At 45.1% G+C, this 288,358-nt stretch overlaps 6 protein-coding genes and 1 long non-coding RNA gene across 8 annotated transcripts; 1 reads left to right on the top strand and 6 right to left on the bottom strand.

Moving 5' to 3' along the window:
- Positions 1 to 21,870: 21,870 nt before the first annotated feature.
- LOC131488759 (olfactory receptor 4X1) lies at positions 21,871 to 22,803 on the bottom strand. The gene has a single exon (XM_058690593.1). It carries the CDS (start codon positions 22,798 to 22,800, stop codon positions 21,871 to 21,873), a length of 930 nt encoding a protein of 309 aa, XP_058546576.1. The 5' UTR covers positions 22,801 to 22,803.
- Positions 22,804 to 32,011: 9,208 nt separating this feature from the next.
- LOC131487843 (olfactory receptor 4X2-like) lies at positions 32,012 to 34,375 on the bottom strand. Its single transcript, XM_058688991.1, has one exon. The coding sequence runs from the start codon at positions 33,465 to 33,467 to the stop codon at positions 32,538 to 32,540; it is 930 nt and encodes a 309-aa protein (XP_058544974.1). The 5' UTR covers positions 33,468 to 34,375; the 3' UTR covers positions 32,012 to 32,537.
- Positions 34,376 to 43,278: 8,903 nt separating this feature from the next.
- On the bottom strand, positions 43,279 to 44,389 carry LOC131488758 (olfactory receptor 4B1-like). The gene has a single exon (XM_058690591.1). It carries the CDS (start codon positions 44,281 to 44,283, stop codon positions 43,354 to 43,356), a length of 930 nt encoding a protein of 309 aa, XP_058546574.1. The 5' UTR covers positions 44,284 to 44,389; the 3' UTR covers positions 43,279 to 43,353.
- An 18,734-nt stretch (positions 44,390 to 63,123) lies between these two features.
- LOC131487841 (olfactory receptor 4B1) lies at positions 63,124 to 72,938 on the bottom strand. Of its 2 annotated transcripts, XM_058688988.1 has the most exons (3): positions 70,961 to 72,938; positions 67,772 to 67,812; positions 63,125 to 67,164 (listed from the first exon to the last, which is right to left on the bottom strand). In XM_058688988.1, the coding sequence occupies exon 3, from the start codon at positions 65,038 to 65,040 to the stop codon at positions 64,105 to 64,107; it is 936 nt and encodes a 311-aa protein (XP_058544971.1). In that variant the 5' UTR covers positions 65,041 to 67,164; positions 67,772 to 67,812; positions 70,961 to 72,938; the 3' UTR covers positions 63,125 to 64,104. The 2 variants fall into 2 exon arrangements, with proteins under 2 accessions (XP_058544972.1, XP_058544971.1); XM_058688989.1 differs by lacking the exons at positions 67,772 to 67,812; positions 70,961 to 72,938 and having other exon boundaries at positions 63,124 to 65,069; positions 65,963 to 67,579.
- An 11,079-nt stretch (positions 72,939 to 84,017) lies between these two features.
- On the top strand, positions 84,018 to 85,049 carry LOC131487842 (olfactory receptor 4S2-like). Its single transcript, XM_058688990.1, has one exon. The coding sequence runs from the start codon at positions 84,033 to 84,035 to the stop codon at positions 85,047 to 85,049; it is 1,017 nt and encodes a 338-aa protein (XP_058544973.1). The 5' UTR covers positions 84,018 to 84,032.
- Positions 85,050 to 100,409: 15,360 nt separating this feature from the next.
- On the bottom strand, positions 100,410 to 271,728 carry PTPRJ (protein tyrosine phosphatase receptor type J). The gene is made up of 24 exons (XM_058688987.1): positions 271,267 to 271,728; positions 152,741 to 152,759; positions 150,473 to 150,676; positions 148,476 to 148,727; positions 147,124 to 147,351; positions 143,566 to 143,832; positions 140,129 to 140,389; positions 134,952 to 135,209; positions 133,685 to 133,963; positions 131,391 to 131,681; positions 127,023 to 127,154; positions 125,366 to 125,576; positions 125,128 to 125,252; positions 122,973 to 123,060; positions 120,518 to 120,559; positions 119,490 to 119,498; positions 119,298 to 119,385; positions 117,330 to 117,420; positions 115,067 to 115,140; positions 114,828 to 114,962; positions 111,659 to 111,778; positions 107,376 to 107,536; positions 105,270 to 105,405; positions 100,410 to 102,422 (listed from the first exon to the last, which is right to left on the bottom strand). The coding sequence occupies exons 1-24, from the start codon at positions 271,711 to 271,713 to the stop codon at positions 102,264 to 102,266; spliced, it is 4,077 nt and encodes a 1,358-aa protein (XP_058544970.1). The 5' UTR covers positions 271,714 to 271,728; the 3' UTR covers positions 100,410 to 102,263.
- On the bottom strand, positions 235,795 to 248,558 carry LOC131487840 (uncharacterized). Its single transcript, XR_009249997.1, has 2 exons — positions 246,433 to 248,558; positions 235,795 to 235,872 (listed from the first exon to the last, which is right to left on the bottom strand). It is a non-coding gene; the product is annotated as an uncharacterized LOC131487840 (long non-coding RNA).
- Positions 271,729 to 288,358: the final 16,630 nt, after the last annotated feature.

The following is a 288,358-nucleotide window of genomic DNA, read 5'->3' as shown; positions in this document are numbered from 1 at the left end:
TAAATAAAATTTAGAAATAAATAAATAAATAAATAAATAAATAAATAAATAAATCTAACACAAAATTGCAACTGAGGGAGAAGAGTTCCCCACACCTACAAGCAATTCTCAGAAACCAACTGGGTGTCCTACAATTCAACTCAATCCTGACACTGTCTACCTGAGAACCGTTTCAGATCCCATAGGTTAAGGGTTCAGTCCTGGAAGACTGGCACCACCCCCCATTTCTGATGCCACTTGCAACCCAAGTTATCACCTGTGCTCCTAACCTAATGGCTATAGATCTGAGACTCCAATGACCACCGCCCTCCTTGGGTTTGATTAATTTGCTAGAACAGCTCACAAAATTCAATGAAAGATTTATTATAAAAGGATATCATCCAGGAACAGCCAGATGGAAGAGATGCATAAGGTAAGGTTTGTGGTAAGAGCATGGAGCTTCCATGCTCTCTGAATGCATCAATCTCCCCAAATCTCCACCTGTTCACTAACCTGGAAGTTCTCCAAACTTGGGTTTTTATGGAGGCTTTATTACTTAGGCATGATTAATTAAATCAGTGGCCACTGGGTATCACTCAACCATCAGTACCTCTTTGCTCCCCCAGGCTCCAGGGGTGGAAATGAAAGTACCCACCCTGCAATCACAAGTTTGGTTTTCTTGGCAACCAGCCCCCATCCTTAGTTGACCTGGAGCATATCAAAGGTCACCTCATTTACATAATGAAAAACATTTCTGTCTCTCTCATTACTCAGGAAATTCAAGGGTTTGAGAAGCTCTCTGCTACAAATGGGGACGAAGACCAAATACATATTTCTAATTGCAAACCAGAATATCACAAGGTCCCAGCTATGCTACATACTAACTGTGAACTTTTGCTAATCAATTAACTTTTCAGGACCTCACTGTCAATGTTTTAAAAGATAGGCAGAGTTCCAGTTCAAGATGATGATGTAGGAAGACTGAACCCACCTCCTACATGGAACACACTAAATTATACCTATTAATAGAACAATTCTTCCTGAAGAACTGAGGGCTGACTAAACAGCCACTGAATCAAAGATAGAGAGAATGGCAAGAGAACAGCAATAGAGGCAGAGACACGGTAACAAAGAGAAGCCCACCCCTGACGCTCTGAATGGGAATGGGGAGAGACAGTACTGAGGACCAGGGAACACATCCCTCTGTCTTGGACACAGAAAAATAGCCTTGGTTTAAAAGAGTAACTAGTGTTAGAGGAAGTTCATTAGGTTCTAACAGGATGCCTGGAGGCCAGCAAAGCAGTCCTGTGCAGCCATTGGGAAAGTTAGAGGCCCATTGGCAGCATTCCAAAACAAAGCCACAAGAAGCCAAATCAAACCAGGCTGACCCAAGAAAAAGAGTTTCTCAGACAAACAAAAGATAAAAGAGTTTATCACCACTAAACCAGCCTTACAAGAAATGTTAAAGGGGCTTCTTTAAGTGGAAAAGAAATGGCCATAATTAGATATAAAAAAAAACTACGAATAAAAAGATATCAAATATGACAACATATACATAGAATGTGAAGAAGGAACTAAAAAGGGAAAAGAAAAAAGATAAAAAGAAAGATTTATCTTTTTTGTATCTTTTTTTGTATTTTTTTAAATTTAGAATGTGTTTGAATTTAAATGACTGTCAAATTCATATACACTGCTATTTTCTTAGGATGTTACATGTGAACCAAAGACCTAAAATTTATGACAGATACACAAAAAATAAAGAAAAAGAAAACCAAACAAAACACCATAGGTATTCATCAATCGTAAAGAAAGAGAGCAAGAGAAAAAAGAAACAAAGAGCTATGAAAACAAAATTTTTAAATGGCACTAATTACATACCTATCAATAATTACTTTAAATGTAAATGGCCTAAATGCTCCAATCAAAAGACATAGAGTGGCAGAATGGATTAAGGAAAAAAAAAAAGACACATCTATATGCTGACTACAAGAAACTCACCTCAGACCTAAAGATGCATACAGACTGAAAGTGAAGAGATGGAAAAATATTCACCATGCAAATGAAAATGAAAAAAAAAATGCCAGGGAGGCAATACTTCTTTCAGACAAAATAGACTTCCTCTGTAACAAGAGGAAAAGAAGAACATTACATAATGATAAAGGGATCAATCCAACAAGAGGGTACAACAATTGTAACTATCTACACACCCATTACTATAGCACCTAAATGCATAAAGAAAATATTAACAGATATAAGGAGAGAAATTGACAGTAATACAATAATAATAGGGGACTTTAATACTTCACTTACATCAATGGACAGATCATCTAGAGAGATAATAAGGAAACAATTGTGTCTTTGACACATTGGATCAGATGGACATAACAGATACATACAGAACGTTCTATCCAAAAACAACAGAATACACATCTTTTTTTTTTTTTTTTTAAGTTTTTTTTTTTTTTTTCAACGTTTTTTATTTATTTTTGGGACAGAGAGAGAGCATGAACGGGGAAGGGGCAGAGAGAGAGGGAGACACACAGAATTGGAAACAGGCTCCAGGCTCCGAGCCATCAGCCCAGAGCCTGACGCGGGGCTCGAACTCACAGACCGCGAGATCGTGACCTGGCTGAAGTCGGACGCTCAACCGACTGCGCCACCCAGGCGCCCCAAGAATACACATCTTTTGAAGTACACGGGGAACATTCTCCAGAATAAATCATATATTAGGCCATAAAACAAGCCAATAAATTTAATCAGATTGAAATCATACCATGCATCTTTTCCAACCAAAACACTTATTAAACTAAAATATCACAAGAAAAGAAAAAACACAAAAGCCTGAAGACTAAACAACATTATACTAAAAACTCAGTGGGTCATTGAAGCAATCAAAGAACAAATTTAAAAAATACATGGAGACAAATGAAAATGAAACCACAACAGTCCAAAATCTCTGGGACACAGTGAAAGCAGTTCTAAGAGGGAAGTATATAGCAATACAGCTCTACCTCAAGAAACAAGAAAAAACTCAAATAAATAACCTTACACCTGAGGGAACTAGAAAAATAAGAACAAACAAAACTCAAGGTGAGTAGAAGAAAGGAAAATCAGAGCAGAAATAAATGACATAGAGACCAAAAAGAAAAAAGAAAAAAGATCAATGAGACCAAGATCCGGTTCTTTGAAAGATTAAAAAAAACGAAATAACAAAAAAACTGACAAACCCTTAGACAGACTCATCAAGAAAAAAGAGAAAGTACCCAAATAAATAAAATCAGAAAGAAGAGAGAAGAAGTAACAACCGACACCAAAGAAATACAATTATAAGAGAATACTATGAAAAACTACATGCCAACAAACTGGACAACCTAGAAAAAATTGATAAATTCCTAGAAACATACACTCTTCCAAAACTGTATCAGGAAGAAATAGAAAAATCAGAACAGACCAACTGTAAGTAACAAAACTGGATTGGAAATCAAAAACTACCAAAAAGTAAAAGTCCAGAGTCAGATGGATTCACAGGTAAATTCTACGAAATATTTAAAAGAGAGTTAATATCTATTCTCCTACAATTTCAAAAAATAGAAGAGGAAGGAAAGCTTCCAAATACTATGAGGCCAACATTACCCTGATACCAAAACCAGACAAAGACACCACAAAAAAAGAAAACTACAGGCCAATATCCCTAATGAACACAGAGGCAAAATATTAGCAAACCAAATCTGCAATACATTAAAAATATCATTCATTATGATCAGGTGAGATTTATTCCTGGGATGCAAAGATGGTTCAATATTTGCAAAACAATCAATATCATACACCACATCAACAAAACAAAGGATAAAAATCATATTATCATCTCAATAGACATCAGAAAAGCATCTGGCAAAATTCAACACCATTCATGATAAAAACAAACAAATCTCAGCAAAATAGGGATAGAGGGATTATACCTCAACATAATAAAAGCCATTTATGAAAAACCCACAACTAACATCATATTCAATGGTCGAAAACTGAGAGCTTACCCTCTAAGGTCAGAAACAAGACAAAGATGTCCACTCTCACCTTTTAATTCAATATAGCATGGGAAGTCCTAGCCACAGCAATTAGAAAGGAAAAAGAAATAAGAGGCATCCATATTGGTAAAGAAGAAGTTAAACTATCACTATTTGCAAGCAACATGATGCTATGCATAGAAAATCCTAAAGACTTCACCAAAAAACTACTATAAGTAATAAATTCAGCAAGGTGGCAGGATACAAAATTAATACCTAGAAATCGGTGTCATTTCTATACACTAAAAACGAAGTTGCAGAAAGAGAAATTTTAAAAATGCCATTTACAATTGCACCTGAAAAACTAAAATACCTAGGAATAAACTTAAACAAAGAAGTGAAAGACCTGTACTCTGAAAACTATAAAACACTGGTGAAAGAAACTTAAGATGACAAAAACAAATGGAGAAATATTCCATACTCATGGATTGGAAGAATTAATATTGGTAAAGTGTCCGTATTACCCAAAGCAATCTACAGATTCAATGCAATCCCTCTCAAAATACCAGTGCATTTTTCACAAAACTAGAACAAATAATGCTAAAATGTGTATGGAACCACAAAAGACCCTGAATAGCCAAAGCAATCCTGAGAAAGAACAACAAAGCTGGTGGTATCACAATTCCAGATTATAATACATCCTACAGAGCTGTAGTAATCAAAACACTATGAAACAGACACAGAGATCAGACACAGAAACAGACACAGAGATCAATAGAACAGAACAGAGAGCCCAGAAATAAACCCACATTTATATGGTCAATTTATCTATGACAAAGAAGGCTAGAATGTACAATGGAGAAAAGACAGACTTTTCAATAAATGGTACTGGGAAAACTGGACAACTGTGTGTAAAAGAATGAAACTGGACTACTTGCTAACACCATACACAAAAATAAACTGTAAATGGATTAAAGATCTAGACATGAGACCTGAAAGCATAAAAATCCTAGAAGAGTACACAGGCAGGAATTTCTCCGACATTGACACTTCTCTAGATATGTCTCCTAAGGCAATGGAAAGAAAAGCAAAAATAAACTAGTGGGACTACATCAAAATAAAAAGCATTTGCTGGGGCACCTGGGTGGCTCAGCCAGTAGAGTGTCTAACTCTAGATCTCAGTTCAGGTCTTTATCTCGAGGTCATGAGTTCAATCCCACTCTGGGATCTGCACTGGCTGTGAAGCTTACTTAAAACAAACAGAAACAAAAATATTTGTACTGTGAAAGAAACCATCAACAAAAAAAAGAAAAAAACCCTACTGAATGTAAGAAGACATTTGCAAATGATATATCCAAAAAGGGGTTAATAGCCAAAATATGTAAAGAACTTCTACAACTCAACACCAAAAAAAACAAACAATCCAATTTAAAAAATGGGCAGAGGACCTGAATAGACATTTTTCCCAAGAAGACATACAGATGCCCACCAGATACATGAAAAGATGCTCAACACCACTAATCATCAGGGAAATGTAATCACAAGCACCATGAGATATCGCCTCACACATGTTAGAATAGCTAAAATCAAAAAGATAAGAAACAACAAATGTTGGTGAGGATGTGGAGAAAAAGGAACCCTCATGGACTCTTGGTAAAAATGTAAATTGGTACAGCCACTGTGGAAAAAGTATGGGGATTCCTCAAAAAATTAAAAATAGAAATACCATCTGATCCAATCATTCCATGTCTAGATAGTGATCAAGAGCTGCACAAAGTATGCCTCACATAGTATACAATATATTTACATAGTACGCTTTCAGTGTGTGCTTGTAAAATAAAGGAATGAATAAATATCTGCTGGGTCTACCACAATATGTCCAACAATGAACTCCGGCCCCTTCCCACAAAACATATTCTTCTGGTAGCATCCTATCTCAGTTGACGCAACTATGCCTTTCTGAATGGTCAGCCTAAAAATCTTGGAGTCATCCTTGATTCCTCTTTTCCCACATCTGACACCTAATCAGTTAAGACTCATTTTGTTATAACCTTCACAATGTAATGAGAATCTTAACTCTACCATGTACACAGCTCGCTCCCTGTTCTGAGCCACAACCACCGCCCCCTTGCTTCCCAGCTGGTTTCTTTAAGTCTCCTCCACCCCTAGTCTGCTCTCTTCATGACAGCTGGAGCACTCCCTCCAAGCCCTTCCATTCAGAGCTAAACCCAGAACCTCTCATGCACAGGGCCCTGCATGGTCCCATCCCCACTGCCTCTCTGACCTCATCTCCCTCCAGTTTCCCCTCTTGTTCCCTACTTCAAGCACACTGGTCTCTGTAATATTCATCAAACTCATCAGGCATGCTGTCACCTTGGGATCTTTGCTATAGGCTTCCTTCTGCCTGGAACATTCTTTCCCTAGATATTTATTGGTGAACTCCTCATATCCCGGAAGTCTTTGTGCATATCACTTTCTCAAGGCAGCTATTTGATCATTCTATTTAAAACTGTAATGTCAGGGGTGCCTGCGTGGCTCGGTCGGTTGGGCGTCCAACTTCGGCTCAGGTCATGTTCGTGGGTTAGAGTCCCGCATCAGGCTCTGTGCTGAAGGCTCAGAGCCTGGAGCCTGCTTCGGATTCTGTGTCTCCCTCTCTCTCTGCCCCTCCCCCAATTGTGCTCTCTCTTTCAAAAATAAATAAACATTAAATGGTGTGAACTGCAAACAAAAAACAAAAAAACTATAATGTCAGTTGAACGTCTGACTTCAGCTCAGGTCATGATCTCACAGTTCTTAGGCTTGAGCCCCGTGCTAGGGTCTGTGCTGATGGCTCAGAGCCCGGAGCCTGTTTCAGATTCTGTGTCTCCCTCTCTTTCTGCCCCTCCCCTGCTTGCACTTTCTCTCTCTCTCTCAAAAAAACAAACATTAAAAAAAATTTTTTTAATTGCAATGTCTCAACTCTCCCCATCTTCCTTATCCTGTTCACGTTTTTCTTCTTTCTATAGCACATATTACTATCAAACATACTATACAAGTTATTTATTATATTTATATTTTATTGTCTGCCTCCTCTATTGGAACATGAGTTTCATGATGCAGGGTTTATTGTCTGTTTGGTTCTCTGATCTGTCCCAAGCGCCTAGAAGATGCCTGGCACTTGGTAGAGGCTAAATTGATATTTTTTTCATTAAGTGAATAAAAAATGATAGCTATGGAGGTCAAAAATTATGGTAACAAACTATACATGTGTAGGACTTTACAACTGCACGTAATCTTATTTCACTGACCTGATATAAACTGACACTAATATGTGCCAGACACATATTTAGCTCCTTGTATATCTCAAATCAATACAACTACCTTTGAAAATGCATTTTATTTATTCCTTCATTTTACATGGGCAGGGTCTAAAACGCACAGTTTTTTTCTCAAGGTCACTCATTGTCATAACTAACACCCATAACCCCTTCTTTATGCCATAGCTAAAATCCCATCTGTGGAAAGCACTTTGTTATCTAGAAACTGTGAGGTCCCACGCGCATGTCTACCCTGGAACGTGCATAGTGTTGTAACACAGACCAAAGGCAGACCTGGAAAATCATGAAAACATGCTGAACAAATAAATAAGTGAATAAGTAAGTTGATGCATAAACAAATGACATTGGGCAAGTTATCTGACCTCTCAGAAATATAATTTCCAGGGAGCCTGGGTGGCTCAGTCAGTTGAGCGTCCAACCTCGGGTCAGGTCATGATGTCGCAGTTCATGAATTCAAGCCCGGTGACAGGCTCTGTGCTGACAGCTCAGAGCCTGGAGCCTGCTTCGGATTCTGTGTCTTCCTCTCTCTCTGGTCCTCCCCCACTCATACTCTGTCTCTCTGTCTCTGTCTCTCTCTTAAAAATAAATGAAATATTTAAAAAAACGTTTACAAAAAGAAACATAATTTCCTCATATGTCAGATGAAGACAGTAACACATATCATCTAGGATGACTGTTGTAAGACAATGTAGAAGTATTTAGCATAGTGCCTGGCATTTAGTAGGTGCTCCCTACATATCAAGCATTACTAGATCTCAATGGTTGCTGGTCAGACTCAGGTGGGAGACTGGTTTACAAGGGCAATGCCACAGGATTTATTTCCAAGGTTCATATTCATTTCCATTTACTTCAAAACAGTTTTTATTAAAGTATAAGAATCATAAAACTAGGGACACCAAATGGGCAAGGTGGTCAGCCACTGACTCTTAAAGACAGTCCCTCCAAGGATAAAGAGCAAGCAACATGCTGGGGTGGTCCAAGGCAAGATTTATTCTCCCTTCCCTTCTATTCAAGAGATTCTATTCCGACCCAGACTCTCCCAGAGAAAATCATCATCATTGTCTGTATTTAACTTTCATGATTTGTATTATAAAAAAATAAAATAATACACAGCTTATGTTATTTAATCCTCAAAACATTCTTATGTATTTACTATTCTTTGCCCATTTTACAAATAAGGAAAGTGAGGCTCAGAGAGGTTAAATAATGTGCCCAAGTTTATACTCATTACAGATACTTTGGAAAGTAGAGAAAATACAATGAACTTATTAATATTACTGTGAATTTCTTCTGGTTGTTTCAATTATGTAAACTTTTTTTAATTTTTTTTAATATTTATTTTTAAAAGAGAGAGAGACAGAGTGTAAGTGGGGGACAGAAAGAGAGAGAGGGAGACACAGAATCTGAAGCAGGCTCCAGGCTGTGAGCTGTCTGCACAGAACCTAACATGGGGCTTGAACTCACAAACTACGAGATCATGACCTGAGCCGATGTCAGTCACTTAACCGACTGAGTCACCCAGATGTCTCTCAATTATGTAAAGATTCTTTATAAATTTGAATGAAATGTATACATAATTTTATATTCAGCTTTCAGCTTTTTTTCCCTTAACACTTCATTTAAAAAGTTAGAGAGGGAGAGAGCAAAACCATAAGAGACTCTTTTTTTTTTAATATGAAATTTATTGTCAGATTGGTTTCCATACAACACCCAGTGCTCATCCCAAAAGATGCCCTCCTCAATACCCATCACCCACCCTCTCCTCCATCCCACCCACCATCAACCCTCAGTTTGTTCTCAGTTTTTAAGAGTCTCTTATGCTTTGGCTCCCTCCCTCTCTAACCTTTCTTTTTTTTTCCATCCCCTCCCCCATGGTCTTCTGGTAAGTTTCTCAGGATCCACATAAGACTGGAAACATATGGTATCTGTCTTTCTCTGTATGGCTTATTTCACTTAGCATAACACTCTCCAGTTCCATCCACATTGCTACAAAAGGCCATATTTCATTCTTTCTCATTGCCAGGTAGTATTCCATTGTGTATATAAACCACAATTTCTTTATCCATTCATCAGTTGATGGACATTTAGGCTCTTTCCATAATTTGGCTATTGTTGAAAGTGCTGCTATAAGCATTGGGGTACAAGTGCCCCTATGCATCAGCACTCCTGTATCCCTTGGGTAAATTCCTAGCAGGGCTACTGCTGGGTCATAGGGTAGGTCTATTTTTAATTTTCTGAGGAACCTCCACACTGTTTTCCAGAGCGGCTGCACCAGTTTGCATTCCCACCAACAGTGTAAGAGGGTTCCTGTTTCTCCACATCCTCGCCAGCATCTATAGTCTCCTGATTTGTTCATTTTAGCCACTCTGACTGGCGTGAGGTGGTATCTCAGTGTGGTTTTGATTTGTATTTCCCTGATGAGGAGCAACATTGAGCATCTTTTCATGTGCCTGTTGGCCATCTGGATGTCTTCTTTAGAGAAGTGTCTATTCATGTTTTCTGCCCATTTCTTCACTGGATTATTCGTTTTTCAGTTGTGGACTTTGGTAAGCTCTTTATAGATTTTGGATACTAGCCATTTATGAAAAGCCCACAGCTAATATCATCCTCAATGGGGAAAAACTGAGAGCTTTCCCCCTGAGATCAGGAACACGACAAGGATGTCCACTCTCATCGCTGTTGTTTAACATAGTGTTGGAAGTGCTAGCATCAGCAATCAGACAACAAAAGGAAATAAGGAAATCAAAGGCATCAAAATTGGCAAAGATGAAGTCAAGCTTTCACTTTTTGCAGATGACATGATAATATACATGGAAAACCCTAAAGACTCCACCAAAAGTCTGCTAGAACTGATACATGAATTCAGCAAAGTTGCAGGATACAAAATCAACGTACAGAAATCAGTTGCATTCTTATACACTAATAATGAAGCAACAGAAAGACAAATAAAGTAACTGATCCCATTCACAATTGCACCAAGAAGCATAAAATACCTAGGAATAAACCTAACCAAGGATGGAAAAGATCTGTATGCTGAAAACTATAGAAAGCTTATGAAGGAAATTGAAGAAGATATAAAGAAATGGAAAAACATTCCCTGCTCATGGATTGGAAGAATAAATATTGTCAAAATGTCAATACTACCCAAAGCTATCTACACAATCAATGCAATCCCAATCAAAATTGCACCAGCATTCTTTTCGAAGCTAGAACAAGGAATCCTAAAATTTGTATGGAACCACAAAAGACCCCTAATAGCCAAAGTAATTTTGAAGAAGAAGACCAAAGCAGGAAGCATCACAATCCCAGAACTTTAGCCTCTACTACAAAGCTGTAATCATCAAGACAGCATGGTATTGGCACAAAAACAGACACATAGACCAATGGAATAGAATAGAAACCCCAGAATTAGACCCACAAAAGTATGGGTCTTTGACAAAGCAGGAAAGAATATCCAATGGAACAAATGGTGCTGGGAGAACTGGACAGCAACATGCAGAAGGTTGAAACTAGACCACTTTCTCACACCATTCACAAAAATAAACTCAAAATGGATAAAGGACTTGAATGTGAGACAGGAAACCATCAAAACCTTAGAGGAGAAAGCAGGAAAAAACCTCTCTGACCTCAGCTGCAGCATTTCTTACTTGACACATCCCCAAAGGCAAGGGAATTAAAAGCAAAAATGAACTATTGGGACCTCATGAAGATAAAAAGCTTCTGCACTGCAAAGGAAACAATCAACAAAACTAAAAGGCAACCAACTGAATGGGAAAAAAACATTTGCAAATGACATAAGAGACTTTTAAAAACTGAGAATAAACTAAGGGTTGATGGGGGGTGGGAGGGAGGGGAGTGTGGGTGATGGGCATTAAGGAGGGCACCTGTTGGGATGAGCACTGGGTGTTGTACGAAACCAATTTAACAATAAATTTCATATTAAAAAAAAGCATCTCCCCAGGATGATATTCTTCAGAAGATGTTTTTTAGGGTCACCTGGGCGGCTCAGTCGGTTAAGCATCCAACTTCGGCTATGGTCATGATCTCATGGTTTGCGAGTTCAAGCCCCAAATCAGGCTCTGTGCTGACAGCTCAGAGCCTGGATCCTGCTTTGGATTCTGTGTCTCCCTTTCTCTATGCCCTTCCCTAGCTCACACACACACTCTCTCTCTCTCAAAAATAAACAAACAAAAAGATGTTTTTTTAATGGTGCGTTATAAAAAACCACCATAATTTATTTAACCACTTCTCTATTTATAAGCTTTTGTGTTAATTCCCTATTTGTACTATATTAAATGACCTTTTTCTGTAAATCTCTAGACAATTTTCCTTAAAATCTAGGGTCCAGATAGAATCTCATGCAACATGAAGACAATGTCACTTGCTCCTTTAGAGCATTAGAGATTTAGAGATTTAGAGATTTAGAGATTAGAAAACACATTCATAAAACTGTCATTAACTCCCGACCCCAACTACTCTTCTCCAACCTGAACATCTTCAAATACCTCAGCCCCTCCTCCAAGGACTCTTTTCTGCCCTCGTTTCCTCCTCTCTCCTACTGAATCCTTTATGCCATCCTTACACCATCAACACACACTTGGACCTCATAGTAGGTGAGGACGTGAATGAGGCCGACAGAGAGTGAAAGGGGCTCCCCTCTCCTGCATCATGTCGCCATCACCACTGAGGAGTTGCTGTGGGCCAGGCTCAGTCCATGAGCTTCATACATTCTCCTAGTTCATGCTCAGCACAACCCTTTAAGATAACTATTAATATGTTCACTTTAGAGCTGAGAAAAAGGAAGCTCAAAAAATTAGTGTTTAAGTTGCAAGACCAGCAACAAGCACCCACAGGAATCACAACACAGTCTGGGAGACATCTCAGATCTTCTTGCCAGAGAGCTCTCCCTCCTGCAGTGCTCTCCTCCAGCCCCCTCCCCCTGCAATGCTTGTGTGCTACACCCTCCTTCCTTCCCTAGCCTCCTACTACTGAAAAACTTCAGAGATTCACATTGGACTTAACTTTGCCCAAAGGAGGTAGCATGACACCATAAAAAAAGCACTGGTCTAGAAGCCAAAAGACAGATCTCAGCTTCAGTCCCAGCTCTGTCTCACCAAACAACACCCTCCCTCTGCTTGGTGCTCAAGTTCCCCATCTGGACCTAAAACAGCTGAATTAAGTGCTGTGATTCTATACTGGAAAAGTGGAAATACACCAAAAAAATTTCATTTCAAGATAATAATAGTCAGTATTTGAGGAGTTAAAAAAAAAAAACTAGAAAGCGAGTAAGTAGCTTTCCATCATTAATAATTCCTCTCCTGTCTCGCCTGGGGACTGGTGGGGGATAGAGGTCCGCGTCACATGTCTGCCATGCCTTGCCCTGAATATGATCCTACATGCATTTCCAGACACATGTCTTGAAAGAGAAAGGAAATTTGCAAAGCAATCAAGAAACATTTCTATTTTAAAAGATTAAAATGTCAATAAGTCTTTTAAGAGTCCTTCAAGCTTCAGGTATCAGAGGATTCATTTACAGGGAAGAACACCTTGTCAGGTGGGCCTGGGCTTTGGGAGAAGGGTGCCAAGACTGCACCTCAGTGAAATACACTCTGGAATTGCTCTAATTTCCAAAAAGTGAAGTGGCTTTGGGGACCACATACCGGGAGAGCCCGTTTGAAAGACTGGGGAAGCCAGCCAGCTCTGTGAATTCTGACCCCTCCACCTCCTATGCTGCGAGAAGTACCCCCCACCATGGTCTGGTAGAGAGCAAGTCTCTACAGAATAAGATTTGTGTGGAGACATTCTCTGAGCTTGAACTGCCCACAAGCAGAGGGAATAGTAACCATAGTGGTATAACATGTGCTTGCATTTATCGAACAGGGTTGTATATATCGAACAGAGCACTTTATAATTTTAATGTTTATTTTTGAGAGGGGGGGAGAGGCAGAGAGACACAGAATCCCAAGTAGGCTCCAGGCTCTGAGCTGCAGCACTCACGAGCCGTGAGATCATGACCTGAGCCAAAGTTGGATGCTTAACTGACTGAGCCACCCAGGAGCCCCCAGAGCACTTTAAAGGCATCACTCACATCTCAACCATCGCTCTGAGAAACTACCATGACTGTCCCTATTTTTTCAAATGAGGAAAATGGGGATTAGAGTGAATGAGTGACTTGGCCATGTTCCCACACTAGTAAGGGAGAGCCAGCAATGCAACCCAAGGTGCCTGGCTTCAAAGGTACCTTCTTAGTCACTATACAACACTCCTGACTAAGAAAATGGGGGCATCTGATCACCCAAAGAAGACAGTCCTCAGCAGCTCAGCTAAAGGGTAAACAAGAAAATGGCTAAAGGAGAAGGAATCTAAGGATGCCACAAGAATCTGAAATAGATAGATAGATAGATAGATGATAGATATATCAACTCATACTTGGTGCATTTGAAGGCAGAGTCTGAGAAATACTCAGATACTGTGCAGCAGGACTGTCGTCTGGACATTGAGGACAAAACAGTGAGAGCAAAGCCAGTGAGGCTGTTTGCTGTAAGGATCCGTGATCAGTTCAGGTTTATTGCAGCCATTGAGTCACCTAATGACCAAGACTCCATGATAACTGACCTTAGTGAGCTCCACTCCCCTCAGTGGAACAGTAGATGTCAAGAAGTCTGGCTAGAGAAGTGAAAGGCTGCAGTAAACTTTTAAGCACAGAAGGTTAAGGGAAGCTCATAGGGAATCACCCCAGCCAAAGCCATTGGCTTTGCTTTAGCACCTCTCCTTTGGAAGCCATAGCACATTCATGGTTAGCAAGAGAACCCTGAGGCTTGCTAATGAGACCCCAGGGGCACTGCATCCCAATTAGAGGAGTGGGCCATAGAGACAGCCACCCCTTTGTCACATTAACTCGGTGGTTCAGACAAACTTTAGAAGCAAAGGGAGCCACTGTTTTCATCCTGACTTTGGATTTTTATGGTGAATCATCCTGAATTCATTCATTCAACAGTAGTTATTAAGTAGTTACCATATAGAGGACATGGTTTATGCCATCTATTTAGAGAAGTATTGAATATAATATATATTACATATAAATATATAAATATAAATAACCGGTATTAAATATGAACTGATCTATGTTTTCTATCGTTGTTTTTTAAATAACAGGGACAAGTTTGACCTAAATTAGCCCTTGACTCTTGCCTTATATTAACATAGCATTTTGAAAAGTATTTCTACCCTGTGAGGAGGGTAAGACAGACAAGGCGCAGTGTAATAGGGGCACTCAAAAGCATGAACCAAGGAGTCAAGTTGCCTTGTTTAAAGACTGCCTTTGCCACCTGGAGGATATATAACCATTAACAAGTGGCTTAACATCGCTGGTATGCCATTTTCTCATCTGCAATGTTTTCTTTCTCAGACTTAAAGAAATAAGTATACAATTCCACAATAATTGGAGATGTAATACCACTGCCACCACCCTCCAGCAAGTGGGAGTAGGATTCAATTTTAAAAATCAGTAAAAACAGGGGTGCCTGGGTGGCTCAGTCAATTGAGCCAACTCTTCATTTGGGCTCAAGTCATGATCCCAGTGTTGTGGGATCAAGCCCCGTGTTGAGCATGAGATTTTCTCTCCCTCTGTCTCTCTCTCCCCCTCTCTCTCTCTCCCTCTTTCTCTCTCTTCCCCACTTGTGATCTCTCTATCATTCTGTCTCTCTCTAAAACACACACACACACACACACACACACACACACACACAAAAGTAAGCACTGGGTGTCATATGTAACAGATCAATCATGGGGTTCTACTCCTGAAGCCAAGACTATACTGGAAGTTAATTAACTTGAGAATAAAATAAATAATAATTAAAAATTAAATAAATAAAAATCAGTAAAAACATAGATCTGAACAACATATGAACCACCTTAATCTTACTGATATTTGTAGAGCATGACACCCTAAAACCAAATACATACTCTTTGAAGCATACATGGCACATTTACCAAGATAGACCTTATGTCGGGCCATGAAACAAGCTTCAATAAATGTAAAAAGAACAATATCATTCACAATGGAATTAAATTAGAAATAAGTAACAACAAGATATCAAGGAAAAAATAACTATTTGGAAAATAAACTATGTACTTTAAATAATCCACTAGTCAAAGACGAAATCACTTTTAAAAATTAGAATACATTTTAACTGAATATTAATGAAAATACATGAGAAATTTTATGGGACACATTGCTTAAAGAAACTTAACAGTTTTAAATTCTTAATATTAAAAATGAAAAAAGCCACCGGGGTGGCTCAGTCAGTTAAGCATCCAACTTCGGCTCAGGTCATGATCTCACAGCTCGTGAGTTCAAGCTCCACATCGGACTCTGTGCTAACAGCTCAGAGCCTGGAGCCTCCTTCAGATTCTGTGTCTCCCTCTCTGTCCCTCCCCACTCACACTCTGTCTCTCTGTCGCTCTCTCAAAAATAAATAAACATTAAAAAAACTTTTCTAATAAGAAAAGTATAAAATCTGTGAATAAGTCTATACCTTGAGAGAGAAAAGAAATGAGCAAATTAAGATACAAAGTGGAAGGAAAGAAGAAACATAACAGATATTAACCACATAGAAAACAAAAACAGAAGAATTTTTGATAAGAGCCAGACAATGATTCTTTGAACATATCAAGAAAATTAACGAATCCCTAAATAGGCTGCAGAATTAAAAAAAAAAAAAAAAAAAAAAGACAAAAAACAAAAAAACAAACAAAAAACAGAGAAAATAAAAAATTTTAATTTGGGGAAGAAAATGGTTAGCACACAGATTTTGCTGAAAATAAACGATAATAGAATATTATGAATAACCTTAAGTTTTAATATCAATGTCACTTGTTGATCTAAAGTCATCAAATTCTATGACTTAGGTTAAATGTATAAATTCCTAATATATATATATATATATATATATATATATATATATATATAATTTATATAACTGACCCAAAACCAACAGAAAATCTGAATAGCCCTATATCTGTTAAAAAAATTGAATTCAATATAAAAAGAATTATTCACCATGATCAAGTGGGATTCATTCCTGGGATGCAGGGCTGGTTCAACATTCGCAAATCGATCAACGTGATACATCACATTAACAAAAAAAAAGAGAAGAACCATATGATCCTGTCAATCGATGCAGAAAAGGCCTTTGACAAAATCCAGCACCCTTTCTTAATAAAAACCCTTGAGAAAGTCGGGATAGAAGGAACATACTTAAAGATCATAAAAGCCATTTATGAAAAGCCCACAGCTAACATCATCCTCAATGGGGAAAAACTGAGAGCTTTTTCCCTGAGATCAGGAACACGACAGGGATGCCCACTCTCACCGCTGCTGTTTAATATAGTGCTGGAAGTTCTAGCATCAGCAATCAGACAACAAAAGGAAATCAAAGGCATCCAAATTGGCAAAGATGAAGTCAAGCTTTCGCTTTTTGCAGATGACATGATATTATACATGGAAAATCCGATAGACTCCACCAAAAGTCTGCTAGAACTGATACATGAATTCAGCAAAGTTGCAGGATACAAAATCAATGTACAGAAATCAGTTGCATTCTTATACACTAACAATGAAGCAACAGAAAGACAAATAAAGTAACTGATCCCATTCACAATTGCACCAAGAAGCATAAAATACCTAGGAATAAATCTAACCAAAGATGTAAAAGATCTGTATGCTGAAAACTATAGAAAGCTTATGCAGGTAATTGAAGAAGATATAAAGAAATGGAAAGACATTCCCTGCTCATGGATTGGAAGAATAAATATTGTCAAAATGTCAATACTACCCAAAGCTATCTACACATTCAATGCAATCCCAATCAAAATTGCACCAGCATTCTTCTCGAAACTAGAACAAGCAATCCTAAAATTCATATGGAACCACAAAAGGCCCCGAATAGCCAAAGTAATTTTGAAGAAGAAGACCAAAGCAGGAGGCATCACAATCCCAGACTTTAGCCTCTACTACAAAGCTGTCATCATCAAGACAGCATGGTATTGGCATAAAAACAGACACATAGACCAATGGAATCGAATAGAAACCCCAGAACTAGACCCACAAACGTATGGCCAACTCATTTTTGACAAAGCAGGAAAGAACATCCAATGGAAAAAAGACAGTCTCTTTAACAAATGGTGCTGGGAGAACTGGACAGCAACATGCAGAAGGTTGAAACTAGACCACTTTCTCACACCATTCACAAAAATAAACTCAAAATGGATAAAGGACCTGAATGTGAGACAGGAAACCATCAAAACCTTAGAGGAGAAAGCAGGAAAAGACCTCTCTGACCTCAGCCGTAGCAATCTCTTACTCGGCACATCGCCAAAGGCAAGGGAATTAAAAGCAAAAGTGAATTACTGGGACCTTATGAAGATAAAAAGCTTCTGCACAGCAAAGGAAACAACCAACAAAACTAAAAGGCAACCAACGGAATGGGAAAAGATATTTGCAAATGACACATCGGACAAAGGGCTAGTATCCAAAATCTATAAAGAGCTCATCAAACTCCACACCCGAAAAACAAATAACCCAGTGAAGAAATGGGCAGAAAACATGAATAGACACTTCTCTAAAGAAGACATCCGGATGGCCAACAGGCACATGAAAAGATGTTCAACGTCTCTCCTCATCAGGGAAATACAAATCAAAACCACACTCAGATACCACCTCACGCCAGTCAGAGTGGCCAAAATGAAGAAATCAGGAGACTATAGATGCTGGAGAGGATGTGGAGAGACGGGAACCCTCTTGCACTGTTGGTGGGAATGCAAATTGGTGCAGCCGCTCTGGAAAGCAGTGTGGAGGTTCCTCAGAAAATTAAAAATAGACCTACCCTATGACCCAGCAATAGCACTGCTAGGAATTTATCCAAGGGATACAGGAGTACTGATGCATAGGGGCACTTGTACCCCAATGTTTATAGCAGCACTCTCAACAATCGCCAAATTATGGAAAGAGCCTAAATGTCCATCAACTGATGAATGGATAAAGAAATTGTGGTTTATATACACAATGGAATACTACGTGGCAATGAGAAAGAATGAAATATGGCCTTTTGTAGCAACGTGGATGGAACTGGAGAGTGTGATGCTAAGTGAAATAAGCCATACAGAGAAAGACAGATACCATATGGTTTCACTCTTATGTGGATCCTGAGAAACGTAACAGAAACCCATGGGGGAGGGGAAGGGAAAAAAAAAAAAAAAGAGGTTAGAGTGGGAGAGAGCCAAAGCATAAGAGACTGTTAAAAACTGAGAACAAACTGAGGGTTGATGGGGGGTGGGAGGGAGGGCAGGGTGGGTGATGGGTATTGAGGAGGGCACCTTTTGGGATGAGCACTGGGTGTTGTATGGAAACCAATTTGACAGTAAATTTCATATATTAAAAAATAAATAAATAAATTAAAAAAAAAAAAATTGAATTCACACCTTACATACATTGCACACACCAAAAAAGTTCCAAGCCAAGATGAATTCATTAGTTTCATGAAACACTTAAAAAAAAGTGTTTTAAGTCACTTAAAATGACTTAAAATTTACACAATGTTTTCACAAATTTACACAATGTTTTACACAAATGTTTACAAATTTACACAAATTTTTTCACAAATTTGTGAAATTTACACAAATCTACACAAATGTTTTCAAAATTAGAAAACTTCCCAAGTTATTTATGAGACCAGCATAACTCTACCACCAAAACCAGGCCAAAAAAAAATTAAAATAAGAAAATCACAAACATCACTCGTGAATATAGAGGCAAAAAGTCCTCAGTAAAGCATATTTAAATCAAATGCAAGAATGTATGCAAGGGATAACAGATCATGACCAAGTGGGGTTTGTTTATCTTAGGAAAACAAGGTTGTTTTAATATTTAAAAATCAGAGAGGCGGTTCAAGACAGCAGCACAGGAAGATCCCGAACTCACCTCTGAAGAATTCTGGACTCTGAAATATAGTTGACAACTCACGTAGACAAAACATCAAGGGCTTTGGTCTTCCAAAGCCCTCTTTGACCTCCAGTGTCTTCTACTGCAAGGTGAACATTGTGTCACCTATGGGGCAGCATTCTCCTGAGATTTAATTTTAGGAAATTTATTTGTGAGTTCTCAATTCCTATAGTTTTTTTTTTGATTCCTATTTCTCCTTCTCCAATCTGTATGGTGTTCTCAAGAATGATGCCATTTTTAGCATTACGTCACTAGAAAAAAAAAATCTCTCTTTGGCCAACATATTGAGTTTGAACCCTACGCATTAGGTAACTCTTGCAGCTCAATGCCTAAGTTTGGCCTGATGAGAGAGAAGAGGAGCGTTGACTGAAGCACCATATCTTCCTGCTTCCAGATCTGGCATCTCAGGCACTGGTTTTCTGTGGACCCAGAAATACCTGTGAACACTCACAAGGCAATTCATGCTGCATAGTTTTTAAAAACACTTTTTATTTACTCTGAAGGGATTCCAGGGGGAAATACTTGACAATAAGGAGGTTTTCAGCCCTCAGATTTGGAATTCAGAGACTTGGAATGTAGTTTTGTTCTGGTGGTCTTTAAAGAGAGGCAGAGGAATGCACACAGAGAGCAAAGGCTCCGAAATTAGGCAGACCAGGGTTTGAACTCAGGCTGTGTGGCCTTGATCAAAATATTGATCTCCCCAAGATTCAGTCTCTCCATCTGTAAAACAGGAGAGTCATACACACCTCACCAGAGTGTTTTAAGATTAAATGAGATAAAATATATGACATCTCTTGGTTAATAGTAAAATATACACATACGTACATGTTCCTTGTTTATTTATAAATATTATTCTCAGAAATGATATCAAGAGTCATTATTTGTCTTCGGTGATATAACATTGCTATCTCACTTCAATAATTGGAAAGAGAAATATAACAACCATTTTTACATCTGAAGCACTAATGACTTACGGAAATGTAATTGACCAAATGTTTGTTGAGTTTTGCTACATGTCACTTACAAAAGATTCAAAGGTAAGTACAATTCAGGCCATAGTCTCAAGAGAGTGACAGGTGAGGGGGATTAAACACTGAAATACAAGTAGTAAAGGCTTTAAAGGACTCTGTCTAGCTGAGTGCTGTGGGGACTCAAAAAAAAAAAAAAAAGGCAAAGGCCATATCTGAATAGGATCATCATGGAAGCTTCCTAAAGGAAGCAGCATTTTAGATGGGTATTGGAAGGTAGGTGGGATGTTAACAGGTAGAAAAATGAAAACTATTTTAGGTGGAAGTCACAAGGCAATGAGTGTTCAGGAATCAATGAACTCTACCAAAGTGTCACTGAAAATAAGTAAAGAACATTAAGAGAGGGCCATGCCTTGAAGGTGCTGCGTGTCAAGAAGGAGTTCATGGTTGACTCAGAAGACAATGAGGAGTCACTGAAAATTTTTGAGGGAAAATAAGATAAAATAAGAGAATTACTTCCAAGTGGATAATATGAAAGCACTCAGGTGGGGGAGAATCATCTACTGTGAATGAGGGTCACTGTTGGGGTTACAGTTTGTGGGCATATGGTCTGACTCAAAAACAAGAGGATTAAAATATCATAGGACAAACAGTGAAGACTCAAGGACATTTAAACCATTAATCCACAGGCAGCCCCAGAATGGAGCCTGGGAAGGAGTGGGGGCTCATGGATGGAGAATGACAAGGCAATATGGCGGCACAGGAGAGCAGGTTAACAGGGTGCTTGGTGGGAATGGCCGAGAAGTGCAAGAAGTCAAGAGGCTGAAGACAGAGAAAATGAATAGCCCAAACAGCCAAGGTATAAGGGGGAAAACAAGAAAAAAAAAAGGACAGACAGGTAAACAGAAAAGAATGTTAGACACTAAAATGTTACTGATATGTGAAAAATAAAGCTTGTGCCTACAATTAGGTATCACTGTCTAGGGCTTTCAAGTCACTTAAAATCTCCTGTGGTTCCACTTGATTCTTTGACAACATGAGTCTAATGCTAATGTGAGTTCATATGAGTCTGCTGGCAAGAGTCAAAATGCCTTCTGCTCTGTGGACTAGACCCTTCTAGGTCAGCTGGCCTGACCAGAGCCCACTGGGCAAATTTTAGTTTATTGAGTTAACAGAATTTCTAAGCACTTGAGTGACTCCTGTTTCTCTGCCTACCTTCCTCCTCCCCAAATCCAAAGGTTCAGACTCCACCAACACAAAAGCCACATGGCCACTAATCCCCAAGGAAGCCTTCCTCCTCTTCCATCAACACCCTCATTATTCCCAGAAACACCCCGGTTTTCTGGAAGGGTTCATTCTCTCAAAACCAGCCAAGCTGCCTCAAGGTCACTGTGAAATGTGGAAGTGCAGCATTAGAAGACCCCTGCTAGACCTCATTCTAGAGCCTCCTTCAATCCTGTCCAATCCCATAAAGATGAGGAAATTGAAATTTAAAGAAAAAGGTGATAGGCCCAAGGTTAGCCCATCAATTAAAGGTAGAGGCAAAGTGAGACCTGCCCCAACTTCCCATCCCTTGCTCCTCTTTATTTTCCCTAAGTCATCTATTTCTCTTTCCAGATCACTTTCCTCCCTATCAGTCTCCTCATGGCATTTTTCACTTCAGCATTCCTGAAGGAGTAAATGATGGGGTTTAAGAGAGGTGTGACCACTGTGTAAAACACAGCGACTATCTTGTCTGCAGGGAGGGTGACACAGGGCCTCATGTAGACAAAGGAACAGGGTATGAAGAACAGGCCCACAACTGCAACATGAGAGGCACAGGTGGACAGAGCTTTGCGCCGATCTTCTGAGGTCTGGGTGCTCAGGGCGTGCAGGATGACCACGTAGGAAGCAAGCAGTACCGTGAAGCTGATCACTGAAATGGAGCCACCGTTGGCGATGATTAGCACACCAATGAGGAAGGTGTCTGAGCAGGCCAGCTTCAGCACAGGGTGGACATCACAGAAGTAGTGGTCAAGGACCTTGGGGCCACAGAAGGGCAGCTGGGAAATAAGGAATGTTTGCCCGACAGAATGCAGCAAGCCCCCACCCCATGCTGCCCCCACCAGGAGGCCACAAGCACGCCGGTTCATGATGACAGTATAGTGCAGGGGCTTGCAGATGGCCACAGAGCGGTCATAGGCCATCACTGTCAGGAGAAAGATCTCAGTGCCACCAAAGAAATGGAGGAAAAATATCTGTGTGATGCAGCCTTTGAGGGAAATGATTTTCCTTTCAATAAAAGAGTCAAGGATGAGCTTGGGGGCTGTGACAGAGCAGTAACAGATCTCCACAAAGGACAAGTAGCCGAGGAAGAAATACATGGGGGAGGTGAGCCCTTTGTTGCCCATGATTGTCACCACAATGAGGCCGTTACCCAGCACAATGGCCATGTACATGAGGAGAAACATCACAGAAATGGTCTTCTGCACATCCTGATTGGGGGAAAACCCCAAGAGAATGAGTTCAGTCACATTGTTCGTAGTTGCCATGTTTTAAAGCCTAGCAGACTGGAGTCAAGAAATCAAAGAACTCTCCTTCAACGATTAGAAACATCCTCCTCAGGCCTTGAGGACAATTGTCATTCTCCTCTTTGGGCTTCTCCGAAACATGTTCTCCTTAAGACAAGTGGACAAAACATCGTCAAATATTTGCTACCGACCCCCAAATAGGACTTTGTAATAACACTGCCTGGAAGTGTTTTTCTCTAAAGCAGGCACATACGTTAGTTAGTGAATCCTCACAACAAAAATGAGAAGATATTTTATATCTAAGAACATTGAGCCTCAGAGATTCAGTCACTACTTGAAGGCCTCACAGCTTGTATCTGACCTGAGATCTGATTCCTTCAAGACTAAGCTTCCACTACATCTCATGCTCCTGAAGTGGGCTTTATACTGGTTGTAGGATTTACATTTCAGATTTGTCTCAAGTCTTAACACCCTCATGTGGAACCAATTTTTTGCAGGGAGCAGTAGACCTTCTCAACCTCCATGATACCACAACCTGGGGAACTAACCAGGCTCCCCAAGAGGCATTTTTAAGAAGTCGAAAGGGGGAAGGACAGTCACCAACTTCAACCACCATCCATGAAGGGAGAGATGAAGAAGGGAGGTGTCTGCAAGGTGTCACGTGCAGACTGCCTCAATAGTCCTGGGGCCACTGGCCAAGAAACAATTCAAAAGTCTCTTAAATCCCGCTTCCTAACAGCCTATCATCCCAGCTTGCTAACTAAGGGTCTCAGAGCACAGCGAGTCCACACAGGGAAAGATGCTGAGGTGGGTACCAGGACTGTCTCTCCAAGCGAAGGCATGTTAGAAAGAGCCCGACACACTGCAAAGAGCTCTGAAGACTGACAGAGGGGGATCGGACACAGATGATCCATGGTCAGGGCCTCTGAAGCAGTCATTCCCGCAGGGAGAAACAAGCCCTCCAGGCCAGCCCTCCGCGTGTGGGACAGCAGCTGTGGCATTGTGACCAGGTGACAGGAACACAGAGCTTGGAGTCAGAGGAGTACAATCCTAACACAGCTGCTAACTAGCTGACATTAAACACATACAAAAAGCCCTCTGAGCCTATAATGTTCGTCTGAAAACCAGAAATAATACTATCTTTCCACGGTGCTGTTTTGAGGGTTGAATGAGCTCTCAAGTTCAAAAGCAAATGAGGATAGCGTAAGAGTGTCAGAATATAACTGAGTATGCTTGTCACCTCGTCAGTGCAGCGGGCGATGGGGACACAGGAAGGGCCCCCGCTTCACAAGGCAGGCCCTGACACCCACCTTTGCTTGTGCAGACTTGCAGCAGGCCGGGTTCTGATTTACGCATCTTACAACGAGCCTACAAAACAGTGGCCTACGTAATGAAACAGGACCGAATGTGCTAAGTGGCATACGAAACCTGACACAAAAAAGGCGTAACGCTTCTTCTTTTTCTTTTCCCACAAAAAAAGAGAAATGCTGTGTGAGTCCACTTATACGAGGTCCCTAGGGTAGTAAGTTCATAGACACAGAAGGTAGAAGGGTGGTCGCCAGGGGGAGGGGGAGGGGATGTGGAGTTAATGGGTACAGAGCTTCAGGTTGGACCAATGGAGGCACAACAATGTGAATGTGCTTTAATACCATGGAACTGTATTCTTAAAAAGTGGCTTAGGCGGTAAATTTTTATTTTATGTTTTACCACTATTAATTAATTAATTAAACAAACTCAGGGGACTCTCACATTTCCCCTACTCCATACCCACCTCCAAGGGCAATGGTTGAAGCTCGGCAACTTTGTTCCCCGCCCCTGTAACTTAGCTTCTGAGTTATGCCCACTAGGGAGCCCAGTTCGTTTCACAAGATATGCAATAACTGAGAAACTCTGACACTTACTGTAGAAAATCCATTCCGTGTTATAGGGTAAGGCAAGATAGATATGACAACCTTGGTAGGCAATCAACATAAGTCACTCTTCAGGAGTAAGAGAGTGGAAGCAGCTACATTTTGCAAAGTACGGACCTCAGTTCAAATAAGAGCTGTGTGGCCTTGGACAAGCGACTCAACCTCTCTGAGCCTGCTTCCTTATCAATAAAATAGGCATAGACTATCCTCTCACTGTTGTGCCCTTCCCTCTCTTCCCCACAGGCTCCTCTGTATCCACCTGATCCACCTGCCATGTGCCAATACTCACACTCAGATGTTTACGCAGAGAGCAAGAACCATAGATGGGCGTGCTTCACCCCAATGGTAAAAATGGCTCTATTACGAGCCAAATAATCTCTGAATTAGATCTGAAGGTAATTGTTCTCTGATTCTACAACTGTTCCCAAGTTCGGGTATCAGAGAGTTCCTCTCAGAGGATTGGCAGAGACCACGTTAGATTTCAAATTTTCAAAAAAGTAGTTGTGTTTTTCTTTCCAAAGTTGTTGAAGGTAACAGAGCAAGATAACCATCAAATTATTCTCTAAAAAGTTAAAAAAAATGTTAAGTCTTTACAATGGAAGAGAGAGAAGGAAATTAACATTTTCAAAACTCTGAGCAGAAATGGAAAACATCTGAGAGACAATTTCACAAAGAGGTCATCAGACCAGTAAACTGTTGACAGTGCAGTGACGTGTCACCTGTGGGGTGACTTTATTTTTTTTTATTTTTTTTATGTTTTATTTATTTTTTTTATTTTTTAATATATGAAATTTACTGTCAAATTGGTTTCCATACAACACCCAGTGCTCATCCCAAAAGGTGCCCTCCTCAATACCCATCACCCACCCTGCCCTCCCTCCCACCCCCCATCAACCCTCAGTTTGTTCTCAGTTTTTAACAGTCTCTTATGCTTTGGCTCTCTCCCACTCTAACCTCTTTTTTTTTTTTCTTCCCCTCCCCCATGGGTTTCTGTTACGTTTCTCAGGATCCACATAAGAGTGAAAACATATGGTATCTGTCTTTCTCTGTATGGCTTATTTCACTTAGCATCACACTCTCCAGCTCCATCCACGTTGCTACAAAAGGCCAGATTTCATTTTTTCTCATTGCCACGTAGTATTCCATTGTGTATATAAACCACAATTTCTTTATCCATTCATCAGTTGATGGACATTTAGGCTCTTTCCATAATTTGGCGATTGTTGAGAGTGCTGCTATAAACATTGGGGTACAAGTGCCCCTATGCATCAGCACTCCTGTATCCCTTGGATAAATTCCTAGCAGTGCTATTGCTGGGTCATAGGGTAGGTCTATTTTTAATTTTCTGAGGAACCTCCACACTGCTTTCCAGAGCGGCTGCACCAATTTGCATTCTGTGGGGTGACTTTAATTCTGACTCTTTAACTGGCAGGGCCAAGGAAGAGACTCCAAAAGGTAAATGTGTTCTTCTCAAACAGCAAGTAACTGCACATTTCCAGGTTTTGTGGTTCAGAAATCCTAAATAGTGACACACTTAGAAGCCTGAACACAGTGGCCCCAATAAGCAACTTCAGTGAACATTTTTCAAATCTTCACACTAAACCACAATAAATCTGTCTTACTTCATGAGTTCTCATTATACCTTTCTGCCATGGAACCCCTCCTTCTGTGGATTCTGACAAATAATATTGCTCTGACCAGCCTTTTCCAGCATGCTTTTCTCCCACTTTTCCTCCAACAATAGCCCTCACCGGAGGCGTCAAGTCGGGCCTCTCCTGCTAGCTCCCTCACTGAGCCACCATCAGCTGTTTGATCCGGAAGGAAGCTCATGGAATCCTCCTTCCACAGAAGAGGAACCTGGACCCAGAATCACACGGCCCTTTGGGCGGAGCTTGGACTAGACCAGGCTCCAGGGCTTCCTCCCAACACCTGCATCACTCTCACCCACCAGCTCCTCCCCTGCTGCGCACCCGTGGCCGGCTTCCAGAATGGGAGTGGGGGTCACGCAGAGAGAGGAGATTCCTGTTCATAACACAAGCAGAGCAAACCTGAGGAGCGAGATCTAAAACGATACACCGGCGAGTAAATGAACAATAACGTGGTCCGACTCAGTTCTCCATCTTCCTGGGATGTAATTTCTGCGCAGACAGCCTGAGCAGAGCTCAGAAGCCCAGGCGGGGAGAGGATGTTTCCAGAGTCGGCCAAACTGGGCTGCCGGGGAAAGAAGCTCATGCCAGACATGCCTCGGTGACTTGAGATCTTGGCTCCGGCACTTTGTCACCAAGGATTAGATTACCCATAGGTTTATGACCTATATTGCACCTTGTCCAGGGCTTGGAACTCAGATGTTAATATGAGTTTTTATTTGATCCCTGAATCCTCGATCTGCTACTACATCTATTTCAAAACCAAGGGATCACTGTGGGTGTCCTGTAACAGCACAGAGGCTACAGGATATGTAGCGATATCTAGTATAAAAAATAAGGTCTCTTTTTGAAAATAATTCCAAAGCCTGCCTCACAGAGATTAAGTGAATGAACCCACCTTGAATACTGTTTGTTGTCTTGATTCTTAATTTTATCTTCTCAATCTTTTGTAGTCAGAAGACATTCATATCGATAAGACACCCAAGGAAAACAGATTTGCTTCACTAACAACCTCTATAGATAAACTGATCAGAGAAACAAAAGGTGTATATTAGCACTCATTGATCTCAAACTTGGAAATCTTGGCTCAAGATGGTCCTCAGGAAAAGGTAGGCTTCTGTATAGCCTAATCTCCATCCAGGCTCAAATGGGCTAATGCCTTCATTTCTACAAGAGAAGACCAGATGTGAGAATGTCTTAGCCAGGGCCCTCGAATTTTTCAAAAGAATTTCTCAAAAATGCATGAGTCAGTAGTGAATTAAAAACTAGCTTGGCAAACCATTCCACGTTGGCCATGTTACCAGCAGCTCTGGTGAGAATCACTATAACACCTGCTCTCAGCCATGCTAGAGAGTTATGTTCTCACCCTGTCATTTAAGCAGGCAGGAGAGACTTTAACAGGGTGATGTCCAAGGTCTGCCCATCAGCTGAGTGAGCAAATCTAAGAAAGCCTCCCCATACGTGAAAGTGTGTGGACGCCAGAGTAACACCAGCATGGTGCCAATGTGTGTGTGAAAGACTCTGCCTGAGGGTCTGTCCATCTGTGGTAAGGGTTCAGTGAATGAGCTGATTCTGAATCTGTTCCACACATAGAGGCACCACTAAATTCTGATCTTCCCCTATGGACTCACCAGGTGCCATCAACGCCACCACCTCCAGCACTTGATAACTTTCTCACTAAAACAGCTACAGTGGGATGGAACAGGGCCAGTCCACCCTAAAATCCACTAGGATGAGGTTTGGGGAAAATGTGTGCTGGGAGCAGTTAAGGTGTAGGAGATGTAGACTTCCATCAGAGAATTGAATTCCCTGAACTTTGTAGCATCTCCTGTCTGGGGAGTTTCTGAGAAGAGCAAAAGTCAACGTCCCAATTGCTTCCTTCAGAGGTTAGGGAACATAGCTCTAATTAATCCAATTATAAGGTTGGTACGTCTACTTGCCCCACATGATTAACCCCCTCTTGTCCTGCCCCCTAGAGGTTTCCCTCTAGCAAGTGGCAGAGAAGAACTCAATATCAACAATAGCCCTCTGAGCCCACCACAGACTTTCTCAAGAGGCTCTTGGGTGGCCTGTTCTGACCTCACCCCTCATGGGACCAATGATGCCAGGGAGACTTTAACCCAGTGGACCTGGACCACTTCCCACACATACTCCAACACGTCATCTGATCAGAGAATGCTAGACATGGAAGGGCCCGGCAGGTCACCTTGTCCACATTATTCACTTTAAAGGTGACAAGACAGCCAAAGAGGAAAAATTATTGTGCAGTTGCCCCATGCACTGGTAGCCTGGCTAACCCAGCTCCTTCCTGACTCCTAGCACAAGAGTCTTCCCACTGCTCAATCTTAAAGCCCTAAGTGTTTTACCACAAATTGTCAGCATATGATTTTCATGTTCAAGGGCTTCAGGAAGACTAGAGCTCCCTAACCGTTAAGCCTAATCTGCTAGGAACAACACATCACACTTGTGTTGGGCAGTATTGTGTCTTTCAACCTTTCTTTCTTTCTAACACCTCAGTCAAAGAAACACTCTACTATAGTAGCTACTATTGCCATTCAACAGATTAGGTCACTGAGGCTCAGAAAGATCAGGAGAATGGTTCAAAATTACACAACTAATAAACTGTCCATCTGGGTCAAATGTCTATACATAACGTTTCCTGCCCAAACAGAATATGTCACCAGCCACTGGTGCCCCATTAAGAAATGAACAGGTAGTGGGAAACCAAAGTAGGAAATGTGCCCCATCTGTTTCTGCTCTGGGTAGTAAGGCTGCTCCAACAAATTCTGTCTTGGGACAAATTATGAATCAGCAGTACACATACGGTTTCTTCCTCCTAACCATAATCCACCTGAAACACCACAAAAACTCAAGCTCCTTTTTTTAAAGCTCCACGAATTATCACTGTTTTAAGAAACCTATGTTAAAGGGGCATCTGGGTGGCTCAGTCGGTTGAGCGACCGACTTGGGCTTAGGTCATGATCTCACGGTTTGTGAGTTCGAGCCCCGCGTCGGGCTCTGTGCTGACAGCTCAGAGCCTGGAGCCCGCTTCGGATTCTGTGTCTCCCTCTCTCTCTGCCCCTCCCGCACTCATGCTCTGTCTCCAAAATAAATAAACATTTTTTAAAATTTTTTAAAAAAGAAACCTATGTTAAATCCTTTTGCATATACATCAGTAACTTCCTAATTTATTATTTGCATACTAAATGGCATTGGCTACTGTCATGGGCTCAGCCTTTCCCAACCTCTCACTAAAAAAAATAAATAAATAAAAATAAAACAAAACAAAACGAAAAACCAAAAAACCTCTGGAGAAGAAAATAATGTTGAAAACTCTCAAAATCATTCACATCTGGCTTACAGTCAGAACCTGTGAAGAACTTCTGGGAGTCCCAGAGGCTGGTGGAACAGAATGGAGAAACATAAATAGTGGCCTGTGCGTGCATTTCTGCTGGCCTAAAGGGTGTACAGAGAGAGCACTTCTTTCCTACCTTACATCACACCTCCTTGCCTCACACCCACACAGGTATGCACATGCACACAGACACGCACACATCATTTGCTTAGAATAGTAATACAGATAACTGATATTTGGTTTAATTTTTCCAGCTTTATTGAAGTAGGGTTGACAAGTAAAAATTGTGTGTATTCAAGGTGTACAACATGCTGTTCTGATATATAATACGCATTGTGAAATGATTAGCACAGGCAAGCTAACCAAGTGAAGAGTTAAAAATGCAAGAGAACACTGGCATCAGAATCGATTGATCAGAAGAAAGAAATCTATGAGTAAAAGGACTTCTGAATTTATCCAAAGGAGAACACAGAATGAATGAATGAATAAATAAATAAATAAATAAATAAAAGGGTGTAGAAAGCCTGTACGAGCAGTGGGATATCATTAAAAGAAACAGTCTAGAATGACTGCAGTCCAAGAAGGAGACAAGAGGGCACAAATCTTATTTAAAGAAATAATGGCTGGGGCTCCTGGGTGGCGCAGTCGGTTAAGCGTCCGACTTCAGCCAGGTCACGATCTCGCGGTCCGTGAGTTCGAGCCCCGCGTCAGGCTCTGGGCTGATGGCTCGGAGCCTGGAGCCTGTTTCCGATTCTGTGTCTCCCTGTCTCTCTGCCCCTCCCCCGTTCATGCTCTGTCTCTCTCTGTCCCAAAAATAAAAGAAAGAAAGAAGAAAGAAAGAAAGAAAAGAAAGAAAGAAAGAAAGAAGAAAGAAAGAAAGAAAGAAAGAAAGAAAGAAAGAATGGCTGCATACTTCCCAAATCTGGGGAGATGTTTGGACATCCAACTTCGTGAAACTAATAGATCACCCCAAAATTTCAATGCAAAATTGATCTTCTCCAAGACCATTATAATGCAACTGTTTAAAAGCAAAGATAGAATTTTAAAAGCAGCAAGAGAAAAAAAATTCTCTCACACAAGAGACCTCCAAGACCATCACTGACTCTCTCAGCAGAAGCCTTCCAGGCCCGGGAAGAGTGGAATGGTATATTCAAAGTGCTAAGGGAAGGGTGTCCGGGTGGCTCAGCTGGTTAAGTGGTTAAGGGTTCAACTTTTGATTTCAGCTCAGGTCAGAATCATGTTTCCATGAGATCAAGCCCCAAGGGAGCTCTGTGCTGACAGTGTGGAGCGTGCTTGAGATTCTCTCTGTCCCTCTCTCTCTGCCCTTCCCCTGTGCACTCTCTCTTTTTCTCTCTCTCTCAAAATAAATAATAAACTTATGAAAAAAATCATTTAAAAAGTCCCTACACACACACACACACACACACACACACACGTAGACACACATAATAAGCTATCTAATTTGCAAAGCATTTTAATTTTATATTTTAAAATAATTTGATTTACAAAAAAGTTGCAATAATACAAAGAACTCTTGTACACCCTTAACCCAAATTCCCCCAAATATTAACATTTTGCCACATTTTCTTTACCATTCATTCTCTCACTAGATAGACAGGTAGGCAAACAAATTTTTCTGAAATGTTTCAAAGTTGATGACATAATGCCCACTTACCTTTAGATACCTTACTAAATAATTCCCCAATCCAAGGACATTCTCTGACATAAACACACTACAATTATCAGAATCAGGAAATAACTCTGATACAATTCTATCGTCCCCTCAACACAGCTTGTGTTCACTAATGACCTTCATCCAGTACAGAATCCAATCAAGGATCACAGTTTGCATCTAATTACCTATGTCTGTATCTGGAAAAATTCTGTAATCTCTCATTCATATTTTGAAGAATGCAGGCTGTTAATTTTGCAGAATATTTTTCAGTTGGGGTTTGCCTGATATTTTGTCATGGTTAGACTCAGATTGTGTATTTGTGGCAAGAATACCACAGCAATGTTATCCTGTGCCTCTCCAGTCTCAATACTGATGATGTTTACTTGAGTAAATGTTTAAGGGAATGTCTTCCAGTTTTCTCGACTGTAGAGTCATGTTTGTCTTTTGCAATTAATAAGTATCTTATGGGGAGATACTTTGAGACTATGTAAAATCTTGTTTGCCATCAAGAAAATGTTTAATGACAGTGTTTAATTTGTCAAGAGTACTTTCACAAGAAAGGTTATTACAACCCTTTTAAAGTTTATTTATTTTGAGTGAGAAAGAGCACACGCAAGCAGGATAGGGGTAGAGAGAGAGAGAGAGAGAGAGAGAGAGAGAATCCCAAGCAGACTCTGCACTGACTGCATAGAGCCCCAAGCAGGGCTGGGACTCACGAACTGTGAGAACATGATCTGAGCTTAAATCAAGAGTTGGACACTCAGCCAACTGAGCCACCCAGACGCCCCTACAATCTTTCTAAGAATCAATTTAACACTATACATCAAGGTCATTATCCCTTTTAACACAGTAAATTCATTATAGCGAGTGAGTCAAACAGAATTTCAGAAGTATAAAGATTTCCATTCAAGAATACTTAACACAGTGTTATTTATAGCAATAAAAAAGTTAGAAACAATCTAAACATCTAACAGAAAATGGGCAATCAAGTTATAGATATATCCATAAGAGGAACTATCTCACAGGTCATTTGAATACAGTGTTGGGAGATGAGACCATTACAATTACTCCAGAAATAACAAGTGCTGTGACCTTTCCTTCACCCCATTCTGCCCCTTCAGTTTGGACTCAGCATCATTCTAAACCCAAGGATCAATACCAAGAGTCAGCCTCTATTTCTCATCTAGCTTCGTTGTCCTGATCCACAGTTTCTTCATGGCCTTCTTCACTTGAGCATTTCTCAGGGAGTAGATGACAGGGTTGAGGAGCGGCGTGATGACGGTGTAGAACACGGCCACCATCTTGTCTCCAGACAAGGTGGCGGAAGGCCTCATATAGATGAAGATGCAGGGCCCAAAGAATAAGGTAACCACGCTGATATGGGACCCACAGGTGGAAAGGGCCTTACTCCGCCCCTCAGAGCTTCGAGTCCTCAGATGGAGTAAAATGACCACATAGGAGGCTAAGATGATCCCAAAGCTGATCACAGACAAGGTCCCCCCGTTGGCAACAATCAGCAGACCGACGAGGAAGGTGTCAGAGCAGGCAAGTTGGAGCAGGGGAAGCAGGTCACAGAAATAGTGGTCAATCACATTGGGGCCACAGAAGGGCAAGTGGAAGAGCAGGAGGATTTGGGCAAAGGAATGCACAAAGCCCCCCACCCATGCTACTCCCACCAGGACAACACACACTTGCCGGTTCATGATAGTCCTGTAGTTGAGGGGCCTACAGATGGCCACATAGCGGTCATAGGCCATCACAGTGAGCAGGAAGATCTCAGCACCACCGAAGAAGTGCATAAAGAAAAGCTGTGTCATGCAGCCCCACAGTGATATTGCTTTTCTTTCAGTCAGCAAATCTGAGATGAGTTTGGGGGCCGTAGTAGAGGAGTAGCAGATCTCCACAAAGGACAGGCAGCTGAGGAAGAAGTACATGGGAGAACCAAGACTTCTGCTGGTCATGACAGTGAGCACAATGAGGGAATTCCCCAGCACAACTGCTGTGTACAAAAGCAGAAATAGCACAAAACAAACTTTCTGCGCCTCCCGGCTGGGAGAAAGTCCTAGGAAAATGAATTCAGTCACATTGTGTATGCGGGCCATGAAGTTGCCAAAGGAGGCAGTAATTTGTGTGGGGTGATCTGAAATGATACAAAAGACTCATTAAGTGCATGGATTACATATTAATCCCTTGCCAATCTGTGAGCTGGATATTGAAAGATGAGTAGACTTTAGTTAGTTATGTACAGAAGGAAAGAACAGTCCAAAAAAGAAGAGTGTACAAAGTCATGAAAATCCACCCACGTGTGGCTGGAGTAAAGGGCAGAATATAAAAAATAAAACTGGAGACAGAGTCTAGCACTAGTTCCTGAAGGACTGTTGTGCACTTGGGGGTTTATCCTGCAGACGACGGGAAATCTTCAGGAATGTTCATCGGCTGGAGAGTAAAATCCCTTTGTATATGGAGGTTGGACTAATGGAAGGAGACCAGAGGAGGGGGCACCTATTAGGAGATGAATGTCCCCTCAGATGATGGTGGCAGTAAGGACAGTGTTGCTGTCTCTATTTTAAAGGTCTCTCTATGGCCTTTGAATGATTTCAGTTGTCTTTTGCCTGCAGTTTTTCTTTGTACCACTTCCTCTTGTCCCCTTTCCATCCTTGGTTTGCAGAACCTGATTCTCACCTCTCCACTTACCCTTCAGACTCTTCAGAAAATATACCTCTTGACACTCAGCATTCTTATTTCTGCTTCTCCTCCTTTCCCTCCTTCTACACTTGGTCACTTGGTGACCTCATCCCTTTCCAAAGGTCCAGCTCAACCCATACACAATTCCTCTCTTCACTGATACCTCCTATCATATGCCCCCCCAGGGGCAAGAGAAGTATAAACACCCTCTGCCCACAGTGTCTACTCATGCTCTGACACAACCTTCTCTAATTCCAGCCTTCCAACACCCCAGGACTTCAGCAAGATTGTGCACTGACTGATTTGTACACTGTCCTCATCCATGCTGGACTTTGTTCAAAGTGGCTGAGATCTGTGTGTATCAATACGGCCCCTCATACAGTGAGGTTCTGGGGTTCTGAGATTAAGAGTCACATGACATCCACTCATGCCACAAAGCTTCCTTCCTCTAGCAAGTGGGGTAGGCTCAGCTGGTGAAGGACCACCATGAGCCAGAAGGAAATCACTGATAGAGTTTATGCCTTCAGAGACAAAGAGAGAAGAGGCCAGCACCAAACTCTCAGCCTAGCTGGGGTATTTTACCAAGAAGCCATTTATGAAAGGAAGCACTGCTATCAGTCCAGACTCGTAAGTTTACATCAGGTTTCTTCAGGTGGTATCTATGTGATGTCTAAAGGGTTATTAAAAATAAGTGGGCGGATGGGTGGATGGATGGATGGATAGATAAACAGATGATAGATAGATAGATAGATAGATAAGAGTTAGATGAGAGATAGATAGATAGATAGATAGATGAGAGATAGAGTTCTTTAACCCCTCAGAGACCCAATGTCTAAACTGTAGCATGAAGATACTACTTGACTTAGAGATAGATCCCACCCCCAGCCCATCCCAAGAGAACTTAAGTTCCCATCCTCTGTGTTGCCTTGAATTCTTCTGAGATAGGAAATCCATCTTCCAAATTCACAATCAGTGGTCCTCTTCTCGCAGGACATTTTCAAATTACAGCACTTTCCACACTAAAATGTAATTGTTTTATGTGACCATCTGCCCCCAGTAAATTGTGAACTTCCTGGAGGCACAGATTGTATCTTACTCACCACTCCATCTCCAGTGCCAACTGAAGCACCTGCCATGAGATAGCATTCAGTGAATATACAGGGGAGCGGAGGGGGAGGCATCTGGCTGGCTTAGTCAGTAGAGCGTGTGACTCTTGATCTTGGGGTCATGAGTTTTAGTCCCACACTGGGGGTAGGGAGTACTTTTTAAAAACTGGAATTATGGGCGCCTGGGTGGCGCAGTTGGTTAAGCATCCGACTTCAGCCAGGTCACGATCTCGCGGTCCGTGAGTTCGAGCCCCGCGTCAGGCTCTGGGCTGATGGCTCGGAGCCTGGAGCCTGTTTCCGATTCTGTGTCTCCCTCTCTCTGCCCCTCCCCCGTTCATGCTCTGTCTGTCTCTCTCTGTCCCAAAAATAAATTTAAAACGTTGAAAAAAAAATTTTTTTAACTGGAATTAGGAGTATTGATGCATAGGGGCACTTGTACCCCAATGTTTATAGCAGCACTCTCAACAATAGCCAAATTATGGAAAGAGCCTAAATGTCCATCAACTGATGAATGGATAAAGAAAGTGTGGTTTATATACACAATGGAATACTACGTGGCAATGAGAAAGAATGAAATATGGCCTTTTGTAGCAACGTGGATGGAGCTGGAGAGCGTGATGCTAAGTGAAATAAGCCATACAGAGAAAGACAGATACCATACATATGTTTCCAGTCTTATGTGGATCCTGAGAAACTTACCAGAAGACCATGGGGGAGGGGATGGAAAAAAAAAGAAAGGTTAGAGAGGGAGGGAGCCAAAGCATAAGAGACTCTTAAAAACTGAGAACAGGGGCGCCTGGGTGGCGCAGTCGGTTAAGCGTCCGACTTCAGCCAGGTCACGATCTCGCGGTCCGTGAGTTCGAGCCCCGCGTCAGGCTCTGGGCTGATGGCTCGGAGCCTGGAGCCTGTTTCCGATTCTGTGTCTCCCTCTCTCTCTGCCCCTCCCCCGTTCATGCTCTGTCTCTCTCTGTCCCAAAAATAAATAAAAAACGTTGAAAAAAAATTTAAAAAAAAAAAAAAAAAAAAAAAAACTGAGAACAAACTGAGGGTTGATGGGGGGTGGGAGGAAGGGGAGGGTGGGTGATGGGTACTGAGGAGGGCACCTTTTGGGATGAGTACTGGGTGTTGTATGGAAACCAATGTGACAATAAACTTCATATATTGAAAAAAAAAGAAAAACAAAGGTAGAAATGAAATATCCCTTAAAAAATAAAATAAAAAAATAAAATAAAAACTGGAATTAACAGTGGGTAGAGATATTCCATAGCCTCTCTCCTTTTTAGCATAGTATTTGGTACTCTGTAGGTATTCAGAAAATATCTAAAGAATAAAGATCTCTGAATCCTCTCCATCTCTGAATCCCAATACCTAGCACTGTGATTGCCTCAGGAAAAGACCAGACCTATATGAAAGCACTTCGTAAAATGCCATGCACCTCATGGTAACATTCCCTTTGCTTCCAAAGTGGAATTATAATCATGACATGCAAAGAAGCACATGCTCACAAAACTCACCCCAACGCTTCTGTGGCTCTGCTATTCTCACCAAAGGTTCCTCCTTTTGTACTGAACACAGAGATTTAAATAATGTCCAGAGAAGAGTCAGTTCCTGCAGGTTCCTCAGTTTGCGATTCAGAAAGCATTAAGACCCAGCTACCAACCAGAGCTCATATCTTACAGGAGACTCCAGACAGAGGATCTGCTCACCCTTTGGTCTCAGACTTGGAAATGCTGAGACTAAGCCACAGAGTCTCAATTGCACCCGATTTAAAACAAGAGTAAAGTAAACTTGCCTCCCAGGTATTCTTGAATTCTGGCATCTCAGCCTTGAGTTCACCCTGTGTGAGAGATACCAGAGGGGAAGTCATCATGATCAAGTGAGAGAAGGCTGCTCCCAAAGAGCTATACCTTTCCCCTTCCCAATCAGGCAGACAACCCCATGGGAAGCAGGACTTGGATAATAAAACCTCAAACTTCCTTGTTGGTAGCATAGCTTTGGAATCAATAGGAAATGTAAACAAAATAAATTTACCTAATATTCACTGGGCACTTACTCTGTATGGGGCTCTAATAGGAAACAATTACATGAAGCTCCAAATATTGAAGTAAAACGTGTATTTATTCTCTCACGGGTCATCGTGAAGTTGACTTTCTGTGAAAGTCTATCAGAAAAAATATATTCCATATTGAAATATTCAGTTTAAAAAATCTAAGGGAGATAATTTTTTTAATGTGATCTATGAATATTTGTTATAAGAAGCACATTTGTTAAAAATGTTTGTGGTATAAAACTGTTTGTTCACCTAAACTGCATTTGTTGTAAGGGGTTGATCTCATTTCATAACCTGATAAAGATTCGCCCATTGTCTATGGGTTAATCCCTCACCTCTCCAGTTCTAATCAAACCCAACCATTATAAATGATGTACAGATTTATATAGAATTAGGAATATATACATATAGTCCTTCTTCCAAAAAGGTTTTTTACAAGAAAAATAAATACACGGCTCTATTGGTTTATGCTTTTATAAAAATGGGAATGTCAAAGAATGTTTATAGCAGCTTTTATTCGTAATGACCAAAAGCAGAAATCAAATCAAATGTCTACCAACAGGGGAATACATTTTGTTCTGTTGTAGTATATGTATACAGTGGAATACTATTCACCAAACAAAAAGAACAAACTACTGTAACCCACAACACAATGAATATTTAAAAACATTATGTTGAGTGAAAAGAAACCAGACACAGTAGAGTACGTGCTTTATGATTCTGCTTTCTGAGTTTAAGAAGGGGCTAAACTTCCATGATGATAGAAATTAGATCAGCAGTTGCTTATGGGAAGTGGAGATTGCTTGGAAGGGGTCATGAAAGAAGCTTCTGGGGTAATGGAAATACTCTACCTCTTGGTTAGGACTTAGGTTACACAGTTATATAAATTTATCAAAATTCATTGGGTTGTACACTTAAGCTCTGAGCATTCCACGGAATATAAGTTATATCTCAATTAAAAAGAAAAAAACTAGCTGGGATGGGTAACTACAATGGAAGGAACATCTGATCCCAGTGTCAGTATACTTGAGTTTGTGCTCAAGTTTTGTGCCTGATTTATTCAGAAGCAGAGATTGCTGGTGTCCCACAACATTTGTTTTCTCTTTCTTCTTTCTATAGTTTTACAAACTCTGAATTTTTATCTGGGCACATACCCAGGTGGAATAAAAAATTACATTACCCAGCCTCCCTTGCAACTTTATTTTTTTTAATGTTTATTTATTTTTGAGAGAGAGAGAGACAGATGGAGTATGAGCTGGGGAGGGGCAGAGAGAAGAGGGAGACACAGAATCTGAAGCAGGCTCCAGGATCCAAGCTGTCAGCACAGAGCCGGATGCAGGGCTCGAATCTATGAACCGTGAAAACCATGACCTCAGCCGAAGTCAGCTGCTTAACCAACTGAGCCACCCAGGCGCCCCTGCAACTTTAACAAAGGGGACATGATGCACTTATGTTGTCCCTTTCTCTTTCCTGATGCCAGGAATGCTGTCATTATGGCTGCATCTACAGCACCGTCTTGGGTCGTGAGATGACTCAAGGATGGAGAAACAAGAGAGACCATTTCCATCCTGAATTGTCTACCTCTTGACTTCTACCTTCTTTCAGATTCTGTTCCTAGCAGATAAATCCTAATCCAAATGATGTTTCAAACTCCAAAATTGTACACTGGGAATGATTCAGATTTCATTGACCTCACAGGATTACTATGAGACTCTGATGACATAATTGATATGTAAGGGCTGTGAATTATACACAAGATGTCATGCAGATATAAAATATATCAATTGCTCTACTAATAATCCTAAATATGGCTCTAGGGTATTTTCATGCATTTGAAAAGTTGTTATATTTTCATTGCAAGGTAATAGATGAACATCCCTTCTATACTGCAACTAAAAGTAATTCACAAGACAGAGCTTCTCTGGCTCCAAATCATCTCACATCTAGCTCAAGCCTTTCCAAAACGATAAAGATAGATAATGTTGACACAACTTTGACATCTTTTATCCACTCAGTAGTTATTGAGTGCCTATCCTCTGTCATTCATCACACTAGGTACTAAAGCAGAGTAATTCTAAAATCTTTCAGCATCTAGAAGTTTGCCACTAACTGAATTACCAACAGCTAATTCAGATAATTAACCAATTCAAAGATTTAGGTATTAGGCAAATGACCAATTCACTGAACTACTAATTTATCAAACACATGCTTCACCTCTGATCTACCCTACTGCATTTACTATCAATGAAGCCTTGGAAAATCTGGGGGCGCCTGGGTGGCTCAGTCAGTTAAGCTCCTGACTCCTGATTTCAGTTCAGGTCATGATTTTATGGTCCCAAGTCAGGCTCCGTACTGTCAGTAGTGCCTGCCTAGGATTCTGTCTTCCTCTCTCTCTCTGTCCCTCCCCAGCTCATGCCTCTTTCTCTCTCTCTCTCCCAAAATAAATAAATAAACTTAAAAAAAAAAAAGCAGCAGCCTTGGAAAATCTGAATTGTAAAACACACAGAAAATCAACATTCAATGAATCTAGATCAACAAATCCATAAAACAGAAGTTGAGAAATCGAGTTATACCAAACTGGCAAAAATTTGCAGACACTATTTCCAAATAGTTCAAATCAAGAGTAAAACCTCCAAGGCAGCAGGGGAGGGACGTGTCCATGCCCATTCTCAAGAAAATAAAGAATGTGGGGCGCCTGGGTGGCGCAGTCGGTTAAGCGTCCGACTTCAGCCAGGTCACGATCTCACGGCCCGTGAGTTCGAGCCCCGCGTCAGGCCCTGGGCTGATAGCTCGGAGCCTGGAGCCTGGAGCCTGTTTCCGATTCTGTGTCTCCCTCTCTCTCTGCCCCTCCCCCGTTCATGCTCTGTCTCTGTCCCAAAAAATAAATAAAAAGCGTTGAAAAAAAAAATTTAAAAAAAAAAAAAAGAAAATAAAGAATGTGCCATAAGCATGACTTTTGTGCTCTTCTTTGATATGTGTATTTGCCATTCAACTCTAGTGAGTTTCTGCTGAAACCGAATAAACACAAACCCTCAGTAGGTGTGCAACAGTGAGGATTCATTCCCACATCAGTGCAGTGTGTCTGCAGGCTGGCTGGGCAGCTCTGTGTCAGGCTGCAATTCGGGGGGGGGGGGGTGGGGGGGTGCAGGTGAAGTTCTGCTCCACGTGTGTCATTCTACAGCCCAGGTGATGGGACATCATCTCATGATGGCGAAAGGGACACAAGAGGCAAGAGACACATGAGGCCCCTTAAGTTTTAGACTCTAACCAGCAAGCTCTCATGTCCATTCATATTCCATCAGCCAGAGCAAGTCATACGGTTGAGGCCAAAGTCAAGGGATAGAAAAGTATATTCCACATGTAGTGGAAAGAACTTCAAGATTACATGGAAAAGGGCATAGACACAAGAAGGAGTAAAACACTAGGGTGAATAACTCAACCTGAAACAGGAAGGCTTGACTAACCCATGTGAAAACATCCCCTCATCTTCTCCCTGTACCTGTGTCCCTTTCTCAAGAAGGTAAACCGAAAATGAAGACATGTAGCAAAGGCAGTTGACCAGACTGAAAACTCAGTTAGTTGGAAGAGAGAAACAAACATACATAAAATTCTTGATATTTATTATTTCCAAAAAAGCTGAAATTCGACACACACAAAAATTTCCCCCAAATATATTGCTCATCACAGGCTGCAGCAAAACATAAGTGCCATGAATTTTATAAAGGCTTAATCGATATATATGTCCGATTAATCAGAAGTTCAGTGTTAGCAAATTTCTGCTTGGGGACTTAGCAAATTGCCAATTAGTGAAGTAGCGAATTTTTAGCAAATTGCTGCTTGGTGACTTTATTTGCAGTGAATTGGCCCAGAACGCTGGATGTAAAGCTATATATGCAAACGAGACTCATCTTTGCCATCAAGACCTGCAGGTGGTTTGGTTTTTCTTTCTTTTTCTTTCTTTCTTTTTCTTTCTTTCTGTTTACAATCACATAATGTCTTTTGTGGAAAATAATTATGACAAAATAATTAATGCAAATGGTAATAATTAATGCAAAATGGCATTGTTTGAGTTTTTGCAAATACCCTTAATATTTGGCTTAAGAGATACAGCTGAATTCTCACATTGGCTTGTGTATTCAATCTGCTGGGTATGTTGTCTTTGTTGAAACATATGGAGAAAATTCAGCCTTGCAGAGATATGTAATGGGAAGAAAAAGGATAATGCAAGATGTTAGATTTAAAAATGTTTTTAGTATCTCACTATGTATCCCAAACACTCAAATCTCCATATGCTATCAAATGTTTCTTCCATGCATAAAAACATGATTTATTTACTAGGAATACTCATCTCAGGATATACAGACCTTAAATGATAGAATTTATTTTGACCTATAGTAGGATCGTTTGGCTTCTATTCACAACCCTCAGGCACCCAGCCCAGGGCTTCATTCCTTCATTCCCTAGAGGGAAATTAAAGCAGATGCATTCACAGGAAAACTCTTACATTATGGAAAAGGTTTCTTGTGCTTGACCCACGCGTGCATGCCAAGGACCCTGGATCAAGAGTTTCGGTCACGTGCCTGAGGCTGAGCCACCAAATAATTGAACTGGATTTTGATCAGTCACTCTGGCACCAATTCAAATCTATCCACTATGTCCAGGGGCACCACCCTCCCAGATATCACATCTACCAGCACTCCCCATGGCAGACATCTCTTCCTAATGACAACCCTGACCTTGTTCAAGCACCGATATGCCCAGCCCAGGAGAAACACAGTGTCTAAACTAAACTGGTAACACAATCCCATTCCTCTTTACCACCGTTCACTCTCCCAGCCTCCCTCACATCTAGGCATGGACATGCGGTAAGAAATAAGACAATTTTCCGTTCTGGCCAATAAAAAAAATATATAAGAATTGTTCTGAGGGGTCTCTGGAAATATTTCCCAAATAAAATGAGAGCCCCTCCTTCCCCTCACATTAGCATATAATACCTAGATGTGCTGTAGCCCTCCTGCTGCCATGGGGCAGGGGGGCAGCCAAGAGAATTCAAGACACACAAACCAGGTGCTCTGGCATCACAGAATTAACAAAACAACCCTAGAATTGCTGGCCCCCAAACTTTTTGTCGAGTAAGCAATACATGGTATATGATTTAAGTCAGGGGTTGCCAAACTTTTCCTGAAAAGGGTGACATATTTTAGGCCTTGCAGACCATACAGTCTCCATGACAACCACTCAACCATGCTACTATATCACAAAGGCTACCATAGAGAAAAAGTAAAGTAATTGGCATGACCATAGTCCAGTAACCTATTTATGGACACTAAAATCTTATACTCCTATAACAGTCATGTATCAACAAATATTTTTCGACTTTGATTTTTTTTAAGTATAAAAACCACGTTGGTTTTTAGGCCATACAAAAACAGGCAATGAGCTGTATCTGGCTTAAGCAACACCCCAGTGCCCAGACAGCAACTGTCTAGAAAGAAAAAGGTCTTCTAAAATTGTCCAAATTAATGGTTAACAATAGCTTCACTGTATTTCACATCCAAGAGACATTTCCATTCTAACAATACCTTATTCCTGTGAAATAAGGCTCATAATGAGGAATTTCAGGCATTAGAATCAGGTAAATAAAGCAGGGGTACCAAATGAAGTATAAAAGCCTCCGTGGCACTCCCACAAGATCTCACAACACTATCAGAGAAGGACAAAGCAAAACATAAACTTCTGTCCCCAAGTGCCACAGACTTTCCACACCCCACAGCATGCTAACACCAAGAGGCAAAGTGAATGAACCCAAGGTTGCACAGGTAGAAAACAACAGGGTGGGAATTCACAGTCTAGGTAATCCCTCCCTGAAGGCTGTGGTGCTTCCAACTATGGGCAACAGAAGAAGAGAAGAGATGCAGCTCTTCTCCAAAACATTCTCCAAACTACAGACAGCAATGAATTGGTGCAGCTGTGATTAGTGCAATGGAATATAAGGGGCTCATCTAAATACAAAATATAAATATATAAATCTATATATGTATATATAGACAAACAGGTTAACTTTTCCTCAATTCCTCAGAGTTGACTGAAACCAGAATGCATATTTGGTCACCCCCTAGACATGACAATTTTTTTGTGTTTTCATTTTTAGTCCCTCCCTGAATTCATTCTCTTCCCCCACAGCTTCCTCATGGCATTTTTCACCTCTGCATTCCTGAGTGTGTAGATGATGGGGTTCAGCATGGGGGTGACAACTGTGTAGAACACGGCCACCAGTTTGTCCTCAGTGAAAGTAGAGGGAGGCCGCATGTAGAGGAAGATAGCAGGTCCAAAGAACAAGACGACCACTGTGATGTGAGAGGCACAGGTGGAGAGGGCTTTGCGCCTCCCCTCTGCAGAATGGTTCCTCAGGTGGTACAGGATGACAATATAGGAGGACACCAGGAGGAGGAAGGAGAAGATAGAAAATAATCCACTGTTGGCCAACACAATAACCCCCTCCACAGAAGTGTCAGTGCAGGAAAGCTTGAATAACGGATGGAGGTCACAGAAGTAGTGGTCAATCACATTGGGACCACAGAAAGACAACTGGAGAGTGATAATAATCTGGACCATGGAATGAAAAAAGCCCCCGAGCCAGGATCCAGCCACCAGAAGGTGACACACAGACCGGCTCATGATAGTTGTGTAGTGAAGGGGTTTGCAAATGGCCACATAGCGGTCATAGGCCATTACCGTCAGCAGGAAGATCTCAGTAACTCCAAAGAAGTGGAAGAAGAATATCTGAGCCACACAGCCCTCCAGAGAGATGGTTTTAATCTTGGCAAGTAAGTCTGTGATGAATTTAGGGACAACAGTGGAGGAGTAAGTGATCTCCACCAGGGACAAGTAGCTAAGGAAGAAGTACATGGGGGAACGCAGACTCTTACTGACATTGACTGTCAGAACAATGAGACCATTGCCCACCACTGTGGCCAGGTACACCAGAAGAAACACAACAAAGCACCCTCTCTGCACCTCTCGATCCTGGAAAAGACCGACGATAATTAACTCGGTCACGTTATTTGTACTCGCCATGGAATCTAATCAAGTGTTCTGGGCACAGGTAATGAGAGACCTGCAATAAAACAAACACAGATGGTAACCAATTCTCCTCATTTATAGCACGTTAGACAGTTTAAACCACTTTACAATACACTAATCACCAACCCATTCATTTAGCCCACATGTACTCACTCAGCATTAAATATTAGCAACCTAACAACAGAAAATTAAGGCTCAGGGAGATGGTTATTTAACCAGAATCACACAGAAAGTGGTGAATTCTGGCTTTCAGACTTCAGCCAGGGCTCTCTGGAGTTCACCACCAGTTGATGTGAATTTGAGGGGCCATTCAGGTTCATAGCATGCACTTTTACTATCTTCCCTGAAGCTCTCTACTATCGAGGGATCCCCGTGACACGCTTGTGCTCCCAAATTCCTTGTTTCCTTCGTCTGTGCCCTGGGAAACATCTTCCCACTGATAATTCTTCTCTTCCCAAAAGGTCAAGTACAGTTTTCTTCTTCAGTTGTACCAGTCTTCAACCTATCATAACAAGAGTCATCCCCTGGAACAGGGGACCTTTTCCACACCTACATCTATCTATTCAGACTATGCAGAAGTACGGATCACAGAACACACTCGTGCTAACAATGTCATATGATGCAAAACAATACTCTTCAGATTAAGGTGCCATATTCAGAATATTTTCACCACATACGAGCCATGAGAAATAAGGAATAAATAGTATGAACATCTTCTCTGCTCTAAAATTTATCCTCCTTGCATGTCCCCTTATCCCTGAAATTTTCAAGAAATACTCTTTTGAAAAAGTAAAAGTGGGGGCGCCTGGGTGGCTCAGTCGGTTAAGCGTCTGACTTCAGCTCAGGTCACGATCTCGCGGTCCGTGAGTTCGAGCCCCGCGTCGGGCTCTGGGTTGATGGCTCAGAGCCTGGAGCCTGCTTCCGATTCTGTGTCTCCCTCTCTCTCTGGCCCTCCCCCGTTCATGCTCTGTCTCTCTCTGTCTCAAAAATAAATAAACGTAAAAAAAAAAGAAAAAGTAAAAGTGTACCTAAACAGCAAGGACCTGGGGCGCCTGGGTGGCGCAGTCGGTTAAGCGTCCGACTTCAGCCAGGTCACGATCTCGCGGTCCGTGAGTTCGAGCCCCGCGTCGGGCTCTGGGCTGATGGCTCAGAGCCTGGAGCCTGTTTCCGATTCTGTGTCTCCCTCTCTCTCTGCCCCTCCCCCGTTCATGCTCTGTCTCTCTCTGTCCCAAAAATAAATAAAAAACGTTGAAAAAAAAAAAATTTTAAACAGCAAGGACCTAAATCAACAGAAAGAAACAACAGTCAGTGATGTAGACAGATGGGAACAGAGCCGTGTGTGTCGAAAATCATCAGGTAAGGACATGGTGATGTGTGAAATATCCTAAGAGAACAGATACAGGACTTCTCATTTTTAAAAAAAGTGTATGAGGAGATGAATATGTTAATCAGCTTAACTGCAGTGATCATTTCATTATGTATATCAGAACATCAAGTTGTAAATATTAAATAGATATCATTTTCATCAAAGAAAGAAAATGTTTAAGATTAAATAAAGTCATCGAACCTGAAAACATTGAGAAACTAGTATTCAAGAGCAAGAAAATAGTAGAAAAATAGACCGTGGCATTTCAGAGATGCAGAGTATCCTTGATCCTTGACATCGGGCTCTGATTGAGTCCCTTATTCCTCAAATAAATTCCCCTCTTTGCTTAAACTAGTTTGATGGGTTTTTGTTTCTCGGAAGCAAAACCTCCTAAGATAGGAACCTAGGAAAATACATACATACATACATACATACATATATACATACATAAATAAATAAACAAACAAACAAGCAAATCTGAAAAGCATAGTTGGGACACCTGGGTGGCCCAGTTGGTTAACCGTCCAACTCTTGATTTTGGCTCAAGTAATGATCGCATGATTCGTGAGTTCAAGCCCCATAGAGGCACAGAGCCTGTCTTGGATTCTCTCTCCCTCTCTCCCTGCCCCTCCCCTCCACTTGCACACATTCTCTCTCTCTCTCTCTCTCTCTCTCTCTCTCTCTCTCTCAAAATAAATAAATAAACATTTAAAAAGAAAAAGGAAAAAACTGAAAACCATAGCAATATTAAGAAAGTTCAAAATATAGTTATGAGTTAGAAAGAACAAGTGAAAAATATTCCCTTTACAAAGAAGTTATGCAGAGAAAACCATAAAAATACTAAAGTAACATCAAAAAATTCATGTATAAAAGACAAAATATATCCACCCAAAGTGATTTTTATAAACTCAGGTTTAAATAATAAAATTCAACATAAAGATTTCAACTCTCCCTAAATTTATCTACAAATTTAAGCAATCTTAATCATTTCCAATGGAATTTTTCTTTGTAATTTATATAATTACACTAAAGTCCATCTATAGGAGGAAAACAGCCAGGAAAAGGTGATCAGCCATCCACCAAAGCAAAATAGATAGATAGATAGATAGATAGATAGATAGATAAAATAAAACCTGCCCATCCAAGAGCTAAAGTTTCCAGGAATATACGTACAGCAGAGAAATTACATTGATACCCATGCTAAGCATAAGCAGTATTGCTAAATTCATCAGCACAGGGCCCTTGACAACAGGTGCAGTGCTAGGAAAACCAAGCACCTAGAAGCATTAGGAATATCTAAAACCATCTCAGCACCCTGGAAAATCAAGTGAATGGATGGTTAGAAGACAAGAATGTGAGACTCCCCAAGAGTGTGAGACAAGAGTGTGAGACTCACCTTTTACCACAGCCTCACTCACAAGCCCAAGAAAAGGATTTGGACAGAGATTAGGGTTGCAGTTGATAAGACTAACTATGGAGAAACAGGAGACCTACAGGCAAGTGTGACCTGGAAGATACTCTGATCACACCCTCACCCTCCATGCTGCTCAGGCTGTAGCTGAGATCACATTTGACCCATGCCTTCCCTCATGCCCATACCAGTCATCATCACAGCCCATTCATTTCTCATTAAACCATCCCCCTGTGTGCCCTTTCTCTCCATTCTTCCCGCCACCCCTTCTCACACACTGTCAGCAGATGCCCAAATTACCAACACCTCTTCGTCTTCAGATGCTCCTGCCTATCCATCCTGCACACTCCAGCCAGAAAATTGTGTCCTAGATCCTTCTTTCCTCGGATCCTCCCCAGGCATGGCAATAGCTGGGGGGAAACCTAGACTCCTCTGACTTAAAGACCTTCACAGACTGAGCCACCTCAGCAATCACCCTCTTACCCACTAAACTTTGACTCATCTCTGTTCACATCCTCTCCCCGTCCCACAGCCCACCCTGCTATTCCCACCACGGACCCCCCCTTCACCCTCTCCTGGTTCTTCCAACACTATCCACCTTCCAACCCAGTTCCGCTGTGTTCAGCAATACTCCAACCCATCTGTACCTTCTCTTCCCTGAGTGTTGGAAAATACTTTGGTGATTACCCTTCAGTGTAAATCTGGTCATGATACTTCTCTACATAAAAATCTATCAGTATCTCCCTATTGCCCACAGCCTAAATTATAATATTCTTAGCATGGAGTCCAGGTCCTGTTTGAACTGGCCATTGTCTGCTTTGCACCCTTATTGTCATTCCCAAATGACTATTACACAGCTATTTCCAAACCAAAGAGGTCCTTTCTTCCTTCTCTGTGTTTAGTATTCCTTCTTTCTAATTGCAAGACGAATCTCACTACAATAAGAATAATGTATCCATTCCTCTGTGATCTTACAGTAACATCATATTTCTTTTTTAGCAATTAATAGATTTTTTACATTGGTAGCTCTGTAACTATATCCCAAAACTGTAAAGGACATTAAACTGTCAAATTTTACATTTTAGATAATTTCACCACAATAAAAATAAATACGTAAATGGAATTAATTATCCCCCTTCCCCAAAAAATCTTCAAAGCAAACTACCTCATTTATAAATGAACACCTGTGGCTTAAAGAGCCTGACTTACCCAACATCCTATGGTTGCTTAAAGACTTTGCACCTTATTTCCAGCCATATCACCCACCTTGAAGTCACAAAATCTGGTGTGGCTTCATTCTACCTTGGAACGAGGAATTGGGTCAGATGGATCTCAAGTGTACTCAAGTGCCTCTAGCTCAGCATGAAGGTAGTCACTCTGTTGGAATAGACAGTTTTCAAGGTGACGATCTGGTTGGAGATGCTAGGATAGTGTGCAGCATTATTTTCCTCTCTAGGAATCCTGGTCCCTGGAAAAGTAAGGTGCTTTGGCTAATATTCCCCACCTAGCTGATTTCTCACTGAAGGGTCCAGTGAGCAAAGTTCAGGTCACACTCAACTAAGCCCTTGAGAGTGGTGCTGAAAATATTTAGACCTTTTGCTCAAACCTCCTCTATTTACAAATGAGGCAACAGAGGCTGACAGAGGTTAATTGCTTCCCAAAGCCACACACTAGATACTTGCCAGGTTAATAACTTGGAAATCACTAAGCTACCTTCTGATGGCTCTGGATGGTTGTTGCTACTGCAATTCGAGAATCAGGTCTTGTCCCCAGTAACAAAACACCATGTTCCTGGGGGCTTTCAGAAAACAAATGATGGCATCTATGATGAATCACAGAAGAGGAAAGTTCAGAGGATCTGGATCTGCGTTGATATTTGGATAATATCTAAGAAACAAATAAAAGCCACAGGAATCAGCAAACTCAGAGAATTTAAGATGCTGTGTTTTATGTAGAAAACATACCCACCCACTGAGTCGAAGGGTTCTGATTAAATGCTTAGATCCTTGAGCTATTTAAAATAAACTAAGCCACACACTATAATCAAGGGAACAACTTCCCCATGGAATTTCTTTTCTCTCGGGTGAAACTGTCAATTAAACTTGACTTCAGAAAGGTTCAAAATCTGCTCCCATTAGTGACATTTCTATAAAGTTTTGACACCCAACAATGAGACAGTAAGAGAAGAAAGTTGAAGGAAGGACACAAAGGGAACTTTTTTCCAGACTGAACGACTAAGCATGGAAAGGAGAATGAAGAGAGAGGAAAGTGAGGACTGGACAGGCGTCAGGACACTTGGGCACTAGCTCTGGTCATAAGTGATTAACTACTAATCTGAGTATGCCACTCACCTCTCCACCTCTTGCTCCCCCCTGGTTCTCCTTCTATATAAGATGACAGAGTTAAGCTGGATCACCCCCATCGTACCTTCCAATTCTAACATTCATGGATTCATGTATAAGTCACTTAGGGTCCCCAGTGCCTTACCCTCTCCTTCAATAATGATGGTGGTGATAATAATGTAATCGACAGGGGGCAGGTCTGACTGTGAGCCAACACAGCAGGCCTCTCCCCCAGAGGACCAGCATAGGCCGCACCCATGCACCAAGTCTACTGATCATGGAGTGCTCCAAAGTGTAAGCTTCACTTCTAGTGAAGATAGGACCAGGCTTTTTTTTTTCCTTTCAAATCAGAATTAGAGTTTTTTGTTTGCCTATTACCTTTTCTCATTTTTTTGGATCAGGCTTCTTTTTTCTTCTTTCTTTCTTCATTTTTCTTTGGAATCAGGCTTATTGTTTTTTGTCTGTTTGCTTGGGTTTTTGTTCCTTTTCCTTTTCTCTTTTTTGGATCAGGCTTTTTTTTTTGTTTACTTATTTTTGAGAGACAGAATACACAACCAGGGGAGGGGCACAGAGGGGAACAGAGGATCTGAAGCAGGCTCTGTGCTGACAGCAGAAAACCCCTCCATGATCTGAACTCATGAACGATGAGATCATGATCTGAGCCAAAGTCAGATGCTTAGCTGACTGAACCACCCAGGCATCCCCAGCCCTTTTTTTTTTTCAATCAGGCTTATTTTAACAAACAAATCAAAGCACACCTAGTTAAAGGTCCAAACACTCCCCACTATAGGCAAGGGGGAACTCTGCAGGGGACTGACCTGTGGGAAAGAGCAGCCACAACACAACAGCAGAGTGCACACAGCATACACCAAAAACACTTCTTGAAGCTCGAGGCCCTGGACAGCGTATGACCCCTTCTTAATATAGCATTACTCTCGGGAGCAGGAAACAAGACTTCAACATGCAAGAGACAGAAACCTAGACAAAATGATGAGATGGAGGACTTCTCCCCAGAAGAAAGACAAGAAGAAATCACAGCCATAGTCACGGATTTAGTCAAAACAGATATAAGCAATATTATCTGAATAATAATTTAGAAAAACAGTCATAAGAATACTACATGGGCTTGAAAGAAGCACAGATGACACCAGAGAAACCTTTCAGAGATAAAATACCTGGGGCGCCTGGGTGGCGCAGTCGGTTAAGCGTCCGACTTCAGCCAGGTCACGATCTCGCGGTCTGTGAGTTCGAGCCCCGCGTCAGGCTCTGGGCTGATGGCTCCGAGCCTGGAGCCTGTTTCCAATTCTGTGTCTCCCTCTCTCTCTGCCCCTCCCCTGTTCATGCTCTGTCTCTCTCTGTCCCCAAAAAAAAAAAAAAAAAAAAAACATTGAGAAAAAAATACCTAAAACTAGTCAGGCTGAAATAAAAAATGTTATAACTGGGATGTAAAACAGACTGGATGTGATCACAATGAGGATGGAAGAAGCAGAGGAATAAATACGTGATATACAAGATAAAATTATAGAAAATAATGAAGGTGACAAGGAAAGGAAAAGAAAACTATTAGATCACAAATATAGACTTAGGAAACTCAGTCATTCCATAAAGCTCAATAATATCCATATCATAGGAATCCCAGAAGAAGAAGAGTAGGAAAAACAGGCAGAAAGAATATTTGAACAAATTATAACTGAGAACTTCCCTAATATGTGGAAGGAAAGATTCAATCAAGTCCAAGAGGCACAGAAAACTCCCTTCAAAATCAACAAAAACAGGTCAACATCAAGACATACCAGCAAAACTTGCAAAATACAAAAATAGGGAATTCTGAAAGCAGCTAGGGACAAAAGTCCTTAATCTACAAGGGTAGACACGTAAGGTTAGCAGCAGACCTGTCCACAGAATCTTGACAGGCCAGAAAAGAGTGGCAGGATATATTTAACATGCTAAGTGGGGAAAATATGCAGCCAAGAATATTTTATCCAGCAAGGCTGTCATTCAGAACAGAAGGGGAGATAAAGAGTTTCCTAGAAAAGTAAAAACTAAAGGAGTTTGTGAATACTAAGCCATCTCTGCAAGAAATATTAAAGAGGACTCTCTGAGAAAGAAAGACAGACCAAAAGCAACAAAGACTAGAAAGGAACAGAGACAATCTACAGGAACAGCAACATTGCAGATAATACAATGGCACTAAATTCATATCTATCAATAATCACTCTGAATGTAAATGGACTAAATGCTCCAATAAAAAGATATAGGGTATCAGAATGGATGAAAAAACAAGACCCACCCATATGCTGCCCATCACAGACTCCTTTTAGACCCAAAGACACCTGCAGATTGAAAGTGAGGGGATGGAGGACCATCTATCATGCTAATAGACACCAAAAAAATAAAAATAAATAAGCCAGAGTAGTTATACTTATATCATACAAACTAGACTTTAAACCAAAGACAGCAACAAGAGATGAAGAAGGGCACTATATCATAATAAAAGGGTCTATCTAACAAGATGATGTAACAATTGTAACTATTTATGCCCCAACTAGAAACAGCCAAATATACAAATCAATTAATAACGAAATAAAGAAATTAATTGATAATGATACAATAATAGTAGGGGACATTAACATCCCACTGACATCAATGGACAGATCATCTAAGCAGAAGATCAACAAGGAAACAATGGCTTTGAATGACACACTGGACCAGATAGACTTAACAGACATATTCAGAACATTTCATCCTAAAGCAGTAGAACACATATTTTTTTTCAAGTGTACATGGAACATTCTCCAGAACAGATCACATACCTGGTCACAAATCAAGCCTCAACAAATACAAAAATATTGAGACATACCATGCATATTTTCAGACCACAACAATATGAAACTTGAAGTCAACCACAAGAAAAAAATTGGAAAGACTACAAATACATGGAGATTAAAGAACATCCTACTAAAGAATGAATTGGTCAACAAGGAAGTAAAAGAAAAAATGAAAAATATATGGAAGCAAATGAAAATGAAAACATGACAGTACCAAACCTCTGGAATGAAGCAAAGGCAATCATGAGAGGGACGTATATAGCAATACAGGCCTTACTCAAGAAGTAAGGAAAGTCTCAAATACACAACCTAACCTTACACCTAAAGGAGCTGGAAAAAGAACAAATAAAGCCCCAAACCAGCAGAAGAAGGTAAATAATATAGATTAAAGCAGAAATAAGTGATATCGAAATTAAAAAAAAAAAACGGTAGAACAGATCAACAAAGTAGGCACTGATTCTTTGAAAGAATTAACAAAAATGATAAACCTCTAGACAGACTTATCAAAAAGAAAAGAGAAAGGACCCAAACAGATAAAATCACAAAGGAAAGAGGAGAGATCACAACCAACACCATAGAATTACAATTAGAAGAGGATAGTATGAGCATTTATATGCCAACAAATTAGGCAATCTGGAAAAAAATGGATAAATTCCTAGAATCATATACACTACCAAAACTGAAACAGGAATAAATAGAAAATTTGAATAGAACCATAACCAGCAAAGAAATTGAATCTGTGTTCAAAAATCTCCCAATGAACAAGTGTCCAGGGCTAAGTGGCTTCCCAGGGGAATTATACCAGACATTTAAATCAGAGTTAATACCTATTCTTCAGAAAGTGTTCCAAAAAAAAGAGAGAAATGGAAGGAAAATTTCCAAGCCCATTCTATGAGGCCAGAATTATCTTGATTCCAAAACCAGACCAAGATCACACTAAAAAGGAAAATTACAGACCAATATCCCCGGGGAATATGGATGCAAAAATTCTCAATAAGACATTAACATATAGAATCCAATAGTACATTAAGAGAATTATTCACCACGATCAAGTGGGATTTATTCCTGGGCTGCAAGCATGATTCAATATCCACAAATCAATCAACAAGATACACCACATTAATATAAGAAAGGATAAGAACCATATGATCCTCTCAATAGATTCAGAAAAAGCATTTGACAAAATATAGAATCCTTTTTTGGTAAAAACCCTCAAGAAAGTAGGGATAGAAGGAACATACCTCAACATCATAAAGGCCATACATAAAACACCCACAGCTAAGATCATCCTCAATGGGGAAAAATAGAGAGCTTTCCCCCTGAGATCAGAAACACAACAAGGAGGTCCACTCTCACCGCTATTGTTCAACATAGTACTGGAAGTCCTAGCCTCAGCAATCTGAGAACAAAAAGAAAGAAAATGCTTCCAAATCTGCAAGGAAGAAGTCAAACTTTCACTCTCCACAAACATGATACTCTATGTAGAAAATCCAAAAGACTCCACCAAAACATTGCTAGAACTTATACATGAATTCAGCAATGCAATTGGGTATAAAATCAATATACAGAAATCCGTTGAATTTATATACACTAATAATGAAGCAGCAGAGAGAGATATCAAGGAATCAATCCCATTTACAATTGCACCAAAAACCATAAGATACCTGGAAATAAAATTAACCAAAGACATAAGAAAAATCTGGACTCTGAAAACTACTGAACACTTGTGAAAGAAACTGAAGAAAAAATTTAAAAAAAAAAAAAAAAAAAAAAAAAAGAAAGGGGCGCCTGGGTGGCGCAGTCGGTTAAGCGTCCGACTTCAGCCAGGTCACGATCTCGCGGTCCGTGAGTTCGAGCCCCGCGTCAGGCTCTGGGCTGATGGCTCGGAGCCTGGAGCCTGTTTCCGATTCTGTGTCTCCCTCTCTCTCTGCCCCTCCCCCGTTCATGCTCTGTCTCTCTCTGTCCCAAAAATAAATAAAAAAAAATGTTGAAAAAAAAAATTAAAAAAAAAAAAAAAAAAAAAAAGAAACTGAAGAGGACACAAAGAAGTAGAAAAATATTCCATGCTCATGGGTTGGAAGAACAAACATTTAAAATGTCTATACTACCCAAAGTAATCTACACGTTCAATACACTCCCTATCAAAATAACACCAGCACTTTCACAGAACTGGAACAAACAATTCTAAAATGTGTATGGAACCAGAAAAGACCTCGAATAGCCAAAGTAATGTTGAAAAAGAAAAGCAAAGCAGGAGACATCATAATTCAGGACTTCAAGCTGTATTACAAAGCTGTAATCATCAAGACAGTATGGTACTGGCACAAAAACAGAGGCACAGATCAGTGGAACAGAATAGTGAAGCCAGAAATGGACCCACAACTATATGGTCAATTCATCTTTGACAAAGCAGGAAAGAATATTCAATGGAAAAAACGACAGTCTTTTCAACAAATGCTGTTGGAAAAACAGGATAGCGACATGCAGAAGAATGAAACTGGACCACTTTCTTTTCTTACATCACACACAAAAACAAATTCAAAATGGATGAAAAACCTAAATGTGAGAGAGGAAACCATCAAACTCCTAGATAAGAACACAGGCAGCAACTCTTTGACCTTGGCCGTAGCAACTTCTTACTAGACATGTCCCCAGAGGCAAGGGAAACAAAAGCAAAAATGAACTATTAGGACTTCACTCAGATAAAAAGCTTCTGCACAGGGAAGGAAACAATCAATAAATCTAAAAGGCAACCTACAGGGGCCACCTGGGTGGCTCAGTTGGTTATGTGTCTGACTCTTGATTTAGGCTCAGTTCATGATCTCATGGTTCATGGGGTTGAGCTCTGTACCAACAGCACAGAGCCTTCTTAGGATTCTCTCTCTCTCTCTCTCTCTCTCTCTCTCTCTCTCTCTCTCTCCCTCTCCCTCTCCCTCTCCCTCTCCCTCTCCCTCTCTCTCTCTCTGTTCCCCCCCCATTCACATGCATTCTATCTCTCTCTCAAAATAAATAAATAAACATTAGAAACAATTAATTAATTAATTAATTAATAAAAGGCAACCTATGGAATGGGAGAAGATATTTGCAAATGACATATCAGATAAGGGGTTAGTATCCAAACCTATAAAGAACTTATCAAACTCAATACCCAAAAAATAAATAATCCAGTTAAGAAATGGGCAGAAAACATGAACAGAAATTTCTCCAAAGAAGACATACAAATGGCTAAAAGACACGTGAAAAAACGCTCAACATCATTCATCATCAGGGTAGTATAAATCAAAACCATGATGAAATACCACCTTATACCTGTTAGAATAGCTAAAATTAACAACTCAAGAAACAACAGATGCTAGCGAGGATGCAGAGAAAGGGGAACCTCTTATACTATTGATGGGAATGCAAACTGGTGCAGCCACTCTGGAAAACAGTATGGAGGTTCCTCAAAAAGTTAAAAATACAACTACCCTATGACTCATCAATTGCACCACTAGATATTTATCCAAAGGATACAAAAGTGCTGATTTGAAGGGGTACATGTACCCCAGTGTTTATAGCAGCATTAGCAACAATAGCCAAATTATGGAAAGAGCCCAAATGTCCATCAACTGACGAATAAACAAAGATTATGTGGGGGAGACACACACACACACACACACACACACACACACACATATACAGAATATTACTCAGCCATCAAAAAGAATGAAATCTTGCCATTTGCAATGACATGGATGGAACTAGAGTGTATTATGTTAAGCAAAATAACTCACTCAGAGACAAATACCATATGACTTCACACGTGTGGAATCTGAGAAACAAAACAGATGAACAAAGGGGAAGGGAAGGAGAAATAAAATAAGATAAAAACAGACAGCGAGACGAACCATAAGATACTTTAGCTCAACAGAGAAAAGGAGCAAATTCATAGTCCTGCCCAACTACTGAGTATAACCTCCAGTCCCATCCCTCTGGGAAGCATGAGCATAGACATCTGGCAGCCATGAGCACATCCTATGGCCTGCCCAGGCGGGGAGCCAAGCCAGAAGCCCTGTCCAGTTGTTGAGTGTAGTTTCTGGCCCTGCACAACCAAGGAACCTGAACAGTAACCCTGAGCAGCCTCAGAGCCCAGCCTACAGCATTGCCCAACCATAGAGCCTCAGCCTACAACCCCACCTAGCAGAAGAGTCCAGCAAAAAGGCCTACCTGACTGCTAAACACAGCCTGTGTCCTTGGCCAGGCAGGGATCCAGCCCAATCACAGATCATAGCCTGCAGCCCCAGCCAACCAGCAACCTCACATGACCATGGAGCACGGTCTCTAGCCCCACCCAGTTTCAGGAGACAGGCTGAGGCCCAACCCAAACACAAGCATGGTCAGTGCCACCCTCCAACTGGAGAGCACAGCCTGAAGACACATCTGACCAGGAGCTATTAGATGATATGTTCCCAATGATGAAAGAACAAAACTGTCAACCAAGAATACTAACCCCAGCAAATGTGCCCTTCACAAACAAAGCAGAGAAAGACTTTCCCAAATGAGAAGAATTGAGGGAGTTCATCACTACTAGAGATGCCTCACAAGAAATGCTAAAGACAATTCTACAAGCTAAAATGTAAAGATGCTAATTAACATAATAAAAACATATGACTGCGTAAAGTTCATTGGTAAAGATAAATATAGTCCAAGTCAGATTCTCTAATATTATAATTGTGGTACATAAATCAATTACAAGTCCAGTTTAAAAGTTAAAAAATAAATGTATGAAAACAACTGTAACTGCAATACAGTCAAAAGAGCTGGCTCCCGAGAGTTAAGACCTAAAAATAGTCATCCACAGATCTGTCAGGGTCCTGGGGCCCAGGAGCAACCTTGCCCCTGATCTGGAGAAATAGCCACAAGTTTGCAGCAGAAGTGTGTGGACCCGTGACATCCAATGTGGTAGCCACCAGCAACATGGAGCTATTTAAATTTAAGCCAGTTAAAATTAAATAGAATTAAAAATTCAATTCTTCAGGATGTTATGCATACTCAAATACTAATTACCCACATGGCTAGGGACTACCATATATCAGCAGAGATATAGAATACTTCCATCATCACAGAAAATTCTATTGGCAATGCTGATCCAGACCACAGCAGTTTCAGAAAACAGAATGTTTTTTTAATGTTTGTTTATTTATTTTGAGAGGGGGGAGGGGCAGAGAGAAAGGGGAAGAGAGAGAATCCCGAGCAAGTTCCACACTGTCAACACAGAGCCCAATGCAGGGCTCGATCCCACAAACCGTGGGATCATGACCTGAGCAGAAATCAAGAGTAAGACACTTAACCAACTGAGCCACCCAGGCACCCCCAGAAAACAGAATGTTCACCTCCATGTAGGCAGAAATATCTCCATCTGATATATCGCTGTATATCCCTCACACTTAGAACAATGCACAGCACATAGTACATGCTCATTAAATCTTACTGAATAAGTTATTAAGTAAACCTAATAGGCCTGAAATAGGTGAATGATTAAGTAAACTATGGTACAATCAGACTGTTGATATTATCAAGCCATTATAAACAACTTTTGTGAAAACTTTTAATTGCTCAGGAAATTGGTATGTAATATACTGCCTGAGAATATGCTATTACATCCATTCTCCCCTTTCTCTTTAAGTCTTTAATTTCTGGTTAGTTAACATACAGTGTAGTATTACGTACAATGTAGTGATTCAACACTTCCATACAATAGCTGGTTCTCATCACGAGTGCACTCTTTAATCCCCATCACCGATTTAACCCATCCCCCGCCCCCCTCCATTCTGGTAACCATCAGATTGTTCTTAATAGTAGAGTCTGTTCCTTGGTTTGCTTCTCTCTTTTTTTTCCCCCTTTGCTCATTTGTTTTGTTTCTTAAATTCTGCATATGAGTGAAATGATATGGTATCTGTCTTCCTCTGATTGACTTATTTTGCTTAGTGTAATACTCTCTAGCTCCATCCATGTTGTTGCAAATGGCAAGATTTCATTCTTTCTTATGGGTGAGTAATATTCCGTTGTATATACAGAACACATCTTCCTTATCTATTCACTAGTTAATGGGCCCATGGGCTGTTTCCAAACTCATCTCCTTAGAAACATAACAGAACCCTGATCTTAGCTAAACATAATTCCACCTAGAATAAAAGATTACAGTTTCTGGTCTCCCTTGCAATTAAGGATAACCATGTGATTAATTTCAATCAAATAAGATGAGAGCAAAATCGCCTTGTGGCACTTTTGGATAATCTTCTAAATTAGAAAGTGATTAACTTATCTTTCCTTTTTCCCATTTCCTGCCTCCTGGGATATAGAGGAAATGCTAAGAGTGGCATTGTCCAATAGGCATCCATTAGCCACATGTAGTTTTTTAAATTAAACTATTAAGTATTAATTAAACTATAGTTTAGTTATAAACTATAGTTATTAATTAAACTAAGTATTAAAACTTAAAAATTTTTAAATTTTAGTCCCTTGGTCTCACAAGCCCATTTCACTGCTCAACAGCCACTCCCAATTTGTTCAGCACAGACACAGAACATCTCCGGTGTGGCATAAAGTCTGCCTGGACAGCAGTGGTATAGAGCTCTAGCAGCCCTTTGAGGTCTTGAGGTTGAAGCTGGGTGCTGAAGACAGCACAGTCTGGAATTCTGATAATATGTCAGGCTTCCACAGCCATACTGGACTTTCACCCTCTGTACTTTTGTACTTCCGTTTCATTGACATTTTTTTTCTGCTACATACAAACCTATACCTAAAAAGATTAAATAATAAATGAGGAAAGACTTCAAAATTCTATATACAGAGAAGCTTGTGACACTAATTTTTCTTTTGACTTCCAGTGGCATGACAAATAGTTCTCCATCCCCTCACTTTACATCTGAAAGTGTCCTCAGGTCAAAATGAGTCTCTTGTAGACAGCAAATAGATGGGTCTTGTTTTTTTATCCATTCTGATATCCTATGTCTTTTGGTTGGCGCATTTAGTCCATTTACATTCAGTGTTATTATTGAAAGATATGGGTTTAGAGTCATTGTGATGTCCGTAGGTTTCATGCTTGTAGCGATGTCTCTGGTACTTTGTCTCACAGGATCCCCCTTAGGATCTCTTGTAGGGCTGGTTTAGTGGTGACAAATTCCTTCAGTTTTTGTTTGTTTGGGAAGATGTTTTTCTCTCCTTCTATTCTAAATGACAGACTTGCTGGATAAAGGATTCTTGGCTGCATATTTTTTTTTCTGTTCATCACATTGAAGATCTCCTGCCATTCCTTTCTGGCCTGCCAAGTTTCAGTAGAGAGATCGGTCACGAGTCTTATAGGTCTCCCTTTATATGTTAGAGCACGTTTATCCCTAGCTGCTTTCAGAATTTTCTCTGTATCCTTGTATTTTGCCAGTTTCACTATGATATGTCATGCAGAAGATCGATTCAAGTTACGTCTGAAGGGAATTCTCTGTGCCTCTAGGATTTCAATGCCTTTTTCCTTCCCCAGATCAGGGAACTTCTCAGCTATTATTTCTTCAAGTACACCTTCGCACCTTTCCCTCTCCCTTCCTCCTCTGGAATACCAATTATGCATAGATTATTTCTCTTTAGTGCATCACTTAGTTCTCTAATTTTCCCCTCATACTCCTGGATTTTTTAATCTTTTTTCTCAGCTTCTTCTTTTTCCATAATTTTATCTTCTAGTTCACCTATTCTCTCCTCTGCCTCTTCAGTGCAAGCTGTGGTTGTCTCCATTTTATTTTGCAGCTCATTAATAGCATTTTTTAGCTCCTCCTGGCTGTTCCTTAGTCCCTTGATCTCTGCAGCAATAGATTTTATGCTGTCCTTTATACTGTTTTCAAGCCCAGCGATTAATTTCATGACTATTATTCTAAATTCACTTTCTGTTATATTGTTTAAATCGTTTTTGGTCAGTTCGTTAGCTGTCATTATTTCCTGGACGTTTTTTTGAGGGAAATTCTTCCGTTTCGTCATTTTGGATAGTCCCTGGAGTGGTGCGGCACTTCCCCTGTGCTGTCTTGAATAACTTGTGTTGGTGAGCGGGGCCGCAGTCAGACCTGATGTCCGCCCCCAGCCCACCGCTGGGGCCACAGTCAGACTGGTGTGTGCCTTCTCTTCCCCTCTCCTAGGGGCAGGATTCACTGTGGGGTGGCGTGGCCCGTCTGGGCTACTTGCACACTGCCAGGCTTGTGGTGCTGGGGATCTGGCGTATCAGCTGGGGTGGATCGCAAGGTGCACAGGGGTGGGAGGGACAGGCTCAGCTCGCTTTTCCTTCAGAGATCCGCTTCGGGAGGGGCCCCTCTTCCGTGGACCTCTCGTCTACGCTTGGCTCCGGAGAATCCATTCTGCTAGTCTTCTGGCGATTTTCTGGGTTATTTAGGCAGGTGTGGGTGGAATCTAAGTGAGCCGCAGGATGTGGTGAGCTCAGCATCCTCCTACCCCGCCATCTTCCCAGAAGCCCCCCTGTTTTTTTTTTTCTAATTTTTCTTTAATGAGATGATTTTATATTTATTCTCTGAAAAATACATGTTTCAATGCTCAGAATCAACAATTGAGAACTAACTACATGGTCTCCAGGGCTAAGTGGCATAATTAGACTGACACTTCTGTGAACTGAGAAGTTGTTTTTAACATTTCACAACATTCTCTGGCTCTTAAACAATGGGGGAAAAATGTATTCCTTTAATTCCTGTGTTTTTCCAGTGAGACCAGAACAAAGCAAGTAATTAACTCTCAATAGACCCACCAAGTCTCAAGCCTCACTAGGGTAAGGGAATCCTTGAGAATTTTGACAATTCAGTTACTATAGATGTTTTCTGCCCCTGCAGTATTCAATGACTCAGAGTTTGTTGATGATGTTCTTTTTCAAAGCTCTCAGTGAAGAACCCAAACATGCACATTGAGTAAGTGGCTCCTATCACAGCCTGCATCCTAACACCCCAACCTCTGCAATACAAGTTCAGTTCCGGACCGTATGCTTTAAAATATACATTAACAAAGTACAAGCACATTCAGCATAAAAGACAATGGGGAGGCTACGATATGGTCTATTCCTTTTTTTTTTTTTTAATTGAAATATAGTTGACCTACAATACAGTCAACATCTATTTAACAAACATTTATTGAGCACCTACAATGTGCCAGGTACTGTGCTAGGCTTTCAAAGCAACTAAGTGACAGAGAATGTTTAGCCCAAAGAAGTCTCAAAACCAAAGAACTGAATTGCCTTTAAACTTTTTGGTATGCAATCGAGGCATATTCTGAGTAGCTCAAAAGGACAAAAAGAAGACCTACATGTGGACAGACATGTAATTACCAACAGCAACAATAACAACGATGATGGCTAATATTTATTGGGTCCATGGTACAACTCTATACCCTGTTATTTTCTAAAAGCTTTATGTATGTTATTGTATTTAATATTCAGAATAATCTTATGAAGTGCATGCTAGTATTAATCTTATTTTAATTATGCAAAAACACATGTTTAGAGAAATGAAGTAGTTAGATCTTGGGTTGTGGCTGAGAGGCAACTGAAACATCCTACTGAATTTCAGAGCCTGAGCCCTTAAAATTTTAACAGGCAGAGATGTGCTCTTCACCATGAAAGTGATCAGAAAGAATCAGTGAGAATTGATATACAAAGGACAGTACATGGGCATCAAGGGTTAATTCAAAAAGCACCAGCTACATGCATTCACCCAGCCACAAAGGGTGAACAGTCTTGCCCCTGAAAGAAACATGTATAAAATAATTACAATCAGAATAAGGGCAATGATAAATATAACCTTGGACAGGAGACATGAATCCAACTCAAGGAGGAGGGAAGTCAGAGAAGGCCTCATAAGTGAGATGACTTTAACCCACAGCATAAAAGGATGTATACGATTTTGCCATATAGAAAAGGCTGGTAAAGTTATTCTGGGCAGAAGTATTTTCTCAGGGTTTAGTGATGGTCATCTATGACCATGATTACTGGAGAAGTGGGGAAGATTTCCTGCTGCCTTGAAAACCACTATTCACCTACATGTTCAGTCAGCACCTAAGGAGAAAGAGAGAAGCCTCTAAGGCCCAGAGCACATCTGCAATGCTTCATCCCTCTGCAAGGAAACTGCCTGAATTACTTCATCTGATCCTCAAGGAGAGGTGGAAGGACAGAGCGCAAATGCAAAGCCAGTCTTTGTAATTCCAAAGCCAAAGGGGCAAATTTTATTATAACCTCTAAATTGTCCACAATGATATGAGTCGGTTGGGTGAGGTGGAGTTTGGAGAGGTGAAAGAATCTACGAGGTCACCAAAATGAGGAAGGAGTACATGACAATGAAGCTACTGTTGGCCAACACAATAACCCTCTCCACAAAAGTGTCAGTGCAGGCAAGCCTGGATAATAGCTGGAGACCACAGGAGTCATGGCCAGTCACATCAGGATGACAATAACAGAGACATAGACTGTCTCATCCTACTTCACCAAGAAACACTAATAGGCATGATAAGAAACGGATTTGGCATGGTCACCTAGAATAAAGGACAGAAGTCTGGAGTAGAAACATGCATGGGTAGTATTTCCCTTCCTTTCATTCTTCAAGTTAGGCCTAATAAGAATTTTCTACATTCTGGGGGTGCCTGGGTGGCTCAGTCAGTTAACCATTCAACTCTTGATTTTGGCTTAGGTCATGATCTCACAGTCTTGAGGGCGTGGAGCCTGCTTGGGATTCTCTCTCCCCCTCTCCCTCTGCCCCCACCATGCTCACATTTCCTCTCTAAAAAATACATATATATTAAATAAAAATAAATTTTAAAAAATAAAAAATAAAAAATTTCCTACATTCTGTATTTACATTTGGATAAGGCTAACAGTGATCTTTTCGTTAAAATGTTTGACTTGATCTTTCCCTATTGCTATCTAGAACCTATGCCCTTTTGATATATTTTTTTTAACTCATGGATACTGGACATTGTGAAAAGGCCTGTGGAGACTGAAGACCTACCTTTTGTACCAACATGTCACAAGAATCGAAATGGCCCCAGGGACTTTTTCGGTACTTGTAATCAGACAGTCCATGGTACAAGACACCAAGAACCAATCAGAAAATAGAAAAATTCATGGACACAATTTTCTTTTTTTTTTATGTTTATTTATTTTTGAGAGACAGAGCGTGAGCAGGGGAGGGACAGAGAGAGAGGGAGACACAGAACCCAAAGCAGGCTCCAGGCTCGGAGCTGTCAGCACAGAGCCCCACATGGGGCTCCAACCCACAAAATTCAAGACCATGATCTGAGCCGAAGTCAGGCACTTAACCGACTGAGCCACCCAGGTGCCCCCAAAAACAATTTTCAAAGATACATTTCTCCACAGTGGAAGAGAAGATTATATTGGCACTCTCCTCAAATATCCCATGATAATTCCTCTGTTTGGTTCTCCTTCTTAATGAAATATAAGCTCTTGTCATTAGGAGACTGAACACAGAAGGGAGAAGGAAGGGAGGGAGGAAGGGAGGGAGGGAAGAAGGGAGGGAAGGAGAGAGGAAGTATGTCATAGAAGTACTTTAACTTACAAAACATCTGTCAAAATATTCTCCTTTGCATTTGCCATTTAGTTTGAGTCTCAATGTTACCCAATCTCATGATATTCTTGGATATCATAGAGGCAATCTGATCTCTTCCCTTGGAACATTATACCAAGATACAAGCAAGTGTTTGGTTACTAAGGAGAATCACAGCAACAGTAACATTAAGTCCTTACATTTGTTTTTGCCATTCCTGAATGTCCCACTGAAATCAAAATTCATTTCAAAAACAAAGAATAATTAGATGTTTTTCTTTATCACTTTCCCATTTTTATTCCATCCCTAAGTTCTTTTTGCCCCACAACCTCCTCATGGCAATTTTCACCTCTGCATTCCTGAGTGTGTAGATGATGGGGTTCAGCATGGGGGTGACAACTGTGTAGAACACGGCCACCAGTTTGTCCTCAGTGAAGGTGGAGGAGGGTCGCATGTAGAGGAAGATGGCAGGTCCAAAGAACAAGACGACCACTGTGATGTGAGAGGCACAGGTGGAGAGGGCTTTGCGCCTCCCCTCTGCAGAATGGCTCCTCAGGTTGACAAGGATGATAATATAGGAGGACACCAAAATGAGGAAGGAGCACAGAGCAATTAAGCCACTGTTGGCCAACACAATAACCCCCTCCACAAAGGTGTCAGTGCAGGCAAGCTTGAATAATGGCTGAAGATCACAGAAGTAGTGGTCAATCACATTGGGACCACAGAAGGGTAACTGGACGGTGATGAGAATCTGTATAATGGAGTGGAAAAAGCCCCCAAGCCAGGAGCCAGCCACCAGTACATGACATAGTTGGCGGCTCATAATGTTCATATACTGAAGAGGCTTGCAGATGGCCACATAGCGGTCACAGGCCATCACCACAAGCAAAAGGATCTCAGTGACCCCAAAGAAGTGGAAGAAGAATATCTGAGCCACACAGCCCTCCAGAGAGATGGTTTTAATCTTGGCAAGTAAGTCTGTGATGAATTTAGGGACAACAGTAGAGGAGTAAGCGATCTCCACCAGGGACAAGTAGCTAAGGAAGAAGTACATGGGGGAACGCAGACTCTTACTGACATTGACTGTCAGAACAATGAGACCATTGCCCACCACTGTGGCCAGGTACACAGGAAGAAACACCACAAAGCACGCTCTCTGAACCTCTGGATCCTGAAACAGGCCAGTGAAAATTAATTCAGTCACATTATTTGTAATGGCCATGGACTCCATCTGGAGAAAATGTATCTCAGAGAAGAGCCCTGTGACAAAACAAACACATCATAACAACAATCCTTCATGTTTATTTAGCACTTGCCTGTTAATAGGGCCCTTTTGCACATATTATCTTTTTGGTTTATTTTACTTATTTGTTAATATCACAAACGTTTATCCATTCACTGCCCAACAGTCCACTCTATACAAGACACCATGCAATCTATCTTGCAAAAAAACTCCATGATCTCCTTATCACAAGGGAGAAAACCAAAGCTCAAAGGGGTTGGGAATTAGCGAAGCCTCCCAGTAAGAAGTGGATCCAGAACAAGAACCAGATCATTTTATTCCAACTGGTATGTTATTTCAAGTATACCACACTGGAAATAATAATCAACATTTTCAGCATTAATAAGTATCCATATTACCAACAATTCTCCCATTCTTAACATTTCTCATCATGCCTTTGCATGAGAAATTCTCAAGTAAACGTCTCGTGAATCCCTGGTTTCCTCCATTTACTTCCCAGAAATGCCAATTTCATTCATAGTTCTCCCTTTCTAAAGAATATCTTCAATATTTTCCTTACACGAATTATCTAAGTTTCTGGATTCTCTCAGGTCCTATGGTTTTGCTCAATCCCACATCTTCATGAATTTTTACAAACATTTCGAGAAAATTTTGATACCTGGGGTCCAAGTGGACATCTGGAAGTTGTTGAGAATATAGGTCAGTATCAAACAACAGTTCGAATGTAATATATGGGGATGCACCAGTTTGCTTGTTTCTGTCTTTCAGTTTTCCCACCATTGGTATTTTTTGTCAGCAGGAGGTGAGGATTTATTTTAATTCAGTTCTTTAACCAAATGTTTTATTAAGTACCTACCCTGTGCCCAGGCAATTTGGGACATACAAGAGAAGAACAAAAGATGGCTCTCACCTTCAGGAAGCTTGTAACTACATGCGATTCAGCAGCACGTTCATGACACGAGGCAGAGGAATCTCTCAAAGATTTTCTCTGCTTTTGAAATTGGGTTGAAGGTGTCAAATCACTATGTTGTACACCTGAAACTGATGTAACGTTGTGTGTCAGCTATACCTCAGTTTAAAAAAAAAAAAAAAAAAAAGTAAGACTACCCTGAAGTATTTCTTATTCCTTTTATTTTTTTCTTCTTTCACTTGGGCTCCCACACTGAAATAAATTAAATACCTCCCTCATCACTAATCTTTCTCATAGTAAAAACTAGAAGATATACAGAAGGTGAAAATACACTGAGAGAATCCTCGGTGAGTCACCTGGCTAACACTGGAGAAGAAACGGGGGATTGCGTGGCATGAAAGAAGGGCACTGAAGAAGAACAACTGAACAGGAGAGGCGAAGCAAGGGGAGGTTCCCTTTCTGTTCCAGAGGAAGGGAAACAAGGAAACACCAAAAACAACCCACAGACTCAGGGAGCCTGGGTGGCTCAGTCAGTTAAGCGACGGACTCTGGATATCAGCTCAAGTCATGATCTCGCTGTCATGAGATCGAGCCCCTTGTGGGGCTCCATCCTGGGTGGGGCCTGCTTGGGATTCTCTGTCTCCCTCCCTCTCTGCTCCTCCCCTCTGTGTGTGCTTTCTCTCTCAAAATAAATAAACTTTAAAAATCTTAAACAAAAACAATCCAGCCTCTGGTGGCCGGAGGAAACCTCAAGCATGTGGTGACCTGATTTCACCATTGTCACTGTCATTGTCACCCCGACAGCCACAGCAGCAGATACTGTTGTCCTTTAATCAGTAGCTACTACGTGCTGGACTGTGATAACCATTGTCCCCTCAATTAATTCTTCCTGTACCACTTTGAGGTCGCTAATTGATAGGTGAGTCAATTGTGACTCAGAGAGGTTAAGTAGCCTGCCCAAATACAGCTTGTGAATGACTGAGCCAAGGCTGAAACCCAGGCCTTTCTAGAAAGGGAGAGAGGACCACCACTCCTCAGCCAGATGAGAAAGTGGTTGGCCACTCCAGCACCTTACAGAAATGACATCAAAACCCATGGTTGATATAAAACTTGTCCAAATCCATTTATTATGCCTTCCCTGTGAATAGCAGGAACATGGCAGGCAACTGCGAGTTATCGGGAACATTTCAATGCCACCATCTCTGGAATAAGAGAGACGAAGAAGCTATGTGGGACACTGAGCAGAGTGTGAGACCTGGGAATGTCCCCTCCTCCTCTGCCCCTCATGGCACGGCTTTAGTCAGGGGTTAGAGCTGCAACTGGTGACTCTGACCTGTGGAGTGGGTATCTCCCAGCAGGCGCGCTCTGACAGACCCCTCTTCTCAGGGGGTCTTACAGCAGCACCGTCATTCTGCTCAGCCCTCAGACTTGAATCTTTGCAGTCACCTCTGACTCCTGCCTCTCCTGCTTTTCCCACATTTACACACTCTCCACAACCCACTGATTTCACCAATTTCCTCCTCCATCTTCCTGAAGTCTCGGTCTTCAGGCAGGATAGAAGCCCATGTGAGGATCACCGCAGCTCCTCCATGCACCGACCGTCTCCAGGTGTCACAGGTCTTTCCCCCCCCACCCCACCTCCCGCCACCTCCCGCCAGCCTGCATGCTGAAGTCAGCATTCTCCCTGAGTCCCTGTGCTCGGATCACTCAGACACCACCCTGTTGCCTGGATACAGGCCTCAACTCCTCCACTGACTTTTAGAAGCTCTAAAGTATTTCCCCATGCCCTTTTAAGCCAACTTCACTCACCTCTAAATACATATTCTTGCTCTACTTAGAAGTCCCCTCACCTTCACAAAACAGATGAACATAAGGGAAGGGAAACAAAAATAATACAAAAACAGGGAGGGGGCAAAACAGAAGAGACTCATAAATATGCAGAACAAACTGAGGGTTTCTGGAGGGGTTGTGGGAGAAGGATGGGCTAAGTGGGCCAGGGGCACTAAGGAATCTACTCCTGAAATCATTGTTGCACTACATGCTAACTAATTTGGATGTAAATTTAAAAAAATAAAAAATAAAACAAGTTTAAAAAATTAATTAATTAATTTTTTTAAAAAGTCCCCTCACCTTCTCATGAAGGCAAGCTGATAACCACCACAGGAGCATCTTACTTTTCACATTACACGCCATGCCTGCCCCTCCACCTCCCGATCCAAGTCCCACCCACTCTACAGTGTCCGCTGCCTAGGAAGCCACCCCGGTCACTTCCACAATTGTGCGTTCGTCTCAGCTCTCGACTCTGGAAATGAGTTTAAGCAATCTGTCTGTTCAGTGCAATGAGGCATGTGGCACCGAGTTCATAGCAAGCCCTCAATAAACATAAGCTATCTTTATTATTGTTGTTACACTTCTAAATGCAAATCTGAACACATCATGCAGTGACCTGAAATCTATCAATGGTCCCCCTGCCTACAAGGCTAAGTCCAGTAGTATTTGCATGGCATGTACGAACTGGAGCCCGTTCTCTAGTTTCCCTGCTGCCACTGCTCCCGGAGCCCGCTTTCCAGCTAGTCGGAAATAGACATCTTTCTCCCAAACTTGCTCTTTGCACGCATGCTCTTTACATTTTGTGTGGCATGCACACCTCAGCTTTCTGTTTACTCTCGTTTTATTTTTTTTTTAAGATTTCATTTTCAAGTAATCTCTACAATCTCTACTTGGCATTGAGTTGGGGCTTGAACCCAACCATGCTCCAATGACTGAGCCAACCAGGCGCCCCAAGGTTATTCTTGTTTTAATGCTCAGATCAAAACCACTCATCATTCCCCTCTAGCCAACACTTCTGTTTGTTTGTTTGTTTGTTTGTTTGTTTGTTTGTTTGTTTTTTACATCTTTCTGCTGGAATATTTACCAATTTTTATCATAATTACTGTTTCAGTATCTGTTTCCCTTAATAAGCGGAGCTTGTTCATGTCTGAATCTTCAGAACTAAATACACAGTAAGTACTCAGTAAATGTTCACGGAGTTGAATTTAAAAATGAAGAGATTCTCAAGGCACCTGGGTGGTTCAGTCAGTTAAGCATCCAACTCAATCTCAGCTCAGGTCTTGATCTCAGGGTGGTGAGATCAAGCCCCACGCTGGGTTCTGCACTGGGCATGAAGCATACTTTAAAAAAAAAAAAAAAAGGAAGAAGGAAAAGAAGAAGAAGAAATTCTCTACCACCTACAGTTAGAACCATACAATTTATTACATTTGATTTTTATAGAGACTTTTATAGCTTATTGTGGTTTCATGTTGCCTATTTTTGTCTTCAGTTTATTACTCCTCAAACCCACACGGCACCTAAGTGTCAACCTTACAGATGGTGCTCACTATATATGTAGAGTTTTGATTGGTAAGTTGATTAACCAGTAGAATTGATAAGAAAGAGTAGGTTATTTAATGCCGTCTACATTTTCCTTTCAGTCTATCTTGACCTCATACAACACAGGTGTGACTCTTTTTCATCAAACATATATAGTTGTGAATAATGTAGATCATTTCTATTTTGGAAACAGACATTTACATTTTACTGCACAAGATCAAAGACACACATATCACAACTTTGCTATTAAAATATTACTGGGGCACCTGGGTGGCTCAGTCGGTTAAGCATCTGACTTCAGCTCAGGTCCTGATCTCACAGTTCATGAGTTCGAGGCCCACATCAGGCTCTGTGTGGACATCCCAGAGCCTGGAGCTTGCTTCAGATACTGTGTCTCCCCCTCTCTCTGCCCCTTCCCTGCTCACACTCTGTCTCTGTCTCTCAACAATAAATAAATGTTAAAAAAATTTTTTTAAGTTATTACTTCTACCTCATAGATTATTTTCCATGAATTACGTTCCATAGAAGGCATTAGTTGCTCTTTGTTTTATGCAGTGTTGCTTGACATGAATTGCCCAATTCTCACTTAAGAGACCAAATCTCTGACACACTCCTGTACATATAACATCTGAGTCTATACGTTGAGAAGATTACCATTTAGGACCACATGATATATATTTTAAAATACAAACAAAAAATTCATTAGGGAAATGTAAGACAATTGTATCAGATGAGCTCATGGCATCATTGTGAAGCACGGAAGTGATGAATCACAGGTCAGAAGTGACCCTCCTTATCAGTGGAGGGAACATTTCCAGGTTCACGGACCTCTAAGGGACTGGAGAAAACAAAACGAGAACACCTGCTGAGCCGCCCTTCTCTCTCCTCAGGGGCTGGTCTCAGGTAGGGATTGTGGGAACAAGCACTGCAGGTGGCTGCCGATGCTGAGCTCGATCACATCATGTGTCTCTGGGAACAGATTTTTTTATTTTCTTGGAATAGGGTAACAATTCATATCTGACATGGTTGTTGCAAGAGGGCTGCCTGGCAAACAGAAAGCTCTCAATAAGTAATAGCTATTATCAGCTCACCCTTCCTGGTATTTATTTACATTTCTCTCTGCTTTCTCATTCCCCTTGCCTGAAAGAAAGACAGTTAGTCGGCAACAAATTACCTCCTCCAGCACTTCCCCAGATAAAACCCTCACCCTAGGATCACGGATTAGAAGGTAACCCATGGATTACATGTAAACCTAGGTAGGTAAATGATGTTCTAGACCCTAACTAGGTACAACTTTATCCTCCCAAATACAGTCTGAATGACGAGGACAAAATAACAAGTGATAGAGAGCCTGGAAGACCTACTGCAATGAACTCAAAGTCACATCACAAGGGCCTCCTTCCCACAACTCACTCTAGAGCCCAAGTGGTACTTGATGGAATCCCAGAATGTGAACGTCAAGGAGAACTTTAGGGCACATTCTGTTCAGCCCCCTCCTTTATACAGGGGCAGAAACTGAGGCTCGGGGAGGAAAAGTGACTCATTCTACATCACACTGTGATCTGGAACCTATCAAAGTCTCCACATTCAGTCAACCTGAGACATCCTCCTGGGTATGGCATTACCTACCTTGTTTGAGTAATGTTCAGTTTTACAGCAAAGACTTGAACATAAAGGTTCTCCTCCTTAGAATCAGGAGCAATTTCTCCATCTGTTGCAAGAGCCCATCACTCAAAGGGATGTCACTCAAAGGGCTGAGGAGACTGACGCGGTGTGCCCTGGAACACAGGAAGCTCTCTTCACAACAAAACTGTTCCACAGGTTCCTTCCTCCACATCGGAGGCCCCCAGTGGGCTGAGCCACTTCATCACAGCTAAGACATTAGGCACAACTGAGGAAACTTCAGAGCTGAAAGGCAATTTAAAGACCATGAATCCCATCTTCTTAGTTGACAGATGAGGCAGCGAAGAGCCAGAGAGTTTAACTGACTTCTGAGTCACTCAGCTAGTGACTGGTCAAGTTGCTGAGGCACTATTTCCATGACAATGAATTCCCTTCTAGTGACTTTGATTTTGTGATTGTGATTGCCAATTAACAGTGCCAATCTTGCTTCCACACAACAAAATTCCACGGGTTCTATGATCTTTTAGAAAATGAACAGCCTGTGGTGATGCAGGTAAATCACAAAGGGAAGGATTCAGGGAATCATCCCCATAGTCGGTCTTTAGATCATCTATTTAGAAACTATAAACTAGAAAAAAAAACAGGTACAGAAAAGAGCTAGCCAATGAGTTTTAGGTTCTATTTTTTAGTTTAGAAAACCCACTCACACTCACTAGAAGACCAAAGACTGGTTTTCAATATTGAGATGCTTAAACTATTTAAAATAAATTGAGCCTCACAGTGTGATCAAGAGCCACATTCCCCATGGAATTTATTGTCTCTAGTGTAAAACTTTACCAAAAATTTGTGAGCTAGGAAAAGGTTCAAGATGTTTTTCAATTAATTCAGCTGGAGAACTTTGAGAAGTTATAAACACCGAGCAATTATGCTCTGAGAGAGGAAAGCTAAAGACATAACAAACATTTAAGTATATGAAAATAAAATGCTGAATTAGAAATATAAAATCTAAGAACAAAAAAAAAGTTTTTAAAATGAGGAAGGGGTGAAATGAGAGTTGATTAAACTCAAGAAAAAAGAAAAGCCAAAAAACTTGTGTCAGCAATGAAAATTAAAGTACCAAAGGGAGAATATTCAAATTAAAATATAATAAACAGCTTGAAAGTAAATCAGACAATCAAAGGAAATAAAATGACATTTAAAAGGGCAAAAAGAAAGAGGTGGAAATAGAAGTTAGACCAAGGAGACCTAATATAATTGATGTCCTTAAAAAAAATCAAAACAATAGGATAGTGCCAATATTTAAAACTATAATCCAAAAAATATTTCATCAATTTAAAAATACCTAAATCTTGAGGCACCTGGGTGACTCAGTCAGTTAAGCATCTGACTCTTGACTGCAGCTCAGCTCATGATCTCACAGTTTGTGGGTTTGAGTCCCACAGCAGGCTCTATGCTGACAGTGCTTGGGATTCTCTCTCTCCCTCTTTCTCTGCCACTCCCCTGCTCACATGCTCTCTCTCCTCTCTTTCAAAATAAACAAATAAACTTAAAAAAAAATCCTGAATCCACACATTTAAAAGATCCACTGGGTACCAGGAAAGATTAACACAGAACAACCAACCCTGATATGTATTCTAATAAAACTATTAGACATTAAAGGTAAAGAAAGGGGGCACCTGGGTGGCTCAGTCAATTGAGTGTCCGACTTCAGCTCAGGTCATGATCTCGCAGTCCATGAGTTCAACCCCTACGTCAGGCTTTGTGCCTGGAGCCTGTTTCAGATTCTGTGTCTCCCTCTCTCTCTGACCCTCCCCTATTCATGCTCTGCCTCTCTCTGTCTCAAAAAATAAATAAACGTTAAAAAAAATTTTTAAAAGAAAGAAATCTTCAGGAACTCTAGGCAAAATTATAAAATAACTTACAAAAACAGAAGAATTCTTGTGGCATGCAAATTCCCAAAAACACTATAAAGCAAGGCAACTGTGTAGCAGCATTTTCAAGAATGTTAAGAAAGTATAAACTGGGGCGCCTGGGTGGCGCAGCCGGTTAAGCGTCCGACTTCAGCCAGGTCACGATCTCGCGGTCCGTGAGTTCGAGCCCCGCGTCAGGCTCTGGGCTGATGGCTCGGAGCCTGGAGCCTGTTTCCGATTCTGGGTCTCCCTCTCTCTCTGCCCCTCCCCCGTTCATGCTCTCTCTCTCTCTCTCTGTCCCAAAAATAAATAAAAAACGTTGAAAAAAAAAATTAAAAAAAAAAAGAAAGTATAAACTAGAATATTATTCCTAGCCAAGCTGTCCTTTAATAAACTAAAGTTTTGATCATATAGTAACTCAGTAAATACTGTATGTACATAAGCACCCTTTCTGAAAAATCTACTACATAAGGAGTTTCATCCAACCAAAAGGTGACTGAGAAAACTTCAATAGAAGGACAGTCAGGGGGCGTCTGGGTGGCTCAGTGGGTTAAAGCATCGACTTCAGTTCAGATCATAACCTCAAAGTTCGTGGGTTCGAGCCTTGTATCAGTCTCTGTGCTGACAGCTCAGAGCCTGGAGCCTACTTCAGATTCTGTGTTTCCCTCTCTCTCTGACCCTCCCCCACTTGTGCTGTGTCTCTGTCTCTCAAAAATAAGTAAATGTTTAAAAAAAAGGACAGAAGGTTCTGTTAGGTGTTTCTTTTTCATGTAGTTTCAAGACTTTGTTGTTAGATGCAAATACTATTAGGATTATTATGTCTTTTTGGCAAATTGATCCATCTGTCACCTCTTTATCTCTGGTAATATTCCTTGTACTAAAGTCTACTTTGATATCAATAGAGTTGCTCTAGCTTTCATTGATTAGTGCATTTATTATATATCTTGTTCCATTTTACTCCTAATCTATGTATGTCTTCACATTTAAATAATGCCTTACAGGGCGCCTGGGTGGCGCAGTCGGTTAAGCGTCCGACTTCAGCCAGGTCACGATCTCGCGGTCCGTGAGTTCGAGCCCCGCGTCAGGCTCCGGGCTGATGGCTCGGAGCCTGGAGCCTGTTTCCGATTCTGCGTCTCCCTCTCTCTCTGCCCCTCTCCCGTTCATGCTCTGTCTCTCTCTGTCCCAAAAATAAATAAAAAACGTTGAGAAAAAAAAAAATTTAAATAATGCCTTACAGGTAGGATAAATTTGGGCTTGGTATTTTATATAATTTGAATATTTTTAAATTAGTGTTTAGATAATTTACATTTAAGTATTGATTGGTTTGACTTCTTTTTTTAAATTTTTTTAAGTTTATTTATTTATTTTGAGAGACAGAGGGAGTACAGCTGGGGAGGGGCAGAGAAAAGGAGAGACAGACTCTTTTTTTTTTTTTTTAATGTTTATTCATTTTTGAGACAGGGAGAGACAGAGCATGAACAAGGGAGGGTCAGAGAGAGGGAGACACAGAACACGAAGCAGGCTCCAGGCTCTGAGCTGTCAGCACAGAGCCCGAAGCGGGGCTAGAACTCACAGACCGCAAGATCATGACCTGAGCCGAAGTTGGCCGCCCAACCGACTGAGCCACCCAGGCGCCCCAGGAGAGACAGACTCTTAAGCAGCCTCCACACCATCAGCATAGAGCCCAATGTGGGGCTCAAACTCACAAACTGTGAGATCATGACCTAAGCTGAGATTCAGTCAGACGCTTAACCGACTGCACCACCCAGGCGCCTGCCCCTTGGTTTGATTCAATCCAAACACCTTTCCAATTCTTTACGTTCCATTGTTTTTGTTCCCTTTTTCCTCATTCTCTGCCTAATTTTGAATTAGTTTATTTTTTATTATTCCATTTTACCTCACTATAGATTTGTACTTCTTTTTAAAATATTTTAGTATATACATATATACATATTTTAGTATATACATATATACATATATGTATATATAATAATAGAGACTATATTATATAACATATTATATCTTCCATTCATCATCTACCTTGAAATACTTTTATGCAACTTCATAAGAGTCTAAGAACCAAAAAACAGTATACTTCCAATTCCTGCCTCCCACTTCTTATGATGTTTTCATATAATTTACTTCTACATATATTACAAACCCAGAATGTATTGCTACTACTTTTGCTTTAAAAATCACTTATTAGGGCATCTGGATGACTCAGTCAGTTAAGTGATCAACGTTGATTCAGGTCATGATCTGATGGTTTTGTGAGTTCGAGCCCTGTGTCGGGCTCTGTACACTGACTGTGTGGAGCCCGGGATTCATTCTCTCTCTCTCTCTCTCTCTCTCTCTCTCTCTCTCTCTCTCTCTGCCCCTCCCCTGCTCACACTCTCTCTGTCTCTCTCAAAATAAAATTGTTTTAAATTTTTAAATAACTTATTTTGGTGTGCTGGGTGGCTCAAGCATCTGACTCTAGATTTCGGTTCAGGTTATGATCTCATGGTTCATGGGATTGAGCCCCACACTGTCAGTGCAGAGCCTACTTGGGATTCTCTCTCTCCCTCTCTCTCTGCCCCTCCCCTGCTTGTGCCTGCATGCATTCTTTCTCTCTCTCAAAATAAATAAACTTGAAAAAATAAAAAAATAAAAATCACTGATTTTAAGAGCAAATAAAATAAGAAAAACATACTCCTTTATATTTACCCTTTAACCATTCTGAAGTGCTTCACTTCTGTGTATATATCCAACTTTCAATCAAATATAATATTCTTATCTGCCTAAAAAACTAATATTCTTGTAGTGCAGGTCTTCTAGTATGAATTCAGTTTTGGATTGGCAATAAAAATCTTTTTTTTTTACTTCCATTTTGAAAAATATTTTCATTTGTATAAAATTATGAGTTGACAGAGGTTTTTCTCCAAATAGTTAAAGACACCACTCTATTAAAGATGTTACTCTATTGTCTCCTATCATATATAGTTCCTGATGAGAAGTCTGCTGTAATTCATATCTTCTTTTTTGTATTTCTTCTTTCCACGGTATGCCTTCAAGATTTTCTCATTGCCTTTTATTTTCAGCAGATGGAATATGATGTGTCAGCATAGGGTTTTTTCATTTCTTTTGTTGTTGTTGTTTTTCCTGCTCAACTTTTCCAAGACTTTTAGATCTATAGTTTGACATATTTCATAATTTTTGGAAATTCTCAGTCACTGTTTCTTCAAATATTTCTTTTGCCCCATTTTCTCTTTAGGATTCTAGTTATGCCAATGTTAATTTTTTTATATTGTCCTAGAGATCCTGCATACTCTGTACTTGGGGGGGACGGGTTCCTGCTCTTTTTTTCTGCTTATGTTTCAGTTTGGTAATTTATAGTAACCTATTTTTTTTTTTTAATGTTTATTTATTTTTGAGAGAGAGAGGGAGAGAGCATAAATAGGGGAGCCGCAGAGAGAGAGGGAGACACAGAATCTGAAGCAGGCTCCAGGCTCTGAGCTTGTCAGCACAGAGCCCAAAGTAGGGTTTGAACTCACAAACCATGAGATCATGGCCTGAGCCAAAGTCAGGCACTCAACTGACTGAGCCACCCAGGCTCCCCTATTTTAACCTATCTTTAAGGTCACTATTCTTTTCTTTGCTGTGGCAAGTCTACTGATCAGCTCACCTAAAGCATTTATCATTTGTTACCGTGTTTTTATGGCAGCAGAATTTCGACTTACATCTTTGGTGGGTCTAGTTTGGCAGACTTATTGCCCTACCCACAGGCAGAACAGACCTTAAATCATATCGGCATAGGATCTGGGTCCAGGCCTCTCTCCTGTGCCTCCTCAAGGATAGAATATTCTTTTCTTTTATGCTTCACCCTGCCCTAGTGGATCTTCACATGAACCCCGGGGGCAGGAAGGTTCTTCCCCCAAGACCTAAGGCTCTTGTTCTGTAAGAGAGAAAGGTCTGAGTGAGGCTTTATGCTTTTCCCACAGTGGCAGCTGCTATCCTCAAACAAGCTTGTATCACCAATATAGATTTCCTCAATCTACTGCCTTGTCCTCAGTGTTTCTCATGAGCATTCAGTGAAGGCCCCTACAGAGAATATCATACGAGTGTGCTTCATTGAACTCCATTGTGTCTGTGGCATTCTGTAGTCTCATGCTAGCCTACATTTCTTACCCACTTACATGGCTCTTGACATTTCTTCCTTCAGTGCTCCCCAGTGAAACAGTGCTGTGTTTCATCTCTGCTTGGCGGGGTTTATATTTCAGGATATTTAGTTGTTCTAAAACTTCAACTCTTTAATACATTCCCCCAAAAGTTATGAATTCATAATTTATCTAGATTTTTCCCGTTCACAGGCTATAAACAACACCCTTTCCAGTTTTCCACATCCGAGGCAAAAAGTAGAAAATCTAAATAAATCTTCAAAATGTTTGTAAGACCCTAACACTGAAAATTAGAAAACATTTAGAAAGCATTTAGAAAAATTAACGAAGACCTAGATAAATTAAAGGATATACCACTTAACATTCAAGATCATTAAAGTGCCAAATACACCCAACTTTATAAATAGATTCATTGCAATCTCAAATAAAATCCCAGAAGATATTTTTGTGCTAATTCACAAGCACATTTTTAATGTACATGAAAATGCAAAAGGCCAAAGATATCTAACCTACCTTCAAATAATCAAAGTTGGTGGACTTCCACTACTGATGGCCAAGAATTATTACAAGATTACAGTTATAAAGACAGATATTGATGCAAATATAGACAAACGGACCAATAAGGCAGTGGCGGACAACCAGAGGCAGACATGCATATGTGGACATCTGGTTTATTACAAAGGTGCACAGAAGAGCCATGGATAAAAGACAAGCTTTATAATAAATGGTGTTAGTTCAGTTCAGTTAGATTTTCACATTAAAAATCTGTCTTGGCCCCTCTCTCACAGAATAGCCCAAAATTAATTCCAGATGGATTTTAGATCTAAATATGAAAAGTAAAACAATAAGGCATCTAGAAATTAATGGGAAATAATTTCATGAACTTGCAATAGGGAGGATTTCTTAAATGAAGACACAAAAAGTATTATCTTACTTCATGTGGGCTGCTATAACAAAATACCACAAACTGGGTAGGTTATAAACAACAGAAACTTATTTCTCACAGTTCTGGAGGCTACGAAATCTAAAACCAAGTCTCAGATTCAGTATCTAGTAAGAACTCACTTCCTGGTTCAGAGAAAGCATTTTTTTGTTGTCTTCGCGTGGCAAAAGGGATGAGTGGCTTTCTGGGGTCTCTTCCATGAGGGTACTGCCCACATGACCTCATCACCTCCTAATGCCATCACCTTGCGAATTAGGATTTCAACATATGAATCTTGGAAGACACAAACATTCAGTCCACAGCAACTATCATAATAGAAAATACCAATAAATTAGATTACATTAAATTAAGAACTTCTATTCATCAAAAAATATCATTTAAAGAGAAAAAGGAAGTTACAAAATTGGGAGGGGAGATGACAGAGATATAGAGATAGAGAAAGAAAGAGATGACAAGGGGCTTTAACCCAGATTACAAAAAAAATCCAGATTATATAAAATGAACCTCTACAAATAAAGATAGATAATCCAAAAATGGACCAAAAAACAGGCACTTAATATAAAAAACTATCCAACTATCACTAAAGTCATGAAAAAATGTTCAACCTTCTCAAAATTCAAATTTAAAACACACTAACATACACATAATTTACAATATATTTAACTTTTTGGCATTCAGGAACAGGCAATGGGATGCACTAGAGAAGGGCATGCACAGGTAGATTCTATTTATCCATAATGTTTAATACTTGGATTATATATTGGCTTACAGATATTTTATTCATTAAATTAATTGACAGTGAAGTATGAAGTCATATATTAAAAAATGGAGATAGTGAACCTCAAACAACAGTCATGATTATTTCATTTCAACTCAACTGAGGCTCTAAATATAAAATAAAAAATTTCTAAAAACTGTGAAATGTGTATAAAGTGCTTATCATAATGGAAGACACATATTAAGTGCTTAATCAATGGAATCCACTGTTGTTGGATTAAAGGATGAGTATCAGACAGGAAATCTAGGATGATCCACCTCCAGTGGCCATAAAAACAGGGGAATTCATTCTAAAAAGTCCTCTCCCAAGTGGGCCCCACACCTGGACGATGAAGTGGGTAAAGTTATTTGTATCTTTGGTAAGAACTTTCAACAGGGGAAGCCAATTGAAAGCTCATGGGAGCTCATAGCTTAAAACAGTGATGCAGAACACAGTATCCTCTGAGTATCATGGGGCTTTTCTTTCTCCTTCCCAAGCCATAGAATTCAGATATGAAAAAGCCTTTGCCTGAATTTACACCAAGCTGGAAGACAACGCTGGATGTCAGGAAGAGAGTAAGTTAACCTTCAGGATGGTCCCCAAAGTCACACGTTTCTATCATACTTCCTCCGTCCTTGTTGTTTACTGAACACCTGCCAAGAACTTAACGTAAACTTAGGTTTGCTTCAGGCTCCAAGACAAATAACTTTGCTTTATGACCCAGACAGAAATTTTAAGCAATAAATGGGAGACAGACTATTTTTTTCATATATGTTATGAAATACATATATGTTATTCGTATATGTTATGCACTGACCACAGAAATATGAGACTACTGGAATAGGAATGGTGTTTGGAGGGGTAACAGCTAGGTAGAGGATTCATAGGACTCAGAAGTAGGAAATGATGGGAAGGAAGAGTTTCATACTCTCCAGGTAAGTGTAATCATTTTTATCACCTTTCTTCTTTGCTTCATATTTCCCATATTAACAATGTACAGGATAAAAATGACAGTAATTAAAATTTCATAAGTACTTCTAATGGACCAGACACTATGCTAAGCTTTACATGCATTAGCTATTTTAATTCTCACACCAATTCTATGAAGCAGGAACTATTTATCCCTACTTTAGAGATGAGGACAATAAGTAAATAGCTAACCTTACTAGCAACACAGTTGGTATTGGCGTGCCCAGGGGTTGAAAATCCAGCTCTATCTGATAAGAGTTTGTGTTTTTAAGCAGTATTCTATGCTGGACAACAGCCAGACCATCTAGAAGGATTCATAAACTAGTAACTCTCATTTTCTTTCTCCCCCTCCCTCTCTTCCTCCTACAAAGTTTACTGAATACCTAACATATGTCCCTGGCCTAGGGTCAAGTTCTGAAAACCTATACAAATAGGAATGAACTCTGCATTTAAGTGACACACAGTCCATTGGGGGAGACACACAAGTAGTCTAAAAGACAGTGATTTTATTTTTTTTTATTTTTTTAATGTTTCTTTTTTTATTTTTGAAAGACAGCACAAGCAAGGGAGGGGCAGAGAGAGAAGGAACATGGAATTTGAAGCAAGCTCCAGGCTCTGAGCTGTCAGCACAGAGCCCGACATGGGGCTCGAACTCAACGAACCATGAGATCATGACCTGAGCCAAAGTCAGACGCTTAACCAACTGAGCCACCCAGGTGCCCCCAAAACAGTGATTTTAAATATTATGATAGAAAGAAACAGAGGACATCTGAAGGGGTCAGCAAATGCCTTTACTGCAGACTTTTAGAAAGCTACTACCTCTTTCAAGAAATGTCTGTGGACAAATGTTTTCGTGAGTCAGCATTTAGTCAAGGCACTGAAATTTAGCATTTGGTGAAGCCTAAACCCTCATCCATTTGCTTCTGTCCTTATCCTACTACAGGTTAAAAGATAGTGATGCATTCTAGGGGCACCTGGGTGGCTTGGTCAGTTAAGTAGCCAACTTCAGCTCAGGTCATGATCTCACAGTTCATGAGTTCGAGCCCCGAGTCGGGCTCTGTGCTGACAGCTCAGAGCCTGGAGCCTGCTTCAGATTCTGTGTCTCCCTCTCTCGCTGTTCCTCCCCTGCTCACACTCTGTCTCTCTCTCAAAAATAAATATAAAAAAAAATTTTTTTAAGGTAGTAATGCATTCCAGACTGTGGAATAATCTATGTCTAGGCCCAGCACCACATGGCAGGTGACAGTGGCAGGGGAGGGAAGGTGAGACAGAGGATCCTACTGAGTCCTAGACTCTGGCAGGAGAAATGGCAGAGTTTGAATATGCTTTTCCACAATCTGCACCATTTTCTGAGACTGTGCCTATGCTGTAGCAGAAACTACTGTTTGGTGGTAAGGCCTATGGGTCTTCCAAGAACATAGACATCAGGACTCCACTAATTTGTCAGAGTACTGGTGTCTATCTTGGTTAAGTTTTGTTTGGAGTTAATTAAAGTAACAATTCATATCCCAGAAATATTAAAATAATAAAGAAGATCCCAAAAGAATTATCAGTATTTTTAAAATAAATGCCAATGGAAATTGTACATTTATGACATAATGTAGCACAGACTAAGAGAATTTAACAAGGTTGAATCTGTGTTCCACCAATGACTAGCTACACGACTATAAATAAAGTTAGTTTACTTTTCTGGGTTTTATTCCTTTTGTGAATAATAGGAATAGTTCTACATACTTCATATAATTACAAGAAACAAATTAGATAGTACGATTAAGCACTTAGACCAGAGCCTAACCCCTAGTACAGCACTGTGTGATAGAAACACAATACAAGCCACATTGTCATTTTACATGTTTCGGTAGCCACATAAAAAAGCAAAACAAATAGGTGGAATTAATTTTAATAATATTTTGTTTAACGCATCTTATCCAAAATTTTATTACATGAAAATACTTTACATTGCTTTATGTTTTTTTAAATTTAAACTTAAACAAAATTGGAACATCGGTTTCTTAGTCACACCATCCACATCGCAGGTGCACAGCGGCCACAGTGAACTACCCTGGCCTATGGAGCACGCATGGTGAGCACTCAACTAAGCACTATAAAGGAGAGATGAGAACAAAACATGGCTCCAGCAGACCATGAATGGGTTGATAATCAGGCAACCACTGGTTATTTTGTTAGATGTGATCATGGCGTTTGTGCTCACATAAGAAAGCTCCTGAGATACAGATAATGAACCATGTAGAGGTTGAAATGGCATGACGACTGGGAATTGCATTAAGATACCTGGCAAACAAGTGAAAAAGAGGGATGGTTGATCCAAATGTAGTAAAACATGAATCATTTTTTGATCTGAGTGGTCAGTGTATGAGAGCTTATAATACAACTATCTCCATTTTGTGTACGTTTGAAATTTTTCATTATAAAATGTCTTAAGTACTGGCAACCTGGCTGGAAAATGAAAGGGCATAATTCCGTGAGTGCTTACTATATGCAGGGCTAGCTTTGGTATTGAAAATAATTCTCTGAAGTGGATAGTAGCATTTCTATTTGAAGGATGAAGAAAGTGAGGCTTAAATGGTCAAACTAACGAAAGGAACATTTGCATTCAGGCCGCACAAAAATAAAGACACACCTTGTCCCCACCTTCACACACCTTTTGGTTCAAAGGAAAACACAGATAATGAAACAAAGAAACTACATTCAGTGACAGTGATTCATTGTATTCAAAGGATCATCCCAGGGGCATCTGGGTGGCTCAGCTGGTTAAGCCGCTGACTTTGGCTCCGGTCCTGATCTCTCAGTCCATGAGTTCCAGCCTTGTATCAGGCTCCGCGCTGACACCTCAGAGCCTGGAGTCTGCTTTAAATTCTGTGTCTTTCTCTCTCTCTGCCCCTCTCCTGCTCATGTGTTCTCTCTCTCTCTCTCAAAAATAAACATTTTTTAATGTAAAAACAAGTAAGTAAATCCAACACAACACAACACAATGAAAGGATGACCCCAAACTCCATGACATGAGGCTAAAGCAGAGGAGACTCTGGTGTTTATGTAGAGGTTACACCAATGGCCAGAGAAACTGGGTCTCTATCACTGTTAAGTAACTTGCCCCAGAACTCACAGTTGGTTATTATTAAGATCTAAAAGATCTAAACCTACTCAAGAGTTATTTCCTCTCCATACTTTATAACAACTAATGTCAACTGGGATCTGAAGTCTTGAGGATCTTGCAGGTGGCAGTCCCTTTCTGTGAAGCCTCTATGCATTTTTCCTGACTTTCAGACATATAAGAAATGACAAAGAGTGAAGTCCTAGAATAATCTAAAATACAACAAAGCTAATCAGGCTATCAGGAATTTGGGAAGCCAAGGGGTCTCATAAAAAGGCTAGTTAGGGGGCTCCTTGGTGGCTGAGCCAGTTGAGCGTCTGACTTTGGCTCAGGTCATGATCTCACGATTTGTAAGTTCAAGCCCCACAACAGGCTCGCTGCTGTCAGCGTGGGGCCTGCTTCTGGATCCTCTGTCCCCTTCTCTCTCTGCCCCTCCCCTGCTCGTGCTCTCTCTCTCAAAAATAAACATAAAAAAAAAAAAGCTAGTTACATCCTAGATTTGACTCAAAGTGTACATTTTAAGACTTACCTATGATCGCAAATATGTGTGTGTGTGTGTGTGTGTGTGTGTGTGTGCATTTTTGTAAATTCCATACATCAACTAAAACAAGGATGAAAAGCATCCTGGAGTAAGGAGACTGAGGGTTACCACTCAGAGGCTTAATTTAACAGAGAGATTTAATTTAAATTCCGGAGCAACAATAATTTGGACTACTGACACAGGAGGAGAGCTTAGAATGTATTCCTCAATCTGTTTAAAGCCTGTCAAAGTTTTTTTTTCCTTTCTCTTTCTCTCTCTCTTTCTCCTCCCACACAGTCCCCCATCTCTGATAATTTCAAGAAACATACTTTAACCAAACCAATACCTTAAGTGACAAATTTTGAGAATAATTTTAATTTTTTTAATGTTTATTTATTTTTGACAAAGAGACAGAGCATGAGTGGGGGAGGGGCAGAGAGAGAGGGAGACACAGAATCTGAAGCAGGCTCCAGGCTCCGAGCTGTCAGCACAGAGCCTGATGCGGGGCTCGAACTCACAGACCACGAGATCATGACCTGACCTGAAGTCAGACGCTCAACCAACTGACCCACCCAGGCGCCCCAGAGAATAATTTTTTTTAAAAAATAACAATGTTATGGTACCATGTGCCCAAATCTAATTGTCTTTCATACTTTTTTCCTATAGGTAAAGTCACACTGTAGTTCCCTCTTGCGAGCTTCCTAGTTTCCATGGAAAATAATGTTACGGAATTTATCTTCATGGGTCTTTCCCAAAATGAGAAAGTGCAGCAACTATGCTTCTTTCTGTTCTTACTCTTCTACATGACACTCATGACTGGAAATTTTCTCATTATAATGACTATTCAAAGGAGTCCCAATCTCAACTCTCCAATGTACTTCTTCCTCAGCTTCCTATCCTTTGTCGACATCTGCTACTCCTCTGTTACAGCCCCCAAGCTGATTATTGATTCCCAAGCCAAAGTCAAGAGCATCTCCTTTGTTGGTTGTATGGTCCAGCTCTTCTTCTGCCATCTGTTTGGCTGCACAGAGATCTTTCTTCTCACAGTGATGGCCTATGACAGGTACGTGGCTATCTGTAAGCCTCTGCGCTATATGACCATCATGGACCGGAAGGTCTGCTCTATACTGGTGGTAACCTGTTGGTTAGGAGGGTTTGTGCATTCCTTCATCCAGACCATCCTCACTGTACAACTGCCGTTCTGTGGCCCCAACCTGATTGACCACTACTTCTGTGATGTCCACCCTTTACTGAAGCTGGCTTGCACAGAGACACACATGGTGGGGCTCATTGTGATAGCTAACAGTGGCATGATTTCACTGAGCTGCTTTGTCACTCTTATGGGCTCTTATATTGTCATCTTGCTTTCCTTTAAGACCCGCTCATCAGAGGGGAGGCGCAAGGCCCTGTCTACATGTGCTTCCCACATCACAGTGGTGATCTTGTTCTTTGTCCCCTGCCTCTTCATCTACCTAAGGCCTTCCACCACTTTTACTGAGGACAAGATGGTGGCTGTGTTTTATACCATCATCACACCCATGTTAAACCCTCTGATCTACACCCTGAGAAACACAGAGGTGAAAAATGCCATGAAAAGACTGTGGGTCGGGAGGTTGTTGGACAGAAATAAGAGGGACTCTGGTGTGAAGCTTAGTGGGGCTGGTATAGCCTGCATTGTACCAGTTTCCAAAAGGGTTGCTGGAAACAAGTCAGTCATCACCTCTTAAATTTCATCCCGTGAGAAACAGTGCAATATAGCACAGCCTCGGATTTGAAATCTAAAGACCTACTTCGAAGGACCCATTCTACCAGTCACTAGTAGTTGACTTTAGGCAAAGAGATAGTCTCATGGCCCTGAGTGCACTCAATGTTTATGCAGAGAAATCTGACACCCAAACACAGTCCATTTCATAACATATAGTACGGTTGCCTCTAATAGCCTCCAAGCGATGTGGAATGTCAGGCATTTATATTCTAATAAAGGAATTGAAGAAATATTACCAAAATATTAGAATAATATTAAAACATACAGCATTGATACCAAAAACAAATGCTGACATTGATCTTGCTAACCTCTGGTCTTTTATCTCATTTTAAAATGGAGGTAAACTACATTTCCTACTACTTCCCAGGGTTGTATAGAGAACTGAATGGCGTGGAAGTGAAGGTGAAAGCATTCTGCCAATGGTATGGAGCTCTGAAAGCCAACATGGCTTGCATCCATGAGACCCACAAAATTATAGCAAAGAAACAGTTCTTAACGGGCTCATGAGGACACACTGTGGGTGGTCCCCCAAGGCTCAGCCAGAGGAAGCAGACAGAAATGCCTCTCTCCAAGTCTTCTTCTGCAAGAGGCTTATTTACATACTTTAAAAGCCAACGCCTAAGATTCAGGCTTCTAATTTAGCACACATCTAGGGGCTGACTGCAATCCTCCCTAAAGACCAAGAAGGCCAGTGGACACTATCTCCACCTTCTCTCCCTGGTCCATTCCAGGTCATCAGTGTCCCCCTGGCAGGAGCTTATCTGGTGCCCCAGGTTTTGTGGCTGCTCCCAGAGTATGTCCCCCTCAATCACCTGACTCTTGTGGGCAGTGGGGCTTGCATTCACTGGTCCCATAGGACTGCAGCAAACAAAGAAACACTCCTTAACCAGGTCCTAGCACAAAGGAAACAGACAGAAATGCCCATTTCCCAGTCTTTCCTGAAAGAGGCTTATTTATATACTTTAAAAGCTGCTGCCTAAGGGTCTGGCTTTCAATCAGCCTGTTTCTTGATGAGATCCTCCCCTTTGGGACACTTACAGGTCGTGGCTCACCCTCATCTACTGAAAGCCACTAAACACAAAGAAATCATCTTGCACATAGGTTTGAGAGAAAACCAAAAGCTCAGGCCAGGCTGAATAATTAGGTTCATTTCTTACAAGACACCACTCCATCAAGACTAGGAGAGATGGCTCTTTTATCTAATGCACAGAAACCAACAGAGAGTCAAGGAAAACAGACAAACAGAGGAATATATGCCAAACAAAAGAGCAAGATAAAATTCCAGAAATAGGCCTTAATGAAATAAAGTGATTTATCTGATAAAGAGTTCAAAATAATGGTCATAAATATGCTCACCAAGGTTAGGAGAACAATGCATGAACAAAGTGAGAATTTCAACAAAAAGAAAATATAAGAAAGTACCAGAGAAATCACAGAGCTAAAGAATACAAAAACTGAACTGAAAAATTCAATAGAGGTTCAATACCAGACTACATCAAGCAAAAGAAAGGATCAATAAACTCAAAGACACGTCAGTAGAATTCATCCAAAAAGAAAAAAAGGATGAAAAAGAGAAGATAACATGAGGGGGCTATAGGATATCATCAAGCAGACCAATATTCACATTACAGGGGTCCCAGAAGGAGAAGAGAGAAAGAAAGGGGCAGAAAGCTTTTTCAAAGAAATCATGAAAATTACCCTAACCTAGAGAAGGAAAATAGATGATCCAGACCCAGGAAACTCAGACAGTTTCAAATAAGATGAATCGAAAGAGACCCACACTGAAACACTTTGTAACTAAATTGTCAAAAGTTAAAGACAAACTTTAAAGCACCTAGAGAAAAACGACATGTTACATATAAAAGAACCCCCATAAGATGATCCACACATTTTTCACAGAAACTATGCAGGCCAGAAGGCAGTGGCATGGTATATTCAAAGTGCTGAAAGAAAAAAAACTACCAACCAAGAATACTCGACCTGGTAAAGCTATCTTTCAGAATTGAAGGAGAGATAAAGAGTTTTTTGGACAAGCAAAAGGAATCACCACCACTAGACCAGCCTTAGAAGAAATATTAAAGGGAGTTCCTTCAAGCTAAACTGGAAGGATGCTAATTAGTAACATGAAAACATATGAAGGTATAAATCTCACTGCTAAAGGTAAAATACAATTAAATTCAGAATATTCCAGTGCCGTAATGGCAGTAGGTAATAAATCACTTACAACTCTAGTATAAAGGTAAAAGACAGAAGTACTAAAAATAACCATAACTCCAATAATTTGTTAATGGATACACAGGTAATTGTGACATCAAAAACATAAAATGAGGGGAGGAGTAAAAATGTAGCTTTAGTATATAATTGAACTTAAGTTGTTATGAGCTTAAAATAGACTATTATAAACACAAGATATTTTATGTAAACTTCATGGTAACCAGAAAGCAAAAACCTGTAGTGAATACACAAAAGAGAAAGGAACATCACTACAGAAAATCATCACAAGGGAGCAAGACAAGAAGAAAGGAAGAAAAGAATTACAAAGAGCCAAAAAACAATTAATGGCAGTAGTTAGTCCATACCTATCAATAATTACTCTAAATGTAAATGGACTAAGTTATCCAATCAAAGATACAGAGTGGCGGAATGGATTAAAAAACAAGACCCAAATATAAGCTGCTTACAAAATTCTCCCTTCAGCTTAATGATACACACACTGAAAGTGAAGGAATGGAAAAAAATATTCCACGCAAATGGAAACCAAAAGAAAACAAGAGTAGCTATACTTATATTAAGTAAAACAGACTTTAAGCCCAAGACTATAATAAAAGACAAAGAAGGTCATTATATAATGATAAAGGAGTCATTGCAACAAAAAGATATAACATTTGTAAATATCTATGCATCCAACATAGGAATACCTAAATACATAAAGCAAATATTAAAAGACCTGAAAGGAGAAAGAGATGGCAATAAAATAATAGTAGAGGACTTCAACACCCCACTTTCATCAATAGATAGATCATCCAGACAGAAAATCAATTAGGAAACATTGGAGTTAAACTACATGTTAGACCAAATGGATGTAACATTTACAGAACATTCCATCCCAAAGCAAAAGAATACACATGCTTCTCATGGACACATGAAACTTTCCCTAGGAGAGATCACATGTGAGACCACAAAACAAGTCGTAATAAATTTAAGAATACTGAAATCATATCAAGCATCTTTTCAACCACAATGGTATGAAACTAAAAATCAATTACAAGGGGCACCTGGGTGGCTCAATCAGTTAAGTGTCCGACTCTTGATTTTGGCTCATAATCAATCATGAGATCTAGCCCTGCATCAGGCTCCATGATGTCAGCACGGAGCTTGCTTGGGATTCTCTCTCCTTCTCTCTCTGCCCTTCAGAGAATAATTAACTTATTATTATAAGTTTATAATAAATAAACTTAAAAAGTATATAAAATAAAAGAAAAAATAAAAATCAATTACAAGAAGAGAACTGAAAAATTCATAAATATACAGAGATCAAACAATATGCTACTGAATAACCCATGGGTCAAAGAAGAAATTTTATTTTTTTTTTTAATTTTTTTTCAACGTTTTTTATTTATTTTTGGGACAGAGAGAGACAGAGCATGAACGGGGGAGGGGCAGAGAGAGAGGGAGACACAGAATCGGAAACAGGCTCCAGGCTCCGAGCCATCAGCCCAGAGCCTGACGCGGGGCTCGAACTCACGGACCGCGAGATCGTGACCTGGCTGAAGTCGGACGCTTAACCGACTGCGCCACCCAGGTGCCCCCAAAGAAGAAATTTTAAAAATATCTTGAGTCAATAAAACAGAAACACAATATACCAAAACTTATGGGATGCAGCAAAAACAGTTCTGAGAGACGTTTATAGCAATAAATATCTACTTAAGAAAACAGAACAATCTCAACCTAACTTTATACCTCAAAAAACTAGAAAAGAAAGAAGAAACAACACCCCAAATTAGTAGAAGGAAGGAAGCAACAAAGATCAGAGCAGAAACAAATGAAATAGATACCTAAAAAACAATTGGAAAGATCAATGAAATTAAGAAGTAGTTTTCTGAAAAAAAAAACAAGTAAGTCGTAAGTCTTTAGCAAGACTTACAAAATAAAATAAAAGATGGGACTCAAATAAAAAATTAGAAATTGCAAATGATATCACACAAATACAAAAGATTATGAGGCTACTATGAACAATTACATGCCAACAAATTGGACAATCTAAAAGTAATGGATAAATTCCTAGAAACATACAACCTTCCAACCTTCCAATACATAAAGAAATAGAAAATCTGAACAAACCAATTACTAATAAGGAGATTGAATCAGTAATCAAAAACCTCCCAACAGGGGCACCTGGGTAGCTCAGTCAGTTGAGTGTCTGGCTCTGGATTTTGGCTCAGGTCATAATCCCAGGGTCATGGGATCGAGCCCCTGGTCAGACTCCATGCCTGGCATGTAGCCTGCTTGGGATTCTCTCTCACAATCTCTCTGCCCCTCTCCCCTGCTCACTCGCTCTTTCTAATAAAAGAATAATAAATAATAAAAAAGGGGTGCCTGGGTGGCTCAGTTGGTTAAACATCTGACCTCAGCTCAGGTCATGATCTCACAATCCAAGAGTTCAAGTCCTGCATCGGGTGAGCTCAAGCCCCACTTCAGGTGAGCGCAAGCCCCACTTTGGGTGAGCCCCAGTTTTCTCCCTCCCTCTCTCTCTCTGCCTCTCATGGGATTCTCTCTCCCTGTGTCTCTGCCCTTGCTCACTTGTACCCGCTCTCTCAAAAAAAAAAAAAAAAAAAAAAAAACCTCTCCCAACAAAGAAATAACCTAAGCATCCATCAACAGTTGAATGGATAAAGAAGATGGGGTACACAAATATACAATGGAATATTAAGTCATAAAAAGGAACGGAATCCTGCCATTTGCAACAACATGGGTAGACCTTGAGGTATTATGCCAAATGAGGTGGGTCAGACAAATACTGCATAGTATCACTTATATGTGGAACCAAAAAAAAAAAAAAGAAAAGAAAAAAAAATTAAGTCAAATTCATGGAAACAGTAGAAACCTGGAAACAGTAGGAGGTGGTTACCAGAGACTGGTGGGGGGGGGGGGGGGGAAGGAGGAGTTATGGAGAGGTTGATAAAAGGAAACAAACTTTCACCTATAAGAAGGTAAGAAGAATAAGGTCTGGGGTTCTCAGGTAAATCATGGTGACTGAATTTGGTAACACTGTTTAGTGTAAGTGAAATTTGCTGAGAGTAAAACTTGAATGCTCTCACACACACACAGCCAAAAAAGATAACTGTGTGAGATGATGGGTTTATCAATTAACTACATGGGGGAATCCTTTCAAAATGTACATGTATATGTATATCAAATCACCATAATGTGCACTTTAAATATCCTACAATTTTATTTGTCAATTATACCTCAATAAAGCTGAAATTTAAAAATAATTTAAAGAAATAAAAAAAAAATGAATGGTGCTATGGACAGAACTGTCTCCCAGAAATTCATCTGTTGAAGCCCTAATCTTCATCGTGACCATGACGGTATTTGGAGATGGGGCCCTTGGAAGGTAATTAGGGTTAGATGAGATCATGAGGGTAGGATCCTCTTGACAGGATTAGCAGCTTCTAAGAAGAGGAAGAGAGAGAAAGCACTGGGTCCCCTTCCATCCCCCCCCACGCCCCCCCCACCCCGGGGCCTTGTGAAGACACAGCTAGAAAGCAATTCTGCAAGCCAGGAAGAGAACCCTCACCAGGGAACCAACCCCACCAGCACCCTGATCTTGTACTTCTGGTCTGCAGACCTATGAAAAATAAATTCATGTTGTTTAAACCACTCAGTATGGTATGTGTTATGGCAGCCCAAGGTGACTAATAGATACAGGCTATGTATACTGCTATTAAAAGAGCTTCAAAATATATCAAGCATTAAAGAAAAAAAAAAGCACATTAAAAACCATTGTGCAAACATGATACTATAGATGTAAAAAAAATAATACTAGCTTGTTGTTCAAATCCATGTATTCTCAATTGTTTCCATTAACTCTCCACAACTCAGATATCCAGCCTCTTCTTATTTAGCAGAAAAAGTTCTCTGCTGCTACAATCATCATCAAGGGAAGGAAAAGAGCCAATTAGTTCCCTGTTCTGTGAGATCTATGATCTATTTTCTGTGGCCCGCACCCAGCTTTGTGGCATGATGACAGTCTTTGGCAACTAATTATACTCCAAGGAGCTGAGGCAAAGAGTTAGGAAAAGTTTGCAAAGAAGCAAATTAATGTCATCCCTTGGGGGGATTTCAGAGCTGGGAATTCTTTGACCTCCTTGAGATCCCCAGGAGCTACAGGCAAGTAATTAAAGGCGTGATTGGAGGCCGTGAGGACATGGATGAACCAGTCTCCTCCTATAACCACACTGTACACCCAAACCAGGACTCAGCACCCCCCAGTCCCCCTGTTAGAGCCACAAAACAAGACATTTAGAAGCAGTTGGGTCACCATGCCCAAGCAGAAGCACAGAGGCCATTTCTTTCCCATCTACTCCTTCCCCACACAGGTGTCTCTGGAAAGAGGGAAGATGCCACCATTTACGGAATCCCTGCTAGGTGCCAGGCACTATGCTAAGCACTGTATCTATGGCTTGCCCAATATGGCACAGAACACCAGCACTCACCAACACCCTCAGTTCTCCTCTGCTTCCTGGGTACCCAGCTAAACGCTGTTTCCCTGTCAATGGAATGTGGCTGAAAACGATGTATGTCATTTCCGAACTTGACCCATAGAAACCTCCCAGGGGCGCCTGGGTGGCTCAGTTGGTTGAACCTCCGACTTCAGCTCAGGTCATGATCTCACGGTTTGTGAATTCAAGCCCCATGTCAGGCTTTTGCTGACTGCTTGAAGTCTGGAGCCGGCTTCAGATTCTGTGTCTCCGTCTCTCTCTGACCCTCCCCTACTTGCACTCTGTCTCCTCTCTCAAAAATAAATAAACATTAGGAAAAAAATATTAAAAAAAAAAAACCTCCCACACACTGTTTTCCACGTTCTCTTCCTCACCTGCCAGCTAGAAAGTTAACACTCCGAATGACCTTCATAGGTTTGGGTGAGATGGAATGGAACCTGTACCAGCCTGGGTCCTTGAATGGTGCCAGCTACTTTAAATTGTGACATGGCTATTAAGCCATTGAGATTCTGGGACTTGTTGGTTATAACAGCAGTTAGTTTACCCAAGTCATACACTCTAGCTCACCATCTGGAAAATACAAATGAAGTCACATTTTTTATCTACACAACTAATAGCTCAAGGCCACACTTGCCTTATTAACAGAAGTCCACTATCTCCCCACATAATGCTGGACCCCTTCTCCATCCCAAATTGTCCAAGAACTGAGGAATTCTCAATCCAAAGGACTGCTGCTGCCAAAGGCCATGTAGGAAGAGAGGAATTAAAAATCTGACCAGGCACTGTCTTTGGTCATTGCCATGTAGTTGGTCCTGGGTCATCTGATGGATGTGGGTCTACCGCCCAGGTCTAGACCTCACCATGGCAGGGTCGGACTCCACACTTGAGTCCCAAGGTCATGGGGTCCAGTATGGCTGGTACAGCCAGCACATGCTGTACAAATCAAGCCCCCACACAAACCCTGGTGCTGAACCTACATCACCAACACTGGCCCCTCTTTCCCTCATGAAGGGCTCCCTCTTGCAGCTTTTAATATTCATTCATGTTGATGGATCATGGTCAATGTTACCAGGAACCACCAAAACAGGTTTCCTTAATTGCAAATCTCAGAGACCAAAAGTTAGGGGCTTCAGTCCTTCCTTCCCAGAAAGCCCCTTGCTCTGTGTGCAAAATTGTGCATACCAAGGGGAGAGGTACTTTGTGCTCTGCCTCAGGAAAGACATCGTAACAAAAGGTTCCTACACTTAACTATATCTGCATAACTAAGCAGGGCGCTCCATTAACTTCTCAGAACAAAGACATCTACTCCAAGGAAACTTCCTGCCTCTGCCTATACAGAAAAGCAGCTAGCAGTTAAGCTTGAATTTTGAACAAATTATCTCATTTAAAGCTATGAGTAAACGCTATTATGTTCCACGCATTATCAGTAAATGCTATTATTCTCACAAAGACCTAGAGGTTCCAAGAAGCGAAGTGACTTGTCTATAGAATCGCAGGGAAATCGGGTCCGTCTCACTCCAAAGCAGTTTCTGAGGATCAGGAATCTTGGAGTGGCTTAGCTGGCAGGTCTGGCTCAAGGTCTCCCAGGAGGCTACAGTCAGCTATAAGCCCGGGCTGCAATCATCTGAAGGCCTGACTGGAGTTGAAGTCTCTACTTCCAAGACCACCTGGCTGCCGGCAAGAGGTTCAGTTCCTCGCCACGTGGGCCGCTCCCAGGGCTGCTCACGAGAGTGAGCTGCAGAGATGTTTACAACCTAAACATCTGAGATGTTTACGACCTAATCTCAGAAGCAACACACCATCACTTCTGCTACATTCTGCTGGTCACACAGACCAACCCTGGTACAAGGCACAAGGGGACCACCTGGCTATGAGGACCAGAGTGTCACTATCATTGGAGGCCATCTTGTCGCTTGGAGACCACACGGGATTTTCCCCCTTCTTTTTATCTAAATTTTTTGTATACTAAATTATAAGGGGGAAAGCTGCAGAGTGCCGGCAAGGGCACTTCCTCAACCCTGTTGATTTTTAGGCATCCCCTCTCTGCCTTCTAGTTACTTTAAGGATCCTATTTTCTTCCATCGCCCTCCCACAGTTGAACCAAGAATGGCTTCCTCCGCCCAGTCCTCTGGCGCCATCTAGTGGCCACATCCGAAATGGCTGCCCCAGCCAACGCTTCTCAGTTTTGGGGTCCAAGGATTTACCTGCCTTCAGGAAAGTGACTAGGATGATTTTCCTCAGAAGTCCCAGAGATTGACATCCAGCTTCAGAAAGGAGATGTGAAACCCCGGAAGGGATGGATGAGCTGTCAGAATTTTTGAGACCAGGGACTAAACTTGCCTCCTCCTTCTGCTCCCCAGATGTCAACCAGCCCTGCTCCCTGGCAGGGCAACACTCAGCCAGAAGCACGAAGGTGCCCCCTTGTTTCCTCCAGCTTTACTGCTGAGAACCTAACGTCCAAAAACTTAACGTTTTTTGACAAACTGCTAGCAGCAAGAGGGACTCAAAACCGGCCTCAGGTTCACGCTCATTTTAAAGAACTTTGTAAAACTTGACAAATGTATTTAAAACTCTGTTGTAGCTACTTTTTTTCATCAAGGAGAAAAAAAATTAGGTTTTAACTAATTGGGTAGTCATTGAGAGAAAGTAAAAATTTTAGGCTGATAGATACCTCCGGGTTCTGTTTATAAATGCCTGGTTAAGGGGCGCCTGGGTGGCTCAGTCGGTTGAGCATCCGACTTCAGCTCAGGTCATGATCTCACACTCTGTGAGTTCGAGCCCCGCATTGGGATCTGTGCTGACAGCTCAGAGCCTGGAGCCCGCTTCAGATTCTGTGTCTCCCCCTCTCTCTGCCCCTCCCCTGCTCATTATCTCTCTCTGTCTCAAAAATAAATAAAAAAACATTTTTAAAAAAAATAAATAAATAAATAAATGCCTGGTTAAGAAATGGACTATTTTAAGGTGATGGGTATTAAGAAGGGCACTTGTGATGAGCACAGGGTGATGCATGTAACTGTTGAATTACTATATTGTACACCTGAAACTAATATAACACTGCATGCTAACTAACTGAAATTAAAATTGAAACTTTAAAAAAAAAAAGACTATTTTAAATGAAATCTTCTACTCTTGAAAGAGATGACTAAGAACCAAGCCTCGGAGTTGATGCAAATCCCAGCTCCACCAAATACTAGCTGTGAGGCTGTTTTAGTTATTGCCACAAAAATGCAACATAATAAGAGATCCCAAAGTCATAGATTCTCCTGGAGTAAATCATTCTCATGGAATCGTAGGTCAGCCAGGGACCAGCTAACTAGGCAGGGCTGGACCCAGGTGGCTCTGTTCCGAGGCACAGCCCAGCTGGGCTTGGGTGGGGCAACTCTGCTACTCAAGTGTTCATTCCAGGGCTCAGGTTCACAGGGCAGCAGCTGCCCAGCGGGGGTATTTTTCATAGCAATGGTTGAAGCACAAGAGGGTGAGCAAAATCAACCTAAGTGTCTTATGATCTAGGCTCGGGACCAGTACGGTCACTTCTGCTCACATCGACGGACCAAAACAAATCACCTGACCTCATGCTGATTCAGAAACAAGGGAGGGGGAATGTACTGGCCCATCGTCATCCTCCACGAAGTCGGACCCGATCACCCGCCTACCTCTCTGGCTTCATATTGTGCTCTTAGGTCCCCTCTCAGCTAAGCTCCAGAGACTGCAGTCTCCTGGATCCCTCTTCAAAGTGCCAAATTCATTCCTGCCTCAGGGCCTTGGCACACTCTGCCACTCCCTTCCAATCCTTTCTCAGTCTAGCTGCAATGTGTCAGCGGGTAGGTTTAATCCCTTTTAAACTTCCTGACTCTCCAGTAGGCCCTAAAATTCTACAAGGGCAGCGATCATGCCTGCTTTGTTCTCAACTGTACATACCCAGGGCCCACTGCCAGCCCACAGATGATCAATAAAATTTAAGTTGATAAATGAATAGCTACCATCTACTGGACGTTTCATGCATCCCAGGCAATATGCTGAGTGTTACAGCATCAAAATTTTAACCACATTCGTATTTGCAAAAATCTGAACCGTCATCTCTATTCTTTCTGAACTTACCTTCAAGCCTCCTCTTTGCTGAGAGGCAGAGTCTGAGACATGAGGGTAAGTAAGCCCAGAAACTTCCCAGTTGAAGGTGTGATGGCCAGATGAGATCGGGGCTCAAAACACCCTTGGGAAGATGCCCTCGTAGGGGCTGGGGTCTTTAAACTTCCCCAGCTTCAACAAGACATCAACCCACACCCACCTCTGCTTAGGCACGAGGGTTGTGTATTCAACAAGGCCCACAGACTCCACTCCTGACACTCAGGGAGAACTTCAGTTTTCGGCCACCTAACGCTTATCAAAAGCAGGAAAGTTTGTGATTTCCACTCAGTCCCTTCGGGCAGGGGAAGAACAAAAGCCCAGGCCTCCAAACTCGGACCTGTCTACCACCATACATCCATCAGGAAGCATCGCTTGTAAAGCAAAATACTTTCTATCCTCAACCAGGAATAATTAAACGGTAATATGCTCCAGATCTGTGCTTTCTTGCCTAAGGAGAAAAGTAATTACAGTCGTGGCCTCAGGCAGACCTGGACATACCAGCAGTAGCCTTCCTGGAAAACTGACCTTCCTTCAACACAGCATTTCACAGTCAACAGCTCAGGCATGTGCTGGAACTGTTACTAGTTATTTTGCACTTGGCAAGCAGGCCAGCATTTAGCCGCAGTCTCCAGATGGTTGGGAGAGGCAAGGAGGATGGGGGGGGGGGGGGGGGGCGAGTGGGGGAGGGGGCGGTTAAGAGGGAGAGACAGCAGGAGCCGGCTATGAGCAAGGTCCTGGAGGAACCTGGAGGAACCCCCAACCACTGCTGAGGACCTAGTGGGGCCTGGCGGCGGGGAACCCTGTCTCCCCACTGAAAGGGCTGTACGTGCCCTGTTCTGTGTGGTAAATTCTACCCCTGGCTCCCACTAACAGGGCTCCATTCCCCTCCATCAGCCCAGCGTCTGGTAGGTGCCCTTCCTTCCAGCCCGTGTGACACCACGTGACCACCATGCAGCTTCCTTCCAGAGAAAATAGTGAAGGTAAACTGTGTGTGTGTGTGTGTGTGTGTGTGTGTGTGCGCGCGCGCGCGCGCACGCGATTACTTACGTATCATGTACACGCACACCTGGAGAAGTGTGTCAGGCGTGAGACTGCTTCAGGCGACCACACACAGTCCCGGAGCTTCTTCCCTTCCAGGCTCGTCCGCCGCCCGCGCGCTCACCCTCCGGTGCTCCCGCTCCGGCCTCCCCGACACGCGCAGGGTCCCCGCGGGCGCAAAGCCTGGGCTTTCACGCCCCCAACCGCCCCCCCTTCTCCTCCTGTGAACATTCCGCTTAAAACTCGGCTCGAAAACCACCACCCGAAATTCCGGAATCCGGTTACCTGTGCCTTTAAACCTTCCCTGGTACCTCGTGCGTTCCTTTTGGGTTTGAGGCACCTGGGGCGGCTTCTTACGCGAGGACTTCTGCTGTATTCATCTTCGTTCCCTGGCCGGCCTGCGGCGTGTGTGCACCGCGGCTCTGGGAAGGGCCTCTAGTCTCCCCGCACGCAGGCATGCGCGCCGAGCACGCGCCAGAAAGCTTTCTCTCGTTGGCATGGGGGTGTGCACCGCCTGCCGTGTGACAGCCACGAGTTCATGCCTCCGAGGGTGAAATGCTGGTTTTCCTTACACCTGCATGACCCAACATACTAAAGCTTTTATTTACATAAAATAATTCACATAAAAGAGGGGGATCTGTTTCCCCCTCTGTTTTTGCTCCATGAGGGCAAAGGTTTTTGTCCTTTTTGTTTGTGGTTGAACCCGGTATTTTGCTTTACCAGCCACAGAGGCAGAGTGGCTGGTGCATCACAGGCACTAAGGGATAGTGGCTGGTGCATAGTTGGCACTCAAAAACTGTCCAGATTGCTACAGTGTCCCAGAAATTCTGGGATTCCCCAAATCCATCACTAAAAAAAAAAAAAACCTCTGAAAATCCTGGGGACTTGCCTAAGGTATATGTGCTGCGACCAAATGGCACAAATGGAGTGTCTGTCCATCTGTAGATCCATGTGTCTGACCCTGTGAAAGCACACGCAGCCACATCTCAGATGCACACTCACTTCTTCTTCCAAGTCTCCTCTTCACTTAGTCTCCCTGGATGTGTGTTTGGGGCTGGATTATGTCTCCCCAAATTCATAGCTTAAAGTCCTAACCCCAGTACCTTGGAATGTATTTGGAGGTACTGTCTTTAAAGAGGTGACGATGGTAAAATTTAAGTCGTTAGGGTGGGCCTTAATCCTTTATGACTGGTTTCCTGATAAAAAGGGGAGATCAGGTCACAGACAGACACAGAGGGAAGACCAAGTGAAGACACAGGGAAGATGGCGGCCATCTGCAAGCCAAAGAGAGAAGCTTCCGAGGAAACCAACCTGCCAGCACCTTGATCTTGGACTTCTGGCCTCCGGACCTGAGAGAGATTAAATTCCTGTTGTTTAAGCTTCCTGGCCTGTGGCACTTTGTTGTGGCCCCAGCAAACTACCACAATGTACAAAATCCAAAAGGGACACATGTTTTTGTTACGAATGCCCCACTTAGGGGCGCCTGGGTGGCGCAGTCGGTTGGGCGTCCGACTTCGGCTCAGGTCATGATCTCGCGGTTCGTGAGTTCGAGCCCCGCATCGGGCTCTGTGCTGACTGCTCAGAGCCTGGAGCCTGTTTCAGATTCTGTGTCTCCCTCTCTCTCTGACCCTCCCCCGTTCATGCTCTGTCTCTCTCTGTCTCAAAAATAAATAAACGTTAAAAAAAAAAAAAAAAAAAAAAGAATGCCCCAATTAAACACAGGCCCGTACACTGCTCAGGATACAAAATGGTGGGGACCTAAAGTAAAAAGTGGGACAAAAAAGAAACAAAAGGCACCGTGTGTTGACACTTTTTATATTTGGTATTTGTGAGTCTTTTAAAAAATTTTTTTTTCAGGCCATTTTTTCCTTAAAAAAAAAAAAAAAGCAACCAACAGCAATACTCTGTACAAGTATAACAAACATTAGAAATATGCATCATTCCAAAATAGTTACAAGAAAATTACAGTTTTAGAGTCCATATCAACACATCCTGTTCATACGTGCCCCCAAGGGAAAAATGCTACAGTATGTTGAACACTTGGCTGCTATACATAGTCTGAAAACGCAGAACTTGGACTTTTGAGGCAAACCAACATAGTCACCAAGCCTTGTTTAGCGCAGTAAGTGCAACCCAGCACTGCAAAAGAAAGCCAGCCTTTTTCATCTCTGATGAAAAGCAAACATGAATCAGATGCAAAGGTGGCCCCCACCCCCAACGAGCCTCCGGCTCGACGAAGCCCAACTCCAGTGCAGTCAAATCTGCCAAAGTCCACCGGAGGTCACTAGGTGCCCACAGGGAACAGACTCCCAAATGTCATCTCCCACTGGTGCCAAACATCACTAGGTTTACCTTTGGAGGCAAACGCCCTCACTCTTGGGAGAGGGTACCGATGCCCCAAATCCCCCAGACCAACTGACCACCAACCTTCAGGCCTTTCACTGATAACTAATCCCACCCTGGCCATTTTTCTGTGTGCAACCGGCAAATAGGAAAGCAGGGGTGATCACACCATCTCCGCGATTCCGCTGGACTCCTCAGATTTTAGTTCATCGTTCCTGGGAGGCTTTGGGGCAGGAGCTCGAAAGCACCTTCTCTTTTCTATGGCCAATCCCCAGCCCGTGTGTCCTTTATATTTACACAATTATCTTCCCTTTTCAATCACTGTGCTATAAATACCCTCACCACCCCCCACCGGTCCCCAGACCCAGCCCTCTTCAGTATGCGGAGAAGCATCGTGACCTTCACATGACCTGCCATGTGGAATCCAGACCTCTCTACCACGAGCCTTCCTCCCAGGACTGGGAATGACATCTGAGAGTGGCTTAGCTGGGGCTCCTGCCCATTTCCCAAACCCATACCAGGCGGAAGGAAGGAGAGTTTCTGGGGTTTTGTGTGATTTTACACAATATGTTTGTAATTATTGTTGCTTTAGCCTTCTAAAGGAATTTTTGGAGCCAAGTCCTTCCCTCCGATTTCTCTGTGGCAGGGAATGTAGGCAGGGCCGGGTAGAGCATCTTTGTCAGAAGTGACTTCTACACCCCCATTCCAGTGGCTTCCTGACAAGTAAAGTGGAGAGGGGCATGACCCACAGAACTGCAGCCCCGGGGAGGGACCTCCGAATGCCATCATGGAACTCTGAGAGCTGCACGCGTGGAGGGGCAGACCAGTGTGAAGGTTTGGAAGCAATCTGCCCAAAGCCAGCTTCACTCAACAGCCCGGGACGGCGTGGCTTCCCTGATGCAGGCCTAAAGAGCCGAAGGCCCCTCTTAAGGGGAGTCAAGATGGCCCAACCAGGCCTGTACAACCCATTCCTTGCAGGGCCTGATGCTGAATGAACTGCTTGCCACAAGAGAGAGCAAAGGATTCGGCGAAAAGTGCAATTTCTGTGTGGGAAGTAAGTCCTCCCCAGACACTGACACGACCACCTCCTCTCCTTTTAATCCTTTTAGTACCTCAAAGGGAAAAGGGGGACAAAAGACGTACAAGCGCTAAGCCTCTGAACCGAATCAAGGGCTTTCAGTACGTTGTGGTTCACCCTCCATAACCCACTAGCACGTCCAGTCAGTTCTCAAGGTGCTAGCAAGTTGAGGAACACGACAGCGTCGGGAGGCGGGCTCCCCCAGGTCAAGAGTGACCAGGGCACCCGGAGAAGACCCCGCTCCCATTTTCACTAGGACACAGTTGTCCTGAATTTACAGCAGGATTTATTACTGTGGAAAATGGCCACAGGAATCCAGGGACTTGGTAATTCCTTCATAAGACCTTCTCTACTTCATCGCCTATAGGAGGATAAATTCAAAACCTCTTCAAAATATAACCTGAGCCACAATATAAAATAAAAAGAAACAAACCCTTTCATGTTAATGCCTTGAGAAGTTTACAGATTATGTACCAATAAAATAAATCCTCATAAATTCTGAAATTCTTGGTGGATACACACCTGAAGCAAAAAAAAAAAAAAAAAAAAAAAATTAATCTACATTAAAAAAATCAAAAGTAATTACAGCAGCAGTATAGTGAAAAGAGGTTTTAAAAATAATTACATCTTTGATACAAATTCAAACTCTGTACACCTCAATTCAAAGGAATGACTGTTTTAAGAGTTTAGTATATATATATACAGTAGATACCGATATGTGTCACTGCAGATAGACTAAAGCCAGTGGACTTTGAGGGAGGAGGGATTAATCAGACACTGTTTTCACACTGAAGTGTTCACAGATTGCCACGCTTTTAAACACACACACACGTACACACAGACACGGACACACAGACGCACATAAAATGCCAACCTGAGTAAAACGTTACTAAAAACCTAGAGCATCATGAATCACTAAGTCACATATTGCACCTTTAAATAATCCTTCTTACCAAATACAGAAATGAGAAAAAAGGATGAAACAGGGACAAGAGAAGGAGATTATATCACTGTAGGGTTCCTCTGCTTTCCCCCACCCCCAGAAATTCTCAAGGTGATACTTGGTTTCCACTCCCACTCAACCAATGGGCTGAAAATGTGGCCAACAGAAATGTCTTTGGGGAAAACTGGGAGAGAAAGGGGAAAAAAAGAATAGAGCACGAAACATGGGGGACGGGGAGGCCTCCTCTAGTCAAATGAGAACAGGAATGTTACCGAGAAGGCTGAACCTCAGATACTAAACTACTGTTTAAATATTCCTTATATTCCAATTATGAGATTCAATACAAAAATAGAGATATCTACTGAGTTTTGCCTGTGGAAGCATAATTCAGAAAAGGCACATGTTCAAATAGAAAACCCAGGTAGAAGAGGTACCACGTACCCCTCCCGACATGATAATCATCCACAATCACGTATTTTCCATCAGCTAGATTCCAAGATACAGTAGGTAAAAATAGATCTCTGATACTTAAAATATATTCAACCCAACACAATCCTGGCTTTAGCATGTGAATCATATAAAATAGTCTTTTTTAAAAAGAATCTGTTTTGAAAAAGAAAAAAAAAATCATAGCTCACTTTTCCTGGTGTTCCATAATTCTCAAGGAAAAAAAAAAAAAGTGAACTCATCCCATTGGTATTCAGGAATGTAGTTGATTAACTCAACACCCATCCACAGCCCCTGACAGCCCCAACTTCTCATTTGTCATGTTCTACATGTGCAGCTTCACACCCTCAAATTAGTTCTAACAAAACAGAACAAAGAATAAGATATTAGACATATAAAAACATGTCGACATCGGGGCATTTTCCTTCGCTGTGGGTGTGACGGTCCGGTTCACTCCAGAAAGGTTTTACTTTGGAACTAGGCGATGTAACCATTTGTCTTTCCGAACGCAGTCACTGGTGCAAGGTTTTCATAGATTGTCATTGCAGTTGTGTTCTGGTAGATAAGATCTACTTTTGAGTCCTTCTGGGATCTGATGATATCCAAAACACACTGGTTGAGGAAAACATACTGGTCCTGTTAGAAAAGTAAAAAGAGAAAGCAAATGAGCAGAGGTCCCAGAGATTAGCACCCAAGGTTACTTTCAGATTACCACCACTCCCCCAAACCCATCGGCCCCACAATGAACAAAGCCAACAAGATTTTCTTGGTTAGTGAGCATGTGCGGTGTAAGGAGTAAACTGTGATTCTCAACAGAGGGGACAGGTTAAGGGGGATAATCTGGGTAGAGTTGGGTGGGGACCACCCTCAGGCAAGCTCGTCAGAATATGCAGGTAGCCATTAAAAAAGGAAGAGGAAAAAAGGTATATGCTGAAAGATATCCAGGGTGCTATAAGAGAAAAAAAAAATCACAGGGCAGAATTAGATATAACATAAAATCCAATGAAAAAAATATTCCATGTGTCAATATCCAACATATATAAAAACCTACACAACTCAACAGCCAAAAAACAATCTGATTAGAAAATGGGCAGAGGAACTTAATAGACACTTCTCCAAAGAAGACATATAGATGGTCCACAGACACACGAAAAGATGCTCAACATCACTCATCATCAGGGAAATGCAAATCAAAACCACCGTGATATATTACCTCACACCTGTCAGAAGGGCTAGTATCAAAAAGACAAAAAACAACAAGGATTGGAGAGGATGTGGAGAAAAGGGGACCCTTGTGCACTACTGGTGGGAATGTAAATTGGTACAGCCACTATGGAAAACAATATGAAAGTTCCTCAAAAAATTAAAAACAGAAATACAATTGTGATCCAGTAAGTCCACTACTGGGTATTTACCCAAAGAAAACAAAACACTAATTGAAAAAGATATGTGAACCCCTATGTTTGTTGCAGTATTTTTTACAGTAGCCAAGATAGGAAAGCAACCCAAGCATCCATCAATAGATGATAAATAAAGACGTGGTATAAATATGCAATGGAGGGGCGCCTGGGTGGCGCAGTCGGTTAAGCGTCCGACTTCAGCCAGGTCACGATCTCGCGGTCCGTGAGTTCGAGCCCCGCGTCGGGCTCTGGGCTGATGACTCGGAGCCTGGAGCCTGCTTCCGATTCTGTGTCTCCCTCTCTCTCTGCCCCTCCCCTGTTCATGCTCTGTCTCTCTCTGTCCCAAAAATAAATAAAAAACGTTGAAAAAAATAAAAATAAAAACAAAAAAATAAATAAATATGCAATGGAATATTACTCAGCCATAATAAAGAATGAGATCTTGCCATTTGTGACAACATGGATGGATCTAAAGGGTATTATGCTAAGTGAAATAAGTCAGACAGAGAAAGACAAATACCATACGCTTTCACTTATGCATAGACTCTAAAACTCAAAACAAACACACAAAAAAGCAGAAACAGACCCATAAATACAGAGAATTGGTGGTTACCAGAAGGGAGGGGAGGGGGGAGATGGGCAAAATGGGAAAAGGTGAGTAGGAGGAACAGGCTTCCGGTTATGGAATGAATTAAGTCACGGGGATGAAAGGCACAGCATATGGAATACAGTCAATGGTACTGTAATAACCTTGTGTGGTGACAGCTGGTAGTTACACTTATGATGAGCAGAACATAACATATAGACTTGTTGAATCACTCTGTTGTACACCTGAAACGAATGTAACATTGTGTGTGTGTCATCTGTACTCAGTTTTTTGAAAGAGCACCAGCCATAACAAAAAAAAAAGTACTGTGTGTGTGTGTGTGTGTACATGTGTTTTTCTACAGATGTACATAAAGAAACCTATAGTGATATACACAAACTGTAAGCATTGGCTACCTCTAGGGAAGAAAAAGTAAAAGAGAAAAATACATTCTATATAATCCTATTTTGTTAGATGTCTTAATATGAACAAGTTTACATTATCTTCAAGCTACAAAAAAAAAAAAAAAAGGACAAAGAAAAGAATTTGTGGGCAGGTATAAGATTTCTGTGTTTCTTCAAAGGAGATAAAAGACTGAGTTCTACTCTACATAATTATAGCAGGGAAAAAAAAATCTCTTCTGACCAACACAGGAGGTGAATTCTACTCTTTCTTCCACAACCATGCTGCTCGCCCAAAAGCACATGATGTACCCAGGCCTCCAGAACATTCCCTGCTAGACTCAAAAACACAGCACATATTCATGGAGTTCTAAACTGGTACAGGGCGACAGCCTGATACAAAATTAATATTCTGCTCTCATCCCAGTCAAGACACATTCCTTCCTACAGCGTTGAAGAAGGCGATTTCCCAATATATTTGCTGAGAACATGACTCGAAAACAATGTTTGTCAGGAACATTTCAGGGAAAGCCGAATCCAATGGGTCTTACCCAACTGACATTGTAGAGACTAAGCATGAAGTTTCTCAGCTGGCCAGCCATCCCCCGGGGACTATGATAATTGATGTTCTTTTACATTCACAGGGCTAGGTGAGGATACACTGCTATATGAACATTACGCCTATTTCATTCACTTTGCTAACATTTGAGAAGTCCGTTTCATCAGCTTGTTTTAAGAATGGTCAGACCTTCTCAGAAACAAAGCATGAAGATACCAGTTTTAAGAGTTTACAACCCGGAAGCCAAAGTTCAGAGAACTGCTAAGATTATTTGATGAGTTAGTGGCCGCAAGGTAAGGAATCCAGGTATTATCTTGGTGTTCCAACTGTTCCATTGCTGGTATCACTACCACCGTATCACCATATCGGATAATTCAATCGCAGTTACGGATCTAAAAGAAATCCAGTGTTACCTCACAGCCCAGAACCAGAAAGACCTAGAAGGGTGAAGTGTTTCAACACAAGTATGTGACATGATGCAACCTTTTGAAAACAGGATTGAAAAAGCGGCCTGCCAGACACAGAGCTCGGCCTCACCTCTGTTTGCACCATTAAAGGCCTGTGCATTCGAAGGTCATACACAATCCCATACACATCCACAGTGTTCTCATTCTCTATCTGGTAGATAAGACGATCAATGGCAATGAACGTGCCTGTCCTTCCAACCCCAGCACTGAAGAAAAAAAAGACATGAACACATCACCATGGGTTACCTCTAACGTAAAATGCTCAAATGTGCATGTATCTTGCTCCCCTCCACTATCAATGCCCAGGATCATGAAACATTTGCTCAACTAAAACCTCAGCAAATTGGATTACACTAGCTTGGGACTGGGACCCAAACCCTAAAGTACATTTTGAGTCAAATACCGCAAATAAAACCTCTTGCTAGAGTGGCTTGAATCTCAGTCCCATTCAAGTTATTAACCATAACCCAGGATGGCAAGTTTCATCAATTTGTTCCCCATAGGGCAACAAAGCCCCTCTTCATCTTTCCTAAATTAATTCCTTTAGCCTAAAAGCTAGCTAGTTGTCTTATTGGGCTAGAGCAGGAAGTGGGGACAAACTTCTTCTGTAAAGGACCAGATAGTAAATATCTTTGGCTTTGCACACTAAATGATCTCTTTCTGCCATTTTAGCATGAAAGGAACTAGAGGCAATATGTAAACAAACAGGCATGGCTCTGTTCCAATAAAACTTTATTCATAAAGGGATTGTGGTAATAGTTTCACAGGTGTATACTTGCCTCCAAACTCATGAAGTTGTATACATTAATTTATGTACAGTTCTGTATGCCAAAAAAACAATGTTTTAAATAAATCAATAAAATGAACTAAAACTATGCATTTCAACTTCACTAAATAACAAACCAAAATGCTGAATGAAGAAAGCAGGTTGCAGAATGAGGTCTACATCATAAAATCTGGCAAAAGCTTAAAGCTATATAAAACCACAGATATACATACATATGTAATAAAATATAAAAGCATACAAGGGAATGATTCAGATCCACTTTAGAACCACGTTTAACTGTGTAAGGACACTGATAAGTAGCAACTTTATATCTGGAACATATTATTAACAAAAAGAAACATGGCCTCATGCCATAGTTTATTAGATTATTACTCTATATTTTTGTAAGGTTGAAATATCTTTTTTTTAATTTTTTTTAATGTTTATTTATTTTTGAGACAGAGGGAGACAGAGCGCAAGAGGGGGAGGGGCAGAGAGAGAGGGAGACACAGAATCTGAAACAGGCTCCAGGCTCTGAGCTGTCAGCACAGAGCCCAATGAGGGGCTTGAACCCACTAACCGTGAGATCATGATCTGAGCCGAAGTCAGATGCTCAACCGACTGAGCCACCCAGACGCCCCTAGGTTGAAATATTTTATAAGAAAATGTCATAGGGGCATTTGGGTGGCTCCGTTGGTTCAGCATCTGACTCTTGATCTCGACTCAGGTCATGATCTCACAGTATGTGAGTTCGAGCCCCGTGTCAGGCTCTAAGCTGACAGTGCAGAACCTGCCTGGAATTCTGTCTCTCCCTCTCTCTGCCCCTCCCCAACTTGTGTTCTCTCTCTCTCTCTCTCTCTCTCTCTCTCTCTCTCTCTCTCTCAAAATAAATAAACTTAATAAAATGTTATAACTAAGATATAAATTAGAATATATTACAGTCTTAAAAAAAACACAGGCAACCTACCAGATCTGGCCCATGGTTATAGTTTGCCAACCCCTGTTCTCAAAGCCTCAGGGCTTAGGGAATAAGTCCACGGTCCCTTATCCAAACCTTTCTTAAATTTCCAAATGCCTGGGGCGCCTGGGTGGCTCAGTCAGTTAAGCGGCCGACTTCGGCTCAGGTCACGATCTCGCGGTCTGTGGGTTCGAGCCCCCGCGTCGGGCTCTGTGCTGACCGTTCAGAGCCTGGAGCCTGTTTCAGATTCTGTGTCTCCCTCTGTCTCTGACCCTCCCCTGTTCATGCTCTGTCTCTCTCTGTCTCAAAAAAATAAATAAACGTTAAAAAAAAAAAAAAAAAAAAATTTCCAAATGCCTGTCGCATTCCCTCTCACGCCTTGCTTTTTTCTAAAGTGTCCGCATCTATCATGGCGTTTGAAATCGGTCCTACATGGAACGCCATCTGCATACCTGCAATGCACCAGAATGGGAGACTCAGGAGGGCTCTGCTTCATGTAGTCACGGACAAGGTAGCGAAAATTGATGAGCAGGTCGGTGGTGTCGGGAACACCGTGGTCCGGCCAGGAGGTGAAATGAAACTGTCGCAGAGGGTGACTCTCACTTGTCTGCAGCTAAGAACCCAGGAAAGAGAAAAGGGCACGTGAAATGGAGCAGCACCCGAAGGCTGAGCCGCATGGGACAGCTGACAGGTAGCTACAGAGGAGTGGTTACAACTAACAACTGCAGTGTCACCTTGGTACAGCAACTGAGAAAGTGCTTGCTCACCAGATCCCCACAATGTGCCCAAGAGGGAGGGTTTATCATCCCCTTTAAAGATTCTGAAAAGTGAATCAGCTCCCCCCACTCAGCCTAGACGCGGTACAAGTGCATCATCCTCTGATCCTGAGTTCAGATCTTCCTTTCCCACTACAGGTGCCTGCCGGTAATGCACTCACAGTCTCACAGTCCTAGATCTACACCTTCTTAGAGCTTCATGAAGCCCGTCCCTGAGCCCACATGGGAAGGTCATCAAGCAAAACACCAAAAATGAACCATACTGATGCAACTCTGGTAATCAGAACCTTTGGGGCGAGAGCTGCCTCACAATCCGTGAGCCCTTCCGGAGAGTCTCACGAAGCGACAGGCAACTGGCGAGCACCAAGAAAGTATTTAGAATTGCAGGAGTTTGAGAAAAGACCACCCCCGCTCAAAGAAAAAAAAGACAGAAAGAAAAAGAAAAAGAAAAAAGCATCTATTTCAACATCAGACAACAGAAAGTGGATCTCGTTTTAACAGTTGGTTATGACACAGACTAGTTTCCTACCGCAGATTGAAGCATGTACCTTTTGTCATCAGAACTCCACCCAGGCTGGGCCATTTCTGCCCTGGATTCAAGTGTTCTCACTACGTCCATCCCCGGCACTGACCTCACCCACGTACCTACATCTGGACTGCAGGCATTTCCATCTCCTTTATGACAGCTACCTTTTGAAGCTTTTTTTTTTTTTATATATGTTATAAAAGCAGGGCATTCACATTGTTCAAAACATGGAAAAGAGTAGAGAAAGGGGCAAAGTGAGGGACAGGGTACTGGGAAGTCTCATACACACAAAGGTGACATTCACAAATTTAACCGAAAGTACTGATCCCAAAGAAGGAAAGCAGTTATGTGAGATAAGGAGAGGAAGGGGTAGGGGGAGTTCAGACCTTTCAGTATTTATCTCTGTAGAGGGGCAAGGGGGCTCAGGTTAGGGGTGGCAGTCAAAGGAAACTTTTAGTTCTATCTGTTGCCTTCCCGCTTTTAAAAAAGAAAATAGATCTGGGGCGCCTGGGTGGCTCAGCTGGCTAAGCTTCCAACTTCGGCTCAGGTAATGATCCCACAGTTCGTGGGTTTGGGCCCCACATCAGGCTCTTATGCTGACAGCTCGGAGCCTGGAGTCTGCTTTGGATTCTGTGTCTCCCTCTCTCTGCTCGTCCCTTGCTTGCTCTCTCTCTCTCTCTCTCTCTCAAAAATAAACATTTAAAAAAAAAAAAAGGAATGGATTCATGCATTTTGTGTAATCAAAAATTACTACTTTACTAAATGCTATGTGGTATCTTGGATTCAATCCACAGGATCGGGCTTTAGCGGAAACAGGAACAGGAAAGGGTTTTAGCAGAAAAATGTGAAACCCAAATGAAGTCTGGAGTTTAGTTAATAAAAATGGTAACAGTCACGGTAATTTTCTTTAAATAATGTGGACAATTCCACCCGTGATTCCCCTCCACAAGGGCGAACCCCTAGCACTGAAAGCAACAGAGGATAATCCAATCTGTTTTAAATGGACGAAATCTATAGAAACAAGTATATTTTAAGGGCTTCTCAACCACTATTATCAGCGTGTGATAAAAGCTTGGACAGCACTTCCAGAGGAGGAATTGAAGTGTTAACTGAAACCAGGACATCTGAGGCACAGGCAATCAGTAAAGAATTAATACTTCTGTATCCGTGACTTACGGAATCTTCAAGGATAATTCTTGTAAACTACAACCTAACCTACCAGCACCCCCATAAAAGTCAACAACACTGAATCTACTCCCAGGCTTTTCTTTTGTGCACTATTCACAATATGCATATAATTTTGTCTGCTGGTATGTTTCACTTAATTGCATTCTCACATCTCCTCATGGTAATTATACAGTCTACACAGCCCTATCATTTCTAATAGCTAAATAATGATACACTGCGAGATAACCTATAGTTTAGTTATCCATCCTCCAAAAGCTAGAAATTTGCACGGGTTCTAAATTTTCCTCCATTATAAATAGTGCTGAGACTCCTCTTTGTGAATAATAAGCCTTGTCCTATATTTCAGATTATTTCTTTAAGACAGAGTCTCAAACTTGGAACCACCAGATCAAAGGAGAGTGGTCATTTTTATGCTTCCGATATAAACTGCAGAAGGGTTATACCAATTTACACGCCCACCAAAAGATATCAATGTTGCTTCATTGTCCCTAACCACCCTTAAGAAAAAAGACAGGGGCACCTGGGTGACTCAGTGGGTTAAGTGTCTGATTCTTGATTTCCCCTCAGGTCATGATCTCACGGTTCATGAATTCGAGCCATGCATCGGGCTCTGTGCTGACAGCGTAGACGGAGCCTGCTGGGGATTCTCTCTCTCCCTCTCTCTCTCTGCCCCTCCCCCACTGATGCTCACTCTCACTATCAATATAAATATATAAACTTTAAAAGAAAGAAAAAAAGGACACATAATCTGCCTACACAATGTAATTGGATTTTTCAAATAACCTTTGGGGGTTAAGGCCATGTGCATATGCCCTGAAATCCAGTTAATGTAACTGCACTCATAAACTGCTCCCAAGGCACACCGCCATTGCCGGTAACACATCTGCAAGTAAATAATCCAAAAGGGCCTTGATTTGTAGCAAAAACTCTATGAGCAAGTCACCTGAAGATAGAAGGAACAGTTACTGCTGCTGATCCATTCTCTTATGATCCATTTCGTTTAGGAATTATTTATGAGGCGGGGGGGGGGGGGGGGGGGGGAAGGAAGGAAGGGGGAAGGGAAAAGGGAAGGGGGAAGGAAGGAAAGGAAGAAAGGAGGGAGGGAGGGAGGAAGGAAAGAAGGAAGGAAAGGAGGGAGGGAGAGAGGGAGGGAGGAGGAAGGAAGGAAGGAAGGAAGGAAGGAAGGAAGGAAGGAAGGAAGGAAGGAAGGAAGGAGGAAGGGGGAAGGGAAAAGGGAAGGGGGAAGGGAGGGAGGGAGGGAGGGAGGGAGGGAGGGAGGAAGGAAGGAAGGAAGGAAGGAAGGAAGGAAGGAAGGAAGGAAGGAGAGGGAGGAAGGAAGGAAGGAAGGAAGGAAGGAAGGAAGGAAGGAAGGAAGGAAGGAAGGAGGAAGGGGGAAGGGAAGGGAGGAAAGGAAGGAAGGAAGGAAGGAAGGAAGGAAGGAAGGAAGGAAGGAAGGAAGGAAGGAAGGGAGGGAGGGAGGGAGGGAGGGAGGGAGGGAGGAGAAAAAGAAACAGACTGACAAATAGAACAAACTGGTGGTTGCCATACGGAAAGTAGGTCAGGGGATGGGTGCAATAGGTGAAGGGGACTAAAAGGTACAAACTTCCAGTTATAAAATAAATAAGCCACAGGGATGAAAAGTACAGTGTAGGGAATATAAATGCTATATGGTGACAGATGGTGACTACACTTATTACAGTGAGTGCTGTGTAACATGTATAATTGTTGGGTCCCTGTGCTGTACCCCTGAAACTAATATAATATTATATGTCATCTATACTTCAATGAGAAGAAAAAAATAACTTATGAAATTTCTCTTAATACAGTAAAGCTAAAGAGTTGCCTTACAGTGTATGTAGATAGTTTTATTCCGTAAAAAGAGAGCAAAAGTATTTTTCTGATGCATAAAAAAAACATATTGGTTAACATCAACCTAAAAAGTATCACCCCAAAGGGGCGCCTGGGTGGCGCAGTCGGTTAAGCGGCCGACTTCAGCCAGGTCACGATCTCGCGGTCCGTGAGTTCGAGCCCCGCGTCGGGCTCTGTGCTGACAGCTCGGAGCCTGGAGCCCGTTTCGGATTCTGTGTCTCCCTCTCTCTCTGCCCCTCCCCCGTTCATGCTTTGTCTCTCTCTGTCCCAAAAATAAATAAAAAACGTTGAAAAAAAAAAAATTTAAAAAGTATCACCCCAAAACTAATATATAGTCATCTTTTCTGAGACCTATCCATCTTGGCCTCTTACTTACATTTTTCACTGTGAAGTCTCTGATGGTCCACTGTGGAAGAACAATTTCTGAGGTCATTGCCACAGTTATGTCCCCATAGTCCTGAGCTTGCTTGGAGGGCCAGTATTCCTCACATTTGGTCTAGAATAAAATTGCATTAAAAAAAAAAAAAATTGGGTCACATTGTCTGTCATCACTAAAGCCTCAAAAGGGAGACCAGATATTGAAAACTGGCATCAGAGGCTGGGAGTTCTGTTTGACTCCCAAAACTGTTTTTTCATTTACAATTATTGCCAACTCTTTTAAAATTGGGAGGTTTCTCATAAAAATGCAGACTTCTGGCTTCTCTTGAGAAATCAGAAGATCCGGCCAACACTGAGCCCCAATTTCTGCATGAAAATGGACTCAGAGCAGAACAGACATTGTCCCTTCTCTGGGGACATAGTGTCAGCCAGTTCCACTTGGCCCCCAGAGCAGCCAGTCCATAACTATTCACTGAACTAAATTCAGACTGACCCATAACCCCTTGCAGCTAGAAGAAACGAGGACTTCGCCCAATACTTTTAGATCCACACTAATTATAATACAAATACAGACACCAATAAAGAGAATCAAATCAAATCACTCTGGGCCTTTGATTTTCATAAGTTGGTGGGCAGATGTGAACAGAAATAAAAACCAGGAGGGGCGCCTGGGTGGCTCAGTCGGTTAAGCGGCCGACTTCGGCTCAGGTCATGATCTCGCGGTCCGTGAGTTCGAGCCCCGCGTCGGGCTCTGTGCTGACAGCTCAGAGCCTGGAGCCTGTTTCAGATTCTATGTCTCGCTCTCTCTGACCCTCCCCCGTTCATGCTCTGTCTCTCTCTATCTCAAAAATAAATAAACGTTAAAAAAAAAGTTTTAAAAATAAATAAATAAAAATCAGGAAACATTGGTTCTCCACGAATATCCAAACCCCCAGATTTGGTAAATGATTTCACACACACACACACACACACACACACACACTCACACACACACACACACACACACAGTCTCCCACTCTCTCTCTCCCTCCCCACCCCCTCTGAGAGGCATACTCTACTGCAGGTGGCTTCCAATTATCTAACTTCTGCAGATGGCTTCTATTATCTAACTCACCTGGGAGGTCTGTTTTGCTTTAAAAACAGATGCCCAGGCCCCACCTCCAGAGCTTCAGACTCTGGTTGGGGACCTGTATTTTCAAGAAGATCCCAGTTTCTAGATCACTGCTCCCAGAAAGAACACACATCTTGGACACTCAATGACATAGACCTGATGCTCAGCTCAGCCTCTTCCCAGCTGGGTTTCTGTTGCCACCCTGTAGGCAAGTTCTGAAACTCTCTGAGCCTCAGTTTCCCCATCGATACAGTAATTATACAGGAGGGTTGTTATAGGAAAGAAATAACATAAATGGAGTATCTAGTGCAGAAAGCTCACTGGCTCCCTTCCCTTTTCATCCAGAGTCAGTAAATCTACTTCCCTCCTGACTTTCGATACACAAGGGCTCACCTAAGTTCATTCGCTTCATGTTCTCCATTAATTTAACTATGTCATGTTCATTTGTCTAACAGATATTTAACAGAATGTTCCATGTACCAGGCCTGAGCTCCACAACACCATAAAGTTTATCTGCATTCACAAAGTTCTTTTGTTTGCACAACAGCCTATTCTCCGGATGCAAGGAGGTGGTGGAACCCAAGCCCCGTGAAGATGGGAACCAGTTCTTACCGTGTTTTGTGATCTTTCCCTCCCCCAGCCCCAGCCCCTAGCAGAGCACCTTACACATACTTGGGGCAGGATAAACATTAAAGTTAAATAAAGAACATTAAAAGAGGTTTCGGGGCACCTGGGTGGCTCGGTCAGTGAAGCATCCAACTCTTGATTTTGGCTCAGGTCACGATCTCACACTTCATGAGACTGAGCCCCATGTTGGGCTCTGCGCTGACAGCGTGGAGCCTGCTTGGGATTCTCTCTCTCTGCCCTTCCCCTGCTCACACACACTCTCTCTCAAAGTAAATAAACTTAAAAAAAAAAATTTTTTTAAAGGGGCTTCAACGGGTTCCCACAACCACCCAGGGCAGAGCCGCTCCAAGTGCGCACTCCAGAGCAGCAGAAGCAGCCGCACCGAGAACTCTCCAAAATGCAGTTCTGGGGATCCCAGCCCAGACTGCCCGAACCAGAAGCTCTGGAGGCAGAACCACCCTCCAAGGGATTCTGATGGACTTTCAGGTCTGAGAAGCACTGGCCTAGGGAGTGAATTCCTATTCCTCAAGTAACAAACCCACAGGAAAACATTCCCAGAGCAACGTTAGGTCCTATTCCTTGGGTACAGAATTTCTGAAGTCAGCCTGTGTCTTTCAGGTCTCCTTAGATGCATTTATGGAGACATGGGATTTTATCACAAAAAGAAATCTTATCTTTGGTGGAAGCAGCCGGGGAGTTTCAGGCCATCACAGGGGAGAGGGGACTGCTGAGGTTTATCTGGGGAGAAGTCTGAGATTTGGGGTAAAGTAAGGGTTCCAAGGCTAAAAATTGGGTTTGATCACTGAGTTGGTCGAATCTAGCATCTCACAGATGAACAAGCTGGATGCTTAGAGACACAGAGCTGAGACAGCCGGAGCCGTTGCTGCTCGGGACTGGGAGCTTTGCGCTGAGCGACCCCAACTCCTGTTCCTTGTAACTCTAGCTGCAGCAGCCTCATGAACAGAGAACGCTGATATTCATCCACAAAAGAAGGTAACACTAAAACTCTTCTTTGTTTAAACTGATTTTTAAGCGTTTTTCTTAGAAAAGAAAAATACAGAAAACGAGTTTCTAAGACTAGAGGTGATGTTTGGGGGAGTGTTTTCTTTAAAAAACAAAAATGCTTCTTAAGATATACTTTCACGGGGGCGCCTGGGTGGCTCAGTCGGTTGAGCATCCAACTTCAGCTCAGGTTCATGATCTCACGGTTTGTGAGTTCGAGCCCCGTGTTAGGCTCTGTGCTGACAACTCAGAGCCCGGACCCTGCTTCAGATTCTGTGTCTCCCTCTCTCTCTGCCCCTGCCCCGCTCATGCTCTCTGTCTCAAAAAATAAATAAACATTAAAAAAAATTTTTTTAAAGATATCCTTTAACCACAGCCAAAATGAATTAATTAATTTAATTTAATAATTTAAATCAAAGATACTTACCCTTCCCTGTTCGACACATTTGGTCAACATAACAATGGCATATACATTTTTCTCCCAAACCATACGCCAAAAATCTTTCAGAGTGTTGGGTAAAGGCCCTTGGGTGGCAATAAATTCTTTCTTGGAATGGTAGCCCTAAAACACGGAAAGTGACAGAAATTCAGCGTCAGAGAAACAAAGAGGAGCCCTGAAGATTTCATCCTTACAAGCCGTGCCATGGGAACGTCCCCCCCACTTACAGGCATGTAGTTGGCATTGATGTAGTCGTCAGTTGAATGGGCCTGGACAGAAAGCTTGACACGGGAAATATCATCTATGACATTAAGAGAAAAAAGGTCCCCATTAGAAGCAAATGTTTGAGGAGAATTACATATAAGAGAGAAAAGTACAAAATGGCAACACATTGTGAGGGTGTGCTACGTGGCATTTTACAGAAAATGAGATGACCTTAATTTGACCTTCACAGTCAGCCTATGTGACCGGCACAGAGAAGTTAGGCAATTACCCGGCAAAGCTAGTAACTGGCAGAACCAGGGTTCAAACTCAGGCAGCCTGACACTGGGGTGCAAGCTCCTAACCACACCGGACCACCTTCTGAAACAACACAAACCTACTACTATTAACATCCTTGGGTGTGTGCCGTGAGCCAGGGAGTGCACTGAGCAATCTTATTTATTCCTCAAAACCACCCTACCAGCCTGTGTACCCATTTTACGAATGAGGAAACTGAGGGTCAGGAAGATTAAGTGACTTCTCCCAGCACTGATGTCTGGTCAAGGGCAGTCAGAATTCAACTCTAGTGCCCTTTCCACCATGGCAGGGTAAACACCCAAATCTGCATACTTTATTTCCATAGAAATGTTATTACGACAAGACAGTACCAAATTCCAGAATAAACTGAATGTGTAAGACTATTATAGGCGGAAAGATCTAAAACACAAAAATTCTCATGTTTTCTAAATATTATCATCTCAAAGCCACACAAACGTGTCCAACTCAAGAAATGAAATAATAACTTGAGAATTTCAAATGTCAGGAGGAATAATCAGCAGCAGCAGCACGTGCTTCCCTGTCTTTGACTATACACCATCTCGTCCTCCTCTTGGACGAAACAATATGACAGTTCCAAGCTCGGTTACCAACAGGACTCATAGTCTAGGACTTTCCCAATAAAAACAGTACCCGAGGGGCACCTGGGTAGCTCAGTGGATCACACGTCCGACTTCAGCTCAAGTGATGACCTCGCGGTTCGTGAGTTCCAGCCCCGCGTCGGGCTCTGTGCCGACAGCTCGGAGCCTAGAGCTGCTTCAGATTCTGTGTCTCCCCCTCTCTCTCTGCCGCTCCCCCACTCTCACTCTGTCTCTCTTTCTCAAAAAATAAATAATAAACGTTAAAAAAAAATTAAAAAAAAAAAAAAAAAAAAACAGTACCCGAACTCTGGATCTGAAAACCTCTGCAGCAACTGTAAGATCAGGCCAGTGATCCTGGGTTAACCCTAGAAGGGCAGGATGGAGGCGTATCCCACTAGCCTGATTTTCAAAGCATTTTTCCTGGAACAAGGTTCAATGCCTGCTGTCAATACAAAGGGGATGGGGCGGAGGGGGCACAGGGAGGAGATGAAGAGAAAGCACACAAGCTAAAAAATCCTGAATCTAAACAGAAGTTAATGTTTTAGGCCAGGAAAGAAAAACACAGCCTCAAATATAAAACGACAATGTCTCTAAATGTCCTGGTGTAAAAAGTATCAGCAGAACCTAGAAATTACGCCTAAATCAGAACACAGCTGCAATCGACTGATACGTCTTTGTACCCTAGCTCTCATCCGAAAGAAAGACGGCAAAGAACTTTTCTGTGGAGGAAGGTTCACATTTCATCTGAATGGATGATGTAACAAATAATTCTTATTTTATTTTATTTTTTTAACAATTCTTCTTTTAAACCCACTTTGTCGTTAGCCCCATGCATTCGGCAGATATTGTTAATTCTCAAAATGTGAATCCAGATACAATTCCTAATTAGCAGTGGGATGCATTCAGCCAACCAGAGATGTATCCGGACAAGCAGAAAGCATCACTCCCTGCCTGTCCTCCTCTTACCCACCTCCTTTCTCGAACTATGTTAGCTGAAATAAAGGGGCTTTGAGATAGACGGGATAAGAGCACAGACTCTAACCCTTACCCTGAAAGAAATGACAGACCTACTCCAGAGCCCGGCCTGCCTGCCACGGGCCTCTGTGTGACTTGGGACAAATCACCCAGCTACTCTGTGCCTCGTTTCCTCATCTGCAAAATGAATATGCTACCACCTACTGCATAAGGTTCTCATGAGGCCTGGATTCAAAGGAATATGCCTAAATACAAGGCTAAATTAGCACACCACAGGTGACTCCTGAATAATTGTGGAGGTGGTTAGTAACTATCTTGACCCCACTTCCCTCCACTGTGAGAGGGGCGATGGCCAGGGACAGACAAAAGGGAAGATCTTGTGGAAAAAACAACTCACACGGCAGAACGTTATTATAGCGATTCTTTCCTCTGTTCTCAGCCAGTTCCGCTGTATATTTAGGTAGACTAATTCCAACAAGCTTCAGATCCTGAAAACAAAACAAATGAGTCGTCCATTTAGTTAGTGTCCCGATATTATTTATACTGAGCATCGCGTAGGACAGAACAAAGTGTGAAGGCAGAGGTGTTTTGAGTTAAAGGTATGTTGGAGTTCTAACCCTCAGGACCGGGGAATGCAGCCGTATTTGTCCTCAAAATAAGATGAGGTCATAGTGGATTAGGGACGGGGAGACTTAATCCAACAGGACTGACGTCTTTACAGAAGAAGAGGCGCTGAGATAGACACTCAAGAGGAGGCGGCCATGCTGAGGTGAAGGCAGGCACAGGACTTAGGTTGTTACAAGCTGGGGAAGCCAGGCGGGAGCTTCTTCTAGAGGCTTCGGAGGCACCACAGCCCTAGCAACAGCTTGATTTAGGTCCACTGGCCTCCAGAACTGTGAGAGAAGGATTTGCTGTTGTTCTAGTGCTTTGTGACCACAGCCCTTGGAAACTAATGCAGAGGTTAAAAGAAAAGAAAAAGGATAATCCTTGCCTTCCAGGTGCTTACACCCCGGGAGAGAGGCACAGGCAGAAATAACTAATGTCAGGGTGCCTGGGGGTCTCAGTCAGTTAAGCATCTGACTTCGGCCAGGCCACGATCTCGTGGTTCGTGAGTCCCAGCTCCCCATCAGGCTCAGTGCTGACAGCTCAGGGCCTGGAGCCTGCTTCTGATTCTGGGTCTTCCTCTCTCTCTGCCCCTCCTCCACTCATGCTGTCTCTCTGTCTCTCTCTCTCTCTCTCCCTCTCAAAAGTAAATAAACATTAAAAAAAATTTTTTTTTAATTTAGAAATAACTGATGTTACAACGAGGCAGAATTAAATAAACACCACATGTCACAGATGAAACAGGTAGAAAGAGAATTTAAGTCCTCCTGGGCTGTGCTTTGAGTTGCACACTAGGTTCAATGGCAGGCCCAAAAAAGCCAGGCCCCCTTCCTAACTCCTACAACCTGTGGATGTGACCTTATTTTGGAAAAGAGTCTTTGCAGATGTATTTAGGTTGACAACGTTGAGGTGAGATCATCTTGGATTATGTGGGTGGGTCTTAAATCCAGTAAGTGTCCCTGATACACAAGACACCCAGAGGGGAACCACGGGGAGCGGGAGGAGGAGACCACAGAGAGTGGAGTGACTGGGTCCTAAGCCACGGAACGCGTGGAGCCACCCGAATCAGAAAAGGCAAGCAAGAGGTTCTCCCCCAGAGATTTGGAGGGACCACTGCCTTGCTGACACCTTGACTTTGGACTTACTATAGCCTCCAGAACTGCAAGAGAATAAATTTCTGTTGTTTCAAGCCACCAGTTTGTGGTGATTTGTTATTGCAGCCGCAGGAAACCAATGCAAAGAGGGAGTAGATTCAATAAAGGCAGAGACCACAGCAGGGCAGCCCAGGGAGGGCGAGTGTGCTCGGCCAAGCTGCTGTGGGGGGTAGAGCACATGGGGACCGACAGGCAGAAACTCTTTCCGCAGGACTTCACAGAATGCTCCGGAATCAATGTCGGCCACACAGCCGTCAAGCCCCAGCCCGGAAATGCCAGCCAGAACAGCTTCCTAATTACCCCAGTTAACAGCCCTCAGACTTGAACTTGAACGCCTAGTTTCTCTACCTTTCGCTCTCTCTCCCTCTCCACATAATCTTCATTTATCAACAAGACTGAACACACAAACCACTAGAAGCGAGGGTACACCTAAGTGCTCGCAGCCCACAGGGCCACTAGGAGCCCTGAGGTCTACCTGACAGAGTTCCTCTCCCCTCTAAGAGGGCCGCCTCTTATCCAGCGCTCCCCCACGCAATAAAAACAGACGGTTTTCCAACTTGCAGGAGAAACATAAAGCAATTAAGAATACGTTATTTACAACCACGTACTTCATATTCTTCTGCAAACCCACAGTTGGAGTCCGCTTGTTGTTTCTTAAAGTAGGCTTCAAAATTCTCCACTTTGATTAACTTGGATCTAAGAAAATAAAAACAGCTTATGAGGACTTTTTTTACATCCAGTGAAGTTCATGCTCAAAACAGAAAAAGACAAGTTATTTAAAAATTAAAGAGGCTACTCACTTTTTAGGTCTTCATCATAGAAAGGGAAAGAAAAGAATAAGAATTAGAAACACCGACTGGATCCTGACCCTAGAAATGATAGTAAACATCTTCCCAAAGGAACAAAACCAGAGTATAATGGGAGGAGGGTGTGTCAATAGAATGTTATTTACAAAACAATGAAACGTGTGAATCAGGAAATCTCCCTTCTAGAGCCTGTCATGTAATTGATGGGCTTTGTGACTTTACACAAGGTCTCCTACCTATTGATAACCCATTTATTTGTTCTCAAAAATCACAAAATATGAGGGGCACCTGGGTGGCTCAGTCGGTTAAGGGTCTGACTTGATTTCGGCTCAGGTCATGATCTCAAGGTTATGAGATAGAGTCCTGGCATCAGGCTTCGCTCTAGGCATGAGCCTGCTTAAGACATTCCCTCCCTCCCTCTCTCTCCCTCTCTCTCTCTCTCTCTCTCCCTCCCTCCCTTCCTCTCTCTCTGCCCCTCCCCCCACCCTCACTCATGCTCTCAAAAAAACAAAAAATCAGAAAATACATATTTATTGGTAGAATAATGGAAGTAAGGTTCTACTTGCCATAGTAGAACATGGCAAGGAAGCAGGCAGCTTCAGGAGACTAATAAACAGAGAGTCCTTGCAGAAAAACAAAGTTAGCAAGAACTCCTGCATGATCAAGGCCAAATGTGTCAATCAGGAAAAATGACAGCAAGTTCCATCAAAAATTCACTAGAGGGGCACCGGGGTGGCTCAGTCGGTTAAGCATCCAACTCCTGGTTTCAAATCAGGTCATGATCTCACAGTTCGTGAGTTCAAGCCCCCCAACATCGGGCTCCTCTCTGACAGCACTGAACCTGCCTGAGATTCTCTATCACTCTTTCTCTGCCCCTCCCCCACTCGCTTGCTCTCTCAAAATAAATAAACTTCAAAAAATTTTTTAAACAATAAAAAATAAAGTAAAATAAAAATTCTCTAGATAGTCATTGAGCAGACTGGGGGATTAAATGTTTTAAAGCCATAACTCCAGAGACTTACTTAATTTGAGAAAAGGATACTTCATTATTCTTTGCTTCTTTCCTGTTTTGAAAGAAACAAAGACCCATTAGACCAAGAAAGGGTAATTCTGTGTTTTTTCCCCTTCAACGTATCTACAAAAGGCCTTTTCCCCGGGCATTAGTTCACATATGGCACTAAATCCCATTCGCTAATACTAAGCTTCATGGTCTAAGCAGCAAACACTGATTACAAATCTGTGAAGTAACTCTCTTTCATACCATCCAAAAGTATGGAAGAATCTTGCTCGGGCAACTTTTAGGAATATCTTTGGGTAAAAATACATTAGCAGCTGACCGTTTGGTAAAGCCAGACTCATTTTTTCATGCTGTTTCTTGAGAAAGGCCTTTCTGATGAGTTAATGAAATAAATCAGAAAATATAGCCACTGTAGATATGGAGGCGGGGCATCTGGCATTCTCCTGCATTGCTGGCCAAACCCCATACTGGTGTTAAAAAATAATAATAATAAAATAAAAAACTAAAAATAACCCTCTGGAGGGCACCCTGGCAGTGCGTATCAAACTGAAAACATGCATCATACCCACTGTCCCAGCAACTGCCCACCTTGGAATTTAGCCTAAGGAAATAATCAGGAATGTCCTCAAAGATTACTGTGGCAAAAACAAAAAACCAAAGAACAAACCTGAAAACATCTGGAAAATTGGTTAAGTAATTTCTGTACAACTGAATACTCCACAGCCACTTAAAATGAAGATTTAAAGCTGTCCACAATGTCTTAAATAATAACGCAGACTAGAAAATAATACACATAATAGGATTCCACTTGTGTGTGAGTTTCACGATCCTATCAACGTTCAGAGTCGTTTTGGGCTGTGATTATGAATCATCCAGTGTCTTTGCTCTTCTGTATTGTGGGGGGGGAGGGGGGGGGCACAGAAGACATTTTTTTTACTCTGCCTGTCAGCCCTACAGGGCAAGATGGCGGCAGAGGGACAGGGCAGAGTTACATCAAGGAACTCTGAGCCAGAATGAAATTCTCCAACTGGCAGAAGTTGACAACCAGGAATGAACCCCAGCTGATACGCAGGCTTCAACGGCCACACGGTCAAACAGGAGACTGAGCAATGAAGTGCAGACACCAAATTCAAGTTCATTTCCATACTTCCCACACTCAGCTGGTGCCTCCTTGCAAGGCGGCTTTAAAGATCTTCCTCCTAGAGCCCCGATGAGTATGAGATTTGACAGAAGACACAAATCCAGGTGCAGAGTGAGCTAGCAAAACAGAGCTGCGATTTTTTTTTTACTATTTAACTACCTCGAAGGGTAGTTGTACAGATAACAATAGTAGCATACAGGGTCCAAGGCACTGTTGAAGCCTTGTATTTATTTTACGCTCCCCCTGTCACAAGTTAGGTCCCGTTATTATCCCTACATCACAGACTATGTGGACAGTACAGCGAAGCTCCCTAACCACTAGTAAGTCAGAGCATGTGTTCAAACTTAGCTAACTCTCGAATGAAATCTCTTGGGGCTCCCGGGCAACTCGGTCGGTTAGGCATCCGACTCTTGGGTTCGGCTCAGGTTATGATCTCACGGTTCGTGAGTTCAAGCCCCGCATCGGGCTCCGCACTAACAGCATGGAGCCTGCCTGGGATTCTTTCTCTGCCCTTCCTCCACTCTCTCTGTCTCTCAAAATAAATAAACTTAAAAAAAATTCTTTTTAATTTTAATGAAATCTCTTAACACCTCAACACTGACTTGTGGACCAGAGGGCACTGTTCGAAAGGAGCACTGCACACTGCAGCATTTGCCCCGACCTGATGCCATAGGGGCTGAGAAGAAGTACAACTGGCCAGATAGTGAAGAGCCTGGGTGACAGGGACATGGGAACTCGTGACACGAGTCCTTCCAACTGTGAGAATGTCTGAAATTTTCCAGAGTAAAAAGCTCCTTTAAAAACTAGGGTATTATCGGGGCGCCTGGGTGGCTCAGTCAGTTAAGCATCCAACTTTGGCTCAGGTCATGATCTCGCAGTCTGTGGGTTCGAGCCCCACATCAGGCTCTGTGCTGACAGCTTAGAGCCTGGAGCCTGCTTCAGATTCTGGGTCTCCCTCTCTCTCTGCTCCTCTGCTGCTCATGCTCTGTCTCTCTCTCTCTCTCCCTCTCAAAAATAAAAATAAAACATAGAAAAAAAGTTTTTAATTTAAAAAATAAAAAGTAGGGTATTATCGGGGTGCCTAGGTGGCTCAAAGTCAGTTAAGCATCCAACTTTAGCTCAGTTCATGATCTCACGGTCATGAGTTCCAGCCCCACTTCGGGCTCTGTGCTGACAGCTCAGAGCCTGGAGCCTGCTTTAGATTCTGTGTCTCCCTCTCTCTGCCCCTCCCCCGTTCGTGCTCGGTCTCTCTCTCCTCTCTCAAAAATAAAAAAACATTTAAAAAAAGTAGGGTATTATTAACATGAGCAACAGTCACCTTTTCTTCCTCCAGAAGATGAAGCCTCCCACAGCCACAATTACCAGCGCACCAAAGATACACCCAAAAACTGCTCCACAGATGACACCTGAAAAAAGTCCAAATGGAAAGCACTTCAGAAGATGTTCGCAAACAAACAACCGACCCAGGGTCCTCAAACCAGAGTGTGTGTGTGTGTGTGTGTGTGTGTGTGTGTGTGTGTGTGTTAAATGCCTTTGGACATAAAGTTAGCCTGGGCATTTGGGATCCGGGTTCCTTATCCCCAGTCCACCATAACAGGCTGGTCTTGAGAAAGTCAGTGCTCCTCTCTCCTGAGTATCCTCAACTGCAAACTTAAAGAACTGGGCCATCTGCGATTTTCAAGTTGTTCTTATCGCAGATGCCTTTCTTCACATGAAATTGCATGCAGCAGCCCAATATATAAAATAGAAAACCAGGGGGTGCCTGGGTGGCTCAGTCGGTTGAGCATCTGACTTCGGCTCAGCTCAGGATCTCGCGGTTCATGAGTTTGAACCCCGCATCAGACCCTTTGCTGTCAGCACAGAGCCTGCTTGAGATCCTCTGTCCCCGCTCCTGACCCTTCCCCCGTTTGTGCGCTCTCTCTCTCTCAAAAATAAACATTTGGGGCGCCTGGGTGGCTCGGTCAGTTAAGCGTCCGACTTCGGCTCAGGTCATGATCTTGCGGTTCAAGCCCCATGTCGGGTTCTGTGCTAACCACTCAGAGCCTGGATTTCGCTTTGAATTCTGTGCCTCCCTCTCTCTCTGTTCCTCCCCTACTCACACTCTGCCTCACTGTCTCTCTCTCTCAAAAATAAATAAAGAATAAAAAAAAATTTTTTAACAATAAATAAATAAACCATTTAAAAAATAAATAAATAAAATAGAAAGCCAGGCAGAAACGCTCTCGTGGAGGTTGGGTGGCAGCAGACAGGATCTCCTGACTGGCTCTTGTTTGGTGGAGTGACCAGTGTTTAAAGACTACGAGCCAAGGGGCACCTGGGTGGCTCAGTCAGTTAAGCGTCCGACTTTGACTCAGGTCACGATCTTGTGGTCCGTGAGTTCGAGCCCTGCATTGGGCTCTGGGCTGATGGCTCGGAGCCTGGAGCCTGCTTCCGATTCTATGTCTCCCTCTCTCTCTGCCCCTCCCCCATTCATGCTCTGTCTCTCTCTGTCTCAAAAATAAATAAACGTTAAAAAAAATTTTTAAATAAATAAATAAAATAAAATAAAGACTACAAGCCAAAATGTTCCACATGGTTCCCGCCACCTCTGACGTTGTGAGACTAACACCCACATGTGAGTGGAAATACTGACAGCTCTGTACTCTTGGGACATAACACCCTTTTGTTTATTGGGGAAGGCTGCAGGGACTCCCTGCACTTTGCTTCTGGGGCTTCTTTCCCAAAGCCAACAACTATCGAGTACAAAAACGAGACCAACTAACAAACCAGTTAGTCACGTTGTCTCTGGCCTGAAGGCAGAGTATATACCCCGCTTGGGTCCTTGAAGCTCCTAAATGATTCTGTGTGACAAAAGACGGCTGTGCTTGACAAGGAGTCTGAGGCAAGACTGTCAGGCCTGCCTCTGAGCCACTGTGTAACTTTGGGCAAGTCACTGCCCCTCTCTGGGCCTTAACAGCCTCATTTCTTTCTTTTTTTTTTTTTTTTTAAACGTTTTATTTATTTTTGAGACAGGGAGAGACAGAGCATGAACAGGGGAGGGTCACCCAGGCGCCCCAACAGCCTCATTTCTAAAAGAGGAACGGGACAAGACGATTTCTGTGGCTCCTTCCAACCCTCACATTCGAAGGCTCTATGTACCGAAAGTTAAATTGTGTGCCTGGCACATGGTCACACAAATAACCACACTGACAACAAAGGCCTATGCAGTGTTTGCGGAGTGGAAGTGTAGCTGGCACTCGGAGAAGGGAGACTGTGGGGTGGGGGCTCGTGGGGACCTCAGTCGAGGGAACAGACATGGGTCCTGGTGACATCTCAACTTCTAGGAGGAGAGCCCAGCCCTCCCAGGCGGCCAAGACCTGCTTCCTGGAGCCACGTGAATATGAGAATTGATGGCAGACACAAATCCAGGCTTCTGTGGACACCAGAAGCAAAAACCCACTGAAATGTTAACAGCACCGCTGTTCTTTCTCTACCTGGATCCTGGGGCAAGAAAACAGCATCCGAATAGTGACTGAAGGACACGTAGCTCTCAGGCCCATCTATGAGTCCGTCATTGTGAGGGTTAAAGGTGATGTTGGTGAAGCCGGCCACACAAGCCCTGTAGGATGACAAGAAGGAAAGAGGCTGCTGAGACACGGCCACCACCCCAGGCACGTAGGGCTTTGCGCTCGGGAGGCTCAGCCCCAAAGGGCAAGAACCACCAGGCATTACCGATAGGAGCCCAGGGGTTCCAGCTTGCCGTTGTAATAGCCGTGCGTGGTCGACTCGTTCCCAACGTCAATTTCGTATTTCAAGACTTCAGACAAGTCCTGAGAACGTCTCTTTTCTTCTGTTGTTATGAGGTATGTCACGTAAGTATTTGAAGCCCCCTTTTTGAAATCTTCATATGTATATCTCAAAACATCTGCAGATGGGCGAACAGCTAAGAAAGACACACAGAAGGAAAGTCCTGAGAAAGGGATTCCAGACAAAGGTTTACGTCTCGCCCACGTCTACATAATGACATTGACACTGGGTGATAATGATGACAGAGCACAAGGGTGCTCTCGGTCCAGGCTTTACCTCTGTTGAGTTCTAACTGTTTGACTTACATAATCTCTCTGCACTAAACGATAGCAACTAACAAGAGTCTCATCACATACGTTGACTAGTCCCATCTTACAGATGGGAAAATGAAGGCCGGGAAAGCTAGCAGGACCTGGGCCCAAGGCCACACCGCCCACACAGTGGGGTTGATTTCTAACCCAGACCATCAGCTTGGAGCGTGTGGTCTCATCCACCACAGGCTGGTACTGGTCATTGTGGTCACTAGGAAACACTGCCTCCTTCATTCGGCGAAGGTATAAGCTTGGATGTTGCCGAAAACCTTTCCAACACAACGACTTGAAACAGACCCCAAACAGAAAGCCAGAGAGACTGAGAGATGTCAGCATTAGTTGTTGAAACTCTGCCGTGCGTTTATGACACCAGCAAAGTCCTTGTCTTTCAGGATCCCCACTCCCCTTACAAGGTGCTTGATCTCTACGTCCTCGAGGAGGTGAGGGCAGTTATCATGGGCTGAGAGAACGGACAGAGGTGCCCCTGCGTGATTCATATTTAAAGAATCAACAAAAACAACAGAACTGGGTCCAGAAAGACCAGCTTTGTGCAAAGCACCCACACACAGCTAACAAAGACACCCTCTAGTCGTGCCCTCCTTCCCACCAAAGAATGTAAAGGAGCCCTGTCAGGAAAGGGGGCTTGGGGGCCTCCTCCACTCTCAGCTGTGAGGATGGCTCTTTGCAAGTTCCCACCACAAATGCAAACCACTTTCTGTTTTCCTTCAAGAGACAGCCACCCTTTGAGTATGGTGGGGGGGGGGGGGGGGTGTGGGTATGTGAGCATGTGGGTGAGAGAGGGAAAGAGAGAGAGTTGCTTAAGACTAATATTCTGCCACCTCGAGGGCCCTGTGTTGTAAAAGAGAAGAAAAACCTAGATCAGAGGTCAGCAAGGTAGGATCCACAGGCCAAATCCAGCCAGCCACCCCTTCCGGTAGACAACATTTTATGGGAACAGCCACACTCATTCTTCACACATCTTCCGTGGCAGTCTTGTGCCACAACAGCAGAGTCAGGTGGCCGCAACAGAGATTGCATGGCCTGCAAAGCTTAAACTCTTTGCAATCCAGCTTTTTACAGAAGGTCTGTCAATCCTGACCTAGACCGTCGGGCAAATAGCTCACCCACCCACTTCTCAGTGCCAAAGCGTGGGCTACAGTGTAAAAACAGACACGTATTTGTAGCTCTAATGTGCCTCAGTGGGCACAGGAATGGCACCCGGTCACAACACAGCTCACTGGCTGTTTAACCCGTAACTGACCCCTCCTTACCGTCCCCAGTGGTGAGAATGAGCGCATAAGCTTTGATGGGTCCGTGGCTGGCTTCAAACCCACTGAACTCAACCTTTACCGAATTGTGACTGATGGATGTAATATTCGGGGATCCGTCTGGAGAAGGGGGATCTAAAACAGAACAAAACAAAACATGATCACCCACCATTTAAAATCAAAGAAGAGGGGTGCCTGGGTGGGTCAGTTGGTTAAGCATCTGACTTCGGCTCAGGTCATGAACTCGTGGTTCATGGGTTCGAGCCCCACATCGGGCTCTGTGCTGACAGCCTGGAGCCTGCTTCGGATTCTGTGTCTCCCTCTCTCTCTGCCCCTCCCCTGTTCGTGCTCATTCTCGATATCTCTCTCTCTCTCTCTCCTCTCTCTCTCTCTCTCTCTCTCTCTCTCTCTCTCTCTCTCTCTCAAAATAAGAAATATATATTAAAAAAAAAAAAAAAGAACAAAATGATTAAGGAGGCATTTGCTACCATGCCCTCAAGTCCTGCCCTTGCTGTGGGAGTGGTGTGCTGGGCTCATCCAGAGCAAGAGGCAGGGAAGGGCAGTGGAAGGCAGAGCTGCAGATTCCCCCAGCTCACAATGGCACCTGCAGCGTGCCCCGCCACATGCCTGGAGAAGGCTCCCGGCAAACTTGCTAGTTGAAAACAACCTCCCTCTCCTATGTTTCCCCAGCCCCTTCTGACCAGAGGCGGCAGGTGCCGTATCCTGAAAAGCAGGGCAGGAGGAGAGAGACAGATAAAAGGCCTGTGTGGCTGGAACTCAAGGAGGGAGCTGTCCTCAGCACCTGCCCACTGCGTGGACGCGGCACCAGATGGCTTGGTCGCTGAGGACCATGATGGAACAGAACAGATACCCAGAGGGAAGCAAAGCTGCAATGGAGAGAAGGCACTTTCTCCTGAGACCTGGCTGTGTTCCTGTTCCACATCCTTCACACTAAAGTCCTCATTTTTGCCTGAGTTGGTTTAAAATGCCAACCAGAGGGGCGCCTGGGTGGCGCAGTCGGTTAAGCGTCCGACTTCAGCCAGGTCACGATCTCGCGGTCCGTGGGTTCGAGCCCCGCGTCGGGCTCTGGGCTGATGGCTCAGAGCCTGGAGCCTGTTTCCGATTCTGTGTCTCCCTCTCTCTCTGCCCCTCCCCCGTTCATGCTATGTCTCTCTCTGTCCCAAAAATAAATAAAAAACGTTGAAAAAAATAAAAAAATAAAAAAATAAAATAAAATGCCAACCAGAGAAACCCGACCGACCCTCTTCCTAGAAACCAGAAAAGCGCACATAGGAACATCCCACGAGTGACCTTCATGATGATGTGCCTCCCCTTTCTGAGCTGAGCTTGTGCAGTCACCCTCCGGATGAACACGAAAGAAGAAAATGTTGAATTAAAGATGATCCTTCTACACACACACACACACACACACACACACACACACGCCATACACACATGCACTCTACCTAAATTTGTCTCCCACGTACAGTTTGAGTGTTTTCATTAGTGTGTCAAGATTCCAGGAGGCTGAGAAAGCTGAACAAAAACACCACCGCGAGGCTCCCACACGTGCGCTGGCCAGCACGGCAGCCGCCAGCCACCCGGAACAGTTAGCTCTGAAAATATGACCAGCCCAAACTCGGATGAGCCACACACATGAAACACGGACTGGACGTCAAAGACTTAGCACAAAAAAAGAATGCAAAGTATCTCATCAGTAATCGACTTCACAGAGATCACACAAATTACTTCACCCAGTGAAACGATAATGTTTTCAACATAGTTCAATAAAATGTGATTGAGGGGCGCCTGGGTGGCGCAGTCGGTTAAGCGTCCGACTTCAGCCAGGTCACGATCTCGCGGTCCGTGAGTTCGAGCCCCGCGTCAGGCTCTGGGCTGATGGCTCGGAGCCTGGAGCCTGTTTCCCATTCTGTGTCTCCCTCTCTCTCCGCCCCTCCCCCGTTCATGCTCTGTCTCTCTCTGTCCCAAAAATAAATAAAAAATAAAAAACATTGAAAAAAAAAAAATTAAAAAAATAAATAAATAAAATGTGATTGAAATCAATGCCAGCTGTTCCTTCTTACCTTTTTTAACGCAGCTCCTAAAAAAGGTTAAATTCTGCAGGAGACTCACATTTTCTACCGGGCCGTTGCAGCTCTGAACCAGGCTTCGGCAACCACTCAAGTAACTGACAGCAGTGACGGCTTGGAGGCGCCGTTCCCAGGTCTAATCGTCAACCGCCTGGCCAGACTTCCTAACACAGGCTCCCAGGATTCCCCCCAGCGCTCTGCCTTTGAGCTGCCCAGAGAGGACCAGACTGTGGGTGGCAGGCTAACTCAGGCTACCTGCAAGACTGGAAACGCTTTCCCTCTCTCTGCTTATCTGAATCCTATGCTCCAGGGGCCCCGTCTGCCTTACTCACCGGTGTCCCTTACCCCAGGCACACACGGTGCGACTAACAAATATTGGTTAAAAGACCATCACTTCAATTCCCCCAGATTTACCCATCCCACCAACGCTTCCTACCTCTCCTGGGGAAATTGCAGCTCCGCTTTTCCAGTAAATAAAAGACGTGTTAAATTTGTATCTGAAAATTCATCTGAGGAAAGGGAGAGCTACAGAATAGAAAGTAAGAGAATCCCTGGACTAAGTAAGTGGTCATTATCCAACCCTACCATACTGTTCAGGCTCAGAAACTACTTCTGACAAGTTTCTTCTCTTCACCAGGCACTGAGCGTAGCCCTAGAGATACCAAATCAGATGTGGCTGATGTTCCTCAGCAGCTCAAGAGATGACGTGATTAAAGAGAACTACAAAAAGGTTCATTATTTCCATTATGTTCTAGAGTGCTGCAGAAACCCAAAGGAGTGTGACCCAGGGCCATCCTCTACAGTGTGGACTACACAACTCCAAGGAGCCCCATGCACACTGTAGTCCATATGAATGGTATCCCCTGGAATTGTGTGCTGCACAACCTGAGCAGCCATACATGGCCGCTGTCAAGTGGCCTTCCATACAAATTACCTCATCTAATTTGTTTAACAGTCCTGAAAGCTAGTCTTACTTCCCCTTTTTATAACGAAGAAAAAGGCTCATAGAGGTTACGCAGCTTCTCTGAGATCGCACAGCTAGTAAAAGGCAGAATTTAGAATCAAACCCAGGTTGGCCTGTCAAAATCCAACACTCTGTCCACAGAACCCCTCCACCACTTTTCAAGTCAGTGTCCCTGTAATAAGAGGCCTTTTTCTCTTACTATGTCAACCACGAGTTCTTTGGAAATTGTCCAGAAACACTCTGATACCCTAAAGGAAACACATCCAGGGGTTGAAAAGCACAAAGCAAAACCAACCCGCCAGGCTGATCTAAGACATAACATTGGCAAAGACATGGCGAGCAAAAGACAGATAAAAACGAAGCAAAGATATAAGAAGCAACTTTCTTCCAAAGAAATAAGAACGATGAGCCTGAAAAGTCTGACTAGGGGGATCCCCTGTGCAGTGAGTGACCCCCCCACTCTCCAAAACAGCCGGGGAGCTTATCAATATGGATTCCAGGGAAATAAGAATCTTGACCGAATATATGATAATAGTGAATAAAAGTAATGTTCAATTTTTCAGTGATGGTAATGGCAATATGGTTATGTCTGAAAGAAACGGGAAAGGAGCCCCTATCTTGGAGAAATACTTCTTAAAGTATTTATAAATAAAATTATAGAATGATGAGGACTGGTTTCAAAGTAATCCAATCAGGGAGGAGGGGGGTATAAATGAAAGAAGATTGGTCAAACTCCGACAAATATTTAACTGGGCGATGATGGATATGTGGGTTTCTTTATGCTTGCCTCTACTTCTGTGTACATTTGAATATTTCTATGAAAATGCTTTTCTCATGTAATATAATAAAGGAACTCACTACCTAAAAGAAAATGTGGCAGCGAATTATTCTGTAAAGCAAAGGAAACTTTCGGGATGTTAAAAATGAGTCTCTCTTACCCTGCTCTTCAAGACTTGATTTCTACAGATTTGGGTTAACGGTCTATGCCAGCAGAAACAAATATTTTAGGGGTGCCTGGGTGGCTCAGTCGGTGAAGTGCCCGACTCTTGGTTTCAACTCAGGTCACGATCTCACGGTTTCGTGGGTTCGAGCCCTATGTCTGGCTCTGTACTGGTGGGGCGGAGCCTACTTAGGATTCTCTCTCTCCCCCTCTCTGCTTGCCCCTCCCCCTCTCATTCTGTCTCTGTCTCTCAAAATAAATAAATAAAGTTAAAAAGTATATATTTTAGCAGAAATTTCAAAAGAAATATGGATTTCTAGGCCACACGTGCAGACCCACTGGGTCAGCGTTCTCCAGGGGTGGACCACAAAGCTCACCTGTGATGCCAGTGAGGCAGGTGTTTTGGGTGGGAGGTGCCGTCTTGTTACAGGACAAGGCAGTGATGCTGATGTTGTAGGAGGTAGAAAAATTCAAATATGTGACATTCGTCCAGTACTCTGTGCCGTTCTCCGAGGAGCAGCTCTCCAGGTCTGTCACATTTTTCCAAGCCCCTCTGCTGATCTCCAGCCCGAAGCCTGTGTTGGTGCCGGGAGGGCAGGCCCACTTGAGAATCAAGGTTGGCTCTTTGGGGACCACCTCGCAGCGGAAGGAGGCTACTGGTGCAGGATCTGCAAGGGAAGCACAGCACATCATCAGAGTCCGAGACGGGTGCCTTTGCAAACGCCGGCACTTGGAGGGCAGTCGAATCCCGGCTCATCTGTGATGAGGAGACAGCCGTGCAGAATGGTAGAAGACGCAGAGGCTGACATTGAACCAGGCATTACTGAACTGTGTGACCCTGGGCCGGTTACCCAACCAAGCCTCAACAGCAGGACTGTATGAGGATTCTGTGAAAGTGGCTGTCAATCACCACCCTGGAAGAGAACGGGGCTCTGTGAGAGCTAGCGCTGTCATAACAGTATGGAGGCAGCAACTCCTTCATTCTGGGGCCCTCCTGACAATCCTTCTGGAAGAGGTAGGGTTAATACTGCCCCACTCTGCCGATGAAGCAACTGAGGCTTTGAGAAGTTGCATAAGTTGCTGAAGATGACCTGGCTGCTAGGCAACAAAGCCAAAACTGGATCCCAGGTTTCCTGAATCCAAGTGCAGGGCATTTTGTATACACACAACATGCGGAATAATCAACAATAAATGGGATCGGTTTCTTCATCTTTCAAATGGTGTGTTGTCTGTCTCTACCTGTCTGAGGACCAATAGAGTTTTGTTGACGGCCGACCCTAAACTTCTGTAAATAGAGAGCTCTGTACTAAGGTGCTGGGGGCAGAATACTATCACTGCTTCAGTGCTGCAGTATTTTAAGGCAGGAAAAGCATTAACGAACCACCCATTAACAGCTCCCACATGCTCCGCCAGAGGCCTGGGAAAGTAACCCGCCCAACGCACACAGCCCCTGTTCCAGCCACCCCCAGGCATAAATGCTCGTATGTATTTTTCTCTTGCTCTAGACTGCAATAATTACAGCGAGGGTAAGTCTCGGCAGCAGAAACCACCCAAATCCCAAAGATCAGCTTCTAGACCAGGTGCACGGGGCCCGAGGAGCAGGGGTGACTCGGAGCTACAGGGATTTCTGTAGCAGCTCCACCTGAAAGGTCAGAGGTCATCAAAGTGCCAGCTCCTATGCTACCAGGGAGGCTGATCCGATGACAGCCCTCAGCTTCCAAATCAGCCTGAACACACCTGAGCAGCTTGGTCTAAGCAAGGAAAGAGGTAGGTATAAAGAGGGGGAAGAATAAGGTGGTGCACAGGCGCCGGGGTGACAAAGGTGCCCCAATCAGACCCGTGAGCCCAAGTACTCACAGCCATCTGTAGAACACTCCCTGGGTTGCTCTCTGAAAGCTCCTTAGGTTAAACACAGAGCTACCTTTCTCTTTATAGCACTTTTTACACTGAGAGATAAGGACTGAGAAAGGCAAAAAGGATGAGCATCCATTTTAACAATATCCTTTTCAATCTTCTTCAGTGGGAAAGCCAAATCATGAACCACAAGCCTGAATGGCATCCCTCTCCTAGCCCGTCACCTCCCGGGGCCGCACCACCTACCCATCACCCTCTTGCTCCCATTGGTCCACTCCTGCCATCCTGGCCTCCTGCTCTTCCTGCAACACAGCAGGCATACTCCAGCCTCAGGGCCTTTGCACTGGCCTTTCCTCTGCCTATGATGCTCTACATCCTGACAGCCATCTGGCCGGCTCCTTCACTTCCTTCAGGTCTCTGCTCAACAGTCACTTTTTCACTGAGGCCTTCCCAGGGCATCCTACATAAACATCTCCTCTCCCCCTTCTCTGTTCTTTTCCCTCTCCCTAGCAGTAATCATCATCTAATGACTTATTATCTGTCTGTCTTCTCCACCAGAATCGAAGTTCCAGGAAGGCAGAGACTTGGGGGTGTCCCTTAACAGCGCCTGGCGTATAGTAAGTGTTGCATAAATATCTGCTGGATGAATAAATGAGGAGGACAAGACAGCCCTACTAAGCTAATGGGCTCTCTCGGAGAGTCCAGGGTCTGTTACCACACACGACCCGAAACCTAATAAACTAAAGCCTGCAGAGGACCTACCTGCAAGGTCAGCACCACACAGGAAAGAGTGCAGGAGGCACCTGAGGCTACTCACCTGTACAGAATGACTGCCTGCCAGATGCCAGTGGCGTGGTGACATTTCCCACTTGGGTGAAGATCTCCACCGTGTATGACGAGCCAGGTATTAACTCAGTGACGGTAGCATAGGTGACGCCAATGTCTGTGACTAGTTGTGTTGCTTGGCTGAAATTTCCATCCTTCCCAATATAAAGGTAGTAGGTATACCTGGGAGAAGCTTCATCCAAGTTCTGCCAATTTAAGGTTGCTTCCGTGGTGCTGGTATTTACTTCAATGTTGGCTACATTGCTGGGCCCTTAGTTTAAAAAAAAAAAAAAAAAAAAAAAGGCACGGATAAGCCTTGAATTCCAGGACTATTTTATTTACTGCATCTAAAAATAGCCTGGCTCCTGGGTGCCTGGGTGGCTCAGTCGGTTAAGTGTCCGACTTTGGCTCAGGTCAGGATATCACGGTTCATGTGTTCGAGCCCCACGTCGGGCCCTGTGCTGACAACTTGGAGCCTGGAGCCTGCTTCAGATTCTGTGTCTCCCTCTCTCTCTGCCCCTCCCCCACTTGTGCTTGCTCTCTCTCTCTCTCTCTCTCTCTCTCAAAAACAAACAATAAAAAAAATTTTTTTTTTAACAATTAAAAATAGCCTGGCTCCTTTGAGGAAAGAATAAATAAAGCTAACATTTGCTGACTCAAAATACAGAAGGCTTCCCAAAAAGACATTCAGAAAATAATTATACAGATTAAATCTCAAAAGAATTCATTTTCCAGGCTTCTTTTTTAAGTTTATCTGAAATATATTTTCCAGGTATAATTTCGTATCTGTTTTGGAAATCTGATTAATGAAAGAGAAAATATATGCGAAAAAGATAATACAAACTACCATCTATCTGTACCATATAGTTAGATCAAACATTAGCAAGACTCCTTCCTTACTACTCTGCAAGCAAAGCTCCCCATTTGAGCAGTATCTTCTAATGTCACCAAGACAAGGTGACTCTCCTCTAGTCCGTATTCCCAAGGAATGAATGGAATAATTATGTTGTCCATGTTTATCGGATCTTTCTGCTTCTAAGGACAATTCCAAGCTCACACAGCTCAGCATCAATGCCCCAAGAGAACACCAGAACCTTTGCGGAGGCCAATGTTTTCAGCTTAAGCAGCTTCAGATTCTACCTGGAATCAGATTCTACCTGGAATGGCCACTTACCTCACCGTGTAACCAATGCTTGCTTCCCACCCTCCAGGAGAATCAGAAAGAACACCACTTACCAGGGTGTCCTTAAGAGACTTACATGTGTACTGTGCCGTGGAGCTGGGCTTCCCCTGAATGTGGTTCACCTCTGGAAAGATCGTGATGTTATATAAGGTGCCTGGAACCAAATCCCTGAGAGTGATCTCTTTGCGAGAACTGTTTATCTTGTCAGAGCCGCGCTCGGACTGTATAACTAGGTGGTAGGTGTATTCGGAAGCATTGTCCGTACTCTGCCACTCCAACTCCATCCCGGTTGTGGTGACGTTGAACACGCGGATGTCAAAGACGGCACTGGGATCTGGTGGGAGGAAAGGAGGTACAAAGGAAGTGTCAAGGACCATCTTAACACCCAGCTTTATTGCAAAGTGTCCAGAGAACTTGCTCTTTTGCCAGCAAAGTCTCAGACGAGTTCACAGAGGGCAAACTCCAAAGCAAGCGAGAAACACGCACACTCCTGTCTTTCGAGAATTTTGGCTCTTCCGTAACACAGATGAGCGAGCTTACCAATCTGTCCTGTGGGTTCTCTGGTCTTTCGCTTTTGTCATAAAAACGCCCCCTTTGGGGGTCTTCTGGGGTGGAGGTCTTATTCAGATTCCTGATCTGAGTGCTGATGACCAGATGGGTTCAGTTGGTGAAAATGCATCAAACTATGCACTTATGATGTGTGTGTTTTCAATATGTATAGTACAGTTCAATAAATAGTTTGGTGTGTGTGGGGGTGTGTATGTGTGTGGGGGTGAGTGGGCGTGTGTGTGGATGTGTGTGTGTTTAATCTAACTCCCTGAAAAGAAAACGTTTTCCTGTAACACAGGCATATACCAAAAAGAAAAACTGAAATGGACAGCTGACGTTTGCTAGGTTGAGAGTATTCGAGGCCAGGGTGGAGAAGGGAAAACACACGTACGCACACACCCCAACCACCCTCCCAGCTGGGGTCAGAAGAGAACTCTCCCACAGGGGTACTCGGGGTACCCTGCTCCCCCCCATCTCACCTCTACACACCAAACCAGCTGTAATGTGCATGCACAGATCGAGGCCCAGAAATAACCATGTAAGCTACTACTTTTCTGCCCTTGCTTTCAAAACATTTCTCTCTTTACCTGGGAACCCAAGTCACCTCTCGTGAGAGGAACTGAGTGAGGGGACAAAAGAGGGAAATATTTTCACTGTAAAACCTTGTGTGTGTGTGTGTGTGTGTGTGTGTGTGTGTGTGTGTGTGTGTGTTTTACATGCATGTACCACACGCATGTACTCTCTTCCAAAAAAAAATTTTTTTTTAAGTGGCTCCTCTGTAAAGGTAGGTAGCTTTGAGTGTCTTCTTTCCCTACCACCAGATTCCTGATGTCACAGGGATTCCACAGACAAAAGACCATAAAAGGACGCCATTATCTGGGTGGCTCAGTCAGTTGAGCATCCAAATCTTGATTTTAGTTCAGGTCGTGATCTCAGGGTTCAAGGGTTCAAGCCCCACGTCAGGCTCCATGCTCGCCACATGGAGCCTGCTTGAGATTCTCTACCCCTCCCACATGCATTCTCTCTCTCTCTTTCTCTCTCTCTCTCTCTCAAAACAAACTTCAAAAAAAGAAAAAAGTACATCATTATCCATAAACGTAAAAAAAAAATAGAAATAACCTAAATATTCCATAAAAAGAGAAGGGCTCTATAAACTGTGATCTGGCTATATAATGAAACATCCTGCAGCCACTAAAAACATAAAGACCATACATACTATGGGAGGGAGGCTACAATATACACTGAGTTAAAAAAAAATAGTTGAAATACAAAATACAATTATTTGTATAATAATTACAACGATGTAAACAAAACCTATGACTGTGGACACAGATGTGAAAGGAATTCAGCTGGGTTAGAAGGCAGAGTTCTTCTTGTTTCCCTTCCTTTCTATGGTGGTAAAATATCCATATCTATAATTTTAACCATCTGTAAATGTACAACTCAGAGGCATTAAATACATTCACAATTTTGTGACACTATCATCACTATCTATACCCAAAATATTTCATCACCCCCAACACAGACTCTGTTCCACTTAAGCAGCAACTCCCCACACTTCCCTCCCTGGTAACCTCTATTCTCCTTTGGTCTCTATGAACTTGCCTATTCCAAGAACCTCAGGTAAGTGGAATCATACAATATTTGTCCTTCTGCGTCTAGCTTCTTTCACGTAGCATAATGTTTTGAGGTTCATCCATGCAGTGGGTATCAGAATTTCATTCATTTTTATGGCTGAATAATATTCTATTGTGTGGATATACCACGTTTTGTCTATCCACTGCTCTCTGGACACTTGACTGCTTCTACTCTTGTCTGATGTAAATCGTGCTACCATGAACACTGGTATACAGATAACTGTTCGAGTCTCTGCTTTCAATCCTTTGGGAAATATAAATATCATATAAATACATATACATATACACACATAAACATATGTATACAAACATACGCACGCACACACATGTAGAATTGGAACTGCTGAATCATATAGCATTTGTTTCCCTTCTTCAAAATTGCCTTTAATGCTGTTATACTGACTTTAATAATAATGGAAGTTGTTCAACCATAGAATGATAATCCCCTAAGAGATTAATGCCTTATTACAACTCTTCATGATTCCCATTCAATGGGACTCAATTAGAGGTTACAGTACAAGAGATGTAACTTCTCCTCAACGAATAGCCCTAAATTGCTTTGCAGCTGACCATCAGTCCACACTCTGCTTGAGACCTCATTCTTCAAAGCCAGAGGTCAGTTCACTCCTTTGTCACTCTGGGCCAGTTATAAAGCTCACAGAACTCCCATTTCCTGCTCTGGAAAACGGAGATGCTAACAGTGCCTACCTCGTGAAGTTATGACAAAAATTTTTAAATAAAAGATGAGAGCCCAGCACTTTGCAGACCCCCAATATATTAAGCTATTATCACATTAAGTTCTGGGCATTGGCAATATCAATACAATATCACACAATATCAAGTGTCCCCCACCACGGTAATCCTCATGGTTAGCGACATTCTCAAAAGAAAAACAGAAATATATGTTGACGTTAAGACGCCATCTCAACAGTATGATCTAAAATTCAGACTTGAGGGGCGCCTGGGTGGCTCAGTCAGCGAAGCATCTGACTTCGGCTCAAGTCATGATCTCAGAGTTCATGGGTTCAAGCCCCACATCGGGCTCTGTGCTGACAGCTCAGAGCCTGGAGCCTGCTTTGGATTCTGTGTCTCCTTCTCTCTCTGCCCTTCCCCCACTCATGCTCTGTCTCTCTCAAAGATAAATAAACATTAAAAAAAAATTTTTAACAAAAAAATAAAATTCAGACTTGAAATGGAATTACTGCATTTCATCTAAGGAATGCACTTTAGCAGTCCCTTATTTTGGAAACAGACCTTTCAAGGAACTATCAATGCCTTCACCCAACCAACAGAGTTGAAGAAACCTACACAAGGAGAATCTCAAAAGCCCAAATGATTTCATGTGTGCCTAAAGGAATTAGGCCTCGTTTTTTTATTCTTCCCTTCTATATAAAAGATTTCAATTCTCTTGCAATCAAAGCTCAAGGAATAGTGTATGTTTTCCAAGCTATCCCAAAAAATGTATTTCAAATTTTAAAAACAACAGTAATGAACATTAAATTGTTTTGATGAAATACTTTTATCAAGATCACTTAGGCTCAAAGAATAATGCTGTTTATGAAAGACTGTAAATAATCTACAATCTACTTTTCCAACAATAGGGGAGTACTTCAATAATTTATAATACATCCATATCATTGGTTCTTAAACTTTTGAATCTCAGGACCCCTTTACCTTCTTAAAAGAGAATTTTTATTTATGTAGGCTATATTTATATTTACTGTATTAGAAATAAAAAATGAAGGGGCGTCTGGGTGGCTCAGTTGGTTAAGCTTCTGACTTGGGCTTAGGTCATGATCTCACGGTTCATGAGTTGGAGCCCCACATCTAGCTCAGAGCCTAGAGCCTACTTCGGATTCTGTGTCTCCATCCCTCTCTGCCCCTCCCCCGCTCATGCTCTCTCGCTCGCTCTCTCTCTGTGTCTCTCTCTCAAAAGTAAATAAAACCCAAAAAAAATTTTTAAAGAAATAAAAAATGAAGAATTTTTAAAACATAAGAATACACAAGCATACATTCCATTAGCCATCAGAGTGATGATGTCATCCCTTGTCATATAGCATCTGGAAAGCTCCATTATACACTCATCATGAGAGAATAAGATTAAAAAAGCCAAATAACACTTTAGAAGCAGTATGATAATAATAACAACTCATCAACTCCTTGAAAGAATCTAGGGGACTCTCAGAGATCCCTGGATCACACTTTGGGTAACAATGATCTGGCCCACAAGTCAACTAAGTTTTCCTTTAAGGGACACAGAATAAATATTTTAAGTATTGTGGGCCATATATTTTCTATTGCAACTGCTCATTTCTAGCACAAAAGAAGTTATAGATAGTATATAAACACATAAGCATGGTTGTGTTCTAATAAAACTTTATTTATAAAAACAGGCAATGGCCAGATGTGGCCCATAGGCCATTATTATCTGTTGACCCGATTTAGACAATGGAATGCCAGGAAGATATTAAAATTATCCTGTAGAAATATTTATACTGACAGGGAAGAACACTCATAATAAGCTGCTATGTGGTAAGAAGCAGATTATAAAACCACATGAATAGGATGACTTCAATGTTTGTAAAAGAAAAAATATGCAGGGGTGCCTGAGTGGCTCAGTCAGTTGAGCATCTGACTCTTGATTTCGGCTCAGGTCGTTATCTCATGATTCGTGTGATGGAACCCCACAACTTCTCTCTCCCTCTGCCCCTTCCCCACTCTAAATAAATAAATAAATAAATAATAAATAAATAAATAAATAAATAAATAAATAAATAAATAAAATATAGGCACATATTTAAAATTAGAAAAGCTATTGATTATCTCATACATCAAAAATACACCAAAAGTTACCAGTGATTATTTCTGGTTGATAGTTTACTATGTGATTTTCTTTTGCTTATCTGTGTATTTTACATAATGAATATGCATTACTGTCATTATAAATGTTTTTAAGATTTTCATTAGATAATTAAAAGCAATATTTGGAAAACCTGGCATTATAAATTATACTGATTTCCTTTAAGAAACACCCCTGTTTTACAGAAAACACAGCCTATTTGCTTACCAGTTCTATTGTAAACCGTCTGGGACTCCCCTTCAGTCCCATTTGGTCCTTGTGGAAATATTTCAAAACGATACTTGGTTCCAGGGTATAAGCCACCAATGACAATACTTTGGTTTTGGGTGGCTGTTTCCAGCGGAGATTTTCCAGCTCCTTCCTCCGTGGTAAGTATCTTGAAGAAATCTGCGTCATTGCTGCTCCAAGCTAAGCCAACTTCCCTTGTGCTGACACTTGTCACTCGAAAGTCGGAAACTGGACGGGGGGCTGTGGGAAGAGAGTAAACAACTAGATTTAGAGCCTGGTTCTACAGAAGACAGGGTGACTGAACCTCACAAAATATTTACACTGAGATTATACGCACACTTGGGACATCCGACCTTTCTCTCTTCTTTGTATTATCGCCTACGATGCCCTTAGCAACTGGTATTTTTGGCTACTGAGAAAACAGTTGGCTACAAGAGCATAGAAACTGCATGCTTAGGTTGTACAAAGTCATTCACTGGAAATGAGAGGAGGGGTGAACCCACGTGGGCACGAACTAACACTCTGGGGTAGGACCTTGGCTGTTGCTGGCTGCTTTATCTCAAATACATTATTAGGCCCTCCCAGAACCTCTGTTTAGGAACATGCAGTAGAGGCTGCTGTTGACCCCTAAAACCCATTCCTTACCTGGCTTTTCCCTTAGTCGTACAACCCCAGATTTTTAGCTGTGTACCTGGCTGTCGGAAATAAAGACTGTGTTTCCCAGCCTCCTTTGCTGCTAGATTAGCCATGTGGCTGAGTTCTGGTCAACAGGATGTGAGCACAAGTACCGTAGGACTTTTAGGAAGTATCGTGAACGCATGGAGCACTACCTTCTGCCCTTCCTCCTCCTTGTAGCTGGAATGTGGATGCAATACCCAGAGCTCAGGCCGCCTAGCTCCAGAACGAGTACGGTGGCTGTGGTGGCACCTACGGCTTCCTGATCCCCAGATTACAGCTCAGAACATATATTTCTGGAGCCAACACCTACAGTGCGGGTTGCAGAACGTGACAAAACTGCACCCCTTAGTGTGGGAGCCATTCCTGGGTCCCAGCCTAAAGCCTGCTCCCCCAGCTGTTAAGAGTTGAATCGTGTCCCCTCAAAATTCATATGTTGGAGGGGCGCCTGGGTGGCGCAGTCGGTTAAGCGTCCGACTTCAGCCAGGTCACGATCTCGCGGTCCGTGAGTTCGAGCCCCGCGTCAGGCTCTGGGCTGATGGCTCGGAGCTTGGAGCCTGTTTCCGATTCTGTGTCTCCCTCTCTCTCTGCCCCTCCCCTGTTCATGCTCTGTCTCTCTCTGTCCCAAAAATAAATAAAAAACATTAAAAAAAAATTAAAAAAAAAAAAAAATTCATATGTTGGAGCCCTAACACCCAGTACCTCAGAAGGTGGTATATTTGGAGACAGGGCCTTTAAAGAGGTGATTACGGTAAAACAAGGTCATTAGAGTAGGTCCTAATCCCGTATATGACTGGTGTCCTGGTAAGAAGAGGAGATTAGGACACAGTCATGCACAGACCAAAGGACAACCACGTGAAGACACGGGGAGAAGACAGCCATCTTCCAGCCAAGGAGAGAGGCCTCAGAGGAGCCCAACCGTTCATCACCTTGATCTCAAACTTCTTGCCTCCAGAACTGTGAGAAAATAAATTTCTGTTGTTTAAGCTCTGCAGTCTGTGGTACTTGTAACAGCAGCCCTGGCAAAATAACACACCAGCCCTCCCAATAACTCTGCAAACCCTCGGCTCCCAGGATCGAGTTCCTTTGGGCTGAAAAAAGCTCATAAAAAGCTTCTGTTTCCTGCCACGGAGCCCTGGCTAACACTCCTCCATCCCGTCCTGCCTAGCACTGGTGCTGCTTCTACAAGGACAAAGAAACAAACTCCTGTTTTGCTTACGCCGTGCATCCTCGGGAAGTTTTTTTGTTACTCACAGCCAAACCTAGTCTGAACTAACAAAGGGACTGAAGAGTAAAAGTGTAGAAGGTGAGGAAGGGAAACCAGATTCCACTTCTTACCCCAAAGAGCCAGTCCTGAAGACATCTGTAAAGGTGCCTAAGGTGCACTTCCTAGCAAGCAACAGACACCCAAGTGAAGCATTCTGTGAAATGAGCCCTGGGTCCAGAGCCAGGCATCCCTGGGACCCACGTCTCTGCTCTGCCACTTTGCGCCCTTGGGCAAATCATTCGGCTGGGTGGGGCTGCAGCCTCCTTATTTGTAAAACAGGGATCCTAATACCTACCATGGAGGCCATCGCAATACCCATAAAGCGCCTGGTACGGTACGATACTGATACTGTTATACTATGTACTACTGGTATACCATTATTGCTTTACTCTAATTCTCGGACCTTCTTTGGAACAGAAAGCATCTTTTTTTAATGTTTATTTTTGAGAGACAGAGAGAGAGACAGAGAGAGAGCGCGCGCGTGCAAGTCGGGGAGGAGCAGAGAGAGAGGAAGGCAGAGAATCCAAAGCAGGCTCCGGGCTCGGCACAAACCCCAGTGCAGGGCTCGAACCCACGAACTGTGAGATCATGACCTGAGCCGAAGTCAGACACTTAACTGACCGAGCCACCCAGGTGCCCTGGAACAGGAAGCTTTTTATTTGCTGCCTGTCATCTTCTCTTTAAAGCACAGGTAAGCAAAGAAAGGGTGAGATACATCTGTGCCCTGCTTCATTATAATGCCAGTATCCAAAGGACAGAGGGACATGAATAACCAGGTTCTTTTTGTCTCCGTGCATCATTTTGCCTCTACTATGCCAGAATGAATGGTCATTACAAGCACAGGCTGGAGTCAGCCCAGCTGTTGAATCCTACCTCTGCCACGTGTGTAACACCTCCCTACAGCACCTCTCTCAGCCACGGCTCCCTGATTCATAAAATAAGGCTAATTCCAACCAAGTCACAGGTCTGTGAACACCACATAAGACAGTGCAAGGAGGGGCGCCTGGGCGGCTCAGTCAGTTCAGGGACCAACTCTTGATTTAGGCTCAGGTCACGATCTCATGGTTCATGGGATCAAGCCCTACATTGGGCTCTGCGCTGACAGCGTGGAGCCTGTTTGGGATTCTTTCTCCCCCTCTCTTTCTGTTCTTCCCGCGCTCACATGCTCTCTCTCTCTCTCTCTCTCTCTCACACACACACACACACACACACAAAATAAAATTTAAAAGTGTAAAAAAGTAAAACAAAAAGAAGACAGTGCCAGGAAAGCATGTACACCATGTTCAGCACGTGGGGTGGGTCAGTCAACGATCATCGTTACGACGGCGCACATCCGGAAGGAGGTTAGAGTCCCTGTGGGCTCACACACTGAGCTGTGTTTTCCTCGAGGGTAGGGACAAAGCTTTGTCTCGTACCTGGGCCTGGCACATAGCGGGGAGGTGAGAGAGGTCAGCAAAACAATGAGTGAACTCACGGGTGTATACTTGGAGAAAACCCGGCACGCCCTCGGAACTGTTGCCAAGGAAAGGATGCACCGTGATGTTGTACAAGGTACTCGAGTTGAGCGAAGTAATGACGACCTGAGTCTCATTGACATGGAGGGTGAAGGAATCCGTCTCCCCAGTGACTTGTATCTTGTAGGTATAGACAGAGGACGACTCGTTATCATTGATTTTCCAGGTCAGGGTCATGTTTGTTGCGTTGATGTCCACAACTTCAACGTCAAACACTTGACTGGCGACTGTGAAGACAGAAGAGGCATTAACAGTAACCAGAATGGCCAAGCCAGAGAGAGAGACAGAGACAAACCATCATCAGGGCCTGTCATCCATTATAAGAAAGATTCTCAGCACTCATGCCTTCCTCTCCTACACATTTTCACCACAACATACATCAATGTATGGGGGCCCCAGCAAGTGTCAGACATCATCTTCAGTGAAGAGACAACCTGGCCAATTGCAACTGCATAGCTACCGCTTGGTTCTTCTTGTGAGTTTACTCTTAGAGATATGACAGGCTCTTCAAACAACAACATGGACTCTACTCATGCCCTGCCCAGGTCCTGGGGTGACCCAGAAACACTCTCAAGCATATATGCTTCCAGAATGAACTATACAGGACCCACTAAAGATCACACACTTTAGCGCAAGGCAGGTCCGGGTTCCAAGGTTAGTTCTGCACTAATGGCCAGGTAGTTCTGAGGAAAATCATGTGAGCTCAGTCTCCTCATCTGCAAAATGGGGGTAACATTCCTAACCTCGAGAAAAGATAACACAGAGCTCTAATAATCTGCCACTGGCCCATCCTACCCTCCCAATCCATGCTGTCCGTCCCCTGCCTGCTCTGTGCCCTGGAAGGCTGACCCCTACATGCTGCGTCACTGCGGCTGGCAGGAAGGAGGGAGGCCCTGCCAGAGGCCCTGGGACTGGGTTCCACCTGCAAGCAATGTGAGCAGGCGACCTGGAAGCAGAGAAGTAAGCAGTGAAGTGTTTCTCCCACAGGCCTCTGCTCGGGCTGCCTGTTCTGACAAGGCTGCCTCTTCCGCTGCCCCAGCCCCCACCAGGTTCCAGAAGCACCCCTTCTTCCCCTTGCTCATCAGCCTTAGAGGTGACTTCCTACCATGACTAATCTCAGGTGTCTCAACGTGCTCTGATGATTTCTTTAACCCCATCCCACCTAACGAGATGCTTGAAAAATGCTTTGTGCGAGACATGTATTGTGTGCATGTATGTACATCTAGATATGCACATATACACACACACATGCCACACAGAGAGGGTTAAAGTTACTATAATTTTACTTGTCAAGTGCTAGGACAGTTCACACAAACCAGGCCATGTGTATCCATATATCTGAGAGCCTAAGATGCAATCACTATTTTTTTTAATGTTTATTTTTGAGAGACAGCGAGAGAGAGACACAGCGTGAGCAGGGGAGGGGTAGAGAGAGAGGGAGACACAGAAACTGAAGCAAGCTCCAGGCTCCAAGCTGTCAGCACAGAACCCGATGCGGGACTCGAACTCAGGAACCACAAGATCATGACCTGAGCCGAAGTCAGCTGCTTAACCGACTGAGCCACCCAGGTGCCCCTGCAATCACTATTTAATTCTGTTCAGACAGCTTTAAAAGCAGGGAACCCGAGGCCCACGCTAACCCACAAGACCCCTTTTAGCAAGTCAGGCAAAGGGCTCATCCTCTGGATGGAGCCAGCCCTGGGGTACATTGCTCAGCGAGGGGCCCATTCACCCTCTTGCACAAGCATCTTGTGTGTAGGACGGCCCCACCGCTGTCAAAGGCACCCCTGGAGGGCCCCTTCTTCCTCCTCCTCCTGCCCCACCCTCTAGACACCGAGCCCTCCCACCTGCCAACCTGCTGGGTCACTGAGGATCCCCAGAAGCCAAGCGGCCTTTCCTATAGCTACATCCTCCCCTCCTCACCCACACACTGGCATCACCGGTAGAACGGGAAAGAAGAAAGGAGGGCACAAGTGGACCCTCCTTCAAGGTGGGCACAGGGAAAAGCAGTAATTCTTTACAGACACAACCTGTCATAGGCATCCTGCCCAGACTGTCCAGCCCCTGCAAGTGACATGGCCCGGCTAGTAACTGCCTCTGACAGAGACACCCAACTCACGAGCATACGATCACAACTCTCTAGGAACGAAGTCGACCCCTCCAGAATTACCAGGGTCCTCGAGCTGTCATCCGCTCCTCATACCTCTCTACCTTCGTACCTCGGGGTCCACCACCTGCACTTTCACTCATAATGTTTCCTCGGTGGACATGTCTTCCTCCCTCTCTCCCTTTATCCAAATCCTAGTCTCTCTTCAAAGCAAGTTCAAATCCTGCCTATAGAAGAGGCCTTCCCTCGGGATTTGATGCTAAGATCGTGCTCCAGCCTTCCACTGTCTAGAGCACTCAGGGGGCAGCTGCAGTGGACGGTGGCCACGTGTCACCTGTGCGGCACCCAACAGCACCAAATCCCCCCTGACGTGCTCGTCATCCATGTAGAAGCCGGAGGACCACACTCCCTTCCCCCAACGCAGCCATCCAGAAATCACGAACGTGACAGCGTCTCCATCTTGGGACTCGGACTCCTGAGGGTGTTACCAGGTCCCAGCTAGTAACCAGGTGTTACTAGCCTCCCAGAGATTCCTGGATCCTAGTCTTATTTTCTGCCCTGTATCCCCCAGCCCGCACCCCTTCTCCCTCCATTCTGTGGGTCTCCGACAGCCTTTGAGAACAGATATATTTTTGGGTCAGGTAACCAGACTGGGAGTTCGTGTTGCCTCAACCAAGTCCCTGAGGGTGACACTGGTGCAGCATTTATTCCTGAGCCCACGGGGCCTGACCATGGACTTGTCAATGCGTGGATGTCTCTCTCGACTCCCCATCTATCCTGAACTCCCCTTAGGAAGGAACCATGCATTTCTTTGCCCCCTCGTCAGCACCAATCCGACACACCTCCAAATACTGGTCAGTTTACAGAGCGGAAATACCATTAAATTACAGGTAGGAAGAGCAATGCACATATCAACAAGCTTCCACAGAAAGATCAGCATGCATTGGAGGGGAGGCCAAAAAACAAAACAAAACAAAACAAAAAAAACCCAAAACAAGCAACAACAACAACAACAACAACAAAAACACCTCATTTTCTTACCTGAAGGGGAAAATACTTAACCAACAAATGACAAGAAGAATAGCTAATTATAAGAGAAAAAATATTACACCAGCTTGTCCCACTGGCCTGGGTGCAGAGACACGAAAGGAAGACGCGAGGTAGCACCTCGCGTCTGCACGTAGCAGCTGCCCGATACGCGTTAGTGAGCTTTTGAAAGAAAGAAGCGTCTTGGCCACGGAGTTAGGAAGAAACTCACTGGATTTGCTCTGTCCGAAATCTCTTCCAGAAAACTCCCTCTGACGACACAAGTACTTGTGAAGCAAGAGATAACGGAGAGACGAGAATCACAGAAGACCAAAGTGGGTGCTGGAAAACGCGGGCTGAAGACATTCTACAAAATTCAACATACCCGTCCTGAACGTTATGTGCTGGGGCCCTCCTTCTGTGCCATCTGCTGCTTGAGAATAGACAGCGGCACGGTACTGCGTGTCGGGCACCAACCCTGTAACCAGGACTTCCGTGTCTCCGGTCAGAAGATGGTCCGAAGACAGGTCCACACGTTCGAGCTGGTATCCAGACACGGGGGCCGTGTGGTTCCGGGGTTGCTGGGAGAAGCTCTCCGTGGCGTTGGCATCTACTTCCATCACAAAAGTCAAATACATTAACTGCAACGGAAGCACGTGCCTGTCCGCCCACAGCACCTTCCCCACAAGAGGACACGTCAGGCAGCACCCACAGTTACTACGCCACAAATTCTTCCCTTCCTCCCCCACAGAGAGACACATCCTCCCAGAAGGACCCTGATTTTCAGCAGCTCTTTCGCTCTCTACTTGTATCCCACGTACCACCCTCCTTCTCTTTCCAACTCGGCTGCTTTCAGCTCTTCCCCTTCTTTCGAGAAAATGGTCTCCCACCCAGCTCCAAAGGTGGTCATCTAGGGACGGCCATTGGACTCAAACCTGGCTAATCTGATCTCACTCCAGGAATTTCTCCCCTGGGCCAGACCCCTTCTGATAGGAGGTGAACTGAGGGACCTGCTGGTGGCCATTTCTCCCTGAGCTTTGGGGCAGGAGCCACTCTGAAGTCAAGGCCGATATGGAAGGAGGCAGGCGGAGGAGACGGGAGTCCCCTCATCTCTTGCTTCAGGGCCTTACTGCCCACAGCAGGAAAACAGACATGAGCCAACAAGTTGCTTTTCTAGCCCAGGCTATTTAAGGTATGGTTTCTGTCAGTTGTGGTCAACAATCCTAACACCCCCGTCGTAGTACTATTTCCTGATGTGCAAAATGGGGATTAAGCACTTGTTCTTCTCAATTCACAGGGCTGCCTCTGAAAATGCTTCAAACCTGTAAATGGCTACTCCACTGCCAATGCAGAAGACATCTGCTAGCCTCGCTTGCTAAGTTTCGCTTTTCGCAACAGATGTGACAAGTTCATCCGATGGCCCTACTTGGGTTAATGCATCTAGTATTTGTTGAACTGAAAGTTTAAAGAGCTAAAGGGGCCAGCTCCTTTCCGGGATGCCAGACTCAGAAAGCTTCAGCCCCTGTTACCATTCTGAACCCCAATGATCTGACCTGTAAAATGAGAACATTTCCCTCCTTCCTCATACAGATGTGGGGTAAAACTAAAAGTCTGGAGCAAAGCCCTCTAGAAATTCTAAAACTCTATACAACTACAAGAGCAATATTTCTTAAAACTATTAAGTTACTGAAAGTCAAAACCAGTATGGCAGATGAGAAGCACACTTTTGTAACTCACCTAAGCCACTATCTGTAACCGGGGACTCTCTCCCTTCCTCATTTGATTCTGAAAGACACAGGGTGACCTTGTGTCGAACCCCTGGTGTCAGGTGTGATATGTTGACCACCAAGACTTGAGGCAACTCCTTACAACTTTCGATGCCTTCAAGGAGCATCCGGCAGGTGGCAGTGTCATTGCCATTCTTCCAGGTAATAGCAACTTGCGTCACACCCACGAAGGAAACACGAAGATCAGAAACTTGACTCGGCTCTATTTTAAAAAACACACAATGGGCATTGATGGAACAAGGTATTTGCAGTCACCTTTCCTTGGGAATGACTGGGGTCACTGATGTTCCAATGTGACTCATTAAAAATACTTTTTTTATATCAGGGTCCTGTGCAAGTCCCTCATTTCACAGCAGGAAATGATACAGAAAAGAATAAACCTGTAACCAAAGATTTTTAGGATCTCTGCTCTGCTCCACAACAGTTAACTTCAACAGTGATTTGAGAGTCTTCGAAACTGTCTTCAAAATTGTCAAACTGCAGGGGTGCCTAGATGGCTGAGTCGGTTCAGTGTCTCACTTTGGCTCAAGTCATGATCTCACAGTTCACAGGTTCAAGCCCCAGGTCTGGCTCTGTGCTGACAGCTCAGAGCCTGGAGCCTGCTTTAGGGTCATCTCCCTCTCTCTCTCTCTGCCCCTCCCCTGCTCACACTCTGTCCGTGTCTCTCTCTCAAAAATGAATAAAAACATTTTTAAAAATGGGGTTTTTTTAATTTTAAAAAACAACAACTAAGCACTTAGTACACGACCAATAAATAGTGGCTGATGAGCAAGGCCTTGTCCTGGGGGGCTTTCAGGTGGAGTGAGGGGCTCAGCAACCAGGCTGGGTATTTCCCACCACCTTCCCACCTCCTCTGGCCTGTGTCATCTAATCCCCATCACCATTGCTAAATTCTATCTTCTTTTTCCTCCTTTATTCTCTTCCATCTTCTCCCTGCCCTCTCCACCTGTCCCCCTCTCTTTCACAATAGAGCAAACCCCTATCGTAGGGGTTTTTTTTGCCTCTGAACCTGTGCTCTACGGAGCGACAAGAGTTTTTTTAGGGTACTGATGACACCCCACTCCTATAGGCCCTCTCTCCTCTCTCTCCAGTTCTTTTTACTTATGGGGCTTCTGGGCAAGATTTTATTTAAAGAAATAGTTTCCTGGCTTGGAAAAAAAAAAAAAAAAAGCCTGCTGAAAACCGACGGTTTCATTTGCCTGTTCCATGTACAGAAGGTGCCATGGGCTCCAAGACATCAGGCTTCCAGGGCCTCACCAGCCAAAGAGATCACATCCCCAGATCAGAAAACCAAAAGAAGAGCTCATTTTTAAATGTTTGGTTCTTCCCAGCTTAAAAGAGCTTCTTGTCTCTTTTTTGTACTTTTGATTCTTTTCTGCTTAAAAAAAAAAAAGGGGAGAGAGCTAAATCTGCAGCTATAACACGTGCCTCAGGGTACTGACACATAAGCTAAATAAAAATCTAAACCTAAGCGAGTGTCACTGGGCTATCATTTCATTTGAAACACACACTCTTCTATAAAGTACACCAAACTTCCAGGCCCGGGAAATACTCCTGAGAATATAACAGCATTAACTTCCCTGCCGGGCTTAAGAAAAGCCTACTAATTACGGACACCATCAAGACACATGTCTAACGGGGTCACTGCTCCCAAGTCTTAGCAGAAAAGCAAATACTAGCCAATAATAGCAAAAGATTTTTAAAAGTGGACCTACTTAAAACCTCCCAAAGCACCCAAGACCTGAATACCGAATGATCCGCATTGATCAGGTAATGATTCAGGTATCACCTGAACTCCTGGGCTTGAACCAATATGGCATCTTTTCTCCTCCCCTTCCACCATTAACGAAAACCAATCTCTCCCCCACAGGCAACGTGAATGGACAAGGCTCTAGGATACAGGGTGAAAAGGAACGTCTCACGATCATTCCTGGGAGCTCATCTTACCTGTCACATCATTTGCGACTGTGGAATCTGCCCAAGTCTTACTGACTGTTTCTGAAGTGGTGAAGGATGTGTATGAAGCTGTTGGGCTAAAGCCTGTGGTGTTATCCCCAGCTTGACCTTCACCTTCTGTGTGCGTGTACGTAGAAGCAGCTGAGTCTGTGTTTGTCCATGCTGGGGCCACACTGGTTGGACTGATGGACACAGCTTCAATGTCAGACACAAACAAGGATTCTATTTTAATATGGTTTCCCAAAAGAGGCAAGAAAAAATTATATTTAAAAAAGAAATATAAGAGTCAGGACTGCTCTGCATCTCTACTTTTCAGAAGTGAATTGTGCAATCACAGAATTTCATTTCCCTCTATTTCTCCTCCTGGACTTTCTTCCCAGAAACTAACTGTAGATACATATATGTATATATATATATACATGCATGCGTGTGTGTTAGTGAAACAGAAGGCTGAAAAACAGAGACCAAAATGACAGAGATTGGCAATGTTGGCTGTCACTTGAATACAGATTAAATCTATACAGGAGCTGATACAAAAAAAGACGTTAAGAAGCTAAATGAGTCTCTCGCCATTCTTAGAAAACACTGTGTGTGGAGAGGTTTTACATGGTGCAGAAGATAACTTTCTTGCCAAACCCTGATACTAGGAGGAAGCTCCGCCATTTTGGGGCACAAAGATAGCATGAGACAGAATAACATAAGGAGAAAAGAGCTGGTCTTTGAATTCAGAACTAGACATACGGGCCCACTCTGTCCCTTACCTCTGTGACCTAGAATCAGTCCCTTAAAGCCTTCCATTCTGGAGTTCCTCTATTGGCAGCTCTAATAAACTATTTTTAACATAAAGGCTTATTTTTATAATATGGTAACCAAAGTCACTGGATTTGGACATTTCAAAAAATCTGAGTTCAGAATCCCATCCTGTTGGTCATTAGCATGTGATTTTACTCAAAGCCCTGGGAGAACATTCTAATCATTTTAGAGCAATGGTTCACAGACTTTTTAGTTTGCATTTCATTTTTCTTTCCAATGTTCTAGGCTTCAGCTGTGATCTGGTATCAGTCACATCTACAGCCACTGAAATCCATCTCAGTAAGACACCAGGAAATTTTTCAGTGATAAACTGTGACTGATTTGAGCAGTCAGATACAGTGGTCACACAAACTAATAAAATGGCACCTCCCACTATATACTTGCTGTACAACAGGTTTTCATTATGATTTTTAAAACGAATCACAGTTCTCTCATCTCCCCTTTGCCCCCTTTTCTCCACGCACATAAGTTTCTTCTTTGGCACCAATGATTCAAGGCTACACAAGGTACCTACCGGTTTATTTACCAAACGGATTAACAAGCAAGAAAAAGCAACTGCGGAGCTCTTCTCATTGTTTGTACAGACTTTGCAGAATCACTGTTATTAACTGAGATTGCCTTTATTACAAGGTTTCGGCAAGATCTGCCCCCTTGCCGTGGCACTGGAAGAACATTCTAATTATTTTATCTCTATGGTTCACAAACTTCGGGATTTTACCAATCAGGAAAAAAAAAAAGTTCCCAAATTTTGAGAACAGACAAGAGCTACCAATTTTTATTTATGCTAAAAGGTACATTTTTTTAACTACCAAATACGGTTATATTTATTTCTTATAGAGACAAATAATGACCAAAAAAAATAGTAAGGACATAATCCCAGAATATATGGTGCTTTCAACTAAATATGTTTAGCATCACTTAAATCTTACTATCATAGTCTTAGTTTTCTCATTTTACTCTAGACTAGGGAGAACTTCAATGGGCCAACGCTAGTTAGCAACCGGAACTCAGCCCTCCACATGGAAGCAAAATATATAGGAGGCTACGTCTGGTTTTCCAAAGGTTACATACACCCTGTATATCACTTTTAAAAATCATGAAGCAATGTATCAGCCCCAAAAAATATGTATAGGAAAACAGCACATAAAATAAATATAAATCATACTGCATTGTGACAACAAAGTCTTTAAAAAATCACCCACAGATGTAGGCTGGGGAAAGTAAAAATCACAGAAAATAGAAAATTTTTGTCAAAGTTGCGCAAATGATTGAATTCGTTCTTTCACGTGCTGTTTCCACACTCACCCCACTTCTAAAATAAAACCGGAAACTAAGAGTTTGAACAAATTTGCATTTTCTGTGATTTTCACATTGCTGTTAATGATGCTGTGTCCAGCAGGGGGCGATAACGAACAACACAAGAGAAGACAGGGAAGTGCTACTCACCGTCACCTGCGCACACCATCTGTAACAAAAAAAAAAAAAAACGGAAGTCAGTGCATTCATTCAGCCACGGAAAATGCAAATCAGGAATAAAGCAGTTGAGAATTTAATGATAGGGATGGGGTGTTAACGACTACATTAAAAAAGGCCTACTGGCAGGGACTACGGTGTGGGGACACTGAATAAGGGAACTCAGTGAAACCAGAGGTCAGTTACAAACAATGGATTAACTCAGTTATATGGAGGCCGAGCCATCCAATGCTCTTCCCCACACATACATCCAATACTGGGCCAGCTCCCAGGTCAGCCCTCTCCCCTGCCACTGCATCATGAATTGATGCACAGGGACACAGACGCACAATCAAGATTCTCTAGAGAAGCAAAAAGGAAAGCAGGACCATAACAACCCTTCCCCACAGCCATTTTCAGGTCGCACGTACAGAATGTAAAGCCAGGTGCACAACCGAAGAAATCTACTGGGTTTGGGATTTTCCTTGTGCAAAAATCCACCTTCTTCCTTCTGTCGGTAGGTGGCGTTTTTTTTGTGTGTGTGTGTGTGTGTGTGTGTGTGTGTGTGTGTGTGTGTGTTTTAATTACATGGCATGCAGCTTTGGGAAGCATGAATGTTTGAAACAGGAACCTTCAAGATTATTCAGTTGAGTGTCCCAATCTGCCATCTTTAGATCCCCGGAGGGTCCTCAAAGATCTGCATCATGATCCATAAATGATTTCCCCATACTTTAAAAACCTAAAATAATTTGAAGTTGTACATCTATTGTTTAGTAAGCACACTTTTTTGGTTAACAGGATTTTTAAAAGTATGGCCCTCGTAAAGAGGAAAATAATCAAAAGGGATTCTAGTGGAAAAAAATGTCCTCCAATTCCCCATCACACTTAAATAAAACCCCAAGTCTTAACCACAGTCTACATATCCCCCATGATCTCATCATGCCCTTCTCATTGTTCCTGAGGCTGGTTCTCTCTTATAGCCTTTACACATTGATTCCTTTCTCCAGAAATACTCTGCCCCAGACCTTCCTGTGCCATGGCCTAAAATGCCACCTCATCAGGCAGTTCTTCTCCAACCAACCAGCAGAAATTAGCAGCTCTCACTCTCCATCACATCACTAGTATGTTTCCTCCTTGGCAATTTACCTCAATTATCTTCAGCCTCCTCCAACGAAAATGTATGCTCCATGAGAACAGAAACCTCGTCTGTGCCCTTGCCTAGAATGGTGCATACAGTAGGCACTCAGTAAATGACACTAAAGGAAAGAATGAGCCTCTTGTTTTGGAAAGGAAGTAATCCCCTAAGGCCTACAGGTGGAAAAACACTTGCCCAAGATCCTACAGCAAGGCCAAGGCGGGACATGGCCAGGAGCCTAAGCACTCAACCCAACCCAAAGGAAATATCCTTTGGGCTTACCAAATGGAGAAGGCAAAGACAACATTCACTTTCATCTCACGGGTTAGGCAGATGGAAAAAAAGATCTGCTCACCACCCTATCTTCCAGGGGCCCAGGCACCAATCCCCAAAGGAAGCGGAGTCTTCCTCCTCATTCTTCACACCCCACGAAATTCAGGGCCCACACCCTGTTGCTTCTCCTTTCCTACCCACCCACCCACCGCCCCCCCATGCTTTCCATTTCCACCCCCACCCTACCCCCTCAAGCCCCTCTTTGTCTCAGGCCTACACTCTTTTAGCTCATCTTCCTGCCTCCAGCCCCTGCCAACCATCCATGCCAGGCATCAATCCACTAGTCCCTGGATGGACCACAGGAGACAGAAAGATGAGGAGCAGGTTGCTAAGCAAGTTAGCACAGGCAGCAAGCTTTTTCTTTTCTTTTTTTTTCTTTTTTTCCACCCAGCAGTTGGAAAACATAAACTACCTGACCTCAAGACCCTAAAATGGCCTGTCCCAGCCCTCTGCAGTGTTATTATCTCTTCATATCTTCATATATGCCTCTACATGTTGTATCCTGAACTGGGATTCATGCAGTCAACCATCCACCCAAACAGCGCCTACAAACATTGACGATCGGGTCCTGGTCTCTAACTGCTTTTAGGAAAGCAAGGGGAATTAAGACATGTCTGTAAATAAGTCCTTCAAGGTAGAGTAGAAAGTACTGACAGGTCATTGACTAAGCAATTCTCAAGCGCCTGCATGTGCCAAGTGCAGTGAAAAGCCCCAGAGCTAAGACAGACAGACAGACAGACAGACAGACAGCCTCTGTGCCCTGCGGGGCTCACAGCTGAGAGAGACCGTTGAATCAAATGACAGGACAGACGGAAGGTGCCCCTAAGGTAGGTACCACTCGCAGAAGAAAGTCAGAGGAGAGCGTACACGGAAGGCCAAAGTCAGAGGAGGGCGTACACAGAAGGCAAAGAGTGTCTGTGCCTTTCGATCTGTGTCCTATACAGCCCTAGACTCAGTAAACGTTGACTGGCTGATGATCATTACATGGGACAAACAGCTCTGAGTTCTAGAGGTGAAAGGGCAAGGGTCACCATCAATATGCACAGAGCCTGACTTGTCAGGCACTGTTCAGGTGCTTTCAGACATTAACTCACTCAATCCTCTCAATAACCCTAAATGTAGGAGCAGGTCCCTCGTGGGCCAGTGAGCTGCAGCATCTGGATTTGAACCCAGGCAGTCTGACTCACGGTCCATGTCCTTAACCACTGGCCACCCTGCCTCCCGATGTAAAGCAACTGGTGAGAAATATACCAGGACTTAGGGAAGGTTTAAATATCAATTTCAAAAGCTATCAATGTCAAAACTTTTCTTCCTTCTACCCTCCAAAAACTCCAACAAGCAAAGTGAAGAGTGTTCCTGACAAATCAGGGTACAGTTTCTCCCGGCAGCCCCCCTCAATGTGCCGCACAAACACACCAGCCGTGTCTCTTCGCGGCTCAGTGTGAAACGATCACACGGCTTCCATCTTCCCTGGCCTCACTCCCCCTTCTTTTCCTTCATCTTGACCTCACTGGGCCTGACTTCCTAAATAAAGCGTCAACACTTCAATCCTTTCCTCAGGACCCGGGGGACCTAAAAAGCCCAGACTAAAACATGAGACAAAGGGACACAAGAGAAGTCCATTAGGGGGCTTCCGAGGGAAAAGCTTGCTCACTAAGAAGGAATTACATGGAAGAAAATGCTGTCCTAGTTTGCCGCACTTCATCGGATCTGCCCGTGATGCCTGGAGCTGCTACAGCCTCGGTGTGACGAGGGGAGAAATCGCTACCTCCTGAGGATGGCTGATGAGGAGAAAGGGGCAAACACCTGGATCCTCGTGCTACTAAATCAACCCATCGTACGCTTGTCCTACCGCGAGCCTTCTTGCCTAGGGAGATGCAACCCCCCTTTCATTTGGGGTTGTCTAATATTTAAAACCAAAAGAACACTGGTTGGCACAATAACAACAAAGGTAGCTAGTTTTCGCGTGAACCCTCATTTTTACAGATGAAGAAATTGAAAGGCCAATGATCTGTCGTCCAGGGTCACAGAGCTGGTCAGGGAGAATTAAAACCAGGATGTAAGCCCCGGTCTGCCGGACCCCTAAACTTTTGCACTGATCACAGGAGAAAAAGACCCTTGCAAACAACACCCCACAAGACACCTGGCATGGGAGAAACTTTGTAATTACTTTTTAAAAGAATACAATCCGGGCGCCTGGGTGGCTCAGTCAGTTAAGCGTCTGACTCTTGACCTTGGCTCAGGTCGTGATCTCACCATTGTGAGATTGGGCTCCACACTGAACATGGAGCCTGCTTAAGATTCTCTCTCTCCCTCTACCCCTCTCCCCTGCTCATATGTTCACTCGCTCTCTCTCAAATAAAATAAAATAAAATAAAATAAAATAAAATAAAATAAAGTAAAGTAAAGTAAAGTAAAGTAAAGTAAAATAAAATAAAATAAAATAAAATAAATAAAATAAAATAAAATAAAATAAAATAAAATAAAGTAAAGTAAAGTAAAGTAAAGTAAAGTAAAGTAAAATAAAATAAAATAAAATAAAATAAAATAAAATACAATCAACAGAAAACTCATCTTTCTAAAATTAGCTCCAAGCCTACTTGTACCAGGAGGTGAAATAGGTTCACACACCAACCATGAAAGTTAACTGCAGAAAAGAGGAAGCTGGGGACAACTTCCCAGCAGTACCAGCTAAACACGATGAGAGTAACCTCTGCTCCTTCCCTTTCTAAGAGGATCCAGAAGAACTCTAGTGATTACTAATCAAGAAGGCATCCACAGAAATCATCCTGTATTCAAATGCCCTTCCACATCTGCTCCCTAACCCAGCGACCCCAAATCCTGATAGAAAAAGAAGGAAGCTTTCCATTTTACTGAATCCCCCAAAACAACCCTATAAAATAGAAATTATACTCCCCACTTTACAGATGGGGACACAAGGGCTCAGAGTACACAACCCGAGGTCACACAACTGAGTTTCCCGGCTGGTGTCACTTGCCCCAGGCACAGGAAGGAGAGATGAAAACAGGTGCTTGAGGCTGGAGATAAAACTCTCTTCTCCTCCCTACCTCCCCCAGGGGCAGAAACTGAGCTAGATTTAGCGTGCACAGGCTGCCTGGTGCCAGCGGCACATCAGACTCCAATGTTTGTCCCCTTCTCATCCGAGGCTCCCAGGCGTCTCCCCACTAGCTTCAGCAGACCCATCCATAAGAGGGTTATGAGTGAGCCTGCCCTGTGGCTAGGACTCAGGGGATGCCAGAAGTCACAGCCCCTGAATCCAAGCTGAATGAGGGAGTAGAGCTTCCATAAAAAGGAGTGGGTGTCACAGCAGCACTATTCACAATAGCCAAGGTGGAGGACAACCTAATGTCCATTGACAGATGAATGGATAAGCCACGTGCTGTACAGCCATACAAGGGAATACCATTCAGCCATAAAAAGGAGTGAAATTCTGGCACATGCTACAACGTGGATAAACCTCAGAAACATTATGCTACATGAAATGAAGCCAGACACAGAGGCCCATATGTTGATTTCACTTACAGGAAACGTCCAGAAAAGGGAAATCCATAGAAACAGGCTGTGAGAAGACCAGTAGTCGCCAGGGGCTAGCAAGAGGGAAAAGGAAGCATGACTGCTAACGGGTACAGGGTCACCTTTCAGGTAATAAAAATGTTTGGAACTACATAAAGGTGGTGGTTGCACAACACGCTGAATGTACTAAGTGCCCCTGAACTATACTCTTCTAAATGGTTAATTTTATGTTACGTGAATTTCATCTCAATTTTTTTTTAAGATAGTAGGAAGGTAACTTTGTATGATCAAGTTCAGCCACTAGAAGGAAGAAGGGAAAGAAAGCTTCCTGAAGGAAGAGGCGGGAGGTGGGGGAGAAGAGGACGGTAATAAATAGGGAGGTTTTGGAAAGAAGATTTGGAAAATTAGAAAAGGGAGAAAAGGGGGCACCTGGGTGGCTCAGTCAGTTGAGCATCTCATTCTTGATTTCTGCTCAGGTCATGATCTCAGGGTTGTAGGACTGAGCCCCGAGTCGGGGTTCCCGCTAAGCGTGGAGCCTGCTTAAGATTCTTTCTCTCTCCCTCTCTCTCTCAAAAAAAAAGAAATGAAATGAAATGAAATGAAATGAAATGAAATGAAATGAAATGAAATGAAATGAAATGAAATGAAATGAAATATGAGAAGAAAAAGGAAAAGAGAAAAGAAAAGAAAAGAAAAGAAAAGAAAAGAAAAGAAAAGAAAAGAAAAGAAAAGAAAAGGGAGAAAGCACCATGAACTGGAAATTACAAAGCTGAGCCGGGCAAAACTGCCTGACCGAAGGCACTCTGGGCAACCTCCACTTTCGCATTCTGAGGATAAAAAGGAAGGAACTTGAGTTTCCTGGATACCTACTGTGTGCCAGGCACTGAGGTGTGCTTTCTACATCCCTTGTCTGAGCAGAGTCATGGAATCACAGTTAAAAGCTTAGGATCTGGAATCAGATTGCCCGGGGGGGAAATCATTCAGTTTCACCATTTACTGGTTCTGTGACTTTGGGCAGGGACCTTAACCTCTCTGTCCCTCCGGGGCTACATCTGTAAACAGGGATGATAATCATGCCTGCCTTGTTGTGGTAAGGATGAAAGTAGGTGATGTCTTTAACAGCTATTGCTATCACCATCATCTTTAAATCTTCAGAGCAACTCTGCAAGGTACTTTCATCCCCATTTTACAGATGACAACACCAAGGCTCAGATCCTACTGACAAAACCAACGGGCAATCTGAAACTCATATCTGGGAAGCATTTAAATGAATGAGCAAACAGCTCAGTTACAGAGGTAGGCACTGAGGCCCAGAGGTAGAAAGCGGCTTACTCAAGGACACATAGCCGGTGAGGAAGCACCAAAACCAGAACGCAGGTCTTGATTTCTACCTCAACCTCAACCACTTTCACTAAGCTTCCCCAACCCCTTCTCTCCTGGGATGCAGACACCGATGGAGTACTCATAGCTCACCCTCCTTTCTCACTACTCCTCTGCAAAATCCCCCATACAGATGACCCAAGACTTCTGCAGGCCCCCATGGCTGGGCAAATGAAGCAATCACTGAGATGAGAGATTAGGCTCACTGATTTAAGAGGAAGACATACGGACATACAAAAAAAAAAAAAAGAGTATGATACTATCTTCAATTCTGCCACAGACTTCAAAGTCTGCTGACCTCGACTCCCCAGGCTCAGTAGAAACCTACTAGTCAACCAGATGGCTGGTATTAACTGACCATCCTACACTGAATAGCAGAGTCACCTCCAGACTCTTTTCCGAGAAGCAGACCCCGGCTGTTGAGCCTTCCAGCCTTATTCATCACTCCCCTCCCCGAACGTGTTCCTGTTTCACTTTGGTTATGCCGATGTGATGAGCCAAACAAAGTTCTCGTTCTCTTTGGAAACTACCACCGGTCCTGAAACTATAGTTCCAGGCATAAGGATCCTCTTCCAGGACCCCCGGAAAACCAAACTATTAATATTGCCCTCAATGCCAACACAACGCAGCCAAAGCTGCAGCCATTACATCAGTGGTCCACTCTGAACAGTGAATTCTTTCTACTCAACACCTAAATCACAGGATGTCATTAGCTGCATTTACCTAAAACTTTGAAATTCTCCCCAGCTCCTCTACATATAAATTTTACTCCTACATTCACAGCAAAGCACACACATATGGATTCTCTTCTCTCCAAGTCTCCCTGTAAATGCCCCATTAAACCTGTCTCCCAGGCTATAACCAGAATAACCTGACCCCTCCCTCCCTTCGCCCTCCACCGGTACACTCAGTAGCCAGGTCCTAAAGATGCTTCCTCGCCCAAAGCACCCTGACTTCCCCACTTCCATGCTGTGGCCACCATAAACCAAATCCTCTTAACCCCAAGCCCTAAATAACAGAAGCAGCCTCCTCCTAGGGCTCAGAAAAACTCAGGTCATATTTATTTTTTGAAGTGCTCAGTATACACTTTCAAAAAATTTAAAAGTACCAGAAGCGGGTAATATCTGTTGCAGTATATTTTCCCTTCAATCCTGTCAGAGCATCACTGTGACTCTACCCATAATCCCTCATTTGGAGGATAAAAGGCCAACACCTAAATCAAGGCCCTTTGTGATGAACACCAGAGGTGACAGCCAGGCCCTATTTCTTCATCCACACCCCTGGCTGCCCCTCCTCTAACCTCTCCCTACAACGCAGGCACGGTGAAAAATAAATAGAACCACTACATTATTCTCTCTAAAACATGCTAATATTCACCGGGATCCTGAAAGGGACAAATGGGCACACTCAACCGGGGTGGGGGTGGGGGGTCCTGAAGACAGTTTAAGAGTCTCTTTACAAGAGTGGGGGTGGGGTAAGTGGAGCCAATAAGGGACGGGCAAGAATCCTAAGGCAGCAGCAATGGGGAAAGAAAGGAAAAGTGTTGAGGGACTGCCCCTCCCCCATCTCTATCTGGGAGAAGTCAAGGGCATCCACTGACGTAGCCCATGGAGGTCAGCCTCCTCCCAGTGGCAGGGAAGGTGGAGATGAGCAGGCAAGGGTCTGCAGGGCTGCACAAAGGATCCACACCACAGGGCTCACGTCCCCTCACCTCTGAGAGCCTGTGACTATGGTAAGCACAGCCCAGCATGGTGACCAAGAGGTTTAGGTTCAACTGCCCCCAACATTCATGAGTGGGGAGTGGGGGGGTCGTAACGGTCTCACCAAACCATCCAGTTCATCACTTTTAAATAGCGGAAGGATATACATAACACAGATCCCACATCTGAGATCTCCCTGAGGCTCAAACAAAACAAGGATTCTGGATTCCCAGCCTAAGAGCTGTCTTCCACCTCACCTAACCCCTGAAGCTGCCACCTGTCAGCTCCCTTGATGACCTTCTCCCTTGATGACCTTCAGGAAAGCTCCAGCCCCCAGCTGCTTCCAGATTCTGAGCCCCTTTCAGTCCTTGCCGCCCAGGCCTTCCCCCCACCCCCAACCCACCCTGCCCCAGACCCTGCACCGCAACAAGATACCGAGGGCACTTAAGGCGGTTCTGACTCTCCAAACAAAAGAGGCAGGAAAGCACGTGACAGTGCAATGTGGAGCCACCCCACTAACCAGGCAGGGGGTGCCCAAGGACACTGTGAACTTGGGTCTGAAGGGGCTTGAGGGCGATGTGTCAGGGAAGAGTGGTAGAAACACCACCTAAAGAGGGACTCCCTGCAGGTACTTAATGCTGGTTGACTCTACTTGTTACGATACTGATTGAGCTCTCAACTAGCCTTACAGCAATCCCAGGAGGCAGTAACGGTGTTCATCCCCATTTTCCAGACGGAGAAGCTAAGCCCTGGAAACTGAAGGTCCTGATCCAGCATCTTAACAGCTAGTAAACCTAAGATTCTAGCCCAGGTCTATCTGACTTGGAAGTTCTATACCTTAACCCCTCCCAGGAGCACTCAGTTGGCTTGTCCCTGAGCAAGTCTCCACTGAGACTACGGAACCCAAGTGACTCCAGGGCTGCCGGCCACGAACCCCTGCCTGCTAAGGGTGTTGGGGACAGGTTCTAGCAACGCATTTAAACGGACTCCATTAAGAAGGCTTCTGCACTGCTCTTGAAAAGAGCGGAGTCTGAGGGTGAATTCACAGAGCAGCCTGGATTTTAGCAAGTGACAAATCTTCAGGTTTTCCATTATACACGTTTGGTTTTTAGGGATGGATAATAAGTGGCTGAATAACACAATGGGTAACAATAGACTCTTTATCCTTCTAAAACCAAGCCCACGCACCATATGACAATAGTTATTTTTACCCACTGACGTAATTAACTAAAATGTGAACTGCTTCAAGCAATTTTTTAAATCAAACAGCATTTTATGGGATTTGGTGCATGCAGGGATCTCAATTCTGAAAGGCCATCATTCTTCCTAACTCTCATTTATCTCCCTGGTGAAAATCACCCCCAACAGCGCACTATAAAAGTGGCCCCTGAAAGGTACATCATTGATCATGAAAATGGTAGATGGAATGGGCTGTCCCTCTGAACCCAGAAGCCAGGCAGTAAACATCTTTATGGGAAACTCCTCAGAAGACAAGTGTGGCGTTGGGAGGTGGCACGCATGCTGGGCATCCGTTTCCACCCTAGAGTCCAAAAGGCAAGGGACAGGCAGCGTGGCAAAGGCGAGAAGGAGCTGGCTTACTCTGCCTCCTTTGCAAATAGGTGACTCTCTGAACTTGATGCTGTCATCGAAAGGGATTGCAGAGAAGGGTCAGCAAAATCCAGAACCCTGTGTCCCAGAAAAGCCAGGTGCGGTTCCGATGGAAGGGATGGGCACCAACCAGCTTGCATAGACCAGCTGGCTCATCTCTTCCCTCCTGGGACAGCTGGAGGCATGATGAACTCTTCCAATTGCACAGAACACAAAGTAACCAGAGGGGCTATTTTGGTGAGGCTATGTGAACTTTGAGATGCAGAGCTGAGGAAATCCCAGGCCAGAAGTTTCCATGGGTATTTTTAGCAGCAGAACTATTATTTCGAGAGGAATCTTCTGAAGAACTACATGTATAAAGTCTCACATTTCACACATATCTAAATATACACATGTATATGTACATATATGTATACTTGGATGGAAGCAATGTTTTGTTATGTATTTATTTTAAAGTTCAAGGTATCTTATTTTAATGAAACACTTACGGAACCCCCTGATGGAACTCAAGGAACACGGTTTGAAAACACTAGTTTTCAAACTTTGACTTTATGAAGGGAGAAAGTAAGTCCCAGAATGGTTCAGCAACTGGACTCAGATCACCCAGCACAGAGGCTAAAGCACAAATCTGCAGACTCCTTGCAAGGGTTCATCTCCTCATCTCAAGGGAAGGTGAGAGCGCAAGCTCCAAACCCCTGTCTGAACCCCTTCTCCACGTTGTATGATACATCTGAAGGGCCTAAATGGGAGCGTCATTGTCCAAATCCAGCCCGCTGACGTGTTTTACTCAATCCACAGTGTTCTGTTTTGTTTTGTTTAATTTATGTCCCTTAGAACACGGCTCTATTTTTCCCCATTGGGCTTTCCAACTTTATTGATAGATAACCGACAAATAAAAATTGTATATATAGAAGGTACAAAGTGTGAAAATTAGGAGTCCTAGCATTTTTAAAATCCTAATGTTTAGCTTCTAAAAAAAATAATAATAAGAAGATCTGGCTTTCTTACCCGGTCACATTGAAGCAATTAACTGGATCTGAGTGTCAGCTTCCCCTTTTGGTGGGTTAAGTCCTACGAGTTCACCACACTCCCAACCAGCATCACCTCAATGCTGAGGGCAAATACTAGTTGCCAAGCAACACGGTACCCAATCTGTGGCTTTTTTCTATCAAACGTGAGCATATGAAAGATCAAAAAGCAGTGTGAGTTTTCATTATTCAGCCCATTCCATTTATTTACCTTCCCAACTACCCCTGAAAACATGTGAGTTTCTAACTATTGATCGAAGAGCATCTTGCAAAATTCATGGGTTGCAATTATTAAAGAACTGTTTACTTTGTAAGTTTCTCTCTCAGGAAGAGATCTCTGGCCAATGCCAGATGTGAATTATGTACACGTTGTGAATGTAAAATGCACCAGTTTGCCTGCCCCTAAATTCTCTGCTCACCCCAGCTCAACCTACCTCCCAATGCTACCACCACCTCCAAAAAGGCGCAAAAACCAGGGTGGAGAGTTCTGATCCTTCATTAAAGACTTTAATTTCCTACTTTTACACCTGAATAATAAAACCACTCCAAAACTCCCACCAATTCCTCCCTGCACTGCCCATCCACCTCAGGGTGTAGACAAAAATAGCTAATAGCCACCACTCACCAAGAGCTTGCGATGGTCAGGCTAGTTCCTCATGGAATCCTTCCTTCCTCACCCCACCCAGCTGGATATATCTATAATCTACGCCTTCCTGACTCCCCAGCCTCCCACATCCCTCCCACTTCCTCCTAGAAGAAGACCAAACATCAGGACACCAGGTTCCAGCTTCCACCTTCACAAGCCTTGCCATCAGCTGACCACGAAAAGCTAAGGGGTCTTTCACGACCTATTCACTCTGGCCAAAAAGCCACAAGGGCCAGTGGTGATTTCCACAGACCCAGATGCTTTTCACGCCCTCTCAGAACCATACTGAAGTAACTCTGTGTTCTTCCAAGGCTTTGCAAACAGAGGTTTCCACGAGCCAAACCACCACCCCACTGATCCCCCCACCGCATGGTGGCATTGAGGGGGAGAGAGAACTGGGTGTGGTCAAAAATCAACAGGACATGGCATCAGGTTCGGATGTGAAGCCTGGCAACCACCACATCTTAGCCAAGGAGCCTTAAGGCCACACTCCTTGAATTCTTTCACCTGTAAGTCACCAGCTACTCTGTAGGTTTCATGTGGAGAATGAAGGGCACTTAGTAGGTCCTCTATACACAGCAACAAACGTCAGTCCTTGAGAGGTGGGACAGCACAGTGAACGTGCTTCTGGAGTCCAACCCTACTGACTGCGTGAACCTGAGGGAGACACTCGCCCCCTTTTGGTGACAATAATAACCACACCCACCAGAAGCAAGGGTGGGGTGAACTACTGGTAAGTAGTGAACCTGAGCCATGGGTATATGGGAGTTCATTTGTGTATGTCTGATAAGTTTCGCAAATAAAAAAGTAAATGGTGGGGCACCTGGGCGGCTCAGGTTGAGTCGGTTGAACGTCCGACTCCTGATTTCAAGGTCATGATCCCAGGGTCGTGGGATAGAACCCCACGTCAGGCTTGACACTAAGTGTGGAGCCTGGTGGGGGTTCTCTCTCTCTCTCTCTTTCTCTCTCTCTCCCTTCCTCCCAAAAAAAAAAAAAAAAAAAAAAAAAAAAAAAAAACTCTCTCCTTCTACCCCTCTCCCTGGCTCACATTCTCTCTCCCTCTAACAAAAAAATTAATTGAATTAATTAATTACAAAATGAAAAATGAAAAAGTAAATGGTACAAACAGTATTCGCTGTTTACCGTGGCCAATTTGAAGTGACATAATCCACAGCAAATACTTCACCTACAGTGAGGGCACAGGCGATGTGAGCTATCATTCCAATTACTACCACTCCCAGGAGCTGGGATCAGAGGGCCCGAGAGGTGACACACAGGGAGGGGTAAGCTGGCTTGCACAGAAAAAGCAGAACCAGAAGGTATTTCTGCTAACACCGAAGCAAGAACAGCAGAGACGGGCCAGCCGGCATCTTGGATTCTGTCGTGTGCTGAGAGGAACTTGAGCTACAATTCTCGGACTGGCTGCCTTCTTGGTCCCTCCTGCCCACCCCAGCCAAAGCTGCACTGAGGCCACAGGTTTGCTCTCTGCAAACCCACAATCAGCCCCACTCCCCTACACTGTGGGTGGAGTCGGCCCAGTTTAGTGGATGGCACAGGACTCAGGCCCTACTTCTCCCCATGTGCCAGAACAGTCTCAAGGTGGCCTCAAAGTTCACAGGTGGTGGTGACAGATCAGTTCTTACACAGATTTTTCTGCCTACAGTATTCCCTTCTAATTAAAAAGTACATCACTGAAACAGCCAGACAACACAGGAAACTTCAATGGTTTTTTTGTTCCCCAATCAGCTTTTTTCTCTTTAATTTTTTTTTAATGTTTATTTATTTTTGAGAGAGACAGAGACAGAATGCGGGTGGGTTAGGGGCGGAGAGAGAGGGAGACACAGAATCTGAAGCAGGTTCCAGGCTCCAAGCTGTCAGCACAGAGCCCACCATGGGATTCGAACTCACGAGCTGTATGTGAGATCATGCATGACCTGAGCCGAAGTCAGTCGCTCAACCGACTGAGCCACCCAGGCGCCCCTCCAATCAGCTTTTTTATTTTAAATGTTTGTATCTATTTTTGAGAGAGAATGCAAGCAGGGGAGGGGTAGAAGGGGGAAGGGGCAAAGTTTCTGAAGCAGGCTCTGTGCGGACAGCAAGGAGCCCAATGTAGGGCTTCAACTCATGAATTGCGAGATCATGACCTGAGCCAAGGTCAGACGCTCAAGCCACTGAGCCGCCCAGGTGCCCCTCTCCAGTCAGCTTTTAACAATAAGCTAAATACAACCATCACCAACCCCCAAAAAAGGTTTCAAGGCAAAGCCATACCTTCAACCTCTCCAAGAAACTGATCTTTGATAAAATGCCACCTTGGCAAATTACCTGAGGCAGGTATTATGAAGTCACTGATGCCACAAAGTAGACACTTGTATCTGACATCCAAGAAATGAAAAGAGAACTCTGAGTCATAAAATACTGGATTATGGGAGAGCTGGCCCAGCAGAGCCTGTCCATGACTTGTAAAGACAGAGATGGGAAGTGACAGGTGATTTTCGACAACTCATAAAGTCTAATGAATGCCCTAAATCAGATGTCGGTGAAAGGCCGTTTTGTAAAAGGCCAGACAGTATATATTTTAGGCTTTGCAGGTCATACTACTATAGCATTAACAAATCAGCCACAGACAACGCGTTACCTAATGACCATGGCTGTGTTCCAATCAAACTTTATTTATAAGCGTTAAATTTGTGATTCATATAATTTTCACCTGTCATAAAATATTATTCTTCTCTTGAATTTTTTTTCAACCATTTAAAAAATGTAAAACCTACTCTTAGCTCACAGGCCACCCAAAACTAAGTGGTAGGTGGATTTGGCCCACGAGACCGTAGTTTGCCGACCACTGTCCTAAATCATGTGTTTACCCTGGACAGAGCCGCAGGCACAGGCTTACAGCAGGACAGAACATGAGCCTGTGGTCTGGGTCTGGTTCTGTGTCCCAGTTCCAACAATTACTACCTTGAACATGAAGCTAAAGTTTCATCTTCTCATCTGAAAATAGGGATTTACAACAGTTCCCTCCTCGAACACTTAGGAGAATTCAATGAAATAATGGCTGGCACAAGACAAATGTTCAAGAGAGGATAACTCTATCATAATTGCCATTGTTTCTTTGCTTGTTTCTTTGTCTTTGGCTAGACTTCAATCAGCTCAGTGTGAAGAACACAGGATCTCTCGATGCTAGTCTGAATTTCCAATTGGAAGTCTTTGGCTGATATGACATAGGAAGGAACAAAATGTCTCTGAATGAATACAGGGTATTCAAGGGAGAAAAAAACTTGCAATATGGGCCCATTGGTGACAGAGAATGGTGACTGGAGGCCAAAACACATTGGCCACAGGGGCTCCTGGCTGGCTCAGTCAGTAGAGCATGAGACTCTTGATCTCGAGGTTGTGAGTTCAAGCCCCATGTTGGGTGTAGAGATGATTTAACAATAAAAAATCTTAAATATAAAACACACACACACATACACACACACACACACACTGGCCACAGAGCTGCTTCTCAGAGTAGCTCTTCTGGTTACCCTGTACATTTGCATTCTGACCCTCTCTCAGCTTAAGGCAACTTATTTTTCTATGTGTTTACCTTATCTCTCTAGCTAGATGATAAACTCTCTCCTAAGGTAAGGGTGGGGGGGGGGGGGGACACACACTTCACATCCTCTCATGCCTAGTATATAGTCTTCCCTGATACATACTCGCTCAGTGCTGGCTGATTGTGGGTTTTAACTGGTTCTCCAGGACAGGACACAGAGCTGGCCTGAGCGTGAACAGGTAAAGCCAAACAGATGTGTGTGAACTTCAGGGCCTCAAGAGCAAGCAATTGGGATATATGTGGTCACTCGTAAGGTAGGATAAAATCTTAGAGATTATCTATAGCAATCTGCCTCCATTTTGAGTTAAGGAAATGGGCCCAGAGAGGTAAGGTGATTTGTCAAAGTAGCTGGATCTGAAACTCATTCGTTCACCCCATGTTCACTGACTGCATTCTATATGCCAGGCCCCATTAACATTCTAGGGACACAGAGACAGAAGCTCCCCGGTCTCACATTGCTTAAAGATTAGCAAAGGAGACAGAGAAATAAACAGTGGATTTTCTTCTTTGTTTCCTCAGGTGGAACCATTTAGTTCGGGGAAGATATCAAATTCGTACATTCTACCTCTCTATTCTATTTTCTCCTGAGCTCTTCAACATACACGCCTTTTTTTCAACAACAGATGTAATCAATGCCTTCGGTAAGGAAACCGTGAGTCATAAAAGCAGAACTCACATTTCATGTACATTTCTCCACATTATCGACATACCTCCAATTCTTATAAAAAGCTGTGCCGCCATCTCCTACCTTGCCTCCTGCTGGCCCTACTACCTAGAAAGCGAGAGTTATCTGGCTCCCTCCTTTTCCCAACTGATTGGGAATTCCCAATTCCTGCTCATTCTTCCACCGGGACACCTTCGCCTAACTCTGCTTCCCAGCGTGGCAAGAGCCGTCCTCTGTGGGTCTGCTCAACCCCCAGCCTCACCTCCTGGGGCTCATGATTATACGTGTCTCCTTGACTGGCTGCAAGCCCCATGGGGGTGGGGAGTCTACAACTCACACCTAGCACGGTGCCTGAGCTTGCTGAGCACTGGGTAGCCGGATTGTAAGCAGTGTGACAGGCAGAAAGGATGAGGGTGGGGACAAGGTCTAGGCATGAGAACTGAGTTTCATCTGGACAGCCTGAAAGAATGGAAGAGAACATACAAGCCAAGAAACAAATAAAATGGCAAGAAAGCACACGGAAGTGGTTCTCACACTTTGGCAGATATCAGAGCCATCTGGGGAACTTGGTAAAAAATACAAAAGCCCAGCCCTATTCGACTTCAACCAGCTTGGGCCTCTTCCTTTATCAGTTCTCTAGGTGACTCAAATCCCCTCCAAAGTGTGAGAACCACTGGATTAAGGCATTTTAAAGAGATAGTAGCAGAAGATGAGTCCCCTCTGGTCTAGATAGCCACAACCCATAAGCTCCTGGAAAGCCCTGAACAACTGGAGGGGAATGAGCTGGGAGTTACTTGGTTTGGTCTGAGGAAAACGTAACCCCACATAAACTGAAGACATCCTCTAATGGTCTTTAAACAAGGGAGGGGCCCGGTCTTCTGGAATCCAGGCGGAGTTTGCCCAGTGGGTTGTAATGGATCTAAAACCAGACTTGGAGGTACGCCTGGGCAGCTCAGTCGGTTAAGCGTCCGACTTCCGCACAGGTCATGATCTCGTGGTCCGTGGGTTCGAGCCCCGCATCGGGCTCTGTGCTGATGGCTCAGAGCCTGGCACCTGCGTCGGATTCTATGTCTCCCTCTCTCTGCCCTTCCCCCACTCACACTCTGTCTCTTTCTCCTTCAAAATTAAACATTAAAAAAATAATAATAAAGTAAAAACAAACAAACAAACAAACCGGACTGGGAAAAGGTGGGCCATAGGGAGGGTTTCCCTCAGAAACACCACAGATTTCTGGCAGCTTCTTCCGGCTCTCCCTTCAATGAATCCAGCAATCCAACAGATCCTAGGAAGTAATCCCACCAGCCTATGTGGGAATTCAGGCTAAGAGTGATTTTCCTCACTGACTGACAATTTGAAATGTTTCCATACCAGGGTCAGGAGGACCAATACTCTGTCACTCAGCATTTAGTAAGTCCTTCCCCTCCCCGTTGACTGGCACCATCTGCTCACACAACACATTATTCGCTACATTCATGGATGCCTTGCTCCTCCTTGTGTGCTTTCAGGAAACAAAATTCAGCACTTAAAAAGACATGATGGATGTAAACATTCTGGAAGCTGCAGTGATGCAGGCTGGGTTCCAGCAAGACCCGAAGTGAATGAGTCAGCATTTTGCGGAAGAGGAAGAACGGATGTGGGAGTCAGACTTGGGTTCGAATCTCCATCTCACCACCAACTAGGTGAGCCACCAATTCACATATTCATCGGAAAAACAATGTGGCCTGACCTCTCATGATGGTGGCAAGCAAGAACTTCCATACGGTCTTGTACAAAGTTGGTGCTTAATAATTGCTAGCGGGTTATATCCTGAAGGTACACCCATCTCCAGAAGTAGTAACATTTGGCTTTGGACAAAAGGCTCACAACACACACACACACACACACACACGGGTATTTTACCCCATTGAAGATGATTTTAACTATTAACGATAATTACCACATTGTACAAATAAATTGCATTATATAAAGAGTGACTCTCTTCCTAAGTTTGCCTTAACAAAGAAAAAGCTAAAATTCTCAAAGTCTCATAAGTCCAGTCCATCTTTCTTTGCCATCTAATAAAACACTTTTTATTTCCTTTCATGGGCTTAAACTTCACTAAAAGGCAAATTGTCTGAGGGCATGCCTCTGAGACAACAGGACTCTGTGTGTGCTCAAATAATCCCCTGTTCCAGTTGACTGTTTTCTATTTTTCTGAATAGACACTGTACAGAATCAGGAATCAGAAACGGTCCTGTGATCTCCCTAATTGCTTCCACAGACAAGTCCAAAATGGGTAAATTTTTTCAAAGACACAACTGATTCAAACCCCAAATGTTCCTCAAGGAGCTCTCAGGCTTCTCTCCCACAATGGTGTGGACCCCCCTCGGCCAGCCCTCACCCCAGGGCTGGGCAAGAGCCCAATGGCAGAAAGGGCTTCCCCTCCAGACAAGACCCATCTCCACCCAATTAAGGCCGGCCCTCAGAAGAGGAAGGCCAGGAAGCCCAAGACACCGTGTTCTTGTGCATCTGTCCTCTTGTTACCCTGAAGTTGACCCCACGTCTGGTCATGTGGGGAGCCACTGGGCCACCAAGAACTTCTGCACCCTGAAAACATCCTTGACGGCTACATAAGGACTTCAAATCACACTTGCATCACACTAGACACCACAAACGAGTCCACTCAATCTCAGATTTAACAGACCTCCAGAGAGATCGGGGTCTCAGTCCTCCCGGCATTTTACTGGGATTTGCCAAATTCCTTGTATCAGATCTGCCAGGAAATAGGCAGTTCCTATCAATCAGGAAGGTAGGACAGACAAGAGCAACTAGAGACTAAGGTCATCTCGGTACAGAGTGAATGGTCCAAATTCCCAGCAGGTTTGACATCAGACCGGCAACACTTGATTTCGGCCATCAGCCTCTGTCAAAGTTATTTCCCCATTCAGTAAACTTAAAATGCCAGGAATATCTTATTATGGAAGTTGGTAAACTTGATAAAACGACTTCACTGCCATTTTTTTTAAAAAAGAAAGATAAGAAGAAGCTCCAGGAAGGTCATTTTGGCAAAACCTTTTGGTGGCACACTATCTGGGATCTAAGAGGGACTATTCCACTCTTAAATGTTTTAACAAATTAAATACCAGGAAAACAATTTTACTTGTTCCTCGCTGTCCAAAGAGAAATTTCCCTTCTTGTACTGTGGCTTCTGACAGCCTGCCAAGTTGCAGACACTGAAATATGAATGGGATTAAAAAGGATTAAGACAGAGTAAATGCTATTAACAGCTCTTCTATTGCATGCATCTATCTTACTCAGGAACCAATGACCCACCAGGGAGAAAGAAAGAGCGAGAGGGAGCTCAGCTCATTCAACACCTGCTCACTTGGGACGGCGAGGTCAGCAGTTAATGCTGGGCTCTCTCTAGGCACGGCCGTGCGTCTGTCAAAGGTTTGCACCATTTGTCCTGACACATAATCAAAGAACACTTCATCAAGGATCGTCAGAACTGCAGGAGCCATTAGCCATCAGCGGCTCCCCCCTCTATTATTTTACAACAGCAAAATCCTCTTGACAAATCAAATCTCATGTGAATCCCAAAGAAAGCCCGATACGATGAGTAACATTATTAGTAAGCCTTAATTTTGAAAGTTCAAATTCATACCACTTACTTATTATGGAGTATCCATCTACTTTATCAAAACAGCAACCTGGGCAAACAAAAAATCTGAAGTCATGGGTTATATCCCAACCATTTCTGGGTTCCGTTCAGTTGCACAAAATCAATAAAATTCTGATTCACATAGATGTGTAGCTGTAAATGGTGAAAGTCTAACAATTCGTCACAATGAAACAGACAGCAGGGGTTTTATTCCTGAGGGATCATTTAAAAGAAAAAAAAAAAGTTAAGCTGGCAGTGTAAAAAAGAGCACATGGGTAGCAGCCTCCAGTGTTAAAACTTTTTTTAAATTTTTTCCCCAGATTTATGGAAATATAACTGACGGCTTAAGATGTACGGTGGTGATTTCGATATACGTATGAATTACAAGGTGGTGACCACAATTAGGTTAGTTAACGCCTATCACTTCACACCTTCACACAGTTCCGGGGGCAGAAGAACATTTCATAAACTATTCGCTATACACTACACACTATAAACTATACACAATTTTACACAAAAGCTACTAAAGGATTAAAATGAGGAAGGGAGGGGCGCCTGGGTAGCTCAGTCGGTTGAGCGTCCGGCTTCGGCTCAGGTCATGATCTCACGGTTTGTTGAGTTCAAGCCCTGAGTCGGGCTCTGTGCTGACAGGTAGGAGCCTGGAGCCTGCTTCTGATTCTGCCTCCTTGCTCCCTTCCTCTCTCTCTGCTCCTCCCCTGTTCACTCTCTCTCTCTCTCTCTCTGTCTCAAAACTTAATAAACATTAAAAAAAAAAATTTAAAGGGTCCTACAAACAACAAAATCAAAGAATGTGTGAGAGAGACCATATTGAGATTACAAAGGCTGAACTGTTATCTGGCTCTTTACAGAAAAGTTTGCATATATCTAGACTAAGAGTGGTCAAAGTTACTCCCTTTAAAGAAAAATCAGGCCTGATCCCTGTTTACTGGGGACTTAAGCACCTCTGGAATTACTGAGGTTTTTTGGTTGTGGTCATAATGTTGTTTCAGTAAAACCAAATGATCAGGGCTGACATTTGACAAGTAAAACCTAGGAAAAGCAATCATTGAAGTAAACATACATTTTCAGGGGCCCCTGGGTGGTTCAGTCAGTTAAGTGTAAGACCTTGGCTCAGGTCATGATCTCACGGTTCGTGAGTTCAAGCCCTGCATCGGGCTCTGCGCTGACGGATCAAAGCCTGAAGCCTGCTTCAGAATCTGTGTCCCCCTCTCTCTCTGCCCCACCCCTGCCTGTGCTCTGTCCCTCTCTGTCTTTCAAAAATGAATAAACATTAAAAAAAATTTTTTTAAATGAGTTGGGGAGGGGCGATGCTCCCTTATTCTATGAAACCAATATACTGACACTAAGGCAGACAAGGACCAATGAGGAAGAAAAGTTACAGGCCAACCTGATACATTTCTTAGATGAAAAAATTCTAAACAGAATATTAGTAAAGATGAACCCAGCAACTTATAAAAACGACAGTATCATGACCAAGTTGACTTATCCAGGAAATGCAAGAATGGCTTAGAGATAGAAAATATATGTCATTATTATAGTATCAGATTAAAGGGGGGAAAAAACACAAGGTCAGATGAGGGGGTTGGTAATATTCAACACTCGCACATGAAAAATTCTTAGCAAATTCAGACTAGAAAGCAACTTCCTTAACCCGATAATGGCAATCTACCAAATAGCAGGCAGCATTCTGAACCCCAGTGAAACTGGGGAGGACTCCCTCTAAAATCAAGACCAAGATATTATTTGTCAACTAAACCTTAATAAAACTGGAGAGGTGGGGGATGGGGGAAGGATCAAGACCAAGACAAGGATGCTCAGGCACCACTTCTGTTTACATAGCAGACAAGAAAAGGAAATACTGGGAATGAGAAAGAAGGAAGGAAAACTATCTACTTACAGAAAATGAGGTGACAAAATTGGCTGTATAGAAAAAAATGTTAATCCACAGACACATTCTTAGAAATAATCAGAGAGGGGCGCCTGGGTGGCTCAGTTGGTTAAGCATCCGACTTCAGCTCAGGTCATGATCTTGCAGTCCGTGAGTTCGAGCGACGCACTGGCAGCTCGGAGCCTGGAGCCTGCTTCGGATTCTATGTCTCCCTCTCTCTCTGTCCCTCCCCTGCTCACACTCTCTCTCTCTCTCTCTCTCTCAAAAATAAGTAAACATTAAAAAAAAAAAAAAAAAACACACTTAGAAGAGAGGCACCTGGGTAGTTCAGGTGGTTAAGCATCCGACTGGATTTCGGATCAAGTCATGATCTCACGGTTCATGGGTTTGAGCCCCACATCAGGCTCTGTGCTGAGAGCAGAGCCTGCTTGGGATTCTCTCTCTCCCCGCCACTTAGACACACTCTCTCTGTCTCAAATATAAATAAATAAACAACTTTTAAAAACTATAATAATAAAATAAAATAAAATAAAATAAAATAAAATAAAATAAAATAAAATAAATAAAAGACTTAGAAGAGATATACCACGTCCCTGGACTAGAAGACTCAATATGGAAAGATGTCAATTCTTGGCAACTTGATTATATATTCAACACAATCCTAACCAAAATTCAAATGAGGTTGGGTTTTTTTCAGAAAGGTGATCCTAAGACTTAAATGGCAGAAAGCCAGGAAGTGCCAGGACCTCCTCCCGAAGAATCTGGTAGAGTCATTTCTTCTGCCACCTGTAACAACTTATTATAACGCGAATAGTAACTAACATAGTGTGGTGCTAGGACGGGAAAAAAGTGACCAATGAAAATGAACCCAGAACCCAGACAGAAACCTCCTCACCCCTGGAACCCTGCTGTAAGCTCCCACGGCCCAGAACCATGAGCAGCAGAGGGAAGAATTCATCAAACTGCGTTAACAGGAAAGTGCGGTATCCATGTGGAGACTGTGAAACCAGACCGCGATCATCAAACCATAAACCTAAATCACTTCTAAACAAATAAAAGGCATAAATGTGACAGGCAGTACCCTGAACCTTTCAGAATAAAATAGAAGGGAGTATCTCCATAACTTACGCAAAACCCAAATGCATGACCATAAAACAAGTGACCGATAAATTTGACCCCCTTCAAAACTAAGAACCCCAGTTCCTCAAAAGATACTTTAAAGAAAGAGAAGTCGGGGGGGGGGGGGGCACCTGGGTGGCTCAGTCGGTTAAGCGGCCAACTTCAGCTCAGGTCATGATCTGTGAGTTCAAGCCCCGTGTCAGGCTCTGTGCTGACAGCTCAGAGCCTGGAGCCTGCTTTGGGTTCTGTGTCTCCCTCTCTCTCTGCCCCTCCCCTGCTCATGCTCTGTCTCTGTCTCAAAAATAAATAAAAACATTTAAAAAAATTTTTTTTAAAAGAAAGAGAAGTCAGGGGGCACTTGCGTGGCTCAGTTGGTTGGGTGTCCAACTTCAGCTCAGGTCTCACAGTCTGTGAGTTCGAGCCCCGCGTCAGGCTCTGTGCTGACAGCTCAGAACCTAGAGCCTGTTTCAGATTCTGTGTCTTCCTCTCACTCTGCCCCTCCCCCACTCGTGCTCTGTCTCTTTCTCTCAAAAATAAATAAAAACATTAAAAAAATTAAAAAAAAAAAAAAAGAAAGAGAAGTCAGGCCACAAGCAGAGAAAAGATGCAATGCATACAGCCAACAGAGAATTAACCTCAGAACATAAAAAGCAGGCCAAAAAAATTATATATATATATACATATACATATAAATAAAGAGCTTGAAAAAAATCAATAAGATAAAGCAAATAATCCAACAGAAAAAAACGACCAAATGACCTGAACAACATTTCACAAAAGAAATACAAGTGACCATCAGAGATAAAAATAACTGCTCAGATGAAAGCCACAAAAATATGGATTTCCAAAACTTAACTCTGATAGCATCAAGTGATGGAGAACCCATGGATCGACAGGAACTCTTACACAGTGCTAAAGGGGTGGGAAACTGGGCGCAATCACTCCAGAAAGCAATCTGGCAATCCTGTGAAGTTAAAACTTCATCACAGCAATCCCACTCATGAGAACGAGCCACACGGAAACCCTCACTGCGTGCGAACCAGGAGACACGCACAGGAATGGTCACAGCAACATCATGTGCAACAGCCAAAAAAAAGTGGGAAAAGCCAAATATCAACCACTCAGGAGAATGGATCAGGAAGCTGCAATGTAACATACCAAATAACACTTTACGCCTTTACAACTGAATTCACTGCAGCAACACACGATATGAAGATTAGGAAGACAAGACTGAGAGAGAACAGCAAGTCACAGAAAACCGTGTGAGACACTCCGTAACAAGCAAAACTAAACAAGAGATTGCTTCAGTATCTACACAGATATGTTCTTTAGATTTTTTTAATGCTGATAAGCAATGAATACAATTGAAGACAGTGGTGATCTGGTTGGGGGGGGGGGTAGGCAAATGCTGGGCTTAAAAGGGAACACAGGTAGATGAAATAACTGGGTGGTGGGTTCACAGGTGTATACTTTATTCTTGCACTGGGAGCACAACTATATTCTTTTGATCATCACATACATGATAAAAATGTTTAAGCCACTAACACAACGCACTATCCGCATCATCAGTGACCATGACAACAGCTAACATTTATCAGGTGATCGCTAGATGGCTGGGCACTGCTTCACTTATATAAGGAACTAGAGGGGGCGCCTGGGTGGCTCAATCAGTTAAGCGTCCAACTTCAGCTCAGGTCATTGTCTCATGGTCCATGGGTTCGAGCCCCGTGTCGGTCTCTGTGCTGACAGCTCAGAGACGGAGCCTGCTTCAGATTCTGTGTCTCCCTCTCTCTCTGTCCCTCCCCCACTCACGCTCTGTCTCTCACTATCTCTCAAAAATAAACAAACATAAAGAACTAGAGAAGTCAGGTGACTTGCCTGAGGTGGCACTCGAAGGTCAGGTCGGGAGCAAGGGCCGAAGACAGACCCAGACCTCCTGGTTCTTGGCCAATGTCCTCTCCGCTATGCGCATTGCCCCACTGCATTCTAGCCTGTGGGTGTCTGAGGTTTGCCCTCGTTCCCTCACGACAGTGTAAATTACACAAACACACACACCTCATCAGCTCCTTTGTTCCCCCTCTGAGTGCCTTGCACATAGTTGGTGTTTAATACATGCCTGTAGGCTAGATGCTTGAGTGACGCACACCAGTTCCTTAATGTGCTCTGTCGTTTAATGCAGACCACTTTGAAGCGGCCCTTGTACGTTCATATCCACTTTAGAACCACTTGCTTTATTCAATTAGCTAATCATTAGCTTCTAGAAAAATGGTTCTCAGTTGACAAGGTAGGTTACCATCAGTGGTGAGAAACAGTGCCCTTAATGTATAACTAATAAGCTTGCGGATAGTTGACTTCTTATCGAAGCAGAGCACATCCAAACTTCGCACCAAACAGCCAACACTTGCCCCCTCAAGTGCCTTCTTAACTAGGGAGGGAAAGGGGTCTGGTCTACAGCCAGGCCAGGAACACAGGCCTAAGTCCAGGGTGCGGGCAGGAAGGCACTGAGAGCCCTAATTCTAGAGAGACGGAGGAAAAAAAGGGAAGGGAGAGGGGCCATGGAGAGGGAGGGAAGGTGGGGGAGAGAACAGGAGAGAAAGGGAGAGGACTGGGAAATCGGGAGCTGGGTGGAGGCCGCTGGCGTGATCAGCTGGTTGGTTAGACGGGCAGTTGCCTAACAAAGTCCCAGCCGGGCAGCGGAGGAGGCTGCAGGTAGGAGATCATGGCAGAGGCCACCTCCCACTTCAGGACTCATCCAAAAGACAAGTGAGACTATTCCTGTGGGTAGGGAGACCTGCATCCTGGTCCTGAATCAAAGCACCTGTTCCATCCCAGGGTCACCTCACCTTGTTTGGGCCTCTGTTCTTTCGTCCAGAATATGCCACTCCTGCCTCCCAACCTCACAGAACTGTGCAAAGATCCAGCGAAATGGCACCCACCAGCTCTTAGCAGACTCCACTCTTGGAATATTATGCTAATAAAATCTTCCCGTCTGCAAAAATACATCTTTAAGACAGCATTTCAGGGGCACCTGGGTGGCTCAGTCAGTTGAGGGTCCGACTTCGGCTCAGGTCATGGTCTCGCAGCTCGTGAGTTCAAGCCCCACATCGGGCTCTGGGCTGACAGCTCGGGGCCTGGAGCTTGCTTTGGATTCTGTGTCTCCCTCGCTCTCTGCCCCTCCCCTGCTCGTGCTCTCTGTCTCTCAAAAATAAATAAATGTTAAAAGTCCTAATAATAAAACTTTTTTTAAAAAAAAAAGGGAAGTTTTGGGGCGCCTGGGTGGCTCAGTCGGTTAAACGTCCGACTTTGGCTCAGGTCATGATCTCACGGTCTGTGGGTTCGAGCCCCGCATCGGGCTCTGTGCTGACAGCTCAGAGCCCGGAGCCTGCTTCGGATTCTGTGTCTCCCTCTCTCTCTGCCCCTCCCCTGCTCACGCCCTGTCTCTCTCTCTCTCCCTCTCAAAATAAATAAAAACATTAAATACATTAAAAAAAAAAAAAATTTAAGACAGCTTTTCAGAAGGAAGCGGCTACCCTTCTCAGTTTGGCTGCTACCTCTCTATCCCACAGCAATGGCCAGAAGCACCTGCACTTCTGAACGGGACCCGGGGGAGTCCAGAAATAACGACGTAGACTGCCAACGCTTACAACCTACAAGCTTCACAGACTCAACACTGCTCCACAGACCAGCAATGCTTCGGGCCCTGCTCGGATCTTCAGCAGGCTCTGCCCACCTCGGGCTCCAGCAAACAAGCTTGGACCTTTCTTGTGGTTGGGGGAGGGCGCACCATCGTCTGAGTGAAATAAACCCTGAGCAAAGAGTGGGAGCTCTCAGAGCCGGCCTCCTCTGGATGTCTCACCTAGACGTGCCTCGGTAGCAATCCTAAGGAAGCAGGAATCTCTGAGAAATGTTTCAATCACCTGAAGGAACAAAAAGGTGGAATCTGGAGCAGAAAGGGAAAAGAGAGTCACGTGAACACCACCGCATGTTACCCTTAGGGGAGACCAGAGAAGACCTGCCTTTAGAAAGAGAAGGGTGGTGAGAACAGCTGGTCTGTAACATGCCCCTCCGTCACCACACACCGATAAATAAATAAGGCCTATCCAGCCCCAAGGTCTGTACAAAGTTCTGTTTTGGAGCCTAACCTTTTAAACACACATACACTTAACTCCTTAAGGGGAAGCAATAAAAAACAGCAAATTTATACTAACAATAATGATATGACAACACAGCCCTTTGACTGAGGTCTTCTTATATGCCAGGAAACATTTTCCCACACGTAAGGAATCCTAATAACACTCCAGGGAGATAAGGGATTCTCTTATCTCCATTTTACAATCAGGAAGTTGATGCCCAAACATAGGAAGTGAATTGCCCAAGACCAGACACCTAGCCTGGGCTCCCCCCCAGGGTATTTTCTCCAGTCCCACCTGACTGGTCCACAACAAGCCTGTCCCCTCTCTCCTTTTACCAAAGAGGACTTTGCTTAATTGCAGACTGAAGAAACCCTCCAAGGCAAACAGGAAATGCCCCCGTGGATCACTGAGTGTCACTCTTTGGACTGTGGTCTGATAAACAGCTTTTGGTTTAGGAACCACTTCACCTCTACCGGAGACACTCACCCTCTAGAGTTGGGTGGGCTGGGTGTCATGAGGGGAACATACTAGCAGGATGAAGACTTGGCCCGAATGATTCAAAAATACAAAGCACCAGCCACAAGCCCACAGCCAAGCGGAGCCAAGGCAGGCAGCGGGGACAGCTCTAGGGTGCAGGCACTTCATAAAACCGGATGGGAAGTCCAGGGGTGGGTAACAAGTGGATGTAGGAGAGAAAAATGTGTGTGAGGAAGGAGGGAAGATCCAGGTCATCTGGACATGTGTTCATTAGCTGAAGACAAACCAGGTGGCAGGGGTCACATGTCGCATGGGATACAAAGACAACGTATGCTGCACAGACCCTCGAGAACTGCTCCTACCTGCCATTCAACAGGCTGTAAATTAACGAGAGTTTCCTTGACCCACTAAGACTAGGGAGTTGGGAGAGGAGACTGAACACCTGCTTTTTTTAAAAATGTGTTTTTCCGGGGCGCCTGGGTGGCTCAGTCGGTTAAGCGTCCGACTTCGGCTCAGGTCACGATCTCGTGGTCCGTGAGTTCGAGCCCCGCGTCAGGCTCTGGGTTGATGGCTCAGAGCCTGGAGCCTGTTTCCGATTCTGTGTCTCCCTCTCTCTCTGCCCCTCCCCCGTTCATGCTCTGTCTCTCTCTGTCTCAAAAATAAATAAACGTTAAAAAAAAAAAAATTTTTTTTTTTTAAAAAATGTGTTTTCCCTAGGGAGCCTGGGTGGCTCAGTCGGTTACGTGTCCGACTTCGGCTCAGGTCGTGATCTCGCGGTCCATGAGTTCGAGCCCGCATCGGGCTCTGTGCTGCTGGCTCAGAGCCTGGAGCCTGTTTCGGATTCTGTGTCTCCCTCTCTCTCTGACCCTCCCCTGTTCGTGCTGTGTCTCTCACTGTCTCAAAAATAAATAAACATGAAAAAATTTTTGAAAAAAGAAATGTGTTTTCCCATGTTTGTCTTGAATAATAACAGCCAATATTTATTGTGAGCTGGCTATAACGCAGCTCCAAAGACCTCATATAGGGATATACTATAATTAGCCCCATTTTACAGATGGTGAAACAAAGGCACCATACTTCAATGGCTAGTACAGCAATACAGGGCCCTAGAAGTAGGATGTGACAGGGCCAAGCCCTGCTCTATACCCTCCACAAAAATCCCTCTCATTTCACATTTGTTTCCTCATTAAACCCTCACAACAGCCCTTTAAATTGAACGCATCATCTCCATTTAGTCATCCACACACGTGCAGTATGACATTCACCAAATCTTCTTAAGGCATTTAAGACAATACTGAAAAAACACACATCAAATCCTTAACGATGGTCTCCTCCAGTAGTCGATTATAGGCAACGTTTTGGGTTTTTGTTTTGTTTTGTTTTGTTTTGTTTTTAAACATGTTCCTGTACTTGCCATAATTTCCACACGGGGCATGGCTTCCTTTTACAATTAAAAAGTGTCTCCTAGGACATTTGGGCATGAATAACAGCCAAAATAAAACCATTCAGAGTGGCTCTCACACAGAGCAGACAGACCCCGGCTGCCTGACACACCGACTATGGATGACAAACAGTGCATCTCTAACACGAAGAGATACGGCGTGTTACCTGAATAAATAATAGACGACAAGCTCTACACAGAGTTCCTAAAGCAAAGCATGTCAGCTGACTTGGCTGAAGCCAGTACAACATAAATTTTCGTAATACGACACATCAGGATGGAACCTGCATTTTTGCTCAGATCGCCCAAAGCAAAGCCAAGCACATGCGATTGGTACAGAAGCCACATGTAAAGAAGCCACATGTGACTCCCGCCCTTGTGCACAGATGGGCCTATCACGGGCATCTAATTCATCCAACCTGCAGGACACAAGAGACTTAAGAAGAAGACACTCAAATAACATGCAGAGAGAGAAGCCTTCAGGACCAGGAATGCTGGAATCCCAGCAGTGAAGACCGCTACCTACAGAGGGCCTCCTGGGGGGCCAAGAACAAAGGTGGGCATTCTTCACACATCACTCTGCCCAGGTCTGTAGGATAAGCCTATGGCACCAAGCCAGAGACATTTGGGGCCATTTGCCAAGCTGCCATGTTCCCTTCATCTGTGAACATATGGAGTCACTAAACTGTCACTAGGAGAGGCCGGTACAGCTCGGCTTAGGCCGGGGCCATTCCATTCCCACAGATAATTTATGTCAGTTATTATAAGGCTTCAAGACGAAGCATGGGATGTTCTTCGGTCTTTCAATCTGACATGTCATGAGAATTTCTGCGTGCTTGCTACTCTGTGGTATGTCCATTAAAAGGCCACCTCTCGTCGCCCCAGATGAGAAAGAAAATGCTTGCCAATCATCTTGGGACTCCAAGAGGGAGGCAGGTCCCCCAGGAAAGGGAAGTGCCCGAGCTGTGTGCATAACATGGGACCCCGGCAAACCCTTTTAATCCCACCCTCCCGCCTGGGACCTGTGCCTGGGACTGGCGGCAGACAGGCTCAAATCAGATCTTTAAAATCATTCAAAGTTGGGGCGCCTGGGTGGCGCAGTCGGTTAAGCGTCCGACTTCAACCAGGTCACGATCTCGCGGTCCGTGAGTTCGAGCCCCGCGTCAGGCTCTGGGTTGATGGCTCGGAGCCTGGAGCCTGTTTCCGATTCTGTGTCTCCCTCTCTCTCTCTGCCCCTTCCCTGTTCATGCTCTGTCTCTCTCTGTCCCAAAAATAAATAAAAAACGTTGAAAAAAAAAAAAAAATTTAAAAAAAAAAATAAATAAATAAAATCATTCAAAGTTGAAGAGAGAGATCACCAAGAAAGGACTGGGAAGCCAAGGAAAAGTCGGGGTTACTTAGAATCACAAGTAGGAAACGTGGGGACCTTCTGACGGATGTCACGCACTGACCTATCATAAAAACCTATTTACTAATGAGGAAGGGGAGGCAAAGAGAAGGTTTCCTCTACCCTTGCGCCAAACTCTCTCCCAAATCAAATCATCTCATTAAATCTTCATGTTGACTCCTTTGGCAGGTACCCCAATTTCAGAGATAAGAGATCGGCTTGTAAGTGGCAGAGGCAGAATTTGAACAGAGGGGCGGTTGACTCAAAACCGGAGCTCACAGCCATCCTTTCTGGGTCTTAGCCTTGACTCACCTCAGATTTGCTGCGGGACACTGGGCAAGTCACATGCTTTCTCGGAGTCTTAGGCCCCTGCCTGTAAAATGAGGGGCACATCCTGGCTCTTTGCTCAGGCCCCTCTAACTGTGACAGTTTATGGTTTTATCTACCAGGTTTTTGGATTTCACAGATCAATGCAGTTTCAAACATTACACACCCAAAACATTAAGGGTCAACCAAAGGGTTACAACTTTTTACTTTTCCAAATAAAGGGTACTTACTACCTACTGTCATTCCTGTTACACAAAAGGAAACACTTTCCCCATAAAAAGACAGGAAGAATATATTCTGATGAAACGATGGTCCTTTGAACTGAATTAGTGTCATGAGAATCTCAGGGGGTTATCCTTATTTTTCTCTTTTTATTTTTAAGTTTGTTTTTTCAGAGAGAGAGAGAGCACAAGTGGAGGAGGGGGAGAGAGTTTCTCTTTTTAACATGGACAGCTAGGAACTTTTCACAAGCTCTGCACCCGTCTGTAGGCCAATGTTTGGGAACTTAAGTCCTGTGCATTTCTAACCACATTCATCACAGGACAGAAAATTCATCACTCTGCCTGGCACACTAGAATTCAACGCATTTTAGTTTGCAGAATAAAGTGGCAGAATGGGATGTACAAATCAATTCTCAAAATTGCTAAGGGGGCGCCTGGGTGGCTCAGTCGGTTGAGCGTCCGACTTCGGCTCAGGTCATGATCTTACAGTCTGCGAGTTCGAGCCCCGTGTCGGGCTCTGTGCTGACAGCTCAGAGCCTGGAGCCTGCTTCAGATCCTGTGTGCCCCTCTCTCTCTGCCCCTCCCCCACTCGCGCTCTGTCTCTCTCAAAAAATAAACATTTAAAAAAAAAAAACTTTTTTAGTTGTTACAGAGAAACAGCACTGACCATGATAATAATGTATGACTTTAATTTTATTACTGCTCTTGCTCTGCAGGCAACAAGGTACTCAGTGCTTTGGGTGCCCTGGTTCATGTAATTCTCCATACCCAACTTCTGCCCATTTTCTATAAGGTGTACAATTCTCTGGGGGCATCATGATAGGGAAATATTTTCAGACTGGAGGGGGAAAAAACCAGATTTCAATGTATTTCATTGCTCAACGTGGGGAAATACAGAGTCTTTTTCTGAAAGCGTTGTTGCACTGAGAAGACAGCAGGAAGTTATACAGGAGCAATTAAAACAAACACACACGCACAGTGTCTTCCTGCAGAGTCACTGGCTGGTCAGGAAGGACAGGTGGCCCCAGGCCACTGACCTCAGTTGCTCAATAAATCCCAGGAAAGGCCCATGTGAGGTCAGTGCCGTCATCACAGACCATGAGGTAAGGCTAGAGGCTGGAGACAGTCTGGGACCCAGACCCAAGATAACTGAACCTCCACCAATGTCACTTGCCTTGGGTCCAAGCCTCAGCTTGCCACCTGTAAGATGCAGTAGTCCCCGCTCCCTCACAGGCTGACCCCGTCCAGCTTCAAGCCCCATCACTTCCCTGGAACCCATCACTGTGTTGCTTCTCACCCATCTCTTTCAGAAGGGGGAACAGAGCCGACACGCGGAGAAGGGTTCAAAAATTAAACATAAATATGTCAGGAAGACATATTTCAGACCCAGTCCCCAGGCCCAATTCTTTTTTATTTTTTTTTTTCAGTTTATCTATTTAGAGAGAGAGAGAGAGAGAGAGAGAGAGAGAGAGAGAGAGAGCACATGAGCAGGGGAGGGGCAGAGAGAGAGGTTGAGACAGAGAATCCCAAGCAGGCTCCGCACAGTCAGCACAGAGCCCGATGCGGGGCTCAAACTCACAAACCGTGAGATCACGACCTGAGCTGAAACGAAGAGTAGGACCTTTGACTGACTGAGGCACCCTCAGGTGGGGTGGGGACTGAGCATCCCTCCCAAGCCCAATTTTAAGAAATCAGAAGAGCAAGGCCCAGGGAGACACAACGTGCCCAGAGCCATGCATCTAGAAGGCAAGCATGTCATTCTGACAGGCAGCTCCTGACACAGGGATGCTCTGTAAACACCAGTCACCCGCCTGGAAAGGAATCCTGGTGTGAGCTGCGGGGTCCACACAGCCCCTTCTATGGCCTGCGAGGCTCCGGCCTAAACTGGACCTCCTAAACCATTTGGGCTCAAGACTCTTGACGGTCTTAAAACTTACTGAGGACCCCAAAGAACTTTTGTTCATAATAAACCCATTATCTGTTCACAAAACAACATTTATGGAACATATCTTCCAGTATGGAAAGGAACTGGTGAGAGGAGTGGCATCATTTGAGATTTTTGCCAAGCTCTTTAATGTCTGGCCGAGTAAGAGACAGCTAATTTCTCACTGTGCTTCCTCATTTCCCCTACGATAAGATGGTCTCAGGGCCTGCAGTCTTTGAAGAAGTCCTGGCCTCGCACACATGTGTCGTTGGAAAAGGGAATATTTTCATAGGCTTTTCAGTAATCTGTCTAATTTTCTTTGACACCATACCAAAACTGGACAAATGGTAGGTCGTTTTTTGAAAAGTTGGCTGCACTGTAGAATCTGAAACTGCGTCCGTGATTTTTCACGTTCTGTCGTGTGGAAAGCGAGGGGCCTTTCCATCCATCACACTTGGAACGGTTCTTTTTCCCCCTGCATGGCTCTGTGCCATCCATCATGCATTGCTTCCTTGGAAAATACTGGTTCACTAGGACTTGCACTCATAGGAGAATGAAAAGGAAAAGACAGATAACAGTCTCATATTATTAGGACAGTAGTTCTGACTGTACAGACCCCTGGAAGGGTCTCAGGAACCCCAGAGGTCCTAGGAACACTCTTTGAGAAACACCGGCTGAGACTAAAGTCAAAGAAGGTCACATCTGCTGAACGTGAGGATTCATTCACTCATTTATTCACCCAGATATTTACTGGGCGCCCACTATGTGCCAGAAACTGCTCCAGGTGCTGGGAATTTCACAGTGCACGAAACAGAGCCCTGTCCTCGTGTGGCTCACATTCTCTTGGGGGCGGGAGGCCACGGCCACACACACACACACACACACACACACACACACACACACACACACAAGTAAACGTACACTAGAATGTCAGGGCGTGCCAAGCACTAGGGGAAAGACGAAGCCCTGTGCAGACATGTGCACAGGGGCATGTGGTTTCCCTGGCAAGCCTAATTCAGCCAGCCTGGGAGTCACTAATTTAAGGGTTTCACAATAAAATAGGGGGTGTTTTCTTAATACCAAAATACTTGTGGACACGGGCAGGGGCGGGGGAGGGGTGACCTGCCGTAGAAGAGTCGAGAGCTCACCACTGAGGCTAGATTCCTTTCACCCAGAGGCTTCCACCCCTCCCTGTTTACACACGCGATCACTTCGGCAGCCCCCTCCCCCGGCAACTACGGCACATTCCCATACACTGTCTTGCGTGAGCCTCACGCGGGTCCTTGAGAGGTGGCCTGGGTGGGTTTCAGCCGTCTCTTTGACGGATGAGGACACGGAGCCTGGGAGAGGTTAATAAGCAACGTGCCGAGGAAGTGATAACTCACAGCTTGAACCCCAGTCCCCTGACTCCTTAGTATGGTTCGTTCCATCATAAAGATTTGTGCCATTTCCTTCACTTCTGATAGTCCTACATGGAAGGAAGAGGAAAGAGGTAAAATGGTGAAAACAGAGGTATAAGCTTGGCTTCTTCCTTCAAAAATGTCCTGCTCATCATGTCCCCCTTCTGAAACAGCCCATCGACAAGAGAGATATGGTGCCTGATGCCTAGTAGGCACCAAGTGTTTGTGGCTATTAGCTCTATAAATATTTATGGAGGCTTACTATGTGCCAAGCCCAGGGCTCAGCAGCAGGGACCCAGAGATGAAGAAGAAAGAAAGACCACGTCCTTGTCTTCTGCCTCCGGGAGCTGATACTCTAGTGGCCTGTCATCACAGAAAACCAGGAGACCTGGCACCATTCGACTCATGTACCCTAAAAGAGTTAACACCAAAATTCGAGCTTCCTGCGCCTCCATCAGTAGCTTCAGACCCACAACAGAGTCCCTGTGTTCAATCCTGGCCTCCAAACACCCTTTCAGGAGAAGAAACAAGCTTTATTACTCTGCCCCATCACCCCCCGCACCTCATTCTACAGATGGAAAAGCCAGCCTAAGGCCCCAGAGCCACTCCCTCCGAATCTTACAATGAGTCAGAGGTGTGACAGGGGCAAAGCCAGCTCTCTTGTCTTCCAGAGAAAGCCCTGGCCGAAGCCCAGCCCGTTCTCTCTTTTTAACATCCCAGGAGGCCTCCTTGAACAACGGCCATGTATTTGTGGCGGCCAAGCAACACACACCCCAGCCGGGGAAGTGACTATTTCAAGAGGAAAGGGGCATATATAGCAATGGCCCTCGGTGGCCACCCAAAGTACAGCCAGCCCTCCGACGTCGGCCAACCCCAAACCCCCATCGTGCTTCCTCTCCTCCTGGTTTGCCTTGCCAACACAGTTCCCACCAAGGTTTAAAAAAGAAGTAGAAGTTCCCTTCTGCCTGACTGGCCGGCACATTCCACTGACTCAGACTGTTCTGGACGCCACGGAGAAGACACTGTTCATTTTCCCTGGGCTGAGAACTGGCCCACATCCGGACCTGTCACCAGCAGGAGGGGGCACTTGGCGTCTCAGCACAAGCAGATGAATGGAGTGCTATTTTTAAGGTCTCGTTCCTGTCTCTAGTCCAGAAAGCTTGGCACCTGTGCCAGAGTTGCTCCAAGTGTGGCTTGTAGACCACCTGCATCACAAACACCTGGGTGCCGCAGGGAACTTCAGAATCTGGGGTCCTCTCGCAAACCTAGGGGTAATCGCCAAGGGGTAGAACTCGGGAGTTTGAATCTTTAACTAGTGCCTCCAGCGATTCATTTGCAAAGTAAAGTCAGAGCACCACTGACAGTTGAGTTTGCATTCATTCATTTATTCATTCATTCACTCAGCACTTGCCAAGTGCCCCAAGATGCTGAGCACTGTGCTCATGGACGGCGGGACGAAGATAAATACACACGCTCTTAGCCTGAGAGTCCCCGGAACACTGTGAGTGCTAAAAGACAGAGCATGGGGCACTGTGGGAGCCCAAAAAGTGGGAGAAATCAACCTGCCTGAGGGGTCAGGGGCGGCTTCGCAGACAAGGGGATCTTGGAGCTGAGGCCAGGAGGGTGGGAAGGGGGACGCCATGCAACAATCATTCCCTACCCTGGCTGGCTTTGGCATTCCCCTTGGCTTGGCCAAAACCAAGATGGTGTATCCTGCATGTCCTCACCTAACCCGGTATCCTCCTGACATCTCACAAGTACTCGGTACACATTTAGTGGATGAACAGAAACAGACAATGGATCGGACGCTCTGGGAACAGGAGCTAGGAAGCAGCTCAGATGTATGCTGTACGTACACCTATTGCTTAAGAACACAGGGCCTGGAGTGAGGCTGACGAAGGTCTAATCGCCATTTGCCATTATCGGGTCATGGGCAAATCAGCCTTTCCAAGCCTCACCTTCCCGATCTATAAAATAGGGACAGTAGCTACTTCCCAACGTCGTCAGGAAGGCTAAAACTGCATATAAAGCCTCTGGCACGTGACACACGTTCAAAAAAGTTAGGAATTGCTCAGCAATAATCCTAAAAGGCCTGAAATTAAACCCCATTTCCATCAGCAACGAGCTCTGGTAAATCCGTCCATCTGGGGCCTCAGGTTTCTCACCGATAAAACAAGAGGCTTAGACCAGACCCTCCCAAAGTTTCCTCTGACAACAAACATTTTTCCAGAAGTGGTAATGGTCGGTCAGTCCCCAGGATCTGACCTGGACCGATGGGCATGTCGTCTCTGATTCATGGCACCTGAGATGCCCATCTGGCATTGCAAAGGCTGGGTGAAAGTCATGCCTTTTCCCTCACTGGGGACATGCCTCAGGCTATTTTGTTTTCCCTCGGACCTCCCTCTCACCCCGCGCTCCTTCTTTGTATCTGTTCATCCTCAAAAGCTCCGTGGGTGACACTTGCCCCCAGGCAGACACAGGACAGCAGGCAAGTTGGCCTACCAGCCTGCTCCTCACTTAGGCTAAAGGGAGTCATCAGCTTCCTCTCTGGGCCCCAAAGGCAGGGAAACGATGTGTCAACACCAGCCACAAAGAGCTCCCAACTGCCCAGGTCACGCACAAACACACCCTTGGGAAGCTGCAGGGGGTAGAAGGCGGCCTCCTTGAAAGCCCCTCCACCACTCCTGTCCTCTCTGTAGAACACAGTCGCCCCCAAAAGTTCTCAGTCAGTCAGATGTGGACCCTTTGGCCTCACCCCCATCTTGTCCCGCCCCTGGGAGCCGGCAAGCTGTCCCTGGTCAAGGCACGAGGAGCCCACGTTGGACTCGGAGCCACCCAGATGGGCCCAGGACGCGTGCATCATGAAAGCACAGCCCTTTTGCCCTTCCACACCCCGCTGCCCTAACGGTGCCCCATCTAGAGCACCACCCCCAAGACGTGGAATTACACAGAAGAAGGGAAGAGCAATGACTTGGAAAAACTCTCCTCCACTGCTTCTTCCTCTCAACTGTCCCTTGACCCTGCCTGTCCCTTCCTCCCCATTCACATCCTTACTCACCCTGGTTGGCCCAACCCCCGGGTCAGCAACCTTACTCTGTAAAGGGCCAGAGAGTAAATACTTTCACCTCTGTGGGCCACACAGTCTCTGTTGCAACTCCTCAAGGCTGATGAGAGTGTGTGAAAGCAGCCACAGACAATATGTAAATGAATAAGCATGGCTGTGTTCCAACAAAACCTTATTCATGGACACTGACATCTGAATCGCATATAATTTCCACACGTCACAACATATTTCCTTAGCTCTCTGACTGTATAGAAACAGGTGGCAGAACACAGTCGGGTGACGCCAGATTCTGCACCCTTGCCTCATTCCCAGACCTCAGCAATCTTCTCCTACCTGGCCTTCCTGGTCCCCCCTTACTACCCCTTAAATCCGTCTTGCTCACTACTACCCAGGCAGAGCTTCCTAAGAATTCTGCTTTCATCATCTCATTCCCCCTGGTAAAAATGGCCGAACATCTTGGCTGCCATTTGAGGCCTGTCTCCATTGGACTCAAAGATGTTTTCCCACCCTTGTCTCTTCACAGCCTGAACTGCCTCAGCCCATCCCCTTACATTTTGCGAACAAACTGTACCAAATCTTTACAGATTTGAGTCAGATCTCTCCCGGATAACCTAACCTCCACCTAGTTTCAATTCCTACAGCACTTGTTTATTCCATTCATTGAACCCTCAAAAGACTTGCAATTTGCAAAGAGAGAAGTGTAAACAGATAATTACCGAAGAATAAAATAAACGTCCTGATTGATGTTCCCAGGTCATATTTGAGAACAAAGCAGCCGGCTGAGGGGAAATTGGGGGAAGGGTCTATAAAGGATTAACCCTTAAACCAGGAGAGTGAGGATTCATCAGGCCACTAAGACATAAGGGTTGGGGAGCACGCTGGAAAGATTCGCACAAAGTCTTGGGCTGGAGCAGAGGGGGTATGACTAGTCGGGTGGCAGAAGTGAAATCATGAAGAGCTTGGCTCAGGAGCCTGCACACTAAGGCTGTCAGGGAGGTTTGGCAAGGTGCTGAAACACAGTAGGCCTTCAGTAAATATATCTGGGGACTACCATAGAAAGCAGGAGGGTTCCACTTCCCATTCCTGGAAGAGTCCCTCACTCCAAGCCTCAAAAAGTCAACAAACAAGAGCATCAAAGTGTCCATGGTGGGACATCACTGCTCTGTAATCTCTGCCCTCTCCTTCAGCCCACACGCACGGCTCAAAGGAGAGCTGAGTGTGAGGTCTCGCTAGGCCCAAACCCTGTTTTCGGCTATGTAACCTGCAACCGTCTTGGAGCCATCTTGGAAAACGTTGCACAGGAGTTGAGACTATATTTCCGTCCCAAGCCCTTGTAACTAGGACAAAACGGCAAAAGTAACTTTTTTGAGAAAAAAGACTTACTCATTTCCACCAATTAGAAAATCACTTTTTTTTTTTCTTTTAAGAGATCTCAACTTTTTTTGGACTCACGCTGGCTTATGTTTGATTTTTTTTTTTTTTAAGAAGCAGATGTTTCTGTAACCCTCCCCCCTTTCCCCTTTAAAAGGATTATAAAAATAGAAGTCCCAAAAAACTTTTAAATGCAACCAACACAAGGTCTTCCATTGACGCCAACTCCTATAGGCTTCTGCGGCGAGCAATTCTCGGCCAAAGGGGCTTTGAAGTCAACTCTTTGAAGTGAGCTTGGCTCTTTCTCAGTACTAAAGGAAGTAAAAATGGAAGCTAAAAGATAGGGAGAAGACAGAAATACAAGGATGAAAAAGGGGAAGTAGGCCCTTTGAACACAAGAGCTCTCCAATACCGTCCCCTAACCAGAATGACTCCAGAACAACTTGAATCTACGGAGATCAGCAAAACACCCATTTCTGTGAATGCACTGTGCTAGGCACTCTTTGAGAAACAAAGAAAAGATACAGTCTTCCTCCATAAGATTATAATTTATTAAAACAAGACATGATTTAAAAAAAATACTCTAACGCAAGAGCAAATGTAAAAACCATCAGGGAAAGAAAAAGTAAGACACCAATGCTGGGCGAGAACCTAAGTCCAGGCCCTGTGTGAAGCGCTCCGGCTGTGCTGTTTCATGGAATTTGGGTGTTTTAAGGCTGGAAGCACGTGAACTGACCCACCAGAGATCATTACTCAGGGAAACTCACGGGTCGAAATTTGAATCCAGGTCAAGCCACCATGCTCTTCCCACAGAGTAGTCCCAAAGGAGAGAAAAAGCATGCCTGCTTGGGATTGAGGAAAGACCATGAAAGGTTTCAGGAACAAACCAGATGACCAAGACTTTAGTAGATACAGCTGGGAAGAAAGAGTATTCCGTGCAGAAGGCCCCAACCCCCGGCACTCGCAGAGGAAACAGTAGGCTGGAAAACAGTAAGTGGAACATGACCTATGTGTAGAGGAGTGAGGCTGGGAAAGGAGCCACAGTAAGGAACTTGGAGGCCAAAGTAAAACGTACAGAAAGCAGCAGCCACCAAGGGCTTCGGAGCAGGTAAGGGATATCACCATACATCAAAATATTCGAGTATTCTGGAAAAGGCATAAGAGGCTAAAAGACAGCTGTGAGTTCTAAACAAGGACCAGCGAATCCTGGAGATTCAAGAAGCTGCCAGTATTCTTTCTTTGTTCTCCTCCTTAAGCTAACACCTCATCTGATATGATATGCTCTCACAAACTTCCCTATCAGCAAAGAAAATCGGTTCTGATAGCAATCCCTGAGCAATCCCTCGCTGAGAGCATGGACTCCTAGGCCTAATATGGTGACATTCCACAGACTCGTCAATTATTTTGGCAAGTGCTTTAGTATTCTCAAAAATACCTAAAAACTACACCACAGTGCACTTCAGAGAACATCAAACAAGAGGGTCAAAAAACCTTTGAAGCACTAACCTAAGACCTAAGGTTCAAAGCCTCCAGGATGGGGACGTTCATACCAAACATGGTTTTGCCCGAACTGCATTGGTACAATGACAGATTCTTTTCACATTACCTTGACTAACACCCTAGTAAGTTACAAGGAGAAAGGGTCTAATTATTCCATTCGATGCATGAGGAGACTAAGGCTCAGAAAAGTTAGCACACTTTGCTCAAATTCAGAGACCCTACATCAATTAAAGGATGCCAGCTTACCCAATGCATTGTTGCCTAGACTTTAAACACTGTATATTAATTTGGGCCCTGCTGGATAATTACAAATCCAAACATGATATGAGTAATTCTAATTGAGTAAAAGGCTCTAGGGCATCTGGGTAGCTCAGTCGGTTACGGATCAGGCTTTGGCTCAAGTCATGGTCGGGCGGTTCGTGAGTTCAAGCCCCACACGGGGCTCTCTCTACTGTCAGTGAGGAGCCTGCTTCACATCTTCCCTCTCTCTCTGCCCCTCTCATGCCTGCTCTCGTAGGCATGCACACGTGCTCTCTCTCTCAAAAATAAACATTAACAAAAAACTGTTAATTAAAAAAAAGGCTCTAAATATACTTCTGCACAAATTAGTCTCATGTTCCAACATGTTAGCTGAAATTGCTACCACTACTAATATAAACTGATAACACAAAACACATGAAGATACTTCAAGTTCTCAAATTTAAAGTACTTTAAACACTTTTTTCCCTAGTTTTTAAAATTTGGATAACATTTCACTCTATAGTTTAAAAAGAATTTAATATGCTGTTAAGTATCATTTTGCTGTTTAAAACATACATAAAGGGGCGCCTGGGTGGCTTGGTCGGTTGTGCGTCCAACTTCGGCTCAGGTCATGATCTCACGGTCCGTGAGTTCGAGCCCCGCATCGGGGTCTGTGCTGACAGGTCGGAGCCTGGAGCCTGTTTCAGATTCTGCGTCTCCCTCTCTCTCTGCCCCTCCCCCGTTCATGCTCTGTCTCTCTCTATCTCAAAAATAAATAAACGTTTAAAAAAAAAAAAAACATACATACAATGCTGCAAGCGTCTTAACTATAATGTCCTAATGACTTATAAAGTGAACGGGTCAACTAAAACTACGAGGAAAACCTTTTAGACACATTCAGCTACATAGGTTTAGGTTATAGCACATGCACATAAAATTTTTTTTCAAGTAACTTTAACCATCACCCCAAAAAAAGCAGAAGAGAGAAACTGAACTCGAAAGTGAAAAGATGTAAAACATCTTTTTTTTTTTTTTTTTGGAGGAAAAACTGATAAAGGGAATTGGGAAGGGGTCCTTTCGCTATGAGGCCCAAAGTCCTAAATCTGTCCATTTTCAAGTCACAGTTGACTATTTCCTGTCGAACAAGCCATAATCAGAGAATATGACCCACGAGCCACAAAGTGACTTGCCAGCAGCAACAGTGGTCTGTGTACCGTAAACACTGTGTGAAGCGCTTTCCAGACAGGCTATCGCTCCATCTTACAGATGAGAAAACAGAGGTGAGTGGCTCATGAGAAAAACAGCAAGAGATGGGGAAACGGGAGGGAAGTCATATGGCCCAAGATCGCAGGAGGAAATACGACCTCATGTGGGATGCTCACATTAGGACAGATACTGTCAGTAAGGAAGGACTAGGGCAGGACTGACCGAGGCACACGGGGAATGGTGGAGATGGCTGGGGATGTTTAACCTGCAGAAGAAAATACCAGAGAGCACGAGAAAGACGCATGCAGGTTCCCAGCGTGTGACTCCAGGAGGACCAAACAGAATGTGCAGGCAAAAGGAGACACCCCCCGGGGCGCCTGGGTGGCTCAGTCGGTTAAGCGTCCGACTTCGGCTCAGGTCATGATCTCACAGTTCGTGAGTTCGGGCCCCGCGTCGGGCTCTGTGCTGACAGCTCAGAGCCTGGAGCCTGCTTCGGGTTCTGTGTCTCCCTCTCTCTCTGCCCCTCCCCCACTTGTGCTCTGTCTCTCTCTGCCTCTCAAAAATAAAGAAAACTAATTTTTAAAAAAGTTTTTTAATAAATAAATAAATACTCATCAGGGTTGCATCTATAATCATCTCACGCATCAGGAGTCACAGGACACCATGTTTAGAAGGCCAGATCAGAAAAAGTCACATAAAACATTTGGCTGTTGAATTAGACCCCTCTAGGTGAAAACTGCCAACCTTCTCTGTGCGTTTCCTCACCTGCAAATGGGTATGATACAGCGTTCTCTCTATTCGGGTGGTTGTCAGGATTATTTTTAAAAGTCACCCCAGTACTAAGCACAGTGCCAAGGACCTAGTGGTTTGATGCTTCATTGCCACCTCCGCTGGTATTTCTCACACTGTTTTGTAGAAAGAGCTCAACTGAGCTCTAGTCCTCGTTATTATGACCTGGTACATCCATACAGAACCTTGTAGAAGATTCTCCACACTGGAAGGAAGGTGACTGGCAAATTCTCTAACTGTTGTATTAACTTGTCTGCAGTGCTAGTGAACTAAGAATTATGAAATCTCAGGGAAACCAAGTCCCCCTACCCCCCCGAAAACAGGTAATAATACACATTATTGCTATGGCAATTAGCACAATCACGTGACATTCAGACCAGCTATCCTATGACACTAACTCATCAAATTTCCCTCTGCGGTTGAAAACGTCAAAGCCACTTTTAATTGAAAAATATAAAAATAGTCTGCTCCTCCAAACAATAACGACGAATGAGATTTGCTGCTATTGGTGAATTGCCAGGGGGCAAATAATGAGGTATACATCAAGAAATTTTCCACAAAGAGTAACACATAAAAACAAAAACTCTGAGCAATGACATATTCCTGTGTAAAATCAGATTACCAGCAGTGGCAAAATCAAAACAGCTTGGAGGTCCCATCATATAAGCTTCTTACTTGAGTGAATTAAACTCTACCTGCCAAAGGGAGGGAAGAAGTGAAAGAAAAATAATTTAAATAGCGCCGCTGCTCCACATTATGAGAGAGTGAGCCAGAGCTGGGAGACCCAAATCTGCTGTTCCCTCAGTAAGTCCCAAGTCCCATGCACCGTTTCTCACCGCCCTTCTAGTGATACAACATTTCAGGACGTAGACTTTCCATTCCGTGAAGCCCCTAAATATAATATTTTCCCTGATGCTCAGTAACAGACGGTACCTTTTTCAACCACGGAAGAGTAACTAGCTGAGGGAGGCTTACTGAGAAATGGAGGTATTCCCCAACGTGACAGGTAAGTACCGCTTTGCGCCCCGTATTTCGGGATGACTCCAGGAATAATCTCCACTCATGATTCCAACTAAACAGCATTTCTCCCACAGCACCGATTTCCCATCAAGAATCTATGCTCCAACTGACTGCGTTCCCACTTGGCACCATTAATGGCGACCTGGGTCCAACATCAAAGTATTACACAGTCAAGTTGCATTTTCCCACCGTCCTCAGGCCATATGGCATTCCACAAAGACAAATTAACTGTCAACACACTTTTCATCACAGCCCTTTGGAATTATTCTCACCTGGTGGCACCTCTTTTGCACCTACTAGGATGACTTCCCCATTGGGTTCAAAGATCCCTTCCTCTGGAGAAAGCGTCCTGGAGTTCCCCATGGGGCAGGTTGGGAATGTGAAGGAGAATAAAAATAAGAAGACAGCCAGCGGCTATCTGCTATCGGGATATGCCAGGCTGTGTGCAAAGGCAGTTTCCTTGCCTTTTCTTGCTGAATCTTCCTGGGAGAGCTCCACGGGGAGGAACTTTCATGGTCTTCATTTCACACATGAGCAAAGTGGAGAGTAGGGAGGAGAGGGACCCAGCCAGCACCCCTTGCTCAGGCAAGTGGTGGAATCAGCTTCAAGGCACAGCTCATCCTGGCTCTGGGCTCTCCTGCCTCAGCTCTCCCTCTCACCTCTGCACCAATGACATCGTTCTCACCGCCACTAAAGCGCAAACTCCCTGCGGAAAGACCTTGTCTGTCCCACCCATCCTCAGCAACCTGACTGCTTCTCGACCTGTGCCAGCTGACTAAGAAATGCATATGCAGTGCCTGCTGTCTGGAAGAGGCCAGCTATCCAATCAATAATCAATCAACCTGGCACTGCCTCTCCAAATGAGAAATAAATGATGGAAATCCGTATGTATCACACACCCTCTTGTCTCCTTAAACTGAGTACAGCTGACCCTTGAACAACACAGGTTTGAACTGTGCAGGTCCACTTACACAGGGGTTTATTTTTTTTTTTCAATAAATACAGTACGGCACTGTAAATGTATCTTCTCTCCCCTGTGCTTTTTGCAGATGGGAGAGGGGCAGAGGGAGAGGGAAGAGAGAGAACCCCAGGCAGGCTCCATCTCACAACCATGAGATCATGACCTGAGCCCAAATCAAGAGTCGGGCACTTAACAGACTGAGCCACCCAAGCACCCCTGCCCTGTGATTTTCTTGGTAACATTTTCTTTTCTCTAGCTTACTTTGTTGTACGAAGACAATATATAATACACGTAACAGATAAAATATGTCTTGATCGGCTGTTTCTGTCATCAGTAAGGCTTGCAGTCAACAGTAGGCTATTAGTAGTTCAGTTTATAGGCATGTTTTCAACTAAAAGAGGGGAGAGGGTCAGTGCCTCTATTACCCTGCCTTGTTCAAGGGTCCACTGTACTCTAAGTTTAATAATGTTACCCTCACAGGGGCACCTGGGTGGCTCAGTCGGTTCAGCGTCCTACTTCAGCTCAGGTCACGATCTCACAGTACATGAGTTCGAGCCCCACATCAGGCTCTGTGCTATCAGCTCAGAGCCCGGAGCCTGCTTCGGGTTCTGTGTCTCCCTCTCTCTCTGCCTCTTCCCTGCTTGTGCTCTGTCTCTCTCTCTCTCTCTCAAAAATAAACATTAAAAAAATTTTAAGAACAATAATATTACCCTTATCATCACTGAATCGTGTGGCCATGCCCACTCATATTACATACCGGGCTGAATTACATTTCCCAGGCCTTCTGCACTCTTGTTAGAAACCGGGCACCTAAGTCTCCCTGGGGGGGGCTACAGAGGTGTTTAAACACCTGCTTCTTCTTTTTCCAGGGTCTCCGATCTCCACCCTGACTGCCCCATTCCCTCCAACTTTCTGCTTCTCTGCTGCAGCATGGGAAGCCAGAAGAGCTATATTTACTGGACCAAAGTCTTTAAAACACGAATAAGGAGACTCTCCTCTGAGAAAAACATTGAAGCATGCTTTGCGGGACCTCTATTTTCTTGACTTGTTCAGATTTCTTTTTCCTGTGGTTTGCCTCTTGGTACAGAGCTGTGGTTTGGATAATTACTGTTTCCTGATCAGTCAAATCCAGAAAAAGAGAAAGGCTCCCTAGACTTAAGATTCCTTTGCTTTCAAACTTCCATATGAATTCAGTCAGAGGGCCCATCCATAGTCTGAAATTTTCTGCCCTGGACAATAGGACGCAGAGAGGGAAAGCAAATCCTATCTGCACGTCCTACCAGGGGGACCTCGGAGCAGGGATTTTCTAAGTACAGCCTGAGCCTTGCATTTGAGGAAGTCATCGGCACCATTGGCAAACGCATTGCCTTCCTTTCCTTCCCCCCATTGTTTGCAGAATGGTGTCTCCTCAGACTGGTGAGGAAGGTTCCAGGCCCCAGGCTCTGTAATTACCCTAGGGGAGGGGGAGGGGCTGGTTTTATCACAGGAAAGGACTCTCCTGGACTGTTTTCCAGGAGGCCTCCTAAACCCCTTTTCTCTCTGGAAGAAAGAAGAGGGAGAAAGACAATCATTCTACTTCCTTTTTTTCTATATCCCCACCGCAAGTTTCGGATTTTCTAAACCGAAACTGAAGATTTGCATTATTCAGCTCTTGCCCGAAGCCTATTCCCTTTTTAATGATGACCCTGGAAGGTGCCCACAACTGTGTCAAAGACCATCTGGCAACAATACAGCGGGACAGTTCTTAGGAAACCAGCCTCTGGCTAGTTCCCCATGAGGCTGGTCACAGTAAGAGATGAGATCTGGGTTCAAGTCCAGATTCTCCTTCTAAGTCACCGTGTGCCCTTGAGTAGACTTAACACCTGCACTTCCCTCCCACCACCTGCAGGTCTATGGTGAGGTCCCGTTAGTGTAATTGTGTATGTTCTCATACTTAACGTATAAAATGCATAATGATTCTAGATGGATGGTCTGCAAGGACTTCCCCTGTTAACACTCTGGTCTGTCTGAGAGCAGCGGGAGCACAGGCACGGGCTGGGGCGAGGGGGTGGGGGGGGGGGGGCAAGGGGGGCATTCTCACTCTCGGCTTTTACGCACCTACATCATTTAAGCTTTTCCTGCGGTGATTACTTCTGAAGTTTTTCAAGAGAAGGTTTTTGGGTTTTTGTTTTGTTTTGGTTTTTATTGGGTTTTTGTTTTTGAGAACGAAGAGTGGCAAATCCTAATCCTGTTTTGCTACTACGAGGGTCAGTATGGTATCGTGGCTAAACATCAGGATTCTGGAGCTCATCTGCCTGGGTGCAAATCCCAGCTTTCCATCTGGCAGATATGTGGCCTCGGGAGTATCCTTTAGCCATCGTGCCTCAGCTCTCCCCGCTTTGTAACAGGGGTGAGAGCAGCACAGGGGGCGGCAAGAGTACAAGGTAGCACTCTACGGTTCTTGGACACAGTCCATCCCCCAGTGAGTGCTACCTGGGTGTCTGCCCTTGTCACCGCTCCTCAGTAAGATAAGGCAGGAAAGCACTTTGTAATCGGTAATGCACTATACAAATAGGTCACAGCATCACAGAAAGACATTCGCTTTGAAAAGGTTTAAACTCTACCAGAAGATAAACAGTTTACCAACAGGAAAAACATGTGCAGCTGTAGGAGAACTTGAAATGCAAATCTGTGTCATGGAGAAAAAACTGGAGGGTTCCACAGGGAGAGAGAATGAAGACGAGAAGCATGCAGAGTAGGACAAGGGGTCCTGGGAGGGACCCCTCCTCCCTGAGGGGCCATGAGGCCTGCAAAGGCCTAAAGAACCAAGCCTGCTGGGAGAACAGGTCTAAGTCTTGCTGGGGCTGGGGAGAATCCCTGCGCCCAGCAACTCCTTTTTTTTTTTTTTTTTTTTTTAATTTTTTAATGTTTATTTATTTTTTAGAGCAGAGGGGGCAGAGAGAGAGGGAGACACAGAATCTGAAACAGGCTCCAGGCTCTGAGCTCTCAGCACAGAGCCCGATGTGGGGCTCGACCCCACAAACCATGACATCATGACCTAAGCTGAAGTCGGATGCTCAACCGACTGAGCCACCCAGGTGCCTCTCACCTCCTCCTTTAAACTGGCTGACTGGTAGGGTTTATCCTCCACCCCTTCAGGTGAAGGAAAACATTCTGAGGATCCCAGTGGAGCAGGAAGGGCTCGAGCCACCTTGCCCGACCAGGCAATGCCTGGGTAGCCGCCTGGGCCGCAGTGGACTGACCTGCAGCCAAAAATGTCTCTGGGCCGCAGCCCAGTCTCCACCTCGTGTTCAGCCCCTTCGTACCTGCCCCCAGAGTTCCAACCCTTCCCACTTTCTGAATGAACCCAGCCCTTAGGGAAAGAGACCTCCAGTTCCCCAGGGGAGGGGCCGCAACAATGCCAGGGATCCAGGGCCTTCTCCACCCTCCTCCCCACAAAAGAATTACACATGAAGGACCAAGGGGGACTAAATCTCACACCACAAATCGGGTGGAGAGGTAGGGAGAGGGCCCCATGTATTTTGAGAGACCCTGCCCCCCGTATCAACTAAAAACAGAAGGAAACACAAGCTGGAGAGGCACTTAAAAGGCCTAGGGAAATGGTTTTTAAGTTCCCTCTAAAACTGAAAGTGAACTTTGGGCTCCCACTTTAAGAGCCGGCCTTTCAAGGAGCAGAAAATCAACTCTTAGGCAGCAGAAAAATCACTGAGAATCACAACCAAAGCCAAACACATGAGCTCTTTTTAAAAAAAAAAAAAAAAACACATAAGCTGAGAAACTTTCTACAACAAATGCCAGATTTTAGCTTGGGAGAAAAACAGAAGCGTTTGGGTAAAATAAACAGAAGGGGGGAAAAGTCCCCCCTCGCATAAACCAAGGGGAACCTCCTTCCTGCAGATCAAGTTCTGACCTTTATGTGAACTCTAAATAACTGGCTCACGATTTCGCAGAGCAAGAAGAATGGCAAGCATTTTGAATGATGCTAAAAATTTTAGTTCTCCTCTGGCTTTTTGTTAGGCAGCCAAGTGTATCAGTCAGAGCAAAAGTAGCTTAAAAATGTGTACTTCACCCTGTCAGGAGAGACTGGTAAGGGAACCATGAACAGCCGCCCTCCGGCAGCCTATGCAGCACACTGCCCCTTGTGTGGAAACCAGAATTTCCAGTCACAACACAGCAAGGAAGGCCAACTTCCTTTCATTACTTGGTCAGCAAGTATTTCCTGAGCACCTACTATGTTCCAGTCACAATTTTAGAAATAAACAAAAATAGACAAAACCTCTCTCCTTGCGGCTTAACTTCTCCAAAGCCAGATTTTTTTTTTTTTAATTTTTTTTTCAACATTTTTTATTTATTTTTGGGACAGAGAGAGACAGAGCATGAACGGGGGAGGGGCAGAGAGAGAGGGAGACACAGAATCGGAAACAGGCTCCAGGCTCCGAGCCATCGGCCCAGAGCCTGACGCGGGGCTCGAACTCACGGACCGCGAGATCGTGACCTGGCTGAAGTCGGACGCTTAACCGACTGCGCCACCCAGGCGCCCCAAGCCAGATTTTTAAATAAAGGCATCCGTTCTCTGGTTTTCACAATGGGAGTGACATCAAAGACATTCTCCTACCCCCTCATTCATGCCTGTCAATCTGCTCATTTCTGCCCAGCTAGTAGCCCGGAATTCATGCCAACCCGTTGCCCCTGCATCTGTCCGGGCACACACATGGACAACCTGTCCAGGCACAAATATCAGCCCCAGGCTGGTAAGGAATAGTTCTGCCTAGGGATGTGCTTGTTAGCAAATCTGGCTGGGAGGAGATGACGAAATTGGGACACATGTATGAGAAAGTGCTTCAGAAACAAAGCTGTCCAAGGACGAAAGGTCTTACTATTCAATACTTCTCTCCTTTGAAGTTCCTTGCCCCCAGGACCCTGCCCATCGCTCCCAGGCGATTTCTGTCTCCATATTCATTGAGGTTGGTACCGAGTAGGAGATCAGTACATGAATTCCCTGCCAGTGTTGCCGATAACGTGCTAGGACAGTAACAACGGAGCTTTTCTAAACAACCCATCGGTTGGTGCCATTATTATCCCCATTTGACAGATGAAAAGACCAAAATAAAGAAAAGTTAAGGGGCGTCTGGGTGGCTCAGTCAGTTAAGCATCTGACTTTGGTTCAGGTCATGAACTCACGGTTCGTGGGTTCAAGCGCCGCATCCGGCTCTGTGCTGACAGCTCGGAGCCTGGAGCCTGTTTCGGATTCTGTGTCTCCCTCTCTCTCTGCTCCTCCCCCGCTTGCACTCCGTCTCTCCCTCAAAAGTAAGTAAGTGTTAAAAAAAAAATTAAAGAAAAGAAAAGTTCAGGAACATGTCCAAAGTCACACAACACGGAACGCTTCCATAAATTTGTGTAAAGCCACTGGTAACAAGTAAGGGATTCGTTGTTCTCGAATAACCAGTACTCCAGAAGCAGGCAGCCCAGGACACTCAGAGCTGCCCAAGGCTACTTCCTGCTCCCATTTTTCAGGACAGGACCTGCACTCTCATGAGAGGCGGCATGACGGCATGACAGAGAGGTGACGGATACAAATTCTGGTGCCAGAGTCCTGTTGCTCCCTCAGTGCGGGGCCCTGGGAGGGTCCACTCTCCTTCCTCTGCCTCAGTTTCCTCATCCATCCGATGGAGATCATCATATTACCTATCTTAAATGCATTAATAAAAGGGGCTCGGAGGAGCCCTGGACACACAGACGCAGTGTCGCGGTCGTTATTACTGTGATAAGCAGCAGCAGCAGCTGTGGACGTCACACCTCCAAGCACAGCATCCACACTGGGGTCAGAAGGGCACACGGCCCTGAGAGCAGAGCAGAGTCTATCCCACCCCCCCATCCCGCCAACACACACACACACACACACACACACACACACACACACAGGGCTTTCCCTGGAGCTTCCCCCAGTGATGACGACGTGCAACCATTTGCCAGGACAAGGTCACGTGGCCACCCCTATGAGGAGTGAGACCGGGAGGAGCAGGCTTCCATCAGGAAGGACACAGGAGACGGGAATTGAGAACGACACTGGCAGTGACCACGCGAGGGAGGAGCCAGGACAGGGCCCGGCACACGTGCACACCTCCAGGGAGGAAGGCACCTGGGGGGCAGGCGGAGCACTGAGCAGCCTCTGCCCCTCCTGAGACTCCCTGAGAAGCCACTAGGTGCACAGGACACAAGAGCCCTTCTGCAACAGTGAGGATGAGGAAGAGAGGCAGGGGCAGAAGCTCTCTTCCCTTGTTAAGGGGCTGGGGCTCCCGGCTGCCCAAGAGATAAAGTGCCCAGTGAATCTCTACAATCATACTTTTCCTAACAAGTTTGTTGAGCCGGTTGTTCCTTTTTTTTTTTTTTTAAATGTTTATTTTTAACAGACAGAGAGACAGCGTGAGCAGGGGAGGACCAGAGAGAGAGGGAGACACAGAATCTGAAGCAGGCAGCAGGCTCCAGGCTCCGAGCTGTCAGCACAGAGCCCGACGCAGGGCTCAAACTCACAAACTGTGAGATCATCACCTGAGCCGAAGTCAGACGCTCAACCGACTGAGCCACCCGGGCACCCCGAGCTGGTGGTTCTAATCAAAACATTAAAAGGTTTATGAGCTTCTTCCAGGCTTACTGAAATTAATAGGAGCCGCTAAAATATTCTGGCGTTACCTCCCTGGCTTCCGATTTCTCCTTCCACCCTGCGTCTTTCCAAGTTGTGGGTGGGTAAAGCAAATGTTTGTTCTTGGAACATACCGGTTTATTTTGTTGTTTGTGTGGCAACATGAACTTGGATCCTTTAAAAAAAAAAAATAGCTCCTATAAGTTATGAGAAGGCAGCTCACAGGAACTCGATCTTTGTTTACAGTAGACCATACACACTTTAATGGGAAAGAGAGTTTTCATGAACCAGGAAGCTTCCTGGTTAGAAACAGGACTTCTCAAAAATGTTTCTCAAAGGATAAAATTGCATTCAATGTTGTCTCGTTAACCCACCTCTTGAATTCTTGGTAACCCCAGTCATTTTGAATTTTACCAATATCAAAAATCTACTTCTTAGGGGCGCCTGGGTGGCTCAGTCGGTTAGGCGGCCGACTTCGGCTCAGGTCATGATCTCGCGGTCCGTGATTTCGAGCCCCGCGTCGGGCTCTGTGCTGACAGCTCAGAGCCTGGAGCCTGTTTCGGATTCTGTGTCTCCCCCTCTCTCTGACCCTTCCCCGTTCATGCTCTCTCTCTGTCTCAAAAATAAATAAACGTTAAAAAAAAATTTTTTTTTTAAATCTACTTCTTAGACTTAGAAACATACACACACACACGCACACACACACGCACGCACACACCCCTCTACTTTTGAAAGCCTGATGTATCGTAGTCAACCCAAAAAACAAGCTAATTTGGGGGGCAATCATCCATTTACCAGGCATCTTCACTTTATAAAACTTTCCGTCCACAGAGAGGGCTTCCCAGAACCCTCCATTAACCAGCCACAAAGTTCCTTTACAGCCTCAACCGAAATTGGGCTCATGTTCCTTGCCGTGATTCGGGTTTGTGTTAGTGGGGGCAGAAGGAAGGTGCGGTGGTTAAGGGCAGGCTCTTGGAGCGGTCACCTACCACTGAAGTCACATGTGTCACCTAGGGTCCATTACTCCTCTGTCCTTTGCCTCAGTTTCCTCACCTGGAAAACGAAGATGCTAACAGGAGCTGCCTGGTCAGGCGGTCGTGAGGAAGCACTCGGTGCAGTGCCTGGCACCGCGAGGGCTACGGAAGCTGTACGCTGTCGTTTCACCCACGAGACCTCAGCCCTGTGAGCCTAGGGCAGCACGCGTCTTGCTCCCGCTCTGGCCCAAGTGCACATGGCACAGTCTCCCGTTACAAGGCCATCTTCTGAACCTTCTTTGCTCTAGAGGCACTGCCTTAGAAGCTGGACAAGCATCAGTCAACAAAACAGGTCGGACTCCTCAGGGAGCCCACATTTTAAGTCCGGGAAGGGCAATACAGTCTATCGGAGGTGATGTGTGCTTCGGGCAAAACGTAGAGCGGAGGAGGGAACATCAGGAGCACCGGCACGCTGCTGTACATGTGTGGGGAAGTCAGGGCAGGCTTCTCGGAGGCTGGAGGAAGTGAGGACTTGGGGAGGCTGTTCTGAGCAAAACTGCAGTGAAAAGCCGTGAGGCAGGAGTATGTGACTGTGCAGAGACAGCAGGGCTGAGGGTAGAGGGAGAGGAGGTGAGGAGGTCAGGGGGCTGTGGGGCCAGACGGACAGGCCCTTGGGAGAACCCAGCCTTTTCGTCTGTACGAAACAAGGAATCACGGCAGCGTTTGGAGCAGAGGAAGGAGGTGGTCTTTCAGTTTCTAAAGCATTTCGCTTTTCTTTTTTAATGTTTATTTATGCTTTGAGAGAGAAAGAGAGAGAGAGCACGAGCAGAGGAGGGACAGAGAGGGAGAGACACAGAATCTGAAGCAGTCTCCAGGCTCTGAGCCGTCAGCACAGAGCCCGACGCGGGGCTCGAACTCCCGAACCGCGAGATCATGATCTGAGCTACATCGGAGGCCTAACTGACTGAGCCACCCAGGGGCCCCTAAAGCACTTCAGTCTTCAAAAGGGTCCTTCTGGCTGCCTCACTGAGAACAGACTGAGAAAACACCGAGGTAGAAGTGAAGAGAGCAGCAAGGAGGACCCAGACAAGAGAACGGCGTCTTGCCCCAGCGGGTTAGTCAGTTGGCCAGGCGGAAGAAGTCGTTGGATTCTGGATCTGCTTTCAGGGTCGAGCCCACAGACTAGCAGATGGACGGATACGGGGTTTGAGGGAACAAAGATGACTCAAAGGCTTTGGGTGCGAGCAAGTGGAAAGATGCAATAGCCATGGAAGGTGCAGGGGGGAACGTGGGTAGCATCATGAGCTGGTAGTGGCTGTTTGGTTGTTGGGGGCTTTATGGGGAGGGGGGATATTTCTTTAAACAGTAATTGTAGCTGGTAAGCTTCTTCCCGACTTCTGGTCTCCAAAAAAGGATTTTTCCTTCAAAACTCCTGCCTCGCCGCCCAGCACTTCCTCCATGCAGAGGTGATTCATCTCGCTCTGGCGATCCGCTCCTGCACCCAGAAGCTTCCTGGGGGCGGTGCGGGGGGCGCCACGGCTATAGGCCAACTCACCATGCCGTGTGAGGTGGCCTCTGGGTGCTCAAGGCGGCCCGAGACTGGGTGGGTACATCTGGCTAATAACAGTCCTATCAGGAAGCCCGTGCCACCCCACACCTAAGCCACATCCTCCAACCAAGCCTTTATCAGTAACAAAGGTGACATTTTGATCTGTGCCTTCTTAACTTGTATCTCTCTCTTAAGTGGTTCAGAAATCTAAAAAACAGGCCCTGTGTTTAAACCCCAACAGTAAGAACCTCGGGGCATTTAAAATAACAACTACCTTTTGTCGAGAGATTCACAGCTCATTGGGCCCTCATAACACTCTCCTGGCATCATCAGTCAATCAGCGCCTGAGTCCTACACACCCACCATCGAGCACCACACTAGGCAATGAAGGGGGGGGATCAGGGAGCAAGGACTGGGTCACCGGCACCATTTCACAGTTGAGAAGGCAACGCTGAGACTTCAGTAGTTTGCAACAAGCCACAACGTCAGGAGGCGACGTGCAAACATGCCACTCAGTCCACGCATCTCCAGTCCATCATCTTTTCATATGTGGGAGCTGGGTGACTTTGGGTAAGTTACTTAACCTCTCTGTGCCTGAGTTCTATCATCTATAAAACAGAGATTATGACAGCACCTACCTTGGTGGGTTATTGTGAGGATGAAAGGAGTCAACTGACAGAAAGTACTTGGAAGAATAAGTGACAAATAGTAAGCCTCCAATAACTGTCATCACCACCATTATTACTATTACCAAGCTGCCTCTCTAATAATTAGGATAATAACTACCATTACTAAATACTTACGCTGTGCCAAGAACCGTACACAAAGTGCTTTACGTGCAATAACTCAGTAAACCCTTACAACGATCCATGAGTTTTGTCCCTTCCCCCTTTGACCCTCCGGCATCCGAGCCCTGGAGAGCAAGGTTCGGTGTCCTGGCTAGAGCTCACACAACTACTAAGTGTCAAACCCAGGTCTTACTGAGCAAGTCACTTGCCAGAAACATACTTGGTGCATAAAACAAGGCAATCAGAATGCTTCTATGTTCTACACAAATGTTTAAAATACATGCAGAATCTCTGATACACGAGCTCCTTTGAAGGAGCCTCGGCCCAAAAGTACAAAAGGGAAAAAAACCTCCATGATTCTTGTTAACTTCATCCACAGTGTGTGATACTAATCACTCCAGACCACATCCTATACCCACCACAACCTAAAAACCCACTTCCTCCCAGAACACATCCCAGGAAGCAAAAGTCAACCTCCAGCTCCACTTTCTCCAAGAACACCTTGTATGTTGACCTATGCATGCCAGCAAGTAACCGAGCTGGAAAAGCATTCTCCCAACGCCCGGAAAGGGAGCAGAGTGCCTTGGACTGAAATGCATTGCGTCTTCAATGCTGCAAGACTGAGCCAAGCTAGCCAGCAACATCCTGCTGGATTGTGAGATCAGTGTCCCAGGGCAGAGACAGGCTGGCCCCAGTGGCCTGTTTCTGGACCTGACTTCAGGGACCTACCTCTGTCACCTGACCCCGAGACCTACCGGTGGAATGGAACCCTCGTACCCCCAAGGCCTGTGCAAGCAACCACAGAAGGATGTGTCAGCATGCCTTGGAAGCTAATCTGCCTTGAAGTACGGAGCCCAGGGGCCCTTTCAGTGGCTGGGGGTGGGGGACAACTGTACTTCACACGTTGATCACAAGACCAGCCCTCAAGCTTCCCAAGGTCAGAATTCACCAGAAACATTCTAGAGAGGATGTAGCTGTCACACTAGGGGGAGGGAGGGACACAGAGGCTGAGAAAGCAGAGCAAGAAGTTGAGTATATGTTAAACCCAGAGATCCGGCAGGGATATGTGGGGCCTCCTGGACTCTGAGAATCACTGTTGTATCAAACGGCAATCAGCCGGGCAAACAATGCAGCCCACCGCCACCGGAGAATCCCTAATCCACATAGAGCAAGTCCTGATCATTCTGGAGGGATACCTGTTGAGTGCCCGTCATGTGCCAGGGACCACGCTACGGCCTTCCTGAAAGAGCAGGTTTCCCATAAAAGTAGAATTTCTGCTTTTCTGCGGGGGGGGGGGGGAACAAATCAGAAGATCTGCAACACGGGGCCAAGTTCTCGCTTAACAACAAGGGCCAGGACTGCAGGAATGGCTGACTTCTGGGGGACCTGACCTCTCCAACTCATCCCCAGTGCCCCCAGCCTACTTCCCTCATGTGTGTGGCTGCCAGGCCCCTGTGGACTGGTGGCCCAGGCCCCGTATAAAGGAAGCACCGCATCAAGTGAGGCGATGTGAGATGATACGGGAGGGTCAACCATCACTAGTTTCTACAGGGCCGCCAGGTCTTTGTTATGTTGTAAGATTTTCGGTCGCACTTCCCTGTTACCTGGGAGACTCATGAAGGGTGTGTCATTGACGGCCAGCAACGTGGAGCCAGCCCCCTCCGGCAAGTGCACTTGACACTCTCCAAGGCTCTTCCCCACTTCCTCTGCCCGCATCCATCCGTCCCGCTCCTTCAGAGCTGGGCTCTCGCTCCTCCTGCCAGCGAAGGGAGGCAGGCACGTGAGATCGCCAGCCTCACCCGGCCTCAGAGGCCCTTCCACCACCCAGAGAGCACAAGTCTTTGTCGAGCGGCAGGGTAGGCAAGGTGCCGAGGGATTTGCCATCACACTTATGGCACTGACGCATGGGCTGGGGTGACAAGTGCCGACATTCCAGGATGAAGCCAGGAATGGCGAGTGCCTGCCCCGAGGGAACCATATTCCCACATTTCAAGAACCTGAAAATTGCCCATCTCTGCTCCCAACACCCACTCACAGTTGAATCGTGACTCCATTACATCACAGACCAGGAATAAATGCCAAGCTTCGCATCACTGTAGATGTGCTATTTCACATCGTTCTATACTCAGTCCCACCTTGATGGATCCAGGGGCAAACCTACAGGCAACTGTAGACACTAGAGAGAGAGCCCAACACAAGACAAAACTCTGCCCTTAGGAAGCATAGACACTTGACCTTCTTACTTGGCTAAGCACCCCCACCATCACTGCTTTTCTCAAGGCACTAAGATTCATCAAGTGCTCACCATGTCTCAGCTCATATGGTAGGCATTTGACTCTCATTACGCATTTTAGTATGACTGTCACTGGCCTGTTTAACTGATGAGGCAACTGAAGCTTGGCAAAGTTAAAGTAACTTGCTCAAACTCATAGAGGGAACTAGAATCCAAACCCAAGGAGTCTGACTCCTGAATCCATGCTGAAAATAAATGCCAGAGAAGCATCACTTCCTGATTTTCAGATGAGGAAGCAGAGCCTCACAAAGTTCATGTCGTCTGTGCAAGACGACGAAACTAAGGAGAGGTCTCACTCACAAGTACCTCTTTCTTCCACTCCTTCCCAGCTGCCTCTCTAGGAGCTCGCATCTTCTTCGTTTTCTTGGCTGTCTCGCCTAACGGCACCTCTCAGCCTCCACACTGCTGGGATCTGGGGTTGGAGGGTTCACTGTTGTGAGCTGTCCTTGCACGGTGGGGGCTCTTACCAGCAATCCTAGCCTCTACCTGTTAAATGCCAATAACACCCTCAGAATCCTCTGCGCCCCCCCCCCCAGTCATGACACCAGAACTGTCTCCTGATGTTGGCAAATGCCCCGTGGGTGGCAAAACCATCCCCCGCTATGAATCACACGGCATACCAAGGCCAGGGCCCAGGACTGTGTGACAGAAAAGACACAAACTCATGGTGGGGCCCTGGGTATAAGCTCGGCCTCAAATCCCAGCCCTGTTCTTGGCCCGTGCCTCGGTCCCCTCCTTTACAAGATGGGGATGATACGGCATCTGCTTCCCAGGGCCCATGTGAGGAGTACATGAAACTAGTTATCCAAAGCAGTTAGGTCAGTGGCTGGTTCAGTCAGTGCCCAACCGCTGTCGGTTACTGTTAGCACAATGTCCAGTTGAGACCCACCTCACATGACCTGGAAACCCTCTCTGAAAACCAGCAGCAGGTTTTCCCACATTCACAGATAAGCACTATCATCAGAAGCACCATTTTCCTTATGCCATGAGAGAGAGGAAAATATGATCAAGCGAATTTCTAGAAAAAAGAAAAGAAGGAAGGAAGGAAGGAAGGAAGGAAGGAAGGAAGGAAGGAAGGAAGGAAGGAAGGAAAGAAGGAAGAAATGGGGTAGGGAAGGAAAGGAAGGGAGGGGAGGGAGAGAGGGAGGGACGAAGGAAGAAAGGATGGAGGGAGGGAGAGAGGGAGGAAGGAAGGGAAAGAAAGAAATGAAATGAAAAGGAAGAAAACTACAACTTAGCCTAGAAGTCACATATAAGAACCTTCCAGCTCAAGCCTGGATCCCAATGGCCCAGCACACAGCCTTGATGCTGTGACTGAGTTTGCACACACAGGCACACACACACACATAAACACACACATGCTCACACACAAATGTCACAAGCAGAGCAGCACTGAAGTGACAGCCACTTATAGTACTGAAATATCACAAATAACTAGGGGTGCCTGGGTGGCTCAGTCGGTTAAGCATCCGACTTGATTTCGGCTCAGGTCATGATGTCACAGTTGTGAGCTCAAGTCCTACATGGGGTTCTGTGCTGACAGTGCAGAGCCTGCTTGGGATTCTCTCTCCCTCTCTCTCTGCCACTCCCCTGCTCGTGCTCTCTCTCTCGGAATAAATAAAGATTAAAAAAAAAAAAAAAAAAAAGAGGGACGCCTGGGTGGCTCAGTTGCTTCAGCGTCCAACTTCAGCTCAGGTCATCATCTCACAGTTCGTGGGTTTGAGCCCCGCATCAGGCTCTGTGCTGACAGCTCAGAATCTGGAGCCTGCTTTGGATTCTGTGTCTCCCTCTCTCTCTGCCCCTCCTGTGCTTGTGCATGCATGCTCTCTCTCTCTCTCAAAAACAATAAACATTAAAAAAATCTTTAAAAAAATAAAGAATTAGATGCTCAGCAATATAAAAAATTTAAAAAGGTTAGAACAGATGCTGAATATTATACAATTAACAATGCTTTAAAAGAATAGGGGCCCCTGGGTAGCTCAGTCGGTGGAGCGTCTGACTTTGGCTCAGGTCATGATTTCATGGTTCGTGAGTTGGAGCCCGGCATCAGGCTTTCTGCTGTGAGTGTAGAGCCTGCTTCAGATCCTCTGTCTCCCTCTCCCTCTGCCCCTTCCCTGCTCACGCTTGCTCTCTCTCTCTCTCTCATAAATAAAATGGAATGAAATGAAATGAAATAAATAAAAGTCCAGAGGCTTCAGATACAGCCTGGCACACTGCAGACACTGAAGCACTTTTGAGGGAGAAACGTGTGAACAAACAGAAGCTATACACGGAGGAACAGAAATCAGATTTGACAAAACATGACAGGTTTGCCAGCCATGAGTGTGAAAACAAACTCACGCAGGCTTGTGTACACACACCACAAAACACACATTTCTCAAATCATCTGACCCAGGGGAATGGTGAGGAAACCTGAAAAGCGGGTTCCCCAAGGGCTCTACCAAAGGCACAGGAATGTGCCCCTTGTTGTAAGCGCTCCGAGCGTCCAAAGGGACTCAAAGGAGGCCCTTCTCCGTTTCACCTGGTTCTTTTCAACAAAAAGTGCTGTTAACCACAAAACTGCAATAAACGTAAGACCGATTTTTCCCCAAGACAAAGTATTTTCAGGAGGCTCTGTAGTGAGGCTTCCAAAAGGCAGGTGGTGTAATTTAAATTTCACTGTGAAAGGTTGTCCCCACATAAAGGCCGCTGTCAGTCTGTCCTCCCACACAGAGGGCTGTACCTAAAAGCCCCAGTTTTGGGTTTTCTAAGACAGGCCTGATTTTAAATGTTCTACCTTCCTGTCTCCCCACACCGTACGTACATCTGGGTTTAGGGTTTGAAATGGTCACCAGAACTCGGTGGTTCTCCTTCGGGTGCAGTTTTGTCTCCTCGGGGGACATCTGGCAACGTCTAGAGACATTTTTGGTGGTCCCCACGGCACAGGGGAGGCAAGGGAGGGGGCAGGGGAGGGGTGCTGCTGGCATTTAGTGGGCACAAGCCAGAGGTGCTGCCCCATAGCCTACAAGGCACAGGTCAGCTCCCACGACAGAGACTTACCTGGCCCCCCACGTCGGCAGTGCCCAGGCTGAGAGGCCCTCCCACAACTCGAAAGCTTAGCAGGGGAAGCCAAGGGAGCCGCAAAATAAAACTCCTGCCTCAGGACCAGAAGGTTAATTCCAGAGCAGAACTGTGCTCCTTTGGGAAGGGCGGTCCTGCATCGGCAGCCGTGTGAGCTAACACAGCGATGGACTCTCTCTCCTCGGGCCTCCGTTTCCTCGGTTGTAAAATAGGGACCATAAAAATACCTGCCTCCCAAGATCTGGGTGAAAATGGAGCAAGGTTACATGCATAAAAGGCTCGGAGTCCTCCAGCTCCCTGCACATCGCAAACACAAAATGCACGAGAGACTAATCGGCAAAACTGAAACAGCTTCTGGACCGTGACAGCCGTTGCTGCCATAAAATGGGGAGCCGCCGGCCTGAGGAAGCATCGGGCAAGCAGATGAGTCTTCTAGAAGCAGAGAAGAGCCACTGGGAGGCTGAAGTCTGGGGCAGCTCAGGATTCTTTGAGAAGAGACAGCAGCAACTGAGCAGAGTTTCTTGGAGTCACCTGCACCCCCAACGGTGTTCTGGGTGGGGACAACGATTCACCACGTAAAGACAGTGGGAGAAGGACCCAGGTGCCAGACCACTCCCAGGTCAGCGTCTGGCGGCAAAGAGCAAATAACTATCAAAGATGTTCAGCCTGGGTTCTTCCAGACCCCAAAGGAACAAGCCGAAGACTAAACCACAGCCCCCTTCACTTTGTCCTTTAACTAATGTGACAAAAGCAACTGAGAATGCAGTGGTCAGGGCCTCCAACAGGTCCCCCCAAATGCCCACTCGCTGCAAGGCATCCCCCCAAGAAGGCCACTAATGGCCAGAACCACATAACTAGAGAGGCTCAGAGCCCCCACAAAAGCTCTGTGAAGGATGAGGAAGGACTCTGCGTGCCGTGGACTTGTGTTTTTATTTTATTTTTTTTTATTTTATTTTTTTTTTAATTTTTTTTTTTCAACGTTTTTTATTTATTTTTGGGACAGAGAGAGACATAGCATGAACGGGGGAGGGGCAGAGAGAGAGGGAGACACAGAATCGGAAACAGGCTCCAGGCTCTGAGCCATCAGCCCAGAGCCCGACGCGGGGCTCGAACTCACGGACCGCGAGATCGTGACCTGGCTGAAGTCGGACGCTTAACCGACTGCGCCACCCAGGCGCCCCCGTGGACTTGTGTTTTTAAAGAAAACTACAAAGGCGTCTGCCCTGGGGCCACGTCACCCTCCCCGATCCCGTGTCACACTCATGCTCATGTGTACCAGGAGGTCGGTCGCCCGTGGCTCAACTCGGAATTTCCAGACTTCTGCTTTCTAAAGTTTGAGCGAGGGTCAAAAATTACTATCGGTTAATGCTGGCAACAAATGTGAGGGCTCTCTTTTAAGAGCTTTTCCCCCAAACTCTCAGTGGAACACGATCACGACGTGGCCAACCCCAGGTCGCGGAGAGCCAAACCCCCCAGCTTTCAGACCACAGATGTGCCACCCTGCTGGATCCGGATTACAAAATGAGGTGCAGGGCTTCCCCTCTGCTTATTAACAACTTTTTGAATTTTTTTTTAATGTGTCTGAGAGGTCACTAAAATGCTAACAGGAGGACTGAATATTCTTCTGCAAACTGCTTATTTTTTTATTTTGATAAAAACACATTACTGTTGTATGCCTAAAAATAATACGATGCTCTATGTTGATTGTATCTCAATTTTTTTTTTTAGTTGCAGTAAGAAGAAGAAAGCAGGACCACATTATTCGCAGGTAGGCATGGGATGACAGGGCTCAATCTAGAGTCTATTCCAGCTCGTCTACTGTGCAACTTTAGACAAGTCACTCAGCCTCTCTGAGCCTATATTTAACCATATATAAACTGCGCTAATAATCCCCATCAGGGGAGAGGGAGCACACAAGGTCAAGGGTGGTAACAGGGTACAATATAAAGCATTTGAGTACAACGGGCTAAAACCCTAACCCTCTCTTACGGCCCCTAACCCCTGCTCCCACAAGCCATCTCACCCACACTACCACCAGGGGCTCTCAGCTGTTTGAGAACAGGGACCTTGTCAATCTTATCCACCAAGGCCAAGTTGAGGGTGGGGCCCAGGACACAGCAGATGTTCAGTAACTACCTATTGAATGAACAAAGTAACCCTTGGCAAAAGGCTCTAAGTCTCGTGTCCTCATCCCCTCACATGTTGTGAAGTTTACATGAGCTCATGTAGAAGCAGGCGCCCTGAGTGGGACTTTTCATACACAGATGCCTGCTAAAGACCAATCCACAGCTCATCCGGCTCCAGCAAGACCACAAAGAAAACTAAGCTTTGAAATGGTCACAAGCCATAGGCACACCATCGGGTGGCGTTTTTATTTTCTCCTCCGGTCACAGGAACAGATGTAGAACTCCACACGTGAGTGCCAGGTGGCCGACCCCCCACCCCTGGGGAGAGGCCGGGGCAGGGTGTGGCCTGCAGACCTCAGACCACAAGGCCGAGCAACCTGGGCCACAAACCACCAGCACCGACCCAAAGAGGGTCTGAGAAGCCAGTTCCACACTCAAATACTCCACGGCTTCCCCTCCACTCATCCCTGCCAGGGCAGCCATGAGGGACTCAAAACACAAGGTGGGGAGAGACACGGGAGGCAGAGGAAAGGGGAGAAAACCAAACTCAAGAGAAAAAACCCTTGGGGGTCCTAAGCTGAGAGCTGCAAGAGTCCTGAGCAAAGAGCCCCAAGTTTTAGCTTGGACAGAGACACCCCCGCGATCATTCTGCACTGACGAGAAGGTCTCCTGCTGAGCTCCCGAGTGGCAGAAACCAGAGAGACTTAAATCTCAAAAGATGTGCAAGGTCCCCCACTGGGATTTGGGGCGGAAGTGGATACTGCAGAGAAAGCACCAGAGTGAAAGGGGCAGGTTCAGGCCCAGCTCTGCCACCACTGGCTGGAGGCCCCAGGCAGCTCCCAAAACCTCTCTGGGCCCCACTCTCACCAGCTGTCAAAATAAAGAGGTTACAGGACACTCTTCCAGATCAAAGGTGGTCTATCTGCATGAGAAGCAAGCTACAAAATCCAGATCTCATGTTAATGCACTGAGCCTAACAGCTACCTGTTTCTCCCAGAGAGCAATCCCAAATCCCATAATTTATGGGGGAGAGGAAGAGCTGGATGGGTGTTCCAGAGAGCGTCCCACTCCCAGGGTAAGAAGTGATACCGAGGGGAAAAGAAGAGGGAGTTGGAAAGAGAAGGGGGAAATTCTGGAAGGCGCTGAGCAAGTGAGCCAGATTATTCCCCACACCTAAGAAATTCTTTCATGTTCTCAGCAAATACTTACTTGAGAAGCTACTGTGGCCAGGTCCTGTCAGGAGCTAGAGACACAGTCGTGAGCAAGACAAACCCCAGATATGAGGGCATCTACTCGGTCTTTGGTCACTGTTGAGTCCAGCTGGCACTCTCCTCCCCTGTAGCTTTTGTCACCAAAGGCCCGACGTGGGTTTTTTACAGGGTAGTGGAGGGAGTAGCAGACTTGGGAACCGTAGCTGATTTCCAACTACTTCATGATCTTAAACAAGTCTCCATCTTCTCAGGTATGAAATGGGATAGACTTATCTACCTTCCCAGTGTCTTCTGAGAACCAAAATCTAGTTCATGCATATGAAAGAATTATGCAAATTGGTTATTCCTTTGTCCAGTGTCACCAGCAAGCCAACCAGTTTTGGAGAGCCCACATAGAGTGGTGCTGGTAATCAGGAGCAACCATCCTGGGCCCCAGCCTGGCCCCTGGGTGATCCGATTCCCTCAAGGCCCTCACCGGCCATCAGGCCTGACCTCAGAGCAGCTGTGAATCCTTCCAACCATGCCGTGGCCCTCACTAGAGATCGCACTTCCCACCGCCCAGGTGGGACCCCTAAGGAAGTCAACCCTACGTTCAGCTGGGCGAAAGAATCAGTTCAACCCCACTCGAACAAGAAGCACATATGCCTCAAAATAAACACAAGTGCGAAGCCCAAGTGTGGACCTCCCCACCCCAGAGAAGGCCACGTGGGCCACGGCCAATGCCTCCCACAGCCCAGCACATCAGATTCCCCCAACCTTCCCACATACATGGTCAGTCTCCCCCTGCCACCACCCTCCCCCTCAGGAGGAAATGAGTCCAGCACCAGGAGCCCTTGGAGCAAACTGATCACCTGGGTCTGGAACCTTCCAGGGCAGCAAAGCAACACCAAAAGATTAAGCTTCCCTTCACAGGGTGGGGAGAGGGGCTGTTCAATCGCCCTTTTGAATACGTCACCAGCATGGATTTCAACTGCACCTGCTAGCTCTGAGATACCAGGTCCCCGCCCTCTCTGCCTCTACTTCCTCAACCCGTAGGATGTTTTGGGGATTAAGCATGGTGCTGGCACAGGGCAGCATTCCATCAACAGCAGTCAACTGGCCAAGCCCCTTCAGCAATCCCACCCCCACGAATCCCAAGAGCCATTTCACTGAACCTTGCCAATTTCGAGATAGGCCTCTTGATAGGAGGGGAAGGAAAAAAATTTCAAGAAAAAAAATTATTCAGCCATTTCCTTCCCCATTCTGTCTGACCTTCCATAGTGTCCTACAGGTGGTACTTGTTCCAGTCAAGTGAACACTGAACTTTTTCTAAAGACGAGAATCTGCTGCTTTCCTGCACTTGACTATCCTCAGCTCTCCAGCCCTCTAGCCATGAGGTGCAAATCTCCCGGAGCTCCACCTAGGTCCCTTGGTCCCAAGGGTGTGGTTCTGTTCCTATCGGAAAAGAAGAACTCAGACTCAGTGTGACCCTGTTTATGAATATTAGGCTGGAAGAGAAGGTTCCACCCAAAACAGAGTTGATAAAGACTAAGAAAACCATTGTCCGCCCTCGTACCAGGTTCCAGATCTCACAGGTCAGTGCCTGCTCTGTAGGGCTTTATTCTTTTTCATAAGGCAGTCTACCAGCCTCATTTTTACAGCTTTATAAGGCTTCTCATATTAACAAATTCACAAATCATAAGAAAACCTTCTATAGGCCTTAAGCCTAATTCAAGGACTGGAAAACATGATTATCTATGATGTCTCTTTGGCATCTCTTTGGGTCCCAGGTTTCAGAAAGCCCTATTCTTCTCTAAGCAACAGCCTTCTCCAATCAATCAGTCAATCCGTGTGTGTGTGTGTGTGTGTGTGTGTGTGTGTGTGTGTGTGTGTGTGTCCGGCTCTCTATCTCTCTGTCACACACACACACACACACACACACACACACACACACATGACAAAAGAGAGTCAGAGCCCAGGGCGATAAATTTATTCTTGCAAATGTCTCCAATGTGCTGAACTGCTGTCCTCCAGTTCTAAATACCCCCTCATCCCAATCCACAGAGCCGTTTTGATTTGGCAGAAAGGAAGAGAGGAAAGAATTTCTGTTCATTGGCAGAACATTAATTTCTAGTAAATATGCTAAAATTAGTCACGCCACTCAGAGTATACTTTTTCAAACTCAGGGACAGTAGGCAGAGGGAGAAAAGGAGAGAAGACAGGCTTTCCTCACCACATGGGAGCGACCAGAAACCCTTTACCTGGATTGCCCCAAAATGAAAAAGCCTACTGGTTCAAACATTAGGAAAATACACCACGTGCTGGCCCCTGTGGGGCAACAATTCAGGACACAGAGTGTTCTATTCATGAGGAAAACATAAGAGAGATGCTTTCTTTGACTATTCAGAGCCTCGGTGATGTTCCACTGGGCAAATGAAATTCATATGACCAACAAGACACTGAAGACACCCTTATAACTCCCCAGCTCTGCAATGCAGCAGCCCAGTGTCCCTCAAAAAAGGTGACCTCACTCTAATAGGGATATTAGATTCTGAATTATTCAAGGACATGGTATCTTTAGGGGATCAATAAACAAGTCCAACTTGGTCTTCACTTCAATGTCAATGATTTGAGAAAGAAAGCCCGCTCTCTCGCTCTCTCTCCCTCTTTGCACTCAAGGATTTGGCAACTGGCAACCTCTCAGGCCCCAAGCACCTAAAATTCTGTTTGAAGTACTGTCACGATATTTCCCTGAGTCTCAGTGGTGATGCCTTTCAGCTTCAAATCTGGAAAAATACCTTGAAATGCGGAAGCCGTTGTCTGTTCTGGAGCAAAGACTTCTTAACTGAGAAACAAAGAGAGACAGAACCCTAGTTCCGTCCTTCTCATGATGACATTAGTAATAACACCACGTACACAAGAGCACTACAAGGACAGCACTAAACTACAGAGAGCACACAGAATGCAGTCGAAAAATGATGGGGTGTATTATCGTTATTATGCAAACCTGTCGTTATTACGCACAAGGAACAAGAAAAGCTCAGATTTTCCACCACCCTGCATTTCCACAGGAAATGAACACCTGTGACTAATCCTTCATTCAACAGTTACTGAGCTCCTACTGTATGCCAGGCACTGAGTTGGGAGGTACAGAGACGATTAGAAGGCAAGATGTAAACAGTCTGGTTGAGGGAGACACAGAGACACGAAACAGAGCACAGTGAGCAGAAGAGATGCTATCGAAGGGCGGACCCAGGATGGATGGGACCCAACAGAGATTTCCAGCGGCGGCCAACAGGAATTAGCCAGGTGGAGGAGAAAGGCGACAAAGACGGAGGGGGCAACCAGCCTGGAATGCCTAGAGAAGAGAGAGAAGAGAGAGAAAACCACACGTACACACAGGACCCATGTGGAGTCTACCATGGCGGACGCAAATACAGATAAAGAACACAAGAAGCTGGAGGGGTGAGCGGCCAAGAGGCCAATCACCCTAAGGGCTCCAAGGGCCAAAGAAGGACTTTTAGCCACGGAATGACATGCATTTTGGAAACATCTCTCCTGTCAGTGGGAGCAGCATGGAAAATAAATTTGTAGAGGCTGCAAAAAAAGCAAAGATGAACGAAACATATGGAATCACTGTCAAAGCTGCGTACATAAGGAGATTATCCAAGTTTTGGCTCTGGGGAAGGAATTTCTTTTATTCCCTGTAAATGTTTACATCTCACTAGGCATGCACACGCACACACCCAGCATCTTGGGGGTCCAGTGATAGAGTTCCTGGCACTGTGCTGTTTAGCAAAGCCTGTGCTATCTGGGAAGCAACATCTACCTGCAGTGGTTTTCCAAAGAACACAAATCCGAGACTTGGAAAGTCTCAGGGACCAGATGCATCAGTGATGCCAAGAAGGGGCAAACAGCAGACCAAGGGAGACACTTAACTTTGAACGTCAAACTTGACACTGGAAGCCCGTTAGCCTCCCGTCAGCCAGTTTCTCAGCAAAGCTTCAAAGATGAGAGGGGTGAGGGAAAGCAGCCGAATGAAGAGAGCTTGTAAAGCTGGGCAAACTAGCCACGTTTAAAATTCCACAAATACCACGTCCAGGACAGAAAAAGAAATGGTATCACACAGTGTTATTCAGAAAGAGACAGAGGGGCACCTGGGTGGTTCAGTCCGTTAAGCATCAGACTTCGGCTCAGGTCATGATCTCACAGCTCGTGAGTTCAAGCCCCGCATGGGGCTCTGTGCTGACAGCTTGGAGCCCGGAGCCTGCTTCCAATTCTGTGTCTCCCTCTCTCTCTACCCCTCCCCCCGCTTGTGCATGAGCTCTCTCTCACTCTCTCTCACCCTCTCTCAAAAATGAATCAACATTAAAAAAATATTAAAAAAAAAAAAAAAAGAGAGGAAGAGAGTGGGGAAGTGGGGAGGGAGGGCTCCAGCATCAATTCAATAAATCAATCAAAGCAACACACAGGAGCGCACACACACATGCCACACACATGCGCAAAGGGCAACACAGTTATGTGATGTCGTGGCTCCAGAGTCAGACCTGAACTTCATTCCCAGCACTGCCACCTACTACGTGACCTTGCTTGAGCCAGTTTTCCAACGTCTCTGGGCCACCGCCTGAACAACAAAACCCAACTCACCCAGTCAATGAGGGTAAAAGAGAACATGTGCATAAGGCAGTTGGCACCTAGTAAGTGCTCAGAAAAGCAAAGGCCATCGCCACCCGTCTTACAGATGAGACGTTCGTGCAATGGAGCAGAAAGAATTCAGAAGCAGAGCTGCCCGCCCCAGAGATGCCGAGTGGACCAAAGGCGAATTCGGTGTCTCACGCCGTGACCTGGTTGAGGTCAGTGTGGAAGCTGCCGTGGGAACAAGGCCACTGTCAATGCTGTTGCCAGGCCCTCCTTCCACTGAGATATTTACTGACACCACGAACCCCCATCTGCCGAGAGCTTGCTATGCACAAGCCAACACGACAGCCAATACTGCAGCAACGCCAGGAAGACTGGCCTTGTTTTCAAGGAGGTGAATCCATCAAAAGGACACGGATACAAGTATCTGTGATCCTACACAGGAAGTCGTGCCATAAGGCAGGTACAGAGAGCAGTTGTTAGAATACAGGAGGCCGAGGGCCAATGACATGGAGAATGTGTAACGATATAGCACAGAAAGAAGATACCTGGACTGAGCCCCGCACACAGGGTCGAGTTTAGTCACGTGGAGATCAGGAGAAGAGTGCTCCAGGCAGAGACAATGCTCTATGCAAACTCACAGAGGCCAGAAATAGGAAACGAGAAGAGGACAGCAGGGAGGGGGGCCGTCATGCAGGTTTTTTAAAAGCTAGGAGTCTGGACTTTCATCCTTAGCTCAGCATCATTTCACAAGCTGCTTGTTCCACAAGACATCAACAGGTATCCTGTGGGACAGACCAGCTTCCACACAATCAAACAGGCTTCCTGACCGCAGCATGGATCTGAGCCCTTAAGACCTCGAAGGGCTTCGGGAATCTCCTCAGAATGAAGCTTTTCCTAGCCTGTTTAACCAAAGGGCCCTTTCTCCCCCCTCACAGTCTGTCCTGGTTCTGAGAGAACGCACAGTATGGAAAAGACTATTGTGTTGGTCAGGGCTCTACTTCAGGAAGACTGTTTAGGAGAACCTGGGTGACTCAGTTGTTAGAGCGTCTGACTTCAGCTCAGCTCGTGATCTTGTGGTTCATGAGTTCAAGCCCCGCATCAGGCCCACTGCTGTCAGCCTGTCAGCCCAGACCCTGACTCAGATCCTCTGTCCTCCTCTTTCCGCCCCTCCCCTGCTTGCACTCTCCCAAAAATAAATATTTTCTTAAAAGTCTATTTTATAGGGGCGCCTGGGTGGCTCAGCCAGTCGAGCATCTGACTTCGGCTTGGGTCATGATCTCGCGGTTGACGAGTTCGAGCCCCACGTCAGGCTCTGTGCTGACAGCTTGGAGCCTGGAGCCTGCTTCGGATTCTGTGTCTCCCTCTCTCTCTCTGCCCCTCCCCCGCTCATGCTCTGTCTCTCTCTGTCTCAAAAATAAACATTAAAAAAAATTTTTTAAGTCTATTTTATATATTACAAATATAGAAAATATGTTTCTATCCCGACTGAGAATGATACCTCATATCGAGGCCCTCTGCAAGGGGCCTGAATTTGGAAGGATTGAATTGCATTCACCATGGTCACCAAACATTACCTACTCTTTTAAGTGGAATTTTTTAAACAGCATGCTATTTCTTAACATGTGCTTTTTGCATGTGCTGTGCTCACGCCAGGTAAAGGAGAGGGCTCTGTGATATGAGTGGGCTTACCCAGTGCCTCTCCAGAGCACTGTCAGTTTGCCACTGACAAATCAAGGGAGGACGATGAAGAAGGAGAAAGAGGAACCACATCGCCCTGGACTGGCAGGCGGGAAGCCGTTTGCTCGCGGAGGGCAGCGCATGCCTGGCTTCTCACAGAGGACACTGGAGTTCTGCCGGGTCAGAGCACAAATCACAGAAACAGCAGCCCTGGATTTGAAGGCAGACAGATCTGGGTTTAAATCCCGTCTCTGCTTTTGACTTCATATTCTCAGTAGCCTCATTTCTAGGAATCTGTCCTAGGCGAGCTGCCAATGTAATGGCAATGACTTACGATCTCAAAAACAAAAAGAAAAAAAAAAATCAACCTACACATCCCCAAAGGATGAAGTGGTTAACTAAGTAATGATAAGCATATATGATAAACTATGAGGCCACCACTAAAAATAACTTTTTGAAGTTTTTTTTGTAATAATTATAGTCACAGCCCATGTAACAGTAAAGGGGAGCGGGGGGGGGGGGGGTGGGGAGATGTGGCTTTAGACCCTATGCAAGTGACATGAAATTTATAGACAGATGAATGAGCAAAAGGAATGCAGGAAGTTTACAATCGGGGATGACTCAAAAAGAGCCAAGCTCTGTGCTTGAACCAAGGCAGAGCAGTCAATGGCATGAAACCCGAGAGGGCCTGCCTCAGCCCTCAGACACATTCCCTCATAGGTCGTGTGGGGAACACCAAGCTGGGGCAGAGCAGAGATAGACTCCTCTATCAGTTTCAGCCGAGATGTAGGTCAGTGTGTCATTTCTTCAAAGAGGTGAGTCAGGATCACAGCAGCAGATAATTCAAAGGCAGAAGAGACCAGAAGAGCTCAATTAAAAGAGGCCCCTCCAGAGAGTCCGGCACTCCCCAAAGACTTAAATCTTCATGCTAGTTTTTACCCAGCTATTGACTAAGAAGAATGCACTATTAAGTAGACCATCTCTCCCCTCTCCAACTGTCCTATAAATTGGCCCTGTGTTTCCCAACGCCAAAAGGGGCAGTAACTCATGCAGAGCAAAATGCCAGTAAGTACAAATTTAGAACGTGGGTTAAACGGTACTCTGATCAAACCCCCAGCAACAACCCTGAAAAGACAGAGGGGGAGAAAGCAAGAGCCCTGCTCTCCCTACAACTTAATTCTATGCTCTAATTCAGAGCAGTATAATTAACCCCGAGTTTCGCTGCTAACACTGAGCTTTTTCAGCCTGATGAGAATATCATTTAGTATCCTGCAATCGCCAATAATAGCAATATGACACAATGGCACCTATTGAGGCTCTAATCAGGGCACACAGTCATTTACATAGAACATTCTCTGTGACTCTCTGTAATACAACGCCACAAAGACTCAATTGAGACACAAGTCTCCCTTTCCCATAAACTAAAAAAGGGGGGAAAAAGAAGAAGAAGAAGAAAAGGAAAGAAAGAAACCACAATTTCCTTTACAGGACAGCACAGATGGTCCCCACCCTTCCCAGGGGTTCGCCAGGCCCAGGCACTTCACTCGAAACTGCTCATCCTGATGGTGACCAGAAACTGGATGCTTGCACATGACCGTGTGTGCACACTGGCCTAATCTCCTTGCACAGGAAAAGCAGATCTGGGTGCTCTGGGAATACCCTGGACTTAATAAAATGGAGTAAGGGATGTGGAGGGGCCCCACTGGATTAACAGCCTTCAGATCCAAGCTCTGACGGCAGGCCTCCGTGGAATGGCTCATGTGGCCTTGGATCCAGGCCTGGAGAAACATGGGCCACTGTCCCGTCCTGTGCCATGGGCCACAAAGTGAGTGTGAAAGAAGGTAACCAGGTACCATGAGTCACCAGGGAAGGGGAGCGTTACGGCCCTGCAGGGAGGCCGCTGTGCTGAGGAAACAGCAGAATTCGGAAGCCAGACAGACCAGACTACATCCTGGCTCCAGTCCTTAGACTTTGAGCAGTTCCTCAAATGCTCAAAGCCTTCATTTCCTCCTCAGGCTAGGATGAGGATTTTTGCTCAACATCTGAAATGCATGACACGCTGCACAACATATAAAGAGCCACAATCGTTGGCAAGGCCATCATCATTATTCTTTAGTAAAGGTTTGTGGGAAAACCAATAGGCCTTGGGGTACAATGTGTAACAGCCTAGACCCTGAGGCCAGGCTCCCCAGATTCAATTTCTAGCTTTACCACTTGCTGCTTAGTTGACCTTCTTTAACCTCTATACCTAGTTCCTTACCTGTAAAATGGGCAAAATAATAGTACCTACCTTCTAGGGCTGCTGTGAGGATTAAATGAGTCAGTATGTGTAAAGCATTTCCACAGTGTGAGAGTGTGTGTGTGTGTGTGTGTGTGTGTGTGTGTATACGTATATACATATACATATGTGCCAGGCATTACTCTAATGCTTTATTATATAAAAATAAGAAGGGGCGTCTGGGTGGCTCAGTCGGTTAAGCGTCCGACTTCGGCTCAGGTCGTGATCTCCTGGTCCGTGAATTCGAGCCCCGTGTCGGGCTCTGTGCTGACAGCCCGGAGCCTGGATTCTGTTTCAGGTTCTGTATCTCCCTCTCTCTCTGACCCTCCCCTGTTCATGCTCTGTCTCTCTCTGTCTCAAAAATAAATAAATGCTAAAACAAATTTTTTTAATAAAAATAGTAAATAAATAGAAATAAAAACAAAAATAAGAAGAATGGGGCACCTGGGTGTCCGACTCTTGATTTTGGCTCAGGTCATAATCTCACAGTTCAGGAGAACAATCCCCGAGTCAGGCTCTGCACAGGCAGTGAGGAGCCTGCTCGGAATTCTCTTTCTCTCCCTCTTTCTCTGTCCCTCCCCTGTTTGCTCTCTCTCTCAAAATAAATACATAAACATGTTTTAAAAGTTTACAAATAAAATGAACCAATAGGAATCTGAAGAACAGAGGTGTCCTTTAATGCAATTATAGCAATGGTTGCTATTAACTATATTATGCTTTCATACCCACTATGTTATTTAAGCCCTTCATCGAAACCCAAGAAAAACAATCCTATGATGTGAAATTGGGGTCTAAATTCTATGGAAGGCCTGGGAATCTTCCTTTCTTAAAGGTTTTCTACAAAGAAAGTAGAAAAAAGGGGGAGGGAGCCTAGCTAATGGGAAGCACCATATGAATGACCTTCTGTTCTTTTTCTAGAACAAGTCTTTGCCTGTACAACCAAGTTCTTCCCAACAGAGCACATCCCTCTCACATGCCATCTTGAGGGGAAGGCCAACGGGAAGGTCCAAGCCAATGCCTAGCACCAGACATGATGGGCTGAAGGAGAGGAAAAGTAAACTTGGGGCCAAGTTTATAGTTGCTCTCCGACCAAGCGAGAAGGGCTCCACTCAGCCACTGTCAACAGCGTCAACACCTTGGAGCTCAAACTGAGAAATCGTCCCAAATCCCTGCTTCACACATGCCCCAGTTGGCCTTGGAGACAAGCCCTTTAGTAAGTGAAGCGTTCGTTGAATGCTCAGCTGGCTGGTAGAGGCAAACGCTCTGTATCTGCTGACCAACCACAACTGGGTCACCATCAGCAATAACCACCCACCACACAGCTATCAAGGGCAGATCTCACATACAGACCCACCGGTGATGATCTCCTTCTCAGCCTCCATGTGGCATTCTGAGAAATTTCCACACAAGGTTTGGAGCAGCTCAGTGACTGGTCCTTGGTCACGCTGCCCAGATGTAAATCCAAGGCCAATGAGGAAGGCAGGCATTATAGGCCTTGAACATCTGCCAAGACTGGACACATGCACCACCTGGCCAGCGCCATGGACCCAACATGATGGTGATCTCCCATCCAGTCCCTGACCACCATATGTAAAAACAGCACCGGCCCCCATCACACTGTATCCCCTTATCCTACTCCACTTCTCTTCACAGCCCTGATGTCTACCCGTCTTCTCATGATACGTAAGCTCCACGAGATGGAGATTTGGTCTGTTTGGGTTTTATCAACATCCTCCACACATAAATAGCGTTTGGCACAGAGTAGGTATTGAATGATCAGTTAACTGGCTAATCAGCCAGAGGCCAAGCTAATCAAAGAGAAGGTCAAAACCAAAATCACATCTGGGACCTAACTTAAAAGGAGGCTTTAAAAAGCACTTGAGGCCAAGCCAAAGAGTCTCTGTAGCTGCTTAGCAGCCAGAGCTAGATTGGGCATCTCAGTTTCTTTTTTCTCCCTTCCCCACCTCCCCTCCCCACCCCTCCCGCTATATATTTTTTCATAATGTTTTGAAACTGATGGCATAGGAAAGTTCGGAGCCAAGGGATGAGAATTTCATAAAAAAAGGGCCCAGCCCTGGGGCACACAGAGCAGGAATTTGCTGGGGATGAAATCACCCTCTGCCACCTGGCCTGATCTGGCCAGCTGGCCACAGCAGCAACAGCAGTCGTTTGACCCAGCACCAGGCACCTGAACTGGACCCTCAGCCTTATGACAATCCTATGACACAGTCACAGGGATGCTGCCTCTAACATGAGGCTGGGTCCTAACATCAACGGGTAGGGGTCAGAATCAGGCATCAGCATGATAACTCTTGAAGCGTACCAACACAGCGAAGGACATGCCGTCCTCTTGAGCTCCAGCGCTGGAACAGGAGAAGCAACGAGCTTGTCTTCAGGAACCGCACTGTACAAAAATGATGTATCCTTAATCCCTGGAACCATACTCACCATGGCAAGATAACCGTCATATGAGAGGCACTGGGACACTAACAAGAAAGATCAGGTGTGCGTTTCCAATCCCACATTCTGCCCAGGCCAAGTCTGCCCATAGAGCTAGAAGGAGCGGAGCCAGAATCTGACCCCACCCCACCAGCGTGTTAAGCCAGACTCAGATCCATCCTTACAGGCTTTTCGATCCAAGGACAGTACTCAGAGATGTAATCCTAGCCCCACAGAAAGAGACCCCCATCTTTTACATCTTCCTTCCATACTATCAGTGCTTCCCACATGCCTGCTAGTATTAATCGTCTGCATCATGCTTTAGAGTCCACTAGGGACTTCCACAGGCTCCGGCGGGGGGCTGTGCTGGTTGTTCCCCCCACCTCACTGCTATGCAAAGCTCAGAGACATAAGAGATGACAGAGTCCCAGAGGAGGACCAGAGTTGACCCAAATCTCCTGAGGCCAGGGCCCAAGCTCATTCTACATCTCAACACAGGTTACCTCTGTTCTTGTGATAGTTTACATTCAGCACCCCCCCACACACACACACACACACCTTTTTAGGTTCCCCACATCCTCATTCTACCATGTATTAAAAAAACACAAGCAACTAGGAGTCTGTACACCGAGACTCCAACAGGCAATGGTCACTGTGCAGAAGGATCAGATGGTTCTTCTGGTCAGAGGCAAGCCGAGAAGTAGGATGGAAGTCAGTTTACAAATGTCTACAATCCGTTCAAGTCCTTTAAGACGGTGGGCGTCACCCACATCCACAGCCCCCAGTCTCCTCTTCCTCCTTAGTAAAAGATTTCTATTTTATATAATGCATCCAGGACTCAAAGACCACATTTCTCAGCCTCTCTTGCAGCAAGGTGCGTGCGTGAAACTAAGTCACAAGCAGTGAGGCGTAAGCAGGCATGTTCCAGGGAGGTTCCAGGGAAGAGCTTAGAGAGAGCTGATTCCACAGAGAAGGATCCTTCCGCCAGGATACAGCTCAGACATGAAAACTGGAGTCCTGGGAGCCACTCTGCACCGTGGAGCATCGGTAGAAGCCCGTGCGGGAAGAAGGGCTTCTTCTTCTGGGTCCCAGATGACACCCTAGGGCTCTCACAGCCCTGGGCTGCTACCTCCAACTTACTTTTATGTGGAAGAGAAATTATCCTTTACATCACTTAAGCCTCTGTTAAATTACCGAGCGGTTTTCCATTGTTGTTGTTATATACGGCAAGAGCTAATCTTAACTAACTATAAGCCCAAAGCAAAAATAAAACACCAACAAAGCTCTGCTCCCATCTTTACTCCCAACCAGCTCCATGAAAAGCAAAACATCTGTCCAGATAAAAATCCAACATTCCTACAAATTAATCTGTTTTACATTTGAATGTCCAGAACTTCTTATACTATCATCTCCATCACTAGCTCCAAAGAACATACAAGACTCTATTTCCTTTCTAATTAAGAGAGAAACTTCCCCTAGTCTTACCGTGAGGCACTCATCAGAAGTCTTCATGGGTCCAGGGGACGAGACGGTGCAGAAAGCAATTTTAGGCTCCCACGTGGAAGCAAGAAGGACAGAACAGGACTTCAAGTTGAAAACAGTATGTTCGCCTTTAATATTTTTATTATTTCCCCTTAGGCAGCTAAATATGAATGTTCAGCAAGTATGCATGGTACAAACTGTGCAATAATTACAAAGGGGATTGCCAAAGAAATCCTGAATACACAAAAGAGAAAAAGAAAGTTCTATGAATACCTCTAACATGTACATAGGATTTGGGGGATTTTGTATCACCTCACTTAATCTACACTGAAGAAATAATAACATGTTAGGTTTTACTATTATCCCATAACATATAGGAAACTTGTATATGGAGCAGTTAGAGGATTTGTCTGAAGTCATAACTAGTTAGACTTTTCTTCTTGTAAAAATAATTGGGAAGGGAAGAAAGAGCAAAGAGTAATGACCCCTCTTCATATCTTCCTATATAACCTAAATTTTATGCAACTATGTACATGCAATGTTTCACAATTTTCCCCCATTTAAAAACTAATAGGGACTCCTGGGTGGCTCAGTCAGTTAAGCTTCCAACTTCAGCTCAGATCATGATCTCGCGGTTCCCGAGTTTGAGCCCTGCTTCGGGCTCTCTGCTGTCAGCACAGAGCCTGCTTCAGATTCTCTGTCCACCCCGTCTCTGACCCTCCCCTGCTTGGTCTCTCTCCCTCTCTCTCTCTCTCTCTCTCTCTCTGTCTCTCTCAGAAATAAACATTACAAAATTAAAATTTTTTTTTAAATAATAGAATTATTTTTCATGGCTCTGTAAAGGGAAAAGTCATTGGACCAATATGCATGAGGTCACAAGGTCTAAGGCACACAGGCTGGCTTAATCAGTAGAGCAGGTGACTCTTGATCTCAGGGTTGTGAGTTCGAGCCCCATGTCGGGTACAGAGATTACTTAAAAAATAAATAAAATATTTTCAAAAATAAATAAATAAAATGTTCTCTCTTGCTTTAGGTTCACTTCCAAACTACCTTTCAACTGCGGGAGCCCTAACTTGCAGCTTTAATTTCCCTCTCCAGTAGCTACTGGACTACAGAACTGAATGAGTTTGGTTGCCCCACACAATGTTTTGAAACAAATCTAAGCCAACTTCAACAATTAATAAATTTCCCATTAAAAGCCCCATCTCTAGTGTGTCGTGAAGAACTGATGATGTGGCAACATCAGGTGTCCGTGCTTGGACTGGCCACCTGGGGAGGTGACAGCATGGGGGAAGGGGTGCTCCCAGCACCAATGCCCATCCTCACAACCACTTCACCCCTGTAAGAGAAATGTTTCCTGGTGCCATGCCTCTATCGAAAGCACAAAATGGTAAGATAAACCAAGAAGAGGGGCGCCTGGGTGGCTCAATCAGTGAAGCGTCCAATTTCGGCTTGGGTCATGATCTCTCAGTTCATGGGTTCCAGCCCTGTATTGGGCTCTGTGCTGACAGCTCGGAGCCTGGAGCCTGCTTCCTTCGGATTCTGTGTCTTCCTCTCTCTCTGCCCCACCATTGCTCATGCTCTGTCTCTGCTTCTGTGTGTGTCTTACTCTCTCTCTCTCAAAAAAAAAAAAAAAAAAAGGAAACATTAAAAAAAAATTTTTTAATTAAAAAAATAAGAAGATCTTGGGTTTCAAAAAAGGTGAGAAAATATACAACTCTGTAGTAGCAGAGACCTTTGCTTTGTCTAATATGCGAGCCAAATGCAACAGTGAATACTATCAGCTTAGGGTGTTTTTTCAGCCGGGGAGCCCCTCTCACTCCCACTCATTGCCTGGACCCTGAGCACCCTTTGAAGAAAAAGCAGAAAGTCTGACAATGCCACAGTGTCCCCTTGAGGGCCGGCAGCCCCTGTGCTGAAGTCCACGAAGACGTGGAATGACATAGGGGTTAGTGAACCTACCATAAAGCCACCTGACCCAACAGACCCTGGGTCATGGAATGTCAGGGCCCAAAGGACCTTAGCAACTGCTTAAACCAGGTGAGGAAATAAACTCAGAGGTTATGAGTCTTGCTCTAAGTCACCCAGCTGGAGACCGCAGATGTGGCACTTGGAAATCACTTCTCCATGCTCCAGAACCAGGGTTCTCCCCACGACACACTGCCTCCTCTAGCTCTCCATCTGCTCACAACCCCTAGGCTCCTCCCACCTCCTCACCACCTCCAAGGACACCAGGATGGCTGCCATAGTGAGCAGGAGAAAGTCTCCTGGGGGAGAAGCCATCCTGGGGGGCGGGGAACGATGACTTGGATCTGTTTTGTTCAGCTTCTGGTGGGCATCAAGGACAGACTTGAAATCCCAGTGTTCAAGTCAGGCCCACACGGGCTGACCACCGCATGAAGAAGACACGCAGGACGTGGCCTCCCAGGTCAAAGGTATGGCCTGGGTGTTGCCTTAGGCTGAAGAGGACTTAGACCCAGCCTTACCTGCTCCCATCACCCCCCATGCTCCAGCCGACGGCCCCTTTTCCATGCTCACCATAGACCTTAAGCAGCTCTCTGTTGTCTATTTCAATAACTTCTGTTGACTATTACCCTGAGCCACATACTGAGGGGGCCCAGTGATGAGTTAAGACTGGAACCATCCCACCATGACCTTATCATCATCTACCACAGAAGACAGACTTCTGAACAACCGTGACCCAAACCCCACGGTAGAGATGGAGGGAAAGTGCTACAGAAACTTGAGAGAAGGATGTGATTTATTCTAAATTTACCAAGTGGGCAGGGCAGCGGATTTCAGAAGGATGAATGGAGAGTAGGATTCCCGTAAACTGGGGGGGACGAGCGTTCCAGGAAGCGGGAACGGCATGAATTAAGCCAGGAAGGAAGAAACCGTGGGCAGGTCTCAGAAGCCCCAGCGGGCTCAGGCAACGGCAGCCGGGGAAGTCCGGCGGGACCGAGGGGAAGGGTAAACCGAGGTCACCCACTGAAGTGGGGGACACTGTCACAGCAGAGCCAATGGTAGCCCTTGGATGCAGACTGGAAAATTTGGACTTATGCTACGGGGAACAGTGAGCAGCCCCTGAAGGCATGGGGGAGGGAAGGAGACAAGGGACAGAAGGCTTTCTGGGTGGGCAAAGAACTTGGCCTTTGTCACCAACGCCTCCTGGATGCCAACTTTTGGCATCTGCCCCACGCACTCTGCATGCCGTGTCCATTTCTGTGGCGATCCCGGTATCTGACCATCTGGATGGTGACTAACCCCCACCTAATCTGACCCTATGGCATGTGCGTGTCCCCTGATGGCCTCTGGCATTCCCCCGCCTCATCTCCCACCCACAGGCCAGCAGAACACGATTTTGACTTGAATTTGTTGCCAAAACCCTTCAAAATTAGGAGATGTCACATTTAAAACTCTGGATTTTCCTAGGACTGCGCTTCCTCGTGCAGCCTGCAACCCCCAATCCCATCCGGTCATGCCGTCTTTTTTTTTTTTTTTAAGTTTATTTATTCATTTTGAGATGGACAGACACAGCGCAAGTAGGGGAGGGGCAGAGAGAGAGGGAAACAGAGAAGCCCAAGCAGGCTCCATGCTGCCAGCATAGAGCCCAATGCCGGGCTCAAATCCATGAAGCCACGAGATCAGGACCTGAGCTGAGTCGGATGCCTAACTGACTGAGCCACCCAGGCATCCCTGTCACCTCTTTGTAACCTCCAAGACTGCCAATCAACATCCACTGCCCACTTATCTTCTGCCAGACCGCCCACCACACCCCCAGAGGCCTCTGATTCTGCAACACCCCACCACATTTAAACTACATGTATGAGGCTAAACCGTCCTGACGCTTCCAGTCCCGGGTACTAATCCCTCAGCAAGGGCACACAGCCCACCGACGAGACCTGGATCCTCAGTTCCTCCACACCCTCCTGGGCCCTGGCAGATGGCACTACTGAAAGAAATCAGAAGCCCCCTCGAGAGCCATGGACAGCAAGCTCAGAAGAAAGTCCATATACCTTTACTTTTCCTTTTATTCCTGACTCAGCCCTTCCTGACTACCCGCCGTGTGTCAGGCCTTCCAAGCAGGGTTCAAGAAACACAGCTGAACAACATGGGATTGCTGCCTTGGCCAGGTCTAGCGGACCTGGAAAAACCCCAAGCAGCCCTGGCTTAGATGCCACTCTGAATGAGGGAAATAACAACACAGCTCGTGCGTGAAGCCTAGTGATCCACATACACCCTACAACCAAATGTTCAGCACTCACTGGCCGGTAAATAGGGCGGCAGCACAGTGTTTCTGAACAGGGTGGAACGCACGGCCCCCGATGCCGATAAGCACCAGCCTCGGCTGTTGATGGCACACGCGAGGAAGTTTCCCCCATCGCCTCGATCTTCGAGACAGACGGAGAGAAAGAAAAAAAGGTTGGTCACGGTAGAGGAACAGAAAAGAAATTGAAGCACATTTCCTGTCTTCAGTGAGTATACAGTCTAGTTTGGAATCAAAACATCAAACCCCAGAGATTGATGAAGTCACTAAGAGAGGTGTGGGAGGAATGTGAACATGGGCCTGGGTCCGGGGGGGAGGTCCACCAGACGAGGTGTGCTAGAAGCTGGGCAGAAAGACTTTTTGAACCAAAGAGGTGGCCTAGGAGGGCACAAATAATCAAAATCCTGTTTTGGACCAATCATAAAGGCCTTCCTTTGGATTGTGGATCCAACTATAATTGAAAAACCGGTAGGAAACATTCACTGAAGTTCAAAATCCCAGGGAAAACTCCAGTTCAGAAAGACACAGATTTCACCCGTGAATGGGTTTTCCACTTGGCAAGACAGCCCCTCATCACTAAGTGATGATACAAAGGAATGAATGGGACTTCTTATCGGGGAAATTCCTAGTGATTATTAGAATGGAAAGGAAAGGAAAGGAAAGGAGAAGGAAGCAAGAGTATTAATGACCAGCAGGCTCCCTCTGGTTTAAATTCCGGCAAAGGCAACAGCTGTTTTGTTCAAGTTGGGGTGACCTCCAGCAAGAAATACTAAGCTAAAGGGGTACCTGGGTGGCTCAGTCGGTTAAGCATCCAACTGAATCTCAGCTCAGGTCTTGACCTCAAGGGTAATGGAGCTCAAGCCCCACATTGGGCTCCATACTGGGTGTGGAGACTGCTTAAAAAAAAAAAAGAAAAAACTAAACTGAAACAACATTGAATGCCTACACTTTTTTACTAGACATTTTTCTCAGTTTTCTTACCCTTAACGTTTCCCTTAATGTCTCCTCAAAACTCTGGTCGCCTTTTAACACCGGGCATTTGTACCTCCCCCGTAAGCAAATCAGCTCGTACACTTGGACAAAACTGGTGACAGCATTTCCCCCACTGCTCTGCCCCACACTACAGTTAGTCTTGTCTTGTCCCATGTGACCTCAGCCCTTCAAATCCCACTCCCCAGGCCCCATCACACCTGCCAGCCCCCTCCCCACTGACTTCCCCTCAGCTCACCCACCCCCCACAATTCTTCCCTAGGAAGGGTCCTAAAGTTCAGCTACCTCCACACTTCTCTGTCTCCCTCTCTCTGTCTGTCTGTCCATCTGCCTCTCTCTCACACACACGCAAACACACACGCACACGTGCACGCGTGCACTATATAACCTTTCTTTTCCCTAAAACCAAAACCCATAAATGGAAGAGCCGCACCTGCTCCAGCTGAAGCAAAGATCGGAGTCTACAGGCCTCTGCCACTATGTCTTGGGGCTGCCCCGACCTCTACCCCTTACCACAGAGTCCAAAAACAGCACTATTCAAGTCAAATTTCTTCATTTGACAGATGTGAAATCAGAACCCCAGAGAGAGAAAGTGCCAGACCCAAAGGCACCCAGTGTGTTAGAATCAGGCCAGAAACCAGGGCTCCAGACTCAGCAGACCAGGGCTCGACCAGTGCCCCGCGAGACAGCCTAATCATCTTCTCTAACACTCACACAACACTCACCGCGTGCCCAGCATTTCTCTAAACCCTCCACACGGATTACGTGTTTAATCCCCACAACAATGTGATGATGTAGGTTCTTTCATTTTCCCCATTTTCCAGGGTAGGAAACTGAGGTACAGAGGTTAAGGAACTTGGCCAAGCTCACAGAGCTGGTAAGTGGCAGAGCAGGGGTTGGAACCCAGGCAGCCTGGCTCCATACCCGTCGTTCTTACGCAGTTTGCTGGAAGGAATTACTTGCCACCTTCAGGCAGGAAAGGGATTACTATGTTGTATCTTACTTGACAAATGAAATACACACAGAGCTTCCCTTCAAAAGAAAAGACCCATAAAAAGGAAAAATTGTTTAAATGTATGAAAGACAACACTGGAGATTGCACTGAAAGCCTAAGTGTGCCAGACCTACACCAAGTGTCTGCTTTTTTTCTCAGGGTGTTTGCACGCTTGAAGGGCTGGAGCAGTGTAATCACATGGTAATCTACATGGTGGCCCACATTTTTTTACCCATTCTCAATGCGTTTGTCCTTTGCACGTACCCATTTTGACTTCATTCCCATCCCTGATGCCTTAAACCCTGGTGTTTCCACAACCATGAGTAGAAATGGCTCTTTAAAAAAAAAAAAGAAAGAAAGAAAAAAAGGCATCTGTCTCTACCCAGGGATCTTTTTTTTTTTCTTTTTTTCTTTTTTTTATCAGGGATCTTTCTTCACCCAACTCTGGCACATGCCTCTCAAAATAAAGTCAGATAAACTCCATTTGAAGTAATGAAATGCCAACTATTTATTCCACAGGGAGAGGAAATAAACACAAAACAAAGAAGTCATTATTTTTTGCTTAATAAAAGCTTTTACAGTTTTATTAAAGAAAAATACCTGTTTATTACTGAAATTTTAGCAAATATAGATAGTCACAAGAGAGAAGAAATCTATCCCCAAGTCCCTCCTTTAAGGAAAAAATAACCAAATTCTTCGAAATCCTTCTTTTCATCTGTGTATCCCTGTGCTTTCACAAGAAAGAGTTCCTCCTGCAGATAATGCTTTGCAATATAAATTTTTACTTGAAACATTATGAACATTTTCCTAACCATCAAACAATTTGTATAATATTTTAACGTCTGTGTAGTTTGCCATTCCATAGATATAGCCTAATTTGTTTAATCACTTTCATGTTGGGCATTTAGGCGGTTTGTGTTTTTTTAATATGCGAAATGCTGTTATGAATATTTATTAGGTTGAATTGTTTGTATGCATTTCAATTATTTCTTTATTTTTTAAATTTTTTTTAATGTTTTATTTATTTTTGACAGAGAGAGAGAGACAGAGCATGAGCGGGGGAGGGTCAGAGAGAGAGGGAGACACAGAATCCGAAGCAGGCGCCAGGCTCTGAGCCGTCAGCACAGAGCCCGACGCGAGGCTCGAACTCACAGACCTCGAGATCATGACCTGAGCCGAAGTCGGACTCTCGACCGACTGAGCCACCCAGGCGCCCCTCAATTATTTCTTTATAATAAGCCACTAGTATAGAAAAAAATAAAAAACAAAAAATAAATAAAGTCGGATAAGCCAGGGGTGAACTGTCCAAATTTCTTGTTTCTTTACTGTTTCTTTATTTATTGCCTACAGCCTGTTCATGGTTGGCTGGCACAGCCAGGGCAAAGAGGGGCAGGAGCAAGAGTAGGGGTGTCCAGCATTAAGACCCAACTTAGTCAATGGTTCCTTCTGGAAGCACCAAGCTAATGGCTGGCAATGGCAGCACCAACACATGGCTGGATTTTTAGAGGCTTTTGAAAGCTGCTAAGCTGCTGGCCCATCCCAGGCACCCAGGCTCCGATGGCTGCATTCACTGAGCATTCGCTCTGCACCCAGACGGTATCAGCTCAGCTACAAGACCTCCAAATGTGAGCTTAATGGGCAACAGACATGCACGAGGTCCTCACAACCCAGGGAACTCCAAATGGCCTAAGAAGGGACCAAACCAAACAAGGGACTGGAGGAGACAAGGAACAAAGAACGTCCCCACTCTCTGTGCCAACACCCTTCGCCACCAGCACCAAAAACTAGGGTGTCTCACGCCTGGAGCCAAGCTAACTGACTCAAATCTGGCCACTTCTACATTTGCATAATGGGTTCTGACATGTGGCTACCATTTAACGGTCACCAAATAAGACACAGGGTGGAGACCTTCCCACGAAGCAATATTTATTGTCTTTGGATCGCCATTGGCTAAAACCTCCTGAAATTTCACCAAACTCGGCTCTGTAAAACAAACAAAAAGGAACACCATTATGAATTACAATCTAACCAGGATCTCAGAACCTGCCCTTCCTTCGTATTTTCTAATTTTCATGTAACTATTAGAACAGCACAGAGAAAGGGTGCTCTCAGAAACCATGCCATTTTGACACCGACCTGACAAAACTCAGCTATTTATTTCATTTTATTCTACTCCTTATCTCAAACATACAGTTCCTTTTCCTTTAACAAAAATATCCCTCTTTCAAACAATCTGTGATGCAAAGTAAATAGAACACGGCACCAAAACAAACTCTTTCCTGCAAAATTTATGGTTCCTCTTCTGTTACCAGTTGCACATGTGACCAGCACCCAGGACAACCATTCTGCGCACAGCACAGACTACAAGTTCTCTAGAACCGCATTCAGCCCTCAACTGTGTGCAGGAAGACAGGGTGTGCTTAATGCTGACATTAGCAGCAAATCAACTTTACTCTGTTTGTAAGGTTAAATAATTAGGAAGGAAAAGCTGACAGCATTCAACACCACAATGGGAGAAAAAAAAAACCTAATTCTAGGTCTCAGGGTAATGCCTCAGAAGTGGTAACATTCGCTTGGCCCCCTAGCAAAATGTGCAGCACAACATTATGGCCCTCCTTAACCTGGATCGGTGTATTTTTTTAAGTTTATTTATTTATTTGAGAGAGAGACAGAGAGGGAGCAGCGGAGGGGCAGAGAGGGGGAGACAGAATCTCAAGCAGGCTCCGCACTGTCAGCACAGAGCCTGATGCAGGGCTCAAACTCACGAAACTTGAGATCATGACCTGAGCTGAAACCAAGAGGTGAACACTTATTGACTGAGCCACCCAGGTAGGTGCCCCTGGCGTATTTTATTTTTAGACCTGGGCAAATGTGTTTGCTGAATAGTCAACTCAGGGAGTAGGGCCCCTTCCTGAAGGCTCCTGGGTCCCCTCAACACAATTAACTCCTCTCAGGCTCAGAGAAAGGAGGTGGGGTTTTTTTGGTGGGGGAGGTTGGCAGGGGGAGGGGGTTGGTGTCTCTAGATGGGTGAAGCAGGAGGTCCTGAGTCCGGACAGGCTTGTCCCTGCACATCTGTGCAGTAGGGTCAGAAGGACAAGAGTGAAACGAAGGAGGATGTTTCCTTTCCACTGAGAGGCCTCTGCTGTTCTCATAAAGACCAAGTAGCCACCTCCCCCTGCCATCATCCCGTTCCTAAACAGAGGGTGTCCAAAGGCAGGAAAACAACACAGAGATTAGGAGGTGGTGATTTTAAACTCCCAGCAGCCTGGAAGGACAGAACTAATAGGCTTGCCTCACTTTACGCCAGGATTCCTGCAGGCCCCGCTGTAAGGGGGCCACCCCATCCCCAACACACACACACACACACACACACACACACACACACACACACCAGGGAAGCCTGCAGAGAGGGGTGACTGGACTTGAGAGGCAAGAGGAAAGGAAGGCCTCTGATCTACCCTCCCAGGTATCTTTCCCTCCCTCTGGCAACTGTCATTTGCATGAATGAAGACTAGGGTCAATTTGTACCTGGGAGAGAACAAAGCAGGAAATAAAGGGGCTGTCACTCACTCAAATCTGAAGCTTCTCAAGTCACACTGAAGGGAGTGTCCTGTTCCCACCTTGAGAATGAGGGATTTGCTCTCGCTCCTCCCCACCCCCACTTCCTGGCACTTGCCAAGGATCTTGCCCTCACTTAACCTGTTTCTCCCGTGCCTCTTTCTGGTCTCCAACGGGACTGTATTTGTATTTTTAACTAACTGTTTTTTACATAATTTTTAATGTTTATTTATTTTTGAGAGAGGGAGAGAGACAGAGCGTGAGCAGGGGAGGGGCAGAGAGAGAGAGAGGGAGACACAGAATCTGAAGCAGATTCTAGACTCTGAGCTGTCAGCACAGAGCCCAGTGCGGGGCTTGAACTCACAGACCCTGAGATCTTGACCTGAGCCGAAGTCGGACACTTAACTGACTGAGCCACCCAGGAGCCCCCACATAACTTTTAAGGTGTTATTGCTACTTATACCCGGTGGTAAGAAAAAAAAGACCTAACCAACGAAAAGAGAAGGAAGTCTCCCTCCCACCTCAGAGCCCCTAGGATCCCACTGGCTGGTCCCAGGGATGTCGCTTTCAAGATTTCTCCCACATCTCCAGAAGTCAGGCCCCACAGCTTCATGCCACTGGTGGCCCCCTTCCCCAGGCCCCAACCCCGGCAACATCCCTGGGAGTACAACTTGTGCCTGGCCTTAGGCTAGGACTCTGCAAAATGGATTCTCAACAAATGCACTCAACAAAGAGAAGAAGCTGGCGTTGAACAGATTCCAGAAGGTGAAGGGCTATAAAACCCCTTGCCTATACAAAGAAGCACAAAAAACACAAAAAAAAACAAAAAAAACAAAAAACACTGGGAGGATATAGGCTAAAATACTACATGAGAGAGCTACTTAGTAGGATGATAGATGATTTGTATTTTCAAGGCTTTTCTCTGTTTTCCAAGTTCCACATAAATGTATTTTTAAAATCACAAGTAGGGGCGCCTGGGTGGCTCAGTCGGTTAAGCGTCTGACTTCGGCTCAGGTCACGATCTCTCGGTCCGTGAGTTCGAGCCCCGCGTCAGGCTCTGGGCTGATGGCTCAGAGCCTGGAGCCTGCTTCCGATTCTGTGTCTCGCTCTCTCTCTGCCCCTCCCCCGTTCATGCTCTGTCTCTCTCTGTCTCAAAAATAAATAAACGTTAAAAAAAAAAAAAATCACAAGTAAGTCACATTCACACACGCAAGCACATGCGTGTCTGTCTCCCCACCCCAGCCTGGTAGATGCATCATTTTCGGTGCATTTTGTTTTTATTCCCTGTAGTACAGGAACCTCCTAACTTGCATTTCTAAAGTGCTTTACAGTTTATAAAGTACTTTCGAAACCACAAAAGTTTCCAGGACTCAATGATGCTCCTAGGACTTTCTGCTTCCTGATAACTCTACCCAGAGCTCTCCGAGAAACTAAGACCCACTGACCCGTCCTCACCTTCGTCCCTCGTCCATACCCCCACCCCCACCCCAACCCGCCGCTCTGCAGGGGGCAGACCTGAAGGCCCTCTGCAAGGTGCTTCGCGGCTCCAACCGAACACATCCACAGACATGGTGCACACGGGTAGGAGGGCGGGGAGCCTTCTCCTCATGGATGAGAACCAGCAGCATCAGTGGCTTGCTTGGCGTGACTCGCACATAGCCGCAGCTCCCCAGCCGGGAGGCAACCGAACGCTGCGTACTGGCAGAGCTCTGGCAGCGATAAGCCATCTGGCAAGGAACAGGATTCTAAAACCCAGAGATGGGCTTTGGATGGCGGTCCAACTAATTTACATCTACTCTCCCTGTTTGCACAATGTCATTCACGCATCACAGACATTTTTAGAGCAACGTGCAAGCATCTATGTGTCCCTATTTCATTTAACCCCCTGAGGCATACTATCATATCCCATCTTACAAGTGAGAAATCTGGAGCTCAGAGATGAGTTCAGTCACCCAGAGCTGTTATCCGGCTAAGTCCCCCCATTCTACGGCCCTCCAGGGACCACCCACGCCAAGTCCCTACCCCAGAGGGTCCAGAGTACCTTTCCTTTCATGTGCACAGATGCCATTACCCAAAAAAAGTCCCAGGCTTCTGCCCCTTTCTATATGATAGTGATGGTAAGTTCACCTGTAGGGTCAGCTGCCTGGGTTCAAATCCTGACTCTAACACGTAATAGCTCTGTGACCTTGAGCAAACTACTTAAACTGTTTCAAGCAAATTACTTACTTATGGGGTCCAAATCCCAAATCCTAAGCTCTTCCCATGCTGCCTTCTGACCCACAGTGGGTGCAGTGAGCTTGCACTGAGGCTGTCTGGTTTTTTGCGGGGGGTTGGGGTTTTTTGTTTGTTTGTTTGTTTGTTTTCTTTGCAACGGGCAGCATGTCTGCACCACGTTGGGGTGCAGGCTGACCCATCACCCCGTGGAGGAAGTCAATCAATCTCTCCAGGCCTCAGTTTCCTCATCAATACCACCTGCTCCTCTTCTTCTGTCCCCAGAGTTGCCTTGAGCATAAGAAAAGGCAAGTCGCTGCAAAGAGCATCCAGTGCTCGCCTTGTGTGTCCCAGCTTGGAATCCTTTGCACCACAAGCAGGAAGAAGCACCAAGAAGGAATCCACAGCCCACAGCCTTGCTCAAACCACGTGTGTGACATTCAGGTCAGTTCAAGCCACTCAAGACCTCCAATCCAGCCAGCCTAGCTTCCGTTGGAAGCCACAACGCAGTGGCTGCAAAAGCAAACAGACCTGTCTGCTGGTGGATCCCAGTCTGGAGAGGCACGGAGTGCGGTGGGAAGGGTGGAGCCTGCCTCCCCACAGACTAGCTGGGGGATCCTACACAAATCATCCTCCCATTATTTTTTAAATTTAGTTATAACCAGCTCCACCCACCAAGTATTTACGGTGGCTTAGAATAATGCAAACAACACAAAAGAATAAAATAAACAGTCAAGGGAGGCAGGCCAAGAGAAAATAAGCACCGGGAAAATAATAGAGCCAGCAGTAAGATCGGCACATAGAAAGGTATACCACCTCGTCCCTTTCTGCAGAACTGTCAAGATGGGCCACACATCAGGCTCTCGGGCGCTTAGTAACCAAAACCAAAGGGAAACATGATCAGCCACGAGATTCTCAGTGCACAGAACATGAAAACAAACCACTTGTTCTGGAGCCACTCATCTCTCCCTGCCTGATTCAGAGCCTCAGAGGAACTTCTTCACCGGCCCGTCATAAAGGGACACAACGGAAGAACAACACAGCCTTTAACACCCCCTCCTCGGACCCTAATATCTCTTCCAGCTCCTCACTCACCACCTCCTCTTGCAGTTCAGAGGCACGGGCCGAAAAGAACAATCCAGCCAAAGTGGACAAGGCCTCTTCTCCCTTAGAGTCTGGTGCTTAATCTGTAAAATGGTCCATCTGCCTGGCCAGGTTGATTTGAGGGTTCAACAGGAAAATGTGTGAGAACTCACATGCCTGACACACAGTAAGTGCCCCCCAAAGGTCAGTTCACTGCTTCTGCGAGAATGTAAATTCCCCCGGCCCTGGGGCGGTGGGGGGCAGGAGAGGAGGGGCTCTTGGTCTGATTCGCGGTCATGATGTATCCCAGGTACCTAGAATGGTCACTGGTACATAGTAAGTACTCAGTAAATATTTGTTGAAAGAACGAATGAATTTCCTGCAGCAGGTTCTCGAACACACTAGTCTCGTAGGATACTTCCAAAAAGGGAGAGAAACAGGAGGTGAGACAAAAATCTGCAGTAAAAGGGTGCCTGGGTGGCTCAGTCAGTTAAGTGTCCGACTCTGGGTTTCGGCCCAGGTCATGATCTCATGGTTTCATGGGTTCAGGCCCCGCGCTGGGCTCCACACTGACAGTGTAGCAGAGCCTGCTTGGGATTCTCTGTCTTCCTCTCTCTCTGCCCCTTCCCCACTCGCGCTGTCTCTGCCTCTGTCTCTCTCTCTCTCAAAATAAACTTTTAAAAATAATAAAATAAAAATCTGGAGTAAATAAGGTCTTTCTACTCCCTCATAAGCATACTAAAGGTTCTAAGAAGTCCTGCAAGAAAGACATCTGTTTGATTTGGTTTAGCCCACAGTTCAAATTGGCTTGACCACAAATGCCTTTTTTCTCTCAGGAGATAGACCCACAAGTGTTCTCACAACCCTAGGGGGACTCTAACTGATCCTAATATGGAAAGGGGGACACTCCAGAGATAAGAGACCATCCCGTCACAGCTGAGGAACAAAGAACGTACCCACTGTCCATGGCAACCCCCTCCACCACCACCACCACCTATTAACTGTGGAATACATCATTGTTTTTTGTTTTCTGTTTTTGCTTTCTTTTAATCAAACGGATCCCTCAGACCTAAACAGCCCCCTTCGTCTGGACACACGGACACTCTGGCCGCCTCTGAACATTCCAGAACCCACTTGCTCAACCTGACTTCAGCAAGACTAACCCCCAGCCTCCTGGCTCAGGGCCACCTGCATGCAGAGAAACACCCAAAAGTCAAAGCACAGTCCCAGAGACTAGGCTGGGAGGGGTCCTCGCCACCCCCAGGGAGGACGGCCCTTCCTCTGAAGAGGACTGGGTAGGAGGGATCTGGGTGTATGTCCAAGTTAGGCCCCCAGAATCCCGGAGTCCCTGGGTGGCCACCTGCAGGGTACGTCACATGCTTCCATTCAGCTCACTAAGCCGAGAGGCCGCCTGGCAACAGTGAGGTCCCCTCGCTGACACCCTCGCCGACACTCTCGCTGCCTGCTTCCCCAGGCTGGTGCCAGCACCCCAGCTCCAGGGGAGCCAGAAGGGCAGGAGGTCAGGCCATCCGAATGACTAGCATCCCCTCCCCCACATGAACCAAGGCTCCCCTGGGCACACCGCAGGGCTTGCCAGGCAGGAAATGATTAACAAGTGTTTACTGAGCACTTCCAGGCAGCAGAGGGCTGCTCCCAGCCTCTGCCCCCCCTCACCCCACAGGTCCTGGTGCACAGGCACTCGTCTATGAAGCAGCTGTCAAACTGACAAGTACCAAGTACTGGCTCAGGCCTCCACACCAGAACACTGGCCTTGACCTCAGACCCCTGCACGCCATGGACTCCAGGCCTGCTGTCCACACCTAACGTGGGCCTCCACAGCACCAGATTCTTGGTCCTCCTAGTTCTAAGGCCTAGTCCCTGTGTCTGGAAGAAATGACAGTGGCCCCAACGGAGTTAAAAAAATCACGTGTCATTCACCTTCTGCCCTGTGGGGCTCAACATCTTGAAAGCAACCTTGAAATTCTCAGCAGCCACTGTCTGCAGGCCCCTGAGTTAGATGCTGGGGAGAGGAAGACAGATGAGACCCGCGAGCCCTCTTCTCCCAAGGCCCCCTCTGGATGTGTCTCTGCCTTCCCAGCTGCCCCCCCCCCCCCAGTCTGCTAGCCTTCTTCCTGCTGCCAGGAACAGCCTCCCTAAGGGCTGTATCTGCTGTTACAAGAGGCGGAGCAGTTGCCCCTCCCTTCCCCCACCCGACGGGAGGTCCTGGTATATACGGGACCTCACCCTCCATCCCTACCCCCCTGCTACTCAGCACAGGGCTTGGCACACAGCAGGCGGCAAGAGGAACCTGCTGAACGAACAGGGGTGGCAGTCAACATTTTGGTTGGCTAGGCCTCCTGACAACGCTTCTCAGATGTCAACCTTGAAAACACCTGTGTCAGGACTGTGGTTTTTGTTTTGTTTTTTTTTTTAATTCAATTAACGCCACTTAGAGAGAGGGTGTGGATCAAAACAAGCAGAATTAGGAGGTTGTTACTGACAGAGCCTTCACAAAAGAAGAATGAGAAGTAAGACTGGGACACTCACCCCAGGAATACCCACCCGTGCCCCCATGCGGCTCTAGCCCAGTCTAGACTCATGTGACCCCCCTCTCCCCCCCTAGGAGCCACCCAAATGCACAAGAAGGGAAACTGCTACACCATTTGGTCCAGCCGGCAGAGCTGATGTAAGTCTTCCCTAATGCCCTTTTCAGTGCTCTCTCTCCCCTTCCACAGCTATTAAAAATAGTAATAGTAATAAATTTTAAAAAACTGGAAATCAGTTCATTTACTACTTTTCCATGTGGAGGAAAGAATCCTGCGGGCTTTGCAGTCTCTCTGATCCAAGTTCAAATCCTGGCGTGTGATCTCCCTGCCCGTGTGACCTTGGCAGGTCACCAGACCCCTTGGAGTGTCAGTTTCCACATCTGCAACGTGAGAAACCCCACCACAGCCTCGCCTCCAGATGGTGGCGAGGGCTGGTGAAATCAAGCGAGCAAGAGCCCCGCATGGCATCGGGGGCAAGTCCGGGGACTAACACGGGTCCATCCCTTCCCCTTCGCCAGCAGCTCTCCAGAGCTGGGCCCAAACCAAGGCAACAAGCACAGTAGACAGAACCCCGCCCCCTCCTCTGGAGCCTGACTCCACCCACCACGCGCAGCCGTGTGGCCTCCGAGGAAGTAGCTGACCTCCATGCCTCAGTTTCCTCATCTGCAACAGGAAGGAACACTACCCCCACCTCGAGGGCTCTAATGTGCTCAGAACAGGGCCTGGCACGTAGGAAGCACCCAACATGCGCACCAGCCACTTGCGCTAACCCCGTATCTGACAGTTATATTGCTCTTCACGGTTACAAAAGACTTTCCGTGCTTTATCTCCCTGGATCCTCCCACCCCCTCCTGGAGACAGGCGGGGGGTGGGTGTCGGTGGGAGAACTACACCCAGCCAACAATAGAGATGGGTGTTATCTGGCCCCAACAGTGTTTTGTTTGGTTAATTTGAGTCAATATTTTTTTAAAGCAGGAAATTTAACATTAAAAACTCTTTCCAGCTTTTCTTGAAAAAAGAATCAGAATAACTGACAACTCAGGGTTCCCGAGTGTTACACTCCCGGGTCCAACACTAGTCGCATGGCCTTTGGGCAAGCTATTTAACCTCTCTGCCTGTCAGGTACCTCAATTCCTTTTTTTTTTTTTTTTTTTTTTTTTAAAGATTCTGTTTTTAAGTAATCTCTACACCCAGCATGGGGCTCGAACCCTCAACCCAGAGATCACGAGTCACATGCCCCAACTGACTGAACCAACCAGGTACCTCAGATACCTCAACTCTTCAGTAAGGATTAGAAATTGGAGATACTTCACCAGGTTGGAGTGAGGATTAAGTGGGTTTTGCAAAGCACGAAAAAAAAACTGCCTGCATGGACAGTGGTGCACAACACTGAGAATACGCACAATGCCACTAAATTTTACGCCCAGAGATGGCTAAGATGCTAAGTGTTATGCTGTAGCTATATTACTACAGTTAAAACAAACAAACAAACAAACAAAAAGCACACAGTGCCTAACACATTTAAAACTAATGTGCTGGGGCACCCAGGTGGCTGAGTCAGTGAAGCGTCCGACTCTATTTCCGTTCAGGTCATGATCTCACAGTTCATGGAATCGAGTTCCTGCTTGGGATTCTCTCTCCCTCTCTCAGTGCCCCTCCCCCCACGCATACTCTCTCTCTCAAAATAAATAAACTTAAAAAATGTTCTAATTTTTTTTTAATTTTTTTTAAACGTTTATTTATTTTTGAGACAGAGAGAGACAGAGCATGAATGGGGGAGGGTCAGAGAGAGAGGGAGACACAGAATCCGAAACAGGCTCCAGGCTCTGAGCTGTCAGCACAGAGCCCGACGCGGGGCTCGAACTCACGGACCGCGAGATCATGACCTGAGCCGAAGTCGGACGCCCAACCGACTGAGCCACCCAGGCGCCCCAACAATGTTCTAATTTTAAAAGGTGGGGGAGGGGGCATTCCCCTTTAAACAGGGCACGTTGTCTTAGCCTGCCAGAGTCCCCACTACTCCCTACTGCCTCGTTAACACCAATCACACATGTGTGGCCCATCACATTCTGAGCCGCACCCCTGCTCTAAACACTAAATGAGAACCCTGTGTGTAAAAGCACTTGGAACACTCTGGTAAGCATTACTCCCTTCCGTAATGTCACTCCCCTTAAGATCGCCAGTCTAGAAAGTGGTAAGGCCCAAAACAGAACCCAGGCTGCCTTCTGCCTCCACGTCCAGTTCTTGTCTTACGTCAACACAATGCCAGCAGCCTTATGTACGTATATTATCACCGCACAGGCTTGGCCTTGATGGGTCTCTCTCATAAAGAAGCACACACAGCCCCAAACTACAGAAGGTAGCAAGACTGATCAAGCCTTATGGGTTAAATGTCTTACAGTGTGGCAACTCCCGTGTGACAAGGAACACTGAAAGTCAGATGGCACCTGTGTGAATCTCTGCTGTGCTCGGTGGGTCTGGCCCCTGAACAGGCAGTAGTAACCCCCGCCACCCTGTGCCCTGCCCACCTCCTAGAACATGCTCCCACCCTGCTCGCCAAGCCCCACATTGTATTTAAAGACCCGATTCAAGGCCAGCTCTTCAATTCCTTCAACAAACATTTACTGAGCACCCACTGGGTACCAGGCCCTGTGACATGGTGCCCTTGGGGAAGTTACTCTATTTAGGGAGATTACAAAAAAAAAAAAAAAAAAAAAAACAAGAGTTACTTCACCCTAAGGGCCTGGTGACAAAAAAGGGCACGGCACACTAGAGAATCTGCAAAGAACGTGGTGTGTGTGGCGAGCCCAGAGAGTGCGTGCGTCCAGAATCCAGAAGGCCCGGGGAGCTCTGATGTGCTTGAAGCAGCAGGTAACGCGGTGTGGTCTGAGCGCGTGGCCACAGGGCACCGCCTCCACTGGGGAGGTCCAAGACGGAAGGCATGAAGCCCTGTCCCAGGCATCCCATTCACCTCTCACAACAACCCAGAGGTAAGGTACCGTGCCCACATTACAAATGAGAAGCCTGAGTCGAGAAAAGTCCAGTCACTTGCCTAAGAGCACACAGCAACGACGTGGCAGAGCCCAGCCTTGGCCCAAGTCAGCCTAATTGGCCTTTCAAACATCGTACTGTAGAGCATACTCACATGGCCATGCAAAACACATTTTTGAGTTTGAAGCCTCATCCATAGTTTTGCCCAACTGGGTTTAGACTTTTGTTACTTTGTAGTCCACATCTCGAAATGTCTCATGTTATGAACATCGTTTCCTATGTTGAGCATTGTCAAGCCTCACTGACGGTAGTAGTTTAGCAATCTCCCACCTCTTAACATTGAGAGTGTTTCCAACCAATGGCTTCTTGTTTTTCTTCTAATGACCAGCCCACACAAAGTTCATCTCTCTGTGTTCTCAAGGGGGAAACTCTGCACCTCAGATATCAGCCATTGTGTGACTTATCTTGGATGACGATGAGTAAGACCGTGACTTTCAACGTTATATCAGCAAGTTTTATTATAGAAGGAAACTTACGCTTGTTCTTTCCCAACCCACCTCCCAAACACGGCCTCCCAGCTTTACCAACCATCAGGTCATTTGGTTACTGGGTTAGTTTCTCTATTTGAGGTAAATGCAATAAATGGGAGGGGCAGGTAGGGGCCACCCAGCAGCCAACACCTCTGGGTGAGCTAAGCATGCTCCCCCTCCCCTCAAATGGCCAGAAACAGCAGAGGTGCCAGAATCCAGCAGACACACATCAGAATTCAACCCCCAAAGACCAAGTCCATAACCACTAGAAACAGGTCAAAGATAGGTATGGTCCCTGAATCCCCACTGTGCTCACTATTCAAAGTTTAATGTCAGTTCAGGGTCATGGAGCCAGGAAACTGGATTCACCCTGTAACTAGCTGTGTGGTCTTAGCCAAGTGACTTCCCTTCTCTGGGCCTCAGTTTCATCCTCTGCAAAGTGAAAGGTTTGGATCAAATGACCCTTAAGGTCCCTTCTGCTCTGAATGAGACCCTTGGAGTTGACCCATTTTATAAATGAACGGTGACTATACGACGTGATGCAAACTCTTAAGTGCAGCCCCAACAACAGCTGCTGCCTGGAGACAAGACAGCAGCAACACACAAAGGAAGGATCTCACAAGTATGTCCCCTCAGGTCCTCATAAGTCAGGATAAAGAAGAACACATCAGATCGCTCCCCCATGGGGGGAAGGGGTAGGAGTCTGACTTACGCTAGGAAAAAAATCACCTGACTTGCATCCCATAAGCCTGGCTTCTCATAGGAAGACTAATGTGCTTGTCACACTTAAAAAAAAAAAAAATTAAGTGACTGATTCATAACAACCCAGCAAAATACTGGAGTCAGAACAAAAGCAAGTCATTGCAACGCAAATCCAAAGGAGAGGTTTCTGTCTTTATTTTCTAACGGACAATGACAAGCTTTTCACAAAACTCAGGCAAGCTGCAAGTCACTGATAAAGGGGACAGTCGGCCCTGCCACTTGAACAGAGACAGGCCCAGATAGGAGAGGCCACCCAAGTGACCTCTAAGACCCAGGAAAGCCTCACTGTTTTAAGGTGATGCCTGGCCAGAATATGGGAGGGATGTGCTAAGGGAGGCTGTTGATGCTGTAGATGGGTCAACACCGGACTCTTCCAGATCACAAAGGCTGAGATTCAAATACTAGGAAAAATCGATAGTCTCTGGATTACAAGCAGCTCATTAGCCTCTGTGTAGGTGCTTTCACAGGATTCAGAATCCCCAGATGGACAGGGATGTCCTCCCGGACCAGCTGGCTACCTCCTCCTGCACCTGCCTGCACCTGCTGCACATCCCTTCTTGCCTCCCAGATCATCGGCTCTGCCTTTCTAACAGGTTCTGTTACAACCTCTTCCTCTCTCTCCTCTTCTCCTCCTCCCTTTTCCCCTCCCTCCCTTATTTATACCAGCCTGGCAGGAGGCAGGAGGCTAGGAGAAGAGCCCCAGGTTCCAGGAGAGGAAGGCGATGCTCAAAGGAGACAAGATCAGCCCAAGGTCACAAAGATTGTGCCAAGAATCCAACACAGTCCGATAACTCCAAGTTGGTGTTCTTTCTACTGCCATATCTATGTACCAGGGCCCACCAATGCTGCCTCGGAAACACCTCCCCTCACTCCCACAGCGCACTCACACCGGTGCACGCACACACAGACACACACACACACAATTCTGTCCAGCTTACTGCCAGTTCCACAGCACCCGCCCGGCCTCCCCTCCCAGGGAGGCCACTGCAATCACCTGGTCTCCCGGGAGCAGATGCATGCTAACGTGCTAAGAGCTGGACAGAGCTGGGATCTCCCATTTCCTGGTTGTGCAGCTTACTTAATTTCACTGAGTCTGAGTACCCTCACCTGTAAAAAAAGGGGGGAAATAACAGACCCTGCCTTGTAGGGTTATTTGAAAGAAATGAAGCACATAACGTCTGCCCCAGACTGGCCTGGTAACTGCAAATGCGTGCACGGGCCTCCCCACAGCCCACTCTGCCCACAGGCTCCAAATACACTCCCCACTTCAGAATCGTCCCACGTTGAAAACATACGTCCACACAAAACGTGTACACAAATGTTCACGAAAACTTGACTAACGGGGCTCCTGGATGGCTCGGTCGGTTGACCATTTGACTCTTGATTTTGGCTCAGGTCATGATCTCACAGTTCGTGGGATCGAGCCCTGCATCGGGATCCACACTGACAGCTTGGAGCCCGCTTGGGACCTCTCCCTCCTCTCTCTCTATCCCTCCCCAACTCATGCGTGCAAACACATCTTGCCTCTACCTCTCTCTCTCTCTCAAAAATAAATAGACTTAACAAAAAAAAAAAGGAAGCAGTGGGGCACCCGGGTGGCTCAGTCAGTTAAGCGCCCAATTTCAGCTCAGGTCGTGATCTCGTGGTCCGTGGGTTCGAGCCCTGAATCAGGCTCTGTACTGACAGCTCAAAACTTGGAGTCTGCTTCAGATTCTGTGTCTCCCTTTCTGCCCCTCAACTGTCCACCCCCTCATGAAAGGAGAATTAAAACATGATGCATCCCTATGACGGAACACTATTCAGCCATAAAAAGGAATAAAGTATTGATACACATTCTAATAAGGATGGATCTTGAAAACATCATGCCGCATAGAATAAGCCAGATACAAGAGGTCAAATGTTGTATGATTCCACTTGTATGAAAAACGCAGAAGAGGCAAATTAGAAACAGAAAGCAAATTAAGTGGTTGCCAGGAGCTGGGGGGAGGGGAGTTGGGAATGACTGCTAATAATGGGTGGGGTTTCTTTCTGGGGGTGATGAAAATATTCTGGAACTAGGTAACCGTGATGGCTGCATGCCTAAACAACTGAATTGTACATTTTATAAAGAATGAATTTTATAGTATGTGAATTATATCTCAATAAAGCTGTTTTTTTTTAATGTTTTTATTTTATTTTTGAGAGAGAGAGAGAGAGAGAGAGTGACAGAGTGTGAGTGGGGAAGGGGCAGAGAGAGAGGGAGACTCAGGATCCGAAGCAGGCTCCAGGCTTCGAGCTGTCAGCACAGAGCCCGAGGCAGGGCTTGAACCCACAAACTATGAGATCATGACCTGAGCCGAAGTCAGACACTCAACCAACTGAGCCACCCAGGCGCCCCAAAGCTGTTATTTTTTTAATTGCCATTAAAAAAATCTAACATAACAATAAAATGATTAATATGTAAAGTCGGAAAAGAGGAGCGCCTGGGTAGCTCAGTCGGTTAAGTGTCTGACTCTTGGTTTTGGCTCAAGTCATGATCTCACGGTTCATGAGTTCAAGCCCTGCATCGGGCTCCACGCTGACGGTATGGAACCTGCTTGGGATTCTGTCTCTCTCTCTCTCTCTCTCTCTCTCTCTGTCCCTCCCGTGCAGTCTCTCTCTCAAAATAAATAAATAAATAAATAAAAATCTGAAAAGGGGGGCACCTGTCTGGCTCAGAGAGTCGGTGTGACTCTTGATCTCAGGGTTGTGAGTACGAGCCCCTATTGGGTATAGAGAGTACTTAAATAAATAAACTTAAAAAAAAAAAAAAGAAAAACTTTAAAATTAATTAGTTAATAAATCTGGAAAGAAAATCCTCCCCCAGTACCTCATCCTCTATAAGACAGACTCTAAATCATGCAGTCATCCAAGATCTCCCAGTCCAGTCCCAGCCTCCCGAGGCACAAACTCTGAATTTGACATTTGTCACACACACACACACACACACACACACACACACACACACACTACCCAGAATGACACTGCAGGCCTGAGCTGCCAACGCTCATCCCCAAAGAACAACTGAGGTTACTCGTGCGGCCTTACTCATGCCTCAACTCCTGGCTGTTACCCTGAGGCTGGCAACGTATGCAGCTTGCAACAATCTCCAGGCAGTCCACCTTACCTCTCCAATGAAACCAGAACCTCCTAAAGGAAAGGATCCGGGGGTGCCCGGGTGGCTCAGTTAAGCAGCCGACTTCGGGCTCAGGTCATGATCTCGCGGTTTGTGGATTTGAGCTCCGCATTTGGGCTCTGTGCTGACAGATCAGAGCCTGGAGCCTGCTTCGGATTCTGTCTCCCTCTCTCTGCTCCTCCCCCATTCTGTGTCTCTCTCAAAAATAAACAACCTTTTTTTAAAGTGAGGGGGAAAAAAAAAAAAAAGGAAAGGCTCTGGACCGCCAGTTTGCCTCCCCACCCCTCAGGCCGCTGTTACGTCACCACCAACAGCAGGATCCCCCTGCCTTCGGTATGCTAAATCCTTGATAACATGAATATCTTAATCCTGACCTCAGCTCTCCTTGATGGGCACTATCACACGAATTTAGAGGTGGGGAAACAAGCAGGCAGGTAATGGAGGAGGGGTGAGGAAGCTAATCAAGGTCGTGGTGCAAGCAGCAAACCTGGGATTTGGAAGTTAACTTTGTCTTCCCACACGTCTGAGATGTAATCGCCAAGAGGCTAGATATCTAGTAGGTGCCGGGTAATATTTCAATCTGCAATGTCCATCCAACCATCGCATAACTTGAGTTTAACACTACTTATTGGAGAGCAGGCACCCCTAACATCAGCTCTAAAAATGAAATCAATACACTGGGACACCTGGGTGGCTCAGTCAGTTAAGCATCCTACTTCGGCTCAGGGTCATGATCTCACGGTTTGAGAGTTCGAGCCCCCGTCAGGCTCTGTGCTGACAGCTCAGAGCCTGGAGCCTGCTTCAGATTCTCTCTCTCTCTCTCTCTCTCTCTCTCTCTCTGCTCCTCCCCCACTCACACTCTGTCTCTCTCTCTCTCTCTCTCTCTCTCTCTCTCTCAAAAATAAATAAACATTAAGAAAGATTTTTTTAATGAAATAAATACACCGGACTGATTTTGCAGTCAGGTAAGTAAGAATACACAATTCAGCCCAACTGGCGGCTGACGGCACTTAGAATTTTTCTAGGTACCAACAGACAAGTGGAGACTGCAGTATAAGACACAGTGACTTGACATTTTCTCTCAGTATAAAAAAAAAAAAAAACCTAATGATTTTTTTTTTTTTAAGATCACATAAAAAAACAGGTTCTACGGGAGTCACACCTAGTCCAAAAGCCATGCGAGGCAGCCACCACACGGCCCAGGTCTGCAAATGCAAATATTAAATTTAAAATCTGTTTGTAAAAACAGAGAACATCCAGTGCTGGGGTGGGCATAACGAAACAGGCAGCCTCATCCATTCCAATGGCACTGGAAGAGACACACTCCTTCCAGAAAGTCGTTTGTCGAGGGTCATCAAAGATCAGAGAGGTGCCTGGAAATGAATCTAGAGAAATAATTTCCATTTCACCGAAAATGCTGTACATGTGAAAATATTCATCCCTGCACTACTTGGAATAGTGAAAAACTGGTTGCCGCTTAAACATCTAAATAGGAGAAAGTGTAAGTGAATTCCAGAATATCCACTCCCTGTAGCATCCTGCAGTCTTCAAAATTATGTCCCTATTGGGGCACCTGGGTGGCTCAGTCGGTTGAGCCGCCGACTTCGGCTCAGGTCATGATCTCACGGTCCGTGAGTTCGAGCCCCGCGTCGGGCTCTGTGCAGACAGCTCGGAGCCTGGAGCCTGTTTCGGATTCTGTGTCTCCCTCTCTCTGCCCCTCCCCCGTTCATGCTCTGTCTCTCTCTGTCTCAAAAATAAATAAACGTTAAAAAAAAATTTTTTTTTTTTTAAATTATGTCCCTATCGTCCACGTATCACCGTGGAAAAAAACGTTTTCTTCGTTTAGCTGTTTGGCATTAAAGAATCTGAAACTGTCTCTGCTCTGGGATCACAATTAATTTAGATAACAAACCACCTGGAATAAATCGTAGCCGTAACTACTTTGGAATTATAGTTCTGTGATGCAAGGCAATATGTGGCTTTTTTTCCTCCCTTTCTCTAGTTTCTAAATTCCTTTTAATCTTGTTGTGCCACTCTTATATAATGAAGAAAAAAGTAAAAAATTAAACAACGCATTTTGGAACCACTTGATCTCATGCTAACACAGAGGCTTGCCCGCCCCAAAATAAAGCACCCACTGGAAATGGGGTGTGGGCCATTCATTCTTCTGTTTATCCTAACAGGGCAAATCCTCCCAGAAAATGCCCCAGCAAGGTGACTCTCAACCCAGGCCTGTCCCGATCATAAATCTACGACTCCAATTAAAGTGATCACAGCCCAGCAAAGGGCCTGGGTAATCGGGCACATTAAATGGAGGGTTGATGAGCTGAGGCGATAGGACCAAGAACTATTGTTTTGTTTCATTGATCACGGTCACAATGCTTGCTTGGCACAAAAACAGGCCCTCGATAGGTCTTGCAGGCAGAAATTTCTGGGTGGGAAAATGCACTTGCTCACCCACGCTCTGTGAGCACCAGAGCCCAATACACCCTGAACCCCCGGGGCCTGCAAGGTGTGAGCCCTGAGGTCCCATCAACAGAAACCGGGTCTGGAAGTGAGCACCTCCGACAGACAGGAAATGGGTCCTTTTGTCACCGAGTTGAGAACAAAAACGAGAACAAAAACGATAAGAAAATTTAAATGTCACTGTAGGAGTAAAGGCCAAACGAAGGGAGAGGGGAAACAAATGTTAACTGAGCCTCTCTACACCACCACCTGTGCTGGGTCCATTGGACAAGATTTCATAAATTCCTAACAGGCTGACTCTAGAACCACACTGCCAAAGCTTGAACCTAGTTCCTTGATTGATTAGCTATGTGACCTCGGGCTGGTGGCTTAACCTCTCTGTGCCTCATTTTTCGCTCCTGTCCAATGACAGCAAGAAGAGAACCACCTCATCAGGTGGTTGTGAGGATGCACTCGTCGAAACGGATAAGGCACTCAGCACAGTGCCTGGCACACAGAAAGCATTCAGTCGGTGTCAGCTAGTCAGTAGGACTGATTCCATTTTGCAGACAAGAAAGACAGGGCCTCAGAGAGGTTCAGAAATTTCCCAAGATCACATAGCTAATAAGAGGCAGTGCTGGGTGGGGACTTCAAAATCTGTATTCTTTTTGGGGCACCTGGCTGGCTCAGTCCGTAGAGCCTATGACTATTGATCTTGGGGTCATAAGTTTGAGCCCGGCGTCAGGCACAGAGATTACTCTTTTTAAAAATCTGTATTATTTTCACAGAAGCAAGCTAACCCCCCTCACCCTGAGGATATCTATGGTTCACATTTAGGGCTGTCACGGCAAAAGATAAAAATATTACGAGAAGCCCCTGGGTGGCTCAGTTGGTTAAGCATCTGACTCCTGATTTGGGCTCAGGTCATGATTTTGAGGTTCATGAGTTCGAGCCCTGTGTCCGACTCCTCGTTTGGCGGCTCAGGGCCTGCCTGGGATTCTCTCTCTCCCTCTCTCTGCCCCTCCCCTGCTCAATCTCTCTCTCTCTCTCCCTCTCTCTCTCTCTCTCGCAAAATACATAAATAAACTTTTCTTAAAAAGATTAACATATCATGAAATAACTAGAAATAATATGGGACTAGGAGGCAGTAAGCCTGGATTCCAGGTAATCGTAACTTGGGGAAATACAGGCTTTGTGCCCTTTCAATTCATCCCTTCAACAAACATCTTTCTGAGGCAGGCTCTGCCTGAGGCACGAGGGACAGAGCAGAGAACCGTACAGACAGGGTTCCTCCCTCCTGAAGTCCAGACTCCAGGGGGTGGGCAAATGGAAACCGTGAACCAATGACAGAGTTTGAGGCGGTGGTAAGGGCAGAGGAGATGAGGCAGGACAACGGGAGAGAAGGGTCGGAGAAGAACAGCCAGGAGGCCGTGGGTCATGGTGCATCAAGTGCCCCTTGAGGGTGACAGTGGGGTGGGGTCCAGCGTCCACAGCACGGCTGTGACTGGGGTTGGTAAAAAGGGGCGGGGGGGGGGGGATGAGGGGAGGTGAGAGGGAAGGGAGGGATCTGCTCACATCCAGATCCACGGTCCAGGCCACCACTGGGGTTGATACTAAGTGAGACATGAAGCCACAGAGGGTTTCAGGCAGGGGCGTAATGTGACTTTGTGGGACGAGAAGATTCTCGGGGTGAAAGAAAAAGAGCCTCACGTAGGGCTGGCACTTCATAAAGGATCTTTCTTCCTGGGTTTCCCTGTCCTTGTGTTACTAATCCTCTGTAACCCTGGACAATCGTGTCCTTTCTGGGCCTCTGTTTCCAAAAAACTTAAAAAAAAAAAAGTGGTCTCAGTAGTTGTCAGCCCTGGTTATACATTAACATCATGTGAGGAGTTGGAAGAAAGACAACAGCACCAGGGATGCCCACCCATCCAGATACTCAAAACCCACGACTCAGAAGTGCAGGCCTCCAATCGAGATCTCCTAAAAGCTCCCCAGGAGGAGCCACGGCTGAGAAGGGCCCACGTCGAGTGGCTTCGAAGGCCTTCTTCCCCCTCAATGGTATAAGCACTAACTGGGAGAAGTGCCCAAAAACAGAACGTGCTGCCTTCTGGGACAGCAAGTTCCTCTTTGCTGAGCACAGTCAAACAAAGATCACTTTCTCAGAGATGAAACTCAAGAACCAGACACCAAAGACACCTTTTCCAAAGAGATTTTTGTGGTTTGAAGACTTGCTGGGTGACCCTCCAGTGAGTGAGCAAGTCTTAAGCCTTGGAGGGCAAGGGCAAATAAAACAGCGGGTACGCAGCCCCTTGCCTTTCTTGTGGCCACGGCAGACATCACTAATCAATCCCAGCACACTCTCCTGCTGAGCTAGCCCAACCCCAGTGGTCTAACACTCCCTTCCACACGCAGGACCTGAGCAGCCCCTATCAGTCACTTGAAGATGGACACAAACTGGAACCCATTTGTCTTCCCTGGCCTAATGTCCCCAGAGGTCCTTTCTCACTCTGACGTTTCTTTGAGGCGCTGATCCTTTTTATCTTCTTACTAGTAATGATTAACTACCAGGTTGCATGGCAATGAGCTCAGCTGGTCGGAGGCCAGACTGTGAGATCACACGTTCCATCCCTGAGGGCAGGTTTTGCTTTATCCCCTGACTCTCAGACTCTTTGTCCTCCCCAGGTGGCATCCTGCCCCAGGCAGCTGCACCCCCAAACAGGGCCTGAGACAGACTCCAGGGCCAGCCAGGGCTGTTCCTGGAAAGGCTCATCAAAGTGATCACCAGTGCTATCACTGATAGTTGTAACAATAATAAGGACAGCAGCTGGCATTTGTGGGACACTCTCTGTATGCCAGGCACCATACATTTTCTTGTGGAATCTTGATCACAATCGTCTGAAGCATTTATTATCCCCATTTGGCACATGAGAAAATTCGGGCCTTTAAAAGCACTGTGCTGCTGTTGTTCACAAAGCAGTGGAAGCGAGATCGTGAACAGCCGCATCCCTGGCCCTGGGCAAGTCCCTTCATCTCTTGGTGCCTCCCTTCTAAAACAGACAAGGTCATTTGAAGGATGAAGTGGAGTCCAGCACACAGGGTATGAGAGCACTGAGGACATCTCAGAATAACTGGCTGGAATCTGGGTAAACGAAAATGGAGCCCCAGGGGCGCCTGAGTGGCTCAGTCGGTTGAGTGTCCGCCTTCGACTCAGGTCATGAATTCATGGTTCATGAGTTTGAGCCCCGCGTCGGGCTCTGTGCTGACGGCTCAGAGCCCGGAGCCTGCTTCCGATTCTGTGTCTCCCTCTCTCTCTGCCACTCTCCTGCTCACATTCTGTCTCACTCTCTCGCAAAAATAAATAAAACATTTTCAAAAATTTAATTTGCTTATTACATACATATTTGAGTGAAGATGTCCAGGGGGCAAGTAGATATGAGCCAGGCAGTCAGAGGTAGAGGTCAGATTTAGAGCTAAATGTTAGGGAATTAATGAGGGGATGGATATCTTCTTTTAAAATTTTTTATTGTGGGGCGCCTGGGTGGCTCAGTTGGTTGAGCGTCCGACTTCAGCTCAGGTCATGATCTCACGGTCTGTGAGTTCCAGTCCCACGTCGGGCTCTGTGTTGACAGCTCAGAGCCTAGAGCCTGGAGCCTGCTTCCGATTCTGTGTCTCCCTCTCTCTCTGCCCCTCCCCCACTTGCACTCTGTCTCTCTGTCTCTCTCTCAAAAATAAAATAAAAACATAAAAAAAATTTTTTTTGAAATAAACATTTAAAAAAATTTTTTTTTTAATTTAAGAAAATGGCGCCCCAGACAACAGTATGCCCAGACCAGGTCTGACCAGCACTGAGCTGGGGCACTTGTTCGCCTTCACAAAGTGATGTTTTCCTGAAAAGCTGGTGCACAACGAGTGTTCAGAAAGCCAACCCTCCTCGCTGCTGGCTGGCAGCACCATCAAGTTCAAGTGGGTTTCCTGGGTTCCTCCTCCAGCTCATTCCTGCAGGTCTCCCTGCCTCGGCTGGGACAGCCCTGGGGCCTCTCTAAACACTCTAGAAGCTGAAAACTGCTCCAGGGAGCTAGTGGGAGGGGGAACTTGGCAGCCAATCTCTTGGTCATGGGATCTCGCTTGGACTGGGTCTATCTCTTGTGTGGAACGTGGCACATTTGGGCCCTTCCCTCAACTTCACATCCCCAACAGCAGACCTTGGCCCCACACATACCGCATTAACACCAGCTTCCTTTCCCACCCTGGAGAGAAGGAGAATAACGTCAGTTATCCCCATTTTGCAGAGGAGGAAACTGAGGCTGCGAACACAGGGAGAAATGTTGCATGGGAATCAACACCCGGGTGCCAAGACCCTTAGGGCACTGCTTGCTCTACCACAGCATCCCTAAAACAAGCAGGGAGTCAGATGCGAAGCCTCTCTTGAGCAACCCGGCTGTTTGTCGCATCTGTAAACACTCTTAGTTTATAGCTACTGTCTCACTGGGAAGAGGAAGTCAGTTACCAACAGCGTCACATGGAAAATGGAAGAAGGGCGGGTCCCCACTACTGAGACTGCCAGGTGCAGGCAATCTATACCTTTCCTTCCCAACAGGCATTGCCTAAAGCAGTGGCTCTCAACCAGGATGCTTTCCCCCTCGGGGGACATCTGGCAGTGTCTGGAGACATTTCTCATTATCACAAGTGGAGGGGGTGGGGGTTCTGGCATCGAGCAGAGGCAGGGATGCCACTGAACATCCTACCACGCACAGGACAGTCCCTAAAACAACTAACGGGGCCCCAAGGATCCATAGTGCTGAGGCTGAAAAATCCTGGGCTAAAGGAAAAGAAGTCCCCACCCATCCTCACCCCAACCACAGTGTTGGACAGTTGCAAAGCCTAAAGACCAGACTCCAGGGGCGAGCAAAGGCTAAGTGCTATGTGCACGTCTCCCAAAAGAAATCAAGACTGCTGGCCAACTCAGTGGTCAGGCAGAGGCTGAGGGTCTGAGTCTTACCCCTCCCCCAATACGTCTGTCCTCCCTTTTTGAATGTTTAATTTGTGTGCTATACAATTCTTTGTGATACATACTTACTTTACATACTTCCTGTAACAACCTTAGAGCGGAGTCACGTTATCACCACTATTTTATAGTTGAGAAAACTGAGGCACAGAAAAGTCTGAGCATAATCAAAGTGAAACAAGGAATTCCCATCCAGGCAGCTGGCTCCAAAGCCAGGTTTTAACCCCTGCACTATACTCGGTCCCATGAACGAGCCCAGAGTGAGACTATCAACAAAGGTGACTTCATGTTGTCTGATGTCCACAATCACAGGAACAGACTCCCAGCAGCCAGATACCAGTAGCTAAATTCGAGGTTATCAATGGTTTTAGAGAAGCCCCGATCTGAGCTATGAAAACCATTTCAGTATCAAGTCTAAACTCTAATGAGAACGCGGGATCAGAGAACAAGGAAAGAGGGGGTTTCAGGGAAAGTAGTTTGCAGGATGAGATGAGCTGGAGAAATGGGTCGAGGCATGAAGTCAGAAGATGGGCATTTGGTGATGAGGCCAAGCTATATGCAGCAGGTATGTAGCGACATAAGAGAGATGAGCTAGGCTGGCAAGCTCTAGATCTAAAAGATGTGGTTAGTGCTTCGTAAATGGTTCCCGGAGGACGAATTTAATGAACTGGGATGGCCTCGCCAGCAGGGAGAAATGGCAAGCAGGACCATTATTCGCCTACAGGAAAGGCTCACTTGGTTGTATGTGATCTTGTGCGCACGCGCACCCATGATCTCCTGCTGTAGCTTAACTAACATTATTCTTTCCTAGAGACAGTTATGATTCAGAGTCCAGCGGGGCAATCCTCAGACAGGCCAACATGTCTTAAGGAAGAGCTCTTATGCCTACATCTCCTACAGTTTCTCTTCAGGCAGTAGGATTTGGTGCCACTTTAGATAACAACACTCCCAGGCATCAAGGTTCATAAAAGTTGAACACCTTCAGGGGCACCTGGGTGGCTCCGTCGGTTAAGCCTCTGACTCTTGATTTCGGTTCGGGTCACGATCTCACAGTCTCATGGGTTCAAGCACATCACGGAGCCTGCTTGGATTCTCTCTCTCCTCTCTCTCTCTCCCTCTTTCTCCCTCTCTCCCCCGCTCAAAGGAAAAGTTGAACACCTTCAGAGAAGTTCTCCTCCAACCTTGGGCACATGGCAACTGCATCCCCAGGAGACAGTGTGTTAATAAAGAGGGGTATGTCGGAAGTGGAAAATTAAGTACCTACTGAACACCATAAACTGGACGGGGTGCCTTATACACCTTCCCCAATTATCCCTAGTAACTCATGGCCTGACAACCACTGTCACTTTCCAGATGACACAACGGGTTCCAAGAAGCATAAGCACCTGGGGAGACAGCAGGGGCACATGGTGTAGGACAAGAGCATGGATTTGGATCCACGCTTCTGCTGATACCAAAGGCCGTGCTCCTCTTCTTACGGGACACTCTGAAGCCAGGTCACCCATGCCCAAATTCAACTTCTACAAAACCCAAATACATTCACAACAGGAAGGCCAAGACATGTCATTCATTTGATTGGAGCCAAGGCCCCAAAGTTTCAGGAAGCCTTTATCACATATCTATAGCAAAGACACCCTTATCTTTTGTGGCTTTTGGAAGCATTTTACTTCTGCCACAGCATGACTCTAGGCAACACCCTCCCAACAGAAGATGGCCTTGCTACCTTTGGGAATGGCCCTCAAGTCCAGCTGTCCATCCAGGAGACTCAGACATGGCCTCGCTCATGTAGGTAATACTGTCTGGCTCCCCTCTTGTGCTCCCAAAGAAGCCAACAGCTAGCTGGGTGAGATGTGTGGCCATGACCCAGATCGAAACTCTCCGGGCCTCAGTTTCCCTCCCTGTACCTACATCATAGGATTACACAATACGTAAAATCCACAATATTCAACCTGTGGTAGCTGCTATTGTTATTTTTATTATCTCAATTCATCCGAAGACAATCATCAGAGATGGGTTCAGAGATTTAATCACAGAATCATCTGAATAGTGTTGATTGTGGCAAAAAAAAAAAAAAAAATGTTAAAAAAAAAACACACTAGAAGATTAATCACAGGAGAAATGAGATCCAGGACCTCTGTCTAATGCAGGTGCAACAGCTGAGGTTACACAAGAGAACATCTACTGGCAGGGGAAAATGTTTGCCACACATTGTCACTGCTTCACAAACTGCCACAAACTGCCCCCGAGAACCCAGAAGAGAGTGGACTCACACCCCCAGGAACTGGAGATGTCTTTGTGGTCTCTTGCATTCACCGAAAACATTCTGGATGCATATTTGGTATCTAATCTATACTGTGTCCCTATTTGTTTCAAAACACTTTCCACCGAGTAACAGTGACCCTCCAGGAGAAAGCCTCATGTTTATGCTGTAGATTTCTGGGGTCCCCCTAGGGATGCTTCTGCCCCTGGTCCTAATACACATATAGACACGAAAAATGAAAGTCACAAAACACGTGTGGCAGGTAGTCCTATTTTAGGATGGAAGGGGAGGGGGGAGAGAAAGAGAGGAAGGAAGGAAGGAAGGAAGGAAGGAAGGAAGGAAGGAAGGAAGGAAGGAAGGAAGGAAGGAAGGAAGGAAGGAGGGAGAAAATATAAATAAAGACAAGGATCACCCATCAAAATAGTTTAGGAAGTGGAGATTACAGGTAATTTTGCTTTCTTCTTTTATTTATCTATATTTCCAATTTGTATATATTAAAAACAATAACAACCAGTACTAACTTATGTCAGAACTGAACCAACCAGCTCTGGATCAGGACCCTCGAGCCAACTGGGGGCTACGGGCCCCCAGAGGATCAGCATGAGAGTGAGGCCAGCACAACCTGGAGGTAAACATTCTGGGCTGGAAGGCCAGGCAGGGCCAAGGGTGAGTCCCCCACTACCCACCAGCTGGGTGATGATCCCTCAGAACATCAGACCACCTGAGACTCCCAAGTTCTCTTCCAAAGCACACAACACAACAGGCAGTGTTAGCTCTCTACTTAACCCTGAACCAAAGAACACAAAGCATCGCCAAAGGCTTGTTCTACACAAGTGTTCTTCAGAAGTGGTCCCTCTGAAGTTTCCAGAAGGGCAGCTACTTAAGAGTAGGCCTCCTCAGCTTTCAGTGGACCTGCTCCCTTCCTATGCACCTCCCTGGAAGCTGGTCCTTCCTGTACCGGCCACTGCAAGACAGTCTTCAGCTACATATGGGGGCACTTACAATGCATAATTGGGGACTTCATACTGGTGTTCCATTGTCTCTGGAAACAGAAGCCACCTTCACCCCCACATCTTCTGCTGCTCAATCCCCTATGACAGTAGCTTCCAGTTTTTTTGGACAATGCCTAAAGCCACAATAAGGAATTAATTTTCAGGGCGCATGGCTGGCTCAGTAGGTAGAGCATGTGACTCTTGATCTCGGGGTTGTGAGCTCAAGCTCCACCTGGGGTGTGGAGATCACTTAAAAATAAAATCTTAAAAAAAGAAAAGAAAAAGAAATCCACTTTCTGTGTAATTCAGTACGAAGACACACAAAGTCTACATAACTGAAACAAGTTTCACGACACAATACTTACCTTTTCTACGTGCGGTAAACCCTGATATTTTCTAGCCCATCACTTTTTCATGCCGCTCATAACTTAAATTGGTTTTATGACCCACAGATGTAAACACGCTGTTTTACAGCAGATACATCTATGTTTTGGTTTTCCAAACTTCTACAAATGTTCTGGATTATATTAGGGGGAATCATATACAATTACCAATATTCAAAGGACCAGAAACAGTCATTTCATATGGTTCAACCTAATAAGTATGTATGAACCAACCAGGGGACTCAACCGCCCAATTCGCCTCTTGTAAGCTAATTATATTTGACTGACTTTTACAACTAGGCTACATCTGTGCAAAGACAGATGCCACCTGGGTTGGACAAGTCACCTAGGGACAGACCGAGCCACGACATAAATTACAATGACAAACTCACAGGAATGTTTCAAGGGTTGAATGAGCTCATATATGCCAAAGGGCTTTCTAAACTATAAGGTAAAAACAATTTTTAAGTCTTTTTAAGTACTAAATTATGCCCGTACCTCAACAAATTACGATAATAAAACAACAGCCAACATCTTTTGAAGGTTTATTTCATGCTAAGAACTTGTTATTTGGATCCAGTCAGTCTTCCACCACAACTCTATTTGGTAGGTATCTTTGCTGTCCCCATTTTCCCGATGAGAACAAGTGAGGCTCCGGGCATCAGAATTGTTGGCCCAAGGTCACCTGGCTGGGCATCGGAGGAGTCCAGTCTGTCTGACTCCAAAGCCAGTGCACTAAGCTCTGGGTAGCAATCTCCCTGCATACCCACAACCACCTCCCCGCAGCTCTCCTTCTCCAGGCCTTGGGGACAGGACCATCAGCCTGGTCCACTCTCAGTGGGGAAGAGAGAACTCCCACGACATAAGGACATGAAGAGAAGGTAACCAGTTCAGCCAGCAGCAGGAAATGCAGGATCACCTTGCTGCCATAGAAACTGACCGGCAGTCAGCACAGACTCTCTTGGTCTCCCATCTCCCGAAATTAGAGCCAAGGATTATGTCTTTAAACTTTCAGTGGGGGCATCTGGGTGGCTCAGGTCATGATCTCACGGTTTGTGGGTTCGAGGCCTGAGTCAGGCTCTGTGCTGACTGCTCAGAGCAGAGCCTGCTTCAGATTCTGTGTCTCCCTCTCTCTCTGCCCCTTCCTGGCTCACACTGTCTCTGTCTGTCTGTCTCTCTCTCTCTCTCTCTCACTCGCTCACTCAAAAAGAAGTAAACATTAAAAAAAACAAATTTAAACTTTCAGTTGGTGGCATTAAATAGCTCCTCTTGTCCTTACAGAAAATGTACCCAGAGACCAGGGCAGCCACAGTTAGAGCCAGCCAGGTCACAGAGAAATACTCAAGTCAATGTAAGGAGGACTCTGTCTTTCTAAGGGACATGGTCAATATTCCTGTGCCCCTCTGGGCCCAGGACCACATTGGCCACTCTCCAGTCATATCTCGCGGTCATTTAATCTATAATTCAATTATATGCACCGTCAAAAGAGAAATATAATTTAAATTGTGCTATCAGGAAAGCCTACACTGCTCCACATACATGTATATGTGTATAAGTATACATTCCATTGCAGATTTAATCTCTTAAATCCAATTTGAAGACTTTGTAGCACAATTTTGAAAAGTCAAAATTATGGCCTTGTGCCCTAACTTTAAAATCTAACTCTTGGGGCGCCTGGGTGGCTCAGTCGGTTGAGCATCCAACTTCGGCTCAGGTCATGATCTCACGGTCCGTGAGTTCGAGCCCGGCGTCAGGCTCTGTGCTGACAGCTCAGAGCCCAGAGCCTGCTTCAGGTTCTGTGTCTCCCTCTTTCTCTGCCCCTCCCCTGCTCATGCTCTGTCTCTGTCTCAAAAATAAATAAAACATTTAAAAAAAAAAAATTTTTTTTTTAAATCTAACTCTTGGGGCACCTGGGTGGCTTAGTCATCTAGGCATCCGACTTCAGCTCAGGTGGTGATCTCACAGGTCATGGGTTCGAGCCCCACATCAGGTTTTGTGCTGACAGCTCAGAGCCTGGAGCCTGCTTTGGATTCTGTCTTTCTCCCTCTGCTCTCCCCAGCTCACACTCTGTCTCTCTCAAAAATAAATAAACATTTACAAAAATGTTTTAAATCTAACTCTTAAGTAAACGGAAAATTTTCATTAAATATTGTTTCTTTTTTTTTCTTTTTTTTTTAGATTTTATTTTTAAGTAATCTCTACATCTAACGTGGGGCTGGAACTCACAGCCCCGAGATTAAAAGTCACAAGCCCCGCCGGCTAAACCAGGCAGGCGCCCCGTTGTTAAATACTGTTCTCCTAATTCCGTATCCATTTACACAAGGAACTTTAACAATAATAACGCAGTCTCAACTTATCCAACTATCCTGTGTGAGAAGCACTACTACCATTATTATTAGCACTTTAGAAATGTAAACACCAAGGGTCAGAAAGGTTAGGCGCCACCCAAGGTAACAGCTAGTCAGGTGGGAGGCCAGGATTGCAATCAGGCAGTCTGGTTCCACGCTTCATATTCGCGTCACCACCCAGGGATCTCATCTATCCCTGAGTCACTAAGGAACAAGGGCCACATCTAAAATAGTTGGAAAACACACGTATTTCCAACACAAATCAGAACCGAAGGACGAACTTCTTTAATTTCCAAAGAGCTTATACAAATCAATAACAAAATAGCAATCTTTTTTTTTTTTAACGAACCAGGAGTTAACAGAAAAGAAACGGAAGGAAGGAATGCAGACACCCCAAAACATAAGAAAAAATATTCAACTAACTCAAATAAAGATATAAGTAAAAGTCAGGATACAACTTCTCACCTCTCAGATTTAAACATTTAACAATTTTCACAGCGCCTGGTTGGCTCACTCAATAAAGCATGCGACTCTTGATATTGGGATTGTCAGTCGGAGTCCCATGTTGGGTGTAGAGACTATTTAAAATTTGTTTAATCTTAAAAAAATTAAAAAATAAAAATTAAACAACCCTCAATTCTCACACCTATGGATGCAGGTATAAACTGGGGCAATGTTTTTATAGGAGAGCTTAACAATAGCTCTCAAATTTTAAATGCATGTACCCTCTAACACAGCAACCCTAAAATTAGAAATGTATGGACATCGTTGTGAAAGTGACAAGAAATGTGTACCAAAGACAGTCTCTGAAGCATGATTTGTAAGAGATGGGGGGGGGGGGGGTGCAAAAACAATTAAAGTGTCTATTGATATGGGAATGGTCTAATAAATCGTGGTAAATTCACACATCAGAATCCCAGACAGTCATTTAAAAAAAATGAGTTAAAGCAGGTATTAAATGACCTCTAAGACAACAAGGTAAATCGAAAGGTTAAGTAGAATACAATGTATACATAAAGTTTTCTTTAATGTAATTTTTTAAAAAGATGAATACAGATACTTGCATACAATACAAAGAAACATTCCCCCTCCCCCCACCCGGAAGGAAACCAAGAATGCCCACAGTGGTTATCTTTGAAAAAGACTAGTATTTTTCCAACAGTATACAGTTTTACATTGGAGAGTTTTTAACCTGAGATTCATAGGCTATTTTGAAGAGCCTATGAAACCCCTGACATTGGATACAAAATTGCAAATATGTACATTCCTTTTGTGGAAAGGAAGCTTCGCTTTTACTTACTCTGTAAGGGTCTTAATACCTCCCCCTCCCCAGGAAGATTAAGAACCACTGTGTTATATAGACTCCACGTTGGTACTATGTTTTAATAGTCACTCACTTATTTACTCAGAAGCCATGAACTAACACTGGGCTGGGGCCCAGCACAGGCACCCAGAAAACCACCACCCATTCCTGTCCTGGAGAAGGAGATAGTTTGGGGCATAATGACGACATTGTCTGCTCGAAACTCAGAAAAGGCAACAGGGTACAGCTTTCCTCTAACAGGAAGAAGGAAAAGTGGAACTGAAAATTATTTGCATGTTTAAAATTAGACCTTCTGTGGAAGCTGACACTACTTTGCTTTCAAAATGCCCCCTATCCTCTGTCTCAATACCACCAGCCCTCCACCCGGGCATTTACATGCCATGGAAATTCTAAGACAATGGGAAGACCACAGCTATCACTAATAAGGAAGTAATAACAAATTTCCTATGGCTCCTGTCCCCATAGGTGTCACCAGAGAAGCCACTGGAAAGCCACACAAGGTGGTGGCAAAGTTGCTGTGGACTTCTCTGGTCTGATATATCTGCCACCTCCAGGGATCTCGATGTAGATCCCTGCCCGACTCATCCCTGTAGAAGCTGGGGGCGGGACGGGGCGGGGAACGTGTGGAGGACAACAAGGACATCACACACACAGCCTGCATCACAACTGTCACTGGTTAGCTGGGGGTAATCAGAGTAATGTCTCACTCCCAAATCCTGTAAGTCATGAAGACAGGCTCCCTTTCTTACCCTCAGGCCTCCACTCAGTGCCTACTGCACACCCAGTATCTCCCAAACTTAAGCAATGTTTCACCTTTACAAGTTTGCCATAACCATACCACCCTTACATAATTATTCACCCAGTATTTTCCTTTGGATCAGCTTTTTATTAAATTTAAGCAAATTTATATACCATGACACTCCATTTAGTCTCAATCTACCTATAAAATCATGGACCTGAGGGGCACCTGGCCGACTCAGTCGGTTAAGCGTTCAACCCTTGGTTTCACCTCAGGTCATGATCTCACGGTTCGTGAGTTCAAGCCCCGCATCGGGCTCCACGAGGACAGCAGGGAGCCTGCTTGGGGTTCTCTCCCTCCCTCCCTCTCTCAAAATAAATAAAGAAACGTTTTTTAAAAACTTTTAAAAAAATTTAAATATAAAATAAATAAAATCATGGACTTGATATGCAACTATTTTTTTCCACTAACATCCCCTAAAATAAATCATTCTTAATAGTTAAAAAAAAAAAAAATGTGCTAAGTTCATCTTGCACGCCCGCAGGTGCCACTCTGTGAGAAACGCTTGATAGGTATTTGTTATATGAACTAATGATGTGAAGCCCCACTTGTCCCCAAATAACAGCAGCAGCCACAGCCAGCAATCGAATCGTGCCTCCGATTTTACACAGCAGTTCCTCTTCTATCATATTTGATCCTCTCAACTGCCCAGTGAAACAGGAAGTGTCAGTCCCATTTTCCAGATAAGGACATGAGGAGTCACAGAGCTTGAGGGACTTTGCCCAAGTTTATGCAGCTACGAACTGGCAGAGCAAAGACCCGAACCCAGGTCTTTCCCCTCCACACCCCGTCTCCACTAAGACTCAGGGTCTCAAAGCAACAGGAGCAGGAAAGAGGCACCTGGGTTGTCAGTGGCACGGACGGAGCAGATCCTATAGTAGGATTCAGAGACGCCACAGTGACTCCCTGCCCCATCAGGGTTCAGGGCCCACAAGCCTGTTCTTCATCCCCGAAAATCCATCACCTCATCTCTTAGCTGCACACTGAAGACCTTCTCTAAAACACACGGCATGGGGTGCCTGGGTGGCGCAGTCGGTTAAGCGTCCGACTTCAGCCAGGTCACGATCTCGCGGTCCGTGAGTTCGAGCCCCGCGTCGGGCTCTGGGCTGATGGCTCGGAGCCTGGAGCCTGTTTCCGATTCTGTGTCTCCCTCTCTCTCTGCCCCTCCCCCGTTCATGCTCTGTCTCTCTCTGTCCCAAAAATAAATAAAAAACGTTGAAAAAAAAAATTTTTTTAAATTAAAAAATAAAACACACGGCTTTGTTCAGCACAGGACAGTGAACTGGGGCGGTGGAGACATCAGACCCGGTTCTACCACATACTGGTTATGAATCATTGGTGAGTTCCAGCCTCAGTTCTCTCTCAGATAAAACGGCTCCTACCTTTTAGTATTTCTGAAATGGTCAAATGACTTAATGCACCTAAACCCTTGGCACATACGATGTTGCCCATTAATTATAATATTACCAGCGGCACTAGGTTAAAAAGGAAACACACAGAAAATTGCCTCTTACACTGCACTCAAAATAATTCCCTTGGCCAAGCAGTGAATGGACGAAGAAGTAATTGCAGATGATGTGCTGGCTAAACCCAGGCCCACAGCCACTCAGCAACTCTCCCTCGGCCTCAACCCCAAGCAAGGATTACTTTTAGGAGCTAAATGACCTCTTTGCTGACCAATGTTGCTCACACAGGAGCCAGGATTGTCTCTGCTCAGGAAAGCTTGGGTATCCGTGGTTGTCTTTATTGTAGGGCTCAACCTGAAATCAACTCAAAGTCACAGTCTAACCATAAACCAGTCCGCTCTGTTTTCTTAAACCATCTGCAAACAAAACATCATCGCTCAGTTCCTCCGCCGTTGTTCTGAAGCAAAACAAAAATATTTAAAGTCACCCGTATGAGAATTTAACAAGCAACTTAAGGAGGAGTCAAAACATTTTTTTGTAGTCCAGATGAAGCAGGCAGGTAAGCAGGCTTAAGGATTAGCTATTATTGATAATAGACACAAACACTTATTACTCACCAGGAAACTAAAAAGCAAAGAAAAAGCAAATCCCAAACACTGTAAGACCAACAAAACAGCTATTGGTCACCAGCTTCCCCCCCCCCCCCCCCATTTTAAAGCAGCTCCACTATCAACCTATTTCTTAAAGACTCTGTCAGGGCTATATTTCCCAAGAAAAGGAGGCAAGGTTGGGGGGAAACTGCTTTGTCACCTTGTCTAAAACATACACATAAACCAAAATTAGTGTGCAAAAATGCTACAAGAATGGGTGGAGTCAGACGTTGCAACCAGCACAGTCCTCATGCTGGAATCATCTCTGACCGTCCTTCCTGTCTTGGAGAAGGGGAATGAGATGCCAGGGTCAAAATGGCTTTTCCAGCCCTACTAAGCACCGAATCTTCCAGCATCTCTCTGCTTTCCAGCCTCCACACCCATCCTCATTAATTCACAAACAGACCTGTGCCTTTTCCAAGAGTTGCCCATTTTTTTTAACCTGTTACTGTTGACGCCATTTAACACACACACACACACACACACACACACACACACACACACACACCCCATCCAAGCCTCAGAAAACCAATCAAACGTTAGGGAGGTAGTCTGATACCTTCACCCACATTTCCTAAATGCGCAAACTTCAGAAATCTCAAACATGACTTCCGATCTCAAATATGTTTCAACCTTGAAAGGTTCAATTTACATCCACAGTTTTGGGAGTACTCGGTGGGGTAAGGCTGTTCCTAGTGTGAAAAGTAACCGCAAAGTGAAAACATGGCAAAAAAAAAAAAAAAAAAAAAAAAGGCACGGTGAAAATACTAGGCAATGCAGATGCCCATCCGGTCTCCTCCACACTCTTGCCAGGTAACCTCAGCCTGATCACTGTCTTCTCTGGGCCTCAATATTCTCATCTAAAAAAATGAAGGGTGTGAGCTGTCTTGAAAGTGTGGTCTGGCCCCCAAATTCCCTGAAATATTCAGTATCAAAATGAACTGTCAACTGTGGATTGTGAAAATGCTTTTTCAGAGAGCCTTTCACATTTCCTATTTTATAATGTATCCAAAAACAAGAAATAGAAAGAGTCCCCTTGAGTTTCCACAGAACAAACGAGAGAAAGGAAATATCTGAATCGGGGACACGCAGAGAGCGGTAGTGTGATACTGAGATACAGGGAAGGCTTGGGCAAGCAATAAATTCACCCAAGAAATTTTTCACTGATTCAAAGCATAGTAACCATTATGGACAAAGTAATAATAATATAATACAAAATATATGTGTCAAACTAAAAATAAATGAAGATCAAGTATTTCTTTAGTATGAACTTTGGTACAAGAGATCTTCAATTATGAGGCTTTTTTTTTTTTTTTTTGTAATTCATGGACTGCTGTCCATGAATTTCCTTAAAGGGACAGGAAGAAGACAGTCTATTCACACTTCACCCTACTGTAACACCGCCATCTGGACACCCTTTAAGGTTTACAAAGCTGTTTCAGACATTGGCCAGTGGAAGCTCCTCAAACAATTCTTGGGGCAGGTGGTGTGAACCCACCCTACAAATGCTGTTAAAAAGAGCATGCCCAGCCCTGAAGCCCGGCCCCTGGAGCTGATTCTTCGGACGCCTAATCCAGTATTCTCTGCAGGAGGCCACACTGTCCTTTCCAAAGTCTACTGAGGAAAACTGGGAGGGGACATGAGCAACTCCTTGGGTGCTGAGAGTTGCTGGAACCCCCAGGCCTCAACTCCCTTCTCAGCCGGCCTGCGAGGCCTCCTTGCTGCCCCAAGGCTGTGTTTTTGCTGTCAGGCAGTCCTGTATTTGTGCCTGAAAACTTTTCCCTGAAACCAGGCTCCATCCTTAGCCAATAACTCATCTCCCAGGCTTCAAGCATCATCTCCCTACAGCCGTCGTTTGTATAAAACAAGCAAGACTTTCATTAACAAAATGCACAACAGGGGTCTCGCCAGGCCACTTTCGGCCGCGGGTGCGAGACCCTAGCAGGCTCCTGGAAGGCTGTGAGGACCAACCTGCTAGCTCAGCTCCCGCGGCCAGGGCTGGGTGATTCTGCTCTTTCACTTCTCCCCCCCCCCCCCCCTTAAGTTCCCTATCTGTGACATGGGAATGTCTCCCAGCTGCCCTGCCTCGCCCCCAGTGGGAATACTCTGAAGGGGAAACGGCGCTTTCAGAAAGGTCGGCCGCCAAAATGCCAGGCACAGCATTATCTGAAAAGCGAAGCTAGAAAACAGGGCGGTGGGGAGGGAGAGCCTGCGCCCACAAAGCACGACTTCAACGCCCAGGGAAGCCAGCGGCTTCCCCGGGAAGGGGGACCGTCGCCTTGACGAACGCTTGCGAGTGGCCACCTCTGCCGGGGCTGGAGACTTTCCCCAGAAGCGGTGCCCTCGGCCGCGAGGCCCCCGCGCCTCGCCCACCGCCCCGCGGCCCCAAGCCCGGCCCTGCCCGGGCTCCACCGGGGCCGCCGCCGCTGCCCTCCGGCCCGGCCCCTCGGACCCCTGCGGGCCGGGTCGGAGGTCGGCCGCGCTCGGCCAGGCCGGCCCAGCTCCGCGACGCGAGCCCTTCGCAAACACGCCCCCTCCGGCCGCCGCGGGCGGGCGAGCCGGGCCCGCGCCGGCCAGATGTGACCAGCTCCGGGAAGGGCCGGGCCAGAGACGGCCTGGAGCCCGCGCGGGGGCTTCCACGGGAGGCCACGGGCACCCCGGACCCCGGGTCCCGCCGCGCCCCCGCCGGGACCGGGCAGCCGGGGCAGGGGCTCGGTCGCCGGCGCGCGAGGCCGGCTGGGTTCCGGCGAGCCCCCTCCAGGAGGGGGGCTCCGAGCTCTCGGGCCCCTCGCCACCTCCCGCGGACCCCGCAGGCAGGGCACACCCGGGCAGGTGCAAGGGATGCCAGTCCCGCCCCCACCCTCCGTGCTCTCCCCCCACCCCCCACCCCCCCACCCACACACCCCGCCCGGGCCCACCCGGCCGCTCACCTGGCCCAGGCGCAACAGCAGCAGCAGCGGCGGCAGCGCCCAGCGCAGCCCCGGCGAGCGCGGAGGCGGCCGCGCCTCCCGCGCCGCCCGCTTCATGCCCCGCGCGCCCTGGAACGTGCCCGGGACGCGCGAGTCGGGCCCCGCCGTGCGCCCGAGCCCGGGCGCCCTCGTCGCCGCCTCCAGCCGCCGCCTCCTCCTCCTCCTCCTCCAGCCCGTCCGCCTAGTCCCCGCTCCGCCCGCCCCGGGCTTCCCCGGGGACATGGCAGCGGCGGCGGCGGCGGCGGCGGCCACACGGCGGAGCCTGGCGCGGCTGCCGCGGGGGGGACGCGTCCCTGGGCGCGCAGGGGCTTCGTGGGGCGGAGCAAGAGGCGCCCACCCCCCGCGCGCGGCGCCCTGATCCCGGCTGCTGCGGCTCCGGCGGCTCCCGCTGCCTCCTCCGCGCGTCATGCGGCTCCGGCTGCAGGGAGCCGCGGCGAGCGCTCAGCCCCCTCCCTTCCCCCTCCCCCTCTGAATATTCATCGCTTCCTCCCGCCCGGCCGGCCAGGCGGCTGCCGAGCACCGCGGCCCCTCGCCGCCCTCCCGCTGCAGCCCCCGCCCCCGCCCAGCCGGCCGGGCGGCGGGGAGGGGGCGGCGGCGCGCCCCGCGCGCGCCCTGGCGGCTCCCCTCCGGCGGGCAGAGGAAGCGCCCCCGCCGTGCCCGCCCTCTCCGCCCAGCCCTCCCACATTCCTGGGACTCGGGACCCGGGACCGGCTCCGCGCCTCTCGCGCCGCGAGCCCGCACCCCTCGGTACAGGCGCCCCAGCCCCGGCCCCGCTCCGTGGCCCGGGGTTTGGGTCCCCAGATGTTGGCCGAGATCCCTGCCGAGGGCTCAGCCAGGCCTGCATATAGACAACGACCTGGCGCCGGCCTGCTAGACCTGGCGGGTGGGTGCGCTTGAGGGTGAATGAACCCCTAAATTGTAGGAGACGCGCTGTGTGTTGTGTTCTCCCCGCCCCCATTCCCCGGGGCAGGGAGGCAGAGACGCGACCCTGCAGTGGGTCCAGGGATTAGGACCCCAGCTCCGGCATATGGTAAGCCTAGCTTTACGGGTAGTACTAGCTGTGTGACCTCCGAGGAGGCATTTCACCTCTCTGGGCCTCCCCACTCCTCTGTGGAGTGGAGATGATCCTGGTACCCGTCTAGAGAGACTTGACTGGCCATTACCTGAGATAATGGGCAGAAGAGTCCTAAACAGCCAGCCTGACACGTAATGGGCCTCAGTCAGCTGCTCTTCTGGCAGCTTTCATCACCTCATCAAAGAAGACCGCCAGCTCAAAGGGGTTCAGGAGAACTGTGCTGTTACTACTAGGCGCGTGCACGGAGGACAGAACTGAGGGTCTAGGAAGGAGGCTAAGCCTGTTGCCCTAGGAGAAGTAATGAGAGAAAGGGCCAAACCAAGGAGTGCCAGGGAGGGATAGATGAATTCCAGCCAGGAGGAGAAGTGACACCTGAGCTGGGCTTTGAAGGATGGGTTGAATTTCACCAGGCAGATAGTGGGGGGCAGGGTCTCAGGAAGTGGGAGCAACTTGGCAAAAAAAAAACGGGAGGCAGATGCTTTAGGCTTGTTCTTTGGAGATGCAGGGAATGGGAGGTTGGGGGGGAGGGTTGGTGTTCAGGGGAGATTTTGAATCATGAGTCTGGGCCAGGGTGTGTGTGCAGCAGGGTGCAAAGCCCCAGACACGGCCTCCAGACACCTCCTGTGCCTCAGGTTTCCCACCTGCAAGATGGGAACACACCTCCACTTAAAAGGTCCAAGCAGCTCCTACCAGACTGAACACACAGACAAGCACAGTCGGAATGAGGACCCCACCTGCCGACCTAAACCCCTTGCCACCTTGTGCTTAAACACCATGTGATTATTATAATGCACAAGGAATCCCGACCGCTTTCCCTTCTGGGGGCAGAGAAAGGTGGTTTGAAAGGCAGTCGTGTCCATGAGGCCCAGAGGGAAGCAGAGCTTGACTTACTCCGGGAGCTGCCACGTCTGGAGGCTGCCCCAGATATGGACTCTGCAGACCCTCGAGATCCATCCAGGCCTCCACAGCTTCATGACTTGTATCTTGCGAATGGCGCTGTGAACTCCAGTAGCCACTTTGATTTTCTCCTGGGTAAATTGTATGCCCACGTTTACGTGTTGGTTAGAATGGGATTTCCCTGCCACATGGTGATGAGAGGGAGTAAACACTCCTTTTCAGTAGAGGGAGTTAAGACCTAAATAATAACTACCTGTTCAGTCATAAACAGATCACACTGGATCAGTGACCTACATGAGAAATGAAATGAATCCTGAGGAGGTGTGGTGTAGACTCCCTGAGGGCAGGAATTGGGCCTCTGTCACCCTTGCTGCCCTGCAGCATTTCACCGCATGTCTTGCCCTTAGCAGGAACTCAACATCTGTGCGGTGGGGTGGTGGCACCAATGCCCCCAGGCTTACCATGACGTGAAAGTTCAGTTTTCCGCATGGATACGTTAAGGAAGGATCATTGGCTTTGCAAAAGGATTTGAGACTAGAGCCCATTGTATAGGTCTCCTCTTCAGATGTCACTTCCCCTAGAACTTCCCAGATGCCCCAGCCCTGAGTTGGGGGTACTTCTCCCTCCACACTCTCATAGTTCCCTGTGCTAACCTCATGTCAACCACAGTGTTGTAACTGCCTGTTTATCTGACCATCTTCCTCAATGGACTCTAAGTACGCCCCATGAAGACAGCTCCTGCACCCTCTTTATCATCGTATCCCCGCAAATAGTATCTATGTAGTTGAATTGAATGTGTTCCCTTGAATAGCAAACTAAGGCATTAGATATATGCCTGTTCTCTCTCCCTTCCTTCCTCTCTCTCTCTCTCTCTCTCTCTCTCTCTCACACACACACACACACACACACACACACAACCAAATTCCATTTGCAAACAGCTTTTCAGGGATAAATCTACTGTGCAAAGTTCAAGGCACATTCTCTTTGAGAGTATATAATGACAGTTGACCTTTTAATCATGTCTACCTTCAAGCAAAAGCTAAAGTTTTACTGAATATGGGGCCAGGTGCAGAGAGAACAAAAGAGCCAAACCAATAGGTTAGAGCAGTGGATTCCTGGATGTCTTCCAGAGCTGCCTGATAGGAATCACCTGGTAACTTGTTACAATATAGATTGCCATGCCTCTCCACAGACTGCAGGGGATGAGGCCTGGGAATCTGTTTCCAACCAGTTCCTTGAGTAATTCTTGCTGTCAAGCCGGGTTGGAAAACATTACTTATCCAATGGCTGGCCTGCATTGTGTCCCTAAGTAATAATAAAGACCGCTGATCAGGTCCTTACTAGGTGCCAGGCACTACTTACATCCATTATTTCTACTCCATGCAACAACCCTGCAGAATAGGTATCATTATCAATGTTTTACAAACCAGGAAACTGAGTCTCAGAGAGGTTCAGTTACTTACACAAGGTCACACAGCTTCAGAGTGGCAAAACCGGGATCCGAAACCAGATCTTTCTTGCCACTATGCCAGGGTGTCCCTCCCCTTGATGCTTAAGGTAAGCTAATATAAAGGGCATTATGTGTGGGCTATTACTGTTACTTTTATTATTACTCTCCTGGGCCTCAGTTTCCCCAATCTTAAATGGGAAGGGACGGAGGCCATAAGACTTTCTATTTCATCCACAGAGAAAGGGGAATGGGCAGAGCAACTATGTTTAATGATACATCCACCATCCCACCAGGGGGCAAGCCTGCTGGGCACCAGCCTGGAACCAGGTCACTAGCCCCGCAGGGAGTCCATTCAGCCTGGCAACCCTCAGTTTATTTTAAAAGCCACCATGAGCAAACCATTCTCCAAAGCCCTCCTAAGCAGAATGGAATGTTTCTTGGGAGTCTGATTAGCTAATGTTGCAGGCATGGCTGCCCTGAGACCTTCCTGCCTCACAGACTTGAACTGAATCAGAATGGAAAGGAAGACTTTTAGAAAGTTCTTTAAAAAAAAAAAAAAAAAAGTAGCACTTCATCTTTATAATAGTAACAGGATGTTTCCTGTGGACTAATAACTGGGCTGTGGTTAGAACTCCATGTTTGTCCACCAGACCTCAGTTCCTCCCTAAACAGTGCCTTAATCACCTGCGCATGCACCGCGCCAGGAAGCGCCTTGGCAATGCCTCTCTTGTTTCTGACTTCAAGCACTTACAACATTAAGCATTTTCCTAATTCTTTTCGTGTGTGTGTGTGTGTGTGTGTGTGTGTGTGTGTGTGGCATTGACATAGGAAGCAAAGTTTGACTTACAAAGAAACAGTTGCACGCGACAGATTTTCAGTTCAGTGCGGGAAGAAAAGCGTGTTGTAACACCTCGGGGTGCTGGAGCACAGAAACAGAGCCATTTCTCTAAGGAGTCTCCCATCCTTTCCCCAAGTTTAGGAATCCATAGGGATGAACACACTGGCTCCTGCACTCCCAGCTGTTACGTCCTGAGTCAAGGTCCACTGAGCCCAGGGCCTTTATGCTCTGGCAGGACAGACCCAGGACCCAGAGTCTTGGGTACCTGGAAACACAGAGAGTATGTGACAAGGAGATTCAGAGCCCAGGGGACAAGGAGCTTTTGTCCAGAGCTTGAGAATGACTTTTGCATGAATACCAGAAGTGGCAGGCAGGGGGCAGGAGGCAGTCAAGCCTGAAGCAGAAACATCCCCTCAAACAAAGAAAGGGCTGAGAGGTGTAAAGAAAGAAGAGAAGAGAGAGCAGGAGGCCCAGAGTCCCGGGGCTTCTTGGCAGCTGGTTCCTTCCAGTCTTGTTAAAAATAATTTTTTTCCAGGATTGAAAAGAAATGTTCTTTTTTTTTTTTAGGTATTGAAAAATAATTATTAATCACATTGTGCTAAACGTATAGAACACCTGGGTCCCTGCAGTTGGGAGAAGAAATCAGCTTGGAACAGTGGTGTAGCAGAATCGTACTCGTAGGGAAGAAAATACTCTGCAATCTAAATAAGCAAATAAAAGTCATAGATGACGATACAGTTATATTGTGTATATAAATGATAACCATGCATGTACATACATATCATATTAGATAGATATATGCATGAGCTTTGTTCACAGCAATAAAGTGTAGTGGGTATGAGTTTGGACTCTGGAGTCAGCTGCCTGGTTTCAAATCCTGGTCCCACCATTTATTAGTTGTGTGACCCTGGACAAATTACTTAAGTTCTCTGTGCCTCAATATCCTTATCTGTAAATGAGGATGTTCTTGATGATAATATCTGCCTCCTGGGATTGTTACAAATGTGAAAACAGTTAAAGCATTGATAATACTGCCTGAAATAAGCAAAGAACCACGTAACTGTTTACCCTTATGAAAGTACCTTTTTGGCAGATCTGAGGCAGGGTGGTGTAATGGGAGGAGTATGTGCTTTGGATCAGATGCTCATAGGTTCAAATCCTATCGACTTGCTGTGCCTCTGGCCTCCATTTCCTCACATAAAGAATGGGATGATAATTCACTGGCCTTAAATAATTGTTATGAAGATGAAACAAAATGATATGTAAGAAGCACCTGGCATGCATTCTGGGAGAAAACACGTCGTACCTCGGTACCCTGTGGTAGAGGCATTAGTACTTGATGGAAAGAGAAGGAGATTGGGAGTCAGGTCAGAGACTGAAGATTTCATTAGCCAGGTGTCAAAGCACAGACAAGTCACTCCTCTTGGACTTCATTTCTTCTTTGGCAAAATGGGGATTAGATTAGTGTATCAGTCAGGATAGGCTAGGTTATGCCGCAATAACAAACACCTCCCTAAATCTCAATGATTGAAAACAACGAACACGTATTTCTTGTTCTCACTACCTGTCCTCACAGGTCAGCTGAGGGCTGGGCTCCATGACACCCTTGCCCAAAGAGCCATCTGCTGGGGCAGACACCAACTAAAACATTGCCCATTGCTGTGGCAAAGGGAAAAAGAGCTTTGGAGAGTCTTAAATGGGCAACTAAATACTCTGTCCTGGAAGTGACACTAATCTTTCATTCTCATTGCCCATAACTAGTCACCTGGCCCTGCCCAACTACAGGGGGACCAGGAAGTAGAATCCTACCGTGCACCCAGAAAGCAGAGCCAGAAATGGCTAATGAAGAGCACTCATGACCAGTACAATTACAGAGCCTCTAAAATCTTGCTGTTAAAAGTGGTCCAACCGCTGGGTGTTATATGTTAATGATAAATCATGAAATTCTACTCCTGAAACCATTATTACACTATATGTTAACTGATTTGGATTTAAGTAAATTTCAATTTTTTTTAATTGTAAAAAAATGTTTTAAAACGTGTGGTCCACTGACCAGCAGAATGGACATCCCCTGGGAGCTTATTAGAAACGCAGAATTCCTGGCCCCACTCCAAACCTACTGTGATGGTTAATTTTACTTGTCGACTTGAGTGGGCTGCAGGATGCCCAGAGATCTGGTTAAACACTATTTCTGAGTATGTCTGTGAGGGTGCTTCCAGACAGATTCACATTTGAATTGGTGAGCTGAGTGAAGCAGATTGCCCTCCCTGGTGTGGGTGGACCTCACACAATCTGGTAAGGGCATAAATAGAACAAAAAGGCAGAGGATGCCTGAATTCTCTCTCTACCTGACTGTTTGAACTGGAACTTTGATCTTCTCCTGACTTTAGAGCTCCTGGTTCTCTGGCCTTTAGACTCAGACTGGAATCTACACCACGAGCTTTCTTGGGTTTCCAGCTGGCATATGACAGATTGTAAGGCTTCTCAGCCTCCATAATTGCATGAGCCAAAACTTTATCTTTATTCCATATATACACATATATATATGTTTAAATGTTATATATATTATATATATACTGTATACTTTTTATATATAGTGTGTATGTATGTATGTATATATATGTGTGTATGTGTGTATACACACACATATTTCCTATTAGTTCTGTTTCTCTGGAGAACCCTGACTAATACACCTACTGAAATAGAATCTGCATTTCAACAAGATTCCCAGTAGATTCCTGTATGCAGGAAGACTGAGCAGCACCAGTGTGGTCTATTGGGTGGCAGGGCGGTACGTTCCTTAAGAACCTGGCTCTCTAGGGGCGCCTGGGTGGCTCAGTCTGTTGAGCGGCCGACTTTGGCTCAGGTCATGATCTTGCGGTCCGTGAGTTCGAGCCCCGCGTCGGGCTCTGTGCTGACAGCTCAGAGCCTGGAGCCTGTTTCAGATTCTGTGTCTCCCTCTCTCTGACCCTCCCCCGTTCATGCTCTGTCTCTCTCTGTCTCAAAAATAAATAAACGTTAAAAAAAAAAAAAAAAGAACCCGGCTCTCAGCCTTTATCTGTGGATTTGGCTAACACATTTACATGTTTGGATCTGAGTCCCCCCCCTCAGAGACCCAGAATCAGAGTTCTGTTTCCAACGGGAATTAAAGCTCAGGAGAATGAATAGCATAATATAGACACCAAGAAGCACGCAGGTGACCCAAATGCAGTTAGCTTCCTCCAACCAGGCTTTGAAAAAACACTCCCAAGTTTGGTCTGAGTCTGTGGGATTTGTTTTTTCTTGGCCAAAATGAATTTTAAAAGGCCTAAACTACCACATATAAGCAGAATACTTTGAGAGTTTTCTTCTACTTACTTGGAAACTAGAATCCAAGACAGAGAGAGGGTAAAAACTTAATATCTACTTCTGTTATTGGCTGCTGACTAGGGATTAGGCTCTGTGCAAGCTACTTTATTCACTTTATCTCATTTAATCCTTACCACAACCCTAGCCCAGGGGCACTGTCATGACCCCCATTTTCTGGTTTAGGAAACTAAAGCTGGTACAGTTTAATGTAACTGGCTCGAAGACACACAGGAAGAGAACTAGGCGGCACATGCCTGTCTGAAGCCAAAGCTTGTGCTAACCGCTACATGATGGCCTCCCAGGCAGGCAACCCTGGTCTACAGAGGCCCGTCTTCTTTCCCCACCTTGAGCATTTCCCGCATGGCCTTTGTTTGTTTGTTTAATGTTTATTTGTTTTTGAGAGAGAGAGAGACAGAGTGTGAGCAGGGGAGAGGCAGAGAGAGAGGGAGACACAGAATCTGAAGCAGGCTCCAGGCTCTGAGCCGTCAGCACAGAGCCCGACATGGGACTTGAACCCACGAACCATGAGATCATGAGCCGAACAGAAGTCAGACCCTTAACCAACTGAGCCACCCAGGCACCCCTCCCACATGGCCCTTTAACCTTCCGCCTCTTCCTAAGAGTAGCATAATATAGACCCCCTGCATGTACATAGTAAATGAACAATTTCAGGACAAGGACATACAGACAAATTCTTCAACTCCCTCCTCCCCCACCAATTCTCATTCATCTGCTGCTGTCATTTTCCTCCATCTTTGACATTTTCATCAGACATTTTTTCAGAGCCTTGCATCCGTTCTGTTGAAATATGTCGCTTATGCTCTCAGGATTTATCCTCCTGAGATTCAGAGAATTGTAAAATGTAACACACACAAAGAACCTTGGCAGCCATCCAATCCAACCTGCTCATTTTACAGATGAAGAAATCGAGGCTCAGAGGGGCTAAGTGACTTGCTAAAGGTAACACAGCTGCTCCAGATATCAGCCGTGCTTTAGCAACAAGGCTTCCTTCTGTCCTGCAATCTTTCTTGACACTGCTCTCTCTCCTCTGTGTGACTGGCAGGGAAGAAAATAAGATCTCCCTCGTTCTGGGCCTCCACCCTTTACAAATGACCGCCATTAAATTGACATTTAAGAAATGTCGATGTGCTTGATTTAGCCAAGCCTTGAAGTTTGTAGCCACCAAAGACATAGAGAACACGAAACATTTTTGCCTTGAGCCTCTGGGCCCTGGGAAAGTAAGCTGGGCTGGGCTGGGCTGGGCTGGGCTGGACTGAGCCTGGGCCTGGTGCTGACTTGGCCACTGTCCCAAGTAGAGACACCCAGCAGAAAGGAGGAGTTTGTAGACCAGCTGCAACCCCAGCTTTGGTAAGGATACCGCAGGTGTCCTCAAAGTCGTGGCTTTTCTGGCAAAGCTAGATTTTCCTCATTCTGGTCCCTTCTCACACAGGGACCACCTAGAGACTCGTTATGCCTGCATCGAGACATCCACAAGGCAGAAGCATAAACCTAAACAAGGCAGAGCAGAAAAGGGATCCTGCCTGACTCCCTGACTCAACCTGGCATTTGTTCCCTGGGAGTATCCCTGCCTCCTAGGGAGGGCTCTAGGCCCTCAGCACTAACCCAAGACAGGTTGTTCCCTGCACGCCTGGACCACATGCAGGAGTTAGCCAGCCAACTCAACCTTCCACTCTCCGAACGTGAAGGGAGTTTAGAGGTCATGCACTTAACCCAATTTTACTGATAAACAAATGATAAATAAGTGAAGGCCAAGAGAAGATCAATGACTGTCTAAAGCCGTGGAGAAGTTTATAGGAAAAGTCAGAATGGGGACTGGGGATGAGAGGTGCAATGTATATAGGCGTTCACACCTGTGCACATGCACACACACACACACACACACACACACACACACAATGCTATGCCATTTTAAAGTTTACAAAGTTGGCTTTCCCATACAGTCAATGATGATACTCAAGATATTTTAACCTGTCAGGCCCAGGTTCTGATGAGTCAGGATAGACACTGACCTACAGCCCTACAAACCATTAAGACATTTGGCTCTCTCAACAACCCTGAGACATGGGCTCAGAAAGCTTGACATTCGGTTCCATTCGCCATGTTATGTAAGATTTGTGTTTGCTGGTTTGCAAGTTTAAGCAAAAGGAGGGGCCTTATCATGAGAACACTGGGGTGTTTCACGCACCCCAAAGCGGGAACACGGCCGGGGCCCCGAGAGCTGGAGACCCACCAACAGCCCAGGCCATTTGCCTCTGCACGTCTGCCTCTTGCTCCTCCCCTGCAGGCCGCCCTTCTCCGTGTCTCTGTGCACTTATTTCTGGGTTTTCTCACCTCTGTTTCAGGTCACCGCCACAAATCCTAGATCTTTTCAAATCCCAATTTCCAGAAGAAATCTGGTTGGCCCGGTTTGGATCCCATGCCCACCCCTGGTCCAATCAATGTGGCAAAAGGGGTCATATTATGTAAAAATGGCCACCAAAGATCACCCCCACGGGAGGCAGATGCACAGACAGGGGTGGCAGTGAGGTAGGCCGACTCCCCAAAGGCTGATTAGTATGGTCACATGACCCTGGGCTTGGACTCTCAGAGCAGAATGCCCTTTCCATAGGACCACTGATCCCTCTGTTTCCAAGGCCATATCCAAACACGTGGCTGCTAGCTTTGCACTAATCCCTGAGAGCCAAGGGACATTCTGCTGCCCTGGAAGGATTTAGGCCAAGGGCTAAGATTCAGTTCCAGCTATGGGTAGGTCTTCTGCACACAGATCAAGGGAGAGCCCCCTGATTGGTTCCTGAGGATATGGAAAAAATTAGACAAAAAAGCAAAGGAAGGATAAAACCTGCCTCAGCCATGGAGCCCCAGACAGCTGCCTGCCTCTTGTCCTCTGGTGGTCTGGGCCCTCTATTAGGGGGCCAAAGAGTGGTGGCTGGGCCTGTGGGGGAGCACTGCATGGAGTCACGGCAAGTAGAGGGAACATCTACAAGGAACCTCAAAATTAAAAGCCTGCTCAGAAGTAGGCAGAAAGCTAGAGTCATTTACCCAGAGAAGGGCAGCACAAAAGGCCAGAGCCGATACTAAAACGGATGTGGCCAAGAAAAGAACCTAAAGGAGGAAGAGAGCAGGAACGGAAGCCAGACACACTGTTAGACGCCTCCCTGCAGAGGTGGCTCTTAAGGACAATGGTGGGATGGGGCACAGGACAATCACACATCGCGGGTGGGAAGGGAAAGCAATCTAGTCTCTCAGTTTGGCAATATGTATTACAGGTCTTTAATAATAATAGTAACAACAACAATAATAATAAAAGCATCTTTATCCCAGAAAATCGCTGTTGCCGTTTCTCCACCGAATAGAAAAGAGCCTGGCACACGGAAGGGACTCAACAAAAACCTGCTGAATAAACAGCAGGATGAATGGCATGTGCACAAAAAGAAATGTGCACAAGGATGTTCAGTGCAGCAGCAAATCAGAAACAACCTAAAGGCCCACCAATTGGGAACTAGTTAAATAAAGTATAGTATATCCTTGGAAGACAAGACTTTATAGATCCTAAAAATGATGGCAAAGGACACCAAGGTGGCTCAGTCAGTTAAGCATCCAACTCTTGATATAGGCTCAGGTCACGATCTTGCAGTCCTGAGGTCGAGCCCTGCATCAGACTCCACACTGAGTGTGCAGCCTGCTTGGGATTCTCTCTCTCTCTCTCTCTCTCTCTCTCTCTCTCTCTCTCTCTCTCCCTCTCTCTCCCTCTCTCTCTCTCTCTCCCTTTGCCCCTCCCCTATTCATGCACCCATGGATGCATGTTGTCTCTCTCTCTCTAACAAATAAAACTTAAAAAAAATTTTTTAATAAATTAATTAAAATAAAATGATGGCATAGATGTATATCTATTGCTTTGGAAAAATATTTTCAATTATTTTGTCGGAGAAAGAAAGCAGGACAAAATCAATCTCATTTTATAGAGAGGAAAACATTTTAAAAAATGCACAGAGATAAGTTAATAATACACCAAATGATAACAATGGGAGATGAGATTTCAGATCATTCTGATTCTTTTTCTTTCAGTTTATTTCCACTTTCTTTTTTTTTAACGTTTATTTATTTATTGTGAGAGAGAGAGAAAGAGAGAGAACGTGTCGGGGGGGGGGGGGGGACATACACAAGAGAGGCAGGGAAGGGGAGGGAGAGAGAGAGAAACAGAGACAGAATCCCAAGCAGGCTCCTTGCTGTCATCTCGAGCCCGAGGCGGGGCTCTAACACACGAACTGCGAGATCATGACCTGAGCCAAAATCAAGAAGCAGACGCGTAAGCAACTGAATCACCCAGGAGCCCCTATTTCCACTTTCTAATTGTTCTACAATACCCATGTGTTACTTGTATAATTAAAAATGATATGAGAAAATAAATTAATACACTAAAATATTTCTCACCAAAATAAGAGTACGGTGGGGCCAGGAAGGGGAATACAAGGTCAATTAACAAATGGTTTCAGAGCACCCGTTATACGCATTGCCAAGTACTTCAGCAAGCACCAAGAAGTGCCAGGCAAGGTCCTGTCCTCCAGGAGTCGATAGTGTGATGGCAGCAAGAGGGTGGGAGGTGGCTGCAGGCTCGTGCTCAGACTGATGGGCATGTGGGCCACCAGCAGCCATCTGCTTCCTGCCCGTAGCAGGGGTAGACCAAGACGAGGCCGGTGAGGGCTATGGATGCGGGAAACTGAAGAGCCAGAGAGGCAGCCAGAACCAGGGAGGACCAAACAAAGTCTGGCAATGATGAATGAGAGCCAAGAGCATCAGTGAGAATTGAGCTTAGCAGAAAAAAAATTTTTTTAAAAACCCAACTATGTACTAGAGACTATGCTAGATGCCGGGGATACAGGTGCTAGAAAGAATCACAACTAGCAAGGTCCCTGTTTTCATGGAGTTACAGGCAAGGGGGAAAAGGAGCAAAGAAACTGATCGATCGATAAAAATAACAAGAAAATATGAGAATGAAAGACAGTGACTACCCTTATGCTGAACACTGAGGAATGAACAGAATTGTCGAATCACTATGTTGTACTCCTGAAATTGATAGACCATCACATGCCAACTACACATCAATAAGAAAAGAAAAAAGAGGGGCGCCTGGGTGGCGCAGTCGGTTAAGCGTCCGACTTCAGCCAGGTCACGATCTCGCGGTCCGTGAGTTCGAGCCCCGCGTCAGGCTCCGGGCTGATGGCTCGGAGCCTGGAGCCTGTTTCCGATTCTGTGTCTCCCTCTCTCTCTGCCCCTCCCCCGTTCATGCTCTGTCTCTCTCTGTCCCAAAAATAAATTAAAAATGTTGAAAAAAAAAAAAAATTTAAAAAAAAAAGAAAAGAAAAAAGAAAAGTACTAGTGGTAAGCACTGTTCATTTTTAAGCCTCATCCAAACATCCCCACTGTCTTACTTCAAACGGTAAATGGCATGGAGAAAAAATAATACGATGAACTTTCTCCTATTACCAACACTTAACACTTCTTAACATTGTGCCACGTTTGCTTCATCTGTTTTCCTGTTGCTGTTTTTGTTGTTGGTGTGTTTTAAAGGACACACATCGTGGGGTGCCTGGGTGGCTCAGTCGGTTAAGCGTCTGACTTCAGCTCAGGTCACGATCTCGCAGTCCGTGAGTTCGAGCCCCGCGTCGGGCTCTGGGCTGATGGCTCAGAGCCTGGAGCCTGCTTCCGACTCTGTGTCTCCCTCTCTCTCTGCCCCTTCCCTGTTCATGCTCTGTCTCTCTTTGTCTCAAAAATAAATTTTTTAAAAAGTTAAAAATAAATTAAAAAAATAAAGTACATACATCATGAGATTTCATCCCTACAGACTTTCGCACACATGTCTAAAACATAAAGACATTTTTTTATGTAGCCTCAACGCCATTATCATACACAAGAAAATTTACAGTAATTCCTTGGGGCACCAGGATGACTCAGTCAGTTAAGTGTCTGGCTTCAGCTCAGGTCATGATCGCACGGTTCACGAGTTTGAGTCCTGCATCGGGCTCCTGCTTCAGGTTCTCTGCTTCCCTTTCTCTTTGTCCCTCCCACATGTGCTCTCTCTCTCTCTCAAAAATAAATAAACATTAAAAAAAAAAAACAGTGATTCCTTAATACAACCAAATATTCTATCCATACTCAAATATATACAATTTTTTCCCACATGTTTTTTAAAGATTTTATTTGTAAATAATCTCTGTACCCAACATGGGGTTTGAACCCACAATCCTGGAACAAGGGTCACACACTCCACCTACTGAGCCAGCCAAGAGGCCCCCCAAATATTTTTTAATGCTGATTTTTCTTTTTTTTTCTTTTTTTTTTCAACGTTTTTTATTTTTATTTTTGGGACAGAGAGAGACAGAGCATGAACGGGGGAGGGGCAGAGAGAGAGGGAGACACAGAATCGGAAACAGGCTCCAGGCTCCGAGCCATCAGCCCAGAGCCTGACGCGGGGCTCGAACTCACGGATCGCGAGATCGTGACCTGGCTGAAGTCGGACGCTTAACCGACTGCACCACCCAGGCGCCCCAATGCTGATTTTTCAAACTAGGATTCAATCAGATTCTACACATTGTGTTTGGTTGGTTTTCCTTTTTTTTTTTTATGTTTATTTTTAAGAGAGAGAGAGAGAGAGAGAGAGAGAGAGAGAGAGAGCAAACAGGGTAGGGGCAGAGAGAGGGGGATAGAGGATCCAAAGCAGGCTCTGTGCTGACAGCAGCAAGCCCAACGGGGGGCTCAAACCCATGAACCGCAAGATCATGACCTGAGCCAAAGTTGGACACTCAACTGACTAAGCATCTCAGGCGCCCCTAGTTGTTTTTACTTTTAAGTCTCTTTGTAATATCTATATCTACATCTCATCTACATTTTTACCTATAGATATAACTTCATTGTCAAAATGACTGCTCCCAAATGTCACGTACCCAGAAGAGTACATCGTAGCTAGACCCAGCCAAAAGAAACCCAGGCTGTTGGTGGTTAGCAAATACTATATGCAGCCTGGTCCCCTCTAATCCACTGGTAAGAGGTAACTGACTATAGGTGAAATCTCCAGCCTTGGAAAAAACAAAGGATACCCTATAAGACAATCAGCCTCATATGAAAAGGACTATAGTGTCTCTCTCTCCCCTTACCTTTCTTGTATAATTCCAAGGGGCAAGTGGGTGTAATGGGAAGAGCATAGTTAGATGAGGCCCCATGACTGCAGAGCAACATGGCCTTGGGCACGTTGTTCTGCACCTTTGAGGTCATTTCTTGACCTGTAAAATAAATAGTACCCACTGTAGGGTTGCTGAGAGGGTGGAAAGAATGAACATATATAGCATGTTCATCATCGTGTTTTGATCCCCTATAAAGCTTGGAGCAGAAATTGGTGCCTCACTACTGAACTCGATTCCTCTTCTTCCTGGAGTCGGGGGTGAGAGGACATTTCCCCAGCCTCCCTTGCAGTTAGATGTGGCTGTGTGATCAAGCTCTGGAGGTGGAATGTGAGGAAAAGCGTGCTGTGCAAGCCACTTCCGTGCTCAGTGCATAAAACTTTCTATGCTTATGGGTCCAGAGCAGTTCTTGAAACAAGCTGTTGAATATGGCGATATATCTCCGTGTACCTGGATCCCCGAATGACTATGTGGAGCAAAGCCCTTTGCTGCCAATGAGGAATGCCTGATCGGGACTCTACATGCGCAAGAAATAAACCTTTATAGTGTCAACTGAGGCAGTGTTAGGGTTTATCTTTTACAGCAGCTAGCATTGCTTGAGCCAACACAAAGTCAGTACTCAGTCAGACTTAGAAGAAAACCTAAACCTACACTGGTTTGATTTAAACCATGGTGGCAGGTGCCTGGGTGGCTCAGTCGGTTAAGCATCTGACTTCAGCTCAGGTCATGATCTCACAGTTCATGAGTTCAAGCCCCACAATGGGCTCTGTGCTGACAGCTCAGAGCCTGGAGCCTGCTTCGGATTCTGTGTCTCCCTCTCTCTCACCCTGCCCCTCCCCCACTCATGCGCTGTCTCTCAAAAATAAAAATTAAAATGTTTAAAAAAAAAAAAGAAGGTAAGGACATAGAGCGGCTTGATACACTATAAAAATCTATGTCTAAGGGCGCCTGGCTGGCTCAATCAGTAGAGCACGCAACTCTCGAGCTCAGGGTTGTGAGTCTGAGCACCACGTTGGGTGTAGAGATTACTTAAAAAAATAAAATCTTTTTTTTTATTTGTTTAATGTTTATTTATTTTTGAGAGAGAGAGAGAGAGACAAAATGTGAGCAAGGGAGGAGAGAGAGAGAGAGAGAAAGGGAGAGAGAATGTGAAGTAGGCTCCAGGCTCTGAGCTGTCCGCATAGACCCTGACATGAGGCTCAAACTCACAAACCAGGAGATCATGACCTGAGCCAAAGGCGGACACTTAACTGACTGAGCCTGGTGACCCAGGCACCCCCAAAAAATAAAATCTTTACAAAAAAAATCTATGTCTAAATAAGACTTAAAAGAGCTCTTACAACATGCATAAAATGAAACTTCTAAGTGATAGGAAAGCTTTCTGTCACGGTATTCTATCTCTTAGAAATACGGTACCAGTGGTGTGGGTTCCAGTTGTGGGTGCCTGAGATTTGGTCAAATTCTCAATATGTAGATATGTCAGTGATTTTATTTTATGTGTTTTAAAGTTTGTTTCTTTATTTTGAGACATTGAGAGAGAGAGAGAGAGAGCGAGCACAGGGCTGGGGCAGAGAGAGAAAGAGAGAATCCCAAACTGACAGTGCAGAGCCTGATGTGGGGCTCAAACTCATGAACCATGAGATCATAACCTGAGCCAAAGTAGGAGGCTTAACCAACTGAGCCACCCAGGCGCCCCAGAGATAGGCCAGTGATTTTTAACCAAGCAAGGATCCAGTGTAAATAATAACGATAAAAATGGTACTTACACTTGCCATAAGCCAAACACATGCCAAGCTCTGTGCTTTACTCACATTATCTCATTTAAATCATCCTAACAACACTGGGAGGTGGTTACTCCCACCTAGGATTACACACGTCTTAAGTGCTGTGTAAGAAGGAAGCAGGGTGCTGTGAGGGTGAAAAACAGGGAGGAACCTAATTCAGTTCAGGAGGGGAGCCCGCCCTCAGGAAGCGATGGCACCTGAAACAGAACAGGGCCAGTGTCTGTTGAGGACTTCCCATGAACCAGGGACAACTCTAAGTTTATGGTATAACTCACTCAATCCTCACAAAAACCCTCTCCATGTTACAGATGAGGAAATCAAGACGGGGATGGAGAATTCGAGTGACTTGCTCATAACTCAGGTCACACAGCTAATGAGCGTGAAAGCAGGAATTTGAACCACAGCAATCTGGCTGCAAAGCCCATGCGTTTTATGTCTTCACCACCCTCTCTAAGTGACTAGAAT

This window comes from Neofelis nebulosa, chromosome 10 (assembly GCF_028018385.1).
Source record: "Neofelis nebulosa isolate mNeoNeb1 chromosome 10, mNeoNeb1.pri, whole genome shotgun sequence".
Lineage (NCBI taxonomy): Eukaryota > Metazoa > Chordata > Mammalia > Carnivora > Felidae > Neofelis > Neofelis nebulosa.
Note: the sequence above shows the minus strand (reverse complement) of the source record. Positions and strands in the feature narration are given on the sequence as shown.

What these genes read in the sequence shown, in the direction of transcription:
- LOC131487843 (XM_058688991.1), bottom strand. Translation starts at nt 33,467, where the DNA reads ATGGCCCGCATACACAATGTGACTGAATTCATTTTCCTAGGACTTTCT.
- LOC131487842 (XM_058688990.1), top strand. Translation starts at nt 84,033, where the DNA reads ATGGAAAATAATGTTACGGAATTTATCTTCATGGGTCTTTCCCAAAAT.
- LOC131488759 (XM_058690593.1), bottom strand. Translation starts at nt 22,800, where the DNA reads ATGGCAACTACGAACAATGTGACTGAACTCATTCTCTTGGGGTTTTCC.
- LOC131487841 (XM_058688988.1), bottom strand. Translation starts at nt 65,040, where the DNA reads ATGGAGTCCATGGCCATTACAAATAATGTGACTGAATTAATTTTCACT.
- LOC131488758 (XM_058690591.1), bottom strand. Translation starts at nt 44,283, where the DNA reads ATGGCGAGTACAAATAACGTGACCGAGTTAATTATCGTCGGTCTTTTC.
- PTPRJ (XM_058688987.1), bottom strand. Translation starts at nt 271,713, where the DNA reads ATGACGCGCGGAGGAGGCAGCGGGAGCCGCCGGAGCCGCAGCAGCCGG. An exon ending in CATTCTCACCACTGGGGACG is followed by an intron (nt 125,577 to 127,022) that starts GTAAGGAGGGGT and finishes TGTCTTTCTTAG; the next exon opens with CTGTTCGCCCATCTGCAGAT. An exon ending in CTATAATAACGTTCTGCCGT is followed by an intron (nt 115,141 to 117,329) that starts GTGAGTTGTTTT and finishes TTAATGTCATAG; the next exon opens with ATGATATTTCCCGTGTCAAG.